Source organism: Papilio machaon, chromosome 16 (genome assembly GCF_912999745.1).
Source record: "Papilio machaon chromosome 16, ilPapMach1.1, whole genome shotgun sequence".
In the NCBI taxonomy this organism is placed as follows: Eukaryota; Metazoa; Arthropoda; class Insecta; order Lepidoptera; family Papilionidae; genus Papilio; species Papilio machaon.
The window spans coordinates 4,041,779-4,306,674 of NC_060001.1; the positions used below are offsets into that span (position 1 = coordinate 4,041,779).

Genomic DNA, 264,896 nt, shown 5'->3' on the forward strand with positions numbered 1-264,896 from the left:
TTTATGCAGGCGTTTTTACAGTGGAAATACTCGTAGTTGGTCAATTAAAAAATACACTATAAGTTATTATTATTTTTTTCACCAGTAAAATGGTCTAAATCAAATAAGATACTGATTTCTTTGACGTTTCAGGCGTTCTACTGTATACAACAAGAACCTTAAGAACTTTAATAAAATAACGTACAGAAAGAATGTTGCACATTTCTTTTAGCCAAGTATTCTTTACATTATGATTAAAAATAATTGCGTCTTAAATAACCAAATAAAGAATTTTGTTAAACAAACAGTTGTTCAAGACTTAGAGATTATAATATTTTTTTATTTGTGGTTATCAAATTATTATGATTTGTTTGGACGTTGATAAAACAATTTCTAATTTGCTCTACAATCATAATTACCTTGAATAATACAGCTAAGAATATTACATCGCGATTATATTAACATGTAATTGAATTTAGACTAGAATTAACTTAATAATTAAAAAGCAATTTAAATTACTCACAGATTGTTAGTTTATTAATTAGGTAAATGATTTAACAAATTTTAGTAAGGAGGGAATAAATTACGTCTCAAAACACTAAACGGATATAATGGACGTGAGAGATGAAATTCTTTTGTTTCGATTATGTCATAAGATAAGTTATTTAAGATACTAGCTTTTACCCGCAACTCCGTCCGCGTGGAATAAAAAAAATTAGAAAACGGAGTAAAAATTATCCTATGTCCGTTTCCTGGTTCTAAGCTACCTACCCACCAATTTTCAGTCAAATCGATTCAGCCGTTCTTGAGTTATAAATGGTGTAACTAACACGACTTTCTTTTATATATATAGATATATATAGATAGATTACAATTTATTTAGTTTTAATTAAAAAAACTTTGTTTTAAAATGTAGCCAATAGAGGGCGTTGTTTCATATATCAGATTTTTTTTTAATTAATTTAGTTCCCTTTGATATTTTGCTTTTAACTTTGTAATATAATTAGTACTTCGTCTTGTCCTCTGGTTGTCGTGAAAGTGACAAAGGTTAAGGGATGGACGGCGGCATAATTTTAGAGTAACAAAATTATACTGTGCGGTTCCCTTTGCTGCCGGTAGGTAATAAGGTTATTAGAAAACGTTGTCCGACCTTTGTCTGTTAATTAGAACCCTTTACTAATATCATCAATTTGGCCAGTGCATTTATATAATTAACCTATACATGCTTTTGTTTCTAAAACCCGCTTTTCTATTTGCAGAATTTATCTTTTTAGCTACACATTACAAAAGTTCCCACGTAGGTAATTACTGGAAAATTTTAAACATAATTTAATGACGTCATGTACTAGTGATATACGATGGACAACTGAAAACTACATCAGATACTATTAAATAGTTTTTATTGAGTTTATTGAAGGATACGATTATTTACTTTGGAGCCCACGATATATATTGTGTTTAAGATTTATTCATTTAATGCATGAGTATGGTCAATACGCGAGGCGAATGTAGTTAGTAGCAAATTATATAGTTGAGCGTGCGGAGCCCATGCGATAACTAAGTTCGTAGCGGATATTGCAACCACTGAGCGGCATGAACTTCCGAGTACACATATAGGGGGTTGCAAATTACGTAAATAATATATGTTTTAATATTTTGAAAAATCTAGCGATACACCGTAGTTCAAGCAGTGATAATTTGGATCACAAAAAATTAATTCATAATTGTAAGAAGTCAAGTAAATTCCTTTATAAAAATTAGTCAAAGATTACTTAATCATAATAAATTGTGGGTTACGTAAATACATACATCGAAACCATTTTTAAAACTTACTAATTCATTACAAAATTTTACATTTTAATGAATGACAGCCAAAAATGCATTTCATAAGAACGACGTACTTCGAAAAACGCTGTCAATAATCCATCCTGTATATCCAAGTCTCTTGCAATATAGTACGCTTTTAATTTTTTCTGTGGCAAAGAGAACGATGCTGTCCCACTGAGTACAATAAATCTAGTTATGTATAATGCAGTTTTTTAACGTCGCGGTATAGAAAGAAGCCATGCTTTATATTTTTATTTTTTTAATAAAATTATAGCCTAAAGCTTATGCACTTGTCAGATACAGCCATAATTAACAATTAAAAACAGTGTTCATCCAATTAACAAACGTGTTTTTTTTTTAAATTAAATGGAACATTTACTAACACATTTTTTATAAATTATCTACAATTAGAGTTTTTTTTTTAATTAATTATGTATCGAGTAATGGAGACTGTTCATTCAGGTTTTCGAATCAGTTTAATACACCGTAGACTTCGAAAATATTGGGTTATTCCAATAAATTGTGACACAAATTTAGATCTTTTCAACTTTAGAATTTTGTAGATTGAAACTTAAGACAAAACGTTTACGTAAAAAATATATAAAAAGAAAAACTACAATACAATAGAACTCGTTCTCGTTCATTATTTCGTGCTCTTTAATTTATTCTTTAAAGGAAGATCTATTATGAGACGGGAAAAGTATTGTTAAGAGAAAATTTATTTAGCACTGTTTTGTGCAGATTTATATTGCATGGAAAATAAGTGCCAGTAAATTATTTATTACACGCAAATAAGTGACATAAGGGTTAAAGTTAAGTATTGAAATCTTTTAATTTAATTGCAAACTACATACTGCAGACACCGCTTAATTGTACTAATATTATAAATACGAATATTAAGATGGATGGATGCTTGAAGGTATCTCCGAAACGGCTGAACGGATCTTGATGAAAACCTTACTATACTTACTAATATTATAAATGCGAAAGTAACTCTGTCTGTCTCGCTTTCACGCCAAAACTACTGAACCGATTTAAATGAAATTTGGTACACATATAGTCTAGAGCCTGAGGAAGGATATAGGCTACTTACTTACTTAGGCTATATTTCGAGAGTAAACGATGGTACAAATTCGTTCATAATGAAATGCATAAAAAATCTTCTTTAGGCTGAGTTTCAATTGGTAGTTTCAATGAAATATTGGTATTTAAATTAAAATTAGTTCCAACTACAAACAGTTTATTGTTCTTTGATAGCATGATTCTTTTTGATAGTAACATTATTTTCAAGTTAAGAGTTTGTTTGCTTACGTAAATACTAAATACATATATTAAAAAGAATACCTAGAGCCGAAACTTACTTCTGTTCTCTGTTCTATTCCCTGTTCTGTTCTCTGTTCTGTTCTTTATTCTGTTCTCTGTTCTTTATTCTTTATTAACTACAATATAATATCGGTTACAAAAACTTTTGGTTTTTATGACTGAATAATTTCGTCGTCTTTGATGCTAGTTATAACTGATTTTAACTTTATTTTTTAAAAAGTTAATACTGATCGCTGAGTCGTAGATTTTCCAAGATGGCTCGCAAGACATAGAGTAAATTTAATTTTGTGCTACTGAAGATAAATTATAACCGCAATACTACAAAGAATGTCGGATCCACGAAAGAATCTTATATGAAAAATTGCTATTTTAATTTAATATTTTCATGAAATCTTAAGATAAGAGAAATTTCTTTAAGAAACATAAATTTATAATGTTCTGTGTTAATGTAAAATACTTTCGTAGGATTTATTACTTATAGTATTAAATTGTATTTTTTATGCGAAGGTATATGGATGTAAATTCTGTCTACCATTTTCGGTGGAGGGTATTAACTTTTTTTAAACAACGTTGTTAAGAATAGTTACACGATAACATATAAATATCTATTGAATAGACAGATCTACCACACTAGTGAAGAATTAAATAAGTGGTTGTTTTCGTACCACTAAGAAATGCTAGTGTTAAAACCTTCTTAAGCATCTGATATATGCTAGACCAAGGCTTTAGCACACAGAAACCTTCAACAAAATCGATGCGAACCTGATAGCAGCTGGGCTTACAGGACGAAAAGGAATCTAAAGTAAAGAAAATTTTGCGTTCCTTTTCTGTTTTGTTTTTTTGTCTTTCGTATTACCTGGTTGAGTGTAACAGTCTTTAAAAAAGTTCCATTGACGACGACGACATACGAGATCGCCGTACAGCACATTCGGTAGTACAGTATTCCTTAAATATACTCACACAATTTTTTGGTCTGTGACTATGACAGCTTTGACTGCATTGACACAGATTGTTTTATCTATTTCTTCAAAGAGAACGTGAGAGATGACAGTTTACATCTTACTTCTTACTAATATTACAAATGCGAATGTTTAGATTGCTGGAAGAACACATAGGCTATTTATTAAGTATTTTTTTTAATTCCCATGGACAGTGAAAAAATCAGTGTTGTAAAAATATTTTTATTGCAGCATAATTATTTTATATTCCACCATTATATTAAAAAAATGATAGAACGGGTTTCGAGTAATACAGATTGATTGATTTGAGCAAAGAATGAAGTACTTGAGCAACAATGGTCAATATAAGATTAATCGACAATTTTCAAGTATTTTTATTGGCAACTCGAAATGATCTTACCAAACCTGTCGCTTTATAAATGCTTTGTATATTTTAAAGGGACATCTTACAATTCGTTTTAAATTTAAAAAAGGGTTTTCATGTTCTTTAAATGTTCGTGTATTAAAATAAACATGTTATCCAAACTTTGAGATAAGGCCTAATGATCTCGTATCAAAGTAAAGAATTGAATATTAAAACTGTTTTTTTTTTTAATTACGGGTCAGACATTCGCTTTTACGATGTAGTTTGGAATATAGTTTATTTTTCAAAAATTCTAAGATTTTAATAAAGAAGTATAAGGTAAACGAACAGTAATATTACCTGATGTCAGTGACCCCTACAACCCATAGAGGTCACAATAAAGAGTTCGTTATTCTTTTTATTTTGTAATTTTCCTTACTATCCAATAAACAATTCAAATCATGTCGACTTTGTGTGTATTTCTATAAATTAAAAGCCATTTGAAGACGGACGACAACACTTAAGAAATAATTAAGTTTAACACAGTTTTGCATGTTTTTACTGGACTGATTGAGAATGGTAATGCTTATAGCTATTTGCTATTGAAAGAGATCATATATTTAGTGTCGTGTAAAAAGTATTTAATACTAATAAAGATCCGTATATACAGTAAATAAATCAAATATACTAATGTTCGTTATTATAAAAGTAATTTACGAAAGGGTAAGAAAAATATCACGTAAATAAATGACGTCAGCATATACTCACAAGACACTATTAAAGTAAGTGTCTTTACGTATTATATTTATTGAAATCAAAAGGAATATTCCCTTATATTGGTAAATTTGATGAAAGCTTCACATCCATTAATATGAATTCATCGAACTAAGTGAACGTTATGTCTTCAAATAATTTAATTAACCTGACGTTACTCATCAATTCTCAGTTAGTACTTTGAGCTCCTTTGACCCGCCTTGTCAAAGTTTTAATGCTATTCACTCAAAGTATTAACATTAGTTTGATAGGTCACATCAAAGTAGTTGAAATAATATTAATGGAAATTTAATTAATAGAAGCTACTTAACACGTTCCGTGCTACAATTTTTTTTTAAAATAAAAGTGTACGCGCCATGCGAGTTATTGGTACTTAACAATGTTAAGAACATTTGGAAGTGGTTCGAATTGGTCTAAAATTCACTATTCAAAATAAATTCTTTAAAAACCGTGTGTCTATTTTTCGGTAACACATTAACGTTGGCCATTTAATTTAGGTTTTTTGTAATTTTGTATACGGATTATTATACAACTGAATAAAGGTACAACAGCAACGCACACGGTACAAACTTTGCTCGGTGTGGACATCACTAGATTAGCCTGAATAACCATAAATTGTAACTTAACGTAACATCAAGTTTAGTTTTTCTGTAATGTATAATTTTAAGTTAGTATAATGTCTGTTTTTGGTTCAATCTTCACACCGTTTTTTTTTTAATTTCTTTCCAATTAAAAAAATAAAAGAATTAACAATCTTATTAATCTTACTTTAATAATCAACGGAAAAGCAACTGTATAAATAATATAATACATGTATAAAGTTTTATTTTTATTCCTGTTTTCTGCATTTTTGTAAGTAATTTAAAAGAAATAAGAAGATATGTAAGTCTATAAAACCTACTTGGGGGACGTGACAATTCAGCTATTTTGTAAGATTAATACGCTATTTGTATTGTAAATTAAACTGAATGGAGACAGCATTTGTGATTGTTTACTATGATGACCTGAGCTTGAACTCTATTCAAGGCAATTACGAAACAAATTATTACTTTATATCTGTCTTTGCATGACATTACGACTATTGTTATTTATCATATGATACTGTTATTATTAGCCATACTTGTATTGCTATTATTTATTGTTTTCTATTTCTATAAGTTTACATTTAAACAAAGAAATCCTATTAATAAATGCAAATGAAGATGCCATTTCAAGTTTTCTACTAATTTCCAGAAAAAATATTTCATTTGTTAAGTACCAATAATAAGGACTAATTATTCCTTATAATTAGTCCGCGCGGAATAAAAAATAGAAAACGGGGTAAAAATTATCCTATGTCCGTTTCCTGGTTCTAAGCTACCTGCCCACCAATTTTCAGTCAAATCGATTCAGCCGTTCTTGAGTTATAAATAGTGTAACTAACACGACTTTCTTTTATATATATAGATTGTAGTATTCCTTTAAATCTGTTGTAAATCATTTGAAAAACTAAAAATATTGTCGGCAACACTTCGTATTAATAGTTCTCTCTTAAATTATTAACATGCTTTGTATGGCGTAAAAATTTTTAAAACAATTTTTCAACGAATGACCTATAACACCTATAATAATTAATATTTTTTCAAAAATCACTAAAAATTGAATGCACTGAAAATTGATGCAAATCCGCAGTCGACCTACATACATACAATTGGAACTAAAAGCTAAAAAAGAAAGAATAAAAAGTAATATTTACTGAAGGAAATAAAAAAACAAATGCTTATCTTACTAACAATATAAAAGCCGATGTGTGGATATATAGTTGGAGGGATGTTTATTTAAAATGTATTAACAGAATGACTGCATGGATCACGCTGAAATTTGGCACAGATGTAGAACATAGTCTAGAAAATCACATAGGCTTCTAATAAAGTATTTTTTTATTCCGTGCAGAGTCGCGGGTGACAGCTAGTTAATAAATGATGAACTCTTTCAAATAATAGAATGCGTCTGGAAAATGTTAACGAAATAATTTATAAATCATAGAAGATGATTCGTTTAATTATATTTACTCTAAGATAAGAGGACATTAAACCCACAGTAATGTTAGAAACATGTAGAAAGTACTCTGATTTATTTATTTACTTTGTATAGTAATCTAATCACTTTTAAGGAATTCAATACATATACACATAAAGGAAACGGTTCCTACGTATTGAAGAGGGAATACAGAAATTATAGACCGATAAATTTGTCTGGCCCGGTGGACTAGTGACTCAATTACAAAATAGCTTATTAGTGGCCCCTGGTAATGTCAAAAGTGCCAATACCTCGTACTGTAGATGTCTTTACATGACTTATCTTGTATTTTATTTTAAAAGCTTATATTTATTTTCATCTTTTCCGATGTTTGTCATTAAATTTTCCAAATTAAACACACTTATATCGCACATATTGTTGTCTTTGTTTTCTCTAAGAAAATGCAAGGGATGCCAGTATGTGTCACTGCAGTCAAAACCCATACTTACTTCAACAAACCTCAACCATTAAAGCAATGTATTCTTCGTCACACTTTTTCTACACGGAGTAAATATAAAATCATGCAAATTTTTTACGCACTACAAAAACAATAGACTGACGTTTATTGGACTAACTTTTTATTATGGCTTGTTAAAACATATGATTAAAGTTTTTATAACTTGCATAACGTAATTGAAGTGCTATGAGAGTTTTTTATTTGCTAAATACGATTTTTTAAATTACCGATTGCTCAAGAATTTATTTGATCAAGGCAAACATACCGTTGCGTTTATCGACTATAATGTTAATTGTACTAAACCGGTATAAATGTTAATTTAAATTAATAAAAAAACTCGGCATACTTTCATACTTATTAACTGTCGTCATCAAATTCGCTTAACTCCTTACGAATTAAAAGACTAATGAACTGTTTAAAAAACAATCATTGTAGTCATAGTAGGTCCTTAACTTCACATGTACAGTATGAAGTATTCTGTGACCATTTTACTACTTAAAGTGTTGCAGTAAACAGAGATTTTGGTCTTGGAAACCCAAGGTTAATGATTTAATGTCTAAGAAACTTGCTGAATAAACAAGTTGAATATAAAACAATTGCATTTATGCCAGTAAATTTTTAGTTTTATCAGCCGTCGTCGCGCCGGAGTGGCGCCACCCATGAGGTATCTTACGGCATTTAAAATATTAAGGTGTTAAAATTTACATATTAACATGGGTTTCCACACTCAAAACGCCTGTAGAAAATGTGTGAATTCAGAGGAATGATGATAAGTTTATGAGCAGTTTTATCGGTAATGGAAACCGACTTTAATTTAAAATGTCACCTCCATGAACAGCTTAACACAACATTCACGTATTGAATACGTTTTTTTAATTCTTATTAAATAATAATAGAAGCGAGCGTCAGAATATCCTAATTATATTTTTTTTTCTGGGATTTCCAGATATTTGTTCTGCTCAGATGAATTGTCAGTGTATAAAATCATGGCTTTGGAATGTCATTGTCTACTTCTCTCTCAATTATTTTATACTTTAAATATGCAAAAAATAAAAGTCGACTACAATATCTGAATAACCTTATTAAACTTTTAATTAAACATTTTAACAACAACAGTCTTATAAACATTTTACATTAAAATATATACATTTGTATCAATTAATAACAGTAACTTTAAAATCTTGAAACTTCATTTGTCCTCGCATACGCCTCCTTTCTCGTGGGGTCCGTCACTGCCTTTTGATTCCTTCGTTTCACCAAAATGTAAATGACTCTGTAAAGAATTCGTACATTGATACATTCTTGGTAACATCAACTTTCTTATTCTTAAAAAGAATTTATTTTAAACTCCGATATTATATTTTTATTGCAACCACTTCAAGACCACTTTCACCGTTGACACCAAAAGGCATGGCTTATGCAAGATAATTTAAAACCTCGTTTGCTGCATATTTGCACATTTACCTCGTAACTAGTCCGAGTGCATCATGCAAGTAAAAGTGAATTACCTATAGTTCATTCTTTACCTACTGTTCAAGGAGTTTTTACTCATTTTAGGTTTAATGGAATTGACAAAAAAGAAAAATTTTTAATTTAGAAAAAAGAACAAATTGTCATTTTGTATTTTTTTTTGACTTTTATATTCATATTATAAATGCGAATATTTAGATGGATGAATTTTTGTTACAAGGTATCTCTAGAACTCCAGAATCTCGATGAAATTTGGTGTAGATGTAGACCACAGTGTGGAAGAACACAACACAAGAACAGGTTAGGTACTGATTATTTTGATTATTAGTTCTTTATTTAGAATTTTAAACCCCATAAGTATTCACTGTAATTAGTCTTAATGTCAATAAGAATCGTCTGAACCCAGTTTTCACTATAGATTATTTAGTTCATAGTAACAAGTGCCTTGTCCATGGCCATCTGTGGTCGAGTAGCGGCACTTCATCCTACTTAAGTTCCGGGAAGGCTCTTGGTATGCGACATGAGAGAATTGATCCTAAGACTCCAGGTTTGGTGGTGGAATGTCCAACCATGTCTTAGTTAGCGCCTATACTTTGCAGTTAAAAGTTTTAACGTCAAAAATCATAAAAAACGCAGCTGTTTTCGTCTATTACAAGTTATTTGTGTGGGAATTTTGATGTTATAATGAACGGGAAATGTTATTGGAAACTTAGTCAATTTCGACTCAATATAATACTCTTCAGAGAACCAATTAGTACCGCAAAATTAATGAGGTTGTAATTTGCGCAATACAAGAGGCAATTTTAGAGGGTTTTCAAAGTATCAGGTTATTTTAACAACTTCTAAATGGTATCTTAGAATCTTCTCATAATTTTAACAGTAATAATTATAACGAATCAATTTCGCATTTAATTTAGAGTTATTTGGTGACTCAATTTCCCTTTCAGAAGTGAAGAAAGTGAATAAATAACCTTTATCTAACGTAACCTATTAGCCTAGTAAACAGTACTTAGCGTTAACCTGGAATTGTACGTACATGAAATATGTACGAAAACAGTTTGTGAGTCATTCTTTGGTAAATAACACTTGACTAACAGCAATTAAGTATTGCTATCTCAGACGCATTGTATTACAGATTACTTACGTGAACAAGGCCAGAGCAAACAAGGTAAGGGATGCGTCGAACAAGTAAAACGCTCCAGGAAAACTCTCTATCGTTGATATATAAATGTAACTTGAGGTAGGCATGTAGATAGATGGTGCGATCGCCTCCGTGACACCCATTAATGAGCTTAATTTGGCTGAAAGAAAACCATTATTAGAAAATCCTAAAGAAATTTGAAATGGATCATTTAAATTTGTAAAATGCTAGCTCGTTGCTAGAATTGAGGTATGTCTAAATAACTTTGAATAAGGTATTGATGAATTTGGTAGATGCCTTTGTCCACACCGGACAAACAGATACAAACTTAAATAATTGAAATTTTAAAGTAACGTAATGTAATGTATTGTATAGTATCTGAATAAAGACGGATTATTATTATTAAACGCTAAGACGCTAATTTAGTTTGATATAAAAAATATATAACAGATAAATTCAAATTGCCACATCGTAGTTTCCAAACGACTATTTGAGACGTATTGGCATTTATTTACATTTATTAATCGAAACTATCGTAGTTAAATACATTCTAAATGTGAAACATGTTCTGCCACTATATCACTCGATGTGGCCTTGGTTTGCATTTCATAGTGTACAAGTACATAGTGTTCGGTTCACAATGCCGATACAGTTTCGTTTTATTGTCGAAGAACGGTGGCTTCGCTGATTAAAAATACGATGCAAGTAAGCAGTCGATATAAAAATATTACAAGGATGTCTTAAACATGTCTCTTGGATAAACCTCTATCATTATAGCCTTTACCCAATTAAATTTTATTGAAATAATTTTTTTTCAACATTAAGTACTACAAATACTACGAATTGCAATTTCAATGACTCTCAAGATGGAACATTGTTAACTTTTACAGTGGGATTAAAGTCGAGCGCTAGTTTATTTGTTATAAAAAATGGTCACTGACGGGCAAGTTTACGGGGTTAATAGTCGTCTCACAAAAAGATTGGGAAGTACTAAACATAAGAAGGGAAGGTGAGCGATGATTCAGCTGGCTTCAAATCTACGCTAATCTTTTGCTTCTCAAATTCTTTATCGACGTCATCTAATATCAAGTATCTTACTAATGTTATAAATGCGAATGTTTGGATGGTTGGATGGATATATGGATGTTTGTTTGAAGGTATCTCTGGAAGAACACATAGGCTACTTTTTACGTTTTTTTTAATTACGCGCGGACGAAGTCGCATGCGACAGCTAGTTGATTATAAATGGAAGAATACTTACCAATTTCTTCAGTAGGCACACTTTTTGTTGCTATAGCTCTTACTGCTGTCAAACCAGTGTGACTAAATATGTTAAATATTGGTGCCGAGTAATACCATTGTCGATTCGGAGCGAACGCGAACACAAAACACGATGCTATCCTGCTCACACCAGCCATAACTCCTATTATACTGTCCTCCACGTCCAATTTTTTGCTTAAAAATGCTATGCAGAAGAATGTACCTGTAATAAAAACAAACAAGTGAACATTTAAAGGTCAATTTCCATTGCCGCAGCACACGTAAGAAAACATTTTTTTCTCTCTCAGTTGAATCAAGGATGAGAGGGATAATATGAAGAGTTTTTAGAGCAGAAATCAATGGTTAACTTTATGTCACTTTAGGAAAGAAGACGATTTAAACAACACATATCTCGTCAAAATTGACTAAAACGCTAAGTCTGTCTTGACTTTGTAAGTATTTGGATGTCCGTAAAATATCATTCTCTTATCAGTATAACGTTCGTTTAATTGTTTTGTCTACTGTTACATTTTTTTACAGTAAATATAAACCGTATTACTTTATAATTAGTAGCTTTCTAATTGCAATCACGAGGAAATTAGTATGTAGTAGTTAAATTGTCTTGGAGTTTACTTTCTTTAATTGAAATGAAATGAAAATAATAATTAATGATTCAATTATATAATAATTAAATAAAAAAACTTTGAAAAGCTTTAATTAATTTCTTCTTAATTAAAAGAATCAAAAATTAAAAAGTAAACTATTCGTCAAGAGGATGTATACGAGCCCAAACTCGATGTGTCATTTCATTGCGAAGTTCCTATAGCCACTTTCCAGATCTATGAGATCAGCACCATGTCATCATAATATTGTACTGTCATGCGATTAACACAAGTATGTAAAATTTCAGCTCAATCATTAACCGGGAAGTGGTTAATTTGCAAGATTTGATGACAATCACCGTGTCAAGTGAAAATAAGAAAACTTTTAAAATGAAGTATGGACTAAAAATATTTTGATTGCCAAACGTATTATGTAAATACTATGAAGGAAGATAAAACAATGTATTGCGTAAATGGTTAAACAACACGCATGAGATAAATATGAATAACGATAAAGATAATTGCATTTTGAAAACAAATAAATTTTCTATACGATTTGCAGAAGTTACCTTCATGATATGAAAAATATATTTGTGCAAATATACAGAGGAATCATTCCTACAAAATTGACATATAATCTCGGAAGAAAATGCAAAACTTATATGATAAATTAACATAAGTATAGTTGGAACTGTACTAAAAAAATAAACTAATACAAGTTCGTGAACAAAGCGTTACCGGGTGTAGAAATAATTTATCAGTGAAATGCATATTTTTTATCAGTATTTTATGGTCAGAGACTATAAAGCATTCTTAATAAATCTAAACAAAAGAATTCTTGATGTTTTGTTATGAGAATAAATGTATACATACTTTAATTTTTTTAAATTTTCGCCGGAATCAGAGTAATTTAATAGTTAATTACTCAGTCAATTAGTTTACGTTTCTCATACTTAATCTTCACTAAGGACCTCCCTCTTTTGGGTTTCGGAGGGGAATCTACTCAAGATACCTTGGCTGCTGCGAGAATACAGGGTTTGAAGTGAGCACCATAAGTGCAATAGAAGACGATTCCGGGATCTCCTTCGAAGAATACAACGGAACCTTCAGCACTTTACTTAACACTTTCCTCTCCTGGAGGAAGAACTCTGCGGCTTCGCATTATTACGGAAATATAGACTATGCTGTCACCGGCTTTCTGATAACTCAGGGATACGATAGTGAACACTTTCCAAATCTTAATGTGGCAGTTAGTAAAGTATAAATTGAAATTGTTACAGATTATTGAAGTATGTATACATGTTCAAACACTTTATACGAAATCGCTCTTGCAACATGTTTGATATGCGCCGAGATATCAAAAACCTTGACCTAGGTTAAAACAAGATGTTATAGGCAAGTGTATAGGCGGTTTCGCAGTTATGCGCCGTAGATTGTGAGAGGTCATATGTATAAGTAAACAAAATTTTTAGATAACACTGCGCTCATCATTAAATCAAACTAAATGCGATGCATTGAGTAATGTGTAATAAGTTTTCAGATGCTGCTTGATTTGATAGAACAAAAATGTGTTTGTCGTAACATCAATACAGAATCATAATGTTTATATTTCGGCAGTGAAAACTTTTGCTATGATACTAAGAAAATAAGTACAAAATATTATTCCTAACGTAAACGCAATATTTGTGAAATATTTGCATAATTATTTTGAATACGTGTAATTTTGTTGTTTGTTGATGTTGTTTTGTTTTAATTGTTGTTATATTGGTCTTACTTTTAATATCAGGAGATGTTTACTAGCTTTGTTTTTAAATGATAAATGTACTTGTATGTGTAAACGTAATTGTTATTGTTAAATTAACGTACTGAGTTTGCACCTGTAATTGAGATAGCTGTTATCTTCCCTTTGTCGATGTTGTTTTGTTGAATGAAATGTAATTTTAACAATGGGTTGTGGCTTTTAGTTATTGCGATTATAATATTATAATTAAAAACTATTGTTGATGAAATAATACGACCGATTGCACCCTTATGATAAAGAGGAAGAACATGAATCGAATATCACTCGATAAAAAACGGTTAACTCGTTTAGGTTCATACCAGAATTTTCATACATACAAACCTACATATATAAAACACGAAACAACACGCGAAAAACAGAAGCCCTCCTGTCCTTTCAGTTGGATAATTAAAGTAGAAAGATAAGTTAATATTTCTACATTTCGTTACTTAGGTAGTAGAAAAACAATCTGGATTTTCTGTTTTACAATTTCCTGATATTGTTTAAACAGATTGAAGGAATATTGTGGATAGAAAAATACCCTTACACGTTTACGAGTATATACTGTTATGCTAAACATTTTGGATTAACTTGTCGAAATTAAAACTGAAACCGGCGTACATGCGTTGTATAGTACAGATGTATGAATGTAGAAGAAGCGAAAGAGGAGTGTTAGGACCGCGCCTAATGAAGGTCCGTAGTCTCTGCCTACTCCTCTGGGTTACGGGCGTGAGTTATGTTGTAGTTGTTGTTGAAATTAAAACTAAAATTTAGTCAAAATTATTAATTACACATATTAATGCTGTTTTAATGTGTTATTTTTGAATGGTTTTCATTTTAATTCTCACAGTTGTTAATTTTTATCTGCAATGAACATCTGATTTAAATTTCCAAGAACTTACCTATCAAGCCAAGGACAGTGTTGACGGCGCCGTAAATACTGAACTCGACTTCATTGAAGTTGAATTTGCGTATTGCGTATAAATAACTGACTTGAGAATCACCTGAGGACAAAAAAGAAAACAATGGAGATATGACGAATGAACAAGTTTCTTTGTTGAGTTGAGTATTGTCCTTAGTAAGGTCATTAACATCTCACAACAGGCAACTACAACTGATATCGATTTCAAAAATCTACTATTAATATTGGCGATGAAAAACAATAGTTTCGTATTTTGTCAATTTACTATGATTGTGAGAGATGTAGAGTTAAGAATGTCACTTGTAGAGTTATATCTATAATGTTTTTCAATATCGTGGCGGCTCTTAACATCGGGCGAATCGGGGCACAGCAAAGGATTTGAGGTATAGCGGGACGCAGTACGTTGCGGGGAGTTGCAAATCCCGCCTATGACCTTGAGCCGCCAAGATATTTGAAAAGACTTATACCAGTTCGACTTTTTACTTTAAATGTATCGTGAATTGCTTACTTACACTTACTAAACTAGCGCATACTTAACTTAAACTTAATGTCAGTAGGAATTGTTGTCATGCGACATTATTAGCCATTATGAACGACTTACGAACTAAAATTGTAATGTAAAATTTTAATTTCAATTAAATTTAATTGTGAATATATAAATTTAAATGAAGAATTTAAGCAATTTTGTAAAATTGACATTATACAAATACAGAGACCTAGTATACACGTAAACAGGTTTTCCCCGGAAACCCCAAGTTTACCTTGTTACATTTCGGTAGAAAGCCATATTCGTATGTCCATATTGAGAGTGTGGAATTCGTTTATGTTTTGATAAGAGACCCTACAAGTAGAGACGGCACCTTGGGTGCGGTTTACGTACTCCGTAGTAATTAATAAGTAAACAAACGTTTAACTCGCACCCGCCGAGACACTTATGTCCATAAAAACCAGTTCTTTGAATTTTACATTCCTTCGGCTAATAAGAAAGACCTACTTGTTTCTTAAACTTAATTCAGAAACAAATTTACTTCATATTTGATTCAATAGCTCGTCTCAAGAAATAATGGAATTAATAATAAATGCTCCCGTTGTCAGTCAAAGATTACAGATTTCTTTTCAAAATCCTGATAAATTTTTCTATCGTTTACTCCTAAACGTTGTAAATAATAATATTAATTAAACAATTTAAAACAAATTGTGAATATTAATCCGCAAAATAACTACTGAAAATCGCTAATATAGCGAAGTGACCGCCGCCCATTGACATCTGCTATACGTAAAAAGGTTGCATATGCGTTGCCTACAAAAAATCGCATTCGTCGACAACTACAAGTATAACGCGAGAGATTATGTCATTAGGCACATAGTTATTCTGCATAGCTAAACCAATGCGTTTCTCAAGGCCGCCTGCGAAAGTAGTCACACCGTGTAATTACGCAACCGTATACGCAATGTAGACATTCAACTAAATTAACGTAGGTCAAGACGATGGTCTTATTTTTACTTCATTTCGATCCAAACCTTTATCCATAGACAAAGTGTACATAACGCTAAAAATATTTCTGGTGAAAACACTTTTACATAACTATGTAATATTAGGTACACTTATTTTACACTATCTCATATTTTTATCTCACAAATAAAGTAAATAGTTAATTTTGTGTTGGGTGCCATGTATGGATTTTAATATTTACTCTTTTACTTAGTTTAGGCATTGAATCGAAATGATCGCCGTACAATTGCAAACAGCAGCTTGATCTCAACAATAAGATATCTGATCTATGAAAAATTAAATATATGAATATACTAAAATTAAATTCGTAATGTTACCAATCATAACATAAAGATTAAGTAATTAATCATGACCTTTAAATGAGAATATTTAAATACATATTTACTAAATCTTTGGCTTAATTTACAGACCAATCAATTTTTATAGCACCAATTAGAGCTTTCGATGAGATTTTAGCCCAATTTAGTATTTCTTTAATTAACAATATTAAATATCATGCACATAAACATAACAAAGCAAAAAAATATTTTGGATCGGATCAACTATATTTAAAAGCGAACCAATTTCCTTATTATAAGCTAAAGAAAAACGGCTACACTTATGCACACTTTATCCGGTATCGGCACCGACTAGTCTTGTGCCCGTCATGATCCCTTCTTGAATGGGACTGGGGTATTTCGCAAGTTTTTTTTACTAAGAAACGGGCCAAGACCGCTAAATGATCTCAGCCGCAAACACCCTGTATAAAGGCTCGAAACTAGTCGGTTCCACCTCTGGATTATTTGAATATGAGTGTAGTCGTTTCCATTTAGTTTATAATAATATATAATTTTGTGGCGTATTATGTTATTTAAGATTTGAAACAATATTTGTTAGCAATTAGTATTATAGCTTATCTGACTTTGTTTCTATATTTAGAAATAGAATATATGTTGTATTTGACTTTTAAATCGGTCCCAAATTTAGTTCAGTAGAAAATCTTTGAATATCATTAAACTCTATTAACATAAGAAATATATATTAGTTAATTTATACCTCCCAAAACCCATTAACATCAACACCGTTAAAATAACAGTGATTATAAAATTTCTACATATTTTTATCTCCAATATGAATTTGTATTTTCATATGATAGAATACTTTACTTATTTAGTTTCCAAACATATTATCAAAGTTATTTAATAAAATTTCTAAAGCACTAACTTCCACCACATAGCCTAAATTGTTTATAGGCAAAATTTAAGTTAAAAATTAAACCTACTAACTCCAAGTTAAAATCACATAAAATAAATATAATTAAAGAGTAAATCGATTGTAAAAATTATTAATCTTACCATATAGTGGTCCCACCATAAGAATATAAAGAACTATAACTGAAATTATTTGCGTTCTCATACCGAACGCCCGAGGCCGTACTGCCACTAGCACAGTGTCAGCTACAAGCATAAATACTTCCTTGAATATTTTCTTAAGTTTGTTTTTATCGTTCATGTCACTTGGAATTGCACATTTGTCATCTGGAGGTAATATATCTTCGAGTCTGAATACACCGTACAAAAAAGAAAATGTATGGAGTACTAACAACAACGAAAACATACCGTAATAACCTAAAATTCTTAGTAATATACCACTTAATGCAGTTCCCGTTGGAGTCCCTAAGCTCACACAAATCGTAACGACACCCAACCGAAATGTCCTTTCTTCTATGGTCGTTCTGTCAGCCATGAAACTGTACATTCCCATGAATATAATGATGTAACTTCCGGTAAATGCGGCGGGTAAAGCCTCGATCAACGCAGTGGCCGTCAGCGACAACTCCTTGAAATAATACGTAGCAAGTAAAAGCCCAATATTCGCAACGATCTCTCCGATAAAGGGAAATAGTATAAATATCTTTCTTTTCTTAGTCTTATCACTCCATGCTCCAATAAACAACACCATCACAGCCGGTATCGCAGTTTGTAGAGGGAACTTCCACGCCACAACCTTCGCTACTAAGGATTGAACATTATTTAATTCTTTTTCAAGACCGGTTGTATTTCGATCCCTGATCCGATCACATATATCGTCGCTATACTGAAAATTTACTCTACATGACTTTTCCAAGTGCATGTTTTGCACGGCCAACGATGACAGAGCCGTGCATAACATAAATGTAAACAAACACGGCTCGACTGTTGTTTCTCGAATACAGTACTTGATGTCCTTCAACATACGTTTCGATTTTTCTCTCCATGTCGTCTCATGTCGATCACCGGTTAGATGTATATTCGATTTAGTGAAATCGACGGAGCTGTTGATGTTTTCAGTGCTGGCACTCATATTATAACACAGCGATAAAAGTGAGAGTCAGTAAAAGTGATCGACACGGTACTATATTTGAAATACACACAGACCGAGAGCAATGGTTCGCGACCGCCGCCGGCGTTGGATCGTGACTGCTACGCGCTTAATCCGATGCTTTCCAAGTGTCGTTTCCAAAAACCAGGGATGTAAATATCAGGTTGTAAAATGCAGAGCGATAGCAGAGCGCGCGTTGTCGGCGAACGCACGAGGCGCTCGCATCTCGTACACGATAACAGAGGTCTCACAACAACTGTCAACAACACTTTTAATAAATGGGTAATTTTATCTGAGCACCTAGAGTTACACATAATCCGACGCTCTTTCCTGTCTACACTGCCTCACTAAATGAATAAATAAATTAAACAACTGTACAAATTTAGTGACGAGTGCTGTATAAATATCTTTTTATCACTAGGGTGAACGCTCGGTTTTTATTTTTCTACAGGTTATAAATTAAGCGTTTAAGCAGTCTGCCAATCGACACAACCGCGTATGATTAAATGAGGTTATTGATCTGTATCCTATTCTATCATCTAACGGATAAAGATGCCAACTTAATGGTTGACATTTCTAACAAACTTAACATATACGCACCCTGTGTCCTTTGAAACTCAAATTTTAAAGTACACCTTTTTCCATCATTTAAAATTTTACAACATATTCTAAATAAACCAAATAAAAGTAGTAAATCTGATGCATTCTTAGTCATTTTATTTTGGACAGACAATGAGGTTTGATAACAATGTAATATTAATAGTAGTTGTCCTAAATTTTAAATTTATCATATTGAAAAAAATTGTTTTTATTGACAGCAATTATTTAGGAAGTTTATTTATTATTGTATGATCAAGTATAGTTAAGGAAGTAATCAAGGAAGGTAAGGTACTAAAACTTTGAAATGAACAAAAAAGGATATTTGATTAAGATGATGACTGTATGACTTTAAGAAAACGTGAAAAATTGTTTTTATAAAATTAATATTGCGCCTGTTTAAATATAGTGGCAAAGTGATCGGTTAAATTTATTAGGCGCTATTTATTTCTAAGTCATTTTCGTTATAGAGTATATCATTATATATAACACTTATAGCTTTTGTCCGCGACCTTCTCCGCGTGGTATCAAAACATACTAAGTATCTTTATTTTATTTAACTTCTTTGTTTTATGCTATTAGCAGAAATAAGTAAGTCAATCTTAAAAAAAATCAACCGCATAATTTACTAATTTCTTTCGTTTGTAACTTGATATTATGGGACTTTTTGGATGTTCGTGTTAAATTGTATTTAGATATTTGCAGAGAGGACTGTAGGTGTAAGTTTCGTTGAGAGGCTGTTTTCATGTCCACGAGATTTTTCCTTCTCTCAGGAAAAACAAAGCACACTGAATTAAAAAACGTTGTATTATAAATATTTTTGCACAACACCCCAACATGGTTATTAAATAAAACGACTTTATTAGTAGATTGTGTGTAACATTGCGCTATAAAAATACAAAATGGCCGCAGCCATAAAATGACGGATCACAAAGTTTTTAAAATTTTAAATAATATCTCCATTGTCACAGACGTATTGTAGTAAAATAATGAGATGAAATAATAATATACATTCGATTTTTAATATTTTATTAAAAATGAAAACAACGTTATGAATAAAAATCAGAACAAAAGTAAAAAAAGTTGTTACCTGCTGTTTAAATTAATAATTTAGTAATTAAGTTACACAAGCGAAAATGTTATTTTTATCTATTTTTCATTTAAAAAACCATTACAGAGTTACTACGTACATACAGTAACGTTAAATTAAAAATACTCGATAAAAACTCAAATTATTTTTGGCCTGAATAATCCTTTCATTCTCTTTGACAAAACAGAGACAACAATTTATATTAAGAAAAGTTTTACTGCAGTCTAATTTAATGTTTAGTGAAATCTAAAGTACTGTAGCGGCATTGTCGTGGGCATGCATTTCCTTTGCGTTTGGATCCGTCACCTGATCCCGCGCCTGACGCCTTTGTATACTATAAAGGGCTCTGTAAAAAATAACACATTTCATTACATATTCATTACATATATTTTAGTTTATAGTTTATTTTACCTAGTATTCGACAGTAACTTTAGTAGTCAACTAAACTTTAGAAAATCAAATTATTAATTTGCTCCGCCTTTATTTTACGAGGGAAAACAATTATCTTTCACAAACAAAAATGGTCACATAAACTTAACCTTACGAGTAAGAAGCGTTTGTTGTATTTAATTTAAGTACAACAAACGCTTCTTACTCGTAACTTACCGTTGGTTTCCAAGACCAAAATCTCTGTATAAAACATATCTTTATCTCTGTCACATCTTTGATAAAATAGAGATAAGAATATCTTTTATGCGGACATTTTGGTCTCAGAAACTCACGGTTAGCTAGCAGCATAAAGGCTTTAAAAAGAAATGATATGTATAGTCTTATTTTTCAAAATCCGGCCACTTATCGAGGAAAGATAACGAAAGCGAAACACCTGTAAAAAATTACAATACCTCTTATTCGTTTTGAATAAAACGAGTTAACGATATATTTTGTTTTCAGACATCGGAAAGTGTAACAACTCACATGAATATAAAGAATGCTGGCACAGTCATAAAGCCACCGAGCAAGTAAAATGTTCCGGAGAAAGTATCAAGTGTGGCACTGTACACTTTGCTGTACAGAGGAGAGTAAATCACGGGAACTATTGCCTCGACGAAGCCGATCAAAGAACACATCTTACCTGTAAAAAAATTATGAGCCGTTATTTTTAAGTGTAGTTGTATTTAGCTACAATGTTTCTCTCTTTGAAATCTAAACTTCCCAAAAATAAACTAACGACCCCACTTAGAGTCGTGCACCACGAGTCGTGAAATAGGAGTGGGTAATTGAACACAGGTTCAGATGAGATCACCAACGAGTTTCTTAAAGAAAATAGAGACCACCTGGTACCTACCCTTACCTACATATTTAATGACGTTTTAGAAAGAATACCTGATCAGTGGATAACATCGACCATAATATTACTACATAAGAAAGGAGACAAGAATAACATAAATAACTACAGACCCATTAGTATCATGTCCAATATTTATAAAGAATTTTCCAAAGTTATCCTAAATAGATTAACAAAAACTTTGAATGATAATCAGCCGAGAGAACAAGCAGGATTTAGGAGTGGTTATTCCACAATAGACCACATTTATGTCGTGAAACAGCTATTTGAAAAAGGCAAAGAATTCAATATAAATTTCTATTGCTGTTTTGTAGACTATTGTAAGGCCTTCGATTCCCTTTAATGACCTCATATGGCAAGCACTCCTCAACCAAGGTTTTGAAAACAAATACATAAGAATATTGAAAAGTGTACAGTAATAGCAAAGCAAAAATAAAGTTAGAAAAAGAAGGGATAGAAATAAACATAGAAAGAGGTATCCGTCAAGGCGACCCTACATCACCAAAATTTTTTACAGCCGTTCTTGAAGAAGTTTTTAAGCACCTAGACTGGAAGGAAGAAGGGCTAACCATAAATGGCGAAAACATTTCGCATCTAAGATTTGCGCACGATTTGATAGTTTCTCACTTTCAGCTAAAAGTAATGCTCCATGATCTGGATGAAGAAAGTCGAAAATTTGGGTTAGATATGAATAAAGAAAAAACGAAAATCATGACAAACGGAGGGAAAATACCTCTACATATAAACAACACTGTAATGGAATATGTTGAAGAATATATTTATCTAGGTCACTTAATCTCGCCAATTGATGCAACCTCGAAAGAAATAGATAGACGTGTGGGTAACGTCTGGAAGCAATTCTGGAGCTTCAATGATATTATGACAAATCGAGATATCAGCATGTTTATCAAGCGAAAGCTTTATGATACCTGCATTCTACCTATAATGGCATACGGTTGTCAGACTTGGGCAATCACAAAGGCTCAAAAAAAAAAAAACTATTAATGTTCCAGAATGCCATGGATAGGAGTATGATGGGGGTGAGATTGTCGGACAGAATAAGAACTTCAAATATCAACAAGCATACCAGAACAAAAGACGTCACAATCGAAGCCAAAATGCTGAAATGGAAATGGGCGGGCCATACTATTAGGGGCAAGGAAAAATTGTCGAAATTAATAATGCACTGGTATACTAAACACAAGAACAGAAAAAAGGTAGACCATGTACTCGTTGGGTAGACGAGATAAAAGCGGTAGCGGGGAGTGCATGGTCCAGAACAGCGAGAGACAGAAGAATGTAGTCCAAAATGGAGGAGGCCTTTAAATTGACACAAGGACAATAATTGTTTATTATAAATTATAACGTTACATTATGTTTGTTTGTTTATTGTCTGAATAAAGGCTTACATTATTGATAAAGTGTACACTAAGGTTTTCTTTCAGTGACCAATTATTGAACCTGAATGCGGCAATAATACTGTTCAGAATTTTACATACGGCATCCTTAAAGTAAAAATTTTCGTTTTTAAAATTGATATATTGCTTATTTGACTATTAAATCTTTTTAAATTACAAACTATCTCAAACGTTATACAAATGTCATAATTACAAATCCGGTTTGTACTCGTATATGTTTGTGAGTGATATCACCTTGTAGTTATTAAAGCATGTTACATCACATCAGCATGAGGTATAATAGATACAAGAACCTTAAATAAAATAGTAAATAAAAACTTGCTTCGTAGATAATACATATACAGAGCCATTCCATCATAAGCTGTTTATTGTAGTTTATAAAACTAAAATTTATTTATTACTTACACATGGATTATAAAAATGTTAAAGCAAATATCCTCAGCCAGATATTCTATATCATGTATTTTTCTTAACTCTTCATCTTTAATTCTGTTATAATCTAAACGGTTAACCGTGGGTTTTAACTTACTGTTATTTCCATTTTGTCACAAATAATGACAAGGATTGACTATATATTTACAGAAATTTTGGCCTCAGAAAACCACGGTAAATATTTCCACTATTGTCAATCCGGTAGACCATTCACTGACTTCTATTACGAAAAATTACTGATGGTATCTAGGCAATGTTTAAATGAAGTATGTATACGTACCGACTTTATCTTGATCAACAACTTTAGTTCCCAAAGATCTTATAGCTGTTGTTCCTGAGTTCCCAAAAAAATCGAATACTGGACCACTGTAGAACCAAGCTTTTGTTGGTGCCAGAGAATATACGAAACTTGACGTAACTTTGCATATCGTCGCTATGACGCCGATTAAAGCATCGTGCATTTTCAGATATTTACTGAAAACGGTTACCGCTACTGCAGTTCCTATAATATTGATAATACAAATAAAATAATACATATTCCTAAACAAATAACAAAAAATTATATTTTTTATTATATTAGTCTATATGAAGGATAATCTAATATGAATTTTATATATATATATATATATAATATTATGTTTGTTACTCACCTCCTAAACCCATAATGGTAGAATACGTCGAAAACAAGCTAAATTCGACCATGGTCATGTTATACTTCTTTATAGCGTAGAGAAATAATACCATCCCTTCTCCTGTAAAAAAAATATTTTTTTTTATCATGGATTCAAATGTTTATTTTTTTTATTATGCATAAACTATAAAAAAATATTCATACCATACATTGGTCCGATGATTACAATATGAGCACAAATTACAAGCACAATTTGGATCAACTGGATTCTTGCGGTGGTGAAAAGTAGTGAAATTGTATCCCAAACGTGTTTAGGATGGAAGAACTGGATTATTTTTTCTTTGAAAGTTCCCTCCATCTCCACTCGCCTAACATCATGCACTCTAAAATAGGTCTGAAGAAACGCTAACACATACAATAATGTTCCGATGCCAAATATACCATAGTAACCCACTGCTTCTGTTAATACTCCAGATATAGAAGACCCCAACGGTATACCCAGAGTCACTATAACAACTACAACACCAATTCTAAACGTCCGAGATTCAACAGTTGTCACATCTGCAATGAAACTAAAAGATCCCATTAAAGCTATCGATAGTCCCCCAGAGAAAGCAGACGGAAGAGCTTCTATTAATGCAGTTGCCCACAATGGCCATTCTAAAAAGAAGTACGTAGCAAATAGTAATCCTATAGCAGACACCAGTTCCCCTACGATTGGAAAAAGCATGAGAGCTTTCCTGTTTCCAGTTTTATCGCTCCAAGCTCCAACAAATAAAATAACTATTGCGGGAATTCCACTCTGCAAGGGTTGCTTCCACGCCGTCATATCTGCTACCATTTTTTGTGCACCACTTAGGACTGCTGCAGTAATATTATCAGAAACTTCACCGTTTAATGCCAAAGAGCATATTTCTTCTGAATAGTTCAAATCTGACCGACATGCTTTCTCCATGTTAAGTTTTTGGACCGCTAGCGATATTATCATGTTTGGCATAATATAACATAGTAAGAACGGTTCCACCGTAATAAACTTTAAAATAATTTTCACTCTATCCAACCATGATATTTGTTCTTGGCCTTCTTCTTTTCTATCGACATCTTCCTTTTTGTTCGTATATGTGTTTTGATTTTTGTTAACATTTTCTGTTAATTCCAATTCACTTATAGTTTTGTTTTGCATTTTGTTAAATATGACATCAACACGTTATATTTTCTAAACACCAAACCGTTGTGACTGTTTGTAAACACGAGATGCAACTGAACAATCCAAGACTTGTATTTTCTCCATATCGCTATTAATTTTATTTGCTATTTGCTATTGCCAAACAGGTTCACGCTCTATGTCTTCTTCAAGGTGACCACAAATACAAAGTTCAAGTGCAACTTTTTGATTCAACTGTTACGAAAGTTATACATCGATAAAATGTATTACTTTACTGCACTGAAAGCGTGAACAATTTGGATTTCATTACTTTTTCTGCAGTAATCTGAGGAAATTGTCATTTTGTACAAAGCGAGGGTGCGTCAGTGATGCGCAGCTTTTAGTCATACCGACGTTGTGTTATAAAACGCCTATGAATTCCTATGAATTAGAGACATTTTGTTGCACATCCGAAAGCGGCAAGAGGAACAAGTCCCATATACCACACACATAATTGTGCTGTCTGTGAAAATAAATGAAAAAATACTTAAAGATTTACTACTGTCTATTTAAAAAAAAAAACATCTTGGTTAACAAATTGGTATATCCAATATTTCATTGACAATCAAAATGTGATATTCAAAACAAAAATTTCAGATTTATTAAGATTTAACATAATACACAGAGTCTTATTTACTACGGTAATGTATATAAGAATAGGCAATTCAATTCAAACGATTTCGTTGTTTGCAGAGAGGACTGTAGGTGTAAGTTTCGTTGAGAGGCTGTTTTCATGTCCACGAGACTTTTCCTTTTCTCAGGAACAACAAAGCACACTGAATTAAAAAACGTTGTAATATAAATATTTTTGCACAACACCCCAACATGGTTATTAAATAAAACGACTTTACTAGTAGAATGTGTGTAGAGATTGTGTGTAACAGTGCGCTATAAAAATCCAAAATGGCCGCAGCCATAATATGACGGATAACAAAGTTTTTAAAATTTTAAATAATATCTCCATTGTCACAGACGTATTGTAGTAAAATGATAAGATGAAATAATAATATACATTAGATTTTTAATATTTTAATAAAAATGGAAACAACGTTGTGAATAAAAATCAGAACAAAAGTAAAAAAAGTTGTTACCCGCTGTTTAAATTAATAATTTAGTAATTAAATTACACAAGCTAAAATGTTAGTTTTATCTATTTTTCATTAAAAAAACCATTACAGAGTTACTACGTACATACAGTAACGTTAAATTAAAAATACTCGAAAAAAAAACTCAAATTATTTCTAGCCTGAATAATACTTTCATTCTCGTTGACAAAACGGAGACAACAATATATATTAATAAAAGTTTTACTGCAGTCTAATTTAATGTTTACTAAAATCTAAAGTACTGTAGCGGCATTGTCGTGGGCATGCATTTCCTTTGCGTTTGGATCCGTCACCTGATCCCGCGCCTGACGCCTTTGTATACTATAGAGGGCTCTGTAAAAAAATAACACATTTCGTTATCATACATTTACCTAAACTAACTAACTAAACTAAACTTTAGAAAATCAAATTATTAATTTGCTCCGCCTTTATTTTACGAGGGAAAACAATTATCTTTCACAAACAAAAATGGTCACATAAACTTTACCTTACGAGTAAGAAGCGTTTGTTGTATTTAATTTAAGTACAACAAACGCTTCTTACTCGTATCTTACCGTTGGTTTCCAAGACCAAAATCTCTGTATAAATCATATCTTTATCTCTGTCACATCTTTGATAAAATAGAGATAACAATATCTTTTAAGCGGAGATTTTGGTCTCAGAAACTCACGGTTAGCTAGCAGCATAAAGGCTTTAAAAAGAAATGATATGTATAGACTTATTTTTCAAAATCCGACCACTTATCGCGAAAATATAACGAAAGCGAAACATCTGTAAAAAATTATAATACCTCTAATTCTTTTTGAATAAAACGAGTTAACAATATATTTTGTTTTCAGATATCGGAAAGTGTAACAACTTACATGAATATAAAGAATGCTGGCACAGTCATAAAGCCACCGAGCAGGTAAAATGTTCCGGAGAAAGTATCAAGTGTGGCACTGTACACTTTGCTGTACAGAGGAGAGTAAATCACGGGAACTATTGCCTCGACGAAGCCGATCAAAGAACACATCTTACCTGTAAAAAAAAAATTAACTGTTATTTTACGTGTAGGTGTGTTTAGCTATAACGTTTCGAGCTTTGAAATCTACACTTCCTAAAATTGAACTAACTAACCCATGTAAAGTCGTGAATTAGGAGTGGGTAAGTGTACACTAAGGTTTTCTTTTAGTTATTACCAAATAATGACCCTGAGTGCAGCAATAATACTGTGAAGAATTTGACATACGGGGTTCTTAGAGTTAAATTTTTCGTTTTTACAGTTGACATATTGCTTAATCGAGCATTAAGCCTTTTTCAATCACATACTATTTCTAACGTTAAATAAATTTTATAATTACAAATCCGGTTTGTATATTTTTTTGAGTGATATCACCTTGTAGTTATTATAGCGTATTACATCACATCAACATGAGGAATAATGCCATAAGAACTTAAATATAATAAATAAAATCGTGATTCGTAGATAATAACTATATATGTACAGAGTTATTCCATCATAAGCTGTTTATTGTAGTTTATAAAATAAAATAAATAAAAATAAAAATCATTTAATTCAGACCATTATAAGTCCATACATTGTTAGTAAAATAATACTTATAACTATGTTAGTAAAGTTAAGATTACAAATTAAATTAAATTAAAAGTGAAAATTGACAAAATTATTAAATAAATACAAATTAAAATTAACAAACTTAATAAAACTAAAATTTATTTATTACTTACACACGGATTATAAAAGGTAATATCAAAGTCATGTCATCAGCCAGATATTCTATAACATGGATTTTTCTTAACTCTTGGCCTTCGATTCTGTTACGGTTAACCGTGGGAAAAACTTAGTGTTATTTCTATTTTGTCACAGATAATGACAAGGATGGCGATATGTTTTGTCCAGAAAATTTGGCCTCAGAAAACCACGGTAAATATTTTCACTATTGTCAATCCGGTAGATCGTTCACTGACTTCTATTACGAAAAATTACTGATGGTATCTAGGCAATGTTTAAATGAAGTATGTATACGTACCGACTTTATCTTGATCAACAACTTTAGTTCCCAAAGATCTTATAGCTGTTGTTCCTGAGTTTCCAAAAAAATCGAATACTGGACCACTGTAGAACCAAGCTTTTGTTGGTGCCAGAGAATATACGAAACTTGACGTAACTTTGCATATCGTCGCTATGACGCCTATTAAAGCATCATGCATTTTCAGATATTTACTGAAAACGGTTACCGCTACTGCAGTACCTGTAATATTGATAATACAAATAAAATTAGTACATATTCCTATACAAATAACAAGGATTTATTTTTTGCATTAATCTACGTCAAAGATAATCTAATATAATGTTTTTCTATAATTATTATAATTTTTGTTACTCACCTCCTAAACCCATAAGGATAGAATACGTCATAAACAAACTAAATTCGACCACAGTCATGTTATACTTCTTTAAAGTGTAGAGAAACATTACTCCTGATTCTCCTGTAAAATAAATTTAAATTTTTATCGTGGATTTAAATGTTTTAAAATTAGTTTTTTTTATTATACATAAAAAAACTATTCATACCGTAAACTGGTCCAATGATTACAATATGAGCACAAATTACAAGCACAATTTGGATCAACTGGATTCTGGCGGTGGTGAAAAGTAGTGAAATTGTATCCCAAACGTGTTTAGGATGGAAGAACTGGATTATTTTTTCTTTGAATGTTCCTTCCATCTCCACTCGCCTAACATCATGCACTCTAAAATAGGTCTGAAGAAACGCTAACGCATACAATAATGTTCCGATGCCAAATATACCATAGTAACCCACTGCTTCTGTTAATACTCCAGATATAGAAGACCCCAACGGTATACCCAGAGTCACTATAACAGCTACAACACCAATTCTAAACGTCCGAGATTCAACAGTTGTCACATCTGCTATATAACTATAAGATCCCATTAAAGCTATCGACAGTCCTCCAGAGAAAGCAGACGGAAGAGCTTCTATTAGTGCAGTTGCCCACAATGGCCATTCTAAAAAAAAGTACGTAGCAAAAAGTAACCCTATAGCAGACACCAGTTCCCCTATGATTGGACAAAGCATAAGAGCTTTCCTGTTTCCAGTTTTATCGCTCCATGCTCCAACAAATAAAATAACTATTGCGGGAATTCCACTCTGCAAGGGTTGCTTCCACGCCGTCATATCTGCTACCATTTTTTGTGCACCACTTAGGGCTGCTGCAGTAATATTATCAGAAACTTCACCGCTTAATGCCAAAGAGCATATTTCTTCTGAATAGTTCAAATCTGACCTACATGCTTTCTCCATGTTAAGTTTTTGGACCGCTAGCGATGATATCACGTTTGGCATAATATAACATAGTAAGAACGGTTCCACCGTAAAAAACTTTAAAATAATTTTCACTCTATCCAACCATGATACTTGTTCTTGGCCTTCTTCTTTTCTGTCGACATCTTCCTTCTTGTTTGTATATGCGTGTTGATCTTTGTTAACATTTTCTGTTAATTCCAATTCACTTATAGTTTTGTTTTGCATTTTGTTAAATATGATATCAACATGTTATATTTTCTTAACACAAAACCGTAGTAGCTGTTTGTAAACACGAGACGCAACTGACCAATCGAAAACTTGTATTTTCTTCATATCGCTATTAAGTTTAGTGGCTACGGCCAAACAGGTTAACGTTCTATGTCTCCTTCAAGGTGACCACAAATACAAAGTTCAAGTGCAACTTTTTGATTCAACTGTTACGAAAGTTATACATCGATAAAACGTATTACTTTACTGCACTGAAAGCGTGAACAATTTGGATTTCATTACTTTTTCCGCAGTAATCTGAGGCAATTGTCATTTTGTGCAAAGCGAGGGTATGTCAGTGATACGACAGCTTTTAGTCACACCAACGTTGCGTTATAAAACGCCTATGATTTCAAGAGACAATGTGTTGCACATCTGAAAGTGGCAAGAGGAACACGTCCCAAATAACAGACGCATAATTGTACTCTCTGTGAAAACAAATGAAAAAATACTTAAAGATTTACTACTATCTATTAAAAAAAATATCTTCATTATATCAAAGAGGTATTAAAGAAAAATATAATATTGAGAAATGAAAATATAAATTGGTATATCCAATAATTCATTGACAATGAAAATGTGATATTACGAACAAAAATTTCAATTTTATTAAGATTTAATATAATACACAGAGCCTTATTCACTACGGTAATGTAAAAGAATAGGCAATTAATTGAATTCAAACATTCAAACGATTTCTTTGTTCAAATTATGTTTGATTACTGAGTAGTCCTTGTAAGTTCACGATTTATTTCCAATGATTGCGGGCTCACTGAAATCAGACTTCCATAAATGAGTTGAAAACAACTTTAATAACTTTATGGAATTTCGCCTTATTCTCTTACATCTCTCTTACGCCTTATCTTCTTATCTAATTTATCCTTAAAACTTATGAAGTAATGTGTTTAGAAATTTTTAATTTATATAGGTGTTTTCTTGATTAGTAGAGTACAGTGCACTATAAAAAATCCAAATGGCCGCCGTCACAAAATGGCGGATGACACTTTTTTGTACAACTCTCCACTATTGGTATCAATTGAAAGGGCTTGACAAGTAGAATACCGAACACTATGTTAAATAAAAGACGGCCGCCATAACAAGATGGTGGATGATGTATTGACATATTTATCCACAACTTTCGCCCCCAAACATGAGTATCAAATGTAAAGTTTTGACACGAAACTTAAAAATCACTTGCTTATAAGAAGGAATTTTTATTTCCACGAACTTATTACCTGCTCTTAATACAAAGTCATAATTTAGTAATCAAGTTTGAAATAAAGATCTGAAACCGGTTATGCAATACATTTTGGTATGTGGCTAAACGCAGAATTAGTGTTGTCTTTGTAAAAAGCTCGATGTAGACAAAATTAACAATAATTTTATAGTTTTAAGCATGAAAATTAATTGAAAGTTGAAGAATATTGACTGATCATTTATAGTGGTTGTTAATATAATTAATTTTTATCTTTTTCTTTTATTACGATGTCTAAACAAGATTTGATTAATTATTATTGTTGAATTTTCGTCTGCGCCGCCTTAGAGAATTATTCTAATAGATCTTTCGAACTTGTAGACTAAAATATTTGCCTGTGATATTTATAAAGGCGTTCTCAATACAAAAAGTAGTTTAGAATTTATTATATGTACGATTTACACTCGTATACATTGTATACTAATGATGAAAATACAGCCCCTCAGTTACTGTAAATTACATAACTGGAAAATATTTCATTCGTCCTCTTTCTTGATTTACTAATCAAAAATATGTTAGTTACAAAATTTAAATGGGTCTAAAAACTGGACACAAGAGTCTTAGCTGCCCAAGCTCAATCAACAAAGTTGTTGACGTTAGTTTATCGATCGAAACGACAGTTACGTTTTTACATAAAAATCGATTTCGACTGCATGTACCTACTCGTATATATTATATATTGTTGTCATTGTTTGTTTTTTTTAATAATGAAAAATGTGAAAATGTGTATTATTACAAATGCCATGTCAATCGAAACCCTCGATAAAACAGCATATATTTAACCACGTAATTGACGTGCAAATATTAGTTAGTAGTTATATTATAGTGGACATTGTGTTCAACATTACAATATTTGTGTTTAATTAATCGACGTGTTAAATTGACTGTATTATTTTTAGTGTACATATAATAGCTAATTACACAGCATGTACTAATCGAAACTATTGTATTTACGTACTTCTATTGTAGTACGTTAACAACAATATATACGAATTAAGAACGCACATTATTCTTATATCAAAAGTATGTTATTTAAGTACTATAATAGCTATTTTATAGCTTCATCGATTAGTGTTTATTAATAAATAATTTACTAGCTGAATACGGAGCTAGGCAAGATATGTATATACAATCCAACATATATAATATTACTTATTACTAATATTATAAATGCGAATGTTTAGATGGGTGGATGTTTGAAGGTATCTCCGGAACGACTCAACAGATCTCGATGAAATATGGCATAGGTGTACAACATAGTCTGGAAGAATACATGGGCTACTAATTTATTTTTTAATTCCGCGCGGACGGAGTCGTGGCCGACAGCTAGTTTTTATGTGAAATTTAAAAATGACGTTTACTTCTGAGAAAATATACTATTGATAGTTCTGTTAGCACAAATGTATTTTAAAGCGGTTAAAATAAAATAAAACGGTTTATGAAATACTAGTATTTCAAATTATCATACTTTAATATGTTAAAATTTTAGATGCTAATGTAATGAATTTTAGATGTAAATACATGTAGTGTACGATACAACTAACGTTTGTATTTGAATACTTGTTTGTTAAATCTCCACTGCCGTACACTGGTAGTCTTCATATACAAGTGTCATGATATTTGTTATTCACAGTCACTGTGAAAGACTGCAACCTTTAAAAGCTCGACATATCTATTTTAATATAATAAAGCGTAAACACTATATTAGGTTTATTTTTAAATAATTATTTTTGTTATAAAAAGCTCTATACTTACGCCATTAAATATAGGCGCGAGTAAATAAAATAAAATTGTTATGCGAGAAAGTGACAAAAATTGTAAGCCAATAGCAGCAAAGATGGACGGTTGCCATGGTAACGGTAATTCTCAACCAATGGCGAAGGCCTTCGTTTTTATTTGAGCATTTGAATTTTGATATTTGCAATGGTAATTTTTACGAAATCTTACTAATATTATAAATGCGAATGTTTGGATGGATGTTTGTTTGAACGTATCTCCGGAACGGCTCAACGAATCGTGATGAAATTTGGCACAGATGTAGGCTACTTATTACGTTTTTTAATTTCGCACGGACGGAGTTGCGGGCGACAGCTAGTATAACAATAAAACGAGGTTTTTCTGTATAACAAAAATTAATGGAATTTCATGCATGGAACAGATAGTTTATGTATATTGTGGTACAGGTCACGTCTTGTAACTTTGATAAGGAAAAAATAAAAGTTCCAGGAATTATATCATTTGGTTTACTGAGCAAAACCAAGATAGTTTTTCAGCTTTGGCGAAATATTGTGTTAAATATTTTGTTTGGCCGGGTTGATATTACTAAATCAGATAGATAGATCTAAAATTTACCAAACGCGTCTCAGGATTTTGTAGCCTCTACTCTATTGTAATAAAAAATATCACACGATATGGTAAATCTCAATGTTTAAAGACTACCAGTACACGGATAGGGAAGCTGGGAGGGATTTTTGTAGATAACAATGGGGTAAAACACTAGATATCTTTACCCTTTACTTTGTGCTCATACTTGTTGTTTAGTATATACTAATTATGTAAATACCAGTCCGGTCTATAGTAACGACGTAAAGGAACCTTTAAGACCGGTTCAATCTTGTCTTATATGCAAATTTAAGATACTGTGCGCACTGCTCTCAAACCAAATGATATCGAAATTTACGAACAAAAAAATATAGTAGAATTGAGAACAAAAAATGTACTTCCTTTTGTGCATATGTAGTACATAATGTTATGTGTTTATTAAAAACAATAAATACATAATCCATGATAATCAATGTTTGCTAAGAAATCTTGGATACATTTTCTAACATACGTTTAACTAACAGAAACAAAGTAAATGCTTGGAGCAGCAATTCTGCGGAGAACAGGCGGAGTAATGTCAGAAGTCCGGATAATTGCGAATTCGGATAACTGAAGATCGGATAATCGAGTTTGTATTGTACATTAGACTGAAGGTATAGATTCTCGTATTGTCCGTTCCTTCCTGTTAAAACCTTAGCTCTAGTAACTGTGATTATTAACGTAAAACCTATACAAAGATATATTGTTTTTTTCCGAAGAGTGATGATAATATACATTTTTAAAGATATTTCAGCAACAAAAAGTCACGGAAACGTGATCGAATTTAGTTCAAACAATCTATTCGACTTAAGTATTTTTGAATATGTATATTTTAAAGATCATTTTAATATATTACGAGAATTAGATGAAAAACCTTGATGCACTAAATTACTTTTTAATATCATTCAATACATATTGTCAATGGGATACAATTCAGTTTGTTGCACAATTTTTATCTTGACCGACATTTTGGGAAAAAATTAGAACGCATAATGTTACGTACGTGAGGTATTAGGAGTTCATTAAATTTTCAAGTATGTACCAAAATTGCAACACAGACGTATACAAATACCATTTTTATATTAATAACTAGCTTTTACCCGCGACTCTGTCCGCGCGGAATAAAAAAAAGAAAAAAGTAAACTGGGTAAAAATTATCCTATGTCCGTTTCCTGGTTCTAAGCTACCTGCCCACCAATTTTCAGTCAAATCGATTCAGCCGTTCTTGAGTTATAAATAGTGTAACTAACACGACTTTCTTTTATATATATAGATAAGATATAGATATACTATAGTATTTATACAAATATGAGGGTTCAGTTTAGCCGATTGAAAATTAAAGTCTTTATTTTGCTGAACTCTAAATATTTTTATTATATAAATAATCAAAATTACAAATAAAATGTTCATTAAAATTTTATAGATGTATATATCTGTCTAGGGATTGAGTTCCATACCCCAAACATTTGCGAACAAACATTGATTTTATTTATATAAATAGTATTCAATAATAGAACGTAAGAAATTATAAGTTATTTTTGTATAATGTAAAAATAAAAAATGTTTAGTTTCCCTTGATTTAATTGAAATGATGGTTTTTTAATTAATGTTTTGTTTATACCAAAGCGTGTTTAGCTCGGCCACGTGATAGTGTGATAAAGTACAAATTAAAGTGCAGGCGGCCAGCTGATGCTGATAGCCAGTGTTCGCCGACCATTCGCATATAATACCCGCTTCGTATTTAACTTCGTTGACAATTTAAAGTCGCACGCGCAACCGGCCGACCGTTGCCGCGATACAAAGTGAAAATTTAAAATAATACGTTGTATAATTAAATGATTAATGTCATAGAAATATTTTTTATCATTACACGTATATAACAAATGAACTTTAAAGTGGGCTTCCTCCCTCAAAATGACGTTACGGGTCGAAGTGCCCGGGGATAAAATCGTGACTGTGGAATCGTGCAAGTGCAACAAAAACTATTGCACGGATGTCGCCAAAAATGAATCGAAATTCACTCGAAGATTAAAGGAAATAATAAAAAACACGTGGGATACAAGAACGAAAATAACGGTAGAGCCTTATGTAATTTGTTATGTTTTACCTAGCGTTTTAGCTGGGTTGGCCGTGCAAAATTTGTGTTTAGAAAAATCATGCCTCGTGAATTTAAAATACGACGAACGTACCTGCACGAGTATAATGCAGGGACGGACTCACAATTATACGGAGCAAGAAAAAAGTGTGCAGACCATGGTAGCGGGAATGACCGCCTGGAGCTTTCCCCTGCAAACGGCACTGCCAGGATTAATGACACTGTTCGTAGGTGCATGGAGCGATCGCACAGGAAACCGAAAAGCTTTCATGGTATTACCTATAGTAGGGAAACTGGTATCTGTGTTCGGACTAATGTTGAGTTTGGCGTTTTTCCTCCAAGTGGGTTTGAACGAGACCGCCCTGATCGAGGGCCTACCTCCAGCGCTGGCCGGGGGCCGCGTTGCCATGACGATGGCGGTTTACAGCTACATAACAGACGTTACTACTGACTCTGAACGGACTTATCGTTTAGGCATTATAACGGCCATTTTGACACTCACGAGGCCCATCGGCCTCGCTCTCAGTGGTATTATGACGAAACGTTTCGGCTACTATGGTGTTTTTACAATTGCGTGCGTTTTTTATTTAAGTGGTTTCGTCTATATCGTCCTGAGGTTGAAGGAGAAGCCGAAAAAGTCAATCGATAATGATAATTCAAATACGATATTCTCGTTGTTCTCTATAAAAGACTTGAGTGCGACCATCAACGTAGCTTTCAAGCGACGGGAAGGTTCACGTAGACTGCAAATTATACTCATCATGTTGGCTTATATGTTCATCGTTGGACCAGTATTAGGTAAGTGATTAATATAGTTTTCTTAGTTATAAGGAGCTTAGTTTTCGTCAGGTCCAATTTATCAGCTGTACCGTCGTAAAATGAAATTTGCAACATGTGCTCGGATCGCTTTGTTTTATTTACATTTTTATGATCAAATGTAAATTCCTTTCAGTCTCGACACAAACTTTCGAATAACACAATTGTTCACTTACATAACAATACAAAATAGTTACATTGTTGATTACCGAACATTTTACGGCTGTTTTAAAGGTTGGTATAGTTTGCTATAATGCAGTTTTAACATCATTTCTATCGGTACAAAATGTATTAATATTTTTGTTTTTAAAAGCAAATTATATAGTTTTTTAAAATCGCATCATTGAGTTTAAAAAATACAATCATGATTTTGAACACCCTATGTAAAAATAAACGAGTCAATGTAATACTGTAAAACACGACATCAACAACTTTATTATTAGAACTATAATATTCCACTTTATTCCATCACTCAATACAAGTTAGTATTCATTCACCATATCTTGGCAAAAAGTTTCCATTTAAATGAATCTAATAGTATATTGTAATAATATAGTAGTACTCGTATATTGACATTAATCTTTATAATTATATTAGAATTAATTATTTTAGTTCAAGCATCGTATATTATTTATACCTATAGATGGTATATTATGACGTATAGATTTTAACGTTCTTATTAAAATTGATATTGGATTTATTTAAAAAGCTTCTGCAGGACTACATAATCATTTATACTTAGTACCTATATTCTTGTAAGGGGTGAATTGGTCTGGGTCACGCTGGACCAGTGCCAGTTGCGTCAAATTTATTTGTAATTACTTGTTGCCCAGCTGTGTAATAAAAAAACTTAGTAATCTATGTGATCTTCCAGATTATGTTCTACATATATGTCAAATTTCATCAAGATCCGTTCAGCCGTTCTGGAGATACCTTCAAACAAACATCCATCCATCATTAATAATATTAGTAAAATTTCGGAAAATTTAATTACACTTAAAATATCATCAAATGACGTAGAATCTAACGATGATAAATTGTCATAGCCGTAATTAACAAATTGATTGTCTTTTGTTTTTGATGTTATTTCCAATCAAAGAATAATGTTTTATTTTTAATTGTCATTATGGAATAAAATTTCTAGCATTTCATGTTCATTTTATAATTTCTTTGATATGCTTTTGATTTATAAAATTCTTCTTATTAATGCAAAAAAAAAGTTTTTATTTAAATTAGCTAAAATATATCTGAGTATAGTTGTTACAGTTTTAATAGCTTTGGGAGATTTCCGGGTTCCGAGGTGACTAATTTAGCTATTATCGGTTTATTTTTCTTCTACAATTCTTATCAAAGTTATGTGGAACAAATATAATGCGTTAAACTAATTAAATTAGTGATTACTCTGTAAATATACCTCGACCGCACGAATGTACAATCGCTTTTGTATTGTTCTTGGAGAACACGTAATTATTTCGGCACAATGCTTACGTTATGAGTGCATTATAAATGATTACATAGTGCCAAGCAATTAAGTACAGTTCTGCACGAAATCTAGATCAAAATGAAACAATTTCTGTCTAACAATTACATAATATGTGTCTCTAAACGTAACATTATAAGCAGAAATAACTCAGTGGCTATCCGACATACGATATGATGATCGGTGTTTTTTATTACCTGTTAGTGTTTCTTTTTTTTATTATATTTTAAAATTATTATACAATATTAATTTATAATTTACAAAATAAATAAAGCACATAACAATGTGCGTTCAGCTATAATATTTTTTAAACTTAATTTACGCTAGTTAGATACATACTCCTAGGTAATCAAGCATATAAATTTAGTTTTCACAAAAACAAGTCCTGAATATATCACTTTTTTTTAGTTTAGAGTTTATAAAACTTTTTACCACATTACTTTTTCGCCACGTTCACAACATGTAGGATTATGTCGTGATGTTAAAAATGTTTCCCGACTGACTCTACCGATTCTGTAAACCCCGTCGCACACAAGGCAACCTAAACATTCGAAACTAATATTTTATCCTTGCATAAACTAAAATCGAGTTACGCGCGCTCCATACACATAACGTTGAATTGTCGACACGAGTTGTCTATTCGATTAGTACAGATGTAGCGACTACATGTCAACTGTATAAATTTACTCCGCCATATGGAAAATAATAGCGACTTAACTCACGACGATCATGAAAAATGTTAAGAGTGAACTATTTTTGTCGATTAAAGTACAAAATGTCGGCTACGCGTGACTGTATACGAATCTCTATGACATCGTACTATTAAGTCTCTTAGCTACTAAAATCGCCGGGTTCCGAACATTAATGTTACCCTATGTTCGTAGATCCTTATGTGTCACTAGGTTAGCGACGAAAATAACACAAAATCATCGAAACTACATGAAGTTTCGTGATCCTCTTGTGGTACTTGACCCATAGGTTGACAACCACTGTCATAGTCTATAATAAAATTTAGACATAGATAGGAAAAGTTGTGAAAAATAAATGCAAAAGACGGGAGAGAGCAATGAATGTATAGCCACGACCGTGACTCAGTGCGAAGTCTATGGGTCACGGACTTTACTTTTGCCTTTTTTATTTTGCTCAATTGTTAACAGACCTTACTAACTGTATATTATAGTAGTTACTAGTTTAAAAAGTGCTATGATAGGAGTTACACAGCTTACACTTCAAAAATCGAAATTCAAATTTGGGTATATGCCGTTTTCAGTTTTTAAAACTACTTTTTTGTGATCTCCTATAGTCTTAACGACTGGACCGATTTTGACCAAATAGGTTTTATTCTATTCGTATTATTTTCTTAATTATCACAAGAGTAAAGTCAATCGGTTTTTTTTTGTATTTCAATTTATGAACAGTGTTATTTGTATAATACTAATCAATATTGGTTGCCTGGTCGCATCACCAAATAAAGCAAAAAGAAATTTGCTAAATAAATATATTAAAGTAAGCAATAATAATTATCTACATTATATTGAGTTTTGCGCTTTTTTCTCAGATGGGTTCCAAAGCTTAAATTTTATTTTAATTATTAATGAAAGCGTTTCGCTAAATAATTACACTTAGATTTTAGATTACGTACATGAAATAATAGAAAATATTTCCATATTACAAATCGTAATATCGTTTATAAAGATACAGCTTAAAAATGTATTACTTTTTATCTCAGCGGCTGTTGTGGCAGTCAGCGTGCTGTAATCATTTGTGCAATACATTTTGCAACATTGTTTCAAACGGATAGATGCGCTACATTTTGCAACAAAAGCTATTGAAATTTTATAGGATTGTAGTAGGGTTGACGACAGGCCGCCTGTCTATCGGCCGTAAAAACATAGCCAAAACTTAAAGGTTTATAAAACCTTGTGTGCCGAGCCGACGTGAGTGGGAAAAGCCCAGGGAGATGATGAGTTATTGAAATTTTACAGCGTTAATGCCGATGGTGAACACAATAAATAATAGTATATTCACATTCATAATAACATTCATAATCATCAGCCCCATTTCGTCCATTGCTGAACGTAGGCCTCCCTCATCGATTGCCACAAAACCCGGTCCTATGATAAAAAAAATATCGTCTTATCGATTTTTTTAAATGTTTTATTCTTTATAATATTGTATTTATTTTCTTATTATTAAATGTTACCGCGTTGTCCTAGGTGGGGGCACTGCCACGCGCCGGAAAAAAACTAAAAAAGCCAAGTTCGTTTTTATTATAATAAAAATCCGGTTTCGTGTATAATAATACATCACAAAATGTTATAGAGGTGAGAGATATTTATAACTTTTTATACACAATACTAGCGGTCCCACGCGATTTAATCAGCTCAGGAATAAATTTTAAAAAGAAGCCTATAATATTTCGCGCATGTAATCTCGGTCATACCGTTCCGAAAATTACCCGGAACAAACCTTTTATCAGCAACGTAAATACATCTTGTGTGCGAAATATAGTTTTTTTGTTGGACATACATACACACGGCAATTTTAATATCATTATAGATAAATATATAAAAGATTCTATGAGAGTTATATAAGTGATAATTATGAACGTCGGTGGCTCAGTGGTTAAGCACTTTCGATCCGCAAGTCCTGGGTTAGAATCCCGCCCAATATACCAATATACCAATGTGTTTTCGATTTATATATGTACATTTATCCGACATTCTTACGGTGAGGGAAAACATCGTGATGCAACCTGCACTTGGCCGGCGTCGTTGACTATGACCTTGACATCCCTTACTTAGGGTAGGTTCCGAGCCCCTCAATGGGGACGTATAGTATATATATCATCATTATCAGTTCATTCATGTGATCAAATTAACATTAACGTATTAATGTTATGCTAATCAGATTCCGTGTAGGTGATTGTCAGAATATATTTTTTTAACATAATAAATAGCCTTTTTATTGTAATAAATATATGTGAACCGGAATAAAATAAATTACACGTTAAAGTATTGAAGGAGACGAAAAAGATGTGTCTTTAAGTGTGTGTTTGGTTAAGATAAAAGACAGGTTTGAAAAGTAGTTTATATGATATTTTATTTTAATTGGGAAATATGTCTCTTTTCCAAAGAATTTATATACTTGGTACTGTACTAAATTTCTTCGAATTTTGATGTTTTTAATATGAGTAAAATGTTGAACTACAAACATACTGATAATCGAAAACTCGTTTGAGTTTAAATGACACAAATGTTTTTTTCATTCATTGGTATCCATAATATTGAATTCTTTCGAATTTCTGATCAATAATATTTGCCCAATATGAATTTAATGTCAGAATTCTGCTTATACTGCTCAACGTTCCAAACAGAATGTTAATATTTTATTGTTTGTACTTATTCTTGGATCTATTATCTTAAATGTAAAATTCTTGTGTCACATTTATTTGTTACCATACTCCTTCAAAACGGCTTGACAGATTTTAAAGAAATTTTACACGCATATTCAGTAGGTATGAGAAACGACTACTATCTATTTTTCCTACCCCTGTCAAGTTTTTTTAACTGCGTGCGAACGGGCCGACAGCTAGTATTCTATAAATAAATTGCCTGCTTTCTCAGCTTTTTAGCCAGTTTATATAATTTTTGTTTAAAAAAGGAACTTAAAAAAGTTCTGAATGTAAAATATTAATTCCTTCAAATTTATTTTAGTTAGATATATAATTAAAAATGCCTTCTATATCACTTTTTCATTGTAATTATTTTGTTTCCTTGACATTTCGTTATCACTTCCTGATTAAAACCGAATAAATGTATGTCAGTATTACAAATTTATAATATTTTGTATGGACATTCAAGTAGATCATTTTCTGCTATTCGGTGGACATGACAGATAAATTGTGTTCGTTCCACTTTTCTTATCATACAGCTATTGTCTGATGTCTATTAAGTACTAAACTTAGACTTAATATACATCGACATCGGCCTGCTCTTTTCCCTACGGTCACCACAATATGTACTACTCTATCAGTCTTCATATTTCAGTTAACTCCCTTCTTACGTATATTGTCTTGACATTATCCATCAATAATTTCTTCAGTCGTCTTCCTTTAAAGCTACTTACTTTCTATATCATTACTTTCTTGTTTATGTGATCATTATATCTCCGTAAAATAAATATGAAAGTAATCGCTAATCTTATACTGTTCAATTTCTACATTACAGACGCTACTTTAAATACACCTCTTTACATTATCCTTTACTTTATCCCTTCTCGTTACATCACACATTCATCTAAATACACGAATTTCAGCTACATGCTATCTCTTTTTTTATAAACTTTGTTCGCAAACATATTATTACAATAAAAGCATTAATAAAATAAAATATAAGCATTTTTCAGATAAATAAATTTGACTTTTGAACCTGTAGTTGTTCAATTTACGAGTATTATTGTTTTCACCTGAATCAGAAAGGAAAAATGTGTTTGGCACGTGTTCATTCAATGGGTACGATCTATTTTTGTTATTTTTTTCTTGTAACTCGTTAAAATATTCTGAACGTAAGGCCGCGGGCACTAAATTTGCGATGAGCGAGGCGATGCAAAGGGCGGAGCGGGTGGATATAAAAAAAAGTATAGCATAATTAGCGTGCGTGAGTGCTGAAAGAAAAAATGTCCCTAATTTTCGCAACACATTTTGAAGCTTAATTCAAAATCTACTAGACTTCTAGTTATTTAAAAAAAATAATTTTGTTAAAAATATTTCGATTAAAATATTTTTTATCAAAATCGGACTACCAGGGGTGAAGCATCGCGGTACCACACATAAAAAATACAGTCGAATTGATAACCTCCTTCTTTTTGAAGTCGGCTAAAAAAGTGTCGCACACGAAACGAGCTGGAGCGAAGTAATACTTTATTGACCGCTCGTCGCTAATTTCATGCCCGCGGTCTAACATATAAGCGACACTGAATAAAATATATCAGATCTAACTAGAAATGTTAGGATGAAAGCAGAAATTTTTAGGTCACAAAGTTATCGTAAACTGATATATGTGATAGCTTTTAACTTTGTTGCATCTTCTTTGCAACTAAAAGATTAAACTATTTCTAATAATTCATTTACATTGTATTTTATCTTAACAGCAAATTTCAGTCATTACTCTTATTCTTGCAAAGAAAAAAGTGGACAACAATAATCTTATAGCAGTGTAAACCTAGGGTTAGGTAGCGATCATTTTTTTCTTTAACTGAAAGCATCTCGCTAAAGGCATCAAACAAATGGAACTTTGAATCTAAGTGGGCTTATTATTGTCAAATTACTGATCTAAACAATCCAGAGCATTGATAAACTTCAAAATAAAATCATTGACAATCATAAGCTAAGGAAAGTATTTATTATTTGAAAATTTATAATGTTAGTATGGGCGGTGTACTATTAAATATTACTGATACACATGAGATCATAGATTTAATTGGTTCTAAACGTCACTAACATCTAATTTTTATTCAGCATCCGAGTACATTATAAGCTAATATTTTACGACTGTATTATTTTGGCATCTAGAGAGAAAGTATGCTGTAATGAAGTATATCTCAGAAAGGATATGAGTGCGTTTAGTGGAGCCTATTAAGAGTAATGTTTGCAGATTGCCGACGCTCACGGGCTCGGAAGCTTGACTAATAGATGTGTTATTTGGAATAAAGGTGAGGCGCAGATGACGTACTGGTTCACACGGTACAAGTTCAAATTCACCGAAGTCGACTACAGCTTGTTCCTCACTTACTCCGTACTTGTCGGCAGTGTTGGTAAGTTTTTTTTTATTTATTTTTTAAAGGAAAAAAATTCCAACTTAACTGTATGTTACCTGATGCTATTTATCGATATCATTTGATATCCGTTGCATAATATCAGGCCTTGAAGATGCGTTGCTTTATAGGAGGTAAAAAAAAGGACTGAAAAATCGAATCTGAAGGAGATAGAATAGCACACCATTCATCAGACGAAAATTGTTAAAATAGTCAGATCTGTAAAAAAATTACTTGTTTTATAATTTTTCTAAAGTTTTTTTAATAAAAATAAAACTCAATTGTTTCATCCAAAATCTTCTCGAAGAGCTCAATAATCTAGCGGTTAACTGTAAGGTCGTTGATAGTGGATTCCATTACAGAGTTATCGTTCGTGAATTCCATTTAATTTACTATATTTATTTAAAATAATTCATAAAATTAAATGTTTCCATATTCAAAAAGTCCAAATGGAACTTAAGAAAAAAATTTTTATTCGATGGAAAAAGAAATGAGAAATGCTTCCAAAGCCATCATATAACTAGTAACACTTAATTCCAAAACTAGATGCCTTAAATGTGTAAATAAATCACAATATTTTTCTGTAATAACTATCGCTTTATGTATTAATCCGCCCTCAGAGCATTGTGATTTATACACAAGATATTGATATAGCCATTCTATCAATAATTTATGATGAAATTGTCAATACCAAACATTTTAATACAATGAAATAAATCGAAGTGCCTGTCTCATAAAATGTAATGTGTCTCAGTAGACATTTTATGTGTCAAACTCTAGTGATTTTATTTACCATGGAATTCCACTACCGACAAAAACATATTAACTCGTAAAAAACCGAAACAATATGATGTTTCTGTAGATGTGTTTCGGTAGTGGAAACTCACAGTTATAAATGAACCACAACTATTATCAAAAAAAAGTATTTATTTATTATACGAGTATTGTACTAAAAAAAGATAAAGATTGACAAATTAATCGCCCGACCGTACAGAATAACAACATAAAGACGTTTATATCTTTTGACTACTCCTGGCAAAGTCATCGTGGTAATCTTCATCTACCTATTCTTATTAGGATTAAAATACACATAGACTAGTCTCCATGTAAAGTCGGGTATATGTGCGGGTATATGACCCGCGTTTTAGTCGACATTCCCTTTTTAATCATGTTACCTTTCATAAAGTCCATTATCTCTTCCTAGGTGAAAACCTAGGGGCAACCCTAATGGTAATCCATATCTCGACATAAAAACTTGTAAATTCAACTTGTTTATTTCGTGCATTTAATTTTTCCCACAAATTGTTTATATGGAAAATACTCACTGATAAATTAACTAAGAAACCTTAACGTCATTTTCATTATGATAGAGTATTAATGAACGTCGCCTTTGTTAATGATAAGATTGTCACGACAACAGAGTTACTGTTAACTAAGTTAACTACGTATATGTAAACAAAGCGATAGGAGATATGAGACATTAATTAATTATTTATTTGGTAAATGTTTATGACAGCGTGCGAATGTTCCGTAACTGACATGTATGGAAAGAGAATACTCGTAACTGTTGTAATTATTGAATCAGTTGTATGAACAAATATTTTCATCCTTTAAATTCAAAAATCATATTTATGTGATAAAATATATTTTAAAAGGCAATATTAATTTCATCTAAGACATTAATTTCACATTGAATTTCAATATTATAACTATGTATATACGAATAAAAAATATTTTCTGATTAATGTATGACCAGCATATGACAAAGTATAACATTACAACTACTTCATAGTATCCAGCGTAAAAGGTTATGGTATGCGTAAGAGGTTGATCGTCTTGTTTTCGTGTAACGTGACGGATAAATAATTAGATTCGATTATTATTTCCGTATTAATAACGATATAGAGTCGTCTATATTTCCCGTACAATAAATTATTTTAATGATTTTTTTTCGTTATTACTTTTTTAATGTATGTTAGTGAGGAGTCCAAATTTTCACAGTCAGTATAAATGCTTCCTTATAAAACCGCGTGTAAAAAACAGCTTTGGCTAGATTATATTATCTACTCTCACAAAGCTTATTCTGTTCTAAATCTGTGGATTTTTAGTCTTTGTATAGTATTTCCTTATATTTGCCAATAGTTTAATTCAAAGTATGTGTTAAATTCACATTGGAGATCATGCGTTTTCTTTAAAAAGTCCAATTGGTAAAACGAACGATTGGTCACCTGAATTCGCCAAAAGAGTGAAGTGACGCTGTCCATAGATCTGCATTTTCAAATGCTTTGCCTTCCTAAAATCCACAATATCTTCCTTCTCCACTAAATTCATCTCCTCTTCCCATACTTTCCTTATAAAAAAGGGAGGAAAGGGGCAAGAAGACGAATATTAGGCCACCGACACACACACTCATCAGACTTTCATTGCACATGCCTGTCTTCTATGTGGTATTTCACCGGTCAATTCGGCCAAATCGGGGCTCGTTGCGGGCTCCACCGCTGCTAATAGCATTATAGAGCGGTAGTAAATAAAAACAATAGTTACAGACCGTCTCATAGTCATTAAATGGTTACTTAAAACGTCACTATTTAATATACTATCACTATCACTATACTAAACGGATTCAGTTATTCAATAAATACGAAAGTGGCAATTAGTGCCATATTACGAAATGTATCAAAAATAGTATACAAGATGATGTCATTTTAATTACTGAAATAATTAACTTAATCAAAAAATGCATCACCATCTGTATTGAAATTAAGATGTTATTAATTTACCATTATCTCCAGGTTCGTTCATCACCCTGTATCTCTTCAGCAAGAAGTGGGAGATAGAGGACAGCGCTATCGGGGTTTTCGCCTGTCTGAGCAGGGTAGCTGCGAGTGTGGTTTACGCACTTGCGCCCACACGCACCGTATACTTCCTGGGACCAGTGCTGGACATGTTCAGCTCGGCAGGAGCGACCTCACTACGATCTATTGCAACTAAATTGGTGGACGCAGATGAAGTCGGTTAGTTCACATATATTAACAAACATTTCTAGAACTTTTTATTGGAACTACACATTAGAGGTAAAAATCAAAGTATATGTAAGTTAGGTTTACTAACCTCCTACTACCTACTGGACCTATCTACTTACTGACTACCTTCCTACTGGAAAATGTTACTCTTTTTTATTATGATATTATTTAATATTTGTAGGGAATGAAATTTACTCGCTAGCGTTCGGAAAAGGAAATGTCAACGCCTTTTTTTATTATAATTATAAGACTGCTATACACGCTGAAATGTATATTATTTATTAATTTTATTCCTAATTACTATATGCTTGGGTGCTATCATGAGTAAATATCTAAGAATGTCCAATATTAAATTCCTCATTTAGTTGACATAACAAACTTTCCATGTTGAACGAATCATTGAGTGTCATGATGTTAAATATGCCATTCAATTGCCAACTTTGTTTCTTTACATTCCTTATGTAATGAAACAAAGTAAATAACGACAATAACAAATAAGCAACAATCAGTTCCCAAGCATTTTCCGTAAATAAACTGACAAATATTATGACGAATAATGACGATTCTATGACATGGCCACCAAGTGACAGTGACATTTCAGATTTATCTTCCTGTCATATATGTTGACTCTGGGGTATTTCTGACGCAAATACGCAAGATTAAAGTTGAAAGTACGAAACAAAATATACTATAGTTAATATCAAGTTCGTAGAAATATAAATATTAGATTTATGTTAACAATAATGATCAGTATTTAAAAATGATGCATAAATTATAGAGTTTGACAAACGACACAGATAAAACTCGAGTAGGTTAATTCTCACCGTCTAGTCACGGGTAACTCGATTAAAATTGATGACCTGCAGATCAGCTCTCATTTCGCATGTGTAAAGAAGATCAGTGAAACGGCTCGCAGTTCTGCACAATTTGTATAATAATACAAGAGATGATTTGAGTTAAGAACTGCGCGCCGCGAGTGCATTGTTGGATGCATAGATTGAGCCGTGAGTTGCAGCTCAACGGTTCAAGTCTATTTGACCTGAACTTTTGAGCCGGTTCAGAGCTGATTTACACTCGTTTATCACCGTCTGGTTGGATGGAAACCCACGTTTAAAAAGTTCACTCAGGATATCTTCTGTTTAGAACTATTTGCAAAACTTTATAGGTTATTAACAAATATGCTTACAGCCATAGGTGGGCACAGTTAATCAAAAAGTTAACTTCGTTAATCGTTAATTCGTTAAATAAAAATTTAACTTCGTTAATCGTTAAAGCGTTTAATTTAAGAAAATTTAACGCAAGTTAAAGTTAACAGTTAAAGTTAATTTTGGTTTATATTACGAATATAGGGCGCAAGCGGGAAATGGCCATACGAATAATCTCCGAATCATATGGACTGATTTTGTCAAGAACTTAGGCTATTTTTTTACTGCGCTTACGAAATCTCGGGCGAGCGCTAATCCTATCTATAGTTTAGTTATATAATATACTCAAATAAAATTTTGATGATTGGGGTGATGTACTACTGCCTGTACGATATTAATGACATAGCATGCACTAGTTACACACACTTATATACTTCACTGACAATGATGGACAATTGACCTTTTCAGTCATTTTTTTTATCGACCATCCAACTTCACGGAATTAGAGAACTAACTAAATTTAGACAACACAAGTTTTCTATTAAACAGTGAGACATACTCGTATTATGGTAATATTCAAAAGAATATCAATCTCAAATCTCAAACAAAATGCAGTAAGAAGGGACATAAACGTAAGTATGTTTAATACATCTCAAATATAAAATGTCACCTATTTACTTCGGCCGACACCGACTGCGAAATAACAATAATTATACAATAAATGTTACAAGAAAGAAGAGAACTTTCTTTAGAGTTTAGAGAGTTTTCATGACATTATTTTGTTACTTTTCAGTGCATTTTGTTTGAGATTGTTTTTTATGTTATTGTAAGGGTCACTTGTGCCGACGACATTTCATATATTAATTTTAGTATAACACAATTTAACATTATTTCACTAACATAATATTTTATCTTTTTCCTCATTCTTTCTCGTTTTATCGTATACTTTTTTTTTGTAAACAAACAAATTATCTTCGCTATTGTCTTTGTGCAGCGCACGTGCATCCCCGACCATTAGAAGGGTTGGGGCCATAAATCCATCGAGTTCGTTATCGCATTCTCTGTGCGGGCTGTCCATTTGATCCTTTGTTCATATTTTTAAAATGCAAAATTATTTTTCGTTGACTATGAAGAAGCCCCAAAAAAAAACAAACGACGGTAATAAACACCTTAATCCCTTTTGTTTTTGAGGAACGTTTATTGCGTGCACATTTCGTCTTTCGTATTTTTAAATTTATTTTTCATTGTTTGTTTCTTATCTACGCAATGACAAAAAAATCCTATTTGTACGCTTTTTCAAATGAACCATAAACGATTTTTTTTTATATTTCTTGCTGTCTTTAAACTTCAATATTAAAATAAACATTTTCGTCGCCAACAAAGTTTAGTTGTAATTTAGTTACGACGTTGAAGAGTTATGCACACTTGATTATTTTGATTGCAATTCAACGCAGTGTTTATCTATATATATAAGTGTACAATTATTGTATTTAGAATAAAGTACTTTCGTACCTTATGTTGGTTTTATAACAAAATCATGTTCTAAAAAAAAGTGATGTTAAATAAATGAAAACCAGTTTTAATGTGAATAAAATGTAATATAGACTTTTCGAGATATTTGTGTAAATGTGAAGTAATTAAAAAACTTTGAAGGTGTCTAGCGCCTAAACTTCGCAATATTTGATAGAGGTAAGTTTGGTTAAATCGTCACTATTTTCTAACAAGGATTCTGCGGTACTCTTTTGATCACGTCTTTCCCGGCCGCTCGGTGTATTGTATAACATGCATCACACTCGCTCGTTCTCGTTCTCGGTCACCATTCGACTCGCCGACGGTCCCCGAACATAGCCGAACTTACGAATGTAGCCTGATGCATAATTTAAATAAAATGACAACACGTCAATAAGTGTCTATTGTTACAATTAACGGACTAAATTAACGGAAGTGAAATTTAACGGAAGTTAACAAGAGCGTTAACACTTTTTGAATTTAACTTAAAAGTTAATCCGTTAAGGAAAATGTTAACTTCGTTAATTAACGATTAACGGATTAACGAGTTAATGCCCAGCTCTGCTTACAGCAATATAGTACTTAATTTGGAAATATTCCATGACATGCATATGATTCGTTACGAGACTGAAACATGTTCTATTATGTACGTGACCATAACAAATTTAAATATACAAAGCTTATCCAATCACAATTAGTAGTCTATTGACAATTATACATAGGTTTCTACGCAATTCAAATAAATTGGTGCATTTTCTTTTAGTAAAATAACCATGAATAAAATATTAAGATATGATTTTTACACTAAATTAACGTTATTTTTGTTCAAAATTTTAAAAGCAATTTTAATGTTCCTATTCAAATGATTGCTACAACCAAACACTTTAAGTTTTATTAGCTAAAAATGGTTTTGTTCCTCGAATGATTAACGCAGCTGTTTGTGCCTGAATTAAAATTTAGTATTTTTAATACATGCAAAATATTATTATTATCTATTAGAAAATTAACACTTTTTGTTGCGTAGAAACAGATAAAATTATCATTTAAATGACAAATATATACTAAATAAAAACATTAATATGAGGTCAAATTTCGAGGTCTTTGTTCGAACTTGTATAATTAAATACATATAATATCTAATGTATATTGTTTATTTTCAGGTAAAACGAGTTCATTAATAAGCATATCGGAAGCTCTGGTACCCGTCATCTACACGCCCGTGTACAGCAAGGTTTATCTTAGCACGCTGTCGACGTTCGCCGGAGCCTTTTATCTGATTAGCGCAGCGCTGGCAGTACCCGCCATAGGAATATTCTTGTAAGTATTTTCTTTTTATTTTATTTTTTTATAGCAGCAAATCTATAAGCAGACATGTTTCACTAAATAAACGATGAAACCGCTGCCTTTTTAAATAACTTAGAGGATACGGATTACGGATGCATTGGCCTATATTTAATGAATAAATTATTTTGTTCTCATAATTTTAATTTAGTGTAGATAATTGCTTTCGTAACTCAAATATATGTATTAATAGAAAAAAAACAATAAAAAATGAATTTCGTGCTTTAATTTGCTTTTGTTTTTGGATTGCGGATTTCACAAAATTAAAAGGAATTTGTAGGTTGTCAAAAATCAAGTTTTATTATGAAAGAAAAATTAATTTTACATTAATAAAATAATGCTGTCATTTTCTGAATCTTCGGTAGACCAAAGATTGTGGTTGAACATTAACCTTGGGTTTTCATTGGCGAAAAAAATGTTCGTACCTACTATCTTTGCTTCTTCCATGAGATTAAAAGAGATGACAACATGTTTTTATACATGTATTTCTGCAGTGTAGATGCAGAAATACATAATGTCATGACCGAATGCGGATACTTTCATATTGGGTATCGTTGCGCTGAGCAGTAATAGCATTTCGAAATCTAAGCAAAAAGAGACCTTGCGGTCAGTTCAACAACTTGCCCTTAATTTCATTGACACAAAGTAATCTCTGTCGATTTCTAACATTCAAAGCCTTGAACCGTCGTTTTCTTTGATAATTGTTATGATCTATGTGACTGGTCTATATTTTTTTATTCATACAAGGACTCATATAACAGAAATTAGACTTACACTGCTGGAACATTCATAAAATAACATATTGTTGTATGTTGTATCAAATTGTTTAGAGAAAAAAATTAAGAGATGATTGTTTTTTCCGTATGAATATGTTTTGGCAATCGAAATCTCTATCTGAAAAGTTGTTACTGGTTTAACTCCTACTACTTCTTACTATCTTACCAATATTATAATTGCGAATGTTTATTTTCAAAGCAATCATTTTTATCTCTATTGCAAATACTTTTTAGCCGAAAATTACGACAAGTATGCCTCTTATATCTTTAAAATCTGACTAGTTTCTTAGTTTTTAAATTAGACAAATAAAACTAGTGAATTTTAAATTACAACACTAGAAGTGAGAAATTGCAATTATTTAAATTAAAGCTTATTAATTGAATTAAAAATATGTTACTAAATATAATAATATGGTTTACCATATTTGCATCTAGGGTTGCCAGGTTGCCAAACCTACTAGCCGGACAGACCAGCCAGTTTGGCCGGACATTTGGGTAGAAAGGTCGGACATCCTGTATTATTTAGAATTTTGTCTCAGTATTAATAGGTACACTTTCGGTTGGGAAAAGTAAAATGCCTAACAAAAGCCGGACAACCATTTATTTTGGCCGGACACGCAATCAAAAAGTCTACCTATGTCCGGCTTTATCCGGACGTCTGGCAACGCTATTTGCATCAATGAATTTTATATCCAATTGGAGAAATCCTTGAATATGTTACTAAAATTTAATTCATGTGGGATTTTAAGAATACATTAACATACCAATCCGGAAATAAATATTAAAGTTAACATAATTATTATAAAATATACGAAGTTATGCTGCAACATTTAATTATTGGTTGTATTAATATGTAAATAAAGTCAAAGTTACGTAATCCATATATACAAAAAAAAATTGGTGCTTACGTTAGCTTCCCTGGAAGAATCATTTCGGTGACAATTTACAAAATAAATCAGTCAAAAAAGATCAATAATTTAATGGAATTCACTATTTAAAAAAAATGTCATCGTATCAGTCTACAGAACACAATATCTGCAAACACGTTACACATGAAAATATGAAATAGTGCAATGGCCGCCATGTGTAATATTTGACATTTCTTTGTTTACAAGTTTTAATTTAAGAGTTAATTAGGAATAGGATATACAATTAAATACTTCACTAAGAATAATAAACTAATGCTATTTATTCCTACCTTTTCAGAACGTTGTTCAGTTTACGACGAAAAGAAATCAAAGAGAGCTCGACAGCAACAACAAAAAAGTCAAAGGAAAACGAAGTGACCCGATTTTAATAGATATTTTTGAAAATATTTGTTTTATTATTTAATTGTTGTACATTTATACTGAGATTTGGAAAATATTTGATTGTTGTGTAATAAGTAGACTATAAAATGATTAGGTCAACTTACCAACAAATGTAAGATTAACCTACAAATAGTTTATTGTGGGTGACTCTTGTGAAAATAGGTACAAGTCTATCGACCCGAAATGTATTTAGTATTTACGATATTCACAATAACAAGACTTTAATAATTCTGATTTTGTGATTTTACTAGTGTTCTCAAGAACTAAATTTTAAGAAATATAGATAATTGTTTATGGAATTTATGTGTTTATGTAATTTTCTATGGGCATCATTACCACCTTGTTCGTTGTTAAACTAAATGTTATGTTTGTTTTTACTTTGTTTAAAACCTATAAACCAGATCATCTGAGAGTTCTGCGTAAGTCAATTAAAGAGCAATGTATCATAAATAATGAAGACAAGAATGCAAATTATTTCAAAAAAAACATATGTATTTCAAAATAAATAGTGATATTTTTTTGTCATTTACACATGTTATGGTAAAAGGAGATGTTTATGTAAATGTTTTCGACAATGTGAATGCATGGTTAGTTACTAGAATATTTGTGTGTATTGTACTAGATAACATGTTCCATATTATACAGTGTTACATGGTTATGTTGTATTGTGTGTATGAATGTAGTTCCACCAGGTCAATAAAAGATTTTCGATTATTGTCAAATTCGAGACTTTAAGGTGGTTGTGATTCTAAATATTGTTATATTAAGTTAGATAATTTTTGAATTGGTTTTCGAGCTAGGTATATTTTATGAAAGTTCAGCCGTTCAAAATTAAATCTTATATATTAATAGCCGTTGATTTTTGTGTAATAATTTAACCATTTTATTGTAAATGTTAATTTAAAATATTAAAACATTAAAAAAAATGGCGTAGTTTTTTACCTTTTCCTCGCAGAATAAATTTCAGAAATGCGCTAAAAACATTAATAATGAGTTCATTTTTATATCGTTTATTATTTAATACATAAGTCCAGTCACCCCGACGATAACCCGTAGGTTACTAGTTAACTGACCGGCCACTATAGTTCGTTTAATGTACTATTAATAACACATTTCATCTTTTATAAAATTAAGAAACTAAAAGAAATTTGGATGTAGCGTTTCATAATGTTATCACTTTTAACTTGAAAACTGGAAAATAGATAGATCCGGAGGAACAAAAACTGGGGCGTCTACCCTACGTGAATGTGATAATGACAGAATTTATGATTTTTTAACACTTTTAATGTTAGTTTACCTGTCCAAAATACCTGCAAACGCTATTTGTTGCTTAAAACTCGGCTGACCGGACAATATACACAAGACTCAGGGGACGAATACGAAACAAATTACACCTCAAATGTGAAGTTTAGGTCGTTTAGGTTACCCACATACTGTCAAACTCTCCTTCTGTCAGTCGAGTAAAATCATATTATTTTTGCACACAATCACATGGTTTTGAATATTTGTTTGGGCAATGTCAATTAAAACTATGACATCACTATAATTGTTTCTTCATTTAAATTGCCACGTGTATAATTTATTTAATAACACTAAAGCGACCATGATGATAAACTTGTAACCTGTCACATCATAACAGACATAGTAACTACTTAACCAAGTATTAATAGATTAATATTAAATACAATGTATACATATTTATGACATAGGAATGTTTTGATGGATAATCTTACTAATATCTATGAAATTTGGCATATATGTAGATCATAGTCTGGAAAACACATAGGCTACTTATTACTTTTTTTACGACGGAGTTGCAGCAGACAGCTAATCTATATATATAAAAGAAAGTCGTGTTAGTTACACTATTTATAACTCAAGAACGGCTGAATCGATTTGACTGAAAATTGGTGGGCAGGTAGCTTAGAACCAGGAAACGGACATAGGATAATTTTTACCCCGTTTTCTATTTTTTATTCCGCGCGGACGGAGTCGCGGGTAAAAGCTAGTTATAACTAATTTTAAAAAGGACCATTTATGAAGGAATGTCTAAAATTAATTGATTGCATGGTATCCTGATATTCGGATTCCATTGCCGAAACACCAGCACTAAAGCATATTTTTTTCTGTATTGACAATATAGTTGAACCTAGATTAGCGAGAATATCGCTTTCCCTTGGACCCTCGCTTATAATGGTTCAATTTATTTGATAGATAGAGATATTAAAAAAAACCTAACAACACTGAAACAATATTTGTAATTCTGTCATCTGATAGCAAAACAGGTGGTAAATAAAATAGAGTATAGGATCTAAAATTTCATTTTAAAATTCTTCAATGTCGGTTTTGTTATAGGTTTTTCTTCGGACATTTCGTTGTTTATGAGCATTCTTATGTATCTTCCTTGTTGGTCGGAAGGTAATTTGATACCAAGAGCTTCACAATTTCGGACTATCTCTCTGCAACCTCGGATATCGCGGTTTCTCACTGAAAATTAAAAAAGAAAATCAAATTTTTCAGAATTTTATCACTTATTTTTATATTGACTAAAAAAAACTTAGTAGCCTATGCGTTATTCCGGACAGTAATCTATCTTTGTGCCAAATTTAATTCAAATTCAAAGTTGAACATTGACACGCAACAGTCCAAGGAAGAAAACTCTTATAGAGGTTTATCTCTTACCCAAGTTTCTTGCTTATGGAGCTCATTGGTCATAATTGGAAAATAACTATCCTTTAAAAAGGTTTCTTGCTTATCCAATTCTCGCTTATCAAGGCATGACTGTAGCTGTTTTAGAGTTGCAGTTGAAATGCTAACAAACATCCATCCATCCATCTAAACATTCACATTCATAATAGTGAGAACTGATTACTTACATTTGTAATTAAAGAGCAATTGTAAAACTTTAGTATATTCTGTGATCATTTTATATTTAAGTAATGACTGCATTAGGCTTACAACTGCATCTTCATTGTACTCCCTTAAAATATTAATACTAAATATTGTTGCCCTGAAAAATAAAAATGTTTTATGTAATAAAACATGTATGTTTTTACTCATATGTTCATAAACATCTGGACAGACACATTTTAATAAAGTTTATTAGATCATAAAGTAAAAACTCTATTAATAAGGCTCTTGGTGTTAAGTGGGACAGCTTTAGTACGAAGCATTTTTTTTATAATGAATCAACCCATAAACCCACACCCATGTCTTCACACATAGCAATGTCCCAATGACTAGGTTGTTATATTTTAAGAAAAAAAAATAAAGCACTGCTACTTACTTTTCTCTTACTATATTTTGTAATTTTTCAGATGTCTCCAACAGCTCATTAGATAGCATTTGATCAGAGAACCAACTACTAGACCAGCACATGTGCCAAAAACATACCAAAGGATAATCATCATTCCATTTTTTACTAAATTCTAAGACATACTTCTTAAAAATAACCAAAGAGGCCTCAGACCTGTTTAGTATTGTATCTTGTATTAATTCTCTAAATATTATTCTGTAGAAACCTCTTAAACCTTCATATTTCTCGTAACAATTTGATAATATTGTAAGACCTTTTTCAGCATTACCTTTAAAACAGTGAGCTTTGGCCAAATAGTGTAAAAATTCTCCATTACGCTTATAAAGCTCGTAATCAACATTATAGCAGTATTGTTGGAGAATAGCGATAATGTCGGGCTTTCCAGCAATGCTATAAGTTCGGAATAATCTCTTTATAGTGCTCTCACTTATAAATTGTCTATTATTACTACACATTTTTATCAAATCTACAACTTGTTTGTCTTTATTTTTTGATAAAAGGCCTAGTAAACTATTGTCAATCTCTTCATTTGCCATTTTAACGTCATTGTTAGTAGTATTGTCGTTTTTGGTGTAGTAACTCCAACATACTTCTTTCCCACCATATAAATTACTTACACTCAATATGTCAGATTTTGGTTTATCTTTTTTAAATAATTCATTTGTAAATACATCCATAACATCCACGGTTGAAGTAAAATTGTGTCGTATTATTGTTAAACATCGTAATTTACGTTGTAGCATGCAAGGAGATCGGAAGAATTTTAAAGTTGCTTTTATTTTGTTAGCTTGCATTTTGTATATTCCACAATTTTGAGTTTACTTTATATTAGTCTTAATTAACTATATACACTACATATTTAATAAGAAACAGGAAAATATATAAAATAAATTATTATCATAAGTAAAAACAAATTTTATGACACCACCATCTGACAATAATTCTGACAGTGACAGTTTGTTCGATTGCAGTGTACGTGAAACTCCATTTACGCATTATTTTATTACTCCATTACGCAAAAGCTAAATTAGTACATAGAAAAAAGTTGCAAAACTTCATAGTTTTTGCGTTTTCTACACTAAAGACAGTTGAAATAGCGCAGTCTTAGGTTCCGGACTGTAAATCTACTATAGTTTATTCAAACGCCATCTGTCTTATAATAAGTACACCAATACTTTGCCTGAAGGAACTGAGGTTTTGCTATTACTCAATAGATGTCTATTTACAATATATATCAAAGATTACCTTACGCCGGGCGACCACTGCCGAAACTAAAATATATTCTTGAGTTGGTATTACGGCAGTGGAAACCCATATTTACATTTATATAAAATCAAAGATTATTCTTCTATTATATAAGGCTTTTAAGGTTTCTTCTTATCAATCTATATTTATACGATGCGTTCTATCTGATATACGTTATATAATAAAATAATAGTACGTGAAACAAAAAAATATTATTCCACTGAAGTTTTTATCCTTTATTTAACGTGAAACGGATTATTTGTCTAACAGGATATCCTGTGACGCTTTGGAGTTTTTTTTTTTCAATTTTATAAAGTAATCGCCGACAACGATCGGTTGTCGATTAAAGTGGTGCTATTAGTCGTTAATGTCAAGTTAACAGCGGGGAGTGAACGTAGTACAAATTTAGACCGATAAAATCTGACCCAACAAGAGAGGCGCTGCCATCGCGGTTTATGTCCGAAAATATGTTAATAAAACAAAAGCCAAGATATGTAAAGACAGCTACTATAAAAGGATCTAGTGCTACTGTTTTAATATTGTCAGGGTGGAGCTATTGTAATATAGTTCTCCTTTTGCCCACCGGGCTATATAAGTTTGTCGATCTAATTAGTTACACCTACGTGTCAACGGTTCGATTGCAAAAGACTTGAATGAAAAAAAAAACATACTGTGAACGTTACGGTCGCGTTCAGTTGTTTTGTTGACTTTGATTTGAAGTTATGCATAATTTTGGCAGATTGACTGATTAGACGAAATATAACTTAATTCCTTTAATGAGTTTTATAAGAGCTTGTTATTTTTTTGTAAAAGGAGTACCTGATACGATTGTGATTACCTATGTATAAAACATATGTCGCAATCAGAAGAAGAAATCAATTTTAATAAATCGAAATTAGAACACAAGCCACGTTCGAAGAGACTTCTTGTACGATGCGTGTCTAACATTGATAATTCTGGAAATATGGATCGTCGCTAAAGTATTGTTTGTTGTAGGTACATAAGCCTGCGAGTCAATTATAAAGAGTTGAGAAGTTTATTACACGTGATCTCATCAATAATAATTCTGATAGCGAGCCACCCCTGCCGTTATATATAAAAATTACAGATCTCACACTAATTATCTTTTAGCTAATGCACACGCACACTCATCAGGCGATTGCTTCCATTTCACTCCTGTCTTCCGCGTGGTTGTGGTATTTATTGCACAGGGCCACCCGGCAAATTTGTACAACAGATGTTGCTGGCGTCTAATACTTGTATTTGGTCCTTGTATAAATATTTAATCCTTATAATTAAAAAAAAAATCGGATCTAAACAATTTTTTTGATAATAAAAAAAAAACAACCATCCACATTATTCATAATACTCATGGTACTTGGCATCGTAAACTATGAACGAGTTTTAAACCAATTAATCTTACATTAAATATGATCATTAATTTATTCAACGATCACATAGAGCCCTCCTAAACATTATCACCATAATGACCACCACCAAACCTATAAATATGTTTGTACTGGTACAATATTTGACTTGTTGATAAACCATTGTAATATTTATCAAAAATATTCAATTTACAATTTTTCCTGATAAAAAAATGTAATCCTGTAAAAATCTGTATTTGATTTGTCTCTATTGGTTTTATAAATGAAAATATTAAGGCTTTAATTAAAAAGTATATCATGGAACAGATTCATCTTTTCAAAAAGCTATACTCTCGAATTGAATTGTACATTACCTTAAAACCCTTCAAAGTATGTCGTAACAAAATACATTAATCATGATTTATTTTACTAAGTATTTCCTTGCAACGCACCGGCAGACACTTCGCCGCATATACCTCTTCAATTAACGTTGTAATTAGACAAATTAAAATAGGATTATAATTTCCTCAGCGGCACTAATACAGTATTAGCGGTTGAAGTAACTAAATAAATCTGACACCTACTTGTTACTGTATCTGTATAATGTTAACAAGGACACCGGGGTCTAGTTAAAATAGTCGTTGCTTCTAGTTCGAATTAAACGGACCTGCAGTCATTCGGTGAGCTTCACTCTTTAATCGAATGAGTTATGCTTCGTTCGTTCTCGAATGCAGTTATCATCGTTGACAATAATTTTCTAGACATCTTTATTAATGAAAATGTTGTCCTTTTTTTGGTTGGCTTTTAAACAGAAATTATACAAGTATGCGTTACGAATTCAACTTTATTTATACAAGTGTGTCTATGGTACAATTGAAAGATAAATTATGGACTTATAAAATAGTAATTCTATGGCTACTACATAAATAGTTGTATCTCACAAATTTGTCATCAGCACCATGTTCTATGTTTTTTTTTTGTTTTTTTTTTTTTTAAATTAATTATACTAATTTCTGTGTTAATTTTTAAGTAACGTTAAAAAGAAGAACTATGTTCAGATTTTGGTTATCTATCGTATGTTCATGTTTTCGTAATTAATTGTATTAAAACTTAACGTTTTAACTTTTTGAGGTTCGAACATACGATAGTTTACTTAGGAGCCATCGAATTATGAACTTAATTTACGTAGGAATGCGTATTGAACTGTTAGCTTAAGAATAGTTCTATGACCCAGAATGCGTAACAACCGCAAAACCGCAACAAGACAATTAAAAGGCGTATATTCAATATACTGATAGATTAATATCCTACCAATTGTATAAGTTATCTTGAAAGTAAGATATGATAAGTTGCTAGGAAACTAAATATGTGTAAAATTCCAGATATTTTACCATCAACGGTTTAACAAGTCATGGCGTCTAAGTGGCCAAAAGAAAAAAAACGTCCAGCTAGTTTATATTTTAACCCCACGGATTTAGTAAATTTTCTCGTTGCTGTGGCAGTTCCAATGGTATAATCCTATGTAAACCATTCGTTCATACATTTGTTTCCAAAATTTAAACAAATGAAGAGAGAAAGTCAGTGGAAGGTAGAAGACCTTGCATATCAAAGAAAAAGAAACATGGGCAATCAATGTTATATAGGTATATCTATCTGCGCAATCCATGTTATATATCTATCGAAATATGACGCTATGTAATATATTAGTATTTTATTCATATTCGGTAATAGAAGACTATTAAAACAATTCAAAGCTCCTTATTCTGACGCTTCAATAGAATTGAATATGAAACATTTTTAGAACGTTTGAATGCTGAAATTGTCACAACTGGATAGCACAATATATTCACAAAGGCGCGTCGATTACGATACAATCTGAATAGGCGAATTCTTTGACATTTAAGAGACAGGACTCGTTGCGCATTCTCCACTATCAAATAAAAACGAACAATAAATTTGCTTAATTTTATGTTTTGTGTGTGCATATTTTTTGAGTCATCATGCCATAAAAATGTTTTAATTTTACGTGACAGCATGGTACACATATCATTGCGTTTGTGAAAGTAATTGAATTAATTTTATACAACGGTGGTTTTTTGCCACGTCCGTTTTTCTATAGTCAAAGGTTGAATGGTATAGATTATCGATGCACACTACGTTATGTTACCCTCATTGTGCTGTCGACACCCCAACAACGAGACGGTGAACTGGACGTGTTTAAATATAAGAATAGCCGCTATTTCACGCCTGTCTTGTAATGACATTATCCTATGTATCCTTTTATTCCTGATTATTATCTATTGTTGCGTTCAAATGAGAGAAAAATTCTTTTGTAGGATTGAAATCAATGTAATTCCGCCGACCGTGAAAAATGTGATATCGTTGTAGAGTATTTTAAAGATAGTAGAGTTAGTAGACGATGTAATTTAACATATTTTAAGAAAGAAAGGGACCGCTTTAAGCGGTTCAATTAAAAAAAAACTCGAACCTACCCAAAGACTGTGTTTTCGCTAAAAGTTCTGCATTAATCGTGTTTGGTATTCGAGGTTTTTGACATTCTGTATTCTTTAAAAAGATGCACATTTCATAGATAATAAATTACTGTTATTATTTCACATTTATCGATTGAAAAGTTCACGTTTTAATCTGCAACGTGATTAGAGTTGAATGTTAAACGCGAGAGGGCGCAAGTCGTCACGATTTTTGGGCTCTGTATTTCTGTTGCGTTGTCGTGAAGCAAGATATTTACCTATCGCCCAAACTATCTGCGGCAGTGGAAACATCTGTTATGAACTGTATTTATTTGTATTTAATAATTTCTAGTACACTCGCGTAGATCCATAATTTAGATTTATTTGGAATATCTACTGGCTTTAGTTTGGCTAAATAAAAATGGTAAAATGAGTACATAAAATAACACTTGCAATACGAGTACAAACGGTCACCTGGACTATTGCCCAATACCCATAGATGGGGTTCCAGGTCACCAAACCTACTAGCCGGCCAGACCAGCCAGTTTAGCCGGACATTTGGGTAGAAAGGTTGGACATCCTATATTATTTAGGATTTTGTCTCAATATTAGTAGGTACACTCTCGTTTGGGAAATGTAAAAAGCCTAACAAAAGCTGGAAAACCGTTTATTTTGGCCGGACACGCAATCAAAAAGTCTACCTATATCCGGCTTTATCCGGAAGCCTGGCAACGCTACCCATAGACAACAACAAGAAAAGAAATACAGTTGCCTATTGTATTAAGATATTTTTCCTACCTTTCCTTATTGGAAAATAAAGCGTTATTGATTCACTTTTGCGTTCTAAAAGTATTTAAAATCTTTCCCATATTTATCATCTTTTTCACAACTTGTACACGGTGACAGCATTAGAGTTAAATATGACACATATTATGTATTGGTAATATTTATGTGAGCCATTATTAGCAGTAGTTTCCGGTAAAGCTGTTACTTTTGTATACAAGATGAATAGAGTAAAAATATTTAATAGAAGTGCCAATGAGGTATTGAATGAATTACGACTTCAGAACGAATGAATGGAACGATTTCTCAGTAATCCGTAATAACTCATATTTTATTCGTAGCAGGTAAACTCGCAAGTTACTGAACGACTGGATATATACATGGGTTTAAAAAATCAATACAATAATTCAATATAATTTCTAATTATATTGTAATGATCACCAGTTCTGTCGTCGAAGATTAAAATAGATTAAAAAATCAGCTAATGTCAATGTTTTCTTCCAATTAAAGTATAGTTCGAGAGAAAAATGAACTAAGGCTTAGTTATTGCGTGTAAAATTTGTACATTTTTGTTTGTTAAACAATGTGTAGCGAAGTGTACTAATAAAAAATGGGGTAAACGAGATAGTGACGGACATTGTCTCGATCCAATGTCGGGACACGAGTGAGAGGTCAAACCGCAGCGCGGTTGCGGTAAATCACAGTCACTGTAAAGACAAGAATACACCGAGCATTTTGATAATAGATAGGGATTCTTATTGTAGAGTAATCTATTTTTTGGTCTAAGATTACAAGAGGCAAGAATTTATTAGTAAAGATTTCAGTTTATCGTTGAGGCTATTATCTATATATTGCAAAAATGTAACTGAAAATATAACATTGAATTAGCAGAATAGTCTTAACATTCTTTTCCATTTGATTATTATTCTACATAGCTTATTTAAATATTTTATCTTTATTGTGATACAAATTACATTGTTCGTTATCTGTGGCAATAATCTTGCACTAGCTAGTATTGCCGCATGAGTATTTAAAAAAAAAATGGCAAATTAATTTTATAAAATTAAAATAATCAACGCTCAGTGTACAAACGACCTTATTTATCGGTGCACTATATCCTTCACCGTGTAGAGAGAATGCAGCTCCACTTACCCCGATCCTGCTGCATTTGCTTCTCGAATACCTTTCAAGCCCTCAAAGTTATGTATTCGTGAACTTGTATACGCTTTCAGAGCTATACGCTTAGTACAAGTAAAATGCACTGTTGGGAAACAGAATATAAAGTTACAGCCACAAATAAATGTATGTAAATGTTAAGTATATAAAAAGGTAATCACAAAAAAACATTATGTTTTAATACTCCTTACCTCCCTAAATTTCATATTAATATCGAGGCTCATAAATGCATGTATTAAATGTATTAAATTTCTAATTTAGTTCCTAGTCAAAGAATTAGCAATATCCATCCAATTGAATTCTTAATAGAACCGTAACAAATATTACTAAGATAAAACTGAATTGACAAACTGCGATTGTCTACATAGTGCCGTGGCGTTATGCTTAATCTTACTATGATATTATATATGCGAAAGTTTAGATGTCAGCCAGAACGGTTCCATGCATCTATCTCGCTGAAATGTGACATAGATGTAGAACATAGTCTGGGAGAACACATAACCTACTTTTTAGGTTTTTAAATCCTGCGCAGACGGATTAAATGATAAACATTGTACAACTGTAAACAACTGGCACACCTGAACTCAGTTATCACGATTATAGCTGACACACCTAATTAAGTAAAACAATGAAAGGTAAGTAATAACATAGTTTAGGTATGGCTTCCAAGGTCCCAAACCCAACCTTTTTTTTTAAATGAAAAACGCCATCGAGTATCACGTAACAGACTAGGGTATCATCATAATATTGTAGTGTTACGTAAGTCCATGAACTTCAATGAACACCTCGGTGTTTCCGCAGCTCGTTAGCCTTCTATTCTTTTTTTTAAATCTCCAGAGCTTTACACTTATAAATGTCACTGATAAAACGTAGTCAATATATGATTTTGATTGTTTTGTAACAATAAAACAAAGATATCGGCTAACATAAATACCAATTGTAGGGTGGCAAGCATCACAGCATGCGATGCATATGGCATGCGTCACAAGCATGCAGTAAAGCATACTGCATACGTTTCATGAAACGAATTATAACAGTTTATTTACGATTGTGAAACACAAGACAGACGTTTGGTGCACGATAAAGGAATACAAATTTATTGACGGTGTTTGATAATCCTAAGTGTAGGTCATATAAGACCATAGTCAAATGTGTCCTTAAGTCCATAGAAAGATACAAGATTGTACTTACTGTTGTATCTTGCAATAAATAATTTCAAATATTATCTGTTAATTTTTCTAGTTAGGTTACTAATTAAGTAGGACAAATTTATTTCATGTAATGAATGAATAACGAAAGCATAAAATCACTCTATTTTCAATTGTCATGAATCCTAAAATCTCGGAATTGTAACATGTAAAAGTCCATGTAATAGAATTCTTTCATCATTTATAAGCCGTCTCGATCATTTTTAGCCGACTTCAAAAAGAAGGAGGTTATCAATTCGACTGAATTTTTTTTTTATGTGTGTTACCGCGAATCTCCGCCCCTGGTGGTCCGATTTTGATAAAAAATATTTTAATCCAAAGGAAGTGCTTGTAGATGGGTCCCATTTTTTTTAAATAACTAGAAGACTAGTAGATTTTAAATATAGCTTCAAAATTTGTTGCGAAAATTAGGGACGTTTTTGCTTTCAGCGCTTACGTAGGCTAAACTATAAGACCTACATCAAAATGATGTATGGCGAATTGTAGCTCTTTAAATGTGCTAAATAAAAGTCCGCGATAGCATATATCTATCTTTTATAGTTTTCTCACAATAACCATTTTTTTCTTTACGAAACATTAATTAAATTCATGCCCGATTTCCGACGATTCCGACGATTTCTTTCTTGTAACATGTCTATATTGTATAATTATTGTTATTTTGGAGTCGGTTTCGGCCTAAGTAGGGACATAAACGTAAGTATGTCTCATACATCTCAAATATAAAATGTATAATATTATATTTACTTTGGCCGACACCGACTGCGAAATAACAATAATTATACAATATAGACATGTTACAAGAAAGAAGAGAACTTTCTTTAGAGTTTAGAGGGTTTTTGAAAGAGAGAAGAAAGAAAGAAAGAAGTTTTCATGTCATTATTTTGTTTCTTTTTAGTGCATTTTGTTTGAGATTGTTTTTATGGTACTTTTGAATGCATTTTGTTTGAAGTTGTTTTTTATGTTACTTTTGAGTGCATTTTGTTTGAGATTGTTTTTTATGGTACTTTTGAATGCATTTTTTACTATCTTATCTTCTTTTATTTTAGCCCTATGTTTACATAAATGTTTTGTCTCTGCGACTACTAAGCTATCTTACTTCTTACTAATATAATAAATGCGAATGTTTTGATGGATGGATGGATGGATGGACGGATGTTGATGAAATTTACTACAGATGTAGAACATAACCTGGAAAATAACATAGGCTACTTTTTAAGTTTTTTTTAAATCCGCGCGGACAGCTTTTTTTTTAACTAAAATGAACAATAATAAATGATCAGACCTCCCGTGAGTATAATACTTGTCTATCTGCCAAGCAAACGACGGCTGGAATTGATTCGCCAATTAAATGAATCAGTGTTCAGATCATCGTCGCAAATAGCGTTTCGCGAATATAGATTGCGGTAAATTATCAATGGCCATTACTTACATTATCGTTGATTCGGTTAGCGCGTAGCACCGCTCCTACTTGTCCGCAAAGGCGCCGAAACTCATAAATTGGTTAAAGAAAGACCGCCCGCAGACTAGTGAAGTAAAAGTGCATAGGCCTATAAAATGTTACCATAATTATTTTGATTATTTAATGAAATATGTTAATCATCTGCAATAGAAAAGTGTAACGTTGACAAGAGTAGTCGATGATTAAAATCTTATAATTTATAATAAAAATGTTATGATCTTAAAAATAAACTATACCAAGTTTAAAAAGGAAACTCGTCTGACTTATACTGTAATGGATGAAATAACACCATCTAATGACTGCGTTTTAAAATATATATTTTTTAATTTAAACTAACTGAAATGTTTTACTATGTTTTACTCGAAAACATTAAAATAAAATGATTTAGCTGTGTGTTTTAGTCTAACCACAAGGTATCTGGACCTGGTTTCGTAATTTGCCTTATTTTTCGTTTGATATTTGGTTTTCAAAATGGAAGAATGCCTTAAGGTATTGTACAGAAGTATGTACATACAAAATCAACTTAGATGTATAAATTGTCATGCGGATTCAGGAATTAAAGTACAGTAACAACTATACCGAAAAAAAGAATAGTTGGGAAAATTTGAAGGAAAATTTAAGTAACTAAATAAATTTTAACATAGCGAGTGATAAGTTTTAGGAGCTTTCGCTAATTGCATAGAATTGCAATTAACTTCTAATGAAATTTCTATAGAGTAGCGTTGAATACTGATTAGGTCTATTTGGATTGTTTATGATGCGGCATTATCAAAGGCGTTTGATAAGACCTGTCAGAATACGGTAAAAGGCGACTAATTTATAGTTTAAGAAGATTGTTTTTGATTGCGTTTTATCTATGTAATTTGCACATGAGAGTTTTATAATTAATGTCAGTGTACCTTTATAAATAGCAATGATTGCTTAATTAAATTTTATATTACATATTTTATTACATATATGTATAATTTTGGGCGCTATAATATACAGATTTTATGTAAGAGAAGTTGGCAAAGAGCGGCGGGTACATCGTGGTGATCATCGACGCCGCTTCTTGGAGGTCCCTAAGTCGTACTGGTTTGTAAATACCGCCGGAAACAGAGCGTCTCACAACGCGATTGTGCATGGCAGCAAATTCTGCGAGAAATGCACTGTTGTCTATGCGCATCTTTTAAAATAGTTTCTAACTTTTATGCTTTCGAAATAAGTGTTATACTAATTCTAAACGTTAACAGAAATGTATGTATATTAAGAAAGGGGAAATAATCCTTTACACCGACTAACATAATTAACGTTAAATTTTTATCTTCCTCTGGTGCAAAATTGAAAAAAAAAAAACTATGACTCAAACGCTCGGTTTTCATGTCAAGTATTAAGTTATTGTTTAATTAAAGTATGTTAATATCTTTTTACCATTATATGTAAGCTTAATATTGTCTCGGAACGAAATAAGCATACAGCATAAATGGTTAATACAGTTTATCATCCGGTGAGCGTCGTATAGTAAATAGCTTGGTCATGTCGATAGTGTTTGTGTACTCCAAGTTAACATAGAGCAGGTAGAGAATAGGATAATCTACTTTTATTTATATGTATAAAAACAAATTTCGTGCACCTGGTATATTTGCATACGTGATAACGAAAAACCATTAATTTTTCAAATAATTGTCCTACATAAAAGAAAAAAATTGTAGACATATTTTATAATACATTACATTTCTGTATGATGCATAAAGTTTATTTCCATACATTTATTGTCTCTGTCTTTAGACAATTCTTTAATAATTTGTAGTTATTTTCATACGCTGGTCGCTTGACATTAGACTGCTTACTCTTTGAAAGAAATTTCTTATTTTGTAAAAAAAAAATCGTGTCTTCACAAGTTAAGTACTCTATGGTTCTGTTGTACCTATAATATATACAGATATTCTAGTATCAACAACGGCTAAAATATCTGAATATATAAAAGGTATCTGCGTTTTCTTAGAATAGACAATGAACAATGTACACGAGTGCCTCCGGGAGACAATAGCTCGCGCCCGCTCCTCCCGATGTTGAGTTAGATGTGCCCCGGGAAGCAACGGGAAGTTATCTATATAGTCTGCATTCAATTTCCACGACTTTCTTCCCGATAGTAATGCAATGAAATACATTGAATTATAATTTATAAAGTTTTATCAACAACTAAACAAGTCATGTGCTTACCTGGGCAATATTACCCTATTTTTTATATTTGAAAGATACTAATAAATTGAATTTGATCTAGTCCACATTGTTTATATTAGTAGACATATCGTCTTAATTGTGGTAGCTTAGTTAAGAATGCAACGATTTTAATTTTGGTTATACGTAACACATGAAACTACCATGAACCAAGAATACATTGCAAACCTTAAGGTAACTAATCATTGGTTTCTGAGGCCAATATTTCTGTATAAAATATGTCATTATCTTTGACAAAATAGAGATAACAATATGTTTTAAACGAGGATTTTGATTTCAGAAACCAATGGTTAGTATATTAATTTAACCAAAGATAAGCTTAAAGTTCCGTTTGATTGTATAAATATTCTATCGTTCACTACTTTTTACATACTCATTAGGCTTAGTCAGTCTGAAGAGGGAAGCTTTACTTGTTGTGTAATTATTGGGAAATTCGATTTTCATTTGCCCACACATCATTTAACTGCGCCTCGCATCGCCGACGGCGTCTGTCGGTCCTTCTGATGGTACGAGTAACTCGCACCATCGTAACCACTACGCGATGCATCTCTATGACAAGAGACTGACATCACCTTAGTGTTTATGCATTCATGTAAGGGTTTCAAGTGAAAACAAATACTATTGGTAATGCTTATTAAGTCATTATAATCGTCCATTGGCAGGAGGGTAACGTATATGTCTTGTTTCTATTTTTATACACTTAAATAAGTACATGCATAGTTTAGATTTAGGTTCCCAACTTTCATGCCAATAATTTACTTATTCCCTTAATACATAATCCGATTTTCACTAAAGCATATAAATGTATTTTCGATGTTAGAAAGCGAAAAAAAATACCTAAACAGATGAATAACGTTTGCTAAAATGTATAAGTAAGTAAACAAAATATCACATTTTATGCCGTTAAACTTAATTTTTAAATAGGCCATAATTTTATAGAGTAATGTAGATTGTCGATAGATTAGCGAGTAGCCTAGTTGCGGTTTCATAAACAACCGTACGGCCAGCATACTGTCCCAGTAGCTGCACAATCGTCAGGAGCTATCTGTAACGGGAAACAAAAGCCTAGACAACTATCGAGCCGATTAATTATATCATATTAAAACGAAAAATGTAAAAGCTTTTAAAATGTCTCAGTTGAAACGCAATTATAATCCTAAATACGTCAAAAACTCAAGTCATCCCAAGGAACAAAGAGAAACAGGCAGAGATTACTGATTTCCATTTGGCGAATTCCTGACACACCTCTTGCTTCTTCCAGACTCAAACATTAAATTTTGCTGTTAATAGAAACAGTTTTCTTAGAAATTAATGATGTTTATAACTAGGTTTGGTAGTAAATCACCAATTTCAATGAACGATCCTGGGACATGTCTTTCCTTCTTTCTACTTTTATTCATAAGGCACTCTTTGGTTATTATTTCTTCTACTGTTTTAGTGTTGTCTATTAAATATTACTATACTTAATAACAGTCATAAAAATGTTAATAAAACCACTAACACAGTTCGAATTAGAAACAAATACCGATTGATCAATTAATTACTGTGAAGAAATGAATGTCACACAAGAATGATTTAGTCGGAAGTTGTTGTAACAAGGTGATTTTGTCACTTATAATTCTGTCACATCACTCAAACTCAAACTATATTTAGTGGTCACGAGCTAAAAGTTGAAGGGAATTTTGGGTAATGAGTGTGATAAATGATATGATTCAGTGTACGATTACCTGACGCGGTGCGTGAGAAAAGCTCCGCCTTTGGTGAACATCTCGTATTACAAATAACAAGTCGAGACTACATAACTTTTCCGTAGTTTTAATATGGTTTCATTTGTTTTTTAATCTGCATATTTTTGGTACACCTTTATTTTTAATGTCTTTTTAATGCCGTTTTATTGTCAAGGGCAAATGTAAACCAAATTCTGATAAAGTTGCATTAGTGCCCTCCGTTAACTAATAATACAATCCGTCAAAAGCTTCGACTTCGTTCATGTCGGACCTTATACATATGTTTAGTTGCCACTCATAAAGTTTTAATTATATCCGGCGCACCCTGAACAATTTCCTCATCTCTAAAGTTATATTAACCTTTCATCATATTAGGTCCTTACATATGAAATTGGCGTTTTTCGTACTGGCCACTTTAATCACGAATTTCTCCTCTTTGGTAAGGAATTCCAAATTCAAATTTGTACAGCTATAGACTCATGTATTTGTGGTTCGATGACCGTCATTCATTTGTTTTTTTTCTTCTGTTTTTTTCTGTTTGCGTCACTCATTTTACAAAATGGAAAACTTAAAATATCGCATTATTTACGAGTACGAGTTCCGCCGTGGAACTAGTGCTGCGGAAACGACTCGAAGGGTGAATGATGTGTATGGCGGTCGTGTTGCAAAAGAAAACACAGTTCGTTTTTGTTCCAACGTTTTCGTTCTGGAAATTTGGATCTGCAGAACAAGCCCCGTGGACGGCCTGAGACTCAAGTTGATAATGAAGAGTTGAAGGCTATTGTGGAAGCGGATCCATCGCAAACCACGTCCGAGTTAGCTGCAGGCTGCGATGTTAGTGATAAAACTGTTTTAATTCACTTAAAGCAAATTGGGAAGATTAAAAAGCTTGAAAGGTGGGTACCTCACGAATTGACTGAAGCAAACCGGCAAACGCGCGTCGACTGTTGCGTTACATTACTAAACCGGCACAATAATGAAGGTATTTTAAACCGAATCATTACCTGTGATGAAAAATGGGTTCTTTACGATAATCGGAAGCGCTCAGCGCAAAGGTTGGATCCTGGCCAGCCAGCCAAATCCTGCCCCAAGCGAAAATTAACCCCAAAAAAGTTACTTGTAAGCGTTTGGTGGACTAGTGCCGGTATTGTTCATTACAGTTTTCTCAAATCTGGCCAGACTATTACGGCTGATGTCTATTGTCAGCAATTGCAAACCATGATGGAAAAGCTAGCGGCTAAACAACCTAGGCTGGTCAATCGCTCCACGTCACTGCTGCTTCACGACAACGCTAGACCACACACTGCGCAACAGACGGCTACTAAATTAGAAGAGCTTCAATTGGAAAGTCTAAGACATCCTCCGTACTCCCCGGACCTTGCTCCAACAGATTACCATTTTTTTCGAAATTTGGATAACTTCTTGCAAGGGAAAAAATTCAACTCCGATGGGGCAGTCCAAATCGCCTTCAAAGATTTTATTGATTCCCGTCCGACTGGTTTTTTTAGTAAAGGGACCAATGAACTACCTATGAGATGGCAAAAGTGCATAGAAAATAATGGTTCATACTTTGATTAATTAAATATATTATATTAAAAAATATTCGACTTTTTGTTCCTCCCATACAAAACGCCAATTTCATATGTAAGGACCTAATATTACTGTCATAAACATGTCCACTAATAAATGATCGTATATCAAATGTATTGAAACCAAAATGTCTTCTTGCATACACTTCGCTTGTATTAAGTTAATTTTAATGGATGCAGTAACTATGTCAAACGACAGTTAAACTAATCCGTTATTATCCCAACAGTTTAAGGTTTCACTAGAATTAGAGAAGTGTTCTTTCTATTCGTTAACATTTGATTACAAATTAGGTCAATTTAATTTGTAATACTTTCGCCATCTGTGAAGAAGACAGATGTTAACTATGTAGTGTAAAATTGATTTATTATCTGTTATGAAAAAGCATGTTTATGTGAAAAAAATTCGCAAATTTAAATTTGTTGTGGAAAGCGACGCTTATTTTCAGTGCTCGTAAACTTAAATTTATTAACATGCTTGTAGTAAAACAAAAGTAAGTAAGTTATTTGTGTAACATTTATACGTAGTGTCACAAGGTAAGAGTTATAACTTGGATATCGTTACCGCCAGATTGTGGAATTCGTCAGCTTACAACCCAGGCATAGTTGTTGGAAACTGTTATTAAATTTAACGAATATTCTCTCTTCTTTCAAATCAAGTCGTTTAATTATGGACGTTTGCTTTCGTTAATACATTGTAGCTTAAGTTATAATCCATTAATTTTAAGTTAAAATGAAAGAAAATCATAGATTTGTATTGTTGACAGTTAATAAAACATTATAATTATCTTAAAAATAAATTTGTTGACCTACGTAAAATTATCAGTGATCAGATTACAATTTACCTGCAGCGGATAATGCTTAGTTGGATTATAAACTGACGAAGTTCACAATCGATCGATGACGGATGCACGTCAGTGCTCGTACGAGATACAGATATATTACATTTTGCATATCAGGAACTCAGCCTTTGAACTTGGTCCGCTGGAATACATCGTACTGCCGGGAATTAAAACTAATTGTGATGTAAAGAGATATTGTACGAGTATGTTGAAAAAATATATACTCGTACTAAATGTATAGGATTATTTTGCTGATTGGTGTCTGCCGTTTGTTGCTTGAATTTAATAGCTTATATCGTCAAGCCAATTTTACGCTAATTTTCTATTCAAATTACTTTTATGCTTATTTTTTTTTGGTACAAATCTAAGATAGCTGTGAGACATAATTTAAATAGACGACAAAGTTAATTCGAGCAGGTAATCAAACGAATGAAGTTTTAAAAACATGTCAACATGTATTATAATATTCAATAAGAAACTTTCTGGTTGCAATCAGTTCGCTCGTTCGGAAATGGTGTGCGACGTTGACAGATGAAAGGGAAATGAAAAACTTCAATCATTCGAATCTGTTCCACTTCGCTATTAGAAATTACGCGATACCCGATTTAAACATATAAAAAAAACTAGTTTCCTCGTTTCAATACAAACGTGAACTAGACGAAGGTTAGTAAAAAGTTTAAAGTCCACGACGGATAGACATAAGGCGATTTGTTCCGATCGTGTGCGAATTCGCAGAAAGAAATGGTTCAATCTTTGAAATATTCGAACGTATTGAATGAGATCAACAAAGCATCAGAGGTGGCTACTTTTTTGCGCAAGTACACTTGAAATTGGAGCACAAGCATAAAAGAAACATATACTATTGTAAAATTCTAGTTAAAAGTTGGTGCCGGCGCGGGTTCATAGCTCCATATAGTCGATTACACGACGCGGCGGAGTACACACGTGCCGTATAGTTTTCCGACGCGCTCTCCACGCGGTTCGCACTTCGTAATTAAACACGATACCAAACTTCAAAGACAAGAACTTTTTCATAAGTTTTTTAACACAATTTTCTATGGTTACAATAATTTAAACATTTTCTAGTTTGTGATTAGATTGTGAATGATTATCCTGTGATCCGAGAATTAAAAGGTTAGTATTAAGGATAAATTACAATTCTAAATAAACACAGATAAAAATTGACAATTCATTCACTTACATATATTTTTTAATTCTTGTATAAACCGGACACAAACATCGATTATTCAACCTTAACCCTTGCCCAATCAAATTTAAATATTGACGAAACTAGTTCAACCCATTTTAATATTGTGAATAATGTTCATCTAATTTAACAAAACATAATTTTATTTACAATGTAACTCGTAAATAATATAAAATGTTGTAACGAAAAACAAAAAATACTTTGAGGTCATTTATTGTGCAATACAATATATCGTCACTCGGTAAATCTTTACTCTATTTTTTAGCGATTTGAGCATCTGCATAATAATTTTAAAAAAAAGTAGTATTTGTCTGTAGATTTTATAGTACTTATTTAAATCCGCTCTGGTGGTAACAGATCTCTCTCAGGTAAATGATGTTCATGTCAATTATGTTTTCACGCTGGCACATAATCAATTATCATAAAGCCATTTACAGCACGTATGACATAAAAAAAGAAACTTCCCAGTTAAAAAAGAAACTGCAACATTGTCGAATTGTACATTGTGAATATACAATTCGACGAGTTTTTTTTTTTAAGTTGACTGTTATGTTGTATAATATGCCAGTTCGATATTGAATTAATAAGTATGATTATTAAAAGGCTTTCAATTAATATTAATATATGCAATACATATCGTGGCTTATCTCTTCATATGTGTTTTTGACAAGTGTTTTTGCTCCTCAAGATATAGATTGACAACGGTTGGTTTTTTAAATATTAGTATTATAGTCCTGGACATTGGACCTAGTATATTTTCTTAGTAATAATACACTATTGATCTAAAAAAAAAATCTGGGTATTAAAAGACTTATTAAAGCGTCGGTGGATCAGGGGTTAAGCACTTGACTTACAATCTGTAGGTCCTGGGTTCGAATGTATGTAATAATCTATGTACCAATGTATTTTTCGATTTTCGATTTACATATGTACATTTATCCTGCCTGCACATACATGAGAAGAAATTCAATGATATGTGTGAAGTCAACCAACCCGTACTGGGCCAGCGTGGTTGATTATGGCTTAGTCACCCCTAACTTAGGGTTGGCTTCGAGCCCTTAGTTGGGGACATATAGTGAACTAATGATGATGATTATTCTAAGAAGTTAGTAAAGTTACTGATTATTCTTTTTTTAGTTATACTTCTATTGTATTTTTATTAAGATTTCTTCATTAAAGAATTTTCATTAAACATCTTTAAATAAAATTATAATCATAAACCTGAAATACATATTGTTCCGACTCTCAGTAGGCACAAGAGCTTCCATCTTTATCACAAGTCATATCTGAATTCACTCCCTTCTTACACATGTCCTCTTTCATGCAATTCATCCATACTTTCTTAAGTGTTTCTGTACTTTGATCAACTTGAAACAATAAAAACCTTATTTATTTTATATTTATTACTAAAACAACTTAATGACAACATTTTATAGTCGTATTAATAATATAGTAATTCAATTAATATCATATACTTTTTAAAAATATCTACTAAAAGGAATAATAGTTATCGATACAATATGAAATCAAATAAAATCAAACGGCGGTTGTAAAAGATCGTTGAACTCTTAAACTCATTACATAAGTATCAAGTCACGCGTTTAGTTTTGCTCAATGGACTTAGTTTTTCTTTGAACATTTAATTCTGTTACTATCAATGTATTAATTAATAATGATAATTTAAATATTACACTTTTATTAAATTAATAGTGATTATACTTTATTGAAAAAAAAGATTTTTAAATTTTATAATCGTCAAAGCCAATACATATGTCTTGAGGCTTTTAAAAATGTTCCTTAAATAATATGTTGAATAACAAATAAAAAAAATATATCTATTCTTTTCTTATTTAACCCCATACCAAAATCTTAAGACAATGTAACAAAATTCCAGTGGCAAGAAAAATATCAAGGAAACTAAAGATGTGGGGAGAGATTAATTTGCGGTACTTTGCGGGTAACATTTTCATGTAATTCGGTTAAACCTGTGATACTTTGCGTGTAATATTCGCGTAATTCGGTCAGAGTGTCATTAAGGCTATTATATTGGTTAATCTTAAACGCTGATACATTGTCGTGCGGTGGGAGTGTAATTACAGTGTGGCTGTCTGTTATAGATAGCATCTGCCGCATACCGCGGCCGTAATCAAACACGCTAGTATTGTCCTAAGTAAATCACCGTGAATATTAATGGCGTTTCAAATTATTAACGATCTCCGGACAATTCTTTATCATGTTTTGTTATCCTTGAATTCAGTTAGATAACAATTATCAATGTTTTTATGGTGTATTCATCCAGAGCAACCCGTAGCAGATTTTGTAATCTTTTAATACGTGCCATCGATTTTTACTATATTTTTTTTTATAAAGTATTCATTTTACTGGATTTCTTTGGACTAGCTAGGCGAGTCGTCGATAATCATCGTGTTAAAACATTAGATTACACTAATTAAGATACTACAGTAAACTTCGTATGTGCTGAACAGGAGTTGAAGCAAAAATTGAGAACTACTTTAACATTGTCCTATTCCAGGGAGTGTTTTGTTTTCCTAATCCTGGTCAGAATGCAAAAGTCAGCACTGTCGCATGACATAACGGTGACTTAAGAAGGTCCTTAATGTAGACTTGTAGTACAAGAAATCTTCCCTAAGAGATACCATTAAAAACTCACAATCGAATCTAAAAAACAACCTTTTTAAAGAAGATTTGGTTTTTTAACGAAACTGCAAAGAGTAACTCTGAATAACGAGCACTGGTTTAGTGGATTCGATCGTGTTATTTTTCTATTGGCCCCTCGGAAGTGGGTCGCAGCTCTGATGTCGATAAGCTGTATGACGCTGGTTCGCAACGAAGGGCAAGCTGTTACGCCACAGGAAGTATTTCAGGAATGCGCAATACGAACATTAACACGCGTAATGACTTGTTACTCGTGTTCTACCTTTTGTCCATACTTTTATGTGAAGTATTATATCGTTATAGAGAAATTGTTTTTACGACTATAAAGTGAGTTCTGTTTTTAATATTATAGCTGGAGTAAGTAATAACATAGCAACAGGGTGTCCTTATTAGAAAACCGAGATTTGTAAATTTTTATACTGCTAATTTTGCGTACTATCATTTCAGTAAAAAAAAAAACTGAACATTTATAAATAGGTTAAAAATAGAAATAATTACGTTTATTAGATTAGATATCATATCTTAATTGTAATAAAATTAAAATTATATTATTTCTGACCTTCGAACAATTTTCTTTGATTCGAAAAAGACATTTAATGTCGTCAAAGAAAGAAAAGACATATTTATTGTAAATAGTATCACTTAACTAAATGACTATGGAGCGCTCAATATTATTTATTGTGTCATAAAGTATATTTTATAAAATTTCCTGAGTTTTACTGGCGGATAAACATCGTGAAAGAAGACATAAACTATAACATCTTACTTTGACGCTCATAATTCTTACGACAAAAATTTTCCATCGCCATAATTACAAAAAAAAAAAACAGTGTATGGTTCTGTATCCCTGCAGTTTGATTTAGTAAGGATATAATATCTTTACTCTCCTTTTTGCCATTCTTCTCTATTTTAAAGGAATTTGAAATTTTGTTCTTTTTTTATAACATAAGGCAAAGCAGCAAGCGGCTACCAGAAATAGCAAAGCGACCACTGTTCATAGATATCCGGAATCAAAAATGCGTTTGCCTACCTTTAATCGACGGAGCAGGACACGCACTGAAGAAGAAGAATTTCTCCTCTCTATGCGTACACTCCTTCGTCAAATCCACTTCCCTTTAACATTCTTTCTTTATAATAAATGGAAAGAGATATGGGACTATAATTAGGCCTCCGTCTCGTACACTGATCAGGTGAAACGAATTAGTTTCATTTCATGTCTGTCTTTGTTGTGGTCGAGGTATTGCACCGGGGGAGCCGACCCATTCGTGCAAATAGATGTTATTGTTGCTGACGTCTACCTGTTAGGCTGTAGGGTTTACCTGTTGTAAGGTTAGGTTGGTTAATGAAAATATTATAAATATTTATTGATAATATGTATCCGTCATAAAAGTGGGGAATATTTTTGTACGGAATTTTTTTATTTTGTTCTATAATTTATTCTAGCATCAATTATAAATGTGTTAATAATTGTATATCTTAATATGTACTGAGAGTATTGATTAATTCATTAAGATAATAAACATGAGTCTGGTTTGGCATACCTATAACTAAAGTATGGTTTTATCTCGTAATTAACATATAGATAATTATATCGTATATGTTATTAAGATTTGTTTTTGAGGAATTTTAAATATTTTATTTAGATATATATTTTCTATTTATAATCAATTAATTAGTAATTAATTAAAATATATGGGCATTCTTTTGATTCCTTTCTAATTTCACGGTGAAGGTTATTTATTTTACAAAATAATTGCATTAATTACATTTTTGACAGCAAAAAAAACATTTGAAATTTGAAACAGAAACCATGGCATGGTATAACGAACTATTGGACCATTGGTCTAAAACGATTCTAACGACATTTACTTGTCAGTAATTAGCAGCTGCAATGAACATTTATTTTTAGCCGACTTCAAAAAGAAGGAGGTTATCAATTCGACTGAATTTTTTTTTTTTTTTTTTTTTATGTGTGTTACCGCGAATCTCCGCCCCTGGTGGTCCGATTTTGATAAAAATTATTTTAAACGAAAGGAAGTGCTTGCAGGTGGGTCCCATTTTTTTGTTTTTTTTTTTAAATAACTAGAAGAATAGTAGAATTTGAATATAGCTTCAAAATTTGTTGCGGAAATTAGGGACATTTTTGCTTTCAGCGCTTACGTAGGCTAAACTATAAGACCTACATCAAAATGATGTATGGCGAATTGTAGCTCTTTAAATGTGCTAAATAAAAGTCCGCGATAGCATATATCTATCTTTTATAGTTTTCTCACAATAACCATTTTTTTCTTTACGAAACATTAATTAAATTCATGCCCTATTTCCGACGCTATTATTCAAGTTCAGTATTAACCCTTATGTAAATAAATATGTTCATTATCAAGAGAATTTAATGTAGATTATATTTGCAATTGAAACTATTTCATTCTGTCTAATAGTTTAGGAGATATCGTAAGAATAAAATTACGCGGAAACGAAAAATGCTACATCGCGTTACAATGAATAGCACAAATTTGCTTTCTGGGCTTACGTAGGTCAAACTATATGACCTACATTAAAATGATGTATGGAGTAATTATAGATCCTTAAATTTGCTAAATAAAAGTCTCAGGTAGCATATATCTATCATGGATGGATGTCTCACAAAAACCATGTTATTGTGAACAAACTTCGATTAAAATGCACACGAAAAACAGCGTCGTAAACTTACGGCGCTATTATATTATATTCGATATGAATCCTTATCCAAATAAATATGTTTGATGGCTAGAGTATTAAATGCAGATTACATTAGCCTTTAAACTATGTAATTCTGATCAATAGTTTGGAAGATATTAAATGATTAAAAACTACGCGCATTCGAAAAATGCTACTGCGGCGCGCGGCTGGACAAAATTAGAGGCAAGCTACGATGTATTAGTTCGTTAATTTTCAATTTGTATACCGATTTTGATAATTAGTTCATTGTTTAAAGGAATAGTGGTTATCTGCTGCATTGTATATTAGTTTTTGAGTACACACATATTAAATAGGAAAGTCCTTTTCTTTATTTGTCTTATTTCTTTCCTCATGCGTATTAAGGAAATTTGTAATTGAACTTCAAATTCACTAAAAATTGTGAAATAAAACAAAAATTTTAAGAAAAAAAAATAGCCGACTTCAAAAAAAACAATCTGAAACAAAATGCACTCAAAAGTAACATAAAAAAACAATTTCAAACAAAATGCATTCAAAAGTACCATAAAAAACAATCTCAAACAAAATTCACTAAAAAGAAACAAAATAATGACATGAAAACTTATTTCTTTCTTTCTTCTCTCTTTCAAAAACCCTCTAAACTCTAAAGAAAGTTCTCTTCTTTCTTGTAACATGTCTATATTGTATAATTATTGTTATTTTGGAGTCGGTTTCGGCCTAAGTAGGGACATAAAATGTATAATATTATACTTACTTCGGCCGACACCGACTGCGAAATAACAATAATAATTATACAATATAGACATGTTACAAGAAAGAAGAGAACTTTCTTTAGAGTTTAGAGGGTTTTTGAAAGAGAGAAGAAAGAAAGAAATAAGTTTTCATGTCATTATTTTGTTTCTTTTTAGTGAATTTTGTTTGAGATTGTTTTTTATGGTACTTTTGAATGCATTTTGTTTGAAATTGTTTTTTTATGTTACTTTTGAGTGCATTTTGTTTCAGATTGTTTTTTTTGAAGTCGGCTATTTTTTTTTTGTCATTGACACATTTACAGATGGTAAAGAAAAATGTCGATCTGTTGGTAGCAGTTTGTCTTGTAATGTCTAGTCAGTACAAGGTTATATAAATTTTCCCACAAATCAAACAGCTGTTGATTTGTAAGAAAATTGATTAACAGAAAAGATGTAATCTTCGTTTCGTCAGTTTATAATCAGACAACAAAATGTAAACTGAATGAATAATTACTGCTGCGGACTCTATCACATTTCAAATTTGAGATTAAATATTTTTATACATTACATTAAAATATTTTTCAGTGTTAAAACTCAGTACGCGCACTCGTATCTTATGTTCCATGCTGTCCTATGGATTTTGTCATGAAATAAGTAAGAGCGTCTATGATAACCCAATTAAGCGTGCTTATCACAGCAAATTATTTTTAAACGTTTTTTAATGTTGTCGGTCTCACACTACGAAGTCAGATCCATGTCACAACATCGTCTAGTTAATGAATATCGTATTTATTACGTAACTACGTTCATTGATAAATAAAAAACAAATGGTTCAAATTATGTGTATAAGAGTATGCGTAAGAAGGAAGTGATTTCAAATAGGTCGATAGAGCATACATGTTAGACAATAGAGTATATATCTATGAAGAGTATAGTAACGTACAGTGAGCTGATGATGATGATGCTGATGATCATAAATTTAATACGTATTTACTTTAATAATATGCGAAGAATTTTTATAATGATAGGATTTTAATTCTACAGAAATATTGGTAGCCAAATAGTTTTTATAAACTTTTAATGGCGGCTAAATAACAGTGCAAAGGTTCTCTGATCGAATAAATCAGTGACTAATTACTGTCTTGCAAATATAAATGTTAATACATATATATTTTTTATATTGCTTATAAAAGATTATTTGTTATATAGTAGTAGTAGTTTCTCTATTTTTTTTTGATTGAATTAAAATATTTATTTTTCCGCGCATGAAAATATTTATATTTTTAATTTGCCACCGTATGAAGTGGATTACTTTTCTGAATTTAAACATGTTGTCACTGTTTTGTTTTTGTGTGTTTCTACGAAGAAAATCCATAGTAAGAACGGACAACGTTAAAACTTTGTATATTAGTATACGTAATGTTGTAAATCGATATGCCCGTATTGTAAAACGGTAGTAAAAAACACATACACATCAGTATCTATATAAATTTTGCATATTTAATTCGAAAGATCGATATTTCTTCAATAATTTTTTTAGGACAATGACTCTAATATAGACGGTTTTAATGTTCATTACTAAATCAGTGGATAATAAATTTACTATAATTAATAGAAGGAATGCTTCTCAATTTATATTTTAACGAAAGATAAAATGGCGTTCCGCAACAGCACCGGGTAATAAATACTTATATTTCTCTATTTTCATTAAGATTATAGAGAAATGTAATTATTTTTGATGTATTAAAAATACAGATGCTTGCTTCTAAAATACCTGGCATCTGTGTACTTAAGTATAAAGTTGAAGTTAATTAATTTACTCGTTTTGCGAATGTTTTTAGTAAAAACATATTTAAACAGAATAATTCACAACCAGTTAAATTTTTTATGAATCAAAATTACACTGCCTATGCATATGTCACGAAACATGTTGCATTTAATTTCATTTAAATATTCACACAATTAAATATTAACTGTTAAGATAAAACTATTAACAAGGTGTCGTAATCTCCGCTCGCCAAAGGAGACTGTACACAGCGGAGATAACAATTACGCAATGTAACCTAATCGGGCACAGATAACGTAAACACATGAATCATTTTATTTTGATTTCATTTGTTTATATCGTCTTTAAAACGTAGATTGTAAGCATATGCTTTCTCATTGGTGCGTTACACAGATAGAAAGAGAAAGGATTTGAATTTGAAAATGGAAACTGTCCAAACTTACTGCCTCTTTTAAAGTCGTCTAATAGTTAGTTCAATATTTCCTTAGTGAACAATTATCATACTAATTTCACATCAGGGTTCCCCCTATGTGATCACTTAATAAGCAGCAGTTGCGTAGTTCACAGGACACAGGAGTTTGTAAGACGATTTATAGAGCACAACCAATCGAAGTTACAGAGACAGACATCACAAAACGTGACTAGTTCTTCTTCTGTAAAGTGACTGTACTAGTACTACGAAGACGATATGTGATATATCTTCATAGATCCTTATTTGCATTGTAAAGCTACAGTTTCAACTAGCGTCATCTAGTACTAGTTAAGATAATAATTGCATCAGACAGAAGAATTTTGTTTTCCACAATACTTTAATATTCTTACATTATTCAATCCATACGAATTTCAGTTACCTTTTAAGTAAACAGAATAATGGAACTCTTTTTATTGTATACTGTGATGACGTAATAAGTGACGACACAGTTGTCCCTGTTTGTGTAGCAAGGCTTTTTGTCCGAATATAGTTACGAGACCGATATTTAAATACATAACAATAGCTCGCGCTGGGTCATGGATGTTTGTGGTATTTATATGCAGTTCTGTACTTACATTCTTATACATATGCATGATGATATATTGATAAGATAGGCTTTTTGAAGACACGTACATGCATAAACATTTCCTTGTTATTTGTGTTCTTCATTTAAACTGATGAATAAAAGAGTAACGCTATCTTGACTATGATTTCTTGGTCTTGAATGATTATGTTTTCTATGTTTTGTTTTGTTAATGTATGTAAAATAATTTTAACTGAATTGAGAAACTCTTCATTTTCAAAATCAGAATCAGAATAGACTCATCATTGTTTCTCATGCATTTTATTACTATAGACATAGAAACTGTCCACGAAACTTTTATGAGAATACGGTCTTATGCATTTTAATTAAGTCTTTTATTTAGAATGTAATTTGGTTCATGGCGGTGTCGTGTTTGTCCAGTTGTTGCTGTACAAACTGAACACTACTTAGACAATTGTTGTAACAGTATTCGACATCATTTTTCTGACGGGTCAGGGTTGCCTGTTGTGAAAATAGTTAAACACAAATTTTAAACACTAATTCAATTAAACAATTTAAGATAGATTAATCACGAGTTACCTTAAATTATAAAACAACAATCTTGAGTAAAAAAATAATATTATGTTCTTGTTAATTAAAAGAAGACGAGTCTAAATTCAATGAGGTTATGTCGTTTCATTAGGAAGTTCCTATGGCTTAACTTTCAACTTCATCATCAGATCAGCATCGAGTCAACATGATATTCCATTGTCACGAAATTTACACAAGTATACATGTAATTTCAACTCAGTCGGTAACCGGAAATGGAACAAATTTAATTAGCAAGATTTGATGATAAACCTCAGATGAAACTAACTAAAGCTTTTTATGTTTATAATTAACTTAACTTAGCTAGAAGATAACGAATAACTTTTTTCGTTTTTTTTTTGACAATTCTTGGTCGTGATATTATATCAGCTAAAATATTCAATTGAGAAGGTATGTCCCCACTAACTGGCTCGGACCCTCCCCAAGTTAGGGGTACCTAGGCCATAGTCAACCACTGACCCAATGCGGGTTGGTTGACTTCACACATATCTTTGAGTTTCTTCTCAGATATGTGCAGATTGCAGGATGTTTTCCTTCATCGTAAGAACGTCGGATAAATGTATATATGTATAGAAAACAAACGTACAAAAATTATATATGTACCTTCAGAGGTAACATTTAGTATATTAACTTGTCGAAAGTCTAATGGAAAGTTGGCATTGAAAAAATAAAAAAGTTACATCCATCAACACAATCAATAAAAGTAAGCATTGATTTCAATATACAATAAAAAAAATATAAGTTATCTAAAACCAACTCTTCATTCCTTTAAACGTTCCACGTCAATTACTCCACGTAATGGTCCCACGTCGAGGTGTAAAGTAAATTTGTTTACATGATTGATTTTTGTAATACGATGCGCTACACGTATCAAACTTGAAACAAAAAGAAAAGTATAAAAGCATCAAAAAGATTTATAGTTATACCGTTCGTCGACAGATCACGTTCATACATAATGGTATGTTAGAAATTTATTAAGACTTGTACCGAACGAGCTTCCGAAAGCATAGACAATGAAGATTAAAAACGTGTCAATAGACAAATTGAAACGTCAGTTGTATTGATTTGTTAGGACGCCGCAAGGAGCGGAGGTCAAACTTCTGGACTACACTATAATTCATTTAATAATTGAGTTGGAAATGCGATCGTTTTAAAGATTAACAAGTCAATATATTTGTAGCAAAAATATTTGGCTTTTAATTTATTGAGTCAAGTTATTCTTGATTTATGGTCATTTTAATTTGGGTTAATTTGTTTTTATGTAATTACTAGCTGTCGCCCGTGACTTCTTCCGCGCGGAATTAAAAAAAATTAGGTAATTAATAGCTATGTTCTACATCTATGCTAAAATTCATCGAGATCCGTAGTCGTTTTGGAGACACCTTCAAATAAACATCTAACCATCCATCCATCTAAACATTTGCATTTATAATATTAGTATAATTGATTGGTTAAATAATGTGTACTTCCTATGTATGTATAATATATTTGTTTTGGATTGGATTATTTAGAAAATACATTTTTTTATTAATTTGTCCAAATATCTAAATATAATGGTTAAAATAACAAACACTTACATATATTTTTCAAATAATTATGCAAGATTATCAATGTATTATTTAGACTCTAATGAATTAAGAGCTTATATAATTCCTTATTTTTTCTTTTTTTTAAATTTAATCGTGAAAAATAAAATATAATTTCTGAAAATTAATTTAACTGGCTACCGTACACTCGCAGGCTTATATGTAGTTTTTATTTGACATAAAATAATTTGACATGTTCAAAATTTGACATCATCTGTAGTGATATGATATTACACACCTAACCGCAAATTAAAGTCGTATCAAACTCAATTTATTAATACAGTAATGTGATTATGACATGAATAATCGTATTTTATTTATTGTCAACTAGCTTTTACCCGTGACTCCGTCTGCGCGGAATAAAAAATAGAAAACGGGGTAAAAAATAATCCTATGTCCGTTTCCTGGTTCTAAGCTACCTGCCCACCAATTTTCAGTCAAATCGATTTAGCCGTTCTTGAGTTATAAATAGTGTAACGAACACGACTTTCTTTTATATATATATATAAAAGAATAATAAGAATAATATATATATATATATATATATATATATATATATATTATTCTTATACATATTTCTATATATAATATATATAGAATAATATATTATTCTATATATATTATATATATATATATATATATATATAGATAGATGTTTAGTGTTCGATTAAGTAATGATTGCTTGTTGTGTTACTTAATGTTATCTTACTAATATTTTAAATGCGAATGTTTAGATGGATGTTTGTTTGAAGGTATCTCCAGCACGGCTGAACGAATCTCGATGAAATTTAGCACTGATGTAGAAAATAATCTGAAAGAATACAGAGGCTACTTATAACATATTTTAATGCTGTACAGACGGAGTCGCGGGCGACATCTAGTTTGATTACAATTTAAAAGAAAGATTGTGATACGTAAAATTAATTAAAAATTTGTTTTCTAAAAACATAGTATGTAACTTAATTCGACATCGTTTTTCTAACTTAAACGATTTTTATGTTAGTACAGCGGTATGGAAGCGGTGAAAACGATGTATTGCATAGCAAGAATTTGATATTAAGTTCATATGTAAGTTAGACTTGCATAATCCGTATTTCAGTGTCTGTTTGTTTAAATATAGAATGTTAATGATGAAAACGAAACAACAAGTCTTCATTCAAAATGGAATTAGTTTCAGGGTAATGATTAACATCAGGTGTCTAACGGCCAGAAATAGATCGTTCAGAATACCATTAACTTAGTGCTTGTCTTTTCACCTGCCCGTTAGAAACAACTTTAGTACAGTTCTGCACAAATGTCAAAATATTTATAATTTGTAAGCTTTTTCATATACTTTTTAAAATGTGAAAGTTTTCAATGCTGAATGCAACAGTAATAGAATTAAATTTAAAAAACAACTATTTTAACAGTGCAATTTTTTACATTCCTTTCATTACTTGATTATAATCCTTTAAATAAAAAGTGTATAACTTTTTTTTTGAACGTCTTATTTTTTCAATTAAAAAAAAAATAATTAAACTCCGATTAAAACTTGAATAATCTTTATTGCCAATTATATACCTATATATCAAAGTGATTTTATTAGGCGTTAACTGTTGTTAAGTTGTTAAAGTATGATTTCACCACAAAATAATAAAATAAACGTTCGCAAAAACTTACGTTTAAAAGCGTTTGGAAAAAAAAGTATCGAAACGCGTGACTCATAGCCAACGGTCGTGATTATTGAAAACAACTTAAATAAAATGACCGTTACATACACGCTACTAGAGGCCGACGATCTGACTTCGACTTCATACAATTCTAAACCTAAATTAAAGTTTACGTAATAGAATTGTCAACGTTAAATATAATTTCCTGTGACTAGCCTTATCTATGGATTTTACAGCAGCTTTTGTACTCTGAATCCATTACAATCTACGTCAATACCTTTATAAAAAATCGATTTATTTTTTAATGAAAATAGAAAACAAACTAGCTAACTTGTTGCGCGCTTAACCGCTACTAACAATCATCACCTAGGAAAAAAAACTAATTAATTAATTTTAAAGATGTATTTTCAGGACAAAAACCACAAAGCTGTCTATTGAAAACTATAGTTAAATAAAACAAAGATTTAATAAAAAAAAGTGCATAGCGACACAACGAACAACAGAAAAAACTAACTAAAACGAAAATAAATCAGTAATTAGTTGAGCCTATCCAATTTTAGAATTAATCTAATTATAATACGAACATTGCGAAATATTTCTAAACAACCATCTGGTTTGTTGAGGTGTTCTCAAAAAAGATGTTATATTTTATGAACGTGTGGGAAACCGAGTTGTTCAGTAAGATCAGACGGCCCACGTTAACGAACTGAGTTATTTATTTTACATCACAAATTGATCGATCATTGGTAGCTGTAGATTTTTTCTATTTCTATACAGACGGCCGACACGCGTCGCAACGAACTAAAGACTATCCTTGAGTACGCACGATATCAGAAGATGATTTATTTATTTGAGAAATAAACATATTGGTCATGATTTATTTTTATAAATCGGAATCTTTATCAAGGAGAAGTTTGGCGTCTATCGGAACTTTTTAAAACTTTAGCAAGAAATAAGATTTAAGAAACTGAATTGTGCAATTTTATTATATCAATGGTATTTAGCCATGCATCATCAGTTCCTCTGGTGTTGTGGACACTTCTTAGAATCTTCATTTCCATGGGCGTCGATGATTACTTAGATGTTTCAGCCACACGTTTGTCTCTTTATTTAAAAAAAAAAAAATATAACACAAACAACAGCAAAGTGAAAGAGTTCATCTGATGTTCAATACAAAAAATTTCAAAGTGTAATAAATCTGGAATTTTAATTTTACAGCTACACTAAGTTTTACAACATTCGAGTCGTGTCCAAAGGACTTCATTGATACCATAGACAACATTGCTCGTTAATACAATTTCTACTACTATTGTTTGACTTTCGTATTTACCATTTTTTTTTTCTTTTCAGATCCACAAGAAGATGAGTTATCATTCAAAGATACGAAAATGTCAATTGAAGGAATCACTTAATTGAATGACATTTATCCATGTAATTAATATCAGTTTAGTGTTGTGTTACATATTAAAACATAAGTGATACGCTAGTGTATGTGAAAGTATCTTCATAAATATGGCGCTTCAAGGGCCTCTTCTGTTCTACGTATTCACAACGTGAGTATACCGCGCGTGCTTTGATTCTGTTTAACGTTATTAAACAAGATGTTCATGGTTTAAAGTGGTTTGATATAAAGCTCTTTATCCCTAAAAGGGTAAGCAGATACCAAAGTATATACATGTCATGTTAATAAAAACCAGCTTGATATGTTTTTATAAAATAATTAACCAGAGCAGCAAAGAAAATTACAAAAACATTTCCGCCATTATATTTAAAAACATTTAGGTAACCACACAATCGATGCTTAAAAACAAACGAAAATCGTGGATGTGTTTTTTTTTTTACTGCGATACAATTAAATTAAATATATCCATGTACGTCTACTGTATCAATTGTTAGGTTTTATTGTTTGCACCCCCGACACTAAACATAAAACAAAGCCATAAAGTAATCGTAAACACAGCTTTAAAATGATCGTTAAATCGTATATATCGGTGGTTTAAGATCCAGATTGACACCTTAAAAGCGGTTACAATAAAGGTTTTATGTTATGATTTATTCAAAAGCAACGGAACATCATTATAAAGTTGGCAGGCAATTGTAAAAGGATCGAATAAATTAGTTTTGATGCATTTTAATTAGCATTATTATTTGAATATTGTCGATCATTTTTATGTTTAACTAGCTGTTGCCCGCAACTTCGAGCGCGAAACAAAAAAGAAAATAGTAGCCTATGTGTTCTTCCAGGCTATATTCTACATTTATGACAAATTTAGTCTAGATCCGTTGAGCCATTCTGTAGATACCTTCTAACAAGCATCCATCAAAACATTCGAATTTATAACAATATAATAAGTAAGAAATAAAGTAGTAATGTTTATGAAGTCTTGAATTTATAAGCATTATTTTCTAACTGGAAAACGTAGAATAAGGTTCTATGTATCGATACACCTTAATTACTCGTACGTCTTAGGGATTTAATTGAATAGTTTAACGATGGGTATATTTATGACGGCTTGAGTGTAACTTTAAGGTCCGTTTATACATCCACTTATTATGGAACGTGAAATAAGTATGCTTCGTAACTCCCAGTTAACAAACAGGTCTTCACTGGTAGCACATGTGAAATTGTGTATCATTAAATATCGCATGAAAAGATGCTACTTATTTTTTATATTTTACGCACAGACACGTAAAACATATAACGTATATTTACAATATTAGCTTGTATTTTCCTGTCGGTATACGGTTGATTTAATTTAAGATATAAGACTAATAGTTGGTTTTTGAGACCAAAATCTGTACGATTGCTCTTTTTACCTATTGTTATTTCGGTTTTGTCAAAGATAACAAGAGTGATGACGCTATGTTTTGTATAGGGATTTTGGTTTTAGAAACCAACTATAAAAGCGATTTAGTTTTACAAAACTGTTATAAGCATAAAACGATAAAAGCTGTATTAGACCAATAAACTTCAATAAATTAAATACATAATGTTGTCATAATGGTACAGCAATTATTGCTCTATAAGATTCCAAGTTTCGTAAACGCGTGGTTCGATATTTATGAATGGAGCATTCGCGAGACCGTGGGCGATCTGGATAGGGTTGTCTCTTCTTCGGATTTGACTCGAATTCTTCCGGTTTTAATGTTACTAATATTGGATGGATGGATGGATGTTTGTTTGTAGGTATCTTTAGAACGGCTCGATGGATCAAGATGAAATTTGGCTTAAATTTAGAACATAACCTGGAAGAGCACTTATGCTACTTATTATTTATTTTTTTAATTCCTCGTAGACGGAGTCGCGGGCGACAGCTAGTGGTGCATATTCGTTTCTTCGAGTCAGAGTGAGTTGTTTGAAACAACTCAATAGATGTCGTTGTTTCATTTGTCGGGCCGCTAAGAAGATAAGGTTGACAAGTGTCTGTTTTTCGAGACACAGTGTTCAGGTCTACGTTTATTAAAAGTTGACAACCCTAGATCTGGACTAGAGACCGGCGGATTCTGTGTCGCCAAGTGATACAAACCTTATCTCTTTCCCAACTAGTCAGTGAAATGGTCATTTTGAGAATGTCAAAATACTGGTCTTTGCCTTATTTATAGGACTTGTTTTTGTTTGATAGTATCAAGTATCACCACTGTGGATTAAGTAATGTAGCAAAATAATTAATTATAATTATGTAAGGAGGCGAACGGATAATTTTAACCGAGTAATAATATTTTTTTGAGAATTAAGTCGTAACTTAGTATAGTCAAAACCGTTTATTGCGACATCGTTTAGAACAACATACCGGTTAAATTGACCAAAATCAAAGGTCCTGGCTGAATGTTATTACATATCTTTCCTATTAATACCTGTCACCGGTTGTAACAACTATCGGTTTTTACGACTCAATATGAGTAGTCCCTTCGATGTCGTTATAACAGATTTTGACTGTATATCAGTTTCGTCCATAGGTCATTTTATATTAATTAAAACGAACTAATAATGTCCGACATTAGTTTTGAGTTTCTCTCATAATAATTTATTCAGTGGTCAAATGTTCGTAATCTGAGCTACTTTTATGACCAACTGTCAGAATGAGCAGTGGCTGCCATTAGCATAATTGTCAATGGTTTAATTTATTTTGACTATACCAAGTCAAGATCTTACTAATTGAGTATCGACCTACACGATAAACGATTAATCAATGTTCGTTGATTATGTATATTTAAAACTGGCTTCTGATATTTTTAAAACAATGTTTATGTAGTTTAGGTCTATATTAACCGTTTTGTAAAAATGTACAAGTGTACAACGTGTACAATACGGCTATAAATATACAATTAAATTATTTTATGTACATCTATATATATAAAAGAAAGTCGTGTTAGTTACACTATTTATAACTCAAGAACGGCTGAATCGATTTGACTGAAAATTGGTGGGCGGGTAGCTTAGAACCAGGAATAGGACATAGGATTTTTTTCCCCGTTTTCTTTTTTTTTTTATTCCGCGCGGACGGAGTCGCGGGAAAAAGCTAGTGTTTTATAAATAGGTCATCTAATAATGTAACTTTATTTTCACACTGTTCGTGTGCCCTACTGATTTGGTTCACTTAGCTTCATTTCTACTCAAAGGTTGTCTGGCAGAGATCGCTGCTTAGCGATAAGACCGCCTTTTGTGAATATCCTGATGTACTTTATTTTTTTGTAACTCCATGATAGTGCACAATAAAGTATACAGTATTTGTATTTGTATTGTGACTACTTCCGCGCGAAATCAAAAAAAAAAACTTAATTAATAGCCAATGTGTTCTTCCAAACTATTTTCTACATCTGTGCCAAATAGCATCAAGATCCGTGGAGCCGTTACGGAGATACCTTCAAACAAACATCCATCCATCTAAACTTTCGCAATTACAATATTAGTAAGATGAGCGAAATCTTTGCAAAGGCAGTTTATTCCGTCGATTATTAATTCCACGCCTGTCGTTCGTATTTCTAAGCCTATCAAAGATGGCAGCAAGTAGGAGGAAGAAAGTGTCGTTGCATTTACACTTTCGTTCCGCATCGTTTACAGATACTTGCTTTTAGTACTTTATATTTTCGTTTGCATGACTTATGGTGAGTTATAAAAATATTACTACAATTCATACTCTATATATGTATTAGGAAAAGCTGTGGAAAGCTATATATCCCGTGTCCTGTAGGTTTTTGTCGTAGAAACATCCAAATAAACAGAACATACTCATCGCTTTCGTACTCTTTGAAAAGTAGAGACAACAATAGTTTTATACATTGTTTCGGCAGTGGAAAGTCAGATTAAGCAGTGTAAGCAACCGACAATCGGTTGTAAAACATGTACATGTGTTTTTTTAATCGGTACACTCAAAATAAACGTAAACATTATTAAATAAGCGGTTATTAAATAAAACACGCTTTTCAGATTATATAAGCAAACGCAGGCGCCATCAATCGGATCGGTGATAAAATTATTAATTATAATAATTATAAAAGGCTCAGAATTGATTAATGATCGTAAGACAGACACCGTGCGGCATTTTATCGTCTTACATTCCTTTTGGATGATGGTGTACAATATATACCAATTTTTTAACTAAGATAATTTATTTACAGGATGCTTTTCCCGACACTTTAGTTATAACTTTCGGAGCATCATAACGACATAACTTATACAAAAGACTAATTCTTTCGAGAAAAATGTCTAATGATGAGTTTTATTATGCAAAGTTTCGCGAGTTTACGCGCTAATTAAGACACCCTGTATAAAGCTTAATAAAATTATTATATTCGTGTTATAACAGACATCTGATTATTCATTTACGTATGAAATCAACGCACCAATAAAATACTCATCATCAATATTTATGATTATAAATAAAAGAGAAATGCATATTTTAAAGCGATACAAATTTTTTACGAACTTTAATTGTGTGCGCGTATAAAATTTTATAGGTATATGTACGAGCAATTACTCGTTATATTTAGCCCTGTTAGGCGCAGAATTTATAGTGTAAAGGAATTGGAATAAAACTGTTTCATTTTAACACCGTTAACAAAATGCAGATTAAGAAACTTTGTGATAATGAAAGTGTTCTCTTTAATCGTATTTTGCGATAGTTTTGAAGGAAATTTAAATCAGTAGGTTACATCCACACCATCTCGATGTCTGGCAATCCACAACCGTGCCGTTTTCGCGAAACGTTCTGCCTCGCACAGCCGCGTTGTCGAATGGTTTGTTCTCGGCGGTATTTTCAAACCATTACGATTTAAGGTCCTTCAAGAAGCGTGCGTATTATCTTCTAAAAGGCCGGCAACGCATCTACGGTTCCACTGGTTTTGTAGATGTCCACGGGCATCGTTGAACACCTCCATGTTCCTGCTGCTCGTTTACCCCTTATCTTATTTAAAAAAAAAACCGCTTCTTTGAATGCACATGGAAAGACAAGAACAACAGACTCTAAATAATTTTATTTCGTTTCGAAATAGAATCTGAAACGATTTACTACGAAATAAATGGCAGCATAGTTACATGCCGTATGAATCATGCCCGTTGGAAGAACATAATACTGTTAATTTGGTAAACGGCAGTGTTGTTTGATAACCACAAAGGATTCACCGTGAGCGCAGCTCTCGAATGCACGGCTTTTATTCACTTTTTGTAAGTACCTATGTAACGCTGTTAATCCCTTTTCTGGCGTTTATTGGCCTGTCATGACAGCCATGTTAGGAGCATACGAGAAAGGGCATCTCGTAGTCATATTAGTTTAGTATTCCGTTACTAATTGAGTCATTTTCTGGTTTGTAATGATGTAATTGAGGACCGCCGACAAACACTAATTTTTTTTTCGCTTAAGGACTCAATTTAATTATGGTAGAGATCTTTTTACTTTTAGCATATTCCATGTAAATTCATATCTTCTTATATATATAAAAGAAAGTCGTGTTAGTTACACCATTTATAACTCAAGAACGGCTGAATCGATTTGACTGAAAATTGGTGGGCAGGTAGCTTAGAACCAGGAATAGGACATAGGATAATATTTACCCCGTTTTCTATTATTATTTTTTTATTTCGCGCGGACGGAGTCGCGGGAAAAAGCTAGTATTTAGATAAAAATATTTACAGTAGAATAAAGTGTTAACATTAGAATGTATTAGATGACACTAAACTCGCCATATGCAGAACACAAAGCAAGCTTTATTTCCACAAAACATCTTTCTGCTTTCCCACTTTATACCAGTCACGGGAAAATCTTAAAAGATGTATTTGTCTCTGTCGGTATTTAATTATAATAAATTAAAACTTCATGTTTGAAACGTTGAATATTATTTAAAGATAAACACCCATTTATCATTCCTAGTCCTTGTACGTGCAGAGTATTTTGCATATACACTGGCAGTGACTTAGCGTGACAGTGCAACAGGCCCTTTGCGACGTTAACTTCCCGGGAATCGCATGGCTAATTCAAATAACACGTTGTCAGATACATTATATAGATACCGTCGAGCTGTCTTAATGAATATACAGTTTATAGCTAGGATTCTTTTGAATTAAAGATACGCCTAGTCTTCATACAGTCTCTGAACGAAACTAAACGGATCCTGATCTGTTAGCTTTGACTTTTAAATAGCAGGACATGTAAAGCTTGTGCATTCCACTCTATCAAAGAAAAACGGACGATATGTTTTACATTCTGGCATTATTGCTCATTTTGTTTATGTGCTTAAACTTTTGAGTCAGTATGTCTTAATAAATCAACATAATTTCATCTGTGTGATTGCCATTTGTGCCTCACCCCCACGAAAAGTGGCATAATTTATTTTGTACAATTGCGGCTCTTTACTTTATCCATTTCTCTATTGTCAAAGTGTGTTAGGCAAATATTCCAGCGCGCATGCAACTGTTTAGCAGTTGACATTATCTTAGAGATTGCGATAATTCAAAACGGTGCATGTCAACTTTGTAAGTTGCAATGAAATTTAATATTGTTAACTAGTTTCTTAGCTTGTTTAATTTAATTGCCCTTCCATTTACATCATCTTTAGATAGGAGTATAAATGTAATATTTCCTTCAGATCGTGAGATTGTTGAACTTTTCCGTGTAAGGAGAACTACCCGCTGGTTTCTGAGACCAAAATCTGTGTTTTGTACAAGATAATGACAACGATGACACTATGTTCTATATAGATTTAAACGAGAACTTTTTGCAATCAAAACACCTATTTTTTTTTAGATTGGAAGATACATAACACTCAAAAACAATATATCTAAGCTAAAATATATCTAGAAATATAATATAGGTACGTACATACATCTCAAGTAATATCATTTATATACCCGCGAATTTCGCTTTCCATAAACTTTGTAATGAAATATATGCGTCTTTCTATTTCTGTGTTTTCAAAAAGAATGAAAGGATGACAATATGTTTTTATACAAGTATTAGGACACTGGAAACTCAAGGTGTGAATTCTCGTTTGACATTTAAACTGAAACACGAAACAAATAAATCTTGAAACATTTAATATACAATAGCAACCTTTGAGATAGCTATACTAATGTAACGCAGTGGGTGGCCAATCTTAACAAAAATTACGATCATCTTTAAAGGTAAACGTATTCCATCTGCATTCATATTTGATCTATTCTAATAGCTTGTATCAAAATAATTCACGATATTGATATTAACGTTATGTTCATTTCATACATAAATACTTTGCTATCGATTTTATTTATCGTGATTAGGTCAATATTTGACCAACTTTATGGGAATATATGTTTTATATTTAAACCCAATATAATACGTTATTTCGATTAGGAAAAAATATTTAGGTACCATAGGTTATTTAACTTTTATATTATTTATTTATTTTTTATTTACCTCATTTTTTACTTCTACTATTTTGTTTTTATTTAAGTTGAAAACGAAATGGGGAGTTCTTTAAATTAAAGAGAAACAAGAAATGACCTCAAGTATTAGTAAAAAACAATTATGATTTCATACATTACTCATTTAAGTTTCTAATTTCTTTATGTGGGTCTCTTATGCTATAACTTATATGCGAAATAAACGCAACAGTACCTGTCAGTAACTGGTTCAACCTACGTAGATAATGTCTAGATACTGCATTGTATTAATGTCTACAGACAACTAGTTCAGTAACTGACGTTTATTTCCAATCAATTGTCCTAAGCACATATGAAAATAATGTTGTTTCATTTTTTATTCCTTAAGTGACCTCACTAGCAACATGTTTAAGGGTACTATGAAATTTTAGAACGAAAAAACGAAAAGAAAAAACTGGTAAGAGGTATATACAGTAGAACATAGCTTTATAAAAATTGTAAAAGGTTATTCTTTTATTTAACCACATTCGTCATCGTGACCTTGGCAAAATACGTTGTGATAATATTTAAATTAAAAAGCTTTACGATTACGATTTGTACAAAGCCTAATAAAGAAGAAACAATGAACAAACGTGAACATAAAGCACCTCATAACTCAGTGTTAAAATATACAGAAACAATTACAATCATATATTCAAAAATTATAGCCCCGTCTAAATTCAACAGAACAGAAGACAAAGAAATTCCGAAAATATGACGCAAAGCTAAAAACAGTTTATGATGCATTATAAACATAGTATAAAACAACTTTTGTTTCCAGCCATATAAAGCTGACGGTAGCCCAATAAGTAAATTTGCATGGTCATAAGGAAGAAGCGAATAGATAAGATCTACAAGCCTATCGTATCAAAGATTGAATCGTACTGCAAACAATTGTATGGGCCAACGCGACGTGTGAAAATGACGTAAAGATTGATTTTTATGGTGAATTGACTCATTCTCGTAGTGTGCATGGTGATTTAGAAGCTTACGAGGAATCGAATCAAGTGGATCAAATCTATATTTGATACTCTGATAAGTTCCCTTCAAGAGGTCTGCAACATTGTAAAATGACTAGACTACATATTTTGTATTTACAATGACTCAGAATTCTCATTAAATTCCTATCACATGTCCTCCATTTTTCATATTCGTTCACTTTATCACTTTGATTACAATTGTTAAATGTAAGAAACGTCCGGACGTATATATCTTGTGAGCCCATAAAATGTTCGTTGCAATTGTCATATGAAGTTACAGCTAGTGCGACAATGTTCCGCTAATTGTAGTCAATAAGCGAAACATTTAAGAACAAAAGTCTTTTAATACCAGGATAGTTTAAAAATAGTTAAAAATATTGTCATTGATATTTGATGGATGAATAAGGGTAATAAAATTTACATTTATATGTATGTTTATATTGTTTACTATTTTTTTAACTTCTTTCTTAACTTATGCTTATGTTATAAAATTTATAATAATACGGTAAAATATATAAGAACATTTAAATGTATGCATTAAACATGTCAATTTCAAACGAGAATTATTATTTTGTAACATTTATACATAATTAAAAAAAAAATCAACGCTTAATCGTAGTAGAATTATAACAAAGATCATCAATTTATTACTGTCATTGATATTGTTGCTGTAAGGAACATTTTTAAATGTGACGCTAAGGAATTTAAATAATGTCTAGTTTACATTATTCCAGTCCTCGATGAAATCTAGCGCTGGATAACAACTGGAAGTGGAAAAATATTTGTTGATTCCATTGTGGTTCCGCTGGGATCGCTGGACTGTAATAATGTAAAATGGGCATAATAATAAACTGGTAGGTATAAATGTGTTAAGTTTATCAACCAGAGAAGCCATTTGCATACTAACTATAAAACTTTCGCAGGACATTGACACAAGTTTGCAAAACAATCGCTATTTAACATAGTCAACATTTATAAACTGCTACCGTGGAATGTCATATTAAAATACACAAGTTTTTATGCGAAAACCTCACCCAAGATTAATATTTGATCAACGCAAATCTTTTCGAATCTTAGCTTTTATGACTTTAAAATGTATTTCGAGAAAGTAGAAACTCAGAAACGTGTTATCTCAAAAATCTGCAATTTTCATAAACCTATTTGCTTTTCATGTGGCTTATGTTCACAACTCCAAGTTCACCAAATTGCTAAACTGACATACCAATTAACTAAGTTTATAAACACATCAGGTGTCGCCTGCGACTCCGTCTGCGCGGAATTAAAAAAAAAACAAATTATTGCCTATGTGTATACCAGACTATGGTTCTACATCTACGTTAAATTACATCGAGGTCCTTTGAGCCGTTCCGGAGATACCTTACAACAAACATCCATCCATCTATCCATACATCCAAACATTCGCATTTATAGTATTAGTAGGGTATACTTACACTCACTTATCTTATTAAACCTAACGAAACAGTGCTTAAGAGGATAAAGATAATTTAAAACATCTATCCATAGACTACGTATTAACTTAAGAATAAATCTCATCACGTACGACTACATTATGGTTATTACTTGTTCATAAATATTTACTCTACAATCTTTTGTAGTTGGCGGTAAAATCATTAAAGATAATTAGTTATTTTACAATTCAGAATACATTCTAAACGTTCGAATTTTAAATTTAACCTCAATACGTGAACAAACAGCGTCCGAGGAATTCTATTCTTCCTGTAAATCTGTGATGTCATGGTCAATGTATGAAGGGTGTGGCTTAACATGCTTATATATTTTGGTTGACGATTATTATTTGACTTTGAAATCTCTATGATAATAATTTAAAACCAATAAACTGATAGAAAAGAAAAGAAATGATAAGGTAAGAGAACTTTAAGTAAAGAGAGACATAATTGCTATCGATTTAAAAAGTCTTAAAGCAAGCTATCAACAAAATTGACTTGCTAGCAAATCACTTATTGGCACCACAACTAATAGTTTTCAAACTAGTACACAATATCGACGCTGGAAAGCGTAAACGCTGTAACCCCGAAAGTATGAACTTTACAGGAGAGTCAAAAAATCATAACTCGTGAGCTGATACGCCTACAAGCATGCGGTATTTAGCAATGTTGTGTAGTTTGTGCTAACCTATAATAAAATCATTATCGTTTGATAATGGTTGAAATTATTAACGTGTGAAAAACATATTCGCGATTTCAAGGGTTACAGCGTTTATGCTTTCCAGCGTCGATATGGATGTAAAATCTGGGATTGTCTTAACGTCTTTCTTATCATAGCTTAGACAGAGTAAGTCAGTCAGATGAGGATTTTGAATGGTAATAGTATGGAATGTTTTTAATATATCAGTCGGTACTATACGAAATTGTATATTGTAAAGACATTCCTTCAAGCGGTTGTAATGTGCTAGCTGCCGCAACTTTGAATGACATGTTTAATGAGCATGAAGATGCGTCATAGCCCAAAATAAATTTAGGTTGAATTTTAGCTTCACTTGGTAAAAAGCTGACTTCGATTTTTGATATAACTATTTGTAAATCAAAAAATATACCTTGTGTAACGTTGATTATAAAAAAGTATTTAACGCATATTTTGATTACAAATTAGGTCTTCTAAAAAGTTGAGCAATACTTTATTAACTAACATACAAAAGGTTCATTCGCCAAGATGTATCGTCACAACAGTTAATCCCTTGTCGCTTCTATCCAGTCTCTTGAAACCTGTACCAGATCTCCTTTCCATCATTCCCAATAAGAAATCGAATTATTAGGGTACATTCTGTAACAAAGTAAGTTGACAAAATATCAAAAATATAACGTTCTTAAATTCTGTTGTTAAATGTTAAGTCTTTGGAAGTTTTAGTAGGACTGTGGTGACAAAGAGACTATAGCTTTGTATTTGCGTTGTCGCAATGAGCACAGGCTCGCCGCTCCGGATCACCGGCTATCGAAATAGGCCACCCATTCACGCTGCATCCAGACCGAGTTAATGGCTCACCGTGAATTGTATCGTATAATTGCATCAGTGAATTCAAATATTGCCAAATTAAACATACGACGATTTAAATAATACGTTTTCATTCAGTGATACAAATAATTTGATGGTCTTTGAAACGGACAAAATGAAATGAACAAACCAATGACTCTGCAAATGACTATATTATAATAAATAACAAATAATTAAGAAATAGAAAGAAAAAGGGTATTCGACAGCCAAACGTCAAGAAAAATATATATGTGATTGTCAATAATAGAAAACTACATAAGCTATCAAAATAGCAAAAAGGTCCGCAACATCCTCCCCCTCGTGCAGCTAAGCACAAACTGGTTATTCAAACCAAGGTCAGTCAAGGCCTTAGGTGGAGAGCCTAACCAGCTTTCGTACGGGTCAGTGTAGCGTTCCCCCTGCTGTTGCAACGTCCACTACCCTTATCGCGCCATTGAATTGACAATGGCTTCTGCCTCGGCTAGTAAACTGCTTAGGGTTTCTTCTTTTGGAGCTCGTTCGGTTAACGTTGCGTTCAGAGCTACTTTAACTGATCGCACCAAGCGCTCCCAACATCCTCCAAAATTAGGTGTCGCAGGTGGGGTGAACTTCGCGAGTATTCCTTGAGTGCTTGTGAAATCTTCGACATTTTCTCCGTAGAACTCTCTGAGAATGCGATTGGCACCAACAAAGCAGGTTCCGTTGTCCGAGAAAACAGTATTTGGAGAGCCCCGTCTTGCAATGAACCTTCTAATAGCCATGATAGCAGAGTCAGTTGATAAACTATGTACCATCTCTAGGTGAAGAGCTCTGACAGTTAAACAGGTGAAAAGGGCCATATAACGTTTTTCATGCCTGCGCCCGATAGTGACGCTTATGAGGCCGAAGTAGCCCAGGACTGTTAAAGTAAAAGGCTGTCGATGGTGAGCTAATCTTTCAGGTGGTGGATCGCCTGTTTTCGGGTTCATCGGCAAGGACTTTCTAATTCTGTAGAGTAGACACTCTTTAGCTACTGTTCTCACTGTGTTTCTCAGCCTTAACAATCAGAATGTTTGTCTTAATTCGTTCACGACTAGTTCGTTATTTGCGTGACCCGCTTTTCGATAATAAAATTGTACCAACAAACGTACAATTGGGTGACGACCGTCAAGAAGGATGTGGAAGCGTGTGTCAGGATCAATGCCTTCTGCGGCTTTAATTCTTCCGGCTAACCGTAGTAATTTGTCCTCTCCCAAAGCGGATGACAGTTTTCTGAGACGACTGTTCGGAGGAATAGGCTTCGAATTCAGGATATGAAGAAAATCTATAGAAAAGCTCTCGAGCTGTGTTCGTTGTAGAATTTGCCTTTCAGCGGCCTTTATTAAATCTGCACTAAGAGGCGGTAGGGTAGTGGACGCTGAAGGATGGCGGGCACAAACAACATCGCCTTTCAATTTAGAATTTCTAAAGGAAGCCAAAATTACACCAAACTTTGCCGCAGCTTGAAGTACCCGGGCTGTGGCACGTAATAAGCGCTGCCAATTACTAAAATTGGCAAAAATAGCTGTGACAGGTGTCGGTAACTCTTCGACAAAGGAAGTTAGTCCGACCAACTCAAAACTATTGGTTTTGAGTTCATCGGTATTTGGTGATACCTCGGCTCTGTAGGCCAGTCCTCAACGGATTTAAAACGAAAAGATGGTCCACGAAACCATCTGTTACGCGTCGCGGTCAATTGATTGCGTTCTGGTAGCGCCATCGCCACATTCAAGTCTGTTGGTACCCATCGCCAGTCTCTGGCGCAAGAGTTTTCAATAATTTCGCCTAAACGATGGGCAACAAAAGGCTTAAAAGAGCCCGCGCCACTACGTAACCATTGAAGGACTGTCATAGGTCCGCAACATCCTCCCCCTCCTATATTTAAATAAATAACAAATAATTAAGAAATAGAAAGAAAAAGGGTATTCGACAGCCAAACGTCAAGAAAAATATATATGTGATTGTCAATAATAGAAAACTACATAAGCTATCAAAATAGCAAAAAGGTCCGCAACAGTCTTTGTTTTGAGATAATTGCAAATGGAACGAAATTTGGTGTATTATGTTCAAATATTAAAAAAACAGTTGTTTTTTTAATAATGTTTTTGAGATATGTCAAGTTTTGTATTCGTAACTGTTAAGAACCTTGATTCACTTCTTGGTATGGAGTTCTCTCTGATAATAATAACTACAATTATGGTCATATCTACAAAAGTCAGAAATTAATATTGTCAACATGAATTAATGAATAGACAAAACTTAGTTGGTGATGTACCAAGCCCGCTCTTATAACACAGATAATCCTATAACAAAATTGTACTTACAAAACTATAAATTACTTACAAATGAATTGACGATTACTGGCCTTTAAAATATCGTTATAAAGATAAGCATTTTAAATAGAAACATTAGGAATTATTGCCGAAATACATTCCGACATTAACATAACATGATAAATTGCCGAGAGTGAAAATCGTCTCGAAATTTAAAGGCACGTGCGATGTTTTTAAAATTTTACGTTGTTCATAAGCTGCTTAATTCAATGAATCACTTTGTAAAGAAGGATTATAATTCGGCGACGTTACTGTAATGATTGATAGCAGCGCGACAGCTTATTGAAGTCAGTTCAAGTTTTATAGTCTATGCCAATTAACGTCGTGCGTCTGAAGGTAGCTGCAGAAATATTTAATAGATTTCTTACGGCTAGAGTAAAATAAATAATACATAGCTGAGTACGTGAAAGAGACAAAGAAACGGACTCTGGACAGAAATTTTAATGGAAAGAAGTTTTGTTATATCAGTTTTGAATATTTCCGCAATTACTTGTTGCTAACTTCATACTTGTTCTACTAGCGGCTTTCATTACACTCATATGTTATTACACAATGTTTAATTTGTTCCAGCATTCGTCTGGTTGCGTTCGATATCGTTTAGAGTGGAATTTTTAAATTTGAACACTCCCCGATGTGAAGTGTTTTAGTAAATTATTTAAGTCCCTATTAGTCTAATAAAAATATTAGTATTAAACATGAATGTAATTATTTTTAAAAGGTGATCTACATATTCGGATTAAATGAAAATTAAAGATTTTTACAATTTTGTTTTATATGTTAAGGATATCAACATTTAAAATTAATATCTCAGAAAGATCTTTCGAAATGCAAACATCAGAGTATTAATTAATACCGCCTAATAGAAGTCACTTCCGCAATAATGTCCCAAATTCATTTCTATGAAAAAAAAAACCTTTATAAGATTTAAAAATAGTTAAGTTTATTTGTTAAGAAACTCAACAAAAATTTGCTTAATGATTTAGATAGTAAAATGGCTTACGTTATATTTAAATTCATGCGACTTGTCGTAAATGTAGTTTATAGTTAATTCCATCAATATATGGCAACATTTGTCACGACATGGTGTCGCCTCGCGTGCCGCCATTGCCGCTCGAATTAGGCGACATGATGGAAAACTGGAAAAACTAGTCACCGAATGGAAAGAATTTATTACATCAACTATTACACATTTAGCGGTATTTTACACGTTTCTTTTAAAATTAAATATTAAAAAAAATTATTTTAAACTTCAAATATTACTTAAAAAAAAACATAAGAAACCAAACAATAATTTTATTTTTAGTGTGCAATTAAAAGCTTTTTGCAACTTTAACTTCAATGAAATATCAACTAAGCTTTGTTCAGAATCAACATTATTGTTAGGTCGAAGCGGTTTTATTGTGCATTAGCTTGCACGGAGGCTGTATCTACACTGTTGTTTAGGTAAACAGTCATTACGCGGTCCAATCACGCGAGCCGAGCGTATAGAGTACTGACCTGCAAACACGTGGCGTGTTTGTTTAAAGGTTATCCAATGAATTATAACTTCGGAGAATTAACGGTCAGGTTGAAGGAAGTTACAAATAAATATTTTTAATTTAATATTTATAATTCAATTGTTATATACGAGAATGTTGCATTAGGGATGAATGTCGATTAATAAATGTAGTCCCTATCTCTATTTATCAAGTCAAATTTTTTGGAGTAAAACGTATAAAAAATATAAGTGAAAACTCTCCAATTAGCAGAGGTTGGCGAATGTTCTATATACACGTATTGGACTGTCTTTTGCGAGTCAAACGCGTCATGATAGTAATGCCGAACCGCTTTTGTTTAACTTTGAAGTTATGCCAAGACTTAGTTGAATATATTTTCATGTGATGTCGCCATACTTTAGTTAACAAATACATGTTCTTAACGTTTCTAGGATATATTGCGTTCGCTGAATCAACAGAGAGTCTTGTTGGAAATGTTTCGCGGTATTATCGTCATGTGACAGCTTGTTGGTACGGCTTAATCCTGTCATATTTAAGAGGTAGATTAGCTATCAAAGGATCGAGATCTTCGACGAATTACATCGATTTAAGATTTTTTCGACAGATTACTAATTTAGTTCGCGACGCGAGGACGTTTTAAAAATAGGTGGTCAATTCTAAACTGTACTGTAGCTTTTGTCTTACTGTATTCTTTTGTCAATTTTTATGTTTAAGAATGTTTTACTTTCAGCTATATCTACATCCATACATCCAAACATTCGCATTTATAATATTAATAAGTCATATTCTGACAAAAACGACCGCAATGTCAGCGTCTCTCTAACCGGTTGTGATATCCATTTTTGACTATAATCCGGAATATACTTCATTGACATTGTATATGTCATGTATATATATATCAATTAGGGATATTAGGTATGCTAAATTTATGTCAAAATAAAACTGGAAAAAAACACACGCGAGTTACTGACGAATCGCAGTTTTCATTATCGTCGTACTAAAAATACAGTGTCACTCAATTTTTAATTGCGGAAGTCTGGAAATAGTTTATACTATATTTAGACGAAGGGACAATTTTATATGTTCGAGGAAGGAGCCTTTTGAAAACAAGTCCAATATAAACAGTTGAGTGTTTGTCAGCGTCTCGTGGTAGCCGGCCATTTGATCTTAATAACTGTACAAACACACAAAGAGGTTGTAACACGACACAGATATACGGCTCGATTATTTACTCCAACAAACAATGTTAAGTCGGCTCTTGTTTCTCTTTTATGGACTGAATATTTCATTAAATTGTTTATAGCCAAGTAAAGTCCTGACGGAAATCATATAGCAGACGGTTTAATGTTTATTTCAAATAACTATATTTAACAGTGTTCAGTTGTTTTTACCGTCTTAGCATCTAGTTATTGATTTGTAACCAGATAGCGCTTAAAAGATAGACCGTAACTTTTACTTTGATAGAAAAATATCTTTTAATTCTTTTTGATATAAATCATGTGTAAAGATTTTTTTCGTTTCATTTGATAGGAACATATCAACATTTTCAGATTACCGTGAGTGAATGTAAGCGCGTCAAATGGCCAAAACCCGCATTTTATTATGGTCGCAAATATTATGGAAATATCATTAAAACAATATAAAGAAGATATCGGGCGAATTTTTCCAAATTATTTATTATTTGGCTTGATGTAAAATTGTTTGCATTTACTATTTCTGTCCTTATTCATTAGAAGACGAGAAAGTTCGTTGGTCCGTTGGATCGGTATTATAATTAAAGCAAAACGCAGGCGTGTCGTTTATCTCCATGATCTATTTTCTAAACGAGTTATCAACTAATGTTATCTTCCGTATCTAAGCCATACGAAAAGTTTCTTAACGCGTGTTTGAGGCGCCTCCATTTGCATTGGGCAATATTTGCGAATCATATTAGCACGTGAAATAATGTTGTGTAAGCTCCAACCGGCCAACGTTTGTGTTGATATAAAAATATTGAGTATTTACATTGGTAATATGTTCGAATGTGTTTGGACAAATGTTTGTACCTTTAATAATGGATATCATCTTGTCTATAATCTATTTGGTTTTCGACTTTACCGTGGGTTTCTGAGACCAAAATATCTGTTTAAAACATATTGTTATCTCTGTTTTGTTAAAAATGATGACAGTGATGACGATATGTTTCAAACAGAGATTTAGGTCTCAGAAACCCACGGTTAGTCAAATACAATGTATGGACCATACGAATCGTAGTTTGTAGAATTTATGAAATTGCCCTTTTCTCTTTTAAAAGTTACTTGTCCATAACATAAGTATTACATCGTTGTAAAAGTTTTTGTAAAAAACTCTACAAATTTCTGTTTCTGTTCTGAATCTTTGGCAAGTAACATTTATATCCTTACAAATTAAGAATTCCGTAATTCCATTCCTTTAACGCACTGGAAAAAAATATGAAGCTTTAGTTATCTCTGATAAGTATACTAATGTTTTTGAGTGCGTGATTGAGTAATGAAAACTCAAGGTAATAGTTTAATTTAGCCCTTGTTTTGAGTTTGAGTTTGTAAAGAACAAAAATTCAATAAATACTCAATAATATGAAGTTCGTTGTTTAAAATTAAATATGTATATTTTAGTAATAAAATCTAGTATCTCACAGGTCAGATTCTCGTCTAATGTCGTTAATTTCACCAAATCACTTTTCGTCTCATCGTAAGGCGCCAACGGACGCGCCGACTGATAGGTCAAAATATACTGGTCACTTATATTACCGATTATTTAAACGGTATACATAAAATGAATATGTCAAATGCTTAAAATAGTTTTGTGCAAATATTTGTTTTGTTGATCGCGACAAATAGCTCGTTGGCCACACCTGATTGAAGATATTTAAATATAAATTAATTTTTTGTGTCTAAATATTTGTACTAATAAAAACATTTAAAAGAAATGTTTAATTTGGTAAACATAGATATTGCTTTTGTGTTTGTTTTACAGAGGGCTACTTAAATGCCGAAATTTGTAGGTATTTGACATTTTTTGGTGTACTTTACGACCAGAAGGGGGCGCTGCACAAATAATACAATTTTTATCGATTATGAAAACGGTGTCACGTTTATTTGTGTTAGGCCCTCAGGTTTGTGTAAATTTAAATCAATAAAAAAATGTAATAGAGTAGCGTTAGCATCATCAAATATCTCTATTACTTATCCTTTCTTGCACCTTCCTTCGAAGTTTACACATACAATTCTTCTACATTCACCTCTTACATTTTTCATTTTTAATATCTTAATTTATACTTTAAAAATTCCAAGATAAAGTATTTAACTACGCCTTTTAATACTATCAATTTAAGTATGTATTTACATTACTACATTCTTGCTGTTAATGTCTATGGAAATCATTGTCTATTAAGTTTACGTAATATTGATTGTCTGGACGTCTCTATAATCTTTCAAGTTATTTTTTCTTCATTAACAATAACTGACTTTTATGATTGTTGAAAAGCTTAAAGTGCGTATACTTTGTTTAAACATTTCTATTTGCGTAAAAAACGATTTATTGATAACAATAAAATAACAGTTTATATACATTAAGGTGTAATGCATGTTATTTACGAGATTAAGATATAACCGAATATGAAGCTCATTTTATATTTGAATCAAAATGTAGCGAGTTAATTTTGAACTTAAGTTAAACATAGCAAGTATGAAAACACAAATATTTAATGTGTAGTGATAAAAAACACTGTGTTTACAAATAAAAAAAAACTCTTGAATCGAATTACAGACTCGCGACGTAACAACCGTGAAGTCTGTCATGAGGTCATGTGCATTAGTATAGTAATAAAGATGGCGCCACAATCAAACGAATATTTGCATCAGAATATTTATCTAGTAATAAAATGTATAATTTATGGCCATAATACATCGGTAATAATCAATGTTACAATAATTAGATGCTCAAAACGTTTAATGAAACTATAAGAATGTTTATTTCTCTTACACTCGAATAATTTATATCCACGTCGAAGATAATACGATTTAAATTTTACGTATATTATGTCAAGGAAATTAAATATTACAATACATTTTCATTTTTCAACTTTCACTGCGAAAAACCTTAAACATATGAGCAATCTTATGTTTATTTGTTTAGAAACTTAAAAAAAATACAGTCGAATTGATAACCTCCTTCTTTTTGAAGTCGGCTAAAAAAGTGTTTATTCCGCTCATCAACCTTCTACGGTTGCGCTATTTATTAGCCTACAAACAAGTCATATATCCGTAGTTTTATTAGCGAAACCCAGAACTAATAGCAACAATTTTTCCCATGTGTGTAAATATACTGAACTACGAATAAATTGATATACACGCTAGAATATCTAGTTGCAATCTATCTTAGAAACCTGTTACTGAAGTTTAAATAGGAATCGCTAGATTCATGGTCCGTTGCGCAGGTAAGATAATTGTGCATTCGTAGTACATTATAACATAAGTTATAAGTTCATATCCACTAATACACTGCGCCTTGTATTAACAGACAATATTATTAATTAGAAAATCTCAATATACCGTTAACGTTAGATACAGGCAGATACAGACAATCTCGTAGCAGGCAAGCTTTTGTGTTGAAATAATTAAGTAAAATATTCAGATTAATAGGTTTTTCTAAACGGATGAATGAACTATTAACCCAGTCCTGCTATATTAAAAAATAAGACATGTTTCCATTCTTCAAACGAAAGAAAAACAAACATTTTACTTAACGGATAAAGTCTGACACAAAAATGTTCACATAAATAGCGGATAGGAAAGAATTAAATTAATGAATACTTCACTAAATCGAGAAGATTAACGTTCATTTAATAAATTAACTCTAGTTTCTAGGTTAATTCTTTCAGTAACCTGCATTGTTATTGTAATATGAACGGTAAATGTAAACATCATGATTTCATTAACGCAGTTGTTTAAATTTAGGAAGCTGCAAATTTTTCGGACAACAGATGTTTTTCGCCCAGTTTACGTTGAAACTACTCAAAACATGTTTTAAATTTTTTGTAGCTAATTTACGTTGTATGTACTTGGAATTAAATCTTTCATGTTCAACACTACATTAAATAAAATGCTTTAGAAACAATAATGTGCTATTATAACTGCTTTGTTAAAGCAGTCTTCAAAACACTTCTTTTTTATTCATCTTTTCAACTTACAACAAAATTTTTGTTTGTGATTTTTATTTTTGTTAAAGATTTTTATTATACATTAAATTATTTTGTTATGCACGTTTCTTACTTCTTAGTGGTTGGTTTCTGGCACCAAAATCCCTGTATAAAACATATCATCTTACCTCTCATTGTCGTTTACAAAACAGAGATAATAATATATTTTAAATAGGGATTTTTATCTCAGAAACTAACGATTAGTCATTTACTTCTAGTTCTTTCTTTTAAAATTTACTTTTCAAACATATAATGATAATCGTAGAAATTATCGTTCATTCGAGTGTTTAATTATATAGATTATGAGCTGTGATCAATGGAATTATTAAATTCGAAGACAATAGTGAATGAGGTCGATTAGAACGGCTTCGATTCCGTTATTATGTTATTGGGATGGGCGATGTCGCGACATGTACAAATCGTTATGATGTCATTTGCGATTGCATCATGCTACATCAACACGTACTAAATTATATTCTATACCCCATAACTCAATGTCTCTACCCCGTAAATCTTTATATTTATTTTGGTCCACAATTCTTCAGCACAGACGCAGTTAATTTTAGACATAAATGACTCAAATTGACAATACTTGCATTGAAGAAGAAGATAAATTACTTTATACAAACTTGTCGTCTTCTTTTTATATGAAAAGGTGGCAAATGAGCAAATGGCCACCTGAATTCGCTGAAATGGCGAGGCGACCGTTGCCCATAGACATCCGATGTAGATGCGTTGCCTACCTTTAATTAAATGAGAGGGGACGCACAGTAAGAGGATATTTTTCGTTCCTATGTATCCCCTCTTCCGCCAGTTGTACTTTCTCCTCCCATCCTTTCCTAATAAGAAAAGGGTGGGTAGGTAAAGAGGACTAAAATAGGCCTTTGACACCACACTCATTAGACGAAATACGGAATTGCTTCCACCTCACTCCTGTCTTTGTCTTTTCACCTGTGATTTTTAGTTAATTATAGCGTTTGTTTTGTTTTTTTCCACTCCAGTACTTTTCAGCATGCATGATCGAACCTTTCGTAGTTCGCCGAGAAATATTTATCGCTTTGGTGCTTTAAAGGCCCGCTGGCCACTACATCTTTCAATGTCCGTGAATTCGATTAGTGTTATCTCGATTCCTGTAACATTTAGATCTAAAATATTTGTAGTGCAGGCAAAATTGAACTACATGCACGGAATAATATTATGCGTTTAAAATTGTTATTTTTATAAGCCTTTTTTTTTTGAATATTCGAATACAATAAATGTACAAATATAAAAACTTTATTTTTAAGTGTATAATTTGTACTACATAACTACCACAAAGTACTCACCATTAAAACACAATTTTTTCCGTATCTTACCAATATTATAAATTCAAATGTTTAGATGGATGGATGAATGGATGTTTGTTCGAAGATATCTTCACAATGGCTCAACGGACCTTCCTGAAATTTGGCGTAGATGTAGAACGTAGTCTGAAAGAGTACATAAGCTAACAATTAAGTTTTTTTTTTAAATCCGCGCGAACGGAGTCGCGGGCGAAAGCTAGTCTGTTATAAATTGTAATGCAATGAACATAATCAGGTTACTCTTTAATAGTCAATCAATAAGGCGCGATTCCAAACGGAAACACGACTCGAGCCTGGCCATCTATAGATTAATACCATTCAATAGATAAACACGATTAAAATACGAACTATAGAGAAGTATAAAACAATTAATTTAAAAAATTTAATGTTTAAAATCTGTTAATACATAAGCTAGATATGTTAATGACATGGACAGATAAAAACAATAACCTTCTGTTATTCGTGTCATAAACCACTAAATAAATACAAAATATTACACGGTATTTGAAAACAAAAACTCAGTTACTAAGTACCGTTATATTAATTCTATTTTCATAATTTAATAACTAAACAAGGTATTCATAAGCACGATAAATGCCGTTCGAAGTATGCTCGGTTGAAATGGCAGATATTGCATTCTTAAATTGTTATTTCTGTTGCTATTTTAAGCATACAACGGTATTCTGAACTTGACTGTACCTTCGTGAGATCGATCCTAGAACCGCTCGCGCCTTGTTGCTGTACTGTTATAAGACTCTTTGAATTTTCATTAATATTTAAATAAAATGTAGATACGACTATCTTCTACGGAATATTTGGTAATAAGAATATACTATAAAATTGTAAAGAATTTTACAGCTTTAACGTTCATACGGAAAACAGGACCTCCAATTAAAAATATTTTAACTTCATAATTTTTTAAAAGACATCATCCTGTAGAACCCACCTGATAATTATAAGAATGACATCTCTTTTCGATTATGTTCAGAAAAATTGACGGACGAACGTTTTGAATCTACTCAGCCTACCGATCAATAGGCCTAATGGGAGAAAATCTCATTGGTACAATTGAATCCACAGGATAGGCTGGCCTAATGGTAAAAAATCCCGTTAACAACATCCTTTATGTACAAATAACTATTAATATTCATTTATCAATTATGCAAATATGAAAGTATTCATTTACGCCGTGAGTCATTGGAACATCTTGCTATATTAAGCCGTACATGTGAACAAAATGTTCAGAAATTATACATCCTGCCACAACAAGCACAGTTTCACTCTTCAAAATTCCGCTGCGTGTAACATTCGTTGAGCTTCTCGTGTTATAAATGGTCGGAAACAAGAATACTCTTCTGTACCGCATAAAAGAACGAAGTGCCTGGTACAATATATCCTATTTACTTCTTACTAATATCATAAATGCGAATGTTTAGATGGATGGATGTTTGTTTGAAGTTATCTCCAGAACGACTAAACGAATCTTAATAAAATTTGGCATAGATGTAGAATGTAGTCTGGAAGAATACATAGGCTACTTATTAAGTGTTTTTTTAAGCATGTGTAGCATAAAGTCTTTCATTTAATCATCTAAACCTTAAAAAGTGGCTCACATGAAAATCGAATTTAAACCCACAATCGAGACAAAACGAACTAAAACATTGTGTAAAATCGATTTTCGGGATTAAAATTTTAAATTCTTCCGCGTATTTTAGGTAACGAATTAGGCTCGTCTTTCAGTATCGGTATAATTCGAACTCGTGATCTCATTCCGATCCAGAAACGGGAGTGATTTATCGTCAGATTACTGTGTGTCGATGTCGATGTCGATGCGGTGACGCAAGTGCCCACTCGCCCGTGACTGAACACTCCTCGATGACTTGTCCTAAATAACCTATTTTTACAGATGCCATTCCTAACCCAATACTATCAACAAAGTCTACTTATTAACCGATTTACACTGCTGAAACACCTGTAAAAAATATAGGTATCTTTTTTTCGAATAGTACAAGAGTCATGCAGTAAATAAGCAGTACAGAAAGTTCTTATACACGATAGTAGAAAATTATATAAAAAAATTATGAAGACTTAAGGAAGTAATTTTGCAACCACCCTTAAAGGAGATATGGATCTTATCAAAGCAAACCTAACTCTGCTACATTTAAATTGCGAATTCAAAATAAGGAAGCTGTGAGAGTCGTTCGAAATTCAAATGTGACGTTAACAGCTTAGATAAGACAAATTTAATGATCCTTTGAAAACAAAGGCTAGAAGATGCCGTGTTAGCTTACGTGTTAGCTTGCGGGTCGCGAGGCGATATATTAAAACATAACTGGACATCCGGCATTAGGCGCCGGTCCTATTGGCATACCAACGGCCAGGTTTAATGGACACCGATACAATAGCAATAGACGCTGTAAATATTAATAGCTTAGCGCTGAATAAATTCTTATAACAGGACTTTAAATTTGCGACCCCACAGTCGAGTTTAAAATTTTCTATCCAGAGAGCCTGATGTAAATTTTCAGCTAATGTTATACAAAAATGAAAATTTTGTACCAACAATTATGTCTACTTAGAGCATATTATTCTTCTCGGCTATCGTACTCTAAGATTCAGTATATTTGAAACGTTTAATATGAATGTTAGCAATAGTAAAGTTCCAGAGGAATGTTACAAGGCTAACCTTTATCTTAAGGTTTGTATGTGCAGTAAATCCTAAGCCTTCATTCGCACGGATGCTTTTATATCGTGCGTTAAAAAAGCGTTCAAATATAACACGTATCTGTTCACACGACAGCGGTTTTCATCGTGCAGTATTGCATCATGAGTGCAGGACAGGAACAAGTTTGATTTTAAAGCGTTCGTCGTTCAAGAGTCGCCAAGGCCGCTTAAAACTATTAACGCAGCGTGAAAAAAGCGCCCGTGCGAATAATGGCTAAAGCTCAGTGCTTGGAAATAGGATTTAACAACGTTGTCATTCGTGCGATGACGGCCAATCGTGACCGTGTCTACCGGCGCCGATTGTTGGACTACACTATGAATATGATAACTTATCCCAATGCCTATTTCCACTACTAGGCTAGCAAGGCTGAAAATTTTATTTTCAGCCTTGCTTGCATTATTTGCACCAGTGCGGTCCTCGAGTGGAATACAATGCAACTAGCCACAGAACTTTCGAGCTTATTGCCCATCAAAGGAAAACCAAAACAAAGCTTTTAACTTCTTGTTTTGATTAAAGATTTCAAGGTAGTCGTTAAATTCTATATCTATTATATCGCATTAAATTAAAATTAAAGAAAGCAACATCAATGTATTCCATTACACAGATCGATAAATCAGTTTGCTAATCCAACGCGTGCTATTCGAAGCCCGGAGGCGTTTAGTATTTCATAAAGGCATTAGCCCTTCCCGATGTTATCGCCTACTCTGTATTCAGAAGGGCCCTCTATCGGCGGCATAAAGAACAAGCGCCGATTGTGACGGAAATGCTAATTGGTTACATTTGACACTCGGATTAGTATAGAGGGCCCTTTGTTACCTAGATTTATTTACAGCCCGTTAATAACAGAAGAGAATGTCTGCGCCTTGTACGCTGTTACCATTGTTTCGTTAATATTTCATTTATACATAAATCACTATTTGAATTTTAGATTACACCAGCTGTCGCCCGCGACCCCGTCCGCGCGCATTAAAAAAAAACTAAATGGGGGGGGGGGGGGGTTAGGAAAAATAGATGTTGGCCGATTGTCAGACCTACGAATATGCTCACAAAATTTCATGAGAATCGGTCAAGCCGTTTCGGAGGAGCTTAACCACAAACACCGCGACACGAGAATTTTATATATTAGATTTAGCTTATAACATGATATCAACGTCACAGAACCGTTTTTAAATCAACGTTAACTAAAAAAACTCTAGTTTTATTTATTTACCAATTTCTTCATTTAATTATGAGGTGTAAATTTTCAAAAGGAACCTTGCAAACATGTATTTGATATATGGAATATTTAGGGATTACCTGATTTTTATTCCGGAAATAAAGCAATGTGTGTTATTTCAGATTAATCACAGTTTGTACGAGGCAACCATTAACAACTGCACTGTTGACTAGCACTGAAGTCGGTCCAGCGGTAAGTACTTAAACTTGTTATTAACATACAAACATCAGCATTTAAAATTAAACAATGAGTTAAGGAGAATATTAAATATGAATTTGGAAGGTATATCGATAGACAGACATAAGAAGCGATAGATATATGTATTGTACGAAAGATAACATGAAACCTTTTGTGCATAAAGAGCAGATATATGATAATACAATTCAGAAGAAATAAAATATAACGTCGTTCTTAAATTAAAATTGATGGCGATTAAATTCTATTATACAAACAATATTTATGTTTTCTTATTTAAGCTTACAATTCGCCATATTATTACGTTAATAAGAAAATAAACAGAATGTATTCAAAGAAGTCTTCGTGGTAATAACAGAGTTGGCGTTCCATCAAAGAAATTAGACCATTTGTTACATTTCAAACGTAAACCAGGTTGTTTGACGTAATTCAAATGTTTTCTTAAGTTTTGAACTACACTTCAAAAACGAATTTGAAAAAACAGAATTAATAACGGTAATAAAATAAAGAGTGAACCTGTGTTTATAATTGGAAAGAGTTGTCATAGGAGATCTAAAAAGGTATCGATAAGGGCGTGTTCGTTTCTATTTAAATAATAATTATGTTATAACCCTCGAAATAATTTGTAACTCGTATGTGATTACAGGTTGAAACGACTCAGGGTATGCGAACAAATAGTACAATGTTCGCGTGGAGCTCGTGGGGCGCATGGGGCGCGTGCTCGCGCACGTGCGGTGGTGGCGTGGCCGTGCAGGAGCGACAGTGTCTGCCGCGGGACCCCACAAGGTATGTCACGTGCTATTTCAAAATTATAATTTTATGGCGGCTAATGGTTTGCTGCCAGGTGGGTGTCATATGCACACCGCAGGTAAAGGGAAGCACGTTAGGAAAATTTGCAAATTAACAACAGTAAAAAAAATAGAATCGGATCACAACTAAGCTGACTTACTGCTTATTAATACCCTTCTCCTTTAAAAAGGTACACTAAAGAATGTAACATACGCTCTGTACAACTCTAGATATAACCGTAGTCCAGATAACTATCTCGAATCCTATTAATATTCAAAAACCTTTACTTTAACGGACAAGGGAAGAGATAAAATTTAAAAGACGTCCATCTTGAAATAATCCTCTATAGTTTAAAAATCGAATCAGTGTTCGACACGGGAAAACAAACAAGCCAGCACTTGAAGAAGATTAATGTCGGACATTTTTACTTTTTTTTTTCTTCTATTGTTCGTTCCGTATTGTCTTAATTGTTTCATTATAAGGGCCGGTACAGCTATTAAGATAAGAAGCATTGTAGTACAAATGAACTAACTATTTTATAACTCCTTTTGTGTGAACAAAAAAATTAACGTCAGATAGGATTAAACAATTTTGTAAGCGGCCAGTTTTGTGTCCGGAAAAAAATTAGCTCGGTTACAGTTTAGTAAGCAGCGTGAGAGAATTCTCACTTTTTAACGGAGTCCTAAGGACAGTGGGATTTATTGGATGAAGTTGCAGTCAAGCATCCTAGATAGCTTTATTTGTCAATGTCACGAACCGATAGGGGCGGGATCTGAAACTAAACAATTTTTTTTTTTTAGTTTCTATTTATTTATATGCATTTTTGACATTCATATTAAGAGTAGGTTTAATACTATATAAGTAAAAATGAAAAATGACAAATTATACATCCTTCTTTAAATAACTTATTGGAGGCATAAAGAATTCATCTTCATATACTTTTTAATATGTTTTATGTAGTAAAAGTTAAGTCATTTAAGATAAACATAAACATGAAAGATACAATACGTTTACGTTTGAGTTTGTTCAACCCTATTCTGTAGCGTGCGCAGGCGCACCATTGATCATAGATCACAATGATATCTAATGATACGGCGCGTGATCGATACTCCGACGTCGCCTCCTTGGGAGAGCCTTCGACGCTCGCACCTCGCATTTATCGCAACTGTACTTCACGCATCCCTATCTAGCCACTATCGAGAATTCACGCTTTCAAGGAATTTAATATCATTACGATAATATTTATGCCGTATACTAGCTGTCGCCCGCGACTCCGTCTACGAGGAGTTTTATCAAGACCAAGCCTTCAAGCATATGTTTCCTACAAACCATTTTCTTGAATTTATTCCATTAAATATATTTGTAAGGGATCTTGTTAATAAAGCTATATGTTTCTCTCACATTTCAGGTTCTATTGTGGAGTTATTCAGACACACGTCTTTCCTTTTTCGATATCTAAAATGTATCTGTTATTGACATCTATTTACATGTCTCTCGTTTCAGCCAGTGTTTTTTAAAATATGAAGGTTTTAATCCACAACAATTTTACTTCTTGCATAAATCGTGGATTTCTGAGACCAAAATTCCCGTTTAAGACTTATTCTTATTTCTGTTTTGTCAAAGATAATGACAAGTATGACGATATGTTTATTACAGAGATTTTGGTCTCAGAAATCAACGCAATGTAAGAACATTCTAGTAACGGACCAGCATTCTAAATTTCGTGTTCATTTAAATAGAATTGGGTTCTAAACAAACATTGACCCTAATTGAAGGCGGTATCGTTATTTAATAAGCAACGTATTCAAGTTCTTCCACCGCACAATTGAAATGCGTACGTTATCAAACTATGACGCAAATATTGAGTGAGATGTGCCGGTTACGATTGTTGATTGGACACGTGAATTTCGTTCGCCTCTCAAACCATAATCAAGCGCATACTCTTGCGTTGCTATTGAATTTTACCTCTATAAATTAAAAGAGTATGAACAAGCATACTTTTTTTATATACCACAACGCGGCATACGAGTTAGCGGCCACTTGAATTCGCTGAAGTAGCGAAGCGACCGGTGCCCAAAGACATCCGCAATTGCAGAAGCGTTGCCTACCTTCAATCGATAGAAGAGGGATTTTTCTTCCTACGCACAGAAAGAGGATAATTTTCTTCCTTTGATAAATCCACTTCCCCTTCACATCGTTTCCTTATATAAAAGGGTGGGAAGAGAAATGGGCCGGCACGCATAATCTTCAACGGACTGCTTTCAACACAACACGGAATTGCCTCCACTTTAGGCCAATCTCTTGTGTGGTCGTAGATAGATGAATCTGAAAACGAGCATACAAGAGACGATCTATGTTTATGTTAATGATTTAAGAATTATATTAAATGTATTAAATTTATAAACAAAAAAATAACATAACGAATGTTCAAGTTCATTGTCAGAAATTCCAGTCGATTCGATGTCGAAAAGAATTTTAAGGGCAATTTTGGCATGTCTATTCTTATATCGTGCGATGTTCTTTAAAATGACCCCGTCCGCCCTTTGCGTATAACATACCAAATTAAGCCAATATTGAACTTTAATGGCTCAAGCGTATATACGGTTACAAGTAACACACGAATCTCGACAGCGGTTGTGATCGACGCACAATCACTTGATGTCCATTCGCCAGCTCTATCGATTGTTATCTCATTGTTTACACAGAGTTTTTTGAATTTTTCGATGTGAATGTACTTTAAGACCATTAATATGATCGCTGAGTCAGCGTGTATCGTATTGTTTCGTGTCTGGTTAACGAGACAACCACGAGCGTAATAATGGATTCTCGAGACAAGATGACAGAAGACACAGTGGAAGCATACCTTTACAGTTTTACTTTAAGAATGGATGTGAAAAAAAAAATTGCTGCTATTATTTCATAAATCTATTCATTCATTGTTCACATAAGCACGCTTTATTTTTTACTATGAACAAGTTCTTACCTAAGAACAAGAAAACCGAAGGTACCATCACTTTTTCTTATATTTATTATACGTTTAAATAAATCAAATGCATCAAAAATCTATTGCTTATTGAACTTTTGAACTATTCTGACTGTCGGAATTACGCTTATTTTCAATTTTAATAGCCATTAGATGAACGGAACCGACTGTTTCGTACATATTTACGATCATCCGTACAAACGTACAGATCTACGTCAATGGAGTAATTAAACGCACTGTGACGACTCGCCGATCATTACGGCCGCAATATTAATTTAACCAGCCATATAAATTATACAAGACACATAACATTTAACAAGACGTATGAAGTTTTAAACGTAGAAGTTGGTAGGGTTAGGATGAAATTCAACATTAGTATTACTGCTCAGTTTTAAGGTCTAATGGCGTTCGAAGCACGTCATCATTATCATCATCAGCTCACTATACGTCCCCACTGAGGAGCTCAGTGTCTCCCTAAATTAGAGGTGACTAAGCCATAATGAATAACGCTGGCCAAGTGCGGGCCGGTAGTGAAGCATATTATCGATAGTCTTTATAACAGTGGTAGAGCTCGCAACAACAACTGTTGCACGAGTTGTCTGGCTCTACCGTGTTTCACATCATGACCACACAAAAGATAGGCGTGAAGTAGAAGTTATTCCGCGTTTGATGAGTGTGGTAACCGAGGTCTAATTTTAGTCTTCTTTCTCTTCCCACCATTTTCTTATAAGGAATGGATGGGAAGGGAAAGTGGATACTGCAAAGGATGGGATACATAGGAAGCTGAAATATCCTCTTTCTGTGTGTTCCCTTTTCCGTCTATTAAAGGTTGCAACGCATCTACAATTGCGCATGTTAATGGGCAGCATCGCGGCACTTTTTACCACCTTATAATTAAAAAACGTATAGTTTATTATTTAAAAGGAATTTATATGATGTTCAGGCATGTTAAAGTGCTTTATTCACTATTACCGATACGTTCGTTGTTTAAACCGATGTCGCATTACTCTTACGCTACTTAGCGAGTCATCGCTTATTGTAATAAGAGATTCATCTAAATATAGAAACTATATTGTTAGTTTTCTTTAAATATTTATGATTCTTTGTCGGTAATGTATGCACACAGATAGATATAACCCATTCATACTTGTACCACATGTGACCTACTTTTTACCTTACAAGATGTTTAGTTGCTTATCCAGGTACAGTTTACATTATCTAGGTTGTATAAATTTTCTTCATGAATTCAAACACTTCTTAGAATATTTTGTTTAGACGTTGTGAAGGCATAAATAATTTTTATCTCTTGTTACGGCGATAATTTATTAACTTTTAGAAGGTAAATATCTGCCTAAAATAGTGCCATTACCTGTTTAGCCTATTTGTAGATACAACAGTGGATTAAATATAAAAGAAGGAATACGGAATACTGACTTGCGCCACAGTTTGCAAATGTCTCTCTCTCTCTGGGAGACTGTGTTGTCACCCATAACCCTGTTAACCCCTCCACTAAAAGACGGCGCCGTAGAAATCTTGCCGCCAGGAGAGCTAAAACCGTTACTGCATGTACAACAGATTCAAGCCCCTCGGTGGGGACGTGTATGAAATGACAACGGGCTTTATTATCCAAAATTAATACCTAATGTCAGGTAAGGGTAGGCCTAGTGAGACGGATGGATTATGTTTTTTTTTATATTATAAGGTGACAAACGAGCAAGCCGCCACCTTAATCGCTTTAACAGCGACCGCTGTCCATAGATATCCGTAAATGTAGATGCGTTGCCTACCTTTAATCGACAGAGAAGGGGACGCACAGAAAGAGAATATATCCCCTTCCTATGCGTCCTGTCCTCCGTTAGATCCACTGCCCCTTCTCATCCTTTCCTTATAAGAAAAGCGTGGGAAGGGAAAGAGGACTAAAATTAGGCCATTGTGTGAAAGGAACACGATTCAGAAGTGAGTGACGATTGAAATTACGAATGTTAGATCGACCTGTAGGAAGAGAACCTGCTGCGCTAAACGCGCGTAAAGTGCAATAAGGACCGAGAGATGGAGATGATGCATTAGTCAGAAATTTTCGTCAACATCAGCTCACTATACGTTCCCACTGAGGGGCACGGAGCCTGCCCTGGGTTAGGGGTGACTAGGCCGTGATGTTGTATGTACATAACTTTTAATTTCTTCTCAGATACTTGTATGTGCAGGTTGCACCATGGTGTTTTCCTTCATTGAAGAAATGTCGGATAAATATACATTTGTAAATCGAAAATCGAAAAACATATTGTACATGGCGGTATTCGAACCCAAGACGTGCAGATTGAAAATCAAGTGCTTAACCCCTGTGCCACCGACGCTCTGCAGTCAGAAATAATAGTGAAGAAATATTGTCCGTCTTCACTGATGACGTAAGAAAAACGACTTATAATGAATTTAGCTACCAAACAAGTAGTTACTTTAAAAATGACTCGCGTTAGAGATTGTTCACGAACTGTCAAGATAATTAAGTCAATTGACGCTTCTTCTTGTAAATATCTTTTAATTAGTAGAGCCTTGACCTCACTGACAGAATTATGTATGGTTATTTATAATTAATTACTACCCTTTTAAACTTTGTCAGTGCTTTCAAAGAGTCACTAATGATCGTCTTTAATTGTAAGCTGGCTTCTTTTACACCTATTGAAAATCTCTAGCTTCCTAATACCATGTGTTGATCTAATTGCCGACAATGCTTTTCGTAATCTGAACCAAATGCAATCATTACGGACTTAAAGTTAGTAGATATAAAATTTGTACATATTGGCTAGCGTTAGTTAAAGCTACTTAGTCCCAAGCTTTTAAACATTATCAATAATTCAATTTAAAATTGAAACAGTTCCCTAGAAACACATATTAACATAACATAACAAACCGTTCACACTAATTCTCTTTTCAAAACCGTGCACTTGTAAATACAGATGCTTAACTGCTTTGAGATTTATTTAAACATTAAATTTATTGTCAAGTAATTTATCATTTATTTAATTTTGTAAACAATGATTTTGATTTACGAGTAAGATGGTTACCGTTTACCGCAAACTGACCTTCCCAAGTAGAGCTAGCAGCTTTACAGTCACGATCCATTTCAAGTCAGATGTTTTCGTGCACGCTTTTTGATGTGTAACAAACGGTTAATATTGCGTCTTAGTGTGGGTTCCCACTGCCGTAATACTCGTGCAAAAACTTCTTATCGTAAGAAAAAACGGATTATTAATGTAATAAACTCGATATTAGGATTTTACGGGTGTTCGGCCAAAGTATGAGCATGTTATTATTTCTTTTTTGTTTACTTGTAACTAGTTGTGGACCGCCTCTCCGTCTAGGAGGATTTAAAAAAAACTTAGGAATCTATGTGTTCTTCCAGACTACGTACATATATGACAAATTTCAGCGAGATCCAATAAGTCATTCTACAGACATACACCTAAACTTCCGCATTTATTACATTAGTAAGATTACATGAGAATAACACAACAAAAAGCAGTAGTCAACGAAAATTTGTTTTAAAAATTGTTGAATTAAACAAGCGTGGTATGGATTTAACTATTTATTGAATAGTCACTTAAAATACATGCATTAGAAAAAATAGCGTGCGTTACGGTTGCAAATACTTATGACCAAAGAACAAATTCTTGCCAGCATAGGAAACATTTTTACTATTTTAAATGTTGCCAGTACTAAAACAAAATTTATGAGAATTAAATAAAAACAATTTAATGATTTATGTGAATTAATTGAACAAAAATCTTAAATAAATCTATTGATATAGAAAATTTCCCAGTCAATATTATAGTGCTGTCCAAACGGCGAACATTTAAATTTTTGAGAAGATTATAAAAAAGTTTGTTAAATACCCAAAGAAATGTATCGATGTAATAAGTATCATAATTTATTATTATTAAAGAGACCAATTAATTGCTTCGACAGGTAATATAATTGGAAATACGTGTAACAAATTGGAATACATACATGCCGCATCGATACAACCTTAAGCCCCAGTAAATTACAAAATATTATGATCCTGTTTAGTTGTTACAGTTATGTCATATAAACGCTCCAATATCGTCTTCTTTTTATTTTTATGGTTCAAATCACATCTTTGCTTTAAAAATTTTGCTTTTTCTTAATTATTGAGTGACTAATTTATAATTTTGCTATTGTTTCCTGGGTTACTTCTATCATATATATTTTTTTTCGTACAGGATGAATATTTAATCATATATAATATTTCATAAGTGTACCATTTGTTTAATATATTTTCGTTCTGTGTGTCCCCTTCTCTGTCAATAAATGTAGGCAACTCATGTCTGATGATGTCTACGGCCAACGGTCACTTCACTATTTCGGCGAATACACGTGGCCGCTTGATCGTTTGTCACCTTAACACCTTAGCTGCGGCAAGTAAAATCTTAAACCTTCGTCTGGTGCGGCGGCGGGCCAAAGTGTGCCCCCAATGGTTTTTCCGCCAGTGCGTGGCAGGCCTTTCTCGACCCACCAGCATAAGGTTAGATTAAATCGCTATAACTTTGCGAAAACATAATATAGGTGTGTACTTTTTGGACTGTTAGAAAAACCTTGAACCCACCTTCTTTAGAGTTGATTCGCCCCGGGATCTGCCAAACAGGAAAAGAGAAATGAACCAGGGAAAGTGGCGGGTCGATATCGACCAGCACCGCACTAGAAAGTATTTTTAGTAGTGATGGAAAGACAAAAATAAGGAGATATCGAAAATAAAATAGAATTGTAGAAAAGAAATGAAAAATAGTTTATTTAATTATTTATTTATGCTTGTCTTTAAAACATTTCGCACAAAGATTTTGTGTGCACATCCTATTATTTTTTCTTGAAGGAAAATATCTATTTTTTTCTTGAAGGAAAATACATATCTATTTTTTTTCTTGAAGGAAAATATTTCGTCACTGCTGTCACTATCACTTTTATCTGCCTCGCGAATTAGTTTATTTTCCAAAATTTGTATTTTTCTTTTGTTTCCTGCCATCGTGCGTCGTTAATTTTACGAAAAGAAAAAACGCGACGTACAGTTCAGTGAGATGGCTCAACACTAACTAGCGAAGCGGGGCGCACCGTGCGGTATCGGGTCGCCAACCGCCTGTTGGGACGGCGGGCCGCGATAGACCCCTGCCGCACCGAGTTGATATTTTTCACCGTCAGTGCGTGGTAGGCCGATAAAGGCCTGCCGTGATTTTTTATGAGATAATCGTTCCGCACCAGTGAGAAGGACATAGTTTTCTTCGTCCGCACCAGCTGAAATTCCGCGGCAGGTCGATATAGGCCTGATCCGCAGTGAACGTGTTAAAATACCCTTTAGAGGCTTCTGTTTTATAAGAAAGGGGAGCAACATTTTATTACACTCTCTTAACTGTTTTAGTATAATTATCTGTTTCAATTCAATGTTGTTGATATCTTAGTAACTAATTCTCATAACAAAAATAAATGTCAAATAAATAAAAACAAATGAATGGCATCACTTAATTCTTCCTAGAGATAATATTTCTGAAATGTTATATGTCTCAGTTTCGCGTGACGTGTCTATATCAAATGAAACATACAGTATCCTTGGCGTGTATTTAAATATCACTCGAGACACACAAATCAATGTCATTGTCGCTGATGCCTGATATGAGGAATTATTGCTACGTTTTGTTTTGGAACGCATTCAAAATACTTGCGTTGAACGTTTGATTAACTCATAGTACGGTTCATGGGAACGATGGCTTTGTCGATTCAGAACTAAGAGTAACAACAATGCTACAAGTAAATGGGTTAAACCAGACTGACTAGGCCTCTGGTATGTATGTACTCTGGGATGAAATGAAAAGTTAATGACAGTCAATTATGTAATGGTCAAGCCGCTTAGCAAACAAGATGTCGGATGTCAACAACGGAACGGATATAATTCATGTCACTCCGATACATCTCCTTTTGTGTCTATTCACTGTTGGCCTTGCAGAGGCAATTACAGCTTCACTGAGCTTGATGTGGCCGTACGCGGAGGGCGCTTAGCCAAAAACTCAGCTAATGTTGCTTTCACTGACGTCATATAGTGCGATATCGCTGTACGTATAAAGTTGGGGGCATAAAATAACTTTGGATTCGAAGAATTTAATAATGCATCAAGAATGGATACAAATGTAACGTAATAATGAAATAATCACTGTAGGAGACTTATGAGATGCAATGATATCACAGTTTCAAACATTTTAATTACGAAACAAAAGACGAATGTGTGGCTTCCCGTGGAGTGTAGCACTGGCATAAAGACGAAGGGAAACAATACGTTTACTTTATTCCTATGAGCTTATACGGCGGAACACAAATATGAACCCAAGTATAACTTGATCAGCTTTTACACGCTTGATTGCGTGATAATGCAGAAATGTCTGTTTGTATATTATTTTCGTTTTTATCTTACGCATATGTAATGTGTTATTAAGACAGACTGTAGTTTTCTTTTTAGAAGTATTTTTAATTGCTTTAAGTTATCATGACTCTTGCCTTAATTGAGTGATCAAATGAATGACTTTTCATCTGTGATTTAAATTAAAACTTATTTTATCACAAAGGTAAATGATCTCTGTTATTTATAAATTATACGATTCATCTGTAGTTTTATTTTTGTTTTTAAATTTGGAGAAAATAAGAAGTAAGAACATAATTTCTGGAAAAAATGTACGTTGTTTCGCACAACGTATCCTTCCAATCACGATTACTAAACCACAGCTCAATGTAGATAATAAATATATTCACAATAATAAATCACGTTGAAATTATCCCTTACATATCATAAGGGTGAAAGTATAACAACGTAATAGAGACATTCAACGCTCGTGTCAGTCAATGACAAAATGAGCGAGTCAGTGTAGTACGGGTCAGTCAGTGTCAGTCATGACATTCAGTATCAATCGTAGCCGACACAAACGGCAATCAGTCGGCCACCAAGCTTACAGTGCCACTGACACGGTAAAAGCCGCACTCCGCATGAAATGAGCGTATAATGTTGGTAATGAAACTCAAACACATTGAAGTTGTGGATGGGTGATAAAAGGCACATTACGTTTATCTCTACATATATAATTTCTTAGTGTTGAGGAAATCAGGATTGCTGAATCATGACTTACTAAAACTCCTTCAGTAGTCAGAGATGATCCCGAGACCTCAAAAGGAATTCACCGAACATGACTTTTACGCATAACTCTATTTTTTTTCATAAACGCGTACTCCTTTATTTACTTTTCTTCAAGTCTATCAACTTTAATAAATACTTTACGTATCCAGCTTCATAGAAGAAAGGTACACAGCAGAATACAGCATCATCTAAGTTATGCAATGACAATTTTTTTGTCATCAGTACTTGCAATGGACACATATGACATGCAGGACAAATTAATAGCTTTAGATAAAGGCAGTTTCACATTGCATTCTATTTTAATATTAGACAGTTAACACACTTAACAGAATGTAGTAATATAGTCATAATATAAGAATCTAGTTGACAGCTATAAAAAAGATAAAGAATTAGCAAAAAAAACTATCTATGTGAAGTGAAAGTTCAGCAAGATATTTTGTTGTGCATTATTATTACGATTTGATTATGTTTTTTAATTCACTAGATTATTAGGTCGTAAATATTAATTAAAAAAAACAATTTTAAATGAACTGTAAGTTTTTCATATGGCAACTTTCATTTCCGCCACAAAATGCGATATCATAAATATAGTGTTTTTACATTCTGACGACATATATTTAAACTAGTTGTGTCACATTAAGATTGAAATCTTATCTCGATATCAGACATAAGTCAAGCTCTTATATGTTAATGTAATAACCTCATATGTGTCAATTTTATTACTTAAAATACAATTAATGACTTAATAAAAGCATCCAAGCGGCTCGATATAAAAAAAAAAACTTTAACAGTTCTTACAAAAATAACCAAGTTCTTCTAATTTATTTCTATAGGTTTGCCTCACAATCAATAAGGTTTTATATAAAGCATTTTCTATCAAAATAGAAGTTGCCCGCGATTTCTTCCACGCGGTATAAAAAATATCTAGTGAAAAATATAAACGATGTCACAAAGGAGCTTCCCAATAGTGAAAGAATTTTTCAAAACGATTCAATAGCTATGGAGCCTATTCAATGCAAACAATTAAATCTTTCAACTTTAAAATATTAGTACAGAAAATAGCAAGACGATATTTCCACTTTGCCGGCCCTGACTTAGGATAGGCTGCAACCCCCTTAGTAGGGACATATAGTAAGCTGATGTTAACGATGAATACATTGATATTAGCAGTCGCACCTGATTAAGGGTACGTTTTGCGGACGATGGTCGGCGATGACCATTTTGTTGATCCAGCTACTTGTTTGATAAAAAAAGTGTTGCAAGATCCCTACTATAGTAAATATCTTATGATTTCAGATGGCGTCGCAGCAGGAAGAGAAGAAAGCTGACGAGAAGCGTTGATTTCATCCGGCGGTCTAGGAACGTTATCACAAGACCGGAACCGGACTGCGTGGGCCTGGGGCGCCGCTACCACGAGTGCAACACCGCGGTGAGATTTGCATCCTACTTACTGTCATTATGACTCGTTACACACTCGAACGTAATGCGCTGACCGCACGGAGCGTACCGAGAAAATGATAGGGGTCATTTGCAGAAAATTCTTTTTTTTTGTTCAATAATACATACTTGCATTTCTTATATTTTAAGGTAATAATTTCTAATATTAGTAGACATCTACGTTTAAGTATAAGGTATTTTATAATTTTTTAAATGTTAATACCTTTAGGCTTAGCTTTGTCGGCTTTAACTATAATATTAAAATATACTTCTTCTCAAAATTTAATTTACATAAAAAGCGGAAGATAAGAATCAACCATTTCAAAATTATATTTATGTTTCTCATTAGAGTCTAAAGTTTTAGACATTTGCGAGTATTTAAATTTTAGTGATAAACAAAACTGCAAATCACTAAATTTATAGTAATGTGACATCACAAAACATAAAATTTAAAAAAAAAATCTAAAATAAACTTTTAAATGACTAAAATTTAAATACTTACAAAAGTGTAAAACTTTTAACTACGTTTTTTTTTACATTAATACATATGTAGAAACATCCAAGACGCCATTCAATCAGAATCTACACAGTATTTGTGTTGACCTACCTTGAAGCGAGTTACCTCCCCCCAATATAATCAAGCTCACCACAAATCCAAAACTTCGATTTAAAATATTCGTATATAAGGAAGCAAGACCACCCAATAAGTCGCTTATCACGCCATCTATTATCTTTCAAAAAAAAAATAAACATTAATTTGTTACACAGCGTCAAACGCCGAGTGATCTTTAAAAACGCGTGAATTAAATACGCCTGCAAAATCAAGAACGGTAATTAATTATACGGACCAATTTAAATTCACAGCATACCAGTCGAGTCAGTAAACTGGACACCATATAAATGTCCTGTCCGAACCAAATAAAACTTGTCGTTTAAATTCCATCTTTAGATTTAATAGATATTTTAACGTTTATTTAAAACTAGCTGTCGCCCGCGACTCCGTCTGCGCGTTATTGAAAAAAAAAAAACATAATCAGTACCTATGTGTTCTTCCAGACTATGTTCTACATCTGTGCCAAATTCGTCAAGATCCGTTGAGCCGTTCCGGAGAAACCTTCCATATAAACTTTCGCATTTTTACGATGTTTTGACGATGAACTTTTTTGTTACTTTTGTGCGCGAATATTACTTGCAAAATCGAAACTGTTTCTTTCACTTAACATTTCTGTATTTAAAGTAGTGAAATAATAAATAAGCACCTTTTAGGTGTCAAGTCGAACTTAGAGTTCTTTAATGATCACAAAGGGAGCCCTTTCGTGTAGATTTAGTACGACAAATCTATACTAAGTGACTCTGAAAGTAACTGTAAAGTTAAAACCACGGGTTATCGAAATACCGATAACTTGAACATAAAAGTTATGAAAAGAAACTCATGTATATCAAACAATGGCTTGTATTAAGATTTAAGCAGATAAACTATGACATACACGTGAACGCTCTTAATCTGTCATCAGATAAGTAATTCTGACACTGCTATTAAGTGAAAGCAATAACATAAAGTCAAAGGGAACTGGCACAAAACATTTTATTTACATATTACAGCTACAAACTGTGCTTACCTATACAGGGACCTTTAGAAGAATAAATAAGAGTTGTTAAGTGATACATTATAGTATAACAGTATGTTAAGGTGATATAGAGTCATTTAATACTCTCAATAAGTTTCAGTCTCATTAGTATTTAAGATAGTTAGTTAAGGCTTATTAGTATGGTGCCGCATATAACGAATTTCTATTCTTCTTATAATTTTATTTATCTCCGAGGCGCACGAGCCTAAAAAAACTAGTCCTTAGTTACTAAGGTCACAATGTAATGATTGTCACTTATGTTTGTCTACACAGCCATGTCCCGGCAGCAAGAGGGACTCGCGAGCCGAGCAGTGTGCGGTATACGACCGCAGGCCCTTCCGAGGTCGCTTCTACACCTGGGTGCCTTATGTCGATGGTATGTCAGGCCACAGCAGCGTACCAGTTACAATACACAAAACATAAAACATTAAAATAAATCTTAACTATATTTTTTATTAAATAGAAAATGTTTTACAGGAAATGCTCCTTGCATTCTCAACTGCAGACCACGTGGGCAGCAGTTCTATGCCTCATTAGCGCTTGTAGCAGACGGCACGCCCTGCACTAAGCCGGGATTCAGAGCAATTTGCGTGCAAGGAAGCTGTAAGGTGAGTAATAATTCAATAAATATAATTTACAACACGAAAATTTATGGCAACAAATAAGGTTGTTGGAATTTTATTACAGTGCCATCTAGCGGCGCATAGCGGAATCACGACTCATTTATACTTGAGTAATAATATTGAGTTCGCGTAAAAGGTGTTTAATAAATTTCCTAGATGTATGTATACTCGTTTAGGAAAATTTGTTAATCGTATCGGCACCTAAACACGAGATCCTAATTAAGGATTTACCGTTTTCTTGTTCGTGCGTTAATGTACATATCTTTGGCTTTATACAGAATTTACTATTGAATGTAAATACCGTAGTCGGAGACTGTTTCATAATTTCCAACGTTGCAAAACATCGATTTCCATAAAAGCAGATGTCATTTTAACGACAAACACGCTCGCTATTAAACTTTAAGCATGCCCTGGGCATGGAATTGACAATTAGTAATTGTAAGTTCAAGGTAGAACTGAAAAAATATTTCGAATAGGTAACAGTGTTTGCCGGTGATAGTGTCAGTGACTTTCCGGTGTTTTTAAGAATAAATAAACACACAGAATTTATATTTAACTAGCTGTAGCCCGCGACTCCGTCCGCGCGCAGGAAAAAAAACTTAATAGCGGTATGAATTTTTTCTCACCTTTTAAACCTTCCCTAGACCTCCACGAACATTTCAAGACTAAGATAAGTTAAATCCGTTCAGCCGTTCTCGAGTTTTAATGAGACTAACGAACAGCAATTAATTTTTATATATATATAGATTATATTCACGATCTTTTTTATAGACAAATACATAATATTCATATGTATTTACCTATAATAGTACAAAAGGATAAGTGAAGGGCCTGGGGTATACACAAAACAACTGGCAACGTGACAGTGTTGGTCGCCCTAAGCCGTGATCTATCATAACAAATTGCAAGTAGAATTGTATGCAAGTTAAAGACGTACTCAAAACGCTTACATGCCCTTATAGGAACTATTTAATATAGTATGAGTTATTTGATAATTTAGGGCATTAATGTAAACATTATCACACATAATAAGAACTCTCATAAAATCTTACTAATATTATAAATGCGAAAATTTAGATGGATGGATGAATGTTTGTTTGAAGGTATCTTAGGAACGGCTTAATGGATCTTGATGAAATTTGGCACAGATGTAGACCATAATCTGGAAGAACATATAGGCTAAAAACTAAGTTTTAGTCCGATTGGTCAATTTAAGTGTCTTTTTACAAACAAAAATAAATATTGTAAGATTCTACTTCCGTTTTAAAATTTTTGGTTTGAAAAACACAATGAAATTAACCCATTAGACTTGGCGCACCCAGAGTCATTAACCGGTCACCCGTACCGAAGATTTAGCATGATAAATATATACTAAGTGTCTCCCTTAGTCAGCAATTAATGATTTTGAGTGCGGTAGATCATCTCGCTTGTATATAACATAAAGGAAGTTACACTGCCGTCTCTAGCAATGATTTATGTGGTTGGTAGATTTATCGTTTTGCGTATTCCGTTTATTGTTGTTCTAATTTAATATTATTGAGATGAAAGGTTTCTGAGACCGGACCGTGAGGCATAACGGTACTGAAGCCTTTGCCATGTTTGACAGTAATCGCTATAGATTGCCGAGCCTTGCCATCGATCCAATTGCAAAGTTATTTGGGCTCGAATTGTCTATTATTGTTATTTACATTGAAAATACAGAGAAAATTGTAGGAGTTGGGAAATAAGATCAACTTCTGATTGTGATATATTTGCCGTTTATACGTAAATAGGTAACATTGATGTTTGGACTTACAAAGAAAGATTTTGCTTTTCATAGTATATAAAGTCAAACGCGAAAAGTCGGAAGGATCGGTTCTCATCAGTAACTTTAGAACTTATGCAAAGAAGCATTAACATATAAGATATAATATTCTCCGTATCTTTTTATGATAGTTTTAAAAGTAATCTATTATTCTTGTTTTTTAAAAGAACTTAATTTTTTTTTAAATGCTCGTCAAGAGGATTCAAATTAGCTTAAACTCGATGAGGTTGTGTCGTTTCATTGAGAATTTCCTATGGCCACTTTCCAATTACATTATCAGATAAGAACCATATAATCATAATATTGGACTGTCACGCGTTTTGCACATTGCAAAATTTCAGCTCAACCAGTAACCGGACAGTAGTTTAAATAGATTTTGTCACGGGACAGATGAAACTAAATAAAATCTTATTAGAACATTAACTGATCTAAAACCAAATATAAAAACAAATGAGCAAATTAAACACTAAAATTCATAAATACAAGGTAACAAATAAAATTATTCTTACTAATATTATAAATGTGAACGTTGAGATGTATGTTTGTTAGAAGGTATCTCCGGAACTGCTGAACGGATATAGATGAAATTTATCATAGATGTAGAACATAGTCTGGAAGAATACATAGACTACTCGTAAAGTTTATTAACGCCGCGCGGACAGAGTCGCGTGCGACAGCTAGTTTAAAATAAAACGAAAAAGTTGAGAATCGTGTTAGTCTCCCGTATCTTACAAAGTAAATTCCATCCGTCGTATCAGTTGATCATAATAGCTAACAGCATGTGATAGTGCAAATAGCTTGCGCCTTTGCACGCAGACTTGGGTAATGGGCTGCAGATGGCCGATGAGATGGGGCGGCTAATCGACTTGAAACTAACCGGAAATAAACATTGCTAAATACTAAGTATTAGTTACTAACTTTTAATATAAATATATACTTTATTATTTCCGATTATTACAAAATATACATATGTTTTTTAATACAGTAGAAATATATATATTTTTTACAATATAGATTAAAATCATTTAACATGATTATTATTATGGTATTTTACAATTACAGTAATAATATTTTACTATAATTCTACACATGTTCTCATGATTTTTTAGTATTATGAATAAATTTATAATAGGTACCTGGTACTTATCAGCTAATTTAATGCTTTACATTATAATGTTACTTTGAAGGCTTCCTTTTGAATATTTATCGTAGCCAATAAAATGTTTAACTTAAGCAGACTCTCCCATAATTATCTAAGAAAGACAAGAGACCATATAATATCTCAAACAGAACTAGTTTAACTTGCAATATATGCAAAAAGTTGCTGTGTTTTAGTTTCCTAAAACATTAACAAAATCTAATAGTCATAAAAATGTTTAAACTATAGCAAACTAATCTAAATTCTTAAGTCCCAATTAAATAAAACGGTAATTAAACATAAAATGAGCAATTTATGTTTGGAATTAATAAAGAACTTCATCAGACAGGTTTTCTTAATTAATCTATTAGTTTTTATCTCATTTTCAACAGTTTCATAGAATAAGTTGATACTATTATTAGGTTATTCTTAGAACAAGTGAAGAGAAATTCAAGTGGCCCATATAAATAATTGACACACTTAAGACGCTAATATTGCAATAATCATTACCAAGTAACGTCTCGCTCAGCTGTGAAAATGCCACAAATCTCAATAATACGACAACGCTATCTCGTAAATATGATGCATTTGTGAATAGCGATAACATATCATTGCTGTCACTTTGATAGCTGCTATTTGCGGGGATCCTTGTTAGAGAGCGGACGGAAAGCGTCATTGGATATCGAACGGGACTTAAGATCGTTGCGATGTTCGAATGTGTAATAACAGCACGCAGCTGTGTTTACTCTGGAATGGGCGACAAATTAATTGTACCATAATGACAAGTCGGCACCCTGTCGCTTGATGTACTGAAATCTTGTTGGTCGTTTTCTATCGCCTGCTTATAACCAATACGTTGGCATTGCGCTACTGCTTTTTGAATGTACGACTGTTTTCTTTAACATATAATTCTATATGGCGTTTATTTAAGACCAAGTCTAAATGATTTTGCACATAATATTGGAACTTGTGGCGATGTTTTTAACGTTCGTGAATCACAGTATGAATCATTACGCTGTAATTTATTTTATTGTCACGACGTTCTTAATTTAAACGATGAATAAGACAAATATATTATGTATAACTATTATTAAAGCTTTACATTAATTGTGGCATATAGTTGGGCGAATTAAATTGAAACAACACACAGAGTAGATATTGTAACAGACACGAAAAATTTGCATAAATAAATCAAATTATAGTACATCACAGAAAAGCTGTGTAAAGTAGATTAAATTATGTTTTCACTTAATAAATGCATCGTTTGCTACAGGGAGCCTTAATACGGAGTATATTGCCGATATAAACTTCATACGCCAAGTTTCATATAGCAAAATGCCACTTAGAAAATATATACACCCTGTAAATCTATAAATATGGAAGTAATTCCATCTTTATACAACACAGATGCGCTATCACAACATTCTATTGTACAATATACTGCAATTACGTGCAGTAATTGACGTAGGTTTATATCCTACCGATTAATCGAAAACCTAACCGCTACAAATCCGAAGTATAAAACATCGATTTTATTCGATTGCAACTTTTGAATTATGGATCGAGTAGAACGAGTCTTAAATAATGTCATATCAGCTGATTAGCTGCAATTTCCTTGTGAAAGTCGCCAGCACCCAATTAAATATCGTGAACCTAGAAAATGTGCTAAAAACAACTGAGCTGCTGTATAATTTGTCTACTCGTCAAATACTGAGATAAAAGTGATTGCGAACGTACCAGATTTCCTTACCACGCCCCTGTTCTACTATCAAATGCTGGAGTTTAAAATTATAGGTCTCTTGAGGTGGTTGAAATTAAGATTTCATAATTTTGTAATGTTTTAAGTATACACAATGATAACTTTGTTTATTCGCCGCTAAATATCAAAATGGCAAGTAATAAACTCGAGAAACACTGAATATATTTAGAGGACCATTGAACTGATCTTTAGGTAGAGTATATATGCATTTTATTATAAGAACTCATGAAGACCTAATTAGGTATATGCAATACTATAAGCAATAGAGCAATATATTCACTACTTTATAAAATTTAGTTGACAGTCATGGTATCAAAAATTGCTTAATTTCGCATCACTCATAATTCACTGTATTATTATTAATTTTTATCAGCTTCTTGTAACGATTTGAGTAGCGCATAACCATGCGTTCAAAGAGAATAAGCGGTACAATAATAGTATAATTTTATGTATTTCGAAGGCACTCACCTACAGGTACAATCTCTAATTCACTTGTATCTGAACAACAGCTATAGCGGTACGTCAATAAATTCATACCTCAAGCAATCAGGCTGTGAACTATTTAATGAGTTATTAATCAACGTCATCGGACTCGTTAATTAGCTATGCAATTCTAAATAATTAAACGACATCATATTATCATTTAAAAGAGGAACAGATCTTGAAGCTTGGCGCCGCGTCAGGGCGCACTTTAATGATCTTATACAATTTATGAGGCCGTCCTGTGTATCGTGGTTATTAAGAAAATTACTGTAACGGACGCTTTGATAAGGCGTTACGGTAAAATAGTTGTGTTACTATCAAAATCGAATCTAAATGCTCACAAGAGCGTTATGATTTCGGCGGCTGAATTTTAATGGTTATTTATTAAGACTAAAAACAAATAAGGAGCGTTATTCTATGTGTAAGAGAAAATTTTAAGGTTACATCATTACCTATATTATTTTATGTTTTTTCATACATCTTGGTAATTTTTTTTTAAATTTCGAAGATTGATTCACTCATAATTCTTAACATGAAATTTTTATATTGCTACGGAAAGTAGCAGTAGGTACTACACAAAAAGCACGTTAAGACAAAAGAATATATTACATTAGAGCTTTAATAAAGTTAAAGTATCCTTAATCGAAAAAGAAATAATCGATTTCATTTAAAGGGCGAACATGAGTCGTGAGTGATCGTTCAAAGTAAGTAATTGGGAAATTACTGCAACGCCAATTTCACGCCCGCGATCCCTAACCCGGCATGCGCCTGAAGTATATCCACAAATATCAGAGTAATACTCTGTTATATTAATAATCTTACTAATATTATAGATGTTTAGATGGATGGATGGATGGATGTTTGAAGGTATTTCCAGAAAGGCTCAACGGATTTAATGAAATTTCGCACGGATATAGAATATATTCTGGAAGTCCACATTTGCTACGAATTAAGGTTTTTTAATCCTGCGCGGACGGAGTCGCAGGCGAAAGCTAGTAGGATATAAAAGCTCATAGGCATAGAATCATAGAGCAAAGATATGTATGAAAAGACAGTTTACAAACGGGCTACAGTCGTAACAGATGATAGTTGCTGTACGAACCATATTATGATTCAGTTGCAAACGCGGAGTTCTAATATAACTATAAATAATGTGATTACAGATTGAATTGAGCAAATAATGCGAAATTATCCTTTATTTAATTTGTTATACAATCGTAAAACAAATTATTTCTTCACGTTCTAATCACTTGGATACTTAATGTTTAATATTTTGCACTAAAAAGCATTATTCAACACGAATCTCGTTAAATTTAACTGATATAAATTGCTGTTCAAAATTGTTATTTATATATTTCAACGTTGGAATACTTTGTTAGAGGCAATTTGTTTGAATTATGGGATCTATTATTGCATGATTCAACAAGCTTTATTAAAATTTTGTGTTACGCCGAAATTGTTAAGATAATATTTGTACTAACTCACTGTCATTGAAAACATCTTACTAATATTATAAATGTGAATGTTTAGATGGATCGATGGATGAATGGATGTTTGAAGGTATCTCCGGCTGAACGGATCTCGATGAAATTTGGCATAGATATAGAACATAGTCTGGAAGAACAAAGGCTACTAAAAATGTTTTTTTGTTATTCCGCGCGGACGGAGTCGCGGGCGACAGCTAGTACTAAATAATTCTTTATATATTTTCCACGTATTGTTATCTCATTTTGTAAGAAAAATAAGAGAGATGAACCTTTTTTGTTGATGTGTTTCGACACTAGGAACCCACGGGAAAAAATATGCTACGATAAAAAGAAATATTATTTTATTCTTGATATAAACGTTATCCGTATAATAGAATGCAGTTACAATAATAACCATATTATAATAACTATTATGTTATTAATATTATAGAAATGTTTAATGTTATTTGTTACCATTCTCACGCAGACAACTGTAATTGAGCCGTCCCAAGACCTAAGTTAAAATAAAGATGGTGCTAAAATATAACCAACGTTTTGATATTAAACAAGGAATTGAAACTATAAGGCCTTTATAAAACATTTATTTTAATCTTTCATGTTCTTTTTTTTGTAGTTGACCTTTGTTTACGTAAAATGCAGAACATTTCAGATGTCACAAGACATTATTAATTATTATTTAACACGTTAAATGCCATGGTAGATTATTAATTTGCTTACTATTCTATAAAACTATTAAAACAACATACATAGACAATAAAGTATACAAAACGTAAACACAAAGTCGCTGTCGCGGTTTGTAACCGCAACCGTGCCGTAATAATGTACTAACTACAGTTTAAACTGGGTTTTAGAGCCGTGAACATAAAACCAGAGAAATACACGTCAATACGAAATAACGTTTGACAATAGCAATCAATTGTTTGAGTCTTCTTCAAAATTATTGTTGTTATCTAACTATCTTGTTGCTGTGTTTTATAAGACGAATTTAACATTTTTTTATTACATACAAATTTGAAATATTAGTCATAGTCGAAAAACTATTAATAAATAAAATTCATCTTTCAAACGGTCAATGACCTTTAAGATAGCTTGAGTAACAAGGAAATTATTGTGCTAACTGACTGATTCGAATTTCGAATTCTACAACTGCTTACATTTTTAATTATTCAAAAAAAAACTTTTTTAATAGTTGCCTGATACAATTGTCATCCGTATTTAGCCACAGAGCGTTTGCCCCTTGATCTTTTAAAGAAAGAAGATATTAGCCTTTTTTGTATATTTTTAACGTTATTAGGCCATCGGTTCTATTTGCATACATGACAAATACACCTTGCATTATTTGCATACGTGATAAGATAACACATGACACGGATTGTTTTGTGCTCTACAATTTTGGTGACAAACAGACATCTTGATAACTGATGTTTGTGAACTCACTTTTGTTGTTTTTTTATATTAATTACTCTCAACCTTGCCGTATTCAAAGCTGACACTTGACATCGATCAATCTTGTGAAGGTCGGTTTTTGAATAATGGAAATATACAAGGATGCAAACGAAATTATTTTAAAACGATTTTTTCACTTGTCATTGCCGTACGTGGATAATTTTATTAACAACGTTTGCCTTTTTAACGAATATTAATATTTTTTTATATTTCATTTGTTTTTAATTTACTGAAATGTACGTTAGCGAAATAAATAATGCTAAATGAAAAGGTTTTACGATTTTTTACTACCGTTTATTCTTTTAAATTATTTAAATATTGCATTCCAGTGCATTCAAAATGAAATTGGTACAAATTATATTTGTAGCATTTAGGCTTTGAAATCGTGACGTCACTCCTGACGTATTACCTAAGTATTTAACAGTAATTGTTACAAAACTAAAGATGCTCAAAGCAACTGTAAGCAATATTTCAGTATTTATATTATATTTGTACTTACAACGTCCTAATATATTTCAAGTGTTGTTGCAATATTTTACTAAGTTAGGTTATAATTAACAAGATGGGTGTAGCAGCGTTGAGTAATCGTCCGTTTTCATTGCCGAAAATCACGCACAAAAAGACATTGTCGTCCCTTTCACTTTCCTATGAAAACGTGAGATAACGATATGTTTTATTATAGGTTATTCGGCAGTGGAATCTCACTGTTATGTTGACATTACTAAAATGGTAAAGTCAATATTGTTGCTAAACACTTTCACGTTTGTTTATTTTTCTACGCCATCGTCCCTTTGATTGCTTCATTTCACACGATGCCGCAGACGAAACAACATTATTATGTTACACATTTCTTTAAAACGCGATAAACATTTTGGTTTATTATATAATTAAAAAAAAAACTTTATATAAGTTTTAGAACAGAATCCCTGTTCTCTAAAAAAAAAAAAACGCTGGATATGTCGCCTATTTAAATAGCAGCTTCGGCTTTGTTCCGACTTAAAGTACGTGTTGAAGTTACTCTCGGCTAAATCTAACTTTACTATTAGTTCGAGTTTCAACATCCTAACAGAGCAATGGCGAAAATCAAATAGGCATACAATATCACCACTTATAGCCTGTTCAGTAAAATATAATCTCCACCTTACGATATTTAAAAAAATAGAGTTTGGTGAACAATACCCAAATGACTGTTTATATAAATTCGAATAATAAAAATCCAATCGATCATAAGGATTTAATAATTGACTACCAGATCATGTCATATTTCAATTTGAAAGGTAATAATTGACAATATATCTTTAAAGTATTTTAGGCCAAGAACATCTGTCGATCACTGGCTGAAGGTATCCGTATATAGATGAGTACATTTTTCATTATGTTAAACCACAAATTGCAAGTTGAACATGAAATATAAACATACCTGTCACTCAGAGGGATAGGTAGAGATTATCTTCCATCATCAGGACTATGTAAAAAGATGAAATGTATATCGTTTTATATATCTACTACATATTATTGAACTTTATTTATATTTAGAACGTTTCTTTAACAAACATATCTTAATATTTTACACAGTACAAGGATGGACTAATTAATTTATTACGAAAAAAATAAGATGAGCTATGCAAGTATTTTGTTACGTTTTCCATCGATTTTCTGTTGTCAAAACCGTTAATTGATCATTAAGATTTAAGGCACACCCATAGTATAAATTTCTCATACTAAACACGAAGGAAGACTACTAAACAACTGCAAAAGTCTAAGTACTTACTTACTTATCAATTATCTTTATAGAGAACACGTCCTTGAAAAGTGGTATTGATAGGATGACCAGCAGACAGTCGAGTACTTGACCACCAGTAGGTCAATCCGTCATCGCTCAACATAAAGTATATTCAAAGGAGCCTGTACAGCACGGAAACTGAACCATGGCGCCAAGTATTAACGCATTGACCGAATATAATACGATGAATCATGCGCGGGCGCATGCGGTCTTACTTAACATTCCTATAAGATCTTATTCACATAATTACTAAAATAAATCATTTGATAATCACTCCATATCGGCTAATTCAAAACGTTTTCTAGGCAATAGTTAATAATAGACCAAACATATGATTCAAAATGAAATCATTCAATACATTCACATACAGAAATAAAATATATCTGTTACATCAACTAAAATTATTTTTTACTGACGTACATTAAATGTCTGTGCGTATAAAATTATGTTTTTTACAACATGACATGGAATACGTACTATTAATGTTAAAGGCCAGTGTTCATGTAGAGGCTGTCTTTGAGACGCATCTGTGTACATGAATATAGAAGAAGCGAAAGAAGTATGGTAGGATGACGCCCAATGGAAGTCCGTGGTCTCTATCTTCCTCTAAGGTTTCAGGGCGTGGGTCATGTTCTTCTTGTTGTAACATCTGAAGAATTTCAAAAGTCATCAAAAGCAGTTCTCTTCAAGTATCACAAAGAAACGGTTTTAATGCTTAACTCAGATTTATCAGAAATCGTGACAAGGATTTTTATTCTCTTGGTATCTGTTTAATTAATAAATTTAATTCAAAACAATAGATAAAAAGACAACACAAAGAACTTGGACTAATGTATAAAACGTAAACACTAACATAGGTAACAAATACGGAATTTTTCCGGAAAAAGAAATATGGAGGCATTGTACGCGTGCGCAAGAACCATGTATTGAGATAAGCTCTAAACAAATTTGTTTGGCGTCTTGTCTTAATTCGGCTAAGATCTATTGGCTATTTATAATCAAGGTCCCGAGGTCAATGCTCCCGATGTATAGAATCAGGTATACTATACTATTATAGATGAAAATGAAATCGTCTTTTTAATAAAGTTCACCAAATTTTTAACGACCAAGAGCAATAACTCAGCAACTTGAACCAAATTTTAAATTGCAAACAAAGTAATATTACAAAATTTTTCTCTGTGTCTTGTAAAATGTCTTTTGTAAATATTAAATTTAATATTCTGATAAATATGACATGAAAATTCAAGTTAAATCTGACATGAATGCAATCTGTATAATTCCATGTGTGACTTGTGATGAATAGAGATAAAACTACGGCGCACGCGTTTGTAAAATGGGCCAAGAATAATGACGCTTCTAAATAGTTTGTATGTGCGTGGTATCGGCTGTGAAAACGTTCGAATTACGTTGCGTACGCGCAAGAATGATTTATGAGGGAGCCAAGTGACACTTTGTTACGACCTTTTATGGGAAATCTTTACTTTGTGAGCACCGCAACAATGGTTATGCGCAATACATTTTCGGCATCGATAAACATTGATAAAGGGCTCTTGCGATATGATTTTAAATATACGTTTAAACGTATTTTTTGTAAATGTTGAAAAGCAGTAGCAGTATTTAAAATTAAACAAGACAATGTTAAATACGTCTAATTGATTTAATTTTTTATCTATCAATCCTATCCCTTAACTATTTGGATAAATATTTAGACGTACATTACTGACTAAAGAAACATAATCTGATCCTTCTTTCAAATAAAACATTTCAACGCGTCAAATATTTTGAGATTAAAAACTGACAGACAAATTTTATGGTCGATAGCATTTACTATAATATTCTACGATAAATAATTTTTCATAATTATCTAACTCATTAAGAGTAGAAAAAAACAGCTAAAATGTTTGATTGTTATCACCTTTAACATCAAAGGATATGCAATCTTTTTTTTAATAGACCGTTAAGTTTTAAATCGACGCCCGTCGAAAGAATCCCATTATGTTGCGAGCTCGTATTTGTTTGTTTACAGAGAATAGTAGTTTTTCTTTTTGAATTTCAATAACAGATCGCTCCGGAAATATCTCAGTGTCAGCTCCAACGTCAATCTTATTTGCATACATTGCCTGTAATTTAATGTAAACATCAGATATGATTGAAGATAATTCAATTTTATTTAAGTATAATATTTTAAAAACTCCTCCTACACGTGTATAACATTTATATAAAAACTGTGACGTTAATTGACGGCGGCCGGAATGCAGAATACAAACATTTGTTATCAGACTTGACTCCGGTTGCATAATATTTTGCTAAAATGTTCGCAAATTTGGACAGCTATGTCACTTTAATAATATTGTAAACTTTGTCTGCAAATTTTTACAGTGATAAATTATTACTTGCCCGTTTATTAACATAGCAATGAGGTTCATTGACACTCAGCTTTTTAAGTGTTACTGTTTCTATCTGTGCTTCTATCGCTCCAGAAATTAAAAATAGATTAATTTGAAATCACATTTGTTTTTTCACTGGTTTATTTTAATAGTTTTACTATATTTTTAAGGTGTTAAAATGTAATTTAAACTAAAATGCGTATGTTAGATAGATATTAAAGCGATTCATTGCGGTTGTCAAACGTCTAACAAAGGACATCAGTACAATTCTGTTGGTGATGATGATGAAATAGATTATCATAACCAAGCTTAATAATGTCATATGGCAATGTTTTTTTAATTAATAAAACATTAACACTCTATCAAGCAATAATCGATTCGACTTGTCTATGTCGGGCATTGACAAGCGTCGTAAGCATGTCTAACTACAACCCAGCACCCAGTAGCTACCATAATTACCAATGAAACATTTCAACGAGATACCAAGCAAAAGTTTCGCAATCTCACTTAGCCACTTTAAATATCTCGGGTAATCTCTAAGGGCATCGTTGTTTACTCTAGCAGTCTCCACATTATCATCCGACTTCCATTTGCTTTGCAGACTGGCTAATTACAGCTGTCTGTCAAAATATTGTTATCTACGGAATTATCGTAATTCACCTGCAAGTATCACTTTAAAGGCAATATTATCTTATATATTGAATAAGGTGGAAAATTTTGTTTCCCTCATTAATTTTTTATCCATATCTATTCTCATTTAAATGAGTTGTCTAATTTACGAAATTTTGGTTCATCACGCGATATATAAAAATAATTTTCTGGTAACAATTTCTGATTGTTGTTAAGATTTTCAAATTTACAAACAATCTAAAAATGTTTCGTGTGCCGTAAACGACTGATTCGGGTACCGTGGCACAACTTGCCTCAGACTACGTGTTTCAAGGAATGACATAATATTGTACATAGATGAAGTGACACTTTCGAACTTGATGCCCCGTTCACCGTCTACATTTGCCTGTTCACTCTGCTGGTGTCAGTCGAATCGAATGAGTCACAGTCAAATATTCTATAGGCGTCAGCGATGCTGCCCTCCGATGCACCGCGACCCGTAAGCATGCTATAGACGCATTGATATCGAACCGAAAGCGAAACCGAATATTCAAGCGAGCCTGTACGTTATGAAATTGACATGTCCCAGGTGTAACACTTTCTGCCCAACTTCTTTTGTCTCCGCACTATGCAGACTCATTGTCTTCCTCGCACCAGCCCAGACAGGCACTGCGCCCGACCGTAGTAAGATGTAAGAAATTGTAATCTACCCACTTATGGGGGAGAATAAAAATGATTCAAGCTACCTACATTAAACCTGTGACGAATATGACGAATCACATCGAAAATTTAAAAAGTTATTTGCTTTTTTATTTAATTTTTTGTCATTGTTTAATTATTGCGTTCTTAATTAAATATTAGGTTAGTAGAAGGGCTAGGAATACACCTCGGCATTAATCTGTCGTTCCAATTCCTGCGGCCTACGCGGCTTTACAATAATCACAAAGTCGTCAACATATTTTTCAAGAAACACGCACCAGTATCAAAATACGACGATTTGTAACACATTTGTCTGACTAACATAACAAAGATGAATTAATAAAAAAACTTTAAATAATACAAGAAAATGTGTTATAAATAATTTTTCACGGACTTTGTGTGTCATTTGTTTCATTGCCAAATAAATTACATTATCTATTAATCTTTTTAATGTAGCTGTTAAATTTTAACATAAATAATATATTTTATTTTACATATATTACTATAATAATATATATATATATATATATAATTACTTAAATATTTACGGACTCTACGCTTATAAAATAATTGTAGTTTCATTGTAATCAACTAACTCAGTGGACATAGTAACAGGCACTTTCAATTAAAATCCTTTATATTTCTATTTTATTTACAATTTATTAATGGAACCCATCCAATGTTTCAATGCTATTAATATTCATAGTATCTAATATTATCTTTAGAATTATTGTGCATGTATTCGAGCGGATGGTGAATTAATACGGATACTACAGTTTTGCTTCCGTTCACCTTTATTTTAATTCTAGTCTTGTTAATTTCTTTATAAGCAAAGAAGTAGAAAGGTGGCGGAGAGGAGGTACCTTTAGCAAAAATATGTATTTTTTACCTGTATGTCCCCACTACTTTTTACTTATTCCAGATGTTTATGGGCAGCGCAGCCATCACTTCGCCAGTTTTTGCTATAAAAAACATAAATAACTATAGATATCTTAATAGACTTATTTGCTTAATTTCTTGAGTATTTTGTAGTGCAATTTAACTGAACCAGCTGTATCAACATAGATTATAAAATTCCATGCGAAGCGAAACGCCCTCGATCAAGTTTTCTCCCGATCTCTTTTGATTAATGGTAGGAAATAATAATTATCTGTGGTATTTCTCTGTAGGAATTAGGTTACGTTTTAAAGGATGTATTGCAAGTTGACTTGACATGATTTAATAAATAAAATTAGAGTGTCATATTTGCCTCCGTTTTACGTAACAGTAAAAATAAAATTAGAATAATAACTACGACCTTTACAGGTTTATATTGTTAATATTGTCTTAAAATATTTAATTCGCGAAAGTGGCTTTATGATATTCATTTCGGCGCATACTTTTACTGATATCTGATCCATTATTTCTAGAATGTCCATTCTATAGAGGCAGAATATGGTAAGCTTAAAATATAATAAAACCATCGCAAATCTTACTCTGTTCTTGTCTTTCTTAAAATAAACATATTATGAGATACTCTAAAATAAGCTGATGACATGTAACAACATGATTGGGATATTTTCAAAATGTATTTATTTAATGGAATGCAATATGTTTTTACAATCCGTCGATATTATCATTTTTTTTTTTATAAAAGAAGGGGGCAAACGAGCAGCGGGAAAAAAAAAAATTGATTCGTTTATTTTGAGATTCTAGATTGTAATCCCACACAGAAAGAATCCTCGAGAGGGGCCACGTGATGTGTCCCGTCAAATGTAACGCTATACATGTTGTTCAATTCTGCGTCACGCTCGTAAATCGTAAGGCAGTAGACGGGGCGCAACGAGAGACCGCCACAGTCTTTACTGAGCCAGCGCGAGCGCGCCACCATCTCCGCAACTCGTTCACGTTCGCGCGTTCCGGAAAATTGGCGCGAAAATGACCAACTGTCAAAACGCACGATTGACATTTTAATTCCCCGCTCTGCGAAGCGATTCGAAAACGCGGACAAATGTGAAGTGTTTCTAATTTGATTTTTTAACACGTTTGAAGTGATAACGTAATTAATTTGGATTTTCCGAGTATTTTATTTGAATGTTTCCTTTTGACATATTTAATATTTTATTTTAATTCAATTTTTAGTACTTATTTCCTTGTTAACTAAATTTATAATTATATCTTCCATATTTCCAATTCCATTTTTATAAAAGTTTAATATCTTAAGATGTTAAATAATGATCTACGCACCCATACTCTGTCATACTTGTATCATACAACTTTGATTTTCCTTTCGTTTGTAGCGTGGTGTGTAGCCGTCTACGGTATGTGAGTAATAGGCCTTCTTTAGATAAAAACGTGGCGGCCGCTTAATTTATGAGCCTATATCGTTAATAATAAGCCATATATTTCGTCTGCTCTTGAGATGTCTTTGAAGATACTAATTTTGAATTTGAAGTAATTTTTATTGACAGTATTAAATTTTTTTGCTGGATCAAATTGAACGTTTTCATTGAGATTGCCTGAATTCTTTCACCACATTTTAAAAGATCCTTGTTGATCGATACAATCGGAGTCTTTGTTAATGTTTTTTTATATATATATAAAGATATTCTCTTCCAATTGGTTGCTAGTCGTTTCGTTTAGCCTTCTATTCAATTATTTTCATTTTCATTTTAATTAGTTTCTAAATTATTCCAAATTACCGCTCGTGTCTTTCATTCCTCTACAATTATTGATTTAGTATTTATTTAAAATAATCACTATATTAAATTAGGTAACTGGTTGCTCTATATTATTTTTATTTTTTCATATTAAATATTAATTAATTAGCTATTAAAAAAGGTTTTATTCAAATGTAAATTATCTACCAAACTTTCAGTATGCTTCGTAGTAACTACGGCTTAATTTTCGTAGCAAGGTCGTTCGGATTCAATGTCACTTTAGAAAAGGTTGTTATCACATTATCTATGTGGCCTATTCGTGTTATCAAACCCACATCATGAGGGACAAAGTGGGTTACACGCGGTGAGGACGCCATTTTCCATGAAATGAAAATTACTATGAACTAAAATTTTAAACTAAACATAAATGTATATTTTAGTTACTACTGAAACATACTTGCTGGATTTCACACAAATAGATATTATTTGCTCGTCGGTAGCAGACACTTACGCTTACTCAGACTCTTTTAATGGTTACTTAAACGTTACAATAGATTTCTTATACTACCTTTCTACCCTGAGGTCTTCAAGCGCTATGAGTGCGGCAGTATTTTTTCTAATATGTTGTCTAACATCAGATAGATCTTTATCGAATAGTTACATTCAGCAATAAAAAGAATATCACTTTTCTCATGTGTCATTTTGACTTATGACTACAATATTGTCAAAAAAGGATCCCTGACTCAGTGAAAAAGGCGCTGCTATGGCGATTAGTTATATTATTAAGTATATAAAAGCCGATTCATTATATGAAGCACTTTAAAAACGTCTCAAAGAAGCTTATATCATAGTACGAATATAGTTTTATACATCTATCACCTAACTATATTTTAGAATCTAATATGTTAGGTTACAAATTTATGCGGTGTGAAATTCGATATTTAATTCAATTATCATTGCGAGAAGAAACTTGTTAAAATTATATCTATTTGATTCTAGAGAGTAAATTTTGGATATGTCAATAATTTTGTTTCTCATTGCGTATTGAATTGGCAGTTCAAACATTTCTTTGCTTTATTTGTTAGTTTATTATTTTCTTATTATTTAATAACGTGTGTTTTTAATATTTCACGTAATTTTCATAATATTAGTAAATGTAAAATTTTCCAAGCGAACATATTATTTAAATTGTCATATATAAAAACAATCGTACTACATATCATATATATCTAACATATACAATTCTCGTGTCGCGGTGTTTGTGGTTAAACTACTCCGAAACCGCTTGACCGATTCTCATGAAATTTTGTGAGCATATTCAGTAGGTCTGAAAATCGGCCAATATCTATTTTTCATAAACCACCCCCCCCCCCCATTTAGTTTTTTTTTTAACTGCGCGCGGACGAAGTCGCAGGCGACAGCTAGTTAATATTATAAATGCGATGGATTAATGGATATTTGTTATTAGATATCTCCAAAATGGCTTAACGTATCTCCATTAAATTTGGTAGTACACAGTAGAACATAGTCTGGAAGAACACATAGGATACTAAGTTTTTTTTTTTTAAATCTGAACGAAGTCGCGAACAAAAGCTAGCCCTCATTAATTTCAGAATTCAAAGATTTAAACGTTGATGTCAAAACATTATATTGACAATAATTCTTTTTTATTGTCTGATCTTGACTGGCTTTTCTAAATATGTCGCGTTAACCTATGACAAGTAACATTTTTTGTTTAAACAAGTTAGATAAAAAAACGAGTTTTAGTAATAAATTACAAGGTGTTTTAGAATAATAAAAATATTTACGTATCGTAACTTTTTAATAAAATTTACATTAAATTTGAATACTTTAAATTTATACTAAATTTGGTATTTTAAAGCCTAGTCATCCCTTACTTGGGTAGGCATCCTTTCTTGGGACGACAACCACAATTGCAAAGTAAACAAATGGTTGAAAATTACAACCAAACCGATTGATTTGGGAGTTTGGAAAATTATAAATTGATTATAATATAATGTAGTAATGTATAATGCGGATAATCTATTATAATTCACATTTTAACTTCGTTTGTGATCAATTTTAAAAACACTTAACAAAAAGATACAAAAATTATTTAGAGAAAATTAATCATAACATTTTTTTTTTTTTGTAAAATAGTGTAAATATTTACGTTGTCTGCATTAAAAATAATTAATAAACTCAATACCCAATAAAGTAATCGACAAGCTAAATCAATTTTTTTTTTTCATAAAACTACGAAGTTGATCAAATCGGTATTGCTTCATGATATATTGTTTCCTAAAAAACTGGGCTAATTACATAAAATAACAAATATTGCGGAACTTAATGTTTGCATACTCGTATACGCCCTAAGAGAAACTCTTTACCTACGCTTTGCTTTACACAACCTAAATTAACGAAAAAGGGACCGAATTTTATCTCGTTGAATCAATTTGGCCCGCATCTATTTTCAGCTATACTTGCTAGAAAAATATTGCTGTAAAAAATGTCTCCTATATTAAAATAACATAAAATTAAACGACGTAATATTACTCTTCCTTGTTTTTATTTTTGTATAATTAATAATACAATGGTTAGATGCAAGAAAATCTTTTGTATATAAACTAGAAGTGTGTTTATTCACTTCTTGGGATTAACTTGCTATATTGTCTAATCGTTTCTTTAGTCCCTTACCAGTGTTACACATATTATATCTTCCAGTGTAAGAGAGTCCCTTAATGACAGTAAATTAATATTATTTTAAGGATCACTGTTTTCACTACGGAGATGTATTAACTGTAGTCGAGCCTTACTAGAAGCGTATAGAAACATAACAAAACTTTTTGTCTCTGCCTACATCACTGGTTTACGGGTTCCTTGTCGTATCTTATTTTACTGTTTATATGTATTTAATATTGTATTTCGATATAATTTATATGGGTTCTTGTACAACGAAGCAATTAAATACAAATATGTCATTAAACCATCATACTTGATTTACTATTATAAATGCGAAAATTTGGATGTATGTATGTTTAACTTATATAGAAACGGCTAAAACACTCACGTATATATATCCGGTGTCTGGATAACCTTATCCAATCTTCCTAAGTTAGTGATAATGTCTCACGAAAGTTTGAATAATGTATGTATGTTTGTTATTAGGTAATTCCAAAACAGCTTAACGGCTGTTGATAAAATTTGGCATAGACGTAGAACATATAGGCTATTTACAAAGTTTTTTTTTATTCCGCACGGACGTAATCGCGGACAAAAACTAATTAGTTATAAATTATTGTATCTATTACTAAAGACTATTTTAAACCCATTTGCCATTTTCTGTAAATTATGTTTTCACGAGTTGTAAATTTAGCATCGGACCGAGATATATCGCGTCATTAGAAAGGAATCCAAATAAAAGTCATTCTTATCAGTGTTGACAGAGCAGCGGTAATCAACATTTTTCCTCACTATATTAATTTAAGATGGAATTTTTTTAGTCAATATAACCAAGTGGCTAGCTGATTATTTGGTGGAATAAATACAGAGTTTTTGATAATTTTTTCAATGATACGTTACAATTACATAAGTTAACTGTCGCCCGCGACTCCGTCCGCACGCAGTTAAAAACTTAATAGGGGTATGAAAAATAGATGTTGGCCGATTCTCAGACCTACTCAATATGTTCACAAAATTTCATGAGAATCGGTCAAGCTGTTTCGGAGGAGTTTAACCACAAACACGAGAATTTTATATATTAGATTACATTACAGAAGTAGAAAAGAATACATTGATTTTAGTAGACATTCGTAGTAAATTCCACTGCCAACATACCTGTATCAAAACATTTTGTTCCTATTCCATCAAAAAAGTGACAATTATGTTTGTTAAGTTTCGACAGTGGAGACCCTCGGAAATAGTTGAAACATAAGTTTCAACTGTTTTTTAACGGAATAGCTAAAGCTATAAGATTGTTGAAACTTATAATAAACTTGTCATCGTTTGCAAAGATTTTCCCACCCATGATATTAATGCAATATAAAGTTGTCGATACCTGTCCCTGGTTGATATTTATAGCATTACCTTAATGACAACATGCTTTCCTTACAACACTCATCCAGAATCTTTTAATTGGTGCGTATAATCTATGCGCCATAATCTCTGGACAAATGAGAGGAATCAACTATCTTAACCCTTAATCTTTATAAAGGAAAGAAATTATTCAATAATTTCTAAGGTCCAGATTCAGCATTGATCATGGTTCTAATGGTAGCTGAATATTGTTCTACAATTTGCAAATTGCGTGATATTTTTCTTCTATTTTAATACGATAAAATTAAGTCATTACATTAGTAAACCGAATTGATATCGATTCATAAGCAAACGATAATTTTTTATAGCCGTTATGGTTAACAAATTAAGAAGCGCATTCATAAATTTAATTTATAAATAAATCTTGGCGTCGTCGAGACCACACCTATCACGCCGATCTATTATCATCTGAATTATATCTAACCATCGACACGGCCAATTAACATGCCTAAACTTGTTTTTTTTTTTTGTTCAAACTTTTAAATATGGAAGGCGTATTGTGTCTAACCAGTATCAATAAATATTACAAAAAGGTTTTATAATAAAAATCAAAAATGGAAATGAATAGAGTATTGTTGCTATTTTTTTTTAAATTGGTTACAATTCACAATTTACAAAATAAACAATAATTTTTATATTACCGATGTCCCAATGTGTATGTTACATGATTTAAATTCAGAAATTAATATAATCTTATGAGCTATATTTTTATCATAAATTAGATGCAATATTTTATATCCTGTAAAAATTTAATATCTTTAAATGTTTAAGTAATTGACGACTATAGTGTTTTAGGCAGAAAATAAAATAAATTCATATGAAAAGTATACAATAGATTTATTTTAATAAATTCAAACAATAATAAGTATAAATTGTAAAACTAGTGTCCCATAAAGAAGTCGTTATACATTAAAATAATGATTGCATTAGCCGCAAATCGGCCACAGACCTGCGAAACGAATTCGCCAATGACGAGCTGATTTATGGCTTCGCGGAAGAATTCGGATATACAAAAAAAACATCGTAATAACGTAGTAAAATGTTGCGAGAACAAAGCGATCGAACGTGTTGGAGATATGCCAGAACTTTTTACCTAAACACTCCCATTCAGATACCTCATTCATACCACTAAACTATTGCAAATTAGTTACCTGTAGTGGTAATGAACAAAAATACTTATCCGTTGACGGCTATGTTAAACAGTATTATTTTCACGCTTATGTCGAACACGAATGTGAATCGCACATTCAAATAATAACATAAGAAAATTATATCTAATCGGAAATAAGCGATTGTCGTTTATTAATATAAAGCTTATTAAGATAATCATCCATTAACGTTTATGTTAGATCATACTATTTTAATAACTGTGTCAAACACGCAGTGAATATGTGTTTCCCTTTAACAATCTCTTCGTACAGTCATTATGTTCTAAATCTTATCACGTTTAATTAAACTGCGCCATCCGGCGACGACCCGTTTTGCACTAATTCAAATTAAACGTAACGAACTGATGTAATTTATCATAATTCTGAGTTCATATTCATTAATATATTTTACATTACACATTACACATTTACATTTTCCAATTTTAAAAATAAATCGTCTAAAACACACGTCGATATTCAATAAAAATTTAATCGATACACGATCTATTTGCAGACGGTAGTACAAAATATTTTTACACAGTTATAAAAGTTGTTTGGTTTACTGCGACTTGTCCTTGAATAGGCTCACACGCTGACTTACAATTTTCCAGCCGTAAAGCAGTACTATGTCTATAAATACGGCTTCAAAAATACTGTAATCTGATTTATGATTAATAAAAACTACTCTTATTGATAGTAGCTACACATTTCATAGTTAAAGGTATACAGTCGTACATTATTATAGACCTGTTACTAGCTTCCAAAGAAACATAGACAAGACAACATGAAAAGTGTAGGTCTATTATAATACATGGATTATAGACTTTAAAATTCGAAACTATTTTGTTTATTAAGACGGTGCTTGAGTCGGGGTTTCGAATGGCGGTATCTACCTCGTAACTATTATCTCGTTTGTCTTGTTTATTCGCGCTCAATGTTCTATTAACACAAAGCCTATCTGTTCACGAGAGATTCACGAGCGTAAAAATTATGAAACATCAAATCGTTTTCGATAACAACAAGGGAATAAGTCAAGTTTTTTTGATATTAGGTTTGGCGTAAGAAGTGTGTAAGGATGGCGACAAATTAAATCTATTGTCCCAGCCTACCCTTCTGACTTATGTGACAAGTATTGTAAGGGAAGAGAGTATGGATGTATTATGAATAGACTAGGTTATGTTATTTATACAGATTTCATACGGAACATTCATTGTTAAGTGTGGGTTTTATATTTATTAAAACATTGTTCTCAGTATTATATTTAGAAATACTTTAAACAAAGATAATTAATATATTTTTTACGAGCATGGATTTACAGAATTTTAAAATTTTAAGTACTTTTCAAAACAGTTTTTTTTTTATTATTATTATTATGTTAGGTTAATATCATAAGTTTCACTAATTAAGATAACATGTATTTTCTAAAAGGTTCATAAAATGATTTAGATGTCTTAAAAAATGTTTGTACCATTATTGTTCAATACCTACTAAAGACTGGCTTAATTGCATTGAGTTTCTGATTTTCGCACGTTACCAATTACCGTTTTTTTATTAAAAAAAAAAAAAAAAAAAACTTTAGAGGTGTCAAGGGACACCCGGATGTAACGAAGTTCATTTCTATTAATTAGTGAAGGAACCAATGTTTATTCTATGAATAAAAAACTTAAGTCTTCACAAGAAGTACATTTTATTTCTATGAATTTTCGTTATATTTTGTCACGTCGTTGCCATGGTGAAGTAGCGCTCATTCGTCGTTAACATACTTACTATAGCAAAAAGTGTCGTGACAACTTTTCGTAAGAATTTTTTCCGTCTAGCCCCCTTTCACAACGCGCGATAAGGAACTTCGTTCCAACATGTAAAAGCTCTCAAAGCCATTTCCAATGTATCCAAACATACCAAGCATTCATTCTTGGAAACTCAAGTTGTTTGATAATGGAAACTCGATTTCAATCCGTCCGGCTTTACGTGATCCGAGCACAAATACTTGAGTCGACAAGAATCACAAGTTAATGCATTTAATTCACGTATCATCGACTTTAATGTGTCCCTTAAGTTGTAATCTGAATATCAAAGTTTACGTAATATGATAGGGCTCGCTTCCTTATTAAAACTCTACAATTCTAAGGTCGCGCGTAACAATTAACGGGATGTTGTGCTAATTGATGAATAACGCATGTCAATTTCCGTATAGTTACAAGATAGATTGAAAAATTTAATTTGATAAATAAACGGGCGACATCTTAAAAATATTATAATGTGAATGTATAGATGTATGGATGAAAGCATGTTAGAAGGTATCTCGAGATCGGCTCAACGGATCTCACTGAAACATGGAATAGATGTAGAATGTATTCTGAAATAACATAGGTTTAAGTTTAATTTTTTTTTTTTAAATATGCGGTAATGAAGAAAGCCTGATCATCCAGAACGGCACAAGTTACTGGCTGCATAATTTGAAAACATTTTAAAAAGTTTCTAACTTTATTCAGTATGATTGAAAAACTTTTCGGTATAAATACGTTAAAAAAATATGCATATACTTTTATTCTTAATGAGAATTACAAACAATGTAACAAACAGATCTATTCAGTGAACATGATCCTGTCAGAAAATATAACATTATCAGCTAACCTCAATGTTAATCAATCCTCGTCCATAAACAATACAGTTTAATAACATTTCACGGTCACGGCTCTTAACTGAAGCTTACAAGACGTATTGTAATGTATTAGAACATTTGCAGTTTTCAATTAGCTACTTCATACTAAATCACTTTTAAACTTGCGAATTTTTGGCTAAGCTAGATTATTACGATAATAGCTACTAACTTTATTAAGTGATGTAGTCATTTGTTTTCTGATGTAAACAAAACTCCAAAGACTTAATAAGTTAGAGACTTAAGAGTAAGGCAAAGGGTTCGCTTCATATGTTGTCAGGTTAAGATGATCCTATAGAAAGAAGGTATCCTCTTAATAAATATTAATAAAAAGTGTTAACTATTTAATACTATCAGTTCTAGAATTCTCCAGTGAGCTAGTCTAGCTTGAGTGCCTCTCGCAAAACACGCGTTTAATCTTGGAGTTGTGGAAAACCAAGCTTTAGGGACTTGGTTTTCTCATCTAGGTTATAAATGAAAGGAAATTGTTACACAAAGTTAAAATGTCAGAGTTGGTTTTTTATTTTTTAAATTCCTACTTATAAATAAATTTAATAAATAAATAATATGTGCAAACAGGAAACATTCATATAATTCTATATCGACTCATGAATTAAAGATTGAAAATAATACGAACAATTCTTACCGGACAAATATAAGTTTGTCTTGTTAAAGAAGTGAATCTTGTACATCGCAAAGGATCAAGATGACGAGTATCTCAGTGATATTTCTCCTGATATTTGTGACGGTAAGTATCTAAATGTAAAACTACACTAAGATAACACTTGTTGTACATATTGTTATCGTTTTCATAATCCTGTAGAAAACGGAGCCTATAATATGTAATTGTAATTTTAACGGTAGATCCAGCAACAACATCTGTTGCACCAATGGGCCGGCTCGACCGGTGAAATACTAACACACAGAAAGCAAGCTTGAAATGAAAGACATTCGTGCATTCGGGCTGATAAGTGAGCATACTGGAGGCCTAATTTCTGGCATTTTCCCTTTATCATCTTTCACTGGACTGGACGTACAGGAAGGGGAATACTCATACATGCCCTCTCCTGCCACTTGTTGAAAATCTGTGGGCAGCAGTCGCTTCGCTTTTAGCGAAATCTGTACGCTTGCTCATTTGCCACTTTACACTGTAAAAACGTTGACAAATGTCACGTCCGTGAAGTTCTACTGTTACTAATTTTAGCAACTATTAAGCTAATTTACTTTTAATATCAGGTCAAATGGAACGTTCAAAATCATTGGCAACGTGTTAATGATTGTAAATTGCCAGGCTGTCTAGACGCTCAATTTTCAATGATTGTGGTCACCTAGTGTTGATTAGGAAATTTGTGTACGCGATGACACTTGTTATAGATATGTTCCCTCAATTTAGGTCACACGCCTCACCATTTATTGTAATTCATATATCGATCTTTTTAATCAATCATATGTAAAGTGTTATTTTGATATTCCAGAGCAATCTGTTCCATTTAACCTGAGAATAAATTGTGACAAATTTCTATAATAAATAACGACATTCAATTTACATATTCTTTCTAAACTTAGTAACATTTAAATTGTCGTTAATGTTAAGATTATATTCAGAAAATAAGAGATACATTTTTCTGAAGGTAAATTGGTGCAAAATTATTATTGGTATGGACTAAAATAAATATGTACAAATTTCTTTGTACTGTCCGGATGTAGAATGGACTTAGATCTGTTCTTTTATCCGCTTGTGATGTCTGTTATTAAACATTTCATTTCTACTGATGTTTACACTCATTCGAGTGAGATAACAACATTTAAAAACTCAACATTCTTCTGAGAAAAACCGAGAAAAATTTACGTGTGTTACCTCATTTGCTGATCGTAAAGTTTGACATTGAGATTGTTGGTTCATTTTTAGTACCAGGAAATCAACATTAGCGTTGTGTTGGTTGCGCGGTTGCGGGCATTATTCAGCGATCGTTTTACGAGCGATGTGTCCCTTGTTTTAACTATATTGCCCGCTTATGTTTAATAAACCGTGCTGGCGCCGATCAGGCGTAGGATTTGTTTGATTTTCACTAACGGATTATGCTGCCTTCGCTCCAATAATTGTATTGTCACGGATTTTTAATTTGCGCGCAACATTGTATTTTGTTTATTTATTCAAGAAATGGATATTAAACTGCCTACTAAATATAATTGCCGTGTAGTGATTTAAACAAGTGTTAAAAAATCAGAAATCCACTATTTGTATAAAAACTACTCGTTCAAATTAATTATATAAAATTGTTTTGTTATAACTATTTATCAACTTACACTAGCTTACTTACACTTAAATGCAATATAACAAAAACACTTCTATTAACAAAACATATCTTTGAATATTTTTTAATTTCTGTTTACGCATAAATTATTTATGCGTAAATTATTTATTCAATGCGTACATTACTTCTCACATTATACATATTCGCTTTGTATTTACATTGGCAATAAGTATTGTGCCGCACGATGCGACCCAGTTGGAGTGGTGTTTGTATAGTCACTTCAGCCAGACACCTTTGTCTCACCCGACTGAGACTCAATGGCTAATTTAGAATTCCACTTATCTGATTCAGTTGTTCAGTCGACCTGGATATTCGGTCATATAAATTTCCAGCCAGTGTCATTGGTTGGAATTCCATTGTTTCTGTACCAGACGTTATCAACGGCGTTCATATATTTGATTCTGACGATACAATGACTCAGCAGTCTATCGCTTTGTTACTCAGATTTCAAGAGTAGCCAGCGACTAGCAAGGAAGGTTCTAACTCAAGAATTGTGTGACTTAAATAAATAATTATATAAACTGTAATACAATAATTGAGAGAAGAAGAATAGAATTACAAAAAGCATGAACAGAAGGTGTCAGACATGTGTGTAAGAAGGGAGAGAATTTAAATATGACTGATACAGGTATATTTAAAAAAGTTGTTCACATACAAAATGGGCATGAAGACGATGTGATAACAGTATCGAATGGTTTAACTTGGTGGATATTTTTCTACATAGATCAACTTTACGTGTGTACTTTATTTAACTTGTATTACAAAACTCTTTAAATTCCTCGCGTATTAATGAAAAATGTAACCAACAACAATTTTATCGGAGTTGTTTGTTACCATATAAGTGTGCGACCTTGTGAGCTTTATCCGTTAACACTCATGACACATTCTACGTATTCGAGTGCAATAAATTGCATTCCCTAAACGTTTCGGCCTTGCCTGTGTTTGTAAACTTTGTACCGCACGAAACAATTGACAACTAGCGATGTGACATAAGCGTATCCAATACTCGTGTCCCGAATTTAGAAGCACCGATAATTAAAAAATCAATTAATTCTTGTTCTTAAGGCAGACTTGAATGTGTCAAATTTTACTCATGATATGGTTGGTGCTGAGATTTTGATGTAAACAATTTTGCCTAATTGCCACAACAGCTAATCTCGCCGGCCGTTAAAGAGTTAAGAAAAGCTTTATACAATATGTGTTTACTAAGTATGTAGTTTAAACACTGTCTGAATTTACTTATTCGAAATAACACTCGAAATACACACTTTGCTTTTCTTTTTGTTAGCTTTATATTAAGAGCTATTAAATTATACTGTCAATGTTCAAGTTCAGATCGTTATACTACATGACCGAATTCGGTCGTATCCAAAAATAATTGGCTTTTATGGGGGCGTATGATAAACTTATTTTTTTTTCTGTCTCCTCCGGTATATAACATATCGTCATCCCTGTCATTATCTTTGACAAAACAGAGATAACAATATGTTTTTAACTGTTATTTTGATCTCAGAAACCCATGGTTACCCACTTTTCACTACTACTAAATTTTCTTGTTTCAATTCTACTTTCGCCTGATTTTCATTCATCGTTCGTGATCTAAGCCGCATTCTTGTTTTAACTAATCATCACATTAGCGCTTGTCGATTCAAACTTTCTATACAAATAATATGCACAAGTAACAATTGCAGAACTACAGAAAAACAAAACATTGTTCACTTACAGATTTTTCCTTTTGCTATCCTTTCCCTTTTTCTTTTTGTCTCTTACCATTCTTTTCTTTTGTTTGTTTCAACATTGTAATAGCTGTGTGATATTTATGAATGGGTTAATTACTAACTTAAAAGACTGAAGATTTAATATACGTGCTTAGGATATCAAGTCACTTCAATCAATATATTTTGAATGAATTACGAATAACTATAATGTGATAAGATAAATGTTGCCTAACACATTGAAAACGATAATAGAAAAACTGTAATGGCATTAGCTAAAAGCCAGATTCCTTACGCCAGATTCGTATGAATCATAGCCCTCTTAAAAAATAAAACAAAGTTCCCTAGCGATTGGCGATTGAGGCAACTCCTGCGACTGCGAGATTTCGATGTCGTTATCTCAGAGCGGCTCATAAAATTGACATTACTATACGCTAATGTTCTACACGCATTAGTGTCACATTTAATATTACGAAATGATGTAAGCGTGCATTATGGCTAAATGCATTTTTGTATTGAACTCGCTCGTATCTTTTTTTTTTTTTTCATTAAAAAGCTTTTAACATCTTGATACATCTAATACGAACAAATTACCACCGCTCGAGGCTTAAAATTATAATCCTAAGCCACAAGAATGTAAACATTACTAATAAAACTCGTAAAAAAGTCACTTCACTAAATGAAATAGTTTTTGCGACATTCAGAATTAAGAGATGTATTTTTAGAACTTTATTAGTGGCACCCATTTTAGTTCCCCTTCTTGATATTTACAATAGGCACATCTTCATTAAATTAAACACTATTACCAGTATTCGATATACTGGTACTGTATAATTTATCAATTAGTCAGACTTATAATAGAAATATTAATCACTTACTTGTTACGTAGGGATACATGACACATGTCTTCTCTTCATGATTAATTTGTTTAAGACTACTGGGACAAGTTTGACTAAGTGCTGAATAATTTTGTAGTAAATGTATTGATGACATACATAAGTAGTTACGAAAGAATGACAAATTCAGTAGGCCTAGCAAGATTATTTGTGACAATACTTCGTATTGTCATCAGTTATGTCAAAATTAGTATGAGATTTTTGGTTTACTTTACGACCGATAGGGACACAACACAATTGTTTTATGGCATTTGTCACAAATATTCGTGCTAGGCCCACTTTTACTATGTACTAGATTATTATAAAATTGCAGATAAAGCGTAATATTTTTAAACAACTGCCTATCACGTGCAATAATATTTTCAGATCCCAAAGCACGTGAAATAACTTAGCCACTCAGTATAAACGTAATACTTTTCTAAATGTAGGGTTACCTTTTATGTAAATGAAAAAAAAAAAATAACAAAAATAATTTACAGAAATTATACTTATTTCACTTTAAAGATAAATAATAATTAGGTCATAGAACTAATGTTAAATGTAACAACGATATTATAACTAAACGCATTTCCGTTTAAATAATTACTACGATTCCAAGGAATAGACAGGGCATTTCAACTGGATTACATAGATTTGTTAGAAGTATAGACACGACACAGTGTGTTCCTGTTCGGCTCACCTACCACAGAGTAGCAATTTCTCAGACTATCCATTATAATCAAGGAATACGTGACCCTTATTTTACACCGTCTGCGCTACAGCAAATTACATAACCGATTCATTAATTTTACCGCATTCAATATAAATCTGAAGATATCCTACACGATTGCAGAAAGGTACTTATTTCTTTTATAACATAATAATTTTCTTTTTTCGTTTCAGAAAATTGTGTTGTAGTTTTATAATATTTGTAAATAAATAACTTAAATTTAATAATGTCCAAATTCTTGTACTTATCTAAGATTCCATTGTTTTTCAAAATGCTAGAAACGCGATATTAAATATACAATTGTGAAGAAACCTTTTATCACGGAAATTGTTTCAACAAGGAATATCATACTCTATGGTATTGTAAAAATACATGCGTATATTCAATGACACATATCTTTCATGTTTGTTAATTGACTTGTATTAGCGCATAGAAATAAAATAATTGTAAGTAATCTCATACCCGTATATAAATAAACCAGCTGTCGCCCACGACTCCGTCCGCGCGCAGTTTAAAAAAAACTAAATGGGGGGGGGTATGAAAAATAGATGTTGGCCGATTCTCAGACCTACTCAATATGCTCACAAAATTTCATGAGAATCGGTCAAGCCGTTTCGGAGGAGTATGGCAACGAAAACTGTGACACGAGAATTTTATATAAATAAATACCACATGTGATGCACAAGAACTAGGAACATCTGATGTATTTCCTAATCCTACATGATTGACCGCTTGATTGCTACGTGGTCTTTGATACTATAAGTACGAGATGAAACGAAATTCCTCAAAGAGTTAGTAGGAATTACTCTCCATTCTAATCCTATTTGATTGTAGTGTAACTTCCAGTAATTCATCCCAAAATATACCTAAAACGCCTACTGTGTAAACAGATGTACCAAATATTGTAAAGTTTGGCCTACGAATACTAGTACTAAGGGCCTTAACATAAACATTAAGACAATGTTTCAATTACATTTTAGTTTAAACATATGTAAATGTTGTTGTTGCAAGATGGTATTTGACATTACCAGTAGCTATAATTATTTAAATTTTATCATGCGTAGGCTTCCGAAATACTATCTTGACAAGTAAATAACAAAGTAGTTATAATGGAAGCAGTTTTGGTGGTATATATTTTAAGATAAAACATACTCTTTTATAACCACGTTGACGTACAAAATATCAATCACCGGCGGTCAAAGTGTTAAAACATATATGAACTAAACAGTGTCTAACTGTCTTTATTGTAGTAATGCAGTAAATGTTTAATAATATTCCGTAGTCATTTGTTATGAGTTCGTAATTTCGTGTTAACAAAAATGAAGATATGGTATTCATTTGTTTTATATCTAATCATATATAATTGCTAAAGATTTTATCAGGGCTGCGTCTCGGGTTCATTTTCACAAGATGATGAATACAATATATAAACCTAGTAGTAATTCACGGCTTTCAGTTGACAAACTCTGGAATTTCAATATTCTTAAATAGATCAATCAAATAAAGAAATCTTTGAAAAATGTTTATTAAATTTAATTAAAACATTCCGTCCGTATAGTAATTAATATCAAATTCATTACGAAAGCAGAAACGGTAAGATTTCATTAGGCGCTGTGCTGACTCTTCAGTTGGAATCCAATTAACGCAGTCATTAACATGCGAGATAACATCAGACTCTATAAATAAACAAAAGCAATTGAACTCTTAACACAAATACTTCCCGTGCGGTGCGCTATGAATCGACATTTGTATCGATATTGTAATGATCTTAAACGTTTATATGAACAGATGATGTTTAGATCATACCAACTCTACAAATTTAGTCAAATTATTACTTTAGAATCTAACTATTGTAGAAATGATGGACAGAAATACACTGCGGCGAAAGATACAATAAAGACCCATACCCAATGTATATTTTTAAAACAGCATAATAAGAACTCGAATAAAAACATATTAAAAATAAAGGTTATAAACGAAACGATGTAACTCATTCTAAATTGTGGATTTTGTTAATATAATTACGAAACTATATCCGCCCACTTTTCCACGTTGAAAGCGCGACATCCGTGAAGCATCCTGACAGCTTAATCCGTACAATACCATCCCTGACATAAATCAACTGGAGAACTCTTGTGAATTTGCATGACTAATCCAATATTGCGTGTTGTATGAATGTAAGTTTTTCGAAAGTCGTGAGAGGCGTAGCAAATTGATTTGTCGTTGGAAAAAGTCAGTTGTAGGTGGGTGATATTTTATTTGTTTAGAAAAATTAAACTACATAAATGTCTTTATGTTCGATTGCGAAATCTTTTATTACGCTTTACCTTTGTTTTATTTCTAACCTAAGGTAGATAACTTTCTACGAGTATTTACTGTCTCCGATCGGCAGTTATTTTATGGCAGTTATCTTTTACAATGTTTCTGTTACTGCAGATGCAATGATTTGTAAATTTGACATTTTGAGCTTTGCCTTCTCTATTACCATTTTAGTTTTAGTTATTGAAATGTTTTTAACCTCACAAAGATGTGTATCGTATTATTTCCAAGGTAAACGTTCCGATCAAAACAAGAATTACTTCAGCGAAGGATCTTGAGTTACTTGGCCTTAATCCTTTTGATACTAATGTAAGGTATGTTCCGACGTAATAATTTAAAATTAATCATATGTTTAGGTGGTAGGCCGTGAAAGTGTCCTTGCTTCGACGGCCAACCGCGAGCTACGGTGCGGCCGGCGGCTGGTGTCGGGGCTGTTCACGCGGCCGCGGCTGCCGCTCGGCTACTCGCACGTGGCCACTGTACCGCGCGGTGCCTGCCGCCTCAACGTCTCCGAGATACTTCCTAGTGACAATTATATCGGTACATACACCACAGAATTTATTATGTTCTGCTTGTTATTCTGAATAATATTTGCAGGTTATTCTGATTTCACATTAATGTATTTTTAGGGCCTTGAAGACTTAGTTTTTGAATTAAAAGGTTTTCTCTCAAAAGTTAGTTAAAAAGTATCGTCAAATAGTAGGTGAGCTACAGGGTGGGCCACGGATGCGTACGAATTTAAAATCGCTATAGCGTTGGAACGGGGTAAGGGAGCGGAGTGCGGGAGGTGGGGATCTGTAGCTCGGTTCTTGGAAATTTTGTCGCGATGGTGCACTTCCCGGGTGAACAGCGTGCGTTCTGTGTTAAAAATTAGTACAAAAATGCCGATTCGGGCGTTATTGTTCGACGTTTATTTCGCTCTCACTATGGATTGCATGACTTAAAACAGTGTCCGAGTGAAAGTTTGATTAGGGCGTGGGTCAGAAAGTTCGAGGCTACCGGTTCGACCCTCAATCAGAAACCTAAGGGGCCCAAAAGGACAACAAGGTCAGAGGAAAACATAAACGAAGTCGGAGCTTCCGTATTTCTTTTTCCCGCAGCTGTCAGAATTTCAAGGGTACAATAGTGCGACATGGTTTCAACAAGATGGCGCCACATGCCATACATCTAACGAGAGTTTGGCAGTCTTAAAGGAGAAGTTCGCTGGAAAACTCGTTTCGCGCCGAGGTGACATTCCATGGCCACCTAGGAGTCCGGATTTAACCCCACTAGACTTTTTCCTGTGGGGTTACATGAAAAGTAGAGTCTACAGTAATAATCCGACCTCAATTGCCCAGTTGAAGGCCATTATCCACGGAGAAATGGCCGCAATTCCGCGCGCCATGTGCGAACGAGTTTTCGGCAATTTGAAGACGAGATTCGAAAAATGTTTGCAGCGGGATGGTGCGCATCTGGATGATGTTATTTTCAAAAAATGATTTTCCCCAATGTTTACTTTAATTTAAAAATAAATTTAGTTTAGTATTACTTTTGTTTTGTTTTTTATGAATTTTTCAAATTCGCAAAACTCCGAGGCCCACCCTGTACTTTAAATGTAGAAATCGTTCCATTATTATTTTATTATTAAAGTGATTTAGTTAATATATATAGTAGGTCACGGGAGATCTTAATAGAGAGATGAAGTGCCTGCCAGAGCAAAGATCGATGTCGAATCGATTAATCGGAATTGCAGGCTCGCACCGGCCGAGCGCGCATCTCCTCAATAGAGGCGCCTACGCCGCAAATTGTGAGATAAATGGAGATAGCCGCTTTTGCAATTGGTATTTAATTATTTGCATGACGCAGATCGAAACAGTTTCGTTCGAGACGTCAATTTACTATAAGCTAGGTTGTACAATACAATATGATGTTTAATTGTTTTAGCGTTGAGGGTGACGAATGGATCATACATTGTAAACGGCGACTTCGCGGTGAGTGCGCCCGGGACATACGAGGCGGCGGGCGCGAGGTTTCTCTACTCACGTAACGCTGGTCTCGATAATGTTTTCGCCATGGGACCTGTACATCAATCCATCGATATAATGGTAATCCTTTTTTATATTTCTATCCATCATAAATCATAAGCCCACAAAGGGTCCAAATAGACCTGTATTTGATTGCTCAATATTATTACTTAAGTACATAAGGTAATCACAATATTGATATGTTAACCTTTTTTTTTTTAGGTGTTATATACACAACCAAATCCAAACATAAAGTACGAATACCTGACTGATTCACCACCCGAAGATACTTCGAACGACATCCCGATCACGAGCGTACACCACCAGAATGCGCGGCATCATCGCCACCACGCCGACTCACATACCAGGGCTCTAGACAAATCTGAACCGTCCCTTGCCAAGCAGCCAGAGTTCTCCTCGGTAGAGAGCCAATATCAAATAGACAGTAACGTCATTGGAGACAGAAAGTTTGTCTGGAAAGTGGTATCGTTTACACAATGTACGCGGACATGCGGCGGAGGGCTGCAGATTGGTAAATACAAGTGCGTGGAAGTAGGCGATAAAGACAGGGAAGTGTCGCCAGCACATTGCTCTGGCAGCTCGCCCCCCGCAAGGCGCAGACGCTGTGGAACGGCACCCTGCCCACCAAGGTGGAGGGCCGCCGCCTGGGGGCCCTGCCCTGTCTGCGGTCCCGCTCATCGTACCAGAATTGTCGGCTGTGTACAAGATCATGCAAGAGGAATTACTAAGGTAACTTTACTTTAAATCTGTCTGGTATTGAGTGGAGTTGTCTGGTACATGGTGAAATGTTACAATTTTCTATTTTCAAAGTCCCCTATCGGACTTCAAAATCAAATATCATAAACTTAATGAACCATTTGTTCTTTCTTTTACATAGAAACGTTTTTTTTTTTTATTTTAGTAATCTAATAGAATTACTGTAATATCTTGGTCTTACAGATAAGCGATCAAAAATGTCCCCTACCGATGCCACCGAGCAGTGAACCGTGTGATATACCGAACTGTGACGGCACGGCTGTCAAAACGAATACGGAGGCGCGTCTAGACGCGAGGCGTCAGGTGCGCCCCAAGGATCGCACAGAGACCTTCCGAGAGGGACCAGTCATATCCCTCGCTGCGAACGTGACGGAGAACGAAGTCACACCTACCATGGATTCGTCGTCATTTAGTTATAGCGCACCAGGAGGATGGCTTTACACTGAATGGTCCGAGGTACATACGAGGATTTCCGATACAATTGAAGTAACTGTATGTTCGTGATCAAACAACACTAATATACTTAACTAATTAGGTTATAAATATACTTAAACTTTGGAGGTTCCGAAGTTCGGAGGCCAAAAAAGGCTAAAAAGGCAAAGAGGTTACTTTAGAGGTTCTAATCCCATTATTTCGTTATATTTATCTATACCTCTGATATTAATTTTGGCTTTAGTGTGTGGGGTGGTGCGTGGGTGGCGGAGTGCAGTCCCGCGGCGTGCGCTGCGCGGACCCCACTGGCTGCTCCTCTCACAGAGCACCGCACGCGTCGCAAGCTTGCACTCCCAAGAAGCAGTGTGATGCGCAGTGGTTCACTGGTAATATACATACAGTACACAGAATTGAACTATTATGCTTCTAGAAGACTTCGCTAGGGATGTTCTAAATAATTCCAAAAACTAAAACTAGACCACAACCCAGATTCCCGTTTAAGACAATAAAGCAATTGACTTTGATAAGTGACGATCCTGCTAGCTCATCTACCTACTTAAACCTTCATAGATAAAAAAATGTGATAAACTATCATCATCATCAGCTCACTATACGTCCCCACCGAGGAGCTCGGAGCCTACCATAACTTAGGGGTGACTAGGCCATAGTTAACGACGCTGGCCAAGTGTGGGAAAAACTATGCCAAAGAGTAAGCAGAAAAAAGTAGAAGAACATAAGTAGCTGAAGCTTAAAAGCTCGCAAATAGTCGAGAATGGGAGTATAATTATTACATAACGATGCAGGCGAGTGGTCACCATGCTCCGCGGCTTGCGGCGGCCGACAAGTGCGTGGTGTGATCTGCGTAGGCGGCAACGGCAGGAGACTTCGTGACGGCTCTTGTCGCACGCCGCGCCCTGAAGCTGAACGAGCCTGCGGAGGGACATGCGCGCCCTCGTGGTACCTTAGTGATTGGGGAGAGGTAAGCATACCAAACATCGACAAGATTCCTCATCGCCATGTTTAATATTTTTCATATCTTTGAATACGGTTATATGTCAGTACTCTAAATTACGTTCTAAGTTGGACGTTCGTCGCTGCTGCTGTCTCATACTCGTATGTCGTCATAAACCCAATTTCATTTTAAAAAGTTTTCCTAATGTCAATAACAAAGTTCACTAGGCTGACTATATTTAGTATCTTATAATATAGGCAGCAAATTAGGACTTTTCCTTGACCCAGTTTAATACGCATCGATATAAATTGTCCAGTACACGAGGGCGATGGAACCATTAGAACGTTTGTTATACGTCACCGCACTGCACTTACAATACTTACGATCAAGGCAACGCACCTGTTACCAATTACGTTATTTATTTACATTTACATTCATCTTCTTATAACATATTGTTTGTGATTAAATTATACAATATAAATTGTAATGCATTAAGTAATACATCTATTACCAGAACTTCTCTAAAAATATTTACCTATGGATATTTATTTAGATATTCCTGTTAGGAATTGATCTAAAGTAACATCTTATAAGGAAACGAACGTATAAAACAATGCCAGTAATTTTATTTATTTGTTAATAAAAACAGTGTTGTAAAAATCGTAGTGTATTTATGTAGGCTGACTCGTGGGCACTCAGCTGCACCTCGACATTTTGTTTTACGAGTCTGCAGACTGATGGATGAGTACCAACTCATCCATCAGTCTTCATCCAAATCATGATGCTCTATAGACATTTATGGGATTTCAATCGAGCCCTAAATGTGGAGTTAACTTTTAACTTTCTCCGCTTTTATATTTTAACTGCGGAACATGTGTTTGCTCATGTCTTCCGATGTCAAATGTATAACAATGGCATTGAGAGGAATCATTTCCATACTGGACAACTAGTATTAGAGTTACTTATAGGAAGGTACTAGAGTTACATATTGGTACTCTGTTTATCGTTCATATTCTGTTTATCAGTTAGTTGCAACTCACTTTTGTATCTGTTCACAATATAAAATACCTTTAAATAAATTTAGTACATATACCTGATTTTAATTAAAGAGACTTCAAAACTTTTATATACTAGAGTCGCTACTGGGTCGTATTCTTCCAAGGAGTGCTAAAGGTAAGATCAGTAGGGCTTATTTTTTATTAACTGCTGCTACTTTATCGGCAGTGCTCTGGTCCCTGCGAAGCGGGCATTCAAAGCCGCACCGTGTGGTGCTTACGTGGCGGCGAAGCGGGCGCTAGTGGGGCCGCACGGGACGCGGCATGCGCCGGGTTGCGGCCGCCAGCACGCCGCTCGTGCGTGCCGCCACGATGTACCACCACACCTGAACTCAAGCCTGCGGTTATCACGCCTGTGTCGGGTAACTTTTTAACTTATAAACTTTAACTTAAATTATTATTTATTTTCTCTTTCCTTCTAAGCTCTTATATTGCCCCTCAAATTTATGTATCTGTGACTACTAAATTTACCTTCAAATTACCAAATATACAATTAATTATAGAATGTAAACCATTATTATAATAATCTCTGAATTTGCCCAAATTCTAGTCCTCAAAAGCAAACCTTGATATTCAAGTTTTATATTATAAAATAGGTAAAAGGAATTAGGTTAAGAACTGGTTAATTTTTTAGAATACAGTGACTTATTTCACTAGTTACAGATCCTCAAAGGGTGACAAGACACCAAAGTCATAACACACAGAACTTCAAGGAACGATCGCCGGTGAAAGGTTAGTTCCCTACCTCATTGTACATAGAAAGGAATAGAGTAGACATTAATCATAATAAAAATAATAATAATACATTTATGTTTTCTTTGTCTGTTACGTAGGTGCGTGTGCAGACAAACTGAGCAACTGCATGCTAGCTGTGCAGGCGCGGCTCTGTCATTATCCGTACTACGCCGACTACTGCTGCCACTCCTGCCACGGACGATAAAAACTTTACTATTATGGTAACAAATTAAATATCACTCATTAACAAAGAGAATCACTGCCTATTTTGAGATATACAAATTTAATAGTTAACCTCAAACTATTGTTTAGCTGATGCACATAAAACTTCTTAACTTTTCATTTTTAGCGTTCAAAAAAAATTATTTAGTCTGAACATACTATCAAGAGTATAATATTACGCACATAAAATGATATATTTATATTTCCTATTTACAAGTGAACATATAAGTAAGAATCTATTATTTCAATTATTGTTATCAGGTTACGCGTGCGAGTGGAAAGCGAGTAAGGAAGCGACTACACGGGGTTAGACCTATGACTCATAGTATTGTGATATAAAATGTACGCATAGTGAGTTCTATGATCGGTGAAGTACCACACTTAGATCCGAATGCACGAGAAAGCAGCATTTGCCGTTTAAGGCCCTTTACTAACTCTATGTGTCCATACCTTTATGTAAACGCACAAAGATAGGGTAACGTAAAAGGCCTTTAAAACAAACAGATGCCAATCTAAACAGCGATACACTAATATTATTTAATTACGTTGTTTACAACTTTAACACAACTGAGTAGAGTTCATAATAGCTTACTCATTTTATCATATGATAGTTTAGCGAAGAAATTACATTCAGTTTCTTTAAGTATTAGGAATAGTGTCATGATCTCCAGACTATAGTTGAGTTATAAAGTAGATCTGTCAAAGTAAACTGTTCGAATCGATTCTTATATTAAAATAAGTTTAAACAATTTAAATTAAAAGTGGATTTATATTATTATACAAGTAACGTGTATACATTTTATTGCGTTTAATTTGAATACTAGTTTAAAAAAAATCTATGAATCACTTTCAAATTTTCCTTACCTTTATAAAAACTATCTCGCCGTATGAAATACATAATTTGCTAGAAAAATATTACAACATAATTAACAATTAATTAAAAATAATCGCGATAAAATCCATAAGTTGTATTTCGCTTTTAAATTAAATAATCTATATTGTATTAAATAATAAGCTCATTTTATCACAATTAGCAGAAAAATATGAATTTCGATTAAAATTGTATTTTAAGAGATTAAAAATGTATTATACTTTTATTAGGTTTTATAGCAACGTTTCATTGTGTCTGAAGTTTGTCACCGAATAAAACACGCTTCACATGGAGTGAACAAGACAGATAGATACACGAGAGCCAAAGTACGACAGAGAAAGAAGATTTACACACTAACTTCAGATGCAATGAAGACTTAGTTTACTATAACTGCATGAATATAATTCTTAGGATTTTAGGCTATGCGATTTAGATTATAAAATCATAGTATTCCTTATTAATGTAAAATTAAAAACATATGTTTTATTATGGTGTGTATTTCTTAGAAACTATTTCAATATGTGTTCATTATTATTTATTCAAGCTGTTTTCTATAAATTTATACTATTATTTTAGAATTTTGTAAATAGTTTCATGTATAGTGCATTTATTTACTGGCTGTTGAATATTCATATAGTCAACAATAGTTAGTGTTGTTACATCACAATTTAAAAAAAAAACGATTTCGTATATAATAATAAGAATTTATTTACGGTGTTTATTAAAATATATCTGTACTAATAATGCATATAACAACATACAAAAATAAAAATACAGCTTTAAACACTGCCTTTTGTTTTATTTTAACATTCAAATGTTTGGAAGAACTTCTTACTTTAAGATCCCACGATTTTTCATTTCAAACAACATTATTAAGGAAACAATTTCTTCATTCTTGAAGTTAACGAAATCCAGAAGTCTATAGAAACTGTTATAGTGAACAACCAAGTGATAATGATGAGAGATTTAACAGCGTTATCATTTGCCATCCAGTTCTTGAAGGAATGTGCATTAAAACCAAAGCACAAGGCCGCAGTCGAACAAAATAGTGTACTAATACTTGAGACGTAGTGCGTGTATCTGACCACAGTCACCTTCTCTGATGAATTGAATGTATGCGCTTTATGTAAGAGTGCTCCATTCAGAAAACTTAATATGCAAAGTACCAGGGTGCATAATGCTGAAAATTATATAGAATGAGTAGTAGGTATAATTTTTATAAAAATGTAAATTTTGCATATTTGTATACTGTCATGTTAATAGATGGCGTTAGTTGTCAATATAAATTTGATCAGTTTTTTATTCGTTTGAAATAATTTTTCATGTCTCTCATTGTAATTAAACAAAACCAGCATATGCGGAGATTTGACTGTGCCCTATACAAGAAACCGTGACAAAAATACTGAGGTGATTTGTTATTCAATTTAAAAATTTAAAATTGAAAATGATAACACAGTAGTTACTTTGCATAAAAACGACCATAACATAGTATTAAATATGTGATCTATTTTACACATTTATCTTACCGAGTATACCATGTGCGGTGTTAAAATTTGTATGCTTTTCCTTTATCATTATAACGCTACCAGTAATGACCAATATGATGGCCAACATTTGTAATATCCAGTGAAAATGTTTGCGATGCCTTCTCTTAATCAACATGGACCAACTGTTGTACTGAGAGAGTACTAAAATTCCTTGGCACATGAAGAATTGATACTGAAAATACTAATGCACTTTAGTAACAATTAAATTATGTCGAGACATTTACAATTTGTTGTTATAATTTGTCTATAAGTTATAATCTTTAATTAACTTGAGAAAAAAAAATTACATTATTGAATTCAATAGAATTTACGTGTCCCACTACTGCATTGGTAAATAAAACCTTAAATTTTAAACACTATTGATTTGGAATTTTTGCACAATATATATAGGTTTTCGATATATGTACGTTTTTTTTACAAATTCGTTAAGTACTTACCCCTAAAACACATAGAATTATATGAAGATCAAAAACGGTTAATTTTGTCGACTTACATGAAAACAGTAGACTTACAAAAACAATAATGAAAAGGAAAATATTTGAAACAAGATTAATTATTAATCTAATAGTTTGCAAGAAAACACTTTCTGATGATTTAACTGTTTTCAAATTGATAGAATCAGCTATCCCGTCCATCGCATTGAAGTCTTTTGTAATGAAATGATGAACAACTTGGCTTGTATCGTGTTTATAAAATATTTTGTAGAGGTACTTAAATAAAGTACATTTTATTTGGAGAACACTTCATATTAAATCATTTGATAACTGTGATAATTATTTTTAAAAATAAAAGCAAAGTTCGCCTACTGTTCTATCATAACGCGATTTCATGGTCATAAAAATAGTAAGTAGTGGGAAATATGAACGCTTCAAAAATATACCTACTCCAAAAAGTAGAAGGTTATTTCTTCTGTATATTTTTTCATATACTTTTATTTGTTGCCTAACAAAAATGACAAATTGTAGTTATAACTGATACAATCTAACTTCAGTTCAAATGATAATATCACAAAACTGTAATGATAAGAACGAGATATTTTCAATAGTAGTCTTATCTTGTCTCCGATATAGCGTCGAATAGTACAGATTGATTCTTCTAAGATTTAATATTTTTAAATTAATTATGGCGGTACAAAATGAATCCCGACAGAATACAAATGAAGTTGAGATGAACGTCGATGAAAAGGCTCCGTTTTTTGTGTTCATGAATGTAGTAATTACATTGACTCACATTTTAATTGGTGCGATTGCATTTAATGCAATATTTTTTGCAAATCTCTTTCAAATTCGAAGTTCATTTCAGCAACATATATATTTGTGTGTTATTGGGGTAAGTGATTTTAGAATTTTTTTTTGGGTTTTCTATTTTTTATTTATATTTTACACTAGATGTCGCACGCAACTCCGGACGCGCGAAATTAAAAAAACTGAAGTAGTAGTCTATGTGTTTTTCCAGACTAGTTTCTACATCTATGCCAAATTTATGCAAGATCCTTTTAGCTGTTCTGGAGACACATTCTAACCAACATCCATCCATCCATTCATCGATGTAAACCTTAGCATTTATGATATTGTGTCATTCCATAAGTTCGTTTTTTCTAAGATTAAAATCTAATATATAAAATTCTCGTGTCACAGTTTTCGTTCCCGTACTCCTCCGAAACGGCTTGACCGATTCTCATGAAATTTTGTGATCATATTCAGTAGGTCTGAGAATCGGCCAACATCTATTTTTCATTTTTTTTTTTTAACTGCGCGTGGACGGAGTCGCGGGCGACAGCTAGTCTGTATATAAAAATAACGTCTCATCATCTTTGACAAAGCATAGAAAACAATATGTTTTGAGAACGAAGATGTCCTTAGACTTGTATTCATCTCGAAAATGCACAGTGAGTGAAATTTGCTTTTCACGTGGGTTCCCTCTGCCAAAAACCTATTGCCATCCTTCTCATTGTATTTGAGAAATGAGAGATAACAACATGTGGTTGTAAAAATAGTTAAACTATGTAAAGTCATAGGGTAATGAAATGCTTCTTTCAGTACATCCTCCTGATGAGCCAAGCTGTCCTTTCAATGAATCCTTATGCGAGTTGGGCGAAGGTATTAAGCTATGAGAACAAGAAGATGATCCACTGGTTGATGCAAATTTTAGGATCAGTTCTAGCAATAGCCGGCAGCATTGTTAAACTGGCCGATCGAAATACTAACTTCCGATCAGCTCATGGAATTCTTGGTTAGTTATTTTCCATGTGTTTGCATATAATATATATTAGTTTTTGTGTGAAAAATTTGTTTTTGCACATTTATGAATACCGCATGCGCACAGGCATTAGTCGATGTACTTGGTAGAGAGATTTTTTCTAAAAGAGAACCTCTATGTTTATAAAGAAACCTTATTCAAAAAACTAACTACTTAAAATCTGAGGATATAATATACAATAAGTTTTTTTATGGTGCCAATGAAGAAATTTTACTTTATTATTTACAGGTCTCGTCGCGATGCTTTTCACGATAGCCAGTCTTATCAGTGGAATAGTAAACTTATTCTCTATGAACTTTAGTAACAATATTAACATGATTAAAATAGGGCACTCAGTTTTAGGCGCGTTGGCACTTTCCACCGCTTACTTGAGTCTTTGTTTTGGATTTCATGATGTATACAGAGTAGTTTATGGAAATAACAACGCTAATCTTTCCATTAATTTTACTGTGGTCACTTTAATAGGAGTTTTGACATCTACTTGTATAAATACAGTCAGAAGAATTGTACCTTAATTAAATAAGTTAATCTTCAGTGTGATCAGACCCTTACATGTCTTACCGTTGTCTTCTGAGATCAAAATTAACTCTGTTTAGGTTAGGTTAGGTAGATAGGTAGACCTTAAATGAGTCATTGGCACTGTCTCTTAGAACTGTGTTATAAATATTTTAGTTTCTAAGGTCCTTTACGATTAGTATCAATACTATTTATTCCCTGTGATTTTTAGACCATTATTTCCCATAGTCACTAGAACTGCTTACAATACGTGTTAACCTCTTTTAATAGTGTTAGTGTTTTAAGTATTATTGTTTTGGCAAACTTTTCTACTGCACGAAGTATGATTGTTTTGCAAACATTATTTTATAAGCTTTGTATCCACTTGTTACATCACAAGTGTATTTAAGCGTTTATTTTTAAGAAGTTATTTAAAAATAAAAAGTTATATTAATTGTCATAATTTTATTTTGTTTATGGCTGCCTATATACATTAGTTAATCAGTACAATGTAATGTTACAATCTTAATATATTAAAAGGATTTTAAATTTTTAATGCTTATCTTAAATAAGAAATCTTATAAAAATACTATATCTCTCAAATCTAATTTACAATTCTGAGAAATAATTAAATATCACACCAATTTTTATAATAAGAGTTACAAAAGATACTGAAATAAATTTATTGTCAATAATGTTTCAGATAGTGCAACTCAATTTGGCGTTGACAAGACATTAGACCTTTTTTCACCGAGCAATTAGGCACGCGACTACTATTTGTGTTAACAATGAACCATTCTCACGACTGAGTCACAGAAATAACTAACTTAAACGCTTAGTGGAAAATCGGTCTTCATACTTAAGTACCACGCACCTAGTTGAGATAATTGTGATGACTCTTCAATGTATATCAATAATGTTAATACAGGAGTTGCAACAGTTCCTGATATAGTACATGTAGTGACAGAGGCGCGCCTGCACGGCCAGCGCGCAGTTACTCAACCTGTCTATGCAATCTGTGAAGGAAAAATAATATTAGATAAACATAATTAACAATACTTCGGTTTTTTGAGTTATCAGATCGGGTAAGAATCAATACTGTTACAAGCTAAGGTCAAATAGTGTTTTAACTTTTAAATAGGGGGGAAAACGTTGTTGCATATTTCGTGACAATATAGGATGATCATTTCAATATTTGGTCGATGTGGTGAACAAAATTCATTGACGAGAGATATTGATGAGTTTTGATCATTTTGTTATTAATAAATGTAAACAACCTTTATCATCGTTCCCATCTATAGTGCTTGTTTGAGTTGTGGAGGAAGTCGTAGTTGTAGTATATTTATCTACTCTGTGAGAAGCTGCAACAAAAGAGAATAGTCATCTTTGTGGCAATTTGAACTTAAGTGACGGATTCAGAAACCATAATTGGTCACTAAAAGCGTCGCTCAGTGTTAAATTAATATGATAATTACACTAAGAGATTGCTGAAGTATCCATTAAGTACAGTATTTTTAGTAATACATACGGCTAGTAAGTACAGCTGCCGCTGTGTTGTCAGTGGGGCATATGGGATCGCAAGGGCGGTGCGCGGGAGGACGCGGCGCGGTGCACTCGCCCTCGTTGGCGCCGTTCCTTCCACGCGCGCATACCACCGACCTGTGCTGGACTCCCGTCTTCAACGAACAGTTTCCTACGCACTATTAAAGGAGATAGAATCACAAATTGTTGCAAACCATCAAACAGAAAAATGTCACCACGTTTTAGGAAACGAGAAATACCATCTTCTCCAACTCATAAAGATGGCCAAGATCGCGGGAAACTAATGCGTCGGATGTTCAAAGCAATCTTGGCTAAGAAACATCAAGAGGCAGATCAACAACAAGACCTATTCTGCTTTTTTATATCAGAGAAAGAGGCAAACGAGCGGCGGGAAAACCGAAGTGACCAACGATGCACATGGACATCCGCATCATTAGAGGAACTGCAGAGGCGTTGCCGGTCTGTGAATAGAGAGTTCGTTTGCTTCTTGAAGGACAAGATGTTGGTGCAAGATAGGAAGTGGAGCTAGGCTGGCGGCCAACGCGGAATATTAGAGAGGCACAAGAAGAAGACAAATAAGGATAATTCAAGGTATTACAAGTTTCAAACTTTATGGCGGCACGTGGTTAGTTTAGTGTGATAGTATTAGTAATAGAGCAGTAGTAACAGTAGTCTGCGCTGGAGCCCAATGTAGGTAGTGAAAACCTTCAGAGATGTATGCCCTGCACAAGTACGTATTCTATTTCACTCCCATAAAGTTTTAATAGTGGTGGATAATACATATTTTTTTCATTACATAAACTGACTAGAAGTTTACACTTAAAGTAATTTGTCCATCAACTAAATTTTTATAACATACGCCCTTGACTACTTTACAAACAAGTTTATAGCTAATGATTAAATATTAATGAGCATAGTGCCTAATTACTGAATGTTTATTTACTGCTTTTTAGCACAAATAACATAGTTGCGAGATTAGTTTGTAAATTAAAATTTAAAAAAGTGAAATAAAAAAATGAACAACGCTGAATTTTACCAAAACTTCTTATGTACTTTTTAGTAAAATGAATTTCCACTCGATGTAATTAATAAGATTTTGAAATTTAGGCATAATTAAATTGTTTAAACTTTCGTGAGACATCATAATTAATTAATTAAGAAACGGCTTAACTCACGTTTGATCGTCCGGTGACGGCACCGACTAGTGCGAGACGCGACGCGACCGCGAAGTCTTCGGATTAAACACTCGCCCTGAAGATGGACCCCCGATGGGTTCGAAACTAGTCGGTGCCGTCACCGGACGATCAAACGTGAGTTAAGCCTTTTCTTAATTAATTAATTTAGGCATAATGTTGATATAAAAATATCAAGTAATTTTGAAATCCAAAAAATATTCGCATAAATGAAGGAAACATTAAATAATAGTTTATAATGATACATGATGGGTATATCTGCATAATGGTTAGTAGTGACCAGTTTAGAGATCTTGCACCTCCCGTTACCTTATCTACTAATGGAGGCTGCATAATGTATCTATTACTTAGTAGGCACAAACTTGTTACCGGCGCCCGCGAGTTCATTGTCTCGTACTAGGTTTCATTATACGATATAATAAATTCATTGAAACTTTACAATCAATTAAGGATTTCAAAGTATTATTAGAAATACAGGGACATTTAACCTCAAGTTCTGCAGCATAAATTAAAATTAACAAACACTGATATCACAAATAGGATTTAGAAACTAATAAATGAATTATAATAAAATTTCCAGTACTAAATGTGTGCAAATAAACTAATAAAAAATGGAGTAAGTATAAGAGACATGTATGCTGACCTTACTCCATTCACTGTAGTACCATACAGGCGCGCATTCACCGCAGTCGCGTTCGTTTGCCGGCTTTGGGTCTTTGCAAGCGGAGTCTCTCAGATGCCTGCCAGTTTCACCGATGCAAAGCACGCCGCGGATCTGTTTGCCACCACATGGAGCCGAGCAAGACGACCATTCTCCTAAAAACAATATTACAGTATTAAAAAGAATTTGGGGGATCGGGAATAAAGCAGAAATATACAACACTGTGTTATTTATCTAAACATAAAACGAGTTGGTGTAGTTACGAGTGTACCATTAGTAGTAGAAAGCTAGAACCAACCAACACTGAAAAACAGTGTTGATTACTATACCTGTAAACCAATGTCCCTCATGAGGGACACACGTTACTTTCGCAGTACAATTTCTTCTTACGTCTGGTGATATTTGCGGTGAACAACCAGACGGGTCGCTGCACCGCACACTGCGGGTCTGTAAGCCGCCACCGACGCACCATCCAACGCACTAAAACAGTTCTTATTTTTATAACCGTATCTTAATACTTAAGTAGCAAACCATAAATAATGCATACGATTGGAATTCAGATCGGCTGGTAGATGCATGGAACAGTAGTATTACATACTGTAAGAAAATCCCTATAATGTGAGTAAGTTTAAGAAAGAGTACCTGTGACCAGTCAGAGGAAAGCCATCCAGCAGAAGCACTTAATCTATACTCGGGTCCGAGATCGGTTTCGGAGTTGTTCACTGAAATTGTATAGACGGGACCTTCTCGAAACGTGTCCGTATCTTCGTTCAGTCGTATGACATGTTTAGATTCCAGAGTACTATATTTTGGACAATCCGGCACATTGCATTTTTCACTCGTAACTGGCTTTTCCAGAGAACATTTATCATCATTGACCTAAGAAAAAATAGGAGAAAAAATGTTAGTATATTTCACCTGTTTGCACTAAAATGCTCATCAGCACCAAGGTTAACCTTTGTAATTCCTCTCGAATGATCTTGCACGCATCCAACGATTCTGGTTCGATTAGCCGGCCCACATGTTGGACACGGAGACCAGGCGGCGGCCCTCCACCTCGGCGGGCAAGAAATCATGCCACAACGACGTCTCTTTCCTGATGGGGCAGATCCCGAGCAATGGACCGGTGATATCTCCCTATCCACTCCGTCTGTGGTTTCTTCTACACAGCGATATTTGCCCACCTGCCACCAAACATTTGGACAGTGTCCTAGAGTACAAACTCTTCAAGTTAAGTTATATTGTAGTTCGTCAAGACTCACCTGGATTCCACCGCCACAAGTTCTAGTACAGTGGGTATAAGATAGAATCTTCCACACGAATCTCCTTGTTCCAACTATATTTTCATCTATACCTTTTTTCGCTATTGTATTTTCTTTCGACAAGCCAACAACATCTGGATGCATGTTATCAACAATAAATTTCGGGTAACTATCATAACCGTGATGTCTTCTAGTATGTTTTGCAGTTACCGTGCCTTGAGTATCGATAGAACTTAATTTGGTTGTTGGTTCTTCTGTATTTATATCTCCTGGTAGAGAATCCGTTAGATATTCGTATTTAATATTAGGATTTGGCACCGTGTATAAAACCTGAAAATGTTTAATCTATGAAAATGTTTGATCTAAATAGAACGATACACAAAGTTATTAATTTCGATCGACAAAATATTAAAGTAAATTAACGATTTTTTTTTAGGAATAAAGTAATTATAAAGTACTAAATTCTAGAAACCGATTAACGTAAATAGGTAAATAAATAACATATTTTTTTTATATTAAATGGACATACATATAAGCAAGAAAAAGTGAAGTAACCATGTAAATGTTTATATAATTTGCAAGAAAATTTAATTAATCTTGTAAATAGAAGTCAAGGAATCATTATGACCTACCATGATATCAATAGGATGGTGGATAGGTCCAAGCGTGAAGATAGAGTCGAGACCCCGTACTCTTGAATATATAAACCGAGCGCCGACTGCGTCGTATGTGCCGGGCGTGCTAATGGCGAACTCTCCGTTTATTACATACGATCCATTTGTCATTTTCAAAGCTAAAACAACAGTAAACAAATAAGTATATTCTCACTTATTTATATAACTCTATGAAGTTCTCATTGCAATTACGTACGTATTCTGTAAGACTAGGCATGGGAAATATTAATTTTTAACATAAAGAACGAATAAAAGCAGGATACGACTTACAGTTGTTAAGATGTAAACCAATTCACCACAATTGTATAAAATGTATACCATTGAGTGGCAATAGAACAACGTGGGCGCTGCCATAGTAGACATCGCGGAATGATTTACGATGTCATTCTATCTACGATTGATTGATAAGTACGACGAGCCTCATGTTTGCGGACCATTTGCCTTCATCAAAGGATCATTCAATATCGTCAATTAATGAATGAGCGCTGAGTAAAATGGCTAGCTTATGTCAGCAAGTATTCATCGATTCACTTGCAGAGATAATCTTTTAAAACCGGTTCACTACTATGAATAGCCGCGATAGTCTAGTTTGCTGCGTTTAACTTACATCCGTGCTGATATAAATCTATTAAGTACATAATATAGTGAGATCCATCTAAAGTCGTATTTAAAACGTAAACGATGACGAAGATTAATAATTACATTTGTAAAATCAGTATTTTTTAAAGAATGGAAACGTGTTTTCGACAACAATAGCTGTGATATGGACACACAACATAATAAATTGTGTGGTCTAGGTACCAATATAGTTGTCACTGGGCAGAATCTCGGAGAAGTTGAGGCGACAGGCGCCGCGCGGCACGGTGGCAACGTGCGAGTAGCCTAGCGGCAGTCGCGGCCGCGTGAACAACCCCGTCACAAGCCTCCGGCCGCACCGCAGCTCGCGGTTGGCCGCCAGCGCCAGTACCGACTCCCGGCCCACCGCCTGTATACAAAAACATACAATTTGTCATACTTTTCATTCAGAGAAGAGGTCCTGGCACGACAGTAACGTCAATACGTAAGCGTTAATTGACTTTACAAGATGGATTGGAAATCTGGTCAAAGTTGCGAAAGTTATTGAATAAGGATCTGGTTCCTTGTGATCCTTTCTTCTTCTTCTTCTTCGTATACTTCATTACTGAAGGTCGTGCTCGTCTTGATATGCCTTTACAGATGCGTCGACCAGCTGCCTCCACGCCGTTCTGTCTTCGGCCTGATCCTTTCAACTGCATGTTATTTATTACATTTAAAAACTTGTGTTTGACAAAATAAAAAAATGATTTCTTGCTCAAAATCTGTTGGCCAACTGAATCTTTCCCTTACTTAGTCACCAATATTATTTATAACAGCACACATTTATCTGAAATTCAATGTGTATAACTTGACTAAAACCTCATTCGATTTACAAATAAATCGTAAATATAGCTTAAAGAGCTAAACAAATTTGAAAATATGTGTGCCGCTTTCGAAACAGGCTCGACCGAAGTCAAATGGGGATATTTATCAAACGGGAACATAAATAAGATACATAGAAGCGAAGTCACAGAACCAATTAGATAGTAGAGACGTCTTTATGGTGTGGCCGGCGACGCTATTGATGCCAACCGGCGACAACCGAACACAATGCTTCGTATTAATAGCACCGGACATCTATTGTTTGGTGAACGCTTCTCAAAACTTATAACTGTTATCATTTGTACTAAGCTAGAAATGTTATTTTATTGATTATGAATCAAAACATCATTTTTAAAAAGTTTATTGGCTCCCGTCTATTACAAAGTGCAATGCGGCTTAAACACTAAAAACTAAAAAAAAAACTCAAGACATTTTCTCAAATGTTAAGAGTTACACTAGCGATCTTTTAAGAGATTATTAATATTTTTGCTTATTCATGGAGGGATTACGCTCTTGGCGCCATAGCAATTATCTCAGTATGAAATTTATACAGAATCATACACTTGTCAAATTTAATTGAACCATTTTTAGTTTCTTCGCATTTCCAATTAAAATTTATACATCATTATTGTTTCCTTCGTCTCTGCAAATCCCCTTATTTACATTTTATCATGTTAAAAGTTAAAAGCATCGTTTACATATTTTTCTGTTACTTCTACTCCCCCGCATTTTTATTATATCAATAAACATTTTCATATCTCTTTACATGTATTTAGTCGCAGCATGTAAATGTCTCCGCAGCTTACTGTCGCAGACATTTGTTACTGCTAATAAAATTTACGAATTTATTGAACACATATTGACAGAAAATTTTATACAACTACTTTTACGAGTATTATAACTTCATTGGAATATTTTTAGATTAATTCTGCCATTTGCAATTAAGTTAAAAAAATGACTTACAATTCTCGGATCTGTTTTGAATGACCCAAAACAAGACAAAAAGGCAGACAAAATTGTGTATATTTGATACAGACGTAAAATTCCTTACAACTCAAATGTCAGAACAGAATACACGATAAAAAGTAATCAAATTGTAATTTGAAACAAATGTTCAATATAGCATATGCTAGATGGCGCCTTACTTGCAAATGTGTTGTGTAATTTACTAACATTAATGTCATGCTAATGGCTATAATACATTAAAGGCCCAATTTAATGGCAATTTTATTATCTTGTCTTTGTCTTCACGAACTTTGCGGGCAACTTTGTCATTCTTAATATCATTCTTAAGGACCACCGTAAAAGCTTCGGCATCTTTTATTCATATTTAATGACATTATCCAAATATAAATGACATATGAACATTATCTAATTGTATTTATATCGTCGGCGGCGTCTAGCTTGTCTTTTGCGGTATTAAATCTGTTGCTATTAATTTAGTAAGCAATCTTAATGGGATTGAAATGTTACTCATGTTTATTGTTTATTAAGTATGTGGGCGTGTTTCTTATAATGTTACGATAAAATCAACGCATTTTTCGATATGCTTTCTTTTCTAAGAGGTATGCGATCACATTTTACGGAGGTTCCACCATTCAAACTAATAACTACTTATCGTTTTCATTCATAACAATGTGAATTTGCGAATCAATTCTTTTTATTCGTCTGATCTTAATAATCTCTACTTAATTCTTGAAGCTAACTGATATAGGAAACGCTTTCATTTAGATAATTACGTTACACTTTTATCTTAACAATCGCTACTAATAACGAAGTACCATCGATAAATATAATCCGATTAAAATAATCTATATAAGGATTAATCAGGAAATTGTTAGCGTAGATATACACAAATAAATCAAACCGAGTGGTAATTGAATACGTCTACTAATAGACTATTAATTAGGATTAAGTGTAAGTTAACGAATTACCTGTCGCCGGCTGCTCGGAATTGGGTTTGGGCTATCGTTTAGAAGGCGGTACGCATTGATCATTATCTGAATAACGCCTTATTTAAATACGTTTTGAAAACTTAAATTAGTATTACTAATGAATAATAAGTAAAATAGAAGAGAAATATTTAAGAAATAATTTCTCTTTAGTAATTGGCAGTTACATTGATTGACTTTTTGAGAAACCGGCGTTAGAACTATAAAACTAACTAACTACTAACTAATAAACTATTAAACTAACAAAAAAACGTAAAAATAACTATAGTACCTAAACCTAAATACTTTTGTGTATAAATTTTGTCCCTACCTGCATTGTGTAAAAAAAAAACACTGTACTGTGTACCTTAAGTAATTGAATTGCAATTCTTATTAGGGAAATAGAAATTACTTAAATTTCAGAACCCGGCACTCATCACTTAATAAAACTCAATTATTGGAATTGATAATGGATATGATCAGTGAGAAAATCTTTTTTAGACATCCTTACATAATTTTAAAGTCATACTGTTTGAAATAGTAGTAGATTTTTAATAAACAAATGAATTATTAGTGTTTTTATTAAACCTAACTAACCGTGGGTTTCTGAGACCAAAATCTCTGTTATTATTGTCTCTGTTTTGTCCAAGATTATGTTTATACAGATATTTTTGTCTTAGAAACCCACGGTGAAGCACACTAAAATGTCAAAGGTAAATTAACAACAACAGTTCGTTAATTTTATGCAGCGTTAATGGTTCTTGAGTAAATTGATCAAAAACCTTAATTGGTACTAATGTATTTCCATTAATCAATTAGTTTAGTGAATTTATTTTATAACTAAAACTAAGGCGTTTAATTAATATCTTTTCTTTATATGTTTTTGTTTTCATTATAACTTACTTATAAAACACCTACAGAAGACGTTAATACCTATTGAGTATACTTAGATGGTGAAGAAATCTTAAATTGTAAATAAATATTCGTAAATAAACAAACAAGATAGTATTATTTGCTTAGGTTATACTAGCTGTCACCCGCGACTCCGTCCGCATAGATTTAAAAAAAATAAAAATAAACAGCCTTTGTATTCTTTCAGAGTATGTTGTATATCTGTGCCAAATTTTATCAAGATCCGTTGAACCGGTCCCGAGATACCTTCAAATAAACATCCATCCATAAACGTTCGCATTTATAATATTAGTAAGAAGTACGATTCACAAGTCGATAAAAATGTTTTTAACTTTATCAACTCTATTTGCACTTATCAACTTATAAATATTATCGATATAAATAAAGAAAACAAACAAATGGACCACTTACCCAAATGAAACATATAGCAACAATGGTGAAACAGGACACCATGTCGTTGACGAATCCAAGGTTAATTATGATAAAAGTTTATATTTTATTATAACAACGTAGTTACACACAAATTTTCACTTGAACAAACACTTGCATTTCGTAAACACGGTTCATTTTAGTCTGTACAAGATGTATTAGTTTTTTTATTTACAATATTTTTTTATTAAATTCGATCCCTTTAAGATGGCTGTAAACCTTGATGTTTATGTATGCTTTTAGCCCTATCGAAGTAACATACAACTGAAGACGAAAATACATATACGAGAGTGTATTCAATAAAAAATACAGATGTTCTATTCGAATAAATAATAATAATATTATCATATTACATAATATATATATTTAATTGATATAACTGAACTGAATAGAATGTAAACAAATTCTTGAATTGATTGTTAGGGTAGCGACACACGAGAGATATGGCAAGACGGCTCAACAATGTACAATAGTCACAATATTAATACGTTAACTTTGTATCCCTTTTCTAAGGATATTTTTTAGTCTTTATTTAGTCGAATTTAGAACATTGGGCGAACATTTAGTATGTGCAAAACCATTTCAGTGGTGAATGTATTGCCACCTTTACATTGTATTGTAGCTATGCCGTGCATTGCTGGTTTGCCTTATTGTTCACACTAATCGTAAGTGTTGCCAGTTATATTCCTTTGATCTCGTAACGTGAATCGGCTTCAAATCCGTATTGATATCTTTATTGTAGTAGCGGTCTGGTAGCGTATGCCATATTTCATTAGTAACAGCTTCGTGATATTTGAATTATAATTTATCATTTTCAAGTTCTCCCTTTTACTATTCTATTGTGTTCAACTATGCGCACGCTTTTGCTTCTATTTTATTTTTGTGCATGGACATTAGACTACTGCCTGATGTTAATTCCATTTTAAAAAGTAAAAAATGCGTTCAGAAAAATAAATTTGTCATTTTCATTAATCCCGTATTTATCATGTCACGTTTGATATTAATATTTCATAATAATCTTGTACGTAAAATAATTTATCATTGTACCGGTATTAATTAATTAAAGAATTCACGTATTACGTAAACATAGTCCGTAGGTCTAATACAAATAAAACAAACATGCGTTGTGTAAATCATCATAAGACATAGATAAATCGTGTTGTTAATCCTTAGATCGCTTTATATCTGAAGCTTGACTAGCGTTGATTGTCAGTAAGGAATTAAGAAACAACATAATACCGCGTATATCCCTTGAGTTGTGACGGTCTGAGTCTTGTTTATACGGCCTTATTCTTGCAACGTTTATAGGCAAAATTTCTCCAAGATCATAAAATAGGCGATGGCTTGAAGCCAAACTGTAACTGCATTTTGTTGCGTGATTATAATCTTAAACTAAAGTTGCAGTTCTAACTGTTCCAGGACATTCTTGTGTCGATAAATTAACATGATCCCTTGACTTTGTTACGCACATCCGTTTGTGGTATTCTAAAAGTTGATAAAAAAACCAACTGACTCAAAAATTAAGAGAGGCTTCCTAAGATGACAGCAGTTTCCCATGTATGAGGACTATTAAGGTATTCGGCGACGTATGGCAAGGAAGAAGTCTATAGTGAGACATAAACAAGATTTTAAAGTGGCACTAAAATACTTTGAGGATCTAGTATTCTAACCTAAAATGTCACATGACTTACAAAGTATACAAACCACTACAGCGCATGTATCAAAAACATTTTTGATAAGTTGTTAAGATAGCTTTGTTTGATTAACACGAGTTATAAGCATTCATTCTTCGATTATTATCTTGAAAGAAGTTTTTTAAAGGTTGGCGCTGCATGTGACAACTAAACATAAACGTCTTGTTTCAAAACAGTCGTAAATTTATGACCTCATGCTCCTGTCCACCCATTAATATCTCCTATTCATCGCACAATAGACCGACCTTTACATATCACTATCATGAACGACCGAACATTAAATAGTGATCTTGGCACCTTTACATGTATGGATTAAAATAATGATAGAATTTACTATTTATGACTCCATAGATTACAATAATATATATTTTTAATATCTTGGAAGCAATTTATGGACGGACTTTTTAACTAAGTATCTGTAATAATCTTTCTCTGTTATTTACTCCTTTTCTATCAGTTTTGTTTTCAAATTATTTAATTTAACTAAAACCTAGAAATTAATCAATTAACGGGAGAGATGATGTATGTATTTTATGCTATCTTTTTAGCCGACTTCAAAAAGAAGGAGGTTATCTATTCGACTGTATTTTTTATGTGTGTTACTGCGAATCTCCGCCCCTGGTGGTCCGATTTTGATAAAAATTATTTTAATCGAAAGGAAGTGCTTGCAGACGGGTCCCTTTTTTTTTCATCATTTAGGGTAGGCAAACTTACATATAATCAACGGAGGAAGAGACGCACAGGAAGAGGATGTTTCCACTTCTTTTACGTCCCTTTCTCCCAAATCCAATTCCCTTGCCAATCATTTCTTTATTAGAAAAGAATGAGAATGGAAACTAAGCCATTACAGTGGTAATGCTCAGCTAAACTATGTCTTTTCATTTGATCTGACATAACCTTATGTATCCCCAACATATAAATTACATCTTCAAACATAATTCAGTAGTTTGACAGCAATAAATTGTCTAATTTCTTTTTATTATCAGTTTATGACCGCTCTGACATGTACGTGGTATAAGATTGAAATTAATATTTGTCTTGCGGAGATTCATTGTTTTTTAAACTATTCCTATTTGATATATTAACGACTCGTAAATTAAACAAGGGTTTTATGAATATTACTTTAAATTTTTTGTTTAAAAATAAATCTTTATTGCACTTCTAATTATAACGTAATGAAGAGATGCTTATGTTTTTCTTTATCTACACATAGCTACATCTTATTTCAAGTATATATATTACTAGAATTAAGAAGACGTTGGACACACTAATTTGAACATACCATAGTGATAATTGGCGTGAGAGTGTGAAAATGTTCGAAAAGATAGCATAAAAGTTTTAACTTCTATTTAAATCTTTGACAATTCAGTTGGAGTCATATGTAGCTGTTATATAATGATTTTTTATTTTATTGAGTTACAGTTATATTTACCTAAAATGTAAATAATATTTAAAACTACTAGAAAGAAAAACTGTTGTTCTATCTAGCCTTTCAATGAGAATTTCGAAGAACGGGAACGATGATTAATGGCTATCCGTCGAAATTTAGATGTCGTCTGCATTTATACTTAGTTATATCGGAACTTTGTCAGGGCTGTCAATTAACTTTATTATTTATCTATTGTTACTGAAATGTGTTTTCTTAGGTCAACAAGTATCATAAAACATACATCTTAATCAATTGATTTAACAACACAATATTTTCAGTGTTATTTAATTCATAAAAAAATTTATACATCTCGAATTTTTAACAGTAATAAAGGAGCAATAGAATCCATCATTGAATTGATTAAATCAATAATCATTTTTTTGTTTATAGACACCTGATAACGAATAAAAGTTTATTATATATAATTATCAGCAATTATCCAATAACCAAAAATTAATTTTAGGAAAGTATAGTAAGTCCGCCTATGGTTACAATAAATCATAATTTGAAAGGGTCTGTTTACCTGAGTTTTTTATTTTTCTCAGACAGCCACAACCCTAAGGCGCGAGACGATTCCGTGACGGACCTTGCACTAACCCCAATTTGTTGTTTGCTACTTTTTAAAAGCTTTATAGCGACCGTTTAATAAACTCTTAACTAAAAATTAACACGCGCAGTGTGTAGAATGACGCAGCCCAAATTACGAACAGTTACTTCTTGACGCCAGGGTACCATATGGTAGTCTTTATTTATCATATTTCAGTTTTGTAATTGCTCGCTGTTTGTTTTTCTGTTTTTGTTTGAATTTTGTTTACGCTTACGTATACCATCTTTGTACACACAAAATCGCTAACGTAAAAAGAAGACAAATACAAAAAAGTAGTTTCTATAAAAGTAAAAAAAAACTTCAGAGGTGTCAAGGGACACCCGGATGGAACGAAGTTCCTTTCAATTAATTAGTGAAGGAACCAATGTTTATTCTATGCATAAAAACTTAAGTCTTCACAAGAAGTACATTTTATTTCTATGAATTTTCGTTATATATTGTCACGTCGTTGCCATGGTGATATAGCAAAAAGTGTCGTGACAACTTTTCGTAAGAATTTTTTCCGCCTAGCCCCCTTTCACAACGCGCGATAAGGAACTTCGTTCCAATAAAGGAAAACGTTAACCATCTACCCCTAGAACTTATATAGTAAAAATATATTAGGCGACCTTAAAGTATCTACTTCACAGGTTTCTATTAGATTGTTTCGACATATTCAACAAATACAATACAAATATAATACATATTTGACAAAGGGACATATTATAAAATAACAGTGTAAAAATTTGCGATATACACACAGGGGCAATCACTAGTCTTAACCTTCCCAATTCGCTCTATTGCACGCGCTATAAAATCATTAGGATTGGATTCAATGTCAAGGACATTACACATATATTTAACAAGAAGTTATAACGTGAAATATGAGTTTCTTTTGTTTTCCATGACATTCAGAATGTTTGATAAGTGCGTGTCTGACGCACACTTGGCCTAATTTTCCAATTAGCAACAGTTATGTTTAGAAAACACACAAAATGAAACCAAATTCCATTATTAAAACTTCTTTATAGGTAAAATAAAATGCACTTGCAAAAAATTTAGCACAAAATAATACAATTAACGCCTCCTCAAGGCATAACACTTCTTTCTCTAAACAGTTTGGCAATGACATTTTGGAACATGTGCGCGCGAACAAAAATAATTTTATTATTTAAAGGAATACAATTGAGTTAATGGAAAAGCTTAATAATAATTTAATTAAGCTTGTTAAATCTTATTTTATTTTAATTTAATAGAATTAATTGTTCTATTGTGAAATAAATTACTGATTTACTTTTTTTCCTACGAGTTATTTATGTGTGGAATGATTTATTTTAATTTTTTTTGTTTACTTTAGTAGTTATGTAAACAATACTCCGTTAATTCAAGTCATATAAAAGATACCTTCGAATTCCCTTCTCACAAATCAAATAAATTTATCCATAAAAACGGATTCTACTGCATTGATTTTAAATAAATCCGTTTAATTAGAGTTAATTAAAGTAAGACTAATAGAAATCAATTAGTTTGATTTAGGTTATTAACCCAATCTGTAAGATCTCGGGTTACAAAGTTCCCTCGCTAATATATAGATTCCTTTGACTAGATTACGAATAACATTTCAAGTGCTAAGCAAATTGTTGAGTTTCTCGAAGAATCGCATATTGAGAATATTCACTTCAAAGTAACTAATTTGCATATGAGTGAGTTACTTTGAGTATTACTTAAAATGCCTTGTAAGATACTTGAAACGGAACTTGAAGATTTTGCTATTAGAATTGGAATCACAGTAAATCATTATCAGTGACAGATTTATAATGTTTAATAATATAATCATTTTATGAAATGGTGGTTTTTATTTGAGTTTTTCTTACTTACAAACTTTATTACAAATAAATCTTACTAATCTTATAAATGCGAAAGTTTAGATGGATGGATGGATGTTTGTAGGTATCTCCGGAACGGATCAACGGATCTTGATGAAATTTGGCACAAATGTAGGACATAGTTTGGGAGAACACATAGGTTACTTATTACGTTTTCTTTAATTCCGTGCAGACAGAATCGCGGGCGACAGCTAGTACATAAACCATTTGTATATGGAATCCTCTGATCTTTAGTTTCGATAGCAATTTGTATTCGCGTACCTTAGCGAAGATTTATAAAAGGTCAAGCAAACGGAATATCGTGTATATCAAAGTTTATCGCTACATTAATACCTGTATTATGTAGTCTCAACATTGTCGTTGAATAGATTGTAATAAAACAAAACAGTTATGTCTTCACTTACAGTATTAGGTATTTTAAAAGCCGTTAGTTTCTTAACAATGTACTTAATGTGCTTTAATGATGTGCTAACTTTATCGATGTTTAATGATGACTTTAGGTTTTTCTCTAATTTAAAATATACTAGTTGTCGCCGCGCGGAATTAAAAAAAACATAATGTGCTAAATTTCATCAAAATCCGTTGATCCGTTCCGGAGATACCTTTAAACAAACATCCATCCTTTCCATCCATTCATCTAAATATTCGTATTTATAATATTAGTAAGAGTAAGATTGTTTTCTAAATATATCTTTATGATAGTAAAATCAGTTTTTTGCTCTAACAATAACGTACTCAACGTATTTTTTTAAAATAGGTTATGGTTATATTATGGTTGTCAAAGACTAACTAATTTCTTTGTTTAAATTATTCATCGACAGTAAATATTTTGAAGTCTACCTGAAATGTAAAATTATTTAAGGAAAGGCTTTAAAATTAACATCGTCATGTCACTGCATAGCGATTGTTACTTCACTTAACACGTTGCTGTATTCTTTGACTTCGAACACGACATTTTTTTAACGGAAATTGAATTATACATCTTGATTACCGCTTTCATATTATTATTAGCTGTACATTCACAATGTCGACAAAGTGAGTTTTAAACGGGTATAGTCATTGCTAATTTATTGTTATAGAAATTTCTAACAATAAAAGTATTTTCAACATCGGCTTAGTCGGTACAGATTACCTGTATTATTTATAAAACATTACAACTTACTACAAATTTATTTATTACTATGAATTTACATCGATTTAATAATAATATTAAATGATTATTAAAGTGAAATTCTTAATATCTTAAAATGTTCAATCAATATATTTTTTTTTAATTCTTAATGACTTATTTATAAGACACATGGAATAAAACCTTTATCGTTTAACGGTCTTATTTTTCACACTGGCACTTTATATTTTTTTTTATAATTTCGCGTTTTCTTTCGAGATAGCGCGTTGAAGCGGCGCCGCGCGGTGCACTACTGGCGACTTGCGCCCGCTGCTCGCACGTGGAAAACCGACCTGATACAACTGTCACCACTACACACTTAATTAATAAGTACTTTGTTTTTGTTTGACATCTATTCTGTCTGGGAAAATTTATCCTAGAAATTTCATGTGAAAGAAAACTTCCATTTTGCCCCTTTTTCTCTTTATCGACGTCGTTTGGTTTCCGTCGCGTATTGTTTAAACACATTGAAGCTTTCAAAATATGTCTAAATGTTTAGGAATAAAAAAAAATCCGTCACAAATGCTTGGGTCAGAATCTATATTAAAGTAATATTAAAGCAAACCTGTAACATATAAATGTATGCTATATATTTTCTATTGTACAAAAATAAAAGTTGTAAAAAAAATAAAATAAAACATAGTTGTAATGGATTCCTTTGGAGCTACGAAATTCAATGTTTTTTTTTGTCAAAGCAATTGATTTCGAAGAAAAAATATTTAATATTTCGAACATTTTTAGACCAAACAAACATACTTACTGAATATTTGTTTTTATTTGGTTGTACAAAGAATAAAAAAAATCCTCAGTGTGCCCCAGTCCTAATACTAATGCATTGAACGTCATAAACGGATCCAGATTCAGTTTCGTAAAGCTCCCGTTGTATCAGATAACTTAACTCAATTGAACTCTCCCTTTCCCATTTAGAACGACAAATGTTTATATTTATATCCAATATTTTCTCTCCAACGTACCCATAAAACTAAAAGCTGGATATCTTAAACGCCGTCGCTGTCTTTGGCTATTAATAGCTTAATTTCCATATTTCATCCCTAGTCCCGTATAATGTTTTGCCAGGAAGAGAACATTAAACCGTCAACTATTTATTAAGACATCAATTTAAGCGCAGTGTAAATCCTCACTATACGTTTATGTCAGCGGTGTCGCTATATTTTACAGACTTACTCATTCGTTGTCACCTAAAATGTTCATTAACATTGCAATGCATTAACCGTTAGTTTTCATTGCAAATTGCTTAATACAGATACTCAACAATAGATATAGACTAGTAGAGTAACAGTGCAGATATTTAAGAACAATTAGCAAATTATAAAGTTCGTATGGCTCAGAAAAGTGCTCTTTTGTTTTAGACTCTACTTTTTTAATTTTTAGTACCGTTGCTCTAAATTTAGTCTTGCCTATAAACTAATATTAGCATATTATACTAAATTTTCTTTGATTAGTTTGCGTTTTATTTCATAATGAAATGTATTTCTTCACTTTTCAACCAAACGACGTAGGTTTTATAGGTCAAGATTAGTAATAGCGATTGAGAACGGTGTTACAAACGAAACACTACATATATTTATAGTTGATCGTAAAACGGCTAAATCAAAGGCAAATAATATACACCAGTTGTAAAATAATGTTTGAAAAACATCACGTTATTTACAAAAGTTCTTTTAGTTAGTTCCATAAAAAATTCTACCCGCATATATATTAACTGTTATGACGTATAAATCAATATCTACGAGTATAACTGTAATAGTTAAAAAGTTTTTGTTAATTTTATTTTAGTCATGAAAGCTTTGCATTTTCACTTCTGTCTATTGGTAGGTCTATTAAATAGATTCGATTTTATAAAGAAATCCATTACTTTGGCAATTTGGCATTTAGATGGATGGGTGGACGTTTGTTAGGAGGTATCTACAGAACGGCCCAACGGATCTCAATGAAATTTGTTATAGATGTAGAACATAGTATGGAGGAATACATAGGATACAAATTTAGATTTTTTTTTAATACCACTTCGGAGTCGTGGGCGACAGCTCATGTAACATAAATCTATCTACATTTTATAAAGCATTACGATATTCATAGCATCTACTAAAGTGATGTTTTTTTTAAACGTGGTGGAGATACATCACGATGGCAGCGGTCACATTCATATGGCGGCTCTACCGCAAAAGTAGTACTACGTCACTTTCAGTAAGTGAAGTTTCCTTAATCTAATACTCTTAAATTACAATGTGATTGCGTTAAAAAAAACTAATATTACTACAACTTAATGTTGTTTTTATTCATCCTAACCTGATGAACTATAAACTTTGGTTCATCTAATTATTATTTTTGGATTAATTTAATTTAAAATAGGCTAATAAACATTACCCTAAGACACGTTCCAACGGGACTGCTTCTGCAATTGACAAACAACGTGCCACATTTGTCTACAACGCTAATTTGACTTACAGATGTCTTCGCCTAAAAGCGGTACTAACTAATTAAAAAGTCCATTTAAATGAGACAATTTTTAAGCAATTTTTATCTATCAGAACAAGTTGTCTGTACAATTAAATAATTAAACTACTGATTCAATGATGTCATTCTCCGTACATACAATACGTTTGGCAACTGATTGAGTGTCAAGTATGTGTAACCACAGATTTCGACTGTCAAAGCACTTATATTAATATATACTGTCGTCTCTATTTTATCAAAGACAATGAAAGGGCCGGCATTATATTTTAACAGAAGTGTCACAACAGTGGAATTCGACGGTAATTTGTAATGAATGCGTCACAAACATTGAACGAGTGATGATTAAAAAAATATTTTAACATGCTCTCGGCTAGCACATGGCTGTTGAAAGGAAACTCAAAATGAACGTAAATGTAATAATAATCATACGTACGTCTACGCTCTGAAATGTTATAAAAACTACAGTCTTGTGGTTTGATAGAGGACCAATATAAATCAATGCAAACTTCAAAAACAAACGTCGAGTTTAATAATTTTTTTGTAGACGGTACTCAGCACATATGTCCCCACCGTCGGGCTCGGAGCCTACTGAAAAGGACACGCCTTCGTCAACCACGCTGAGGCAGTTAGGGTTGGTTGACTTCATTCATTACGTATTATGTACATTTCCTATTCAGATGTTTTTAACTATAAGAACGTCGCATAAAATGCACTTAAGAAATTCGAAAATCTAAAAACACATTGGTACACGGCGGGGATCGAAGCAGGTCCGATCCGGTTCACTGTTTAATAATTACGCCACTAACGTTTTTTTTTTTTAAATACAATCAATGTCTCTTACTATTTATTTCCACACTACAGTAGACGTTATAAATAGATCAAAAGAATAGTAAACTTGATAAAAAGCACATACATTTTTAAATTTTTATTCTTAAATGCCATTAAAATATAATACAAGAAATGTAGATATTTTAACAGCAGTAAAGTGACAACTTTTATAGCGCATAATTCAGTGGCGTATTTTCAGGAAACCGTCTTACCTGTTTCTGTAAATATGTATTTCACAGACAATAAATTTCATTTTTATTGTCATGATATGCGATGACATAACATAAAGTGCGTAACGAGGTGTAAGATGCGCCAACGCTAAATATAATTTTACGATTATAATTTTTATTACGTAATGTGTAAATATGTAGTAGTCATTTAATGATTGGGCAAACTTGCGATGAATCAAGAAGTTCTTGATTATTTTGCGCTAAAACCTAAATCAAGGTGTAAATTTATCTTACTAGTTTTACTTCTTGCTAGTATTATAAATACGAAAGTTTAGATGGATGGAGAGATAGATGGATGTTTGTTAGAAGGTATTTCCGGAACAGCTCAACGAATCTTGATGAAATTTGTCACATCTTTCGATAATTTAATAAAAAATATTTTGTTATACGGGCCGTGGTAGGATAAATAATCAATCGATATGCTCTGTAATTAGCCACTACAGTAGCATGTTAGTTATACCTACACTACTGCAAGTAAAGTTAATTCAGTTTCCAATTGATGTTATCTAAGCAACACATTAAGACATTCTAATCACGGTCAATCCAGTCTTAATCTTTAGATAAACTCTTATATGGTAAATAGTAAGGAATGTCGGAATTGCCTCCTTTCTCGACATTGCTGATGATTAACGTTATTAGAAGTGACTTTATATTATATGTTATAAATTGAGTAAAGGCATGAAATGGGTACTTTATGAGAAGGGAAGAATCGCATGTGACAAGGAGAACTCTAATTATGATTGATGAAAAGTACACGGGTAGAGGTAGGCCTAGGCAGAGATGGGAGATAGAGTGACTGTTGAGATTATAGGAAATTGGTCAACATGGAGTACGAAATCATAGTGTGCCGACCCTACGTGAGTGGGATAAGGTCTAGGAGATAATTACATTTTGTAACATTTTATTAGATAAACGAACGTCTAGGTACTTAATAAACATCTACTTTGAAGAAAAATTTAATACAACTTTAAATTCCGCAAAATACTCGTACATTCTGTGTGTGTACTTTTACATTGAAATTTTTATAAATATATAAGTAAATGTTCACAACATCTTAGATAAATCTCTAGATAAAGTTAAATTAAGTTAGATAGTAAACCACATCTGGTAAAACTTTATCACGTCGCCCGCGGCGGTGAATCGTAATCACCGATCTATGGGCAATGAGCATACCGCCCAGCGCGCGTCACTAGCCACTATCCACTACCGCTCACGATAACCTGTCACTACGGAAACCTAGCCGTACTCCAAATAAATCATCAACATATTAATGGTACCCCTTGGCGTTTATTTATTACATTCAACGTGTAATACGTTCAAATTGTTATGGTATACAAATTAAATTCACCATCATGATTTATTTTACTCGTTTCGCGATCCAATTTACAATTTGATTGACTGTGAGAAAAAAATAATATGCATAAATAAATTAAATCTATGTCTAATATGAAAAGAAAACATAAAACGTAGCATGTAAGAAGATTGTCTAAATAAAAACGTAATTGACCTTAAGTTCTATTAGGTCTTATATTTGAATACGCACTTGGATTAATAATGCATAAAAACCGTTCAACGATATTTAGTATATATCCATAAATTAAATAATAACATCGAAAGCAATTGGTACATATATTAAAACAGAATAAATTATCCAATAAGCCGTTTGTATCCTATCATGATAATTACTTCCAATACAATCGCTAGTAGCTCCCTAGTTTATAATACCGTTTTCATATACGCGATATACAGTCGAACCTGGATTAGCCAACCAAGAGAGAGAGATCAAGAGAGTGCGATAATTTCTCGCTTATAACCCCAGCTCCTTGCAAATAGTGATCGTCCCTTGGGACCGGACAGTAACAATGACAGTTCTGGCTTATTAAGGTTCCAGTTTATATTAAAATCCACCTAATTAATAAACAGCTAAATTGAGATTCTTAATCTCGCTTTTAAGTTATCTATGCAATTTATAATTATTTTCCCGAATTAATATTTCAGCAAAGACATCAACAAATGGATATTTGTTAGTGTTTGCTGGGTGATTAATTTAATGTAAGATAAAGATCAAAGGTGGCGCTATGGTTGCAGCTTACGATATAAAGCAGTTACTGAACTATGTACTTAAGAATTATAACGCAATTACTAGTAATAGCTCCCATACCTTTTATGGGCCTGATGAATTTAATTTAAGTACAATTTGTTGTTACAGAAATTTACAACTCCATAGTTGCACCTATCAAATTGTTTACTAATACTTCACTTTATGAGCCCATTATCCCACTTTAAGTTAGTGCAACTAATTTACTATCATAAAATTAACTATCGGTAAATAATACAAGTCAATAATAGCTTCAAGAACAAGATAGCATTGCTAAGAAAATTTTGTAACACTAAGTCATTCTTTGAGATTATAAGAATGTCCTTGTATATTTATTTTTTATAAAAAAAGACTGAAGATGCAATGCCCGTACCTCTTCTAATTATTAAAGTAAACCTGTTGCATTGCAAATTAAATTCAAATAGACATAACGAGCGGTTGCTCGCGACTTCGTCAACGCAGAATGAAAAAGTAACCTATAAAATGCCCGCGTTCATCGGCTACTTCCCCGTCAAATTCCCATCAGAAGTAGTCGAGCTGTTTCGTAGATTACCCTGAACAAACACAGCCTTGCGGACAGACAAACAGACAGACAGACAGACAAATTTTTTTTTATTAAAATTATAAATTTATATTTTTTTATTATATTTTAGAAGTAATTAAGTTTAATTTAAGTTGCTCCAAGAATAACATATGAAGAATAACGTAGGATTCGAGATGTTGTTTTCTTTTAATTGTTGTTATGTTCGATCAAAGTGCAGGGCTTTAATAAAAGTTATAGTAGATGAAATAGTGTTCCAAGTACAAGCTAATTGTACGACAATAGGCTGTCAACATTGTCACGTAATAACTAACAATACTTTAAATAATTTACGATTACGAGGCGACTGTCCTTGTCTGTGGTACAGTTGCAGCGATTGAATATTTTATAGAGCGGACAAGAGATTCCAATTCATATTTACTCAATAGACAATTCATTTTATTTTATTGCCCCTACAATCGAAGTCTGATGACTGTGACGTAGCTGGATATAAAACGTGAGTTTGAATTTAACATTTTAAATATGAATGTAGGACTTATTGCAACAAACATAGTTATTTGGTCACTTTTTTATATCAAAAGGTGGCAAACGAGCAAACGGTCACCTGAATTCGCCGAAATAGCGAGGCGACCGTGGCCCATAGACATCCGCAAAAGATACGTTGCCTACCTTTAATCAACAGAAGAGAGGACGCACAGAAAGAAGATATTTGCCCGTCCTATTCGTCCCCTCTTTCGCCAAATCCACTTCTCCTTCCCATTCTTTCCTAATACGAAAAGGGTGGGAAGGGAAAAAGTACTAAATTAGGCCTCCGGTACCACACTCATCAGACGAAACGCGGAATTGCTTCCACTTCACGCCTGTCTTCAAATTCACTAAGGGAGAGCAACGTAACCTAAGGAAATGGTTAAGTGATCGATGGTTGGTACATTGCAAAGTCAAAAAATCTTTCGTTAAATTTGAAAGCAGGCGCTACAATCCAAGGCGCAAATTATCCACAATTACCGTATTAAGGTAATTGTGATTTACAGCAAATAATTCATATATTTAATAGCGGGTAAATAGACAGTTCGAATAAAATATTCATATTTGCTACCCATTAACATAATTCTATCTGCAATATTGCATTGTCACGGCTACTTTACTAGAACGTGGTCTAATTTTAATAAGAACGGATTATGCACGGCTTGTGAATTCAAATGAAATTAATTCTGTTTTTAAACACCAATACTCGTATCAAATTCAGAGTAAACTTTTGTGTTATTTTCATGAAAAAACAAAATCATAATTTTATTTTTAAGTACAATACTTTGCCGATGATATGTTTGATATGATTTCTTGTTAATATAATGGGTAACTGTTATAATTGAGGCTATAAAGGTTATTGAGTTACTTAGATGAAAGTGTATTAAAATTATTACGGTAACCTATCAATCTCTGTCACAGAACAAACAAGTCCATTCTCCACAAACTTAAGATCAACTTCAGATTATCCGCTACCTGCTACCGGCGAGTCCTCAGTTACTTAGGTCTCATTGCCCAAAGACAACCAGATAATGCATACAAACTGGATGTAGTAGGGAAAACTGAGGGTAAATGATCACGGTGTTCAAGAAGTCCAAGCAATACTGGAACTCTACATTCAGACCGCCTTTAGACAAGCCGAGTATATAGCAGCGAGGAGACAGCTCGACGACGCTTCGGTGAATGCCCTTCAAGATGAGTACGACCTTCAGTAATGAAGAGCACGAAGAAGGAGATCAATATCTATGTCTAAACTGAGTGCATTTATCCTAATAATTGAATTAATAAATTGTCATTTATTCTATCAGATATGGTATATTGCAAACTTGGCCTTGAAACTCGACAATAGGCTTATGCAACGGGCGTAACCAACATAAATACACATTTAATAAACACGATTCTCGGTAAAGCGGTCGTAAATCGGAACCGCCTGAATAAATGAATATGCGAGGTTAACTACAGTCAACTGGGGTTTAATTACTAAGGCTAAAATTAAAAACTGTAATACGAGCAGACCTGTTCCTTCTAACACGAGTTATTCATTGTAAATATGCTATGATGCTGATAAAGTCATTTCATTGACGTTAATTTATAGTTGAATATCAGCTGGCACTTAGCGTACTGATGATAATTTTTGTTGCGCTTAAACCATTCCCATACACATAGAGTAGTTGTCACCCGCGACTCCGTGCGCGCGGAATTTAAAAAAGACTTAATTAGTAGCCTATGTGTTCTTCCAGACTACATCTATGCTGCAATTTAGCAAGATCCGGAGATACTTTCTAACAAAATCACCGCTCTATACATTCAAACTTTCGCATTTATAATATTAGGTGAGATAGTAAGATATAAGTTATTGTGCAATTTAGAGGCTTTGATTTGAGAGATAAAGTCCTTTTTATTTTTTCCTGTCCCAATGGTTCTAAACCATGCTGTATATACTTGGCCACTTTAACAGTCAATTTTAATACCAATAATTAATTTAGTATTATTTTGAACTGAAACTCTATCATTGCACATTAAGCACTTTAATATGTTGACTAAAAAGCCAAGGAAGGTTGTAGAAGACGTATCACGCCTTACTTCAACTAGAATTAATATAACTTTTCTATTATCGCAGCTTCGTACTCCAAAAGAAAATATAAATTGACATACCTTACAAACTCCCTTGACGCATATAGCTTTGTATCCTGGTTTGGTGCAAGGCGTGCCGTCTGCCACTATTCCAAGCGACGCGTAGAACTGCTGCCCCACGGGACGGCAGTTCAACATGCATGGTACATTACCTGTCAACAAAAATATTCTATATTAACACAGATCATTATCTCCTGGGCCTTTTCCTATTCACGTGGGTTCGGCACACAACTTTATAAAGCTTAAAGTTTTGACATAAGTTTTTACGACCGGCAGCCTGCCTGTAGCCAACCCTACTTGGGATATCTTACAATTAAATATAATATTAACTAAATAATTATAGCTAAATAATTCAATATTACTTCTAAAAATACACCAAAAACAAAAATATTTTATATATATAAAAGAAAGTCGTGTTAGTTACACTATTTATAACTCACGATCGGTCGAACTGATTTAGCTGAAAATTAATGGGTAGGTAGCTTAGAACTAGGAGACGGACATAGGAACTTTTTTATCTTGGGTGCATTTTTATTATTCCGCACGGACGAAGTCGCGGGTAAAAGCTTGTTTGTAATAAAACATTGTATATACTAATACAGATACAGATGATAAAAAGTATTTAATCATTCACTAAAAGAGATGCACTTACTATTGTAGTATGTACACTAGTATTAGTATGTATGTAGTAAATCTGCACTAAGCGACTACCCTTAGTGTAGTGAGTCGTACTAAATCTACTACTAAACAACATTAAGAATAACAGTAAAACTTTAACACAGAATATGTCTGTCAATTTAAGTTATTGTATCGTAAAACATTAAGTACTTTCGAGATCAGAGCAAAGATATTTAAATTAGATTAAGAATTGAATAAAATAAATGTGACAACTGTTTATTTTAAACAATAAAGTACTAAATTATCTGATATCTAGATTGGATATAGGAGACGACGTAAAAATAATGTGCCTATTATAAATCATAGGAACACCGATAGAGCAATTTACTACAACAAATGAGAGGTTATCGCTAGCATTTATAATATCAAATGCCTGTAACGCACGGAACTTGTTAGGCGTAGGGAAATTTGTTATTTTACTAAATGCGCTCATTTCAGCCCGCGGCCTCTCTCACGCGGACATTTTAATAGATGGTTATAAACTTAACTTCACTCGTAATATCGTGTACTTATAAAATAGGAATAATTCCGCAAGTTCTTGTTTACTAGCGCGGAAAACATGACGTACAAAGGATGTACTTTTTAAAGTCTTGGGAATGTAGATTGTGCAAAAGTAGTGTTTCTTTTTATGAAGGGGAACAAGACTTTCAAATGGCAGAGTTCACATTCGCAGAATATAAAGTACAAAAATCAAATAAAAATGTACGTTTGCAAGTTAACAGAAATTATTTTCATGATTCAATCATCCGAAACGGAAAGGGTTTCCTGTTACAAGGTTAAAATATTCATAGTATTTAATTTAAACATAAATATTTTACCCATACTATATTATGATTGCTAGGCAAAGATTCTATTTTATAAATACTATTGTGATCTATAACATCCCATTTCCGATTAGACATAATAATTCTGTTTTCATAATATCTTATTCAAAGTTTCATAACTTTATCCCTTCTTATGAAAATATTAATGTTTTGAATAACTTGTTAGAAATGCTATTTATATACTAAGCCAGGCATGTCCGCAAGTTTAGTATAAAATCAAAAACAGTGCTACTATTTCCTTTGCAGTGACACTACCCAATTATTATTCTAGTTATGTCAGTGGTTCAGGGGTTAAGCACTTAACTGGTAATCCCGCAGATCCTGGATTCGAATCCCACCATGTACCATTGTGTTTTTCGATTTACATATTTACATTTATCCGACGTTCTTACGTTGAAGGAAAACCTGCACATATCTGCGAATAAATCCAAAGATATGTGTGAAGTCAACCAACCAAAGACTTCAAATTTTACCTAGATACGTACGATTCGACTGTACAGTTAAAATCAAATTTTGTAGCGGTCTTAACTATCTTTTATCGTCATCTTTTCATCCACAATTCCTATTTTTTTTTCCAAATCAAACTATCTTTAAAAAATACGTTAACTAAAACTCTCCTCCGTGTTTCGTCAGCTAAACATTTAAACTCACAGTTCACAAACTCGAAGCTATGATAATCGAAATTTAATAACAATTAATCAGAGCCGTCAATAGTCGATAGCTCGAATGAAAATAATTTAACAGCTACAAGTGAATCATTGTACGCAAGCAGAACTACAGTTAATGGTTATAATTAACGCATATGGCTTCAAAGTCATGGGAATTTGATTATTAAATTAACAACTTTATAGATAACTGATAGAACTTTTCGAATCCAAATCAAATTCAACTCGGCTCTGGAAGTAACTTTTATATTAATTAAATAATTTAATTGAGATGAATAATTACTTACAAGACGAGATTTAGTTAATATTCTTTTTTTTTTTTTATTATAAAAATATGTTTAAGATAAATAGTAAAGGAAAAACTCTCACGCATTAAATGGTAAAGACTTTACAATTAAGCTTAAAGTTATTAAAGTATTTTTTCTTCGAATAAAAAAGTTACACTACATAAAATGAATCAGCAATATGAGCCAACAACATACAAACATATTTTACAGTCTTTTAAAATATTTTTAAAACTTATACATATGTATGTATGGTGTAAGCGGCACTAACATATCCTAGCAAACGATGGACATATTTATCTTGTAGTCCGCCAACAGATATTTCTGTAATCTCCTTACGTAAACCATTTTATTGAAATAATTAAAATCGTGTTATTTCTTGAATCAATAACTGTATGTGTGACATAATATTAATCACACTTGTATTTTAATTAAACTGACGATATTCAATGATCTTTCTACGCAACAACTAAATAAGGTAATGCCAGTGCTTCGGTGCGAAGTAATTTATCTAAACAAGCAACTACGGGTTGTCGAACATTGCATGTTGGGGGACGCATCTTCATTTTATATCATTAAGTCATTAATCTCAATTAAGTGATTATCACATTCAAATGTGGTATAAATAAGCATAGTTTATAAATGTTTATATTTATTGAACATTTCTTTTTACATTTATGTTGTTACAAATTAAGTTTAAGTATGGTATTATATTTTTGAGTAGGTTGCGTCAAGAACTTTCTCGTTCGGATCTTAGTTCCTTTTCACATTTGGTGCTTAACATATCTACTTTATAAATAGCTAGTTTTGTCTATGTAGCTAAGTTAAAAGATATAAGAAAATGTATTTTAGAGATCCTTGGCTGACACGTGGCTCTGCTGCCCAGATGATCTGTACTCACCATCAATATATGGCACCCAGCTGTAGAAGCGACCGTGGAAAGGTCTCCCATCGTAAGCTGCGCATTGTTCACTGCGCATGTCTTGTAACTCCTCGCCGACAGAGCAAGGCTATTAAAAAAAAAATAACAAAATCAATTATCAAATCATGTGCAAAGAGAAATAACTACGATTTGCAAAAAAAAAAAAGACAGAAAAAATTGATTCGAGAAAATAAAACGAACGAAACATGCCAGCAAAAAAAATCTTATTTAACAGTCTTGTACTTCTTGTGTCTTGTACTTGTGTAAATCTATAACTCGGATTAATTAGACGGAACAACGGTAATGGCGGAAACATTTACGAGGCATAAGATCGTAAATCGGAACAAAGCGAGCGTAAAGCACTTTGATACTTGCAAGCTTCTCTACAGACCGTGTCGATTGAACAAATCATTACGAATAATGAGCCCGTAACTAAGGAATGTGGGAAATATTTGGTTTTTGATTCAGCTGAAGATGCTGACATTTTCAATTATTTTTTTTAAAAGCGATAGCAGTTAAATAATTGTAACAAAGTCTTTATACTCCATGCACAAATTGAAAACATTACAAGCTACTACTACACAAATAAACTATGACGCGTATAGTTTTGAATCATCGAATTAATAAATATAATTAATTGGTTAATTATAGTGCTTGTAATAATAAGGTTGTGTCCGAATTCCCGTATATAATATATTCCCAATTGCAGACTCAATAGCCTTGTACTGAAATATGTAAAAACTTTGTAAGCTTTGGCTCCGTTAAAACAAACTAATGTGTGCTAATTCTCAAGTAATAGGTATTTATAACTGTTTAGGTATTATAACTAGTTCGTATTCATATTCTTTTGATGTATTGATTTGATTTCAATGTGAGCTTACACTTGTGTTGCATTCGTGGTATCGCCTGCTAACACCGGGGCAATCAGCTCGCTGAATCCTCACTGACCCTTCTATAGTCCCGTTTGTAAGGACCTTACGCTTTCTGAAACAATTGATAAAATGAATTATTTAACTCATAAACGCAACTTACAAATCATGCTTCAGCAAAAAGTGAAATTCAACCGTCTTAACGCCTTTATAAACATACTAGATGACTGCGACTAAGACTGCGGAATTAAAACTTAATTAGTAGCCTATGGTTTTTCCAGACTATGGTCTACATCTAAGTAAATTTCAGCGAGATCCGTTTAAATGTTTTGCAGATCCGTAATAAAAAACATCCATCCATTCATCCATTTAAATTTTTGCATTTATAATATTAACAATAATAGAAAATAAAATCCGTAATAAGCAAAATATTGTTATCTCTGTTTATCACACAGAAGAAGAAGGATGGCAATATTGTTGTAACACTGGTGACAAGACATTAGTGGAAACCCAACGTTACTGTAGAATTACCATTATCGCTTTGTTTTCTTCAATAAATAATTGAATACTTACCTACATAATGTGTACGTTTGTTACTCCGATGGTAAATTCAGTCACACAGTAAATCAAAAATCTAGTTAACAAAAATAAAACCGGTTAAAAAAAACTGTTACTTTTATTATGTAGAATAGTATAAGATATATTGTCGGTAAAAAAACAACCAGCTATAAATATTCCTAATTGTAATTACGTTATAAGTTACAGGAAAATAATAAAAGCAATACGCCATGGTGCGGCTAAGGCAAAGGACCCCGTAATATCAACGCCGCTCGTTACGGAAAATAAAACATGTTGCACAGGGATTACGATGTTATAGCGATGCTATAAAGGTACTTATTATGCTATTTCATATTTTAAAGAGATTTTTAGGTTTACCTTTTAAGATTACATGTAATTTATCGATCGACGACAGTATCGTAGCATAAATTTGCAGTTTTTGGTTTAAGCAATTGTCGTTATAATTAAAATTGCGTCTTTTTTTCGAATATTATTGATAATGAAATAAAGTTAAGTATTTTATACAAATAACATAATGAAAATGGCAAAAGTTTTCACAAGCATAATTATCTTATTTATGCAAGACGAAAATAGTGAATTACACTAATTATTTAGGATTTTTTTTCTTAGTTAAAATTAAATAAAATGTACTTATTTTTATTAAATAATTAAGAAAACACTACAAATATTCATTCATAAATAATACGCTAGTTACTGATTCATCTCCGGCGAAACTTATAGCGATGCGATATTTCGAGGAAGTATCGATTACTCTGTGTTAAATCTTTAAAGACACTATAATCTAATTAAATGAACTGATATTATATAATTTTAGATATTATGTTATTGGTTCCATACTTATATTCAGATTTTATTTTTCAGTTAAGAAATAATTACATTTAAGAATACTAAAAGTAACCATTTTAAATAATAGTATCATAAAAATATTGCTTATATTTATATCTGTAACTTCTACATTTATTTCATTTTTAACAAATATCTTACCGTAGTATTAATAATAAGTAGATGAAACGATAGTTCACTATGAAATCAGTTATCTGTCTAATAAAAAAAAAAAAAACTCTTTGAAGTTATAGCGTTCAACAATTCACCGCAAGCAGTGTCCAGACAATATTTCATTCCGTTCGAGATAATAATACTGACCGAAAGGAATGGAGTACAGAACTTATGACAAATGACGTCGAACTTAATTTGTCGAGGATGTTACACCGCAAGCTACCAGCAGGATACTTCGTACATCTCTAATGAACGAATGTATATCATAGCACTTTAAATGATTTATTTCATAGGCCATGGCATAATGAACGAGGAATAATTGACATTTTAGTTGAATTCATATGGTATGGAATGTCATCCAGTTTTCTGGTAAATTTCGGATTTCATTTATTTAATCTGAAATGTCGAGCTTTGACATCGATGTAATATTAAAAAGATATAGCACGTTCATAAATGAAATTTGGCATAGATGTAGAATATAGTCTGGAAGAAAACATAAGCTACTTATTATGTTTTTTTTATTCCGCGCGGACGGAGTCGCGGGCGACAGCTATACTTCTATAAAAGAAGTTATACTGATGAAAAAGGTTTAATAAATAAATAACTGTCACACTCACTTAATTGCTTACTAAGAAGGATCAATTTTCTTTGGGTACGTCTATAAAGCATAAAAATAATACCAAATTTAGACAGACCAAGATTAACCTAAAAGTTAGATAATCTTAACTATCAGTCATTTAAAATCTCACCAAGAGAGCCTTTAGACTATATCTATTTTCATGAACCAATATTTTCCATGCAGATAAAGAAATTTTATCTCTGCCTTATCGAATCTTAGAGAGGCTTGCGATCACCGCTGCCACCTTCTCTAATTAAGAGTGACGGTACGTTGATTGCCTACTTAACAATCCAACAGCACCACATATCTTTTCGTATTAATCCTGACCGATATGCTTTAACAATTATCTCTAGTCGCTTCATTTGTAAACAAATAGAACTTGCGTGACTAACGATTATGACGGTTATCGAACTAAAGATTAGTCTTACGGTTCTTAAATTAATTATTAGGAGAGTCGACATATTTGTAATTAGTAATACGTATTTTATACCATAAGGGCAAACTCGAAGAGAGAGAAAGACTTAAAGATACATATAGCAGAGTCTAAATTAAGTTCTTATGATACGTGATTTATCCTGCTTTTGCAAAAAAGAATCCCCAACACGAAAATAATGAATAGTTAATCTCTAGCAATAGACCATATTATACGTCATAAAAATAACAAACAAAATATTAGGACCGTACTATAAAATGTATGAAAATAAGTTACATTAAAAAAACTCACACATGCAGGCCACAACGAAACACCGAAAAAAAAGAAAAAATAATCTATGGTTCGAAAAATAGTGGCGCGAACGCTTGATATAATTGACAGTAATCGCGAGCTCATTACTGGCAACACCGACACTGATGTGTGTCAATCACGGCACGAGTGCAATCAATGGTCGCACAATAACAGCTTGTTACAGCCCAGCGCTACGGGGTTTCCATTACCTTAATTTAGTCTATAAAAAGCGTAAGTACACGAATATGGTTGGGCGTGCTTAACCTCTGACCCTCAACGAGCACTTACATTTAGCGAATTTTTTAAAAATTTCTTCGTAACTTAACATCTTTTTTGTTATGTTATAAAATTATAGAGTACTTTATCGTACATTGTACGAAAAGTTATAAGCGTGTCAGTTTTTAAATAATGGTCTAGATATTTTCAACACAAACAATTCACTTTGTGAGGATTTGTAATTTTCGATTAGTTAAAATTACACTGAAGGAGAGTCGGTTTAACCCTGTCCGTTTCGACATTATAAAGTTTATTTCGTAAAAGAAATAGGATTTAATGTTTACATTTAATTCTATTTACCCAAAAAAAAGTTTCGAAATTCTATAAAGTTATAGAATAAGATGACTAACTAACAGTAGCTTTGTTGCATAAATCCACCTAATGTTTGACATGAAATATTTATGAACGAGCTCGTAAATAAAGAAGAATTATGGTTTTCAGCACGACTTATTTGTCACCTACATTAAGGATGTAGTTAAACTGTTAGACAAAGTGTTAAACAAATTCTAAAACAGACATTGGCAAGTTTACAATTACATTTTTATAATCTGATCATCGCAAGTCATTCAACATCATCAACCTGCTCTTATCCCTTTGGAGGGTCGTCTTATCATCGCAAGTCATTAAGATATAGATTTAGATATAAAATTATAACTTAAGTTAAGTTAATTATATAACATCAAATATATTGGAAATCTCGCATTATGATGCGAGATTCGAGGATTTTGATGTGAAACATCTATAGGATCACTTGTAAACCGAATCGTTGGGTTGGCGACGCTTGCCGTGGCGACGGGTCGCCAAGCTATACTGAGGTATATATTATTATTATCATTGTCATCATCATTGTCATTATCATTATCATTCTCATTGTCATTTTCATTTTCATTTACATTGTCATTGTCATTATCATTATCATTGTCATTTTCATTGTCATTTTCATTTTCATTGTCATTATCATTGTCATTATCATTGTCATTTTCATTGTCATTGTCATTATCATTGTCATTATCATTGTCATTATCATTGTCATTTTCATTGTCATTATCATTATCATTGTCATTATCATTGTCATTGTCATTTTCATTGTCATTATCATTGTCATTTTCATTGTCATTTTCATTGTCATTGTCATTATCATTGTCATTTTCATTGTCATTTTCATTATTATTTATTTAATTACACACGATGTTTCACATCTGCCAGGCGTCCCATGACGGCTCACAAGTTTTTTTAAGATAGCGTTTAACCATGGGTTCCTGACACCAAAATCCTCGTTTAAAACATATTGTTATCTCTGTTTTGTCAAAGATAATGACAGAGATGACGAAATGTTTTGTACAGAGATTTTGATCTCAGAAACCAGTGGTAAGTGAAACTTAAAACATAAATTAAGCAAAAAAAAATTTCTTTCAACGCTTTTCTTTTCTGACTGTCTGTATCGTTTAAACCTTGGAAGACATTCCCGTTCTTGTACAGCCACTCCTCCACCACAAGTCCTCGAGCAGGGCCCCCAGTTGCTCCAAGACGTCCACGCGTATACACTACCCAACGACTGCTCTAAAGCCTGGAATTTAAATGATAGTAAGATATAAGAATTTGTTTTTTTAGAACGACCGAAATTCTCCGCAATAACATACTAAAATAATTGTAACAAATAAAAAGATATTTTTATGTATTAAATTAAAACAAAAGAAAAAAAGATGCTTGCCAAATTCTTTTCAGAAGCGTCTTCATGATTGACGTTTAACACGAGATAATTAATCATTCATGTCAAATTAAATTTACAAAATTAGAGAAAATAATCAAAGAAATTCATCTTAAACAATTTTAGATTGTCATATAATAAAATACAATATTTAAGTTACAGTATTTACCTGCAGAGAATCAGCAGCTATGGTCGTTGCCATTATGAGCATGGCTAACTGCACAGCAACTGCAGCCCTGGAAATAAATACAACGTTCAAACGTCACACAAAACATGTAAAATAGACGCAGTAGTTCACTAATATTACTTAAATTAATATAATCATCACAAAGCCATGATAAATATTGCTCCTTATTATGAAAACACAAAGACCATTTTGATTGTTGATGCATAAACAATACAATACATAGTGATCTATTGCATTTGATTATTTTAACTAGATTCTCGCATTCAAAAAATATTTGTCATATTTCTGCAATATTTCTTCAGTCATACTCATTAAATTGTTTAACAATTTAAAAGAGGTCTCATTAAAATTAAGAGAGATATAAAACCAGTGCATTTCTAGTATTTATGATCCTTTAAACTATTATAACACGTTTTTTGAGCTCATTTTCCTGCATTAATTGCAATATTGTGGAACTACATTTCATTTTAATATCCATAGATCAATTTCCCACGTAAATATCTGACCATAAACACTAGTGATGCTAACTTAAATCATTGTCAAAAACAAACGGTGGCTCTTCCAAGATTTACTCGTTACGACGTGGGTGACGGACTATGACACGGATTCCCTGACATACCTATTTACATTGCTTTCACGATTCCGTCATACTATTTACTCAATAGGGTTGTCATCGTGGGATTTTTTTTGTTTAATAATTTATTTTCACACTTTGATCGGAATATTCTAAATACATCTAACAATCGCAATGTCACATTGGTTTATTTTTACATCATGTTTATATATCGAAATTACATGTATTAATCCCCAATTGGCACGGGCGCTTTTTTAACGCTCGCTAAAAAAAGACAGTTCTTACGGCAGCGCTTTTAAAATGCGACGCTTTTTATCGCGCAGTATTGCGTTTTGAGCATGTTCATCGCTCCACAGCCGCCAACGCGGCATTAAAAAAGCGCCCGCGCGAATGCGCTCTAATTAATTATTTTATTCTAATAAATTGTTACTACTTATTTTTTGCACATTTTTGTAACTCTTTATGTAATAAAAATGACCCAACAACATACTTTATTATTACATTAGATCTAAAGAATGATTAGATTTATTTAATTATGACCTTTTTTATAAATCGGGTGAAAACTAAAAAAAAATTGTTGATTGTTTATATTTAGTTGACCATTGTGTTTGAGAACCGCTGACCCGTAGGGTCACGACACCCACGCTGCTCTTAGACTTTTACGCAACCAGACATCTCCATTAGAGATTCAAACCCGGACGATACAAGCGATCGCACCCGCGTCTCCATAACAACCATCAAACGGCTGTAAAACGCCCTAACGAACGTCTTAAGTGCCTTATAAAGTGCCAATAGCCGTTATTTCCATGTTAAAACGCTTTCGATCCACAAACACCAAAAATGTTGCCCTCTTTATTACTGCTTTGATATTTCAGTGTTACAATTAAACATTAAAATATATAAACCTGTACATCAAGCTTCTGAATAAATATTACATTTTATGGTAAAATTGTTCTAAAATTTAATAAAAATGGACATATTATTATTTGTAATATTGGAAATATTTTTAATTTATACTAATGTTATAAATTATTACATAGAATAGGCTCTAAAAATACTGAACTGAGTTCAAAAATAGGCTATTTTTATTACTAGATTATTTATGCAAGTGCTATTTCTAATAAATAGTACCCATGAAACAGTGGTCACTAAAGTCATATTTATATAAGTGTCCAAATACTTTGCTCCTTTAGAACACAAAATAAGCGCTTCAATATAAACAAACGTACAACTGATCAAGTGAATAAAAAAATAACATTCACGTGAAGTTCAAAAGTGACGCCATCTTGATTTATCATCGGAAACAGTTAGTAGGTGAGGTTCACACGACCAGGACTATCTTTACGACCGATGTGACACTTGACCTTATTTTTTTAATCCTGTGTAAGCGCGTGCGCAGTGAATGGAGCGTATAATTTATGTTTACTTTTACTTTTTAAGGAGTCTCGAATGGACATCGGAAAAAAGGTTTACCGTTTCGAGCACGTATAAAAATATTTGTTGTGGATAAACACTAGCGCTAACCGATAGGTTAGAAACTCCATGCGTTTAATCGATGTCTGTTTATTGCGTATTGAAAATAAATCAACCCTTAATATACGTAATGTAATGTTTTGCAAATATTGAAATTTTTTAAGTGGTAACATTTTTCACTATTCTTTAGATCGTAGACTTATAAACTTAATATTATAGAGTAGAATTTATAGAGTCACCGTCTCGGTCTACGTTATTTGTCCTAATTCATCTTCCATCAAAATAAAATAAATATTAACTTACCAAGAGGGCTTATTTCTTGATGTTGAATATCCCAGTGGTTCCATTTTATTTCACAAAAAACTTACATTCCAGCACTTTAACCTTCTCTTGTCCATTTTAATAACTCTTAACATTTATTAGGTATATTTAAATAATATAACACTTCACTAAAATTTGTTGCATTGTATGGTTGAATATTAAACCAAGACTCTTTTAGTCTTCTTCAGAGGTACCTTCAGCACAAAATCATTTGGTTAACCTGGAACAAGATACAACAAAATTAAATTAACGCAAAAATAATTTTAGACGTGGGAGACGTTTATTTTGTAATGAAACGTCTTTTGTTTTGCGTGACATCCCTTATTTTTTCGTAAAACCGAGCCTACCAGCCCACCAAACCGTAATATTTTAATATTAAATCAATTTAGATTCGAATCTGTAACTAATTTCTCTAGATCATATTTTGATTGACAACATATCCCACATTGTTATTCAAAAAGATAGAAAAAAGCAGGTAATGATAACGCTATTTCCGTACAGACATGTCTTCGTCCACGGAAGAGGAATGTAGTGGGCTGAGAAGATTAAGAGATTAAACGCTTCTCGTTTTGATACAACAGATGCGTGTCTCCGGTCAGAGTTTATCAGTTAATAAAACACCGTATAAAGTATATCTATTTACAACCACAAGAGACCCGACGGCGGATTAATAAAAATATCTCAATAGTATACACAAGCTCGGACACTTGAGAAAGAGGAAGTAATAAGATAAGAAACAAACAATGTGTCGTGTGAACAATGACTCATGTCAATGTTGAACGAAAGCTCACTTGGACGTGAATGGGAAGTTTTGATACGAATGTTAGATCTTAAAGAGGATTGTTTTTTGTTTGTTTTAGGGCAAATTTGTCAATCAAGAGCTGCTGATGTCATGTTTTTGAAACCTAATCCCAACCTAATGTTAAATATAGAAGCGTGGAAACAATGCCCAATTGTTTAAGCCAATGTATATCTCTACAGAAGAAATCTAAGACATAATTCAAGAAATGGATTTTAATTCGTAAATCATTTAATTTAAGATCGACCTTTTTATGACATAAACTTCCTAATGCTTAAGTAACGTTAAGTTAATCAAGTAAATATATTACGAACAATAATTAGTGTGTTGTTCGTTAATTTTTTAATATTCTTATATGACATACATTATCTGTTCACTTAAACAAGAGAGGTAAATATTCTGGTGATGGCGTTGATAAGGGTTTACGCCACACCGTAGCTCCGGATATCGCGTTATCGCCATATTGCGTATTAATTATACGTAACACATAAGATACGATGACCTGTTTAGTTTTGCGAGACAAAATATTAGATCTAGTCTTACTTCTAAACTTCTAATGCATCTTTGGGAGAACAGAAATTCTAAAGCGTAAAGGTACACTGTCAAACGAGGCCATGTGGAATAAAACAAAAGAGCAAGGCAGAAATGGCAGGCAAAGGACAACAAGAAGAGGAAGAGACAGGCCACTTGCGACGCCACAAGTAATATATATTTACACGTTTATAAACAAAGTATTACAACTTTCAACTATTATCTGATATTATACTGATAAGTACAGTCACCAAGAAAATCAATAATAATGAATTTTTAAAATAAAATACGACCGTGCCCTAAAGGGTTAGGCGGCGATCACGTCTTACTAATTTGCGCGGTCGTGACATACCACTCTTGTATTTTCCACATTGAAAAGTCTAGCAAGGAACGACTATAGTATAATAGAAGTAATTTCTTGCTTTCAAATTACCTTTACTAATAATTATTACGTCAATAAGTAAAATTGACTTAATTTAAGTAGCTGTAATAACAGATTATAAACCATTTACGATACAGCGAAAGATTAAGCGGAATCAAAAAGCTACTAAATGAACTAAATGAGGCCGGTTCATATCATTGCGTTAACTTTGCTAAGGTAAATAAAACGAAAGATTGAATTGGGTCATCTCATGAAACTGTGGAGATGTGGCGATGGTCTTTCATGTAGCACGCGCCACAAAAAACACGTTTATGTTAAATGATAACAAAACTCGGATTTATGTACTGCCCATGCCCACCTTTATTATCTAACACTTCTACCTCATAATCGATTTGAAACCATTTCTTAATTTAAAATAGTAAGTCAATATAAGCAATACTTTATGTTCCGTTTCCTTAAATTGTAGTCTCAAGTTCGAAGTTGTGAACTTAACAATTGTATAAAAATCATTACTAGTAAATACACATATTAAAATTATTGTGCATAATTTAAATAAACAAATAATACAATTAACTAAGAAAAATATAAATGGCAAGTCGAAATTAACTAGAGCGCGACTTGAATGGCATAGATAGTTTTTTTTGGGTTAACTAATAAAATCGTTAAAATTAAATAAATAAAGTATTAAAAAAATATAGGTAGGTTCATATTTTACTATTCTAATAAATCAAAATAAAAGAACAGAAAAAAACTTACCTTTATCATCCACACAAAAGATCCTAATATAATTTTAAATAGTTGCTTTGATTTGAAACCTTTTAAAGTACAACTTTTTTGACATGCACAAAGGGCCTAACGCACTGAACTAGAGTGTGCCCGTGTAGGTTGCTATGGAACGACTGGACTATGTAGTACTGGCAGTAAAACCATGCCTCGTGAAGAGGAAATAGGCTCAGTTGATGATCGCTTTGTAATAGCGATGGGTCCTGCCGTGAAATTATCACTTAAGCCACATTCGCACGGCAAATTACTTCAAACATACCATAGATGATGTGCTAAGAGTTCTATAAACTTCATCTAAGTAAGAGAAACCTTTTTTGCTGTTCGTAATTTAAATATATTTAATACAAACGTTATTTAAGTCATTGTCAACGATAGAGAAGTAAAGACGAAATTATTACAGATTCTCACAAAAAATATCAATTAATAATTAAACACAAGTAGTTAATATATTAACCACATCTATGTTATTTTGTTACTAAAACTGTTACATCATAGTAATTGGTGGTTTTTAAAATTCATAATTTTCAACTATCATATCTATAATTATATGAATAAATCGTCTTATAAAAAACCCACAAAATTAAAAACCATAACAATTTTTCGTTTACATGTACACACACTCACAACTTCGTATTTCCACTTCTACGAAACGCAACAGTAATTGTTAAACAATAAAATACAGCAGCACAGATTCACACAAGTGTTAATTATTATGTATTGGCCGAATATCGATCTCTGGTTACTGAAACTTTAAAAATATCGTTCGTCATTCAATTGTTAAAGGCATAAACGTCGCGGGCAATCATGTTTTGTTGTTTTATAATTACGATGCAGGCAAACAATAGAATGATGTGGTCTCTCACATGTTGTTAATAACACTATCAGTTTATCTAATGTTTTGGTTACATTATACGATGGACATTAACTGGCAATATTAAAAACAACAAGCCCTTTTTTATGCTTATCGAATAAATTAAGAAATCGTTATATTGGAAACCATAAACCAATAAAATCACAATTATTCTTAAAGATGTATTTTTACAGTTTAATTAGTTTTAAATTGATTATTTACTTTTTATACTAACATTATAAAGAGAAAGGATTTTATTGTTTGTTTGTTTGCATTGAATAGTCTTTCAGTGTTGGTAAGCTTCGAATGAAGTCGCGGGCAACTGCTAGTCTATAAAATTTGATCGTTCTTTCTGCAACAACTTAAAAATCAGTTGGATGTTTAAGCACATACTATTAGGTATGATATTACAAGGACCTAGTAGTAACATTCAAGTAGCCACTTGTTACCAACCCTATCACTAGATGCCACTCCTGTTTTTGATGCTCAATTCTATGATGTGATATCAATTTCAAAAATCCATTCAACATAACAGATTCACCAGTTTTATTGTTAAAATCTTAAATAAAATATATAATTCGGTGCGTAACATTAGATTCTAATGTCTAATATATAAAAAATCAATTCACAATGCCAGTTGTGTTATCACCATCATTAACTTGCGTTAAAAATAACACGATATTCGATCGATACCACTTTTTTCTGTAATTTATTCAAAATCGAAGTCGTTTTTAATGTTACCAAATTCCCGCAATACATCGTCGAATGCATGCTTTCCTTTCACCGTCACTCTTGGTGGTCTAATAGCTATAGTATTTCATTACTTTGCCGCTAAGTCGTCTGTTCCACCGCTGATAAACTTTTATTGTCCTCAACACGGCCTATTTCACTTTGTTCCATTAGATAATAGATAACTGTTGTGAAAATACATGTAAGTTAGTGTTCTTGTTTTTACACTAATGGAATTTTTGTTGGCTTTTGCTAGGATCTATCTAAGATATCTTACTGTAGAAGAAAAAAAAATCCGTAAAAATCTGTTACTAAAGTCTTTCCCGAGGTATAATTATAATATTTTAACTTAATGTCATATAGATGCAGACAAACAGTTTACACTGAACATGAATGAAATTCGTTTGAGAGAAAGTTGTCCTTGAATTGAATAAAAGATCATAGTCTGGTGTGAGATTTGTTCGTAGTCCTAATTAAAACTTAAGCACCCTCTTATGTCGTAACATGAGGCTGTCTACGACAGTACCACATGCAGGTACCCACTTGAACAATTAATCGATATCGAATTAATAGAAAAAATATAACCATACGCTTAGAAATGTGTAGTATATAAATGTGAAAGTATTTACTTTATCGTTATAACTTTTGCTTAACATAATAACTGACTATGAATTTCCAGTTAATCTGACTAAATACATCTTAACATATAGTGACTTTAAAAAAAAATAGACACCAATTTACTATATGTCCATATACAAATATAAATTAGTAGACATATACTTGAATGAATGAATAGTTTATTTTAATCTATACCACTAAAGGTTCTTTATGCTTATTGAAATATAAATACCCAATTACAAATTGTACGTAATCATGGGAAAAGCCGCGACATCGTCCGCAGTTTCTAACTGTTTATTCAAACAGTAGTCGAATTAGTAAGATGAGTGGTGCAAGTTAGGGCCCAATTATCATCGCTTAGCAAACTACCAGTAAGGGCACCTACCTCTGACCTCATACACACACGATTTACTGACCTACTGGATTTTAGGAATGCAGTACAAACTACTAACATATTATTAAATGCGCAGAAGTAGAAATAGAAATATTAATAAGTTAATAAGTGTTATACTCATGGTACTTGCCATTTCAAACTAGATATAGAGTATATTTTTTGTCACAGTTGACTTTTTATTTTACAATAACTGTACCAACAATGAACAGTTTAAGACTTCGCAAAACTCTTTGCATGTCTACGAACTATGTTATTTTCTATTAAAAGTATTACAGGCGCAAATTGCCGAACAATCATCATTTAATAAGAAAATGTACTCGCTAGTGGAAAAACATAATATGATATAACAGTCTTTCGATAATCAGCAAAAAGTAACAAAGTGTTTTATAATAATAATAATACAAAAACCTAGTTATCCTATCATAGCTAAAACAAGGTCCAAAGGTGATTCTCAAAGTGGTCCAGGTAGACCTCTTGAGGTCTATAGAATGTTCAGCGAGGATGTATGTCAAGAAATAAAGTGAAAGGCCTACAAATTGAAAAAGAAATTTTACCAAAAGAAGGAGGGTCTACCCAAATCAGTAAAACTTAGAAAGGGGTCTATCAAAAATAGTTTAGGAATCTCTGGTCTAACGTGATTGACACGCAAAGTAGGAAGAGTGATGTGTGCACTGGCCCAAGACCGCATGTCAAACGCCGCGGCCTAAAGCTACTGACATACGCCGGCTTTTCTCGCGGTTTAGGTAAAAGTTAAACCGCAAGCTTGCGTCGTAAACTTGCTTAGTAATTTAGACGTTGCTGTTTGCGCAACATTCTCACTTTTAAAGTCGTACACTTACCAGGATATAATATTTGCAATTTCCTTTAATTTTCTTTTAGTTAATTTTTTTTAAAACTCGTACCATGCAATAGTATGTACCTAAAAGAAAATAATCAGAATTAGTAGTAAGCAAAACCTTGTTTTATGTCCATTATTCTAACAACTTAGAAACTATGAAGTACTAATTTTTTTTCCAATTGTTGACTAGGCTAGTTCGATTGATTTATATAAAATAGAATAGAATATAAAAAAGAAAATACTATGGAATTTCAATTAAATACTGCACAAGCATTCATCTCTCCAGCAGTAAAAAGATCACAATGTTAAACCAACAATTATGTAAAGCCATTTTTGTGGCCAACAAATTGACAATTCAAGGACAATAACAAAAGCAAATAATTGAAGTGGACGATAAATAGACGAGGCTACTTGATAGAGTCGGGGGTCAACAGGCGACAACGATCGCGCAGTATTGGACATAATCATATAACTATTGAACACCCATGATTTCAGGGGGTCAATAACCCCCACACACATTGCAATGACGTTTTTCTTTTCTGGTATAATGCATTCGTTAATTCGATAAAAGTTTGGTAATATTAAATGCGTTGTGGAGATATTTGAATGATAAAGTGCCGAAAACAAAGTGTGACGGACATGTTTCGATTACCAGAGTGGCGTCATTAATTATTCTAAAACAATAGTCTAGTCGGATAATAATTTGCGCAAATCACAATTCGTATAACTATAATTCTGGATTACAAGAATTGAGTATTTTTCAGCAAAAAGAATTGCTCGATATTTAAATAGAATTGTAGTCGTACATTTGAAAATTAGCCTCGGTTTGGATTCGAACTAATATTATTCCCTTCTTGAACACATGTGTATTATTTAATGTAAATTATTCCGTCAAATAGGCTACGGAATACATTACGTAATATTAAATGTGTTGCCATCACCGTATCAATCATGGCTTTTTAATGGTTAAAAATAAATTTTCCAAATCTAATCATAGTGTTTGAATTCCTCTTTTAAAGACTCTAAAACACTGGCCATAAAACTTAATAAAATCAAAAGATGTTTGAAAAAAAGCGAAGAATTTATATTATCTGTTTGTAGCCCAAATAATTAGACAGTAAGGCAATTAGACATTTTATTGAGTATTTATCTGTAATTAAAAATATTTATCTCAAATTACTTAGTTTCAGCTACACTACAAATTAGTTGCATTAGAAGTTTTGTAATGCTGCGTCTACGCGATATTTTAAAATGTTTAATAATAAAATTTTAACCGACGTAAAAATTAGTTTACACATCCAAAAATAGTAAACCAAATATTAGCGTAATTTTGTTAAACTTTCAAAATATACCTACGTTCAAGTTAAGCTAGTTCCCATTATTGATAAGGTAAAAAAACAAATGAACAATATGAAATTAACTGAACAAAAACTTTATTTACTATGGAAATTAAATGTTAGCCGTATCCTGAACGATAGTTCCAAATTCATTACCGACTAAATTTAACGGTTCGAATGATTTTAAAAACGGCACGGTCCATTTGTTGTTAAATAAAACCAAATTTGAATACATTGTTAAAAGTGATTACAATACTCAGTTAACAAGTTTTATTTAACTATACAAACACAAAAATATTATTTAATTTTATGGCTATTTACCTGACTACAATTATAAAAAAATGCATACAAGCAATAACGATTTCTAATTAGCCACATGAGAACATTCTTCACAACTGTTCATAATGCGACTGTCAATTGTTCATTTGACATTTCTTTTTTACGCGTTGTGATATTCTGGCCAGTACGAACTCCTAGTATCCAAAGAGTATGAATATGTTATAATTTTTTACAGTTAAGCTATTTCACTGACATCATTTTGCTGTTTCTACTTTAATTTAATTTCTACTTTTAATTCTATCCGTTAAATTATTACATTCAATAGTCTATTTGAAAACCACAACTCAGTTTTCTATATTAATATGATGTTACCTTTTGTATAACTTATTCGACTGTCACGACAGATATAAATAAACTAAATTTATGCCCACGTACACATTTAATAGGATTACGACTCCGCTGACGCCGTTAACATTGACTAAAGGAATTAACGTCAGACATTAAGCATTGCTTTTAGGGATTAGGTTAACAAACTCTGTAATCTTCTATGTTCAAAGCTTGACCCCCGTCAATTGTCAATGTGGACATTATATTTATTGGTTTAAAAGATTACAGATTACAAAACAATAATATTTTTATTACATAATTTAATAAGGCATTATGTGTCATTTTGTTTAAAAATATACGGATACTTAAGGATAGGACTGAATATTAATGATTTAGGTGTGAAATAGTTCTTTTGATACAAAAATATCAAATCTTTCGATTACTCCCTGTCAAAATATTCGTTGACAAACCAAATTTCTTTGTAACTCTACGTTCAGTCCTAAGTTATCATTTAAATTTGCAGATTAAAATTTTTCCAAAGAACACTACTCAATTAAAAATATATTTTGAAATAAAAAACAATACCAACTATTAAAAATTCCTTATAAAACTATTAATGAAAGGTCTTTAAAGATAAATAAATCTATGCAGAAATGTACATGTATACTTATATACTAGCTCATTGGAAAAGTATTCTGTTCACGGCCAGTCCGGCGCTAAGATGTTATCTGTTTGATGAGAGACTCGCACGGTGGCCACTAGCTAACCAGTCAACTAATCACCAGTTACTTGCCATACTAATACAATCCTATCTTGAAATTCCTGCAAAATCTAAGCGGCTATTAAACGGTTAAATGCTATGTTACCATACTTTATACTTGCGTTAAAGTTTAGATAGTTTTTCTATTTCTCTATATTATTCATTATCACGCTATTCTTTGTCAAGTTACTGCCAACAAAGTTTACTTTTAATTTACCTATCCCTAAGTCTATCATCATCATCAATCTGCCCTTATCCCTATGGAGGGTCGGCACAGTATGTACTACTCCTCCATACATCTCTGTCAGCCGTCATATCTGAATTTACCCCCTTCTTACGCATATTCTCTTTCACACAATCCATCCATACTTTCTTTGGTCTTCTTCTATCTTTATAGCCATCCACATTCAATCTCATTAGTTTTTTGTTTATATGATCATCATCCCTCCGCATAGCATTTCCAAACCACGCTAACCTTCTGCTCTTCAATTTCTCGATAACTGGCGCTACTTTCAAACTTCCTGTGATACATTCTTAACTTTATCTTTCTTCGTCACACCACACATCCATCTTAGCATACACATCTCAGCTACATGCAATCTTCTTTCATCCGAAACTCTGTCTAGTCTATGTTTCTCATTAAACATACACTAAAGAACTTCTTTAGCGCCTGTTCAACGATTCAGAGTTAGAATTGAAACTTCTTAGCGTAAAACTAGCGATCACATCACAAAAATCAAATTAAATTGTTCCCTGTTGAAATGCAATGCTATCCTATGCATGAACATACGGGCGTGCATTCGCCGAGGACCGAAAATCACTCAGATGTCATATCGATATGTAAATAAATTAAATTTTAAAGCGTGTCTAACATTAATCGGGTGGCGGGGATGGTGCAATCATATTTTTGATGTCTTCATATAGAACTGTTACAACTTCAAATTTCTAATTAAATTATATCATTGAAAGTTAAACAAAAACAATAACATGTATCATCTTATTATTCTATGTTATAAGATTACGATCGTTACATAATCAAACAAAAATGTTATGACAATACGTGAATAACTAATTCTATCTTTGTATTGATTATTCAATTTTCAATTCGCTTTTTAGCCGACTTCAAAAAGAAGAAAGTTATCAATTCGACTGTATTTTTTTAAGTGTGTTACCGCGAAACTCCGCTCCTGGTAGTCCGATTTTGATAAAAATTATTTTAATCGAAAAAAAGTGCTTGCAGATGGGTCCCATTTTTTTAATAACTAGAAGACTAGTAGATTTTGAATTTTTAACGTTGAGTTTGGCTGTCACGCACTTGTATTAAAACGTATTGACTTCCATTTCATTATATCTGACAAAATAGAGATATGTAACATGTACAATATATAGACATGTAATACAAGTCGAATTCTACGGTTATATGAACATATATATACGTTGTGTCAACTCTATGAGTTACTATATATTGACTAAATGATCACAACATTGAGTGAGGCGGTGCCGGTCGTCGTTCTCACTGCGCTCATACGACCGGCGATGTATCGCTCGATTAAACTCTTACTATGTGGTAGCATTATTACCTTGTTCATTTTATTATCCAAATTACAATTTGTATTATAAACCAGACCCCCGACTTCGTCAGCGCAGAATTAAAAAGAGAAAAGTACCCTATTAAATTCCCGCGTACAGTAGCTACCTTCCCGTCAAAGTCCCGTCAAAATCAGCCCAGTCGTTCTAGAGATTACCACGAACAAACGCGGCCTCGCAGAGAGACATACACACAGACAGATTTTATTAATATGTATAGATTAGAAGTAACAAAAACAACCAGACAACTTTGTTTAAAGCAAAGAATAAAATAAAAATAAAAGAAAAACCAAGGAAAAACCCTGGTCTTGTAATATAGTCCTCTTTCTTATTCACTTACACACTTCATACAGACTTTTAAAATATACGTGGAAGACCAAGTATTTAACTTATTAAGCACTTAATATCGCAATAATGAACCGTTTCAATCGTTCCGTCTTACGCAGAAAGTTTTAGTTGTATTTACTTCTTTTATAAGACTAAAACACTGGTAGTTTACCAATCTTTTCTTAAAAAAGTTTAGCATACCATGGCATGTGGTCCGCATTCTTGTTAAGAGTTGGCAACTTATATCTATATATATAAAAGAAAGTTGTGTTAGTTACACCATTTATAACTCAAGAACGGCTGAATCGATTTGACTGAAAATTGGTGGGCAGGTAGCTTAGAACCAGGAATAGGACATAGGATAATTTTTACCCCGTTTTCTATTTTTTATACTGCGCGGACGGAGTCGCGGGTAAAAGCTAGTAATCAATAAAGACGCTCGAAGTTATTTATAGACTATTCTAAACTAAAAGTGAACTATCTCAGTTATTCGAAGCGAAAGTTATGAGCGCGGAGGGTGTAACACAATGCCGGAGTCGCAAACTGTCGCGGCAAGTGCGTACCACGACGTCTAGTGCGTCAGCGGGGCGCCATTAGCCCCGGTGTCGGGTTCTCTTCCTGTCTCAGGCAACGCATTACTTACGCTCCTTCAACATGACCATGCAGTCATTAATGTCTAATATAACAACTGGGAATGTTAATTTAATACGTTTATATTTCGGACTAGTTGTCGCCCGCGACTCCGTCCGCAGAATTAAATAAATCTTTATTAGTAGCCTATGTATTATTCCAGACTATGCTCTACATCTATGCCAAATTTCATCAAGATAGATTGAGCTGTTCCTTCAAACGTCCATCCATCCATCCATCCATCCATTCAAATGCATTCATTTTGTATGCATGAATAAATCTCGTGACAATGCAATAATATAATGGCACGTTGCTGATCTGATTAGGGAGCTGGAAGGTGGTCATAGGAACTTCGCAGTGAAAAAACAAAACCTCGTCGAGTTTGAGCTCGTTTGAATCGTCTTGATGATCATTTTTAAAATTCATTGTTTTTTTTAATTAACAACAACATTATATTCTCAAAAAGCTTGTTTTTAATGATATATTTTTTCATTTTTATTATAAAAGATTGATGTGATGACTATATTTATTAGGCGTTAAGTAGGCATAACACTTTAACAGGCTCTTAAGGTAAAAGTGCGTGTAAATAAGATCATCAGACGAACTATTTTTAACAAAAACACGTTACATATAATCACAATGAAATAATACAAACTGTAAATCTGTCCTATGGCAAGTGCAAGTAATACGTGCATTTCCGACATGTTAATACGTTTGCAACATCTGCTTGTAAAATCTCATAAAACCTCACAGCATACGGCATTTCCAACGACAACATGTGCACCCGACAGTACGGCAAGCGGATTCTAAGATTTAAATTTACTCTATGGCCTCTAACTAGTTCAAAACAATAATAGTGACAGACAGGAAAAGGCAAGTAATATTATGAGTATTAATATCTTATGCATTAGTAAATATGAAAAATATAAAACAATGTTTTCATTAAATTCTTAAAATATGCGTATATCAAAATGTCTTATTTCTATCCGTACGTTTTTACATACTTAATCTGACCAATCTTGTGCAAGTAATGTAAGTGTGTGACCACATTAACACGCAATATTTAATTTGTATGAGATTTAAGAATCGAATATCGAATAATAGTTGAAGTCACTTTATTCTATAACATAACTAGCTGTCGCGAGCGACTCCGCCAGCACGTGTTAAAAAATAAACAACTTAATTAGTATCCTATGTTTTCTTCCAGACTAAGTTCTATATCTAAGCCAAATTTCATCGAGATCCGTTGAGCTGTTCCGGAGATACCTTCTAATAAACATCCATTCATCTAAACTTTCGCATTTATAATATTAGTAAGAAGTAACGCTTCTCGCTGTTAATGTATCGTAGGTATAAACAGAACAACCTGTTATGGTGCACGTGCATCGCAGCTCATAGTTTAACAAGCAGTCAACAATCACATAAGGGACCGACGACACAATAATTTCCTTCCCAATCATGATACTGTTGTGATTAATGGGACAATTCGATCAATATTTGTACAACATAAACGAAATATATCGCATAGATGTATCCTGCGATTCAACTTGACACAATGTTAAGCTTTATAAGGATCTTAAACTTTATTTATTTTTAGAAAAAACTTTACATTTTATAGTAAAAGTTTACAGCTGTTATATTTTACAACTTTAACTGTATTTTTCTAAATAAAACTTAACATATAAAAGTAGGCAACGCAACTGCAAATGCGGATGTTTATGGACAGCGATCGCTTCGCTATGTTGGCGAATTTAGATGGCTGCTTGCTCGTTTTCAACCTAATACTATAAAGATTAATAAAAAAATCAATCTGTACCAATATTATAAAAAGAAAAGATTTGATTGTTTGTTTACATTAAATAGATTTGAAAAATTCTTTCACTATGTGTATAGCTTCTATTCCCGGGTGACATACGCTTAGTTTATTACAATTTTCTTTTTTTAAATTCTAGCAGCTTTAAAAAATATACCTCTTGAAATGTTTATTTCATATTTACAATCATGTACTAAATATTTGTTTAGAGATTTCATTCAACAATATGTATGTGTACACATTCCTAAAAAGAACACTTACCATTCCAGTAACTTGTAGAAACTTTAGTACATCACTAAATACTATATAACAAAGCAATAATTAAAATTCACAACAAACATTTAGCCGAGTATTAAAATGCGTGTTTCCGTGCATCGCCTCTCCGAAGTGCGATCTCTACTGACGTGTGGATGCAATACGAACCGTGAAAATGGCAGGTCTATCATAGCACAGTTCAACAACAGAGAAATAAAACAGTTTGAAATAATTAATATAGTCTAAAGCAATCTTGTTTTTCATCCAAGTTCAACGTTTGCAATTCGCATTGTTTTTTCTTCCAAGATCTTGGCTTCTCCTATATTGATTGTTTTGAGCTTTGCTAATGTAATATATCTCAATTTATTGAATCTCCTATAATTCTCTATGGTGTTATTACGTTGAAGTGACGTTACTTGATTTATTGCGGGTAATTTGAAAGAGGAGACAAGTGCATTTCCTCGTCAAAAACCGCTTTTCGTTCCCGAGGGATCCTTTGTCGTTGCATTTACTCATTCGATACGCTACACTCTTGATGAAAATCCGTTGAAGGGAAAATACCTTTCATATACAATGACATATGCCTAGTATACGAATAATGTTATAGGATCTATACAAAAATTGTGCAACCAGCACTGCATTGTTCTCAAGGCAAGATATTTTCGTTTGCAAAGTGTTTATAATAACAAAACTAACTCAATTCTGCCAAATATTGTAAAAATTTACGTCTAAAACATAATGGTATAAAGCACAATGTTCTTTTTGTAAAGACCAAACGTTCTCATAGTAATTACGGGAGTTGTAACATGTGGGTTACGAGAATCAATTACCAGCATCCTTTAGGAACCCTAGCTATTAAAAAATTTACAAACAAGCGCAAGTTTCAACACTAGTGTTGGACATATTGATAATCGATAAATAAATAAAATAAAGATATTTAAGACTTAAAATATAGAGAACCTTACTTTAATGAATCTAATGAACCCATATGCGTACTTCATTCAACAATTCTCCAGTCAATACTCTTAACATTGACTTCCCCCGATTAAGAATCTATTTTCAATCATACATACAAATGATATAGAAATACAGGTAGTCCGACAAAAGTTGTAACTGTGTATGTAAATATAGAGGAACAAGATATTTTACTATCTAGTAGTACCAGAGTTCGCTTCTTGTTGCCAAGACTCAGATTTATCGACATCCGCCTTCCAGCTCGCAAACTAAACGGACCACACAATCTGCTATTATCCCCGCCCACCAACAGCCACCTATTGCTTTCTTATTAAGAAATTAAAACAACCCAAATGGTATATTAATAACTTGACGAAGTAAATTGATTTTGCTTTATGAGAAACAGAACGGAAAAAGATAGTGTGATAGTCGTTTACTTTGCAGTTTTAGTATGATTATGGTAAAATAAAGTTGATTTCTAAAAGATTTGAAGATCTTGGGTGGTCCGATCCATTTTAAATCTGGTAACTTCAACTTAAATTACCGACCACGCTTCAGCAATTCAAGCTGCCTAATCATTATTTAATTTAATTTTAATTTTTAGAGCAAACTATGTCACATTTGTACAGTAAAAGGAAGGAGAAATAGGTACAGAATCGTAGGACATTTAGCTCTACACTATTTATGGAATCATTCTTGATAACTATATAACTGCAATGCATTAAGTATTGTTAAAAACTTTGTTCTCAAATATCCTTTGACGTTCTAAATTGTCCACAATCATTGGAATCCCATCATAATGTCTTACAACATCGGAACAACTTCCGTATAGTAAAAAGTACGCTTCGCGCATGCCACGGGCTAACGATAAATGTAATGATGGTAATCGTAGCCATCTCTAGTCGTCGCGTCCCTTCATTTATAATAGCCATGGGAATAGAGAGACGTTAGGCGTGCCCAGGCTTACTTAAAGAACCCTTGAGGTGATGTTACATAAATATATTTATAAGCTAATTTTTAATATGAATTTTTGGGAATTTCCATACATCTTTGGATAGGATTTTTCCCTCTGTGAAAATGTAGTTTTCCTATTTATCTCTTAGTTGCGTCTGTGGTAGAAGTAGGAATTGTAAAAAAATCGAAAATTTTGTTATGGGCAATTTATTTTTAGTTCTACTACATAAATAGCGAAAGTACAATTTTAAGATTTATTTATTTTTTATGACTTAGTTTTTAATTATATAAAAGATGTGTCTTTATATGAACTCAGATTGTTTGGTTATTTTAAATTAATAATAAATATTTGATCAATAACAACACTCATGTAACTCGATTGAATCTAAACCTTTTTGGTGGGTTAAAAATAAATAAAAAACGAATTGTGTTATACATCACTGGGTGCACGACTTTCACTATTCGATAAACTATAACATTATTAAATCAGTTGATGATAGACGTATCCATGGCGCTATAAATCAGAATCAATAATCGGCCATAATCGATACACGGAGCCGATGCCGACAATCGATTTATAATCGTCTCTACGCGGCTATGTTACGTTGGTTTCACACGAGGGTAGCACATTGAGACAGAACACTACTGCTATTGTTTGAACGTAAGAGACAGAGCAGACAGAAAAGACAGTATTTAAATAATAGCAGTACTGATATTTCTTACTGCTCTATCACACAGTTCTACTTTAGTGGTAGCCTTTCGTCCCGACAGGCCCGAAACTTAGTGACGACACAAATTGTAACACAACTCTACTATGTTCTTTTTTATTACCTTTAACTACTTAATCATAGTGTTTATCGTGATTTCAGATAATTATCTACTAATAAGTACAGTAACAACTAGCACTTGACAGACTACGTCAATTATAACTTTTTGGCTAACTAGCAATTACCCGTGACGTCGTCCGCTCGGAATAAAAAAACATCTTACTAATATTATAAACGCGAAAGTTTACATGAATAGTTGTTAGAAGGTATCTCCGATATTGCTCAATGGATCTTTATGAAATTTGGTTGAGATGTAGAATATAGTCTGGAAGAACACATAGTCTACTTATTTAGTTCTTTTTAATACCGCACGAAGTAGCAGGCGAGAGCTAGTTCAGTAGGTAGGTTCAGTAGTTTCGTACCCTATCCAATGCAAACAAACAAATCTTTTGTCTTTGAAATATTTGTATAGATCAGGGGTGACCAACTTTTTAATTAGTGGGCCAATTTAATTTTTTTTGGCGGGCCGCACATTGTCTAAGACGTGCGGCGTGTTCGTATTTCACGTTTAAAAACGTCGTCGACAAGTACTTGCCATAAAGAAATATATCTATACTATAGATTAACTTTAAAGCATCATTTTGATAGCAACAACTTAATTTGGTCTTGAGTTTAAACACTGAATATAATCTGTGAAAGCTTCTTCATAATTTTCTAATAATACACATACTATTGTAATTAAAATGTATCCTTTTTGGTACATATGTGTTACGCCTTGATAATGTGTCTAAGGTTAACTTAGGTTAGAATTAATAAAAATCGAATCTTAAAATATATCGACTAACATTTACAGTTAACCGTTTACAAGTTTATCAGTTTGACGACAATTACTTGTATCTTAGTAAATTGTATCTACTTTGTCTAGAATGTTGAGTATAAAAATGTATTCACATTCGACCTCAAAGACCCTTACGAAGTGATTAACAGCCTTATTAATTTATTTTAAAGATGCCGCACCCCGTTCAGAGTTACCGTCGCGTCGTAGGCATTTTATTTTATTGGATGCAACCTTATGAGACAACACGAATAAATAATACTCAACAAGAAAAAGTTACACCAAAATACGATAACTAATGTGTTTTTAACATTCATTCACAATTTTTTTGTATTTATAAGCTTTCAAATCTAACTAGGGATTTGGTGTAATAATGCCGATTAATTAGCACTAGTTTTTAATTTTATATTTGTACGCCATCTAGCGCCCAAAATAATCTTTATAAGTGTTGTTTCAGAATATCTTCTTGTGTGAAATATTATTTTTAGTACATGGTACAAACATAGTATGCAGGATGTTGTTTGATATTTTCAGTATATTATGTAATTTTCAATAAAAATACTTAGTTGCTCTGATGCGATCTACAACGCCATCTAACGTTCGATGGCTAAACTAAATACGTAAGCAATAAGTTCCGAATAATGTTGGTCTACATTTTTAATTTTTAAACAATTACTATCTTATAATAATTATTATATTAAGTACTAGCTGTCGCCCACGACTCCCTCCACGCGTAATTAAAAAAAAAATACATTGATAGCTTATATGTTCTTTCATACTATGTTTTACATCTGTGCAAAATATCATCGTCTGTTGCGCCGTTCCGGAGATATTTTCAAACAGAACAGAACAAAACAGAGAACATAACAGAGAACAGAACAGAGAACAGAACAGAACAGAACAAAGAACAGAACAGAGAACAGACGTAAGTTTCGGCTCTAGGTATTCTTTTTAATAAATAATTTTAATATATTTACGTAAGAAAACAAACTCTTAACTTGAAAATAATGTTACTATCAAATAAAATCATACTATCAAAGAACAATAAACTGTTTGTAGTTGGAACTAATTTGAATTTAAATACCAATACATTGTACCAATTGAAACTCAGCCTAAAGAAGAATTTGTACCATCGTTTACTCTCGAAGTATAGCCTAAGTAAGTAAGTAGCCTTCGTTCTTCCTCAGGCTCTTGACTATCTGTGTACCAAATTTCATTTAAATCGTTTTAGTAGTTTTGGCGTGAAAGCGAGACAGACAGACAGAATTACTTTCGCATTTATAATATTAAAAATTAATTAATTAGTAAGGGTAAATTTTAGTGTACCTGTATATTGTTAAATTAACTAAATGCGAACTTTGTGCAAAATCGAATAAATTATAAAAGAATTGGCTAATAAAATTATGATTCAGAATAATTAATGAACTAATCAAGTATAAATTCTTATGTTTACGTTGAACATAATATCTGAAACAGTTTTTAAAAGTGTTTTTTTAACATTTAAGAAATAATTCGTTCACTAGACGCTACACTTTAAAAAAATAAAGGGGACTTGGGATAATCTGTCTCTTACAATGTTTCCTCTTTTAATTAAAATAAAATTATGTTCTTAAGAAATTTTCACTTAACACTACGCATTTCACCTTCTACACGGTTTAAAGAAATGTAGGTCGCGAAATTGGACAAGAATTTTTCACACTCCTTCAGAAGCGGATTTCAACATTTTCCCAAAAGAATAAACTGATAAATTTAATCTTGCAAACATACACACTATCGTCTCCATGTATCAGATAGTTACGCAAGTTTCTAATCTTAAAACTGTCAATCCTAACGATAGCTCAGGTCGAAATCGAATTCTTTATATTATCTGGAATAAGAGTAACTTTATCTTAAAATAAATTGTGCCGTCTCGAATGTTTAGTCAGTGAGGAGATAGGATTCTATGCGACTGCGTCTGTCTTGAAAGCTGTTCAAGTTCCGTGGGACTTACAAAGTCACCAAGACGTCAAAGATGGATCGACCTAGCACGAGCAGGCAATCGATTGAGAAGGTGGAAATGTTCGAAGTAAGAGAACACGTTCCGTACCAAGCGGAACTGACCAGAGCTCCGGCGGCCTACGATGCGGAAAGTGGCGAAATGTACAGTTCCTCTTGGAACTCAGCGTGGCAAGCCATCTGCCAGCTGTTCAATTTGCTCCACCACATGCAGATCGCGATAGTCGTGTTCAGCATGTGGCATTTCGCTCTGACATCTTCTCCAAATGGATCCATCAGTAACCTTCAGTTGCACATCATCTTTGCTGGAACCGGCGTAAGTAGTTTCATTGATAAATTTAACAAATCGTTACAATAATCCAGAGTTCTGTTGTGCCTGCGCTGCATAATTTTTTTTTTTTTTATATCATGTTTTTGAACTGTGAAGATTGATATAATCTTGCGATTATTGTACAACATTCAATTTATCTTACACATTTTACAAATACCTTATCTGTGATCGTACACAATGATTCATGATAGTATAAACCTATATTTTTTTTGACCAACCCTTGATGCCATGTGGTGATGTCGTGAAATGGTACGGCTCTAATGATATTTAACGTATTTCAGTATCAATTATTTCTGGTGGAAGCGGTACTAACTCTACACAGGCATAACGCGTGGTCTGGTCAGTTATCTGTGGATAGTAAGAGAGTCGTGCACGGATGTCTTCAACTGATCGGCGCCATATTTGTCATTGCTGGAACTTTCCTTGGCTTAGCAGAGGTTGATATGCAAATCAATACACCTCATGGAATCTGCGGTAAGGAAAAATGACACCACTTTCGTTTATAGGCAATGAATGGTTCGGATAATTATTTCATTATTTGTAATGTGTAATATTGTGTACCGATTGCAATTATCAAGTTATCAAAGTCATAATTAGTGCAATTAATTTAGAAAATATTAATTCATATTATTACTAAGGCTACTATAAAAATATTGACCATCAGAAAGAAATACTTTTCTCTGTCTACTAAAGAATTCTATTCATGTAAATATTTTTCTTGTTTTCAGGTGTCATAGCGTTAGTATTCTCATTGATAAGCTTTATCACTGGTATCATAGCTCTCTTCTCGTCCAAAGTGCGTTTAATGATCAAGACTGGACCGGTGAAGATATTACATATTGCTGTCGGCTTATTCGCGATATCAATGGGCCTTATCACAATGGCTATTGGTTTCAACATGGACTACTTTAGTGCGAGTCAACCTGGCCTGTCGACTGCCCTTATGGTTTTCGTTGTAATGATTCTATTGTACACTATAGTACAACCTATCGTCGACCTAGTTACTACTTCGCGGAAAGTTATGTGACTTCAAGACATTGACGGCTCTACTGATGGTCACAGCAATGCCTAAATTATAATATTTTATACGTTTAAATTTATTTAAGGATATTCATTTTACAAACTATTTAGACGCGTCTAAATTTTGTTTTTAGGGTAAATTACATATTAATATGATATTGATTATGATTGAAGGTGTATGATTACTTAAATTTTTATTCGTAATTTATAGTTACGATGCAAATAAAAATTTTACTATGTGCTTGTACGTATTCAGGTTACTGGAATAGATAGGACAGCATATGATGGAATTTTTAGTTTGTGTTTTACGAATCAATGTTTTTATTTGTTACTGGTATTGTTATTGTGGCATAATAATATTAAGTAGAATAAGTGACCTAATACGTGTGATGCGAATGATTTTTAATAAAACTTATTTTTATAACAATGGGTCTTTTCTTGCTTTTATAAGGTCTTTTATCTTTGATAAATCAAAATTGCTTAGGCTCACTTTAATCATTGTTTTAAGAACTTTATCTGATATGTTAGACGTATAAATAACTTTTGACCTGATATAACTATCGTCTCCTTTTACGGTTCATATAAAGTTAAAATTATTTTGAAAGAACCAAAGTTCTATATATTTTTAATAAGTATATTATTATCATGTTAATTATTTTTATATTATATCAAAATTAAGCGTGTTTTGTCTTACTTGTAAAATTATAATATACTTATAACATAATCAATACAAATCACATAATTTATAATAATAATGCCACCTGACAATTACTTCTATTTTTATTATCTTAGTCCAGAATTTTAACAATTAAAGAAAACCTTAATAAGAAAGCATTAACTTTTCGACGGCTTCTTTTTAATCTATGGTGGTATATTCTTTTTAATCTGTAAAAAAAACTATCAAAATGAAAAGTTTGCTGTCATCCCTCTGTCATCCGGCGAAGCTGTTTTTGAACTGTTATTAAATTTCGCTAAAATATCTTTAGTTATACATCTATTCAAATATACCTGATAATTATCAAAAATGGTAAGAGATTAATATCAAATCCTTAATTTATAGTAAAAATTAAAAAAGATTTGAACATAATAAGGTTAGTTACATCTTGCTTGGTCATTCTGGTTTGATACATCGCTTTTTCTGTTTTCTTTAGGCTCGCCGTTATGATACTCGCACAACAATATTTTCACCCGAAGGTAATTATAATTATTTGTAGTATCAATGAGAAAAATGTTTCTTTTATCTTTATGCCAATTTTACCAACTTTCTTTAGGACGACTGTATCAAGTCGAGTATGCGATGGAAGCTATTAGTCATGCCGGAACGTCCCTCGGTATCCTGGCTACAGACGGCATATTACTCGCAGCTGAACGTAGAAACACCAACAAGCTGCTTGATGAAGTGTTTTTCTCTGAGAAAATCTACAAACTGAACGATGACATGGTTTGTTCAGTCGCCGGGATTACATCTGATGCCAACGTCCTGACTAATGAATTACGCCTCATCGCTCAGAGGTATCTGTTGCAATATGGAGAGTCAATTCCATGTGAACAGCTTGTTTCATGGCTTTGTGATGTAAAACAAGCATACACTCAGTATGGAGGCAAGTAATTTTTTTTTTAATTATTTTCTTGTTTTAAAATTTCTTTTGTCAGATAAAATAGTTAACAAACGAAAAACTATCAAAGATTAACGGTTTATCCATAACTTTCAGGTAAGCGGCCATTTGGTGTATCCATTTTGTACATGGGTTGGGATAAACACTATGGCTACCAATTGTATCAGTCTGATCCCAGCGGTAACTATGGAGGATGGAAAGCCACATGTATTGGCAACAATAGTGCTGTAAGTTAAATATCTTGATTGAAACAATTCCGACTGCATTTTATACAGGCATGTCATAAAATATAATCTGTCTGTTTATAGCCTTCAGTTTTTAATAATTATTTTAATCTGGAAATGCTATTTGAATGTAAAAGACTATTAAAAATGAAACTAAAAATATCTTTGTAAATATTATTTATTTCAGGCTGCAGTTTCCAGTCTCAAGCAAGAATACAAAGAGAATGAAACCACTTTGGCTGAAGCTCAGGCATTGGCAATCAAGGTCCTGAGTAAAACTCTTGATATGACTAAACTTACACCAGAAAAAGGTAAACATATCTCAAAATGTTCAAATTGAATAGAGTATTTTTAACAGAAATGTGATTATATTTAACATTATTTTGTTCTCTTGTAGTTGAGATGGCAACCCTAACAAGAAAGGATAATAAAACTATAATCAGAATCTTGACAAGTACAGAGGTGGAAAAACTTATTGCTGACTTTGAGAAGACTGAGGCTGAGGCAGAGGCCGCCAAGAAGCAACCACCTAAATCATAATTTTTGTCCTATAATTAAGTATTCTTTTTCAATCTAATAAACAGTTGCAAGGTTTAACAATATTTCTATATTAAACTGAGTTTTATTTATCCTTTGAAAAATTTATTACTCAAACTTGTGAGGTTGGCAGAGTCATCGCACTTTTATTTTTCATAGGGGGAATACTTGGACAGATATACCTCTTAGGGTCTTGGATTATGGATAAATGGATGAACTTAATTAATTGCTTCTTACTGAATGTTACTGGATCTGAATCCACAAGTTATATAAAATGCTTGAAAAATAGCAACTTTTTTTAAATTAATTTAGATAACATTTTGAAGAATTCTAATAAAGACCATACATGAAAAAATTTGTGCTGTAGAATCTAGTACCGTATATAAATAGCGATAACGATAAGTGAAAACATGAAGTTGTGATTGTGACGTTGTTGTCTACTGTCAATGTCATGACAAACTGTCATTCGTTCGGATTTCTGCATGTCAAAAATCAAAATTTTGATATTTTTCAATTTTGATTATTTGAAGCAAACTCTTGTTAACACAATTATACTTGAATTATATCGTGTTATTGTAAAGAAAACAATTTATTGATCGACATGAAAATGGGTACAGGAACTGTACCTAAAATAGGTAAAGAAGAGATGAATGTACGACTGCTGCTTAATAAATGTGAATTAATTGCCAAACAAGAACCCGTGGAAGGAAACTGGAGACTAAAACAATACGTGGAAACCTTGGGTGAAATGATAACCGAATTAAAAACTGGACCTGAGTGAGTCTTCAAACCTACTTTAACAATGTTTGAACAGAAGCGAAATTACCAACCATATCTCGATATACTTTAAACTAATCTTAATATAAACCTAAAATTTTAAAACAATTCATAAAATTGTATGTAATGTATACTACATTTTATTTACATTATTTTATTTTATTACAGAAAAATATCAAAAGATTTAATTGCTGAATATTCAAAACGCGCTACATTTTTGAAAGGACTTATTCAAACTGCAAATTTAAATAGCCCTATAGAGAAGGTAAGTTAATTTTGCCCTTATTAATTAGCAGCGACTGAGTGCAGTCTCAACGCAATGTGACAATATGTAAAAGAATACATATTTAATGTTAGTAGTGTTTGCTATAACTTTTCCCATTTATTTTATGTCATATTTACATTATGCTAGAACAGTAAGACAGTAGTGCTGACCTAGAGTGAACTGTTTTGGCTCACTGGCACCAGTGAGTGTTTACAGTTTGCCAATTTTATGCCAGTGCTGATTTTGAGCACTACTGTCTTACTGTACTAGCATAATATGAACCAGACATAAAACATTGGCTTTTTAGTGTGTTAATAAAAATGTTTAAATGTACATACTACAACCTGATAACTAATTGAAATTATTGTTTTTAATGATGTGTTCTAATTTTACAGTTAGAAGCAGTCCAGCTACTATCTCATGGCGCTGCAACTCTGACCACAGATGCAGCAGCTCAGGAAATACATCAAAAGACAGTTGCTAAATATGGTGTTGAATTACGAACTGAGTTGTTTGGTTTAGGTAAGGCATTGACAGTACCGTAGAAACCATAAATTAAAATGTGAAGTGAAACTGTAGTTCTTGGTTTAATTATATATGCCATTTAAACAATGCAATATTGGTTATAAGTATAAATGCTTAATATAACTTAATATTACCGTTGCCTAAATGTTTTTCCTTTGCAGAAGATAGTGATGACACATTACGTAAAAGGAATATAATAAAAGCACCGAATTTCACCAGCAATAGTACAAGCCAAGAAGATATTGACTCACTTCTTAAGTATCACCAGAATATGCAGGAAAAAGTTGCGGAAAATATGGTTCTGCTTACAAAGAGTTTAAAAGAACAATCTCAAATTGCCAGCACAATTATAAAAGGTGATACTGAGGTATGTGAGATTTTAACTAACTGTTAGATTTTAACATTTTAGTTATTTACTAGAGAAAACATAAGCAAGCCATAGACAATTAAAAACTCTTAGAAATGTCATTTATAAAAGGCAGTTGCCCAAAAATTCGTCATAAAAATAGTCTAGTATTTTTCACACCGGTTCAATAGCCTATTCAATGTAAACAAGAAATTAAATCATTTTTCATTAAAATGATCATATTATCTGTGGTTAAAATATGATAAACTAGCTTTTACCCGCGACTCCGTCCGCGCGGAATAAAAAAATAGAAAACGGGGTAAAAATTTTCCTATGTCCGTTTCCTGGTTCTAAGCTACCTGCCCACCAATTTTCAGTCAAATCGATTCAGCCGTTCTTGAGTTATAAATAGTGTAACTAACGCGACTTTCTTTTATATATATAGAAGATGTTGAAACAATGTGTAATTATAGGCATTAAAGAAGTCATCTGACCTGACGGACCGAAACTTGATGTCGCTGAAGGTGGAATCTGAACGGCTGCAGGTTCACAGCCGCAGCGCCTGGAAGTGCTGGCTCTGGATCATGCTTGCTGTTGTCATGGTTATATTTATAAGTAAGTTTTACTGTAGTTTTTAATAACTAGATTTTTTTTTTCATTTAATATTGAATTAGTCTGAAGATATGTTGGTACTGAATGTGTTCAGTGGTTCAGAGATGGGAGTGTTCGATGTCGGGAGATAAAATTGAGGATTTACGAGTTGAAAAATGTAGTAGCAAGACAATTTCTAGCAGTGGTAGATCCCGCAACAATACAATATTTGTTGGGTGCACGAATAGGCCGGGTCTACCGGTGCAATACCACGACCACACAGAAGACAGGCGTCAAGTGGAAGCAATTTCGCGTTTCGTCTGATGAGTGTGGTACCGGAAGCTTAATTTTAGTCCTCTTTCTCTTCCCACCCTTTTCTTAATAGGAAAGGATGGGAAGGGGAAGTGAATTTGGCGGAAGAGGGGACGCATAAGGAGAAATATCCTCTTTCTGTGCGTTCCCTTCTCCGTTGATTAAAGCTAAGTAACGCATCTGCATTTGCGAATGTCTATGGGCAGCGGTCGCTTCGCCATTACGGCGAATTTATGTGGCCGCTTGCTCGTTTGCCACCTTATGATATAAAAAAATAAAACAGTTAAACTTTGTAAAGAGTTGATGAGAAAAAACAGTTAAGTGAAGATTTTAGATATTTAATTAATTGAAAGAAGCATTTGTAATAATTTTGTTCACTTTAATTTTGTTACAGACATGGTCCTGTTCATGAAAGTGATGAAGAAAAGAAAATATGAAAGTTAATAGGTAGGTAGTTTGACATTTCATAACATTTATAGTTATCTATGTGATGAATATAATCTGTGAACTTATAAATCTATTAAATATTTATTGCCAAATACTGTGGAATAATTTTTATCCCTTATATTTCATGTTTTATATTTTATTGTTGTATAGAATACATTAAAGTTAAAATTCCATTATTAATTAAAGAAAATGCAAAAATATGAAGTCATCTTTATACTAACTACTTGTCATCCGAGACTCCGTCTGTGCGATACTTAAAAAAAAACTTAATTAGTAGACTATATGTTCTACCAAAGTATATTCTACATCTATACTAGATTTCAGCGAGATCCAAGCAGCCGTTCTGGAGATAACTTCTTACAGACATCCATCCATCCATTCAAACATTCGCATTTATAATATTAGTATTATATTTATTGACAGTGTTGTTTCTTTCAATTCTTTTAATAATAAAGGAACTTGTTGTTGAAATTAGAGAAACCTATCTTACGTATTTTTAGTATCTTTGAGGAATATTCCTAAAATTGTAAAAAAATTTTAAACTACAAAATTCAGTCAAAGATTTTTGGGATAAATAAAACTCATTATTAAACCTTTAATATATTCTAATAAATATTTTTTGAATATGCTCTACTTAAGATTTTTCTACGTATTTGTCTTTGTGAACAATTATCATTACATTTTTTTGGTCTGTTAAATTATATTTAGATCTTTAACACATTCAATGCTACTACAATTCTCAGTTGGTTTCAGTGAACATGTTAAAAAATTATTAGAAATATGACTTAAGTGGAAATTATTTCTTAAAAAAAATATTTGTAAATATAACAAAACAATTATAACCCTTTTTATTTTCAATAAAGATTGTATTCATTATATTTTTTAAACGAAAATAATATTATGAGATCTTGCAGACCATAGACTTTCAAAGCTCTTAGACATAACATAGAATTGTTTTCCTGTGCGTGATTATTTTGGACCATTAAATTGTCCTTGTATAGTTATATTTTTGGAAAAGCATTAAGTCGCTACATTTCTAAAATACAATTAACAATACTGTATTAATATAAAGCTACAAGTTGAACAATATTTCATAATTATAGAAGCAATTTCATTAAATACTAATTAAATTTTAATATATGCAGTTATTTATATTAATAATACATTTCATTAACCAAATTTTTCTTTTATTATTATCTAATATACCACAAAGTTTCAAATTATTTTTATATTTGGATATAGATTAAATATAATAAATAAAACATTATTCCTTTAAGGGAGGCATTCCAATTTGTCACAGTTGAAATTCGCGGGCAAAAGTTATAGATAACAAATGAAGTTATCTTTATTTTTTATATCTATTTTTGTTTCAGCTAACATTACATTAAATATAGCAAAAACTAAATAAAAGCGATTTAATATTTCTATCTGCAAATTACAGTTTTATATTATTTTAACTGGAGATTCCGGGTATGGACATTATAAATATTACTGCGTTAAAAGAAGTATGCAAACAACATTGCTAGAAATAACTGTACATATGAAAAGTGGAAAAAGTGGCTTCTGAACTGCTTTTAAATGTTTTTATTTGTTCAAAAACAAGTTTCTAATGTGTTTTAGCTGTTAGCTATATTTTTGACGTGAGACAATAGACATTAGCATTTTTTTAACAAAAGAATGTTGTGTAAGTTGAAGTAACTGAGAATATAATGTTAGTATTAACAGAGTCTATTTTCGATTTTTTGTTTTAAAGTTTTATCTTTTTTTTTAACAGAACCAATGCCATTTGATAGTCGACTTATAACATAGCACTATGTTATAAATAAATATTGTAGAATATAATATTAAGCGTGAGTTATAGTAGAATTTATCATATATTTTTAACATATACATATTACTTTCAACTATAGAACTTTTGTTAATATTAGGTTAATCGCGAATTATATCCGCCATCGCAACAAAGCGATATTATTTTGTAAAACTTAAATTAATTTATGTTTTTCGTTGGTCTTCTACTTTCGGTCGTAAACATCGGTCAATTCAAACTTCCAAATCTTGTTCGGTCCGATTTCTGTAACGTACAAATGTGATCCATTCCTTGTTACGGCCAAAGAATGTGGATTTGTGAAACCCTGAAATTGCAAATCTAAATTGTAAATATAATCTTAATAATGGATGTTTGCATTTAAGTAACTGGCTGGAAAAAATGGATTTCTTATTCAATGGAAAACTATAAAAACAAAATCTACTTACAGTGGCCGGTTCCCAAGTATCCAAAATATTGCCGTAAACAGCATTTACGGTAAATCCTCTGACTGCTATGTTTTGTGACGTTGGTCCATTCACGGCATATATAATGTCACCATGGGAAGCAACAGCGAACACACGGCCTAACGTAGGGTCTTCGATGATTGTCGCCGGTTCCATAATGTCTATATAACTCTTCAGACCAGCTTTCGGGCACACGATTCTCATATTCTCTCTATCAGCAACGCACACAACATCCAAATGTTCCAGTAATGTGACACTATGTGGCAGATTGAGTGTTAATGTGTCAGAGAACGCAGGAATTGTTAGTAGCAAAGTACCGGCCGCATTAAACTTCAAGATCTGATTGTTGCAGTAACCGTCTGCGACAAAGATTTCGCCAGTCGTTGCTATGGCTACCGATGTCGGCATGCACAACAATACGCGACGTCTGTACGGATAGCCTGCTGTAAAAGCTTCGCCAATAGTCAAACTAGGATATTTGTGGTTGCTTGGTGTGTACTGAAAGCAATAATAAATTATTTGGGAACTAGTTATAATGGTAACGTAAGATTGATACATATTCTACTTTCTACTTTTTTATAGGTTAGAACTTAGTATTTTCAGCGATACTGTGTTTGTCAGAATCCATATTACTGCCTTATTAATTATAAATACAAATGTTTGGCTGTTTGGATGGATGAATATTTTTTAGAAAGTATCTCCAGAATAGCTGCATGGATCTCGCTGAAGTTTGGCATAGATGTAAATAATGGCCTAGAAAAACACAAAGGCTACTAAGTTTTTTTTTAATTCCGCGCAGATTAAGTCGTGATCGACAGCTATAAATTAGTAAACTCATCTTAAAATAGGTCTATCTATTGAAATGTATTTGAGGGCTGATAATTGGTTTTGTTTAGGTGGTTCGTTAGTTAAGACTCAAAGTGATTGAAGTTCAAAATGGTAAGTTCTTACCTTAAAGACTTGATGTTTTGCGACGTCAGTGACCCAAACATTGTCATGATGGTCGACCGTAAGTCCATGAGGCATATAGAATGCGTAAGCACCCCAGCTGTGCAGGACTGAACCGGTGTGAGAATCCAACACTAGAATCGTGTCCTCTATTATAGGACCTTTGTCCAAGTTCTGATAGACGTTTGACTCGTTAAAGGTGCTGAAATTAATTGAGTTCAAATATTTACTACTGCTATTTTATTATAGTCAGTTACAGTTGGAAAGAGAACATGAAATAAGATAGTAAAGAAACATATTTATTGGATGTGATTACCTTTCATCCCAAACTCTTTCGGCTCTATGGAAAATAACCGGTTGTCCCAATGAATTTAAGGAGACTGCTGTAATCTGGCCCACGTTCAGCGACTGTTGGGGCCAGTCTTTTACTTCTTGTGGTCTGAGTACAATCTCATCTTTTGGCTGAAATTTTATTTGAATAAAATACGATTAAATGCGGTAACAAGCAGTAGATTATCAAGTATATTTTAATTAAAAAGTAAATATTGTTTAAGAAAAACAGAAGCGGGCGCCTGGCCTTAAAAATCTTATTTATTAAGCGCATCTATATTCGAAATATTATTTTAAAAATAATGATTGCAATAAAAAATATTCTCTTAATTAGGATGAAAAAAATACTTACGACGTGTATGTCCAAATTCTTCAATACATCTTCATTGTTCCCGTAACTAAAGTAATCTAAATTATCTCTCACCGTCTCCGGTTCACAATAGACATTGAAAACGATAAAAAACAACAAAAATATATGCAACATTTTGTTGAACATTTGTTATGATCTGCTACGTTTACGATTACGTTCGCACTGCCGTCGTATTGATTGTCGGCAGTTTGTCGCTAACTGCTAACACGCATGCGCTGACAACATAAGAGGTCTTTAATATTGAGAGTCGATTAAAAAAACACCATATGGGACAAAAAACGGAGTTTGAAAATGAATATACATTATTATTGGTAACTATTTAATGAATAATAAGGAATTACAACAAAATTGGTCAATGGATTTTAAAATGCACGACTTAAAATTACATTTGTAACTAAAGACCATCGTCTTTTGCTTAAATATGAAAATATAAGGCGAAATTTCATTTCATTCTTCTAATGAAATCAATCAGTCTCTGAATAGTTAAAATTTTGACACGAATATTTAAAACAAGCGATAAATTTTAATTTATACAACGAGGAGGCCAAAAAATTTACTTATAATTTCACTTATGTCTATTGACCACGCCATTGTGAGTTAGGTTGGTCCCAGATGTACCCCGTCTCAGTCATTGAGCATACCGCGTTATAATATTTTCCGGGACTTCGGCAGTATGACCAAGAAGGGCATTTACATCGAAACAGCATTTGAAATTCCTCCTTGCAAACTTCGTTCCACCAACATGTCCTCTGGAATATATTTACGCGTCTGTTAATACACGTAGACTTTTAATTATATAGTTTTTTAGTGTTCTAATGACTAGAATAGATTTGCTGCAAACGTGAGCATAGTTTATACATAAATAAATAAATTAGCCCTACATTCTAGTGTCAAGTCGGAAAATACAATCTTATTATATTTGAGGTTATTATATAAATGTGCTTTGTGAAAATAATTAAAATTGTTTTTGAATTCTAGAGTTGTATTATAAAAAACAAATCTTTTCTCTTTATATTGGTATAATTAAATATGTGAATTTAACCTTTAAATATTTAGTGTTTTAATTGAAATTAATGTACTTGCCTCTGTAATATATCCTCTGACGGATTGATCGGAATAACTTCGTTTTGTTTTCGTTGTTGATTCAACCATTACGTTCATCATAAATAAATAAATGATCATCACATGTTGCGGCTGAAATTAAACATATATATCACAAACTTTCACTTTATATTTATCACAAACAATTGAACACACACTATTATCATTTTTACCTTAAACATATCAATGGTTTGATCCAAAAATAGAAGATTGTTGTCAACTTGCAGTACCTACGATTCACGCCCCCTGACGGAGGTTTGAAAGCTAACATGCGTGCGTCACAGACTTAGTACCGTAGTATTTTAGTCATACAAAAATAATAAGAGTATTTGGAATATTAATTTACCTATAATTATGTTGTATTTATGTCAACGTAGTATATTATAAAAATATTTAATTGCAATTATTTAGCTCTATACCAGAAAATATGTTTCAGTAAACATTATTGGCTTACTTTTTTTATTTATTAAAATTCATTTTAAATCTTGATTGGGATATAACTTTATTTCACTATTTATTCTAGAATATTCCTTTGAGATGACGTAATAGTAATTTGAAGTCTGGACAACATAACTTAGGGTTCAATTTTAGTTCATTTTTTCCACATATGCGCGCGCAGTGTCTAAATATATATACGCATTATTTGTTATATACCAAATTACGATTATCAAAGGCCTTTGTTCTACTTAAACATTCAAATATAGCCTAGTATTTAAAAAAAATCAAATATCACCATTATTATTGAATGTAAGTTGAAAATAAAACTAAGATAATGACTAATCGTTGGTTTCTGAGACTAAAAACGATAAATAAGAGGGATAACGATATGTTTTATACAGTGGTTTTGGTTTCAAAAACCAACGATAAGTGGCACAAAAATTATTTGGTTGTTTTAGTAAAATACATATTTGTTAAATTTTTCTTGTGAATTCGATTTAATAAAAAATCTGAAATAAAAAAATAAATATTTCATTATTATTTTATACAAAAATTACTAGGTAATCACTAGTAGGACTTTCATTTACATTTCTTTAAATAAAACCAACAACAACTAATAAATAGTGATTTTTAAAATATATTATTAATAAATAAATATAAATACTTAACGTTACATTTTATTACACATTCATCTAAGACATTCTTGTACTCCAATTTACTTATAACTTTAACTTACACAGCTTATATTGTTAAAACAATTTACAAAAGAATAAAGTTGTTTCTAAGTTACATTTACCTTACATAGAATGGCACTTAGATTAAAAATCAGGTTCCTAAAATATTGTATTTACTTATTATTGACATCAAAATGCGTATTATAAAAATAATTAAATGAAAATTGTATATATAATATATATATAATAATTTTCTATACATGAAATCCAAATAACATTTTCCTGTTAGATCCATATTGGTTAGGTTCTGAAATTTGTTATTTATTTTTTTAAATTTCAAATCAACGTATTCAATTTTAAATCCTCATTTACATATTATATGTACTTTATTTTACTAATTATTTAAAACTAAAAAAATATGAATTTTATTTATGAATTTATTTCCAACATCTATGTATCATTTATAATAATTTTTATTTGCTCAAAGTAAATACTACGTAACGTAAAGAAATCCTAAAAAGTATAAACACGAAATTTTCCATAGATTAATTTTCAAACAACTTTGGCTGGAAACTAGCACTACATTTGGGATACGCTTTTATTTTTTTTATATTACATTGCCTTTAATTCTACGATGTTTTTATCGATGTTTTCTTGTTCATTCCGCCTGTGTATATCCTCCGCATTTTCCCTGAAATGTAAAAAAAAAATTAAAAACTCCTACCCAATTGTTAATACAAAATATATATTTATAGTCATCAGAACCAGAAGTAATTAATTTATTCTTGATGGCTTATTTACTGTTTATGTTGGCTTATTCATTGGTTCTTTAATTATGTACGTTGATATAACTTACGAATATTTGTTGGCCGATGAGGGCTGGAATATGCTCTTAGGACAGAGTCGATAGTATGGCCAACATTCGCCTCCGCTCTCGCCTGCTCGTTGGGCTTCAACGTACTCTTCTAAAAGACTTGAATACGGCGATTTGCTAGGGCTGAAAATGTAGTGTAGGAAGTGAAAAATTAATGTTCGCAATAAAAGTTGGTATTTATTTGTTAGAAATGTTGTCATGAAATTCTGTATTACGAAACCCATTCATTTTCCCTTTTTAATGGCACGGCAAAAGGAATAACATAAATATATCTAAACTGAATTGTTATAAATATTTGTCATGAAACTAACCTAAAGAATAACTTCATCACTTCGCCGAGAAATCCAAAATTGGTAAGCGGATGAGCATGGATCTCGCATATGGCACGCAAGAGACACTCCTTACCGGAGAGACCAAAGTTAGCCAACAGATCCTCTGCTATACCGTACATTAACGCTCTGGAAACAACCAATAGTTAATAAAAAAAAGAAAAACAAATTTGGGTTTTTAACACGCTATTACGCTAAGGTTTAATAAAACTTGAAAAAAAGATAAAAAATCAATTGCATTGTCTATTCACATTTGTATAACGACATCTATTTGTTATGTGGAGGAGTTTTTTCTTTTTAGTTGACGTTATAATATTTAATTTAAAACTATTTGATTAATGTCGGTTACATATAACTTACGTAACGTTAACACGGAGCATTGTAAGAATTTAGAACATCGTCAGTAAAAGCAACATTCATCACCCGTAACCAACTAGTGCGTACGTGGCTTGAATTACAATTTACATTATTAGTATTAGGGTGAAAGTTATATCCAAATAGAAAATTATATATTAAATGGGTCACTTGTATATATATATATATAGGTTGATAAATTCGACAGTTAACTTGGAGTTTTATTGTGAAACATGATTTTTTTAATGTTACCTTTCTCCACCATGGAATCTGTCAAGTACAGCCGATTCAACTTCTGGTGGTATACCCTCTCTCGCCGATCGCTTCCCTCGTCGTGTGTCAAGGTAATGTCCGATGTAATTGGCCATTACAGATGCTGCAGCTCCGCCCATAGAACGGGCAAAGATCGGCGGCAGGTCTCCGTATGGGTTCTCATTATCCGTTAGTCCCAATTTATCGAAATCAACTATAATATGTTAAAAATATATTAATAAACTATAAAAGATACAGAAATAAAATCTATTAGCCTACTGCGCTTTAATTTTAAGTTTTTTTTTTTTTTGGAGTAATGATGTCTTTTCGTCACTACAATGAAAAAGTGGTAATATACGTTTTCTTTTACTATATCAACTACTTCATATGCAAATGTACTTAAATTCAAGATGTCAGTGAAAAACTTCTTTATATGTAAAATTAAACTATAGATCCACTCAAAGTCACTTACCAACATCGGCTGGGGAATTTCTATATACATTAACAACTACCGACTTTCTTGCATCGAGATATTTACAATAATTTACATGATGACGTTATAATTCATAACTTGTTCAACTTTACTACGGTACTCTCGGTCTATGTACTTCTAAAATTACTAATGGTACAAATATTTCAGTAATCTAAATAATAATATTAAACTAATTTGACATTACAGAATGTATGTTATATTCACCTACAATTTCTACTTAAAATACAGAATAATCTAATACTTAATATAACATTTAAAACTAATTGTTAAAACTACTAAAACGTACTAAGAACATGTTAAAGATGTTATTAGTCAGTACTACATATTTTAATAATTATGACTGATCTAATCCAAGAACCTAAATACATGTACTGACTTTTAAATTCCACTTCGTATGTCAGTTTACCTGTAAATTCATTAAGATACATTCAATATTTGAAGGAAAATCTCCAAATTCAAGAAGAGATCTGTCCTTAAAAACTGACAGCGTTTACAGTTCTAGTGTAGACATCTATAGGCCGTTGATGACTTAACGTTAGGCAACCTGCGCTCGTTAGCCTCCTAATTTGTAATTTCCTAACTCCTAATTAAAAATAAAACATACCAGGGTACTTAGAAAATGTGACTATTGAGGATGAACTTGGTGAATTTAAATACGTCAACTTACTTGTAAACGGAAAACTGACTGTCATGTTAGACAAAAACCCTTTGGGAGGATGACGTACGAATGGCATTGAAAGAGAAGGCGTGATAGCCATCGTAGTTCCCGGTGGCAATGCCAGCCGTCCATCGTTTGTTATCCAGAGTATCCTCTTCTGCCTTGAATGGGGTATGTTTTCTTTGGCTATGTGGTCCTGGTTCGAAGACACTATGGGTAGGAGAGCCAGTGCAATGCTGAGCAGGACGCCGGGTACCGTCGACTCCATCGTGTATCTGATCCAAGATAATTGTTTTTATAGAGCTGATAGCAATATGAACTAATTGAAAAATATTTTAAAGACGAGCAAAAACTAATATATGTAGTTAAATATGTGATATCGCACCAAAATATAATATACGTTTGAATGATAATAGAAACATACATTTTTAAAATATAGAAAATACAAAACCAACCATTTTTGAAGACTTGAAAACTTTCTATGTATGAGTAACGGAATGGATTTTGTTTTGTAATGACATTTCGTGTCAATAACGATTTGTTTATTTTACAATCAATAATTTTTAGTTTTTCTTGCTTTTTCCGAATAGTTTTTCATTTATTGTAAATCTTATGACAATTTTGTAAAAATATTGACCCCGTTCTTATAAAATGAAACCAACCGACAAATGCATTCGTATACGTGATACAAATAAAGGCAAAATAGACGTAGAGAATGTTATAAAAAGCATTGAAGATAAGTTCAAGATAGACTTTAAAACACTACCCAAATGGAAATGCCTTATCGAGAAATTGTATATCGTACCAAACTACCGGGAACGAAAAATTGAAGAGGCCAATCTAAGAAAACTTCTTATCATACAAAAGCTTTGTATAGAGAATTCAAGGCTAACACCATTTGAATTAACCGATATACTTATAAGAACAGTCCATATTTGGCAGAAGTCGCGGTGGATGAATCAACAAAAACAACATAAAACAAATAGTTTACAAAATATTGAGGGGCCCTTGCCATCTATCCAAAATTCTGTGAAAACAGCGGACTTTATAGACACATCATTTTCAGGATTGGAAGAAACGGCAGAAGAAGACGTAATTTTAGAAGATAATGGAAATAAAGAAAATGAACCGAATAATGAACAACAGAAAGAAAGTGATTCAAAATATAGTGAACTAAGTTATCATTCCTTACGTTCGGGTGATGTTCATGCATCAGCCGTGTCTAATGCAACGGTATGTCATTCAATGAATTTTAAATTAATTGAATGTTGCCCAAAAGAATTAGTTATTTCCAATAAGTCACCAATGAAGCAGACGATAAAATTTTCATTGAAAAATACTTCTTTAGATTGTGTATTCGCAAGATTCAAAAATGTAACAAATCACAATTTTTTCAAGAAAGCTAACGTATTACCCTATCTTTCTGTAAAATTGTATCCTGGTTTATCAATGGGATTTAAATTTATTTTTAATTTAAAGCAAACCGAATATGATTTCTTAACAAGTTTAACTTTCTTAATGCAATATAAAGATGGCAATGAAAATTTCTTATCCGAATACTGCGTTAATATTTCAACGCAATTTAAGAAACCGAGGTGTACAAAGGTGTCTGAAATTGTTCATATACCACCAGTCTATTCCTGGCATTTAAATCCACAATTTGGACATCCCTGTGGTATTTTAACAGTTGAAAGCAGAGACGAACATGAATATGATATAAGAATCGTTAAACATAAAAAAGATTTATCAGAAATTGAATCGTGCAACTCAAACAATGCTACTATGCAAACTACCACCAGTGATTCAGTAAACGAAATTAGTACAAGCTTCATACAAAAACCTTCAACAATTAATGAAGTTGAGAACAATATTATAGATAACTTTATGTTGTCTTTAGTGAAAAACGTTATAGAAGCTGCTTTAGATACGTTTGTATTTGATGTAACAAGCCTACATTTATCGATGAATTCGAAACGAAAAACATCAGTGTATTTAAGTAAATGTGAATACATTGGCTATCATCAAAGTTACTTCGATGTGGAATTTCGTAATGTGGACACTTATGAATTAATCGAAACCAAAACTACTAGAATATTTGCTGAAATTTTACCTCATCCAATAGAAATTCACCCAACAATATTCGACATGAGCAATGCACCAGTGGTACATGGAGTATGTGTCGATCATTTTATAATATGCAATACACATAAAATTTTCTCTTCGACAATAAAAATAGACGTTTCTAATATAACGAAGAAATTAATTACAATAAAACCTATGGCTGTGTGTATTCAGCCAGAAACAAGTGTGAAATTTCAAATAAGAACATGTCCCTCCAAGCAACCATTTGACAATGAACCAAAAGTGATGATTCATTTTACGGTTAAAATTATTGCAACTGGAGTGAAATCGATATATAATAATATATCACCTATTTTTTACGAAATAATTGCTCCTTGCGCTTTAGGATTTTGTGAAATGTATGACTTACTTCCGCATCAGCAAAGAATCTGAATTCTTTAAATGGTGGACCACTTAAAGACAGTCATGCTTAGTGTGGATTTAATATGATAAATGTACACTAAGGTACACAATTTAACTTAGTAATTAACCACCTTTAATGTACCAATTAGACTTGATTAAAATAATTTTCCTTGAATATAACTCGATTGTAATAATTTTGTCTTTTCTAAATACATACTTGTCTATTTGATTTCAGATCTCTCTATCTTGACTCAGTATTTTGAAGTTAATTAGTTTAATCTTGTGACAAACATAATCATCAATTTCCAGCATCCAATCGAAGAGTTAACTTAGACTGTTGATCCATTCTTAGACAAGGATAATAAGAAACTTATTGGAATGCCATCAAAGAGTCAAAGGACTAAACCTGTTGAATTGGCCTACTTTAATGTATTACAGGTCAAGTGAGTTTGTTGGCTGCACCCGCATCATATCAGGCACTCGCTGCAGGTCAGGCGAACCGGTTTATTGCGACAATCGATATTAAATCAACGTAAGCCGCAATGTCTCGCGATTGTTGCATGAGATGAGTATGATTGTGACATTGACTTCGGTCACGGACGGACACAGTTATTGAGATGGATATCATATTGTACATTTTGAACATAACAATATGACATTTAATATTTGTAATTAGTCTTGCGAGTTAACGGAAAAGTTGGACATATTTATTTGCTGGCTACATAACAACTAAGTTTAATATACATGTCACTTGTGAAATTATTTATCTAGATATAGTACGGTTATAACTAACAGATAATTTTACTAAGACAAGCAAAACATCTGTAGTAACCGGTATTTCGGTCTTTCCATGGACGTAGACGATCTTTTCCGTTGCTCGTTTCCGAAAAAATATTTTATGGCTAAGTTTACGTTAGAAATCAAAGCTAAACCACAATTTTGAATACGTCCAAAAACGTGATTTCCGAAGATTCTGTTTTTCAATACATGAGAACATCCGTTTATCAAATTATTAAAGTTTATAGTAAATTCTAAATATTAAGAACAATAAAATATGCTTTTATTTGTCAACGAGACTAAAGTGGAATTACTATATCTATACATAAACTTATTCCAAGTACCTAGTTGGTTAGTTGTAAGGGCTCGTTTTCCGCAACTCCACGGCTAGCGCGTATTTTGCGTTTCCAAGTACCTAATGAAAGTTACAATATGTAGGTGACAAATAATGAAGTAAATTTTAATGACAATGATCTATTCTGAACAGATTGACCAAGTTACTTTGACGATTGTTACAACTACGGAGACTGTAATGTACTTCATAACAGTGAGCGAAACATTCATAGGAATATATATTGCTATCTCTGTTTTTTTCAATGGGAATAAAAGGGACGTCGGTATGTTTTTATTTCAGTGGTTCGGCAGAACAACGGTAACACTTAGTAAGCGTCGTCATCCACTGCTCTACATTTAAATTGTTTCAAAGTACAGTAGAATCTTGATATCTTGAATGTTAAGGAAAATGGAAAAAACTTGGACTTATCGTGGGTTTCTGAGACCAAAAACACCGTTTGTTGTATGTTTTACACATCTTATATATATAAAAGAAAGTCGTGTTAGTTACACTACTTATAACTCAAGAACGGCTAAATCGATTTGACTGAAAATTGGTGGGCAGGTAGCTTAGAACCAGGAAATGGACATAGGATAATTTTTACCCCGTTTTCTATTTTTTTATTCCGCGCGGACGAAGTCGCGGGCGACAGCTAGTTGTTATATATGTTTTGTCGACGATAATGAGAGGGATGACGAGATTTTGATTTTGTTTCAGGAATCAACGGTTATTGAGTCTTCGAGTTAAGACATTCTAGATATGAACTACTAGCTGTCGCACGCGACTTCGTTCGGAATTAAAGAAACGTAATAAGTAGCCTGTGTGTCCTTCCAGACTATGTTCTATATCTGTGCCAAATTTCATCTAGATCCGTTGAGCCGTTTCGGAGATACCTACAAACATCCATCCATCCATCCATCCATCCATCCATCCATCTAAACATTCACATTTATAATATTAGTAAGCTTTGACGGGGAATCCCTAGTAAGACTTCATTTTATTTTAGTAACATCGAGATACTGAGGGTTCAGCGGAAGGGGATGGTATTTCGAGTTAATGAAGATTTCGACTTAAAAGGTTTAATTTAAGGACCCATTGTAATTCAGTTCATTTTCACTCAAATCTTTGTAACACAAAAATTGGCAGGCATAAATGATTGGTATGTTGATATAAAAAGCTTTAACAATTGAATATGAAAAAAATATCAACATGTATTCAACTGCAATCTGCCTTTAAAAAAACATGAATACCAAATACTTCGTGACTAAAATAGTTGAATGTTAGTTTTGTATTCTCTGCATAGTATAGTGATGTAATTAGAGTAACAACTAGTTACAAAAGTAGTTTTAAATAAGTTGGAAGCTTTCGTATTAGCTACTATTCATGTAGTTATTTAATATTCATTCAGCGCGTTTCCGAATCGAAACCTCAGTACCGATAAAGCATCGATTTGTTTCCGATTGTAATCACGCAATCGATTCGTATGCGAAACTGCGTCCGCTTTCACAATTGAAAAAAACATGAAACACCCTTTGGGACGAAAGTGAAATGATTAATTTATTAGAGGCAACGGATGCATTTAGCCCGGATACGGTCGAGGACGTTTATTTCCTACCCAATGATGAAATGTCGAAAATTTGTCGTAGCAATATTCGTGCTAGTATATGGTGCTTATGCTAACAGTTATCTGTATGATATTCGATCTTAAGTAGTAAGTATGAATTCTGTAAATAAAGGTTTGTAAAAAAATATCGAATGCTCTGTGCACCAAGCACGAACAATTGTGACAAGCGCTATCTTATCATTAACAAAATTTGTATCAAAACCTGTGCAGCGCCTTATCTGGCGTAAAGTACACTAAAAATCTCGTACTAATTTAGACATTATTGACAATGAGGATACAAAGGCGCTTGTCGCAATATTCGTGCTAGGCTCTCTAAAATAACAATAATCGTTGAATTACATAAATACAGTCGAACCTGGATAAGCGAGAGTCCAAGGGATAGCGTTCTTTTTCTCGCTTATAGTAGTTTCTCTCTAACCCGAGTTTTTCGCTTATGGAGGTCGTTCGTCGGGACCGGACTCTTGCTTGTCCAGTTCTCGCTTATCCAGGTTTGACTGCATAGCCAAATATCCAAATAATAGCTACCAATGGTATTGTTCAAATAAGTGTATTCCAAAACGGTGGTGAGAGTTCATGTATTGTTTTTTTAAAATATTCTTTGACACACTTTTTAATAAGTAATAGCAGTTACCGTGTTTAAACGTAAAAATATTTTCTAATGCAATAAAATATAGGTTAACTGACATCTTAACGAATTTAAATAGCTTTCACAGGATACAATTTTATATTTAAAAATAATTATTTCTATTCGAACAAGCTGGCGAAGGTTGCTAATTTCAAACATAATATCTTGCTATTATACATATAAAAATATGAATATATATAACTTCATATTGTGACACGATATACGACGAAGTCATATGCAAAAAGTCTAAATTGATTACCATCAACAAGAAACATTTTATAACTCTGAGTTAACGGTTGTCACTGCTTACACTTGAAGATATAGCAGTGTTTTATGTTAAATGATTTATTACAGAGAACTATGGTCATCTCATAATGTAATAAATATTATGTAATGTTACATGAATGACTTACATTTGCGAAGTCATGATCGTCAGTTTATCGTTGTTTAGTAATCATTGGAATTTATGGTTAGAAGAAGTTTATGTATTGGCCATAGTGATCTAAAATAGACCATAGATCGTGATGCAGTATATTTAAAACTAGCTGTCTCCCACAACTCCGTCCGTGTGGAATTAAAAAAAAAACTTTATTAGAAGGCTTTGTGTTCTTCCCGACTGTGCTCTACGTCTGTACCAAATTTCATCAAGATCTGTTGAGCTGTTCCGGAGATACCTTCAAATAAACATTCATCCATCCATCCATTCATCTAAACATTCGCATTTATAATATTAGTAAGATTTTAAAACATGACACGTAATATTTCAGCGATATTTGTGCATAAGATAAATAGATTACATTAAAATCCACTTTTTACTCTTCATCCGTTCAGCCTCGTTACGCCCACTGCTGGGCATAGGCCTCCCCCAAAGATCGCCACAATGATCGGTAATTTTTACTCTTACAAATAATATACTGCATTTACATCTTATCCACAAATGTGCCGCAAATGTTTCACGGTGTTTTCATTTCAAAACAGATCAAAACTGTTCAGTTCTGGGTCAAGAGAATCCAGACATAGAAGTGTTCATTGTTATCGTGACACTGAACGTAGAATCGCAACATTTCATCTCCGCCAAATGTGTTATTGTTTTAACTTGAGGTCGCTTTATCGTCGCTTACAGATGGCGCCGCAGTCGCGTCTCACCTGATGTACGACCGACTTTATTTGACAGCTCGTTACTTACATACACCGTTTTCACAAATTGTTAGTGCTTTTGCCCAAACAACAGGGTAATGTTTTTCGTATGTCTTTTAGTCAGTTCCACTGTGAGATTGACTTATTGTTGCCTGCTTGACCGATTGGAGCGAGATTTGTATTGTATTTTTCCCTGATGGTTCAGAGGAGTAAAGAAAGAGGGGCTCTGTGACAAAAATTATCTTAAGTTGCATTAAAATGAAAGTGAATCCCTTGATTCGATGCGTTAGGTCAAAATTGAACGTAAGTAATGTATATGTATTACGTTTCAAATTAAAAAAATCACTTGAAACTAGAGCAATTTGGTGCTAAAAATTAAATCCTAGCTCAAGACCTACATTATTCCTTAGTAATTCAGTATTCAAATACATTGCCATCGGCGTATAGTTTCATATGGACCAGTTTTGCAAATATTCTAGTCTACGATTAATGTTTTTTTATAGCAATCCGCGATTGATGATCCACACAACCTAAGTGCCAATTAATATAAAATTACACGTGTTTTTTAACTAAATCAAGTCAAAAAACACAGTAGTTTAAATTTGTTTAAAAAAATAATTAACGTGCCGTGGTAGGTACTCGTATGTTGTACGACCATTTAGCAATATACGAGTAGAGTATCCATGTCTACTATCCAGGAAAATGATTATATCTTCCACCTTTTCAATAGTTACTATCTGTTTTCTTTCAAGTACTTAAATAATCCCTCTATCACCAAAAATATAAAAAATACACTTTACAATAAATAGTAATAATTGATACATATTAATGTAGAATAGAACAAAACAGATTCTTTAAAAATGTTTAATTACTAGTTTGTTTCTCTTATCTTTTTAATGTACTCGATATTTTAAAAATTATAAATTACTGTCCTGTCGCTCGCAAGAAATAACCGTGTTTTTGTAAACTTGTTGGCGCGAAGTAATACGCGGACTCGCATAGTAAGAATCGAGTTTGAGATAAAACAAGAGAACTTACATTTATTCTAATACTATCGTTTCCAGTTACCTTTATGATTTCTATTTTCTCAATCAACGTTATTATAATATATAACATAACTATATGTGTTAATATAACATAATAAATGTAATGGCATAACTAATGTAATCTAAGTTGGCAACAGAATCCCTCCTGTATTTATATAATAGTACTGTAAATTGTAACAACACACTATAAAGTATAAAAATCGTCCTGAGTTATCAGATTTATTGTCTGTTCTTCCAACATAGCACCATAGCAGTAATTCTAATTAATTGTTATAGTTGGTATGGGTATTAAAACTCACCGCGTAAGTCGTTAGCTTCGAAGGCAATGGTTTGTCACTAAACACCAATATAATTCGTCGAGTAATTCGCACAATCAATCACTGAGAACTGCGTCCTGCACTGCGATCATCGCCGGATGCAATGATCGATCGTGAGTGTCCTGAGCACGCCTCCAAATCTGTATTCTCGCCAAAAATTTCACAAACTTTTTGGTTGCGCCCGCGCATAACAATACATATATTTGTTTGCACAATTTGTGACAAAAAAAAAATTGCGCCAAATTTCCTTCGGTCACGTTCGTCCGCGAGTCCTTCTGTCGCGTCAGTAATTTCAACCGGCAACGACAATATTGATGAAAACTTTGTATTCACTTGCCGCCAAAACTCTCTTTGCTAATTACGATGCAAGGCGCATTCCTCGCTTTCCTCGCGAGACAATGGCTTGTCGACGCACCCCGGGGTGATAGGTAACTCCTCATAGTGCGGCCACTTTAAAGCTCTACCATAGAGAGGTGTGTTTGAAGACAGGAGTGCGTTTCGTAATGATGGTAGCTACCAGATGGCGTGTGTTTGCGCGGCGGTACCGGTATGGAATGCTCGGTCGGTCGGTAATCGTTGGAAGTCGCTTCGCCAGTTGGCCACTGGGTTAGCGGTGTTCCTTTTCCTGTTCATTCTTTTAATGGATAACACGCCTACATGTAAACCGCGCCTATCGGCCCAAAAAAAATTATCACACTTTAATTAATTAATAACAATGAATATATTACTCGTTTAATCAATTCTACTCAATTATAGCCATTGATCGTTTGTTTTAAATAGTTTCGTAGGCTGTTCTAATGATGAAATTTTCACAGCAAAACTTATTACTATGTTCCTACTTACCGGCGTTATAACAAGCTTTATATGGCATGAAAGTCGTTAAAACTACCAGACCTACATTTTAAATTTTTTGTGTGTTTAATTTTATTATAGCCCAAGAGCATTTAAAGTAGTCTAGACTAGACACGTGTTAAATCAAACCTGTAACTGTTTTGTAATGGCTTATTGATTAGATCTCTTTTCCATGGTTGGAATTTATTAAAATAAATGCATTATTTATATTATTGTTGACTGTATTAGTAAACTTTGATTAGATTTAATACAAGCAGTTTCTCACGACTTTGTCCAAGCAGAAATAAAAAATAGTATTAAATGTAGCATACATATACCATATTTTTCAAATCGGTTCAGTAGTCTCGGAGCCTATTTAATGCAACAAACAAACATTCACATATTTTCTGTTTAATAACATTAGTTATTCCACTAATAAAAATCACTTAGAATTAATTTTAATTATTATCAAATGTCAATTTTAAAATTCATCCGGACGAGGTAGGGTGAACAAACTTAGTTAATAATAAACTTTCTCAAGTAAGAATATATCATACCGTTGACAAATACATCTTGGCGCTACTTCAATGCCTAAATGCCTTTATACATGTTAAATTACCTGAGATTTCTAAGAAGCGCCAGCCTTATTTCAATTACAACCTCATAACAATTCCTCAGCCATATCAAATACCTGAACAGTTTACAGATCGAGCACATTTAAACTTTGATTTAAAAGCTTTCGCTTAACAAAAACAAATGAAAACAGTACTCAAACTTAATGAGTTACACTGTGGTGTTTACGTAACAGTGGGTTTCGACTGCTTTAAAACTTACATACATTATCTTTTAAATTTTCCTAACAAATCAGAGTCAAAGATATGTATTAGTACAAGAGTCACTCCAGTCGAAACCTCATAAGATCTAAAGTGTATACTATGCAGGTACAATAACGTGAGACTCGCGTAGAGTGCACCCGCCCTCACTTCTCGCTTCTGCCTGCGCCCTTGTGACAGTTATGTTCGTTAGTCATAAAGATACGATCGAGCGGAAGGTAATTTAGTTTATCGATGTAGTTTTACCTAAGTTTTAAATTTTGTTTATGCAGTTCAATTCTCAAAACGAGCAGCGTAGAAAATGTAGGTAATTTAATACTATGCATAATTACCGTGAAGCATATGATAGTGTTTCTAGAGAACTATTAAATACTATTACATGACTTTAAAGACCATTACACCGTTGCTAAAGTTTACTAACAAATATGCATTGATCTAGTGCATTATTCATTGAAATCAGCATAGAAACCTAACATTTAACTCATGCACAGCCTATATGATCAAGTTAATTTGAATAATGTATACTTAACGACAGCATTGTTGTGATAATGAACTATTTAACCCACAAACCTCGGGGTGGAAAGCGTCACAAGATTTACAACTCGCGCCTCGAACGAGTCCTATACGTTTGCACTGGCACACATTACCTACGAAGTTTCTTTCTAGAAATACGACCATTTTAATAACAACGAAATGTGACGTTTCCGTTAAAATGACCTCCCATAGAACATTATGTATGCCATTGTCTTAGCCAAGCTTTTGCGGAACGGCATAAACAACCAGGATTTCAAAGACCTAACTTTCTATACAAAAATTAATTTTCCTAACAATTCTACATATGCAGAGGTCGAGTATGTATGCTTTACAAGTGAACATATTCTATTAAACGTTGGCAATTTCGCTTAAATGGTCATATCATAAAGTCAGAACACGTCTACTTAATGTCATAGATGCGATGGAACGACCAGATTGAGGTGGCCAATTTAAGGTGAACGTTATAACTTATTGTAGGTACTAGGATAAATTACGTATTTGTTGATGTTTATTTGACGAAGAATGAAAGATACAAAAAAGTATAATAAACATTTATAAACTTAGTGACATATAGAACTTGTAGAATGAAACAGATCCAACAATAGATGTTAAAGAGAGATTAACCGACCAGGAAATCAAGATGATTTAAAAAAGATGTTTATATCTTTTGTAGTACTTATTTACCTATAAGCAACGGAAGATACTCTGAAGCAACAGTTGATTCCACAAGTCAGTTGTGCGAGACATTAAATTACGTCGAAAGCGGACAGTTACGAAATGCCAAACAAGGTGGTGTGGGAGGAGTTTGGAGGATCGCGGTAAATGCCAGAGAAATTGTTTAAAACAGTTTGTTCATATGTCATCGCTCCACATTCATGAGCAGTAAATAATAAACAAAATAAAAAAAACAAAAACGATGCACCTCCCATGCGGTTTGATTATTTTGCTTATGTTTCTTTAAAGGTAGGTTCTAATTATCATCTTGGACCACCATAGTTCCGTCACCATAAAAATAGTAAGCACCATAAGACTTAAGTGTAATTTGACTTTGTGATAGGCCGTAGAAGGCCGGAAAGTAACTCACGAAAAAAGATAAAAATCATCACCAAATAATGTCGATGCCTAATAGTAGGTTTCCTTGATGTATATAAAATGGCTTTATTATCTAGCTTTCTTTTCAATACAGCTATTAAATCAATCATAGCTAAATAAAAACAAATATCAAGCGTGGTGATCATTAAGACATTCAGTAGGACTCAAAGAAATTAATGTGTGGAAAGTACGAAAAGATATCTATTAATTAGACGCTCTCGTAATATGAATAGATTTAAAACCGTTTGTGTTCTAATAAAACTGGACAGTGTTATTGACCATGATTTGCATAGCAAATTAGATGTCACGCAAGTCAACGACCACATTTAAACTGGAATATAAACACCATAAAAAAATCAGCAAACTTGTACACTGAAATTGACCTCATTCGATTGATTAATTTATAAATACGATAAAAGTTAAACATTTATAGATGAGGTAAAAATATAGAACAAAAAATGTTAAATTGCTGTTTATTTCAATGAGAGATTCTATCATTAAGTTGTCCTTTGAATTACTTTCTTTTACATTGCATTGCATGTGCGGGGTACATCAAATAAGACCTGATGATTAATGTACCTACGAATGGATAATTAAACATAATGGTGTTTATTTTACTTTTAAGTATCATCATCATCCATCCATTTTACCTTATTCGTCTATTTTCGACAGCAGAATATTACTGTGACCTAGACAGTAACTTATTCTAAATTTGCGAAATGTCAGTTTGATAACTCATTGGTTATTCGGTATACACTTATTCTTAAGATACATCGAAAATACTAAACCGTTTAAAAGACCATATATAGGCTTATAGAACAGTAGGCCGGGATATTTGTAAGACGGAAACATGCGTACAAATATTGCTATCGCAGAACGAGATAGTTCTCTATCGATTTTGCACATTAGAAATGTAAACCCAGGAATAGGTCTGGCCAAATTACAGTCTGTACGCCATACATTAGTGCCATATTCAATGCTACATTCTAGTTTTTTTTTTTTATTTGTAAAAAAATGAAACGTAACAGTTGAGTTATCATTTAGTTAATATTTTACTCTATAGAAGAAAATAGAAAAATTGTGCTTAATTAATTCCAATAGTCTAAAACCGTTCAAACATAAAGGTCTCTTTATAATTGCATCTGCGAAATTCATGAAAGAAGTAAATCGAATTTTAAGATATCTCTTGATCGAAGTAACTTTGATAGCAAACAAAAATGTAACCAGAATATTATCGTATGGTTCTTTGTACCAAAAATCAAAGTGCACTTTCTATTAGCGTGTATTCTATATCATGAGCATACTTATAAGGATTTAATTGGCAGCGTAAAGTGCCTTGCAAAGTTGTTTAGCCTGATCTTCTAGACAGTATTCACTTGACACGGTTACCATGGAACATCCCTAACGATAACTTAAATGCATATGTAATACTCTGAACGCACTACACACAATCTTAAGATTAAAGTAAATCTAATATATAAAATTCTCTTGTCACAGTTTTCGTTCCCGTACTCCTCCGAAACGGCTTGACCGATTCTCATGAAATTTTGTGAGCATATTCAGTAGGTCTGAGAATCGGCCAACATCTATTTTTCATTTTTTTTTAACTGCGCGCGGACGGTGTCGCAGGCGACAGCTAGTTTTAGGTAAATTAGTCGAATGCATTTTTCTTTTTCTCTTTACTTGCTTCTTAATCTTATAATGTAAAAGTGAAAAATTAAGTCTTCATTGTATAAATTTTACTTGGACATATTTTATTCTGGAAATACAGATGTAAAGTGTACATATCTCGGTGTAGTATACATTTTATACATCACGCTTTTACTTTCAATTTTGACACTGCTCAAGAGGTGCGAGTTTACAAATAATCAGGTTTAATACTAAATTTTCCTCGCAAAAAAGGATATAAAATTTTAACCTCCATACGTAAATTGAGGGTAACGTTAAGGGAAAATGTTTATTGACGATTCAAATCAAATTTATCGTAAGGATGTCGCGGTCAACCTCGAAACAATGTAGGCTTCGAGGTTGCAATATTTTAGGGGGTTATTGTTGGATAACGGTTCGCGAAGATGCGCTCCGTGTACAGCGAGGATTCGGCAATTATTTAGACCCGCGAGTGGGTGGAAAGTACAATTTAAAATATATATTTACGATGCCACACACCAACCACCAGATTTAGAAGCGGACTCATTGTTTTGAGCTAAAATAAGTTGCTGTTCTCATAAATTCTTATCTTCTGTTCAATACTACTATAGAAATATACAATCAGTTTATTCAAAGAGGCAATATAAAAAAATACCATAACACTCTTTTATAGTTACCACTACGGTTTTACGGTTTTACTTATAGCCTAATCGGACGTATCAACTTGTTCCAAAAGTAACAAGACCATTTTTTTATACGTACTTACTCTTGCTAATACGTTCAGTTATATAAACGCACTCGTAATTGGTTAATAATTTAATATCTTATCGCTTTATTCTAATCTGATACACATAACAAGTCGGCTCATAAAATCGTCGAACAATTTATCATCAACTGTTGATTCCGACAAACGGATTTTTAATATTGTAACTAATGTGATTGTGAAATGGCGGAGAAAGTGAAAAAGAAGCCACCATTCTTTACACTGAAGAGATGGCACAGTCAGAAGCAAAGCGAAGAACACAATGGTCGGACACCGACTACGCCACAGATACAAAATTCGGCGCAATTTTTCAAGTCAACACCCTCACAAACACGTACACCAAGTACTCCCGCTATGGATACTAAGCCTAGAAAGTGAGTTGGTTGCAACCCATTCAGTTTTTTCCGGTGTTCAAATTGGGCACTACACGCGCTCTTATTTCATATAGGTCACAATCTAAATTACATATAGGTCATAACGTTTTAATAATGATAAAGTTATAAGAACGTTTATTTGAATTTACTGTTCTTTTTTGTTTCTAATATTAATGACACTTTAAGGTTAGAAACAAAAAACGGTTGACAAAAATTCTGATGATTTTGGCATGGGGAAGAATGAAGCCATTAGATTCAAATTTAATTCTGATTATAGATTAGATTCTACCTGAGAATAAATAAAGTGAGAAATGGTAAATCGGATAATGATTAACATAGTTTTGATAGTATATTTTTAAAACATGATAAACAAATAATTTGTTTATGTTATTTTTTATAATTATTGATTTGATTGGATCGATTAAACACAACCGTTAGTATATTTATTTATCGGCTCAAATACATTGAATTTTAGTGTTACTTCGACTTGATAATGATATGTTTTATAATCTGTACACTGATATCATTTTCAAATAGTTATAACAGGAATTGACATTAACATTTTATTGAGATATTTACATTCAATGAGGAAAATGCAGCAGAGGTTTCTTTTAGTAAATGTTGGTCAAGTTTACTGGCATATCAAAAGTGGATATTATGAACCATCAACTAACAAATCATTACATTAAAATAACTAGATATTCAATTGTAAAAATACAAAAATCAAAATAAGATGCAAGGTAAAACACCTCAAATTCCGCGACTCCAACATACAGCAAAGCAAAACCACGCTATGCCTTTCTTTACAATTATAATAATGGCTACTTAGCATATCTAAGAAATACTTGAGGAAAATACAGACAAATGTTTTGAAGTTTTAAATAATATACATTTTGTTTATACTAAACGGTGTTTCTAGCCAATTTCGGTCGATAAAATTGGTGAATAGGTAAAACGAACTTTTTTTTTGATTTGAACTTTTCTATTACCTACTTTGATAATATCTTATTTGTTAAATTTATTCATTGACTAGCGGTCGCCCGCGACTTCGTCAGCGCAGAATGAATAAATGAAAAATGCCTGAGTTATATGCACATGTCGGCTTCCTTCCAATAAAAGCCTTGTCAAAATCGGTCCCGCCTTTTCGGAGATTACTCGGAACGTAAATACAACATGTTCGCGAAATATGATTTATTTTTTTTCGATATTACATACAGACACTCCGATTTCTTTAATTGTATAGTTGATAAAAGTCATGACAATTTAATTATGCAATTAAAAGACTTACTAAAGTTTGTTTCACACAATCCAATATTGTAAGCAACATATTAAGTAGATGTCACTGCTCACTACTTATGTAAAGAAACGTCTCCTAGTTGGTTTCCAATGTGGAACAATATAGATTAGTGAAGAAGATAAACGACGTGAGACGTACGTGCTTGGAATACAATTTAAGTACGAATTATTTATTTATGTTATATTGTATACTTAAAAGTTTCGCCACAAAGCCTTGGCTATTATTTTATAGTTATACTAGCAACTTACACCGGCTTCACATGTGTAGATAGATAAAGAAAAGGATAATGTGTAAAGAAAAGGATAATGCATAATTATATTATTTAGACTAAGCATGCTTTCATCGACGACATCAGTTTATCAAGAAGTACCTAATCTATGCTATGACTAGACTTTACTCAACTACGTTGCCTTAGTAAATATTTGAAGCTGGTCAATTAGTTACTAGTTATTAGCCGACTTCAAAAAGAAGGAGGTTATCAATTCGACTGTATTTTTTTTTTGTCTAACAGAATATCCGCAGGAGGGATAAAGGAATTAGTACAATGTCCGCTTTGTTTAGAAGTGTTGCACAATCCCAAGATGTTGCCGTGTCAGCATACATTTTGCCAGGCGTGTCTCACTGTATATGTGGATGGTAAGATATAAACTTCTTCTGATACTTCCATGTTAATTTCTTCTATTTTAATAATGTGCAATGAAATCATTTACATAAAAGAAATTTATTTGATTTCTTTATATGTTCTATCAGGAATTCCTCAATTTATGACGAACCATAAAATCTGTCACGTAACTTTCTACCGTGCTATCGAGTCCCAATCAGTATACGCGTAAGGAAAAGAAAATCTATCATATTAAAAGCAAGCGTTAACTGCCGCACATAGAATCTTATAAGGGTTATTTGAGTAGGTAACTAATAGACTCTGACCCTCGTGTCTTTATTTACTAAGGGAGTTAGTGACTACTTGAAGAATTTGAGTGGGGCAGTTAGAAAATAATTCGTCTGCCATAATACTTGCATTATTTACACATATTAGTAGGTTTTCTTATGTAAAAGAGCATTAAAGGGTTGCCAAGATGTATTAATTCTACGGAAAAAAAAACAATTTCAGCTGAGCCGATAATCGACTGTCCGATATGTTGCACGAAAATACAAGTGCAGGGAACAAACTTTGTGGACGAGCTACCGTCGAACTTGTACATCGATACACTACTGCAGATGGTTGGCATTAGTACTACGAAATCTAAACAGCCTGTGACCCCGCCGTCGACACCGGCTGGACTACAGACTGTTGATTTGTTTGCTGGAGGAAGTCGCTGCAATCATTGTCGCTCCATGTGCGACACTGCTGATGTCACAACGTGCGAACACTGCAAATTGGTGTGTAATTTTCGTTAACACGTGAAATGCTGCTGCGATTCTTTTATTTGCAATTTAAATATGTTAAGGTTTACCTACTAATAATCGAATTTCGAGATCAATCTAGATCCATTTAGCAATGGAAGATTCAATAGAAATGTAAATCTGTCGCTTAAGTGATCCTTTGATTTTCGTAATCCCTCTCAGCATGACACTGTACCTAATCTATGTATATCATAATTAATATAAATAACATTAATACTGTAACAATTTATTTATCAAGCTTTGATTTATTATCATCGCTTCTCTGTTTATTTATTTTAACGATTTCAGAAATTCTGCAAAGTATGCTGGTCGCAACATATGGAGGACATGCGGACTCAAATCGGCTCTATCTTGAAGCAACTCGACTCTGCTGCTAATAGACTTGAACATAAGATTGAATATTATAAGGTAAATAACATTAATATTTTAATAACAAAAAGGATTTGTATGTTTGAGTGTAGAAAAACTTGCAAAAAGAGGCTAAGCAGCCTAATAATTGACATCAAATAGGTTAATTTATTACGAATGGCGCTATATTGTACCAAAATAAGTTCAAAAAATATTATCATCAATACAACAATGTGTCATGAATTGAAGTCATTATATCTAATATCAATAAAGATAAGATAGCGTTGGAAAAATAACAAACTTAAAACTATATATCGTATGTTAGAAATATAAATTTTAAATGTGTCAATATAAATTTTTGGAAAAAGCTAAAAAATGGATTTGAACTTTAAAAGAATGACGATACACAATTTCTTAGCGTTAAAAGTCATCGTCAGCTCATTATACGTCCCCACCGAGACTCTGAGAGCCTACCTAATTTTATAAGTGACTAGGCCACAGTCAACCACGCTGTCCCAGAACAGGTTGGTTGACTATAAGCTAAAGGTATCATTGTCTATATTTTCAGGATCGTTGTGAGCGTATCACAGAACAAATAAATATTGTAGCTGAAGAGAAAATCAATGCAATACTCGAAGCTAAAGAGAATTTACTGCAAGAGGCGTCAGAGCTTACCAAAGCTGGTGACATGTCTGCGCTCGCGCTGCAGTCTTCTTTGCAAGAAGCGAAGGAAGTGGCCACTAAAGCAATGACTGCTAAAGAACCTGTTGATGATAATGATAAAGTTGGTACAGTATTATACTCTCAATCTTTTTGACTAGTCTGGCTATATATGATTATGTATGCAAATTAGTTATCTATACCGATCAGTACTATATTTTACACAGGTGACGATATTTATAAATCTCCATCAAAACGCTCTGCAACTGCTGACGGAGGTGTCCAAATGGGACGCCAATCGTTTCGTTTTCGACAAGGAAAACTTCTGCATAGAATCGGACGCCGCGACGCCGTTGGATGCCGAGTCCGACGACCCGCTGCCGGAGGACGCCAAACACAACAACCCATTAGAGAACGAAGACAGTTTGATACTTTATTACAGGTTAGTTCATTTAATTTCTTCCATGTAAGCGAATTTGGTACTTGTGTAAGAGTTCCAATACAGTGACACTTGTGTTAATCGATATTTTTATCCTTTTCTTCCTTTTTGAGAAAACAGAGACTACCGTATCATACAATTCCGTGCGATCCTATAGATCTGACAAGCTGGTCTCTTTGTATGAAGGTCTCGTAATTTCACTCCGCACTACGTATGGCGTAAGACAGCGCGTCCCTGCGGCGTCGGCATCGGGCCGTGGAGCGAGCACCTCTACATCTGCGCCACGGACAGCCACAGCGTGCTGGTGGTGGAGCGCGCGCAGGCCCGCACTGTCAGCCGACTCTCCTGCGATGACATGCTGTGTCCTGTACACATCGCCTTCCTCAAGAACTTGGGGGAAATATACGTCACAGGTGATACTGCCTGACATTTTATTACCAGTTGTCCGCAGTAAACAAACACGACCATTGCAGGACTACTTACAGTAGGACCAATCTTACCTAAGATAACGCGTTAGCTTTTTTAAAATCTTAATTATATTATGTGTTTATATAATTGTGTATTGTAACAATTTTGGTCCTTCGATGCCTTCATTTTTATCGTAATGTACCAGGAGAATATAAATTCAAAGGAGTCATTAGTCATCACCATTGTTTAAATTCTGAAGGGTATGTGATTTTTGTAGATAAATGGAAGCACTGTATCCACGTGTTCTCGAAGGAAGGCGAGCACTTGCGGTCTCTGGGGCAGAAAGGCAGTCGCGTGGGACAATTTCGGTCGCCGGAGGGCATCGCAACAGACAACGTTCAACAGCTGATATACGTCGTCGACACCGGCAATGATAGAGTACAGGTACGAAATCATACATTCCTTAGTTTCTGTGACCAAAATTCATATATATGGTTTTGTTCTCTGTATGTAAGAATTTAAGTTCATGTTTTTTTCTAGATCCTCCAACCTGATGGCAAATTTGTCGATCAAATAGGAGTAGCAACAAAACAGCAATCGTCTAATACAGCTAGCGTTTGGGATACTAAAGAAATACTATGCACGGAATTAAACGCACCTACAGCAGTTGCGATCTCAAATGACCGAGTTATAGTATTAGACAGTGGGAATAGACGGGTTAAAGTTTATAACAAACAGGATAAAAGCAAAGTATTGGAGTTCGGTTCTTTAGGTCAAAGGAAAGGGCAATTTAGACAACCTGAGGTCTTAACTGTTGATCCATTGGGTTTCATTCTGGTGGGAGATTCAGGTAATTGTAGGGTCCAGGTATTCAAACCCAACGGTCAATTGGTGAGAGTTTTCGGTAGATTGGGAACCGAGGCGGGTAAATTCGGATGGATATCAGGTATCCATGTTACCAAACAACTGGATATCATTGTTAGTGATACTAAAAATCATAGCGTCAATTTCTTTTAAATAAAACCACAATAAAACGTTATTATTTTTATTTAAAATAAAATGTTATTTAAAACAAGACACATCACTGGTTTCACTGAGTGCAAATAATGTTAATGAAAATATTTTTATATTATATTTTTTATTTATCACAAAGACAGACCTAACGTAATTTAATGTTTACATAAAAATAATACGCAATACAGTAAAAGAAACGAAGGTTAAATCCACAATTTTATTTAATCTATGGTTTATTTTTTAACTCAGAAAAATTACCTTTTTCGCTTATTCCATGGAATTGAATTGAGGTTATAAAAATCTAGAAGCTTTTGTATAAAATAGTATTAGTTTTTTTTTTAAATTCATAAGATTGATAATAGACCCGTTTTAACTATTTTTTGCTATGAAATTTCTTAATATTTTAATAAAGCTGTTGCAAATTCTTAAAACTATGTGATAAGAGTATTATATAGGCTTATGTAAGCAAAAAAATAAACAAGAACAACCTAGATTAAATAATCGAAAACATCGACTAGACCTAGACGTTTTTTTAAAAAATATAGTTAAATGTACACAAAATATTTTAAAACTGTAGAAAAAAAAAAACATACAAATATGTTAAAATCATTAGAAAATATTAGATTCATGTATTCTAATGACAGTTTTATTATAGAATCTTAAAGTTCCTAATATCAAATATACAGAAAATACAAAAAATAAACTAATTTATATCACAAATGTGATATATTTAATTAACAATGTGCATAATTATATATGACGGCAGGAAAAAATAACTCAGTTTTCAATTTTTTTATAAAGATATTAACGGCCATTTCGATTTAGCATAAAAAATGTTTTTTTGAATTCGATTTGAAATTTTGAAGACTG

General features: G+C 32.6%; 16 protein-coding genes across 18 annotated transcripts; 8 read left to right on the forward strand and 8 right to left on the reverse strand.

The window, feature by feature from the left end:
- Positions 1–8,843: 8,843 nt before the first annotated feature.
- Positions 8,844–18,993, reverse strand: LOC106716794. The gene is made up of 5 exons (XM_014510405.2): positions 17,743–18,993; positions 14,876–14,977; positions 11,593–11,814; positions 10,335–10,491; positions 8,844–8,993 (listed from the first exon to the last, which is right to left on the reverse strand). The coding sequence occupies exons 1-5, from the start codon at positions 18,728–18,730 to the stop codon at positions 8,894–8,896; spliced, it is 1,569 nt and encodes a 522-aa protein (XP_014365891.2). The 5' UTR covers positions 18,731–18,993; the 3' UTR covers positions 8,844–8,893.
- A 1,688-nt stretch (positions 18,994–20,681) lies between these two features.
- LOC123721798 (proton-coupled folate transporter-like) lies at positions 20,682–25,180 on the reverse strand. Its single transcript, XM_045681639.1, has 5 exons — positions 24,406–25,180; positions 24,221–24,322; positions 23,851–24,072; positions 21,351–21,507; positions 20,682–20,781 (listed from the first exon to the last, which is right to left on the reverse strand). Exons 1-5 carry the CDS (start codon positions 25,154–25,156, stop codon positions 20,682–20,684), a joined length of 1,332 nt encoding a protein of 443 aa, XP_045537595.1. The 5' UTR covers positions 25,157–25,180.
- A 1,475-nt stretch (positions 25,181–26,655) lies between these two features.
- LOC106716795 (proton-coupled folate transporter) lies at positions 26,656–30,202 on the reverse strand. Its single transcript, XM_014510407.2, has 5 exons — positions 29,087–30,202; positions 28,900–29,001; positions 28,542–28,763; positions 27,375–27,531; positions 26,656–26,844 (listed from the first exon to the last, which is right to left on the reverse strand). The coding sequence occupies exons 1-5, from the start codon at positions 30,063–30,065 to the stop codon at positions 26,745–26,747; spliced, it is 1,560 nt and encodes a 519-aa protein (XP_014365893.2). The 5' UTR covers positions 30,066–30,202; the 3' UTR covers positions 26,656–26,744.
- A 5,234-nt stretch (positions 30,203–35,436) lies between these two features.
- On the forward strand, positions 35,437–53,019 carry LOC106716603. The gene is made up of 5 exons (XM_014510145.2): positions 35,437–36,616; positions 43,827–43,928; positions 46,721–46,942; positions 50,766–50,922; positions 52,929–53,019. The coding sequence occupies exons 1-5, from the start codon at positions 35,638–35,640 to the stop codon at positions 53,017–53,019; spliced, it is 1,551 nt and encodes a 516-aa protein (XP_014365631.2). The 5' UTR covers positions 35,437–35,637.
- Positions 53,020–55,282: 2,263 nt separating this feature from the next.
- On the reverse strand, positions 55,283–57,190 carry LOC106716634. Its single transcript, XM_014510188.2, has 3 exons — positions 56,319–57,190; positions 55,909–56,042; positions 55,283–55,519 (listed from the first exon to the last, which is right to left on the reverse strand). The coding sequence occupies exons 1-3, from the start codon at positions 57,140–57,142 to the stop codon at positions 55,344–55,346; spliced, it is 1,134 nt and encodes a 377-aa protein (XP_014365674.2). The 5' UTR covers positions 57,143–57,190; the 3' UTR covers positions 55,283–55,343.
- Positions 57,191–73,363: 16,173 nt separating this feature from the next.
- On the forward strand, positions 73,364–167,427 carry LOC106716792 (thrombospondin type-1 domain-containing protein 4). 2 transcript variants are annotated; one of them, XM_014510400.2, is made up of 17 exons: positions 73,364–73,566; positions 87,719–87,921; positions 113,722–113,791; positions 114,441–114,580; positions 126,046–126,178; positions 128,088–128,190; positions 128,292–128,422; positions 160,884–161,067; positions 162,451–162,611; positions 162,753–163,280; positions 163,491–163,763; positions 163,984–164,125; positions 164,543–164,718; positions 165,916–166,108; positions 166,404–166,478; positions 166,580–166,702; positions 166,965–167,427. In XM_014510400.2, exons 2-16 carry the CDS (start codon positions 87,881–87,883, stop codon positions 166,684–166,686), a joined length of 2,457 nt encoding a protein of 818 aa, XP_014365886.2. In that variant the 5' UTR covers positions 73,364–73,566; positions 87,719–87,880; the 3' UTR covers positions 166,687–166,702; positions 166,965–167,427. The 2 variants fall into 2 exon arrangements, with proteins under 2 accessions (XP_014365886.2, XP_014365887.2); XM_014510401.2 differs by having other exon boundaries at positions 166,410–166,478.
- Positions 167,428–170,260: 2,833 nt separating this feature from the next.
- LOC106716504 lies at positions 170,261–171,920 on the forward strand. Its single transcript, XM_014510023.2, has 3 exons — positions 170,261–170,450; positions 171,161–171,353; positions 171,609–171,920. The coding sequence occupies exons 1-3, from the start codon at positions 170,289–170,291 to the stop codon at positions 171,893–171,895; spliced, it is 642 nt and encodes a 213-aa protein (XP_014365509.2). The 5' UTR covers positions 170,261–170,288; the 3' UTR covers positions 171,896–171,920.
- Positions 171,921–172,773: 853 nt separating this feature from the next.
- LOC106716815 (ADAMTS-like protein 4) lies at positions 172,774–182,162 on the reverse strand. The gene is made up of 11 exons (XM_045681520.1): positions 181,899–182,162; positions 178,009–178,192; positions 177,166–177,326; positions 176,534–176,863; positions 176,228–176,455; positions 175,914–176,150; positions 175,601–175,751; positions 175,254–175,426; positions 173,404–173,575; positions 173,153–173,236; positions 172,774–172,891 (listed from the first exon to the last, which is right to left on the reverse strand). The coding sequence occupies exons 1-11, from the start codon at positions 181,938–181,940 to the stop codon at positions 172,776–172,778; spliced, it is 1,878 nt and encodes a 625-aa protein (XP_045537476.1). The 5' UTR covers positions 181,941–182,162; the 3' UTR covers positions 172,774–172,775.
- Positions 182,163–227,779: 45,617 nt separating this feature from the next.
- Positions 227,780–229,733, forward strand: LOC106716652. Its single transcript, XM_014510208.2, has 3 exons — positions 227,780–228,271; positions 228,568–228,760; positions 229,015–229,733. The coding sequence occupies exons 1-3, from the start codon at positions 227,972–227,974 to the stop codon at positions 229,311–229,313; spliced, it is 792 nt and encodes a 263-aa protein (XP_014365694.2). The 5' UTR covers positions 227,780–227,971; the 3' UTR covers positions 229,314–229,733.
- A 479-nt stretch (positions 229,734–230,212) lies between these two features.
- Positions 230,213–231,748, forward strand: LOC106716625 (proteasome subunit alpha type-4). The gene is made up of 6 exons (XM_014510176.2): positions 230,213–230,333; positions 230,458–230,500; positions 230,578–230,907; positions 231,019–231,149; positions 231,334–231,457; positions 231,544–231,748. The coding sequence occupies exons 1-6, from the start codon at positions 230,331–230,333 to the stop codon at positions 231,684–231,686; spliced, it is 774 nt and encodes a 257-aa protein (XP_014365662.1). The 5' UTR covers positions 230,213–230,330; the 3' UTR covers positions 231,687–231,748.
- Positions 231,749–232,194: 446 nt separating this feature from the next.
- Positions 232,195–235,032, forward strand: LOC106716759 (vesicle transport protein USE1). The gene is made up of 6 exons (XM_045681428.1): positions 232,195–232,460; positions 232,629–232,725; positions 233,121–233,247; positions 233,412–233,617; positions 234,070–234,211; positions 234,894–235,032. The coding sequence occupies exons 1-6, from the start codon at positions 232,285–232,287 to the stop codon at positions 234,941–234,943; spliced, it is 798 nt and encodes a 265-aa protein (XP_045537384.1). The 5' UTR covers positions 232,195–232,284; the 3' UTR covers positions 234,944–235,032.
- A 1,840-nt stretch (positions 235,033–236,872) lies between these two features.
- On the reverse strand, positions 236,873–239,119 carry LOC106716757 (peptidyl-alpha-hydroxyglycine alpha-amidating lyase 2). Its single transcript, XM_014510342.2, has 5 exons — positions 238,848–239,119; positions 238,482–238,627; positions 238,169–238,367; positions 237,200–237,715; positions 236,873–237,078 (listed from the first exon to the last, which is right to left on the reverse strand). The coding sequence occupies exons 1-5, from the start codon at positions 238,989–238,991 to the stop codon at positions 236,959–236,961; spliced, it is 1,125 nt and encodes a 374-aa protein (XP_014365828.2). The 5' UTR covers positions 238,992–239,119; the 3' UTR covers positions 236,873–236,958.
- A 161-nt stretch (positions 239,120–239,280) lies between these two features.
- On the reverse strand, positions 239,281–240,239 carry LOC106716760. Its single transcript, XM_014510348.2, has 3 exons — positions 240,140–240,239; positions 239,949–240,059; positions 239,281–239,614 (listed from the first exon to the last, which is right to left on the reverse strand). Exons 1-3 carry the CDS (start codon positions 240,146–240,148, stop codon positions 239,441–239,443), a joined length of 294 nt encoding a protein of 97 aa, XP_014365834.2. The 5' UTR covers positions 240,149–240,239; the 3' UTR covers positions 239,281–239,440.
- A 1,379-nt stretch (positions 240,240–241,618) lies between these two features.
- LOC106716758 lies at positions 241,619–255,280 on the reverse strand. 2 transcript variants are annotated; one of them, XM_014510344.2, is made up of 6 exons: positions 255,265–255,280; positions 244,048–244,313; positions 242,888–243,101; positions 242,264–242,410; positions 241,935–242,075; positions 241,619–241,769 (listed from the first exon to the last, which is right to left on the reverse strand). In XM_014510344.2, exons 2-6 carry the CDS (start codon positions 244,304–244,306, stop codon positions 241,691–241,693), a joined length of 840 nt encoding a protein of 279 aa, XP_014365830.2. In that variant the 5' UTR covers positions 244,307–244,313; positions 255,265–255,280; the 3' UTR covers positions 241,619–241,690. The 2 variants fall into 2 exon arrangements, with proteins under 2 accessions (XP_014365830.2, XP_014365829.2); XM_014510343.2 differs by lacking the exon at positions 255,265–255,280 and adding an exon at positions 252,365–252,967.
- On the forward strand, positions 244,690–246,552 carry LOC123721799. Its single transcript, XM_045681640.1, has one exon. It carries the CDS (start codon positions 244,690–244,692, stop codon positions 246,550–246,552), a length of 1,863 nt encoding a protein of 620 aa, XP_045537596.1.
- A 2,889-nt stretch (positions 255,281–258,169) lies between the features above and the next one.
- LOC106716505 (RING finger protein nhl-1) lies at positions 258,170–264,081 on the forward strand. The gene is made up of 9 exons (XM_045681521.1): positions 258,170–258,456; positions 260,265–260,389; positions 260,865–261,133; positions 261,446–261,565; positions 262,074–262,289; positions 262,393–262,607; positions 262,791–263,017; positions 263,290–263,456; positions 263,553–264,081. Exons 1-9 carry the CDS (start codon positions 258,266–258,268, stop codon positions 264,027–264,029), a joined length of 2,007 nt encoding a protein of 668 aa, XP_045537477.1. The 5' UTR covers positions 258,170–258,265; the 3' UTR covers positions 264,030–264,081.
- Positions 264,082–264,896: the final 815 nt, after the last annotated feature.

Bases quoted from the DNA above. Each gene is read 5' to 3' on its own strand.
- LOC106716794 (XM_014510405.2), bottom strand. From the start codon at position 18,730: ATGAGTGCCAGCACTGAAAACATCAACAGCTCCGTCGATTTCACTAAA. The intron at 11,815-14,875 runs GTAAGTTCTTGG...TTTTTATTACAG, and splicing joins CACTGTCCTTGGCTTGATAG to GTACATTCTTCTGCATAGCA. The intron at 8,994-10,334 runs GTAAGTAATCTG...AATTCTTTACAG, and splicing joins TTTGCTCTGGCCTTGTTCAC to AGTCATTTACATTTTGGTGA.
- LOC123721798 (XM_045681639.1), bottom strand. From the start codon at position 25,156: ATGGAGAAAGCATGTCGGTCAGATTTGAACTATTCAGAAGAAATATGC. The intron at 24,073-24,220 runs GTGAGTAACAAA...TCAATATTATAG, and splicing joins TACCATTATGGGTTTAGGAG to GAACTGCAGTAGCGGTAACC. The intron at 20,782-21,350 runs GTGAGTTGTTAC...TATTTTTTACAG, and splicing joins CCAGCATTCTTTATATTCAT to AGCCCTTTATAGTATACAAA.
- LOC106716795 (XM_014510407.2), bottom strand. From the start codon at position 30,065: ATGCAAAACAAAACTATAAGTGAATTGGAATTAACAGAAAATGTTAAC. The intron at 27,532-28,541 runs GTACGTATACAT...TTTTTTTTACAG, and splicing joins TGTTGATCAAGATAAAGTCG to GTAAGATGTGTTCTTTGATC. The intron at 26,845-27,374 runs GTAAGTTGTTAC...ATTTTTTTACAG, and splicing joins CCAGCATTCTTTATATTCAT to AGCCCTCTATAGTATACAAA.
- LOC106716603 (XM_014510145.2), top strand. From the start codon at position 35,638: ATGACGTTACGGGTCGAAGTGCCCGGGGATAAAATCGTGACTGTGGAA. The intron at 46,943-50,765 runs GTTAGTTCACAT...GTTTATTTTCAG, and splicing joins GGTGGACGCAGATGAAGTCG to GTAAAACGAGTTCATTAATA. The intron at 50,923-52,928 runs GTAAGTATTTTC...CTACCTTTTCAG, and splicing joins CCCGCCATAGGAATATTCTT to AACGTTGTTCAGTTTACGAC.
- LOC106716634 (XM_014510188.2), bottom strand. From the start codon at position 57,142: ATGCAAGCTAACAAAATAAAAGCAACTTTAAAATTCTTCCGATCTCCT. The intron at 56,043-56,318 runs GTAAGTAGCAGT...TTTATTTTTCAG, and splicing joins CAAAATATAGTAAGAGAAAA to GGCAACAATATTTAGTATTA. The intron at 55,520-55,908 runs GTAAGTAATCAG...TTTAATTTTCAG, and splicing joins ATTGCTCTTTAATTACAAAT to TGAGAAACCGCGATATCCGA.
- LOC106716792 (XM_014510400.2), top strand. From the start codon at position 87,881: ATGGCGCTTCAAGGGCCTCTTCTGTTCTACGTATTCACAAC. The intron at 126,179-128,087 runs GTGAGATTTGCA...TTGTCTACACAG, and splicing joins ACCACGAGTGCAACACCGCG to CCATGTCCCGGCAGCAAGAG. The intron at 164,126-164,542 runs GTAATATACATA...ATAACGATGCAG, and splicing joins TGATGCGCAGTGGTTCACTG to GCGAGTGGTCACCATGCTCC.
- LOC106716504 (XM_014510023.2), top strand. From the start codon at position 170,289: ATGAACGTCGATGAAAAGGCTCCGTTTTTTGTGTTCATGAATGTAGTA. The intron at 170,451-171,160 runs GTAAGTGATTTT...TGCTTCTTTCAG, and splicing joins TATATTTGTGTGTTATTGGG to TACATCCTCCTGATGAGCCA. The intron at 171,354-171,608 runs GTTAGTTATTTT...TATTATTTACAG, and splicing joins ATCAGCTCATGGAATTCTTG to GTCTCGTCGCGATGCTTTTC.
- LOC106716815 (XM_045681520.1), bottom strand. From the start codon at position 181,940: ATGGTGTCCTGTTTCACCATTGTTGCTATATGTTTCATTTGG. The intron at 175,427-175,600 runs GTATAGTAATCA...TATTGTTTTTAG, and splicing joins TGAGGGACATTGGTTTACAG to GAGAATGGTCGTCTTGCTCG. The intron at 173,576-175,253 runs GTCAGCATACAT...CTCCTTTAATAG, and splicing joins ACTACAGTGAATGGAGTAAG to TGCGTAGGAAACTGTTCGTT.
- LOC106716652 (XM_014510208.2), top strand. From the start codon at position 227,972: ATGGATCGACCTAGCACGAGCAGGCAATCGATTGAGAAGGTGGAAATG. The intron at 228,272-228,567 runs GTAAGTAGTTTC...AACGTATTTCAG, and splicing joins TCATCTTTGCTGGAACCGGC to TATCAATTATTTCTGGTGGA. The intron at 228,761-229,014 runs GTAAGGAAAAAT...TCTTGTTTTCAG, and splicing joins TACACCTCATGGAATCTGCG to GTGTCATAGCGTTAGTATTC.
- LOC106716625 (XM_014510176.2), top strand. The intron at 230,501-230,577 runs GTAATTATAATT...AACTTTCTTTAG, and splicing joins AACAATATTTTCACCCGAAG to GACGACTGTATCAAGTCGAG. The intron at 231,458-231,543 runs GTAAACATATCT...GTTCTCTTGTAG, and splicing joins TAAACTTACACCAGAAAAAG to TTGAGATGGCAACCCTAACA.
- LOC106716759 (XM_045681428.1), top strand. From the start codon at position 232,285: ATGAAAATGGGTACAGGAACTGTACCTAAAATAGGTAAAGAAGAGATG. The intron at 232,461-232,628 runs GTGAGTCTTCAA...ATTTTATTACAG, and splicing joins GAATTAAAAACTGGACCTGA to AAAAATATCAAAAGATTTAA. The intron at 233,248-233,411 runs GTAAGGCATTGA...TTTCCTTTGCAG, and splicing joins AACTGAGTTGTTTGGTTTAG to AAGATAGTGATGACACATTA.
- LOC106716757 (XM_014510342.2), bottom strand. From the start codon at position 238,991: ATGTTCAACAAAATGTTGCATATATTTTTGTTGTTTTTTATCGTTTTC. The intron at 238,368-238,481 runs GTAATCACATCC...AATTAATTTCAG, and splicing joins GAAAGAGTTTGGGATGAAAG to CACCTTTAACGAGTCAAACG. The intron at 237,716-238,168 runs GTAAGAACTTAC...TATTGCTTTCAG, and splicing joins CAAAACATCAAGTCTTTAAG to TACACACCAAGCAACCACAA.
- LOC106716760 (XM_014510348.2), bottom strand. The intron at 239,615-239,948 runs GCAAGTACATTA...AATATATTCCAG, and splicing joins TCAGAGGATATATTACAGAG to AGGACATGTTGGTGGAACGA.
- LOC106716758 (XM_014510344.2), bottom strand. From the start codon at position 244,306: ATGGAGTCGACGGTACCCGGCGTCCTGCTCAGCATTGCACTGGCTCTC. The intron at 243,102-244,047 runs GTAAGTTGACGT...AACATATTATAG, and splicing joins AGTCAGTTTTCCGTTTACAA to TTGATTTCGATAAATTGGGA. The intron at 242,076-242,263 runs GTTAGTTTCATG...CTACATTTTCAG, and splicing joins GTGATGAAGTTATTCTTTAG to CCCTAGCAAATCGCCGTATT.
- LOC123721799 (XM_045681640.1), top strand. From the start codon at position 244,690: ATGAAACCAACCGACAAATGCATTCGTATACGTGATACAAATAAAGGC.
- LOC106716505 (XM_045681521.1), top strand. From the start codon at position 258,266: ATGGCGGAGAAAGTGAAAAAGAAGCCACCATTCTTTACACTGAAGAGA. The intron at 260,390-260,864 runs GTAAGATATAAA...AAACAATTTCAG, and splicing joins TCTCACTGTATATGTGGATG to CTGAGCCGATAATCGACTGT. The intron at 261,134-261,445 runs GTGTGTAATTTT...TAACGATTTCAG, and splicing joins CGTGCGAACACTGCAAATTG to AAATTCTGCAAAGTATGCTG.